Source organism: Elgaria multicarinata, chromosome 4 (genome assembly GCF_023053635.1).
Source record: "Elgaria multicarinata webbii isolate HBS135686 ecotype San Diego chromosome 4, rElgMul1.1.pri, whole genome shotgun sequence".
Classification (NCBI taxonomy): Eukaryota; Metazoa; Chordata; class Lepidosauria; order Squamata; family Anguidae; genus Elgaria; species Elgaria multicarinata.
In genome coordinates this window covers 64,435,204-64,698,650 of record NC_086174.1, presented here as the reverse complement: position 1 = coordinate 64,698,650, position 263,447 = coordinate 64,435,204, and the positions used below count along the sequence as shown (strand labels likewise).

General features: G+C 41.8%; 4 protein-coding genes across 4 annotated transcripts; all 4 read right to left on the bottom strand.

Annotated features, from left to right (window-relative positions):
- Positions 1-4,901: 4,901 nt before the first annotated feature.
- Positions 4,902-5,702, bottom strand: PRR18 (proline rich 18). The gene has a single exon (XM_063125423.1). It carries the CDS (start codon positions 5,700-5,702, stop codon positions 4,902-4,904), a length of 801 nt encoding a protein of 266 aa, XP_062981493.1.
- A 3,375-nt stretch (positions 5,703-9,077) lies between these two features.
- Positions 9,078-33,451, bottom strand: SFT2D1 (SFT2 domain containing 1). The gene is made up of 8 exons (XM_063125675.1): positions 33,250-33,451; positions 29,110-29,196; positions 27,834-27,919; positions 26,701-26,782; positions 24,724-24,759; positions 21,759-21,817; positions 11,684-11,713; positions 9,078-9,748 (listed from the first exon to the last, which is right to left on the bottom strand). Exons 1-8 carry the CDS (start codon positions 33,310-33,312, stop codon positions 9,709-9,711), a joined length of 483 nt encoding a protein of 160 aa, XP_062981745.1. The 5' UTR covers positions 33,313-33,451; the 3' UTR covers positions 9,078-9,708.
- A 7,573-nt stretch (positions 33,452-41,024) lies between these two features.
- Positions 41,025-51,821, bottom strand: MPC1 (mitochondrial pyruvate carrier 1). The gene is made up of 5 exons (XM_063124457.1): positions 51,595-51,821; positions 45,466-45,469; positions 44,445-44,541; positions 42,732-42,864; positions 41,025-42,598 (listed from the first exon to the last, which is right to left on the bottom strand). Exons 1-5 carry the CDS (start codon positions 51,663-51,665, stop codon positions 42,580-42,582), a joined length of 324 nt encoding a protein of 107 aa, XP_062980527.1. The 5' UTR covers positions 51,666-51,821; the 3' UTR covers positions 41,025-42,579.
- Positions 51,822-63,616: 11,795 nt separating this feature from the next.
- RPS6KA2 (ribosomal protein S6 kinase A2) lies at positions 63,617-212,151 on the bottom strand. The gene is made up of 21 exons (XM_063124454.1): positions 211,943-212,151; positions 153,373-153,489; positions 148,172-148,253; positions 121,232-121,312; positions 119,281-119,360; positions 111,425-111,531; positions 105,537-105,574; positions 102,663-102,805; positions 95,832-95,902; positions 94,692-94,780; positions 89,089-89,153; positions 82,934-83,036; positions 81,432-81,562; positions 81,026-81,151; positions 75,827-75,916; positions 74,248-74,406; positions 73,281-73,442; positions 69,615-69,691; positions 68,470-68,587; positions 65,589-65,726; positions 63,617-64,298 (listed from the first exon to the last, which is right to left on the bottom strand). The coding sequence occupies exons 1-21, from the start codon at positions 212,039-212,041 to the stop codon at positions 64,173-64,175; spliced, it is 2,202 nt and encodes a 733-aa protein (XP_062980524.1). The 5' UTR covers positions 212,042-212,151; the 3' UTR covers positions 63,617-64,172.
- Positions 212,152-263,447: the final 51,296 nt, after the last annotated feature.

Here is a 263,447-nt window from a genome sequence, read left to right as displayed (position 1 = left end):
ACCTAACACACCCAGGCAATTTGAGATGTCAAATAGGTGAGTTTCTAGCTTTGTAACTGTATGTCAGGGAGAGAGCACAGACATAGAACTGAAGATCAGGGTAAAAAGACAGCTGGTTCTGAGCTATATACAGACAAAGCTGCCGACAAGTGCAAGATGCTTCTTCCCCTTATAAACATGCTTCCATGGCAGTCAAAAGTGAAGTGAGCAAATTGCAGCATACCATGTATCTGATGGAATGCAACAAATGTTCCAACTGAAAATAAAAGGCTAAAGCTGGCCTTGAGATCACAAAAATGAACTCTCATATGGGGATTAATAAGGGCAATAATGTAAGAGCATTTCTCCAAAAATGACCATTTCCTCTCTGATATAAGGTGAGAGAACTTTGGCTATGGGACGGTATATAAATTTAATTAATAAATAAGGTGGCAGATGACCCACTTACCTACCAAGTTTTATTGTCTTAGAACCTCTTCATCTAAATTCTGAAAGCATAATCCTAATTTCACAGATTTAAAATATTAAAGTCAGAATTCTTTGAAGAGTTAAAATGCTCAACCTTGAATAAAAGTCTTGGTTTCTGCAACTTCTTCTGAACTAATATAAACCTGTTTCATCCTGGTGCCCTAAACAAAGGAGGTGGACGTCTGTATATTTCATCAATTTCAGTTGAATTCACTTCCAAATAAACAGTGTAGCATGGAGGATTTAAATGAGTCCATAATTTTAAATGCCTTTATTTGGGAATAAGTCTCAATGAAAACAATGGAGATTGCTTAAACTGCAAGTATGGTTTCTTAAAATAGCAGATTCTAGCTGTAATCACATGAAAACATGCAAGTAGCTTTAGGTACTTTGAGCAGGGCTATTGAGCAAGGTATGCTTTGTTTCTATACTGTTAACACAGTATAGTTTTACTGTTCAAAACTATGTGATACTTCCAAACCACTACCCCAGGACAAGAAGATCGTGCTCTGTGAAGTCATATGAGCATATTGTAGAGATCCGGACTTCATAACAGTGCAAATAGCTACACACTGTAGTGGATAGATGTACCCTGGAAAGGTGAAGAACAGGTCCTATTACAGTAAATATTAACAATCAGAATCATCAGTGGAAAAGTTAGAATTTTACATCTCTTTTTGAAGAGTATATGCTATTGTGTCTTCCTCATTTTAACACCCCTCTCTTCTTTTATGAGCAGTTCAGGAGCAGTTAACATCAACTACACTGGTTAAAACTAAAGTGACTGATTTGTAAGCCACCCGACAGTGTTTGTAATTGAGCATGAGTTAACTTTCCATTCTGCATGGCCAAGAGTTCAAACTAACTCCAAAGTTTTCATACCCTTTAACCGACATTACTTAGGCCGCAATCCAATACACCAGACTTCCCCAACCCGCACTCTCCAGATGAGTTAGACTACAACCCCCATCATCTCCTGCCACCATACACAATTACCTGGGAGAATGATCCATTTAATTCAATTGGAGTGACCTGAATACACATGCATAGGATAGTATTGTTAATCCAATAAAATATGTCACTTTCCCCAAATGGTTCCTTAGATCAAACACAGTGATAACCTCTGCATTAATTAATGGGCTTGTTCAGACAACATGCTAAGTCATGGTTAGGCTGCTAACTCCTTTGCAGCAAATGGTTAGTGAGCGTGTTTAAACTGTAGTTAAGTAGCCACCATGGTTAGGAATGGTTCACACGATATGCTAAATCATGGTTCATATGACACACTAAGACATAATGTTTAGCTCAAAATGTTTAACCACCGTGGCTTAGCGTGTCATCTGAACAGGGTCGATGTATACTTTTGGCAGGAATCACTACCTTCAGAGCCCAATCTATAACGTAAAAAATGGTAGCAGGAAATTATCTACTATTACAGCAAACAGATTGTTTTCTTTAGTCCATCCCTTGAGTAGATTTAAAGTCAATTCTATTAAAGGCCCCCAATATATTCTACATTTAAAAACAAAACACCCATGGTGCCCCCCCATTTTATACTTACAACTAAGCTGTATTTTACTACTGACCCTTAATTACTAAACCTTTATATGTGTGGACACGTCCTTTATGAAGTCTTGCCCATAACGATAAAAAAGTATGGCATTTCCCCATTATTGGCAAACATCTTCTCATGGAACTGTTTCAGCATAGACAAGAGGGATCCTTTACTTATAGTTGGGTTGCTGCAATTAACATTTAGAAGTAAAATGAGTTCATTTGTTGACAGTGCCCTTGTTGCTATCTTTCTCAATCACACTATTTTACTTTGTATAGCTCCACTTCAGGTTGCTCCCAGCACCTCCTTCCAGGATCACGTCAGTGTTTAACTTTAAGAGCACAATCCCATTGAATTCCATGAGCATAAGAGTGAAGCACTCCAGTGTTTGAAAAACTCAGTTTTCCAAATTGCTATGTCCTCAGTAGAGAAGTTCGCAAGTAACAGTGCCCCCTTCCCCCAGTCATTATCTTTTAGTCAGGGTTACCCAATCTGTTTACTCATGGACTGGTTGTTTCTAAAGTAGACCACTATAATGTGCTCTATGTGGAGCTGCATGAAAGACGGCTCAGAAACTTCAATTGGTACAGAATGCAATTATCCAGATGCTTGTTGGGGCCAGGCAATCAGAACATGTTACATCAATATTGTACCAATGGTGCTGGTTGCCTGTGTGTCTCTGGGTTCAATTTAAAGTCCTGATATGGTTTGTGGCATGTTTATTTGAAGCACTGCCTGTACCCATATGAAACTGAGTGGGCCTTCAGATTGGCTTCAGAGGCCCGGCTCATGGGCTGCCTCTAAGGGTGCAATTCTATGCATGTTTAGACAGAAAAAAAGTCCTACAAATTTGGCTAGTAGGGAATTGTAGGGCTTTTCTCTGTCTAAACATTGATAGGATTGCTGCACCCTAATACTGGCAGGCACTAGAGATGGGGTCTTTTGGGTAGTAGCCCCGTATCTGTGGAACTCCTTCTCAAGAAATATATACATTTGACTCCATACATACAGGCCTTAAAATGGGCCTTAAAATCCATCTTCTTGGGGATTACTGTTAGCTGACGCTGGGCACAGTATGGTCAAGTCTTCTTCTACCCTACAACACTGGCTACTGTTGTTATTTGTGGGATCATTATGCACCAACTCCATCTAACCAAGTCTGTTCATAAACCTCTGCTATTGCCTTAATTCTGTATGAAATTGTTCACCATAATTTGCAAGAAAAGAAATGTTTGTTACTCCTTCACAACCAATATACATTGGAAGTCTGCTGCTATCAATTCTCTTAGAAAAACAAGTACACAATGAAGTTTTACAAACAGAAATAAATACTTGCTATTATATAAAACATGCAGCTCTAAGGTAAATAGCTCCTCATAAACTTCAATTTCCCTGCAGTGTCTTGCCCTTGCTTTTTAAATTTTTTGCCTCTTCATATCCAATTATCTCAAATACTATATTATTCCAATCATAGAATTATAGAATCATAGAACAGTAGAAGGCACCTGTGGTTATTATAGTTCTCAAAAAGTTAGAGTAGGTCCTTGTCTGTTTCTCTGGCTAAGTGAAAACAATAGGCACAATCCAATGTTAAGCAATTTCAACACCTATTGATTTCAATGGGAAAGTTAAGAAGCAGGACTTAAAATGCTTAACTTTGGCTGAATCATGTCCATTTGACATCCTTTATTTCTTCCTCCCTTTTAATGACTCTGGAATTGCAGAACACACCAAATCATTCATGTTTCCTCACAAACAAATTTTAATCATTTTTCAAATAAATAGAAATATTACAAATTTACAAAATCACTGTGCTAATCTTTATATACAATGCATTCATTTTTTTTAAAAAAAAGGTTTGTCTTCGTACTGAACACTTTGTGCTAAGTTCTTGTAACTATACACACAGCATCTTTCTTTGTGCCATCACATTTGTTGTGTAATACAAAACCTGTTTTGCAAATGTTGCAGTCTCAGGTCCAGGAACAGGGGGGCAAAGTTGGAGAAACATTTTCCCCCAACCTTCCTTACCCTCCCCTAGACTTCAGACTGCAAATTAAGCTTCTGTTTATTTTTTTAGTGTGACAAAACAGATTCCGCTGTTTCTATGCACACAGTTCTTTTCAGACACTAAAAAAAATAAAATAAAAATTAAGCATGTGCTGCTATGCTACCATATTAAATTAAACACAATGTGATGACAGAGTTCAACACTTATATTTGGCCAGTCACAAGAAGATCTATATATCAAGGAGCTGGATTTTAATCACCATTCTCTTAAAGCTATTGTCTGTGTTGTTCAGTCATTTCTATTAGGTCTTGAGCAAAGATGTTTTTTAAAAAGCTGCTACAACAGTACTGGAGAAATAGTCCACTTAGAATGTGAAGTGGATTCCCAGCCAGTGCCCAGGAGTGCTCTTCAAGCAGGCATATCTCACGTTTATTGTCTCTCAGGCAAATGTAAGCACCTTTCCTTTGACATGCTATAGGCAAAGATGGATTGTTTAGCTGGACTGTAGAAACCCATCCAAAACGTGTCTAGATGAAGAGATCCTTGTCAAGAACGAGAGCCACTGCCTGCCTTTGTTGCTGGGTTATAACGGGATGTCAGGGTTTGGAGTTATTGTAGGGAAAAGGCACCAAAAAACACACCCACGTCGCCGGTGCAAAAGCTTTCGAGCCGACAGAGGAAGGAATGCACTTGTAGTCAACAACAACAGGTGGGCAGGCCTTCCCCGATGGTGAAGACGACTCTAGGACGCAAACCGGAGGGACAGAGCGGAGGGGGGCGGCGGCGGTTTGCTCTCTGCCCCTTGCCAAAGGGCCCCACTTCCGGGTGGGGCGAGCGCCCACCGAGCCAGGGCCGCCCGCCCGGAGCTCAGAGCGTGCTCAAGTGCGGCAGCGTGTCCAGCTTGTCGGCCCGGTCCCGGGCAACAGCGCTCTCCACGCCTCGAAGCCATTCCGTGCACTTCCGCACCAGCCCTTCGTCCGCCGCGGGGGCTCCAGGCCCGCCCGCCGCCTCTTCCTCCTCCTCGTACTCCACGTCGTCGTAGCGGTGGCGCTCATTGAGCAGCGACACCTGGAGCAGGGCGCGCAAGTCGCCGGCGGCGGCCGAGCCTCCCGCCAGGGGGCGCTTCGCGGCGTCGGGGGAGGCGGAGCGGGGCGTCCGCCCGCGTTGTCGCTGCTGGTGCTGCTGCTCCAGGCTCCGGCGCTGCAGCACCCGGATCGCCTCCGGGGGAAGGCTGAGCGAAAAGCGCAGCGCGGCGGCGGCCTCCCCGCGCCCGCCTGGCGCTGCGCAAAGGCTCTCGCAGGAGCGCGTGCCCGAGCCCGGCGGCCCCAAGACGGAGCGGCCCCGGGCGAGAGAGTGGGGAGCAGCCAAAGCGATTGTTGCGGCCGCTGTCGCTGCGGGGGGCGCCGGCGGGTTCCTGCTGCCTTGGGCGGCTGCTCGGCTGCGCGACACCTGCTTCTGGAGAGCAGCGCTGGGCCAAGAGCTAGAGAAGGCGCCGGAACGCTGCTCCGCAGGCGCCCCGCGACCTTTCCGAGGCGGCTTGGCTGGCGCAAGCGGTGCCGCCGCCGCCTTTCGGGGAGCCGCGGCCGGCGGCGGCGGCGGCTGTTGCTGCTTGCGAGGCTGTAGTCGCGGGGCGGCAGCAGGTGGTGGCGCGATAGGAGGCAGGGACATGGCGCGGCCGGCGGGAACCCCTTCCCTGCTCCTCCTCCGCGCTAGCTGTCGCTCAGATCGGCATCGCCTCAGAAAATGGGGCGGCAGCGGCAGCGGCGGCCATCCCTCTCCCCTGGACTTGGAGCTTCGAGCCCGCCGTGAATGAGCCCGGCTGCGCTGCGAACGTCGTCTCTGCTACTGCGGATGAATGAGACACGCGGCGGCGGCGGCGGCAGCTGGTTGGAGCCGAGAGGAGGAGCTGAGAGGGCGGCAGGGGGGAGACGAGAGGGCTTCGGGTAAGGCCGGCCAGCGAGCCAGCCACGCTTGCTGCTGCGGACTGAAACTCGCCCCCTATCAGGCAGAAAGAGAAGGTCCAGTTCCCCATCCGTAGGAGAGGAACGAGAAGCGGGCTTAGTTTAAAAAGAGGAGCAGCGCTGGCGCCTGTGAATGGTGGAGTAGCTGCACCCCGCTGCCTTTTTTTTTTTTTTTTTTAAGCTTTCTGCGCCAGAACGCCTTTTGAACTATTTTACACGCACACAGAGGCAAATACATTTTGTCAGCCTTTGGGCTTGTTGGAACATAGGTTGTGTTGGCATAATGGCAGCCGCAGCCAACGTATTTGTAAGTGTTCCAGATAGCCCTTAACATAAACAGTGGCTCCATGATTAGCCCTAGTTGCATATGGAATTTGTAGGCCATTGGCAGAGCTACATGGGCCACTGATCGCTGCTGTGCTAACAGCACACAACAGTTGACTGGTGGTAAGTGAATGTTGCGTGTCACAAGGCATCCGTGGAACATTTTGACATAATCCCTACGACTGCTGTTCCCCTTAAATCAGATGTGTTTTTAATTACTTGCCTGGTTCCTATTGACAACGAGGAATTCTTTGCCAGCAGGTGGGTGGCGTACAGGAGAGACAGAGCAATCCACCCTCACTTACCCTTCAGCATCCAGCTTGGTTTCTGCACTGGCCATGGCGAAAGATAAGCCTGAGGGACAGAGATTGGTCCCTCCTCTGCTAGCCCACTTGCTGGAAGGCAATTTTTAGTAGGCTAGTAAAAGCGCTAAGCAACTTTTCTTGCCTAGTATACAAGTCTATTTTAAACAAAGCCATTCTAGCCCAATCAGCTGCAGATTTCTCTTCCCTCTTAACTTTGCTAAAAGACCAGCAAAACGCAATCTTTGTAGTTTTACTAGCTCTTGTTTTTTAGTGGCTTTCGTTCAGGCAACCTGCTGATGGTGGAAATGGCTGCTTCATTATCTATTGTTTATTTTGCATTGCTGTTTCAAAACCAATCCATTTTGAAGGTATTTTAGAGGTAAATCATACATAGCACTTACCTCCTCTTTGTTGCTGACGCATCAGGACACAGTAAGACATTGTTCCAGTGTTGGTATACCCCATTTTGTATTCCTCTCTACAGCCTCCATCTAATACAGCTTTCTTTCTCAGCCCCTTCCTGTATTATACATCCTAGTACTAACATAATGAAAGCAAAATAGGAATAGCAAGGGGTTCAGTACATCCATAGTGTGTTGAACATCAATGCTCACACATGCGTATGAGAGGTCTGAGATATGAGGAATTCCATCTTCTAAAAACAATCCTGTATTGGGGTAGGGGAGTACAGCAGATCAGTATTACAGTACAAGGGCAATTTAAACCACTCCCACTATGCAACGGGGGAGAGAATTTGCAAATCACTAATGCAAATTCTCTCCCTTGTCCATACCCCACCAGCTATTAGCCACAGTATACATGCTTTTGTTTTGCCTTTGATCTGGTTGTCTTGATGACCGTGGCCTTTAAAGTAATGAGTTGCTGCACCCATGGGCACCAGGTTGACAATTCGAGCCCCATGCTGTGACTTCTGAAGTTGTCCAAACCCAGCGAGGATGGCTTGTTAGGGTGGTTAACAAACCACCCTATAGCAAGCTGTTGGCTCTAGATGGGTTGTTAACCACCTAAATGAGCCACCTTCACTGGGTTCAGATGATACAAAAAGCTGCACCCACCAAGGGTAATTTTGTAAAGCAGGCTGCTGGCACATGCAGTGGTTAACACACCACCGAGATTTATTAACCATCTCATATTGTGCAAACTATTCCTTTATATTTTCCTCTAGCAAACTGTTGGGGGGAGGGGATTGCAGAGAAAGGAAAACATTTGCATTGCTGAATTGGTGCAAAGGAAATGGTTCATTCCTCCTAACCTTGCAGCCCTGATCCAAACTGCCACCCCCACAAGCTATTTGACACCCTGTGCCCTCCAGGTATTGGACCACAACTCCCATAAACCTGGCTATTGGCCATCCTGGCTGGGGCTTATCCAAGATGGGAGTTGAAATCACTGAAGGGCACTCGGTTGCCTAGTCCCGCTGTAGTGTGTTTACTGTTTATATAGTGAAATTAAAGTGGGTGCTTTGAAGTAGAGCCTGAACAACTTATGCAGGCTGACAACGCGATTTGATGGCCATTAAAATAGCTTATTACTACATTCAAGAACAGATGTCATCACCAGAAGCTCTAGATAGGCATTTGGTCGGTACATACAAAACTAAACCATAGCCTGGTGCTCCAGGAATGAATCCTAGGCTAGTGCTCCCTCCTCCCCTTAGTTGAGTTACTTACTTGTTTATAGAAATGCAGTTTGCTGTTACATCCCAGCTTGCAAACCATAGTGTGCTGTAAACAGGAAATATTTAACTAAACTAAATGTGCGCAGGCAGCGCATGAGCCACAGTATCTATTAGGACTATGCATTGCTTTAGTTCTGGATCCGAATCCTGAACTGAAGCAAGTCAATTTGGTCCGACTCTGGAGCAGTTGGGATTGGGTTCAGAGTACTATCTGGGGCAATGGGTGAGTCACATCTGCCAAGCCTCTGAGACTTACTTGACCCCTCCCACTTGAGCCCAGCAGCCACCCATCCTCCATGAGAGCCACCATTTATAAGATGGGGTCTCTTGTCGTAGATCTACTATTGCAAACAACGGAGCTGTAAAGGGCCATTTCCCGGCGGTTCGGTGGGCAACGGATGAGCTAGCGGGATGGGGGGAGTGCAATGAACTCCCGGTCAGCCTCGCACCACGCTTTCCCAGGCACCTACTGAGCAACTGCCCAGCGGGCACCAGGGAAACTGCAACAACCGACCCCACTTCAGATGTCCCAATCTTGTTTCTGATCCAGATCTGAAGTGGGTCAGAGGCAAATGAGGGACTTCCAAGTAAGCCTTTGAAGCAAATCAGGGGATCCCCGCACAGCCCTAGTACCTGTCATAATAATATACCACGGTTTAGAATTACATGTGAACTAAGCCAATAGTTTCAAAGTGAAATTACTCTACATGTTTTCTATTACATTCCTAATTCAAAGGAATTAGCCTGCAAAATGTTAAAATAATTATATTTATTTTGCAATCATTGATTTAATATATTACTCATAAAGCACTTTTAGTCAAGTGTATTTTAAGTATCACAGTATAAAAAGTTGGCATTTAAAATAAAAGCCTACCATAAAAGAGTTGTGTTTACAAACAGCCTTCTTGTACATTCACATTCTTTCCATACTACTCATGTTTAAACATTTCAGAAGAGCTCCATTAGCTATACATTTAGTAAAATACTTAATTTTGCAATAATTTTAAATGTCTTTGGGAAGCATAGAACAAATAATGCACAAATGGGAAAGATAAATAGCAAAACTGAGATAAAAGTATTTACATGTATTTTACCTGAAACCAAAAGATCATCTAAGTTTGAGATTAAACAATGTTAGCAGAACCTGATCCATCAGTTTTAAGGACATTGTGTGAGGTAAGAACCCATATTAAGAACAAGCACGGATATAAGGTTTTCCTGATGTACAAGTGTTTGTATATATATTTAAAACGATTATTCTGCTAACAATTTAATCTCCATTGTTGAAGAAGGATGTCACTGTTTCAGCAGCTGAAACAATTTGAGTAAACTTGGAGAAATGAAGCTGGCTTCCAAACCCATTGAAAAGTGCCTCCTTGTTCATTTTAACCTAGGCAGGATGTGAAGCATTTCATCACAGCATCCCTTTAATAGAAAAAAAAAACAAATTCAATATGTGCAGTATGCATGTGCTGCATATAATTTCTTAATGAAAAAATTTATATCAAATACATGTATTATACTAAAACTCAATTTTAAATTAGTTCACAACAATTATGATAGCAAAATCTAGTTACCAGGTGTAAGAATTCTAAAAGCTCAAGTACTATGTTGGCAGATGGAAAAATGCCTCAGATAAACAATTGTACCTGCTTTTTTAAAGCAGTCTTAATGCCACAATCCTCAGTACTCTTTGAGAATAAACCCCACTGATTTTACTAGGACTTACTTCCAAACAAGTATGTACGGGAACAAGCTGCACAAATGTAATGGCTACACACAAATATTCAGGTGAAGCAAGTTGTTGTCACATGCTTCAAAAAGCAATAAGTTACTCATTTGAAATCTTATGAGATCTGATTTCAATAACCATTCCTGGACAAGTATTACGGAAAAATGAACCAGGATATCAGGAGTCCTGAATTTTAATTTAACTTTTGGTTGCAGTGAACTGTATTGTTCTACAATAAACTTGATGGCACCTTGTGAACTAGAATTCGTAAGTAGAACATTCTGCTTTCAGAAAGTAACATTTCAAGATGACATTCTGCCCTTTAAGGAAGGGACTATATTAGGAAACAGGGCAGCCAGGGAGGAGCAGAGGATCCATTGCTGCAAGCCAAGTTCTGCCAGCCAAGGAAAAGGGTGTGCACTATCCCATCTGCAGGATGATGTAGCTGAGGAGCACAAAGATTCTGGACCACGGGGGATCCAAAGTTGCTGTAGCTGGCAGAAAGCTCCACAGGTAGAATGAGGGTGCCAGGGCGGATGAAGCCCCCTCCCCATCAGCAGTGGCTGGGGGCCTCCACCCAAACCTAAACCCTCCAGTGAGCTAGCTATGGGGGCTAGGATTGTATTTTACTTGGTAAATGAATCAAGCAACTCCAGGCACTCTTGGATGAAATGGATTATCTAGATCCATTTCAATTGGGCTTTAGGCCTGGTTTTGGAACAGAAACTGCCTTGGTTGCCCAGTGCGATGACCTTTGCCAGGAGAAGAACAAGGGGAGTGCAACCCTATTGATTCTCTTGGACTTCTTAGCGGCTTTCGATACCATCCACCATATTATCCTTCTGGCCAACGAGACCACATTACGCCAGTCCTTTTCCAGCTTCATTGGCTGACAGTCCAAATCTGGGCCTGATTCAAAGTGCTGGTTTTAACATTCAAAGCCCTAAACGTCTTGGGGCCAGGTTATCTGAAGGAATGTCTCCTTCCATATGTACCTGCCCAGACCCGAAGATCATCTTCAGGGGTCCTTCTCTGTGAGCCCCAGTCAAAGAAAGTGAGGCAGGTAGCTACCAGGAAGAGGGCCTTCTCTGCTGTGACACCCCAGCTATGGAATGAGCTCCCTAGAGAGGTTTGCCTGGCACCTACATTATACTCCTTTTGATGTCAGGTGAAGTCCTTTTTTATTTTCTCAGTAGTTTAACAGTTTACCATCTTAAGTTTTTTTGCTGTTTTAAATCTGTAATTTGAATCTGTATAAATCTCTGCATTGCTGCTCAGTTTTATCCTTGTGCTTTATACTGTACTTTTATATTGTGTTTTTATATTGTGGATTGTTTGGTACTTGGTGGTTTTAATTCTTACAAACCACCCAGAGAGCTTTGGCTATTGGGTGGTATAAAAATGCAATAATTAAGTAAATAAATATGGTACAAGGTTAACCTAAGTGTAACAGGAAGTGTGCTCATTGACACCTATGGACAAGTATATTTGATGATTTAAGATGTGCTAAATGGTTTATTACACAGGGGAAAAAAATCTAATCTCTTTCTCACAATAACAATTTTTAAAGTGGTAAGATAACTGTGCAAGCTCTTATTTTCAAAGAGCAAGATAGCAAGGAGACTCACCTTGCATAAGGGATGTATGATAGACTGTACCTGAAAAGAGAAACAGGAAAAGTTAATATTCTAGCCCACTCATCCTGTTTTAGTCCACCCTCAAAGAAGCCAATCTAGTGTAATAAACCTTTAAGATTAATTATTTAGATTATGTACAACTTGAAAATAAAAGGGCTTTTGAAAGAACTGGATGTACTGCCAAGAGATTCCTGACTCTATTCTCCATTTCAGATTTTATTGCAAATAAATTACTTGGCCTTCTCTAAGAGGGTGCATTGATGACTTTATGCAACTGCTACAAAACCAAAGTAGTCAAAGAGTGCAACAAATCATTTTATTATTTGTAAATGTCTTAGAAATAAGACTGAGTGAATATAGTATTCTTAATCAAAGGTGGAAAATCAGTTAATTCAATATACTATGAACATAAAAAGTTATCCTCAGCCAAATCACTATAGACCTTGAGCCAACCATGTTATCGGTACCACTTGGGGGGATGGATTCGAATATGATTTTTTGGCAAGGTATGGATGCCTAGAGATGGAAAATATGTGATAGCAAGTCATAACTCTTTGCCTTTTGTGTGTTACCACTCCACTCCCAAGATACCTTGATGTAAATGGATTTTTTTTTATAATGTTTAATATTGTGACTTTTATTATTAAACATAATTACAGTAATTCTGATTATATAAATTAATAATTATTATAATAATTATGATTATAATAATTACACCAATTAAAATATATAAATGTTTTAAGTATTGGTGTTTGTTTGTTTTTGTTCAGAGCTGGTGGTGAATGACCGTGCAGCATCATGAAGAAGACTGAAACAAGGACATCCTGTCCCTCTGATCCCCAGTGTATTTATGGTTAAATGTCCAACTTGGAGATACGATGACAAGCCCACAGGACTACTCATCATGGAAAACTCTGTTAGGGGCAGCTCAAGTAAGGAATCACATTCCACTGTTAGACATTGCAAGAAATGTGGAAAGCAAAACGGTTCCCAAAGAATTTTACCACAGGAAGTGCAGGAGCCTGTTTACTATGAAGAGAAATGTACAGAGTATTAAGCGAAAAGCTGAAGCAAGTGTCAGTGCTGATGCTGGAATGAGTGAGTGCATGAGTAAACACTTAAACAGAAGAACGTCATTAAAGTCAAACGTGTATGCTGAAGAATATATATTTTGTGGAAAGATAAAATGCTAGAAGGGAACATCAACGCGTGAGAAATTAATCAAGGCTACGGAGCTAAGAGTTGACAAAAGGCTTTGAGAGTGTGCAACCATTAATTGTGATTCAAAGATCTTAGCAGTTTGTAGTAGGGACATAGTGGCTGCAGAAGCCCATTAACATGCATCTTGTTATAAGAACTATACAAGGGTTAAAGCAAAGGAGGAAGATCATGCATCTAGCATTTAAACCGATGATCACTACAAAAATATGAGAGATGAAGCATATGAAGAACTATTTCAATACATTAGAACTGTGATTATTCTTAAAAAAGAGGTAATACGTGTGACGACTCTCACTGAAAGGCTTGAAACCGTCATGACACACAGAGGAATACAGGAAATAGATGAATCATATTAGAAGAAAATTGGAATCCAAGTTCGGTGACAGCCTCCATATATTCTCAGACAAACAAGGAAAATTATTGGCCCAACCTGATAGTGTCATGCTACAGGATGTTGTAAGAGAAAACCAGAGTTTGAAAAGAGAATTATCAGTTTTAAAGGTTAAGGCAATATGCATTAACAAGATCATTGATAAAACATCATTGCACATAAGAACAATGATTAAAACAAACTTGACGTCAACACCATGGCCATATCATCCTTCAGATGTTGATAAAGGTTCATTTACAGTGCCTGATTATCTTAAACGGTTCCTATTAGGACTTCTGACTGGAGATCCAGAAAACACAAAGCCCTCCAAAAGGGTCGCCTTACTTATGCAATCATTCAGCCAGGACCTTATATATGCAGTGACAAATGGCCAACATGTATAAGGAAAACAACAACAGGCTCGGTGCTTGGCCCGTTGTTGTTTTCCTTATACATGTTGCCCTTGGGCAAGCTTATTCAATCTCATGGCCTCCAATATCATCTGTACGCCGATGATACACAACTATATCTGTCATCTCCGGAACTATCTCCTGTTGTTCACGATCGTATCTCGGCATGTCTTTCAGATATCTCAGCTTGGCTGCTTCATCGTCGTTTGAAACTCAATATGGCAAAGACTGAATTGCTCGTTTTTCCTCCTAAACCTTCTCCTCATCTCTCATTCTCTCTTACTGTCAATGATGTTACGCTCACTCCGGTCAAGGAAGCTCGTAGCCTTGGCTTTATATTTGACTCCTCGCTCTCCTTTATTCCTCATATCTTGTCGTTTCTTCCTGTATAATATTGCCAGGATTCAATCATTTTGTCTGTCTCTTCCGCCAAGACGCTTGTTCATGCACTGGTTATTTCACGGTTGGACTACTGCAACCTTCTTCTCTCTGGCCTTCCTTCTTCTCACATCAGTCCGTTGGTTTCTGTTCACCACTCTGCCGCAAAGATCATCTTCTTGGCTCGCCGCTCTGACCATGTTACTCCGCTTCTGAAATCTCTTCATTGGCTTCCAATTCACTTCAGAATCCAATATAAACTTCTCCTGTTAACCTTCAAAGCTTTTCACGGTCTAGCTCCTTCCTATCTCTCCTCTCTCATCTCACACTATTGCCCCGCTCGTGCTCTTCGCTCCTCTGATGCCATGTTTCTCGCCTGCCCAAGGGCCTCTACTTCCCTTGCTCGGCTCCATCCATTTTCTTCTGCTGCCCCTTACGCCTGGAACGCTCTTCCAGAACATTTGAGAACTACAAGTTCAATCGCAGCTTTTAAAGCTCAACTAAAACCTTTTCTTTTTCCTAAAGCTTTTAAAACTTGATTTTGTTCTGACTTTATGCTGCTAGTTTTACCCTACCCAGTGCCTGCTTACCCTACCCTATGCCTGTTTGCATTCTCTTCCCCTCCTTATTGTTTTACTATGATTTTATTAGATTGTAAGCCTATGCGGCAGAGTCTTGCTATCTACTGTTTTACTCTGTACAGCACCATGTACATTGATGGTGCTATATAAATAAATAAATAAATAAATAATAATAATAAGAAGAAGAAATCCCCAAAGCAATTGTTGCTCCCATACGCCGTAAAAATGCTGACAGGTAATGTTGAAATAATTCGCACTCTAAACAGACTTGGTCATGAGATTTCATACTCGTAACTGGAAGAAAATGATACCACCTTATGTCTTCAGAAACTTGCTACCTTAAATGAGCAAATTGTTCTTCCAGCCACCATTCAGCCTCATGTATTCACTAACTTAGCATGGGATAACATTGATAGGCTGGAAGAGACTCTTAGTGGTAAGGGGACAACTCATTGAGTCAACAGTATAGCTGTGCAGCCCAAGTTGTTTGGACCACAACCTTTTAAAGCTCCTCTCCCAAGCATTGAGAACAAAAGCAAAGAACATTGACCACCACAAATACTGAAGAATTGTTCATGTATGTTTCTGGTGAACGAGTTGGGCCTCAGCCATTGATGACAAGTACCGAAGTCATGCCGGAATGTGTTGCTTAATTGAAGCTTGCACAAAATAAGAACATAATCTGGGTTGTTACAAGACAAGAAGGGAGCCTCACACACAGGATTTAACATCAGTACTAGAAACCTAGTTAGTGTATCACAGGATTCCATTGGCTACCTGCCCACCATTAATGCCCCTGCAACTGAGTTGACAACTGTTTCTGAAATTATGAAACAGTCAGGGCTGATTAGAGAATCACTGCATTAGATGAAAATTGTGGTCATGGATCAAGCTCTCTATGCAAAAGCAACTGAGATCGTGTGGAAGCATAAAGCAATGTATGACAGAATCATTCTTTGAATGGGCACCTTTCACACCATTTGCAATGTCGGAGACGAATAGGATCTCTCTGAAGAACTAATGGACAAATTGGAACAATTCTCCTGCTTAGTGTATGAACCAAAATCTTCGGTACATCACGTGAATGACTTGAGATACCACCTATTTTGCGCAAAGAAGGGTGAGATAGACAGACATCAACTTCCACCTTGCAGGGACTGTTTGAAGAAACATGCCGAACGTGCAAATTATCAAGCCGCTATAAGCAAGAGATATCTTCTGAATGATCCACAGACACCTAGTCCAATTGGGAGAGGGTGGAAGTTGGAAAAACAAGATGGAGCAGAGCAACTGGTAGTGGAGTGGATGGAGGGGCAGCCAGCACTGCAGGCTGTGTTAGATCTACTAGCTTGCAACTGCATTAGCAACTGCCAACATGTGACTGCTGTCTAAATGACCTCAAGCACACTGATGTGCAGACTTCCCGGCTGTGAAAATCAAACAGACGCAGAGAGTGATGACGCCTATTCAGAAGAAGATGATTATGACGAATGTGAATGATAAAATTCTGTTTATGTTCAATCATAACATATATTGCCTATGTAAGATGTAACAACTACTACTACGTATTAGAAATTGTCAGTGAAAATTATGCATATAATCTATATCAATATATAAGGAATACAATAAAGTTCTATTGTTATTATAAGGACTATATTATTATAGTGAATAATCATAATTATTTTTAAATACTATTGAATTTAATCAATATGGTGGAATTAGATTTATTTTTCAAAATATTATGATGAATTTGTATGCTATTTATCAAAAATATGAAAACCATTTTCCCCTGCCTATAGTTGCTAATCCAATAATATCAGACAAAAGGCAAAGACTTATGACTTGCTATCACATATTTTCCATCTCTAGGCATCCATACCTTGCCAAAAAAAAAAAAAATCATCTTAGAACCCATCCCCCCCGAGTGGTACCAATGGCATAAATTTGAGGTCCTGGCTCATACATACATTTTTATTATGTGGTCACAGACCCAACAGAAACAATACCCACAATCATTAATTTAAAACCATAAAATCACAGTCATTTGTTCATTACACGAACAAGCTAAAAGAGTTATTTAAAACATACACATATTTAAAATATATAGGCATAGTTAGAACACCTGGTACAAAAGATAAGTAACAGCAGCATGGGATAGAAGTTACAATTAAGATGAAGTCAATTTGCGAGACCTTTGTATGGAGAAGAGGAACTTAGCCACTAACTCTGTTGTTAACTTGTTTGTACCTGCCAGAAAATATTCCAAGTACTGTTTGCGTGTCCTTCCAGGGCATTTTCTCATAAAAGGGCCAAGTAATCTATTTCTCTCCTCCCTGTGGAAGCGATATTCGAAAAAAACATGGTCTAGTGTTTCGACTGCTTTGTCACCACAGGGACACAAGCGGTCCTCATATGGGATGCCCTGATAATGCCCTTCCAAGATTGCAGAAGTAAGGCAGTTAAATCTAGTCCTTGTAAAAGCATGTCGGTACTTGGGGATAGTCAAATAATCCAGATATCTAGCATATCTGGGAAATTCAAAAATTAGGCCAGAGTGTATTGGAGAGCAGGATCTACGTGCCTTTGTCATAGCATATTGAAAATCTATATCCTTAATCCGTTGTTCTACTATGGATTTTGCCACAGAGTAATCTTGTGTATGTAGAAAATCCATTGATAGACCTAATATGTGCAATTTGACAGTAAAACCTTTGAACCATGAACTGGTAAAAACATCCCTTTGCAAAAGATAAAGATAGCTTTGGGATGAGTTGGCGTATACAACCTTTAGCCAATATCGAAAGGCAAGGGACCAAGCCCTGCCTTCTATAGATGCTAGGCCAGCCTCCAGGCGCAATCCAGATGGCACACACCTTGGCATTCCCAAAAGTGAGTGCAGGAAGTTTGACAGAACACACTTGGCAGTTGTATTAAATCCCTGGATCCATATTGGGATAGCGTACAACAACTGGGCCAAAATTTTAGCCTTCAATACTTGTAGGGCAGCAGAAATAAATTGTCCCCCCTTGATATAAAAAACCAAAAAACTGCCTTACTGATATTCTGGGCAGCTTGAACCGCAGACTGCCTATGGGTAGCCCAGGAAAATGTGGAGGAAAACACAATACCCAGATATCTATACTTCTTAACTTGCTCTATGTGCTGTCCCTCTATTAACCACTTGTTTGTTGTTCTATGCCTGGAAAATACCATAATTTTTATTTTACTGAAGTTAACTGTGAGTAGATTATCCTTACAGTAAGTCATAAAAACTCGAAGTAAGCGTTTAAGGCCTATTTTGGACAATGCCGTTAAAACAGCGTCATCTGCATACAACAATAAAGGGACTTTGGTCTCTGCCAGTTTTGGTGTATGAAAGTCAGATGCTAAACAGTTCCCTATCAAATCATTTAGATAAAGGTTGAACAATGTAGGGGCTAATATACAACCCTGGCGGACACCCTTGTTGGCTAAAATAGGTTTTGTCAGCTTACCCTCCAAACCACACCTTACTCGCAGCGTGGTGCGCTGATACAAACATTTAATAAGATGCAACAATCTTTTGTCTATGCTAGAATGTTGTAACTTAGTCCATAGTCTTTCTCTTGATATTGTATCAAAAGCAGATTTAAGACCTATAAAAGCAACAAACAGACCATTTCCATAAGAATTCATTTTTTTTTTTTGCCAGATGGTTTAGGTCAAGAGTTGATCTGCCCTTTCTAAAACCAGCTCATGGCCTACTGCTCCCTAAAGTAATCACCCAGATCTCTGGGAAGCAGGGCTCGAAGGCAGTAGCTCTCTCTCACACTGTTGCCCCCAGCAATTTATTCCATTGGCATATCCCTGAACATGGAATTTCCATGTAGCCATTGGTGGAAAAAGAAATTAGTTTAAGCTAGTGGCAATCCCCACAGCTTGTAGCAGCAAATCATGTAACAATTGTGATATTGTGTGCCTTTACTGTCAACCAATTTCATTGGGTGACCAAAAGTTCTAGTATGAGAGAAAATTGTTTAATATTAGGGATGTGCTCCGCTTCTCCTCAAACCGGAGAAGCAGGAGCGGAGCGTGGGGCTCCGCCTACCCTTAAGGCAGAGGCGAAGAGAGTCAGGGGGGCTGCGGATCGAGACGAAGAGGATCGCCTCAATCCGGAGCTTCGCCTGAAGGTAAGTGGGGGGGGAGGGGGACTAATCTGGCGCTGCCGGCGCCGCCATCCATGCGGCGGCAGTGGCAGCACCAGGTAAGGGAGTAGGGAGGAGGGACACTTACCTTCCTCCATCGCCGGCTTCAATTGAGGCCCCGGTTGAAGCTGGAAGTGAAGGCCGAGGCCTCTTCCGGCTTCAACCGGGGCCTCAATTGAATCCCGAGATGGAGGAAGGTAAGGGGGCTGGGGCTGGGCCGGGGCAGGGGTCTGGCCTACCTGGTGCTGCCATCCATGCAGCGGCGCCGGCACCAGCGCCAGGTAAGGGAGCAGGGAGGAGGGACGCTTACCTTCCTCCATCGCCGGCTTCAATTGAGGCCCCGGTTGAAGCTGGAAGTGAAGGCCGAGGCCTCTTCCAGCTTCAACTGGGGCCTCAATTGAATCCCGTGACGGAGAAAGGTAAGGGGGCGGGGGCTGGGCCGGGGGCCTGGCCTGCCTGGCCTACCTGGCGCCGCCGGCGCCACCATCCATGCAGCGGCGGCAGCGGCAGGTAAGGGAGTGAGGAGGTACGCTTACCTTCCTCCGTCGCCAGCTTCAATTGAGGCCCCGGTTGAAGCTGGAAGTGAAGGCCGAGGCCTCTTCCGGCTTCAACTGGGGCCTCAATTGAATCCCGCGACGGAGGAAGGTAAGGAGGCGGGGTGGGTGGGTGGTTTCTCTTGTGCCGCCGCCGCCGCCCATATAGTGACAGCGGCGAAGCCGGATCTCACTCTGCGGAATGGAGTGGGAGACAGGCGGAGCGGCGTGAAGAGGATTGGGCCCGATCTGGATTTTCCAGATCGGGCCACGAAGAGGATTGGGGGGTCCGTGCACACCCCTATTTAATATATAATTTTATAAAACTCTACAATGTTCTCCCTTAGTCAATTCTTTTCGAAGATAAGAAAGCCCTGAAAACTTCAACTTTTCCTTGTAAGGAAGATGTCCCAGCCTCTTGATAATGCAGGCTAATGTAGGAATATGCTCAAGCCTCTTTTCTGCATTTTCTCCAACTTTCAGGACAGGGCAAGCAGAATTGCATACAGTATTATAAATATGACTGCACTATATAGATTTGTATACAAGCATTGGAATACTGGCAACTTTATTTTCAATCCCTTTCCTAGCGTTTGTCTTTTTATAGCTGCTGCACCTCATGATCTTTCTTGGTTAGTCACTATTGTTAGTGTATAGGTTTCTTTACATTTACTTACAGCAAATCTTATAAACTGCAGCCATCACGTGTTTCTACTTTATTAAACATTGCTCCATATAGGATTATTTTCCATATCTCTCTACCTCCCCTTAATAGTTGATGACATAACAGATGTGGCAATTGTTTTGTATAGTCATACTAGCTGTAGCTTATATCAACTTAAGTGCAACCTGAATACATCTACACAGGAGAGAAGCCTCTGAATCTTATCGAGGGTTAGTCATAGAGACCATTCAGTAACAGAAAGAGGGCATTACAAAAGGTATCTCAATTTTCACCTCTTATGGAATAAATGTTATTTAGGGCAGCATTTTTCTCTTTCTTCTTTTTTTACCTGTGCCCCTGCTTTGGTACTTATCTCCTGTGTTCCCCACTTCACACCTCAACCCAACACCAATGAACAATATGTATTCCCCTTCAGATGTTCAAAGGAGGGCCTGTCTCAGTTTAAGGTACATATAATTATTCCTGAAATGTCAAGGTAGTTAATTTGCAATAGTTTTATATATGGTTTCTGCAATTCTCATTTGCTCTGTTGTCTGGATAACAGTGAAAAAATCCAATTTATTAAGAACATTAGATAGTATTTTTGCTCCTACTTACAGCATGTTGAATTTGTCACTTATTAAAACTTCAGAAAAAGCTTATACCAAACTAATTTTGAATCTATTCTTTCTATTTACCACTGAGATGCCTTCACAGTAAATAACCAATAACTAGGTATGACATCATTCGAACAATGAAAATGGATCATCCTATGCATTGAGTCAGCTTCACGTCATGAGGGATTGAAGCAACTACTCTCAAGCAACTATTTTTGCATGAAGAAGCAAGTTTCTAATGACAAAGGTATTTTTTAATAGCATGTTTTGTTTGCTTTATGAATTTCAGTTTTATGAGCTGCTTTGGGAACTATAAAGTAAAAAGCCGCATACAATTATTCAAGTGCATACCCACACTTGAAAAGTAGAAGAGCCATACTTGTGCTTCGCATATGCCTGGCACCCAAAATGCTAGATCTCTAAATATCATTAGTTTTTTCAAATAATTTCTCTAAACAGCTTTTTTTTCCCCTTTCAACTCCCCCTCCCCGGAAAACCCTCAGTAATGTTCTAATTTATGTTCAGGGAATGCTTTTCATGTGATTTTTAGCAGACAAGTCAATGCATACTGATTAGGGGATTCTAGGACATGACACGTTCTATGGTGCATGTTGGCTAGGCCTATTGAGCCTCCCCATTGCTTTGTATGAACCACACCTTTCAATATACCTGACACTCTTCCTGGGGGGGTGCACACTGAAAGGAAAGCTCACTGTTGATGAGCAAGATGTTCTTTGAGAAAGCTTGTTTACGATGACTGATCAGTACCCCTGATAACCATTACTGATCTTCTTATTGAGGAGGTCCTAGTAACTTTCCAAAAAAACCCAGGGCTCCTCAGAGCACTGTTTGAAAACCAGTTATGCATACATAGGTATTTGATGGCTATTCACTCAGAGCCCGAGACACTTCAGGTTCCAGGGAAGCAGGATCAAATAAAACCTAAATTTATATATTTGCAAATCTGACATAAATGAGATATATATTTTTAATGCCAGAAAACAAGGTAAACATAGTAGCTCACATTGACAATATTATCTACTATTTAGTTTCACATGCAGTGTTTTATACAATAGCAGTAAGTGATAAAAGTCTACAAAAGTCTTACCAGGTCATTGCCAAGAATTGCAGAATGCAGAAGAACAGAGCTAGTGCTTTCTTATGCCACTAAGGAAAATAAGATGAGGAATATATATATTGAACTTGGAGCAGTTTTTAAACCAAGAAGTATAAAGTGAACCATAGAAACTCCAACTGCAAATTAACCTTTGCTTGAAATAAGAAAACACACTGTAGGACACTTCCAATAGAGGATGTAAGCAGCACTTTAGGCTACTCATACATGCAGACTTAAGGGTGCAATCCTACCAATTGCACCCTCGATAACTGGAAACCCCTGAACCTGGAGATTGTCAATCATCCAACACAGGTAGGTAGGAGCAACAGAAAGGATCTTCACCTCCCTGTTCTCCCACACTGGATTTTTTTTTGCTAGATAGGCTTTTCTACCTGTCTAGCAATGGTGCTTCAGAGAAAAAGGAAAAGAGGCTGCAGAGACCTCAGGATAGCTCAGGATCATGGTTTCTCTGATCTCTCCTTCCTGCCCACTAAAATGCTTCTTTTCCCCCTCACCCACATTTTTCTGACTTTGGAGGGCAACCAGCACGGCTCTTTCGACACCAGCAAACGGGCGGGAGTGGGGGTTGGGTAGCTGACTCACCCTTCCAAGGTCAGAGTGTTGTTTCCTATGTCAGGGGAGGGGGCAGGGAATCCTCAGTATCCTATGACTCCTCAGACAATGTCTAGGGGCCATAAGATTGCTCTCATAGGATTGCTTTCATGAACCCCAACCTATGCATATTTACTTGGCAGTAACATCCACCAACTTCCATAGGATTTACTCTCAAGAGAGAATACACCATGAAATATGGCAATGTTTTCATTAGACTGGTTTATCTCTTGTGGACCATTCATTATGTTAACAACCCCCTCCCAAAAGGCGGTAGACATGGGATCCCCAATATGGTGCCTATAGGACCCATGCACCTGCAGAGACCTCCAACGATGCCCATGAAGATTTCTACTCTTTGCTTCCTTCAACAATTTACTTTTATTTAAAAAACTGGAAAAATATTAAGGCACCAGTTTTTCCTTCCTGTTCCTGAACCTGCCAGCTATCAGCTGTTCAGCAGCAGGAAGAGAAGGAAAGAGTGGCCTCCTGGCCTTGCTCAGTCTTCTTCTACCCCTTCCCCCTTTGCTCTCTCTCTCTCCACTCCTAACCTTTAACCTAGTTGTCTCTCCTACCATCCTTTGCCTCACTGTTTATTCCACCTCCTGGCCTTGCTTCCCCCCTTCTTCCCAGTCCCTAGCCTTGCTCCCTCCACCCCTTCTCACCCCTTTATCTCACTATTTTCCTCCTTCTAGCCCCTAGCTTCTCAGTTTTTCTCTCCCTTCTCACGGTCACACACACACAGATCACCTTTTCAGGCAGGAGTTCTGATGGTAGAGGAGAAGAAAGGAGCACTAAATGGGGGATGGAGTGGCTGAGCAAGATAGGGAAAACTTTTTCTTTCCTTTTGGGTAAAATGAGCAGAGCAATCCCATGTAGGTCTACTCAGAAATAATCTGCATTGAGTTCAATGCAAGCATGCATAGGATTGCAACCTTAAATGGGTATTTTGTTGTGCTTCTGTTGGATCAAATATGTCAATGGAATTTGGAGTTCAGGCTCTTCATCTGTTTGTATTCAGTTTCTTGGGCGAATTATTTATATTTTGACTCGCCAGGCCACCAGGGCAGCCATTATGTGACTAGAGATGTGAAGGCCCGGGAAAAACCCAGAAAAATTCAGAAAAAAACTGTTCCCCCCCCCATTTTTTCCAAAGCCTTTTTTGTGTTTTTTCCCAAGAAATTGGAAAAATTGAAAAAAATGTAGAAAAAACGGATTACGGGATGTTTTATTTTAGCATGATGAATAAAATGTTTAAGACAAGGTGTTCAGATATTTACTTCTCCAAATGATTTCTAAAACTGTACAGTATCAGATTATTACAATATCTGTGCACCAAGAACAAGCAAGTCCTAGGTTGCAAACTGAGACTACAAGTCTCAAATGCAAGAGGAAGATGCATTTCTGCCTCTAGGGGACACTTCCATGGAAGCAGAGACTGAAACGAATACTGATAGCTATAGGTCAGAAAACGAGCCTGATTAAATTTCATGCATATTCATTGAATCTTGGTCCCCCCTCCCCATTTTCCTCAGTTCTTTTTATGGGAATGGGGGCTTTATGTCTTGACGCTGGAAGACTAGCGGAGACAAATAATTTTCTTTGTTACTAATGTTGGTGTTTTCTTCAGTTGTTGTTTTTTAAAATTGTTTTTTGCGTGCTCCTCATAAACTGGCAGAACCAAAGAGGTTCCTTACAGTTCAGGTGTTCCTAACAGTTCAGGAGCTTGTAGCTCCATTTGTTACCCCAAAAAGTAAAATAAATAAATAAATGTAATAATTGTTTGAATACACAACTTTTAATATACCAAATGTAATAGTTTTATGCCAAACCAACTTGGACATAATTACATTTTATGTTCCTAAAGTAACAAAATGACTTTCAATCTGTAAAAAGTGCTAATATTGCATTATTTCAATTTTTCCAAAAAATTCCGTTTCCCCCCGAAAAAAAAGGTTTTTTTCCATGGCTTCAAAATTTCCGGAAATTTTACATCTCTATATGTGACTAGCCACATCCCCTGTGGAAGCCATTCACAAATGTGCCCATGGATCTAAAAAGGTTGGGGACCCTTGCGGTAGACAATCCATGGTTTGGATTGTATCACAATTTTTTTAAAAAAACCAAAAAAACCACACAATTTGAAAAGTTTAGGTTTTTGTACAGACTTCAGTTGGAGGGTGCTGTTGCACCGTGTCCTGCTTTCTTGGTCCTTGGCCGACAGTGTGAACAGAGTGCTGGTCTGATCCAGTATGGCACTTTTCATGTTCTTATGACAAAGCAAAGCTTATTGCCACAGCTAATTCAGATTTGCAAAGTTTCAAATATTGTCAATATTACTTACCCAGAACACAGCACATAGGGTGAGAATAAAGGACAACTGGATAAAAGAAAAAAAGGATCAAATCAATATATATTTAAGCAAGACTCGGTTTTGCTAGACCTACCTTAAAATCCGGGCGTGTGGAGGGGCGAGCCCATGCTACAACTAGCGTGGGCTGTCGCTCTAATCCACCCGTCAGACGCAATGGGCTAAAGGAAGCCCCGTCTTGTCCACCATTTTTTTATTTTTAAAAGGCTGGGTGCACAGGAGCGCCAAAGGTAAGATGTGTGTTTTTTAAAGGTTTCCCGCTCCCCCTGCCCCTGATCTCCCCCCCCCCCGGCCGCGATATCTCCCCTTGCCCCGTGTGCGGCTTCTCCTGGCTACGTGCGAGTAAGCCGCATAGCCGGGAAAAGCCGCAGAACGGGCTAGACCTTCCGCAGTCCCTTGCTCAGCCCGAGACTGCGGAAATACCAGGCTGAAAGTGGAGCCCGTTAACCCTGCCTGATCCTGGGATCCCCTGTGCGTTATCTGGACACACAGGGGTAAGCCCGGGCTAAACCCTGGTCTAGCAAAGCCCATAGTTTATGCAGTATTCTCCAGTGCAGCATTTCAATGTGAAAATCAACCAGACGTTAATCATTGGGTTGTATCCATAGTGTCATTCGGCTAGAGTAAAGCTTCTACTGCCTTCAGAAACCCGTTTTTATTCTTGCACAAGTGTCCAATCCAATACTTTGATTCTACTTGAACAGTGCTTTACCATAGCTCTTGCCTGCACTAGTTCTGCTAGCAGTTATTCAACTACTAGCAAAACACCAACTCCTCTAATTTATCCAACAGAGTAATGTTAGATATTTATTTACAATATTTATATACTGCGCCATATCTAAAATAGATTCCAGAGCAGTGAACATAGGAATAAAAAAGTAAAAAGATTAAAACAGCAAGTTAAAATTGTTCAATTTATAACAGAATGCAAATAAAAATTGTGGCTGGTCAGCTGAGGAATGCTTCCTGGAAATGTTTTCAGGAAGCTATGGAAGCAGCACAGTGTTGGTGCCTGCCTGACTTCCAGGTGCAGAGAATTCCAAAGAGAAGGGGCTACCACACTCAAGGCTCTTCTCTTGGTGGACTCCAGTTGGGCCATAGGTCCATGTGGAACTACCAGGAACATGCTCAGTAATGACCTCAGTGACCGGGCAAGTTGGTAAGGGAGAAGGCGCTCTCTCAGGCGTCCTGGTCCCAAGTTGTTTAGGGCTTAGTATGTTAGTACCTAAACCTTAAAGCTGGCCTGGCAGCCAGTGCAGTTCCCTCAGCAGAGGGGCAGCTCCTGAGAACAGCCAAGCTGCTGCATTCTGTACTAGCTCCAGCTTCTGGAGCAGCCTTAAGGGCAGTCCCACAGAGCGCAATGCAGTAACCCAGTCTTGAAGTTACTAACGCCTGTACCACTGTGGCCAAGCTATCCTTGTCCAGAAGAGGAGAACCAGGCAAAGCTGGTAAAAGGCACTCTTAGAAGCCGTGGTCACTTGGGCCTCCAGTGACAGTGATGGATCTAAGAGTAACTCCAAAACTACAAACCTGATCTTTCATAATCCATTATCTAAACTTTGAAGAATATATTTTTATTTAGCAGCTTTTTGGGAACAGAATGCACTACTACCCATCACACACACACGCACCCACCAACAGATCTCATGAACAGGAAAATTCATTTCCATGTCAAAAGTTATCACTTACAATCTCACTATACAAGCCATCAACTCTGGATGATTTACTCTGCTCACAAAGTAAGTTGGACAGAATTGATCATGAGCTCCAATGGTCTGTATACAACATACTGATTCCAGCTGCAAGCCAAAAAATGCCTTCTGGCTTGCAGAATCTCAGTCAATTGTTCAATATTAATTCCTGCTTATTCCTGTTACTAACCTTGCCAGAATACCCTCAGGAAAACATTATCCTTTGTTGCTTTTAAACAAAGAAACAAATGCATCTTACCAGCATAACAATTGTCACAATAATTCTTGTTGCTTCAAACATCTTTTTCAGCTGTTTTACAGGACCCATCAAGAAGCAAGTACTGTTGTACAAGAAAGTAAACAATGAATGTAACAATGAGCTGTTAATATGACCAAAGTAATTTGCCTTTCTCAAACTGCATATTGCTTAAAATTTAAGCCTTAAAGCGTGACTGGGAAGAAATCAAGTTCAAAGCTTTCAAGAGGCACACATGAAAATAGTTTAAACATCAAACCCCTCTACCACAAGTGTGGAAAGCACAATTAGGGTAGAAATGGTTCGTGCTGGTGGCTGAATGTCCCGAGAATTTTATGAAGCCCATTAGAATTACTACTAATTTTAATGAATAAAACATGTTAAAGTTACAAACCATCATAACGTAGTGCTAGTTGCCAGGAAACGGCCAAAAGCCTATCTAGATGTGAGACGTACTAGCAAACGAAAAAGATATTAATGTTGCCGATAAGTCATTCATTTTCAAACAACAAAATGGTTTTGTAATTTTAAGAAGCACGTTCGCAATACCACCATTGTCCAATGCTTTTAATTACTGCTAATATATCCGAAAGTATTTTTTGGTCTTTCTCCAGGATGCTTGAAACAGACATCCCATTATATATCTGCACCTAAGTTTTACTGGAGCAAATCAGAGAAAGAACAGCAGTAGTTTAGTACTCAGTGGAGAGGCACTACAAATACTATAGTACTGCTGGAATAAACTTCTGAATCTTGAAAAGTAAGGGCATTCACCCTACACACACTCACACAAATGTAAATGTGTCACAAGCCTCCCAATCTCCCCTCATAGGCAAGGGTCCCCCACTCCCTTATTGCCCCGTTTATGTGACATGTTATATTTTCTGAGACATTGTAGTTATGAAGGACTATAAGAACTTTTAGGGGGTTTTATATCTTTACCAAATACCTGCCAGAACAAATACAATAAGTCAGCATTTCATTTTAGAGAGATGCAATGTTTTTATTATGTGCATGCTTTTAAAATATCATACACAGTATTCTCAGTTTGGATGTTTGCAGTTCTCTCCAAATGGACTGGAAACACAACATAAAGCTCATTTAAAAATGGCAATAATAAAGAAATGTTTCCATACCTGGCTAATGCAGCAATATTTCCTAAGGTATAGAATACTGCAAAGAGTTTTGTGCCACCACCTGGGAGCCAGAGCAGTGCTGTCCCCTATACAAAAGAAAGCCAGTTGCAAACTTTACCTGTGTAGAAGTCTAAGTAACAAACATTTATATTTTAACCAAACCAACACAACAGCAAACAAACACAAGGGGCTGAAGTATTTCCCCTATGAAGAAAGGTAACAGCACCTATGACTATATAGCTTAGAAAAAAGGTCAATACAGGGAGGCATGATAGAAGTTAAAAATAATGTATGGTGTGGAGAAGGAGAAGTTTCTCCCTCTTAATAGTAGAACCCAGGGTCATCTCATGATGCTGAATGGAAGGAGATCTGGGACAGATAGAAGTACTTTTTCACACAGCACATAGTTAAACTATGGAATTTGCTCCCACAAGATGTAGTGATGGCCACTAACTTGGATGGCTTTAAGAGGGGATTAGACAAATTCATGGAGGATAAGGCTATCAATAGCTATTGGCTACTAGGCATGATATAGCGAAGTAATTCTACAACAAAGATGTTATCAGAGAAATAAAATCTCTCTCTTTGTATATCTATATATCTGGCAGGCAACTCCAGATATTTTAGCCTACAAATCCCATCAGTCCTAGCCAGCATAGCCAATGGTAAGTGATGTTGGGAGTTGCTGGCCAAAACATCTGGAGGCGCACTAGCTGCCCAGCCTAAATAAAATCAACCAGTGAAAGCAGTGCAAACAGCTCATATCAATTGACCCTAACATGAATGTATTTTGTTCTAGATTTAGATTTTTCAGTTGCTTTGAGTTTATTTTTATGGGAAAAAGCAATTGGTACATTCTACATGTTTTCAAGTGGACAGTAGTTTGTACATACACACACACTGACATGAACAAGCCCTACATTCATAACCTGAGAAAAGACTGCTTGTATGAACATCTTTCCTATGTAAGACTTCATGCATGTAGATAACTCTTATGCCAGAGAAGGCTAGTCTCAAATACTTTACATTGATAGAATAGCTTTACAGAGGCAAGGAAATTTTGATGGTAAGAATATTCTACCATGTACTCTCGCACCTTCATTCTGAGGGCTGTACCACATACCTAATCTGAACAACCAGTTTAATCATTGTTTACCTGAGGAGTCCATGTATCTGTGGAACTTTTGTCCAAGAATAGAAAGAAAAAACAAGTACAATCATACTGATGCAAGATTGTGGAATATAGGAAAAAACAACATGCAAAGTATTTACTTACGAGAATAGAACAACAGATGCCACTTGCAAAACATATAGCGAACCATTTCACGCGAGTACTAAAACTAAGGGATGAAGTATCAAGCACCTTTGAGTGAAGAAAGAACAAAGAAGAAATCAGATTTTAATAACAGAACAAACAGCTTTAGGCTGAAGTCTTTACCAATGCAAGAATCACAATATCTAACATAAGGCACAATACATATATATTGTACTTATCAGAGAGCGATTCACAGAAAAGAAGTTTTTCAAGCCAGGATATTATGTCTAATAGTTTGCTAGCCAGATGATCAATGGAAAGCAGACAGTATGCACAGACTGTGGCCTGGATTCAAAGGGGAGCTTCTGCTAGCAAAAAGCCTCTTCTACTCACAGAAGGGATCTTTTCGATCAAGTGGAATAGCACTGTGCAAGATACATAACCCCAAAGCCAGAAATGACTTCCATTTCAGAAGCTATATTCAAGACCTTTTTATTCTTCAACAGTTTATCTGCTACAGCACAGGTGGCCAACTTCAAGAGGTCCAGGGGCCATTCTTGACAGACACACACACACACACACACACCACCTGGGATCGGACGCATATACACACACACACTTCACAGCACCAAATATATGAAATAAAAAATTAAAGGAGTACGAAGCGCCCAAAAAGCTGTTCCCGACATGTATTTAATCCGCACGCTGCCCACCTCTGTGCTACAGCATGTATTAACTATATTTATCATGCCATAAAGTGGGATGCACAGAAAGTAAATCAGAATCTACCATACGTAACATATGGATTCCAACACAATATTAACCAAGCTTAACAGTTCAAATTTGTAATTAATGTTATTCAGGTTAATATCTCTAAGAAGTGTGTGATAGGTTTTGTAAACAAGGGGTAAAATAAACCTCAAATTATATATAATCCAAGTAATGAATTCACCCGACAGACTGTGCAGGCCAAATAAAACTTAAAGCTAACATTCTTACTTCACCTCAGACTGCAAGTGCAAGCCAACCCGAAACTAAAATTGTGATTTTTTTTGTTTCACTTTCAGCAAACACATAGAGCAATGACTTATTTGTCTTGAGCTGGCACATAATCTTGCATTTACACTTTTACAAGTATTTTTTAAAAATACACACTTTGAATTTGTTTAAACATTTAAACCAAATTGAGTGTGCTTCAATTTCCCCCATAATCAAACATTTCATTTAACTACTTTTGGGTAAAGGGCATAAAATTAGCATGGAGTAGTTTTCATTTTTTTTCATCTCCTAAATACAGGTCAAATTAAAATGCTCAATCAGATCACTTCCGCCCCAGAAAAAACTAGTTTAGCCCACATGGCCTGCCTGTTTAGAGGAAATTAAGAGCTCAGATCTTTCCAGAAGGAAGAGCAGGAAGTTACTGGGCAGAACAGTTTATTTTCATGTGAACAGGAAATGTTCTTTTTGGCTTTGAAAGCAGAATATGTTGCAGTGCTCGGGTAGTTAGAAATAATTTTTTAAAAATCAATGAGATTAATACTTCATGCATCTGATGAAGTGGACAGTGTCCATGAAAGCTTATGACAGAACAAACTTGTTTATCTTTAAGGTGCCATAAGACTATGTTGTTTTTGTGCAAGATACTAACATGGCTACCTTTGGAAATGATAAAAATAGGAGAAAAGAGTAACCAGGTGGGCAAAAAAGGATGACCTCACCCCCACAAGTGATATACAGGGTAGCATCTCCTGGAGCCAGAATCTAGATCCCAGTGCCATGAAGACCTATAGTCCCTGCCCACATTCTATCAAATGTAAATAGGACTTATGCTATAATTCTAATACTTGACTTTAAAAAAATTCCCAATGTTTGTACTTTGTATCAAAAAGTAGCCTTTAGCTCTTGACCACGGATCAGTTTTAAGATTTTATAAGCATAGACTTAATATGCCTGTATTCATATTGCCACATATGATTTAGTTAAGAAATTATCAGTTTTTAACCACCTAGAACAAGCAAGGCAGGGCACTGACAACTATAAATGAGAGCCAGCAAAAATATTTATTTATTTATTTGTTACATTTATATACCGCCCCATAGCTAGTTCATACATCCCATGCCTCAGTTATTTAACAAAGCAGAAGTGGCAAGCAGGAGAAGGCAGTATGCTCGCTTGTGCTCAGCCCCAACAACCTATGGGTTAAACAACCCAAGGGCTGTTGTTATGTGCAAACCAGGCTGTTGTCTCTCTTCAGCCTTCAAGTTGCCTCTTCTAGCCTCCTGCTTACAGGAAACCACAACACCAAAAGGAGATAGTGGCATCTGCACTTTCTATACCTAGTTCCCATCCTAATTCTTAGAACTCCTATCAAGCAGCAGATGTTACTTTGAAAGTTAGCACAATGATCAAAGTCTTCTTCCCTATTGACAGCAATGAATAACTAAAGCTTTCCAAAATATAATGGCACATAACTTACCTTTTCTGATTAACATCTTTATCCTTATATAGGCAGCAAGGGGAGGAAATTATTACAAATTCAGAACAAGCAAGACAGAGGCACTTATATTCCTGATCAGATAATCCATGGGTGTGAGGCAAGGATTTTGTCATATTTTGGGAAATGCTAAGAACTTTGCCTACTTTAAATACCATGGAGAATTACAAGAAAACACGCAATGGAAACCTAGTCCCATTTATACAAACAAAAACAAGCAGAAAAGTTACCCTGAAAATTAGATAATATCCCAAATGAACTCATTTTATCTAATTACATCTATATTGTGCCTTTCTTTCATCAAGGTGGCATATGCATTTCCAAACTGTCTCCCATCTATACCGACATATAAAGTTCCATAAGTTTATGCTAATTTTCACTCAGTTACCTTTCTTGAATTATAAATTCATGGTTGGAGTCTGACCAACTGCAGCTGGCATAGAGAGAACTGCGCTGGTCACCTCTGTGAGGTTGGAAACTCAACCTCAGAGAGGAAGAAAGGGTCCTTTGGGCAGGGAGAAGAAGAGACTGAAGAGGCCTGGACACAATTTATCCTGAGCTTCCTCTAGCCTCCTCCCTCCCACCCTCTGAAATATCCTATTTAGATGGCCTGTACAGCTCTTCCAGCAAAAAAGCAAGAAGTGGAGGATAGGGGAGGCAAAGATTCTGCCCTGCCGGCTTCAGCCTCAGAGTTTGGAGGCTTCTGAGCAGCGAGGTCACAATCGATAGGATTGCGCTCGTAGTCTTCTTTTTATTAAAATCCAGGATTTCCAGTGATATTCCTCAAAACTTTATGGAGGACTTATTCAATTTTAACTGCATATGACACTTTACAACCACCACCTACTTAACAATAAACATGTCCACGAATGGTTTAAACATCTTGAAAGTCCTATGTAAGCATATTTCCCTGCTCAGGAGTCTTGCATATGATACTGCTCTCCCACACTAGAGGCCTTCAAGGGGCAGCTGGACAACCATCTGCCAGGTATGTTTTAGGGTGGATTCCTGCATTCAGCAGGGGGTTGGACTCGATGGCCTTATAAGCTCCTTCCAACTCTACTATTCTATGACTCTATGTTTCTACTCTGTGTGGAACATGTTGCCCCACTCTGGATTTAGCAGAAATTGGGGCCAGGGGAGGGAACAGAAACACATTCTTCAACGCTGAAAAGGGGGACTTTAAGTGGATGCCACCTGTTAGAGAATATTCAAACCCCAACTTCAAATATGCAAAGTACAGACATGGTCACTGGGGGGAGGGGAACTGTACTCAAGAGGAAGCCTGATCGAGGTGCAGAATGCCACAGCATACAATTGTGTTGAGACTAAAAACAATCATAAATAAAACAAAGTTATTTCAGCAGCTACAATAACCTTGGATGTTGAGCAATTAATGCCAACAATTACTTTCTTTTCACTCAGCAACATATTCCCCCAAACAAGAGTCGGGCTGGTTAGGGAGAGAATGGAGGATCCGTTCAATAGGGTTTACTCGCGAGTAAGTGTGCAAGAACGGCTCCCCGGGGGACGGGGGCTCGTCCGGTCAGCCCTGAGCAAACGGGGCCATCGTCCGTGTGGGCCGCGAAGGAAGCAGGCAAGAATTCAGAAGCGAAAGCGAGAGCCCGGCGGCGGCGGCGGCGTCTCTCCCTCCCCGTGAGACATACCTGCGCCGTCAGCCCTTGCTCCTCGTCGTCCTGTCCGCTCAGCACCCGCCGGAGCTTCTCCATTGCCACGACAGCCGCTCCTCAGCGCCGCTGACCACGACCACCACCACCGACGCCGAGAAGCGAACACGCCCCCTTTCCCTCGCCCGGGGTCAGTTGGCTCCGCCGCTCCACTCAGCCTTTCTGAGGAGACACCAAACCGGACGTCCGGAGGCTAGGAAAACCCGGAAACACCCTTGTTCAACCAACCGCCGCGATTCCAACGCCCCCAACCCAACCCCAGCGGCCGCATTTTCACATTCCCATCCCGCGTAGCCCCGCCCCTTAGCCTCAACCAACCACCGTTGACCACGCCCCCTCTTCGGCTTTGTTAAACCCAGAGAGATAGAAAATGCGCACAAGTATACATTTCCGGTTTCCATTCGGATACCTCCATGCGCGTGGTACAATCTTAATGCACAATGGACGAGCCACTTTAGCTGACAGTGTTTCCAGCGTTCTATGGTGCCGTATATACTAGGGCTTTCTCCGCTGTGGCACCCCGGTTGTGGAATGAGCTCCCCAGAGAGGTCCGCCTGGCGCCTACACTGTACTGCTTTTGTCGCCAGCTAAAGACCTTTTTATTCTCTCAGTATTTTGACACTTAATTTTAATTTTACTGTTTTAACTCTGCATTTTAATCTTATATCAATTTTGCTACGTGGTTTTATCCTGGTTGTGCTTTTTATACTGTATTTTGTCATTGTGCTTTTAACCTGTTGGTTGTTTTATTATGGTTTTAATTTTTGTGAACCGCCCAGAGAGCTTCGGCTATTGGGCGGTATAAAAATGTAATAAATAAATAAATAAATCATATTTCGTTGCAGTGCTTGTCCCGCACGTTCAACGCGGAACCTATATCATCGAGCCTGTTGACTCTTTGGAAACCTGAAGTATACCACCGAGTTTATTGATTCTCTTTGGTCCTATCCACATATCACGTCACTTGTCTTTCTGCGATGTTCTGAATATCACCCTTTTCTATTGTCGAACCAACCAATCGTTTTATGAAACGTGCACATAGCCCCTCCTACTCCTGCCATTGTTCTTTGCGACGCAATCTTTTTGCCTTTCTCCGAGGCTTCCTTTCGTTGTCCACTGATTTGCTCCAGGCAAGGAACAGCCAGTCTTTTGTGATGTGATCAGTGCCCACAAGGCTGATCTCAATACCAGAGGTGCGGGTAAGCTACACCCAGTACAACACATATTAATAGTTCATTTACCCAAGAAGCAAAAAGAGTAGTTATGTGATGGGTTGTTTTACGGCTAACTAAAAGATTTATTATTTTTCCTTTGTATCTTATTTTATTCTTTTATGTGCAACGGACCAGACAGTAACAGGAGACAGATTATACCACATACTCGGTATTAGCTTTTAATAGAAAGGACCATGTGATACCCTGTGAATGGCTTTGTTGTTTTGTATGGTTAGCATTTATTTATTTCATTTTTATACGGTCCAATAGCCAAAGCTCTCTGGGAGGTTCACACAAATTAAAAAAACATTCAAAAAATAAAACAAACAGTATAAAAACATGATATAAAATACAATATAAAAACACAACCAGGATAAAATCAGCAGCAGTGCAGAAATACAATCTTAAAATACAAATTTAAAACAGCAAAGTTAAAATTAAATATATAAACTGTTAAAATACTGAGAGAATAAAAAGGTCTGCACCTGGCGTCTGAAAGAATATAGTGTAGGTGCCAGGCGAACCTCCTTAAGGAACTCATTCCACAGCCGGGGTGCCAATTTATGTTACAAAGAAGCTGCAGAGATGTTCTAACTGAGCATTTAAGCTGGTTTCTTGCTTATGTTATGGAGTAGTCTAAATGATAATAGCAGGAGAGACTGCTGAAATTCTTAGATTAAGTTGTCTCGAATAGCAAGCTATACTCACCAAGTTGCCAAGTCTAAATTCCAGTGGTGTAGTGGAATCCAACACACAGAGACAAGCTCGAAGACTTTTTTCATAAACAGGGACAATAATAAGGCATTCAAGGCAGCCTACATACTCCTCCTCCTCTCAATTTTATCCTCACAACTACCCTGTGAGGTAGGTGAGGCTGAGAGTCAGTGACTGGCCAAAAGTCACCAAGTGGGACTTAGAACCTGGCTCTCCCAAGCCCCAGTCCAACGTTCCAACCACTACATACTGGCAGTAGTTGCTGACAGCATCTTGGGCCATCCCTGATAAGGTCCACAACTTCTCGTTACTGAACAGTTTTGGAAAATAACTCTTTCTCCCCTAAGTACTGCCAGTGTATATTCGCAAGGCTTGGCTAACTGGGTTTCCGCCTGGAGGCTTAGGCACATTGCATACATAGCTTTTAATAAAACTGTTTCTGAAATCTCCAGCAGTGGTGTATCTCCCAGGACAGGATGGGTGCCTCTTACAGCTGACGTGACACATTTCCAAATGAAGCAATACTTTTTGCTCCAGAGTGCCTGCTTATAACCCACATGCAACATTTACCCAAACATTAACTCATTAATCAACTACAACTACTATCAGCTGCCAGTGGAGGATGCAGTGTTCCCGGAGTTGCAGAGCACTTCTTTCCAGTTTGCTGTTTTAAGACTTAAAAAAGAAAGCTTCTGAGTGACTACACTATTAAAAATCAGTTCTTTGTGTTTACTCAGAAATAAGACTCTCTGTTCAATGGGGTTTACTCAAAGGTAAGCCTGCATGTGGTAAGGGAAGGAAATTTTAAAAATCAGAAAAAAATCAAAGGATGACCCAATCTGTTTCAAATTGTGTATGCTGAAAGCCCTCCTTAAGAGCTATCACTGTGCCAATTTGGATCTTTTTCTCTTTAAAAATGAGGGTGCTGCTGGCAAGGAGGGTGAATTTTTCACATTTCTTTTAAAGTGAAAATGCCTACCAAGGAGTAAGAATGTACAGTTCAATGTGACCTCTTTTTGCTCCAGAGGAACTGCTTATAACCCACATGCAAATTTAATCCATAGATTAATTGATTAATCAACTAAAACTCCTATCAGCTGCCACTGGAGGTTGCATAATGTTCCCCTTGTCACATACTTCCAATCGCACAAAAGACCGCAGGTGCGTGGGCAGGCTTATTCACAGTTGCATCCTGTTCATTTCAATGGGCTCGAACCCCCTCCACCTTTGCATACTGAGCTGAGGGAAGGTGGAAGGGACAGCTTGCTTTGGGGGAGGGGGAGCCCGGCTATGGTCCTGCATGTGCTTACTTTGGAGTAAGCCACATTAGAGCCTTGGATTAAGAGCGACTTGCAGCCCCCCTTTTATTGAAAAGGAGAGATGGAAAGGGGAGGGGAGAGAAGCTATGCAGCCAGCCAAGTCCAGCTTAACACCTTGGTGGGGAAACCAGTCCAGACAGCAGGCCAGGTATCCTCTCCCAACCTCCTAGGGAATCAAGGGTATTAACACCCTCCATCACTCCCCCTTCTACAATGTCACCCTCTTGCTCCCCCACCCAAAGCAAATCATGAAGCAAAGGTGGACAAACGAAAGTACAATAGACCGTTCTTTCATTCAACTCAGCAGCCAAAAAGCAGAAAGAGGAAAGGATTTGAACTGGAATTTAAAAACACCTGCTGGAGAACAGGCATGCCCTCTCTTTTGTCATCAGTACCGCCCCGTGAACACATTTCCATCAGCAATACCGCCCCTTGGATTGAAAACAATGGATGAAAATACATGTTTGAGCAGTGTGCTTTCGCAATACTGGAAGAACTGGACTTTCCACGCACCAAAAACTGTCGCTAAGGGGTGGTGGAGAAACGCAATCACAGCAGGACATGCTGTTGTGATGGAGCTTTGAGTCAGTTCCCACAGTTCAGTAACTTCACCTGTCAAAAATTTAATTCCCCATTTTTAAAAATGAACTAACAGCAGGTAAGAGGATTATTAGGCATGTTGCCACAGAAACCTGGAAAATGCAACTAGCAGGAAGCTTGCAGCATGAGAAGCAGAATGAACAAAGAGGATAAGGAGTAGGTAAAGTCTGCCTGGGGACAAGCATATGTTCCATATGCATCTCTTTGCGATTTGGGAAATAATTGGCTTAAATTGATAAAGCTTGGGCTAGAGCAAAGTTTTCTCTTCCTAGTACCAAAGAAGCATTTTCATACACACAATCATGTCACATCATGGCTTCTCCAGTCTATTTGCTACTGCACTCATTTTATTACAATTGAGATGGCTTCCATAGTAACAGAATTCAGAATACTTACATCTATTAAACAGCCAAAAAGCAACAGGAGGGAGACTTGCATAATATGAAAAACACCACATTGGAATCAGCTGGTGAAATAAGAGCTGACGATGTCTTTTTTTAAAAGCCTATTTATATGGCTGAAAGTTCCATCCAGCAAGATGCAGACACCCCTTCTCTCTTCTTCCATTCTGTTAGCCTTGCTTCTCTACAGCTGTACTTGTGCAGGCTTTCCACACAAGCAGGAACACAGCTGTATGTGCATGGGCTCTCCTTTTTACAAGCTGTGCCAAACACATGGACATCAGGGCAGTGAGTGCACGATGCACTGCTGCTCTCATCGCTATGGTGACCATATGAAAAGGAGGACAGGGCTCCTGTATCTTTAACAGGAATGTAGAAAAGGGAATTTCAGCAGGTGTCAATTGAAGAGGGTGAACTTCCCTCTTCATCACAACAGTTAAAGCTACACTAGCTATAGTAGAGTGGCCAGATACAAGAGAGGGCAGGGCTTCTGCAGCTTTAACTGTTGTGATGACTAGAGAATTTCACCTTCTTCAATTGACACCTGCTGCGATTCCCTTTTCTACATTCCTGTTAAAGATACAGGAGCCCTGTCCTCCTTTTCATATGGTCACCCTATGACCCATCACCCCCACTGCACACTAAATGTATGGAGGGGACCAAGTACTCCTCCCACTCTCAGTGAACTGCACATAAAAAGACAGCCAGCAAATGACACCACAGTAGAACTATATCAGTCTTTAAGGCAATGAGTTGGGGACTGTAATGGCAGATGACAAACTATGCATATTGCCATTGGGTAATCTGGTTGCGTGCAAATCTTGTCAAGCAGGAGCTGAAATTTATCACTCCTGCTTTCTCAATTTCTGATTGGCAGTGGATGTATGGAAAGATGTTCAACCCTTGGTAGGACATAAAATTATCAGTTCCTAGCTACAGAATCTCCTCTGGGGTGAGTCTCCTATTAGTAATGTAATGACTTAAACTGCCTTGGCTGGAAGTTCTGCGATATTTATTCTCATCCGTTTTGGTCCACCACTGTTCTGTATCATGTTTGTCCTCTCATTTTTATTGGACCTCTCATCCTCAAGAGTGGCAGCACCCAAGCTTTCTATTGCAGTTCCTCCACATAATATTTAGAAAATCCTTTTGACATCAACCCTTGACCTAGGTTATTTCTATTAATGCTAAGCCAAAACTACCTCCTAATTTTCTTGAACCTTCTCAGCAGTATGGAGAATTGCTTTTCTCATTTTTGAAAAATTTTCAACACTCCTAGCAAAAAACATTTGCATAGTCATTTAAATTGCTCTCAGTGAGGCCATAACCAAATATGATGGGCTATGTGATCCGTGTTTGTGTGGGATTTGCCCCAAAGGATTTATATTGCATAAGGGCACCATAGTTATGCATCGTGACTCATTCTTTAAAAATGAATAAAGCTATAGGTAGAAGGGGCCATCAGTTCAGAGTAAAATAAAAGTTACCCTACATTATAGAAAGCTATGACATTAAGCAAGATGAAAGAAATTACGTAGCTGCTCTCAGACCACAGGGTGGCAGACTATACCTACAAAATAAGCAGGTGTGGAAGTGAAGATAACACCACAAAAATACAGTCACAGTATAATTGTTTCCACTATGGACAAGTTACTTAGCACTTTCTATATGATCAAAGGTATCCACATCCTGTAGGGTAGTTGCCTTTCCCTAGTCTAGGTGTTAGTCAGTCATTGAGAGAATAATTATGACCAGTTAAGTAACATTCTTTTTTAGAAGGGATCAACTGACATTTTCTGTATCTTAAAGAGTCATTTTCTTATGGGATACCATATATTTTCATGTATCATACCTAGGTACATGTGTGCCTTGCTGATGCTACTACCTTCATGGCATACTTATGCTATCATTTGATCACAAAGAAAGAACAAATCACTCAAAGCTATCCCATAATTAAGTTTTCACAGATTAAAGTGCTATCCTACTATGCATGTCTGCTCAGTAATAAATCCCATTGAGTTTAGTCCCAGCAATGTATAGGAATGTAGCCTTGAAAGCCTATTCATACAGGTAATTGTGGTGTTTCAAAAAGGTCAACAGAAGTGTCCACTAAGCAATAATAGGCAACCTTTGGGGGTTCATTTGGCAATTTGAGAAACTGCCCTTGGCACTGCCACAAAATGGCTGGCATGAGAGACATGGCTGGTCACAAAGGGCCACTAACTTGCCTAAAAGACTGAGTATAAGACAAAGGTGTGGTCTGAGACCTAATACGTTAAACAACTCCTTTGAATCCAGTTTTCCGCACCAACAAAAACCTATTTTACAGGAGGTAAACTTTTTCTTTCCTCAACTCCCCACCTCATCTCTTTCCCTTTCTCTGGATCACCACTGATAACCTCTCAGCGTAGCTCACCATCCAGTTTCTGTCTGTCTGTCTGACACACACACACTTTCCCTGGATCCCTCCAAAATCAGTCTTATATCAATTTTCTTTCCCTCTCATATATACATGCAGTCCTCACCCATTCAAACATACAAGCACACAACCCCTTCCAATCCTCCAGGTTCACAACTGCCCCCTCCCCACAGGCTTTCTGATGGCTTCCGCAGCCCTTCCTAGTCCCTTTGCTGCTCTCCCAAGCTCCCCCCACAACTTGCCAGACAGACGTGACCATAATTCCTTTTTCTTTCCTTTTTTCTTGGTGGCTGGGTGCACTGCAGAGGAAAGCATCTACTTGCAGCTGCTGGACATCTTCATTCTTTAAGAAACTCTCGAAGTGCCACATGCAGTCCAGAGGTATTGATGAAAAATGAAGTTGGCAGTGAATGGAGGCCCTCTATTTTCATTGAAGCAGACCTAGTTGTTGCTAACAAAATTTGTTAACTTTAAAAAATATAAAAGAGGGATGGATAGGGCACCTTCATGGGTGCCAAAAATGGTGTCTGGGGCACAATGATGCCCATAGGCCCAAGGTTGCCTACGCCCAGATTAGAATTAGTTTTTCATACCTTATTGTTCTTACTTGCCCAGACCTTAAGATCATCCACAGGGGTCCTTCTCCATGAGCCCCTGCCAAAGTGAGGCAGGTGGCTACTAGGAGGAAAGCTTTCTCTGCTGTGGCACCCCAACTGTGGAACGAGCTCCCCAGAGAAGTTCGGCTGGTGCCTACACTGTATTCCTTTTGTCGCCAGCTGAAGACCTTTTTATTTTCTCAGTATTTTAACACCTATTAACTTAAATTTAAACCTTGCTGTTTTAATTCAATATTTTAACCTATATAAATTTTTGCTGTGTGGTTTTATCCTGGTTGTGCTTTTTATATTGTATTTTGTATTTGTGTTTTTATGCTCTTCATGATTTTAATTTTTGTGAACCGCCCAGAGAGCTTCGGCTATCGGGCGGTTTAAAAATGTAATAAATAAATAAATACAATGGATTCCATCCTTCCTCCAGGACGCAATTCCACACTAGTAAATCAGTACAAAGGAAGACAAAACATATGTATGTTTTTACCAACGTATTCATTAGCTTGGATGTCATTACAACAGAAGTGAACTTCATACATGAGAAGTCCCATCCATCATAGATATTCCATAAATGGTATCTTCTTTTGTACAATCCAGTAACACAAGCTAAGTACCACTTTTAATTAATATTGTTGAAAACAGTCATTACAAAATTCCCTCACAATAGTTTATTGCCATTAGGTAGATTAAAACTTTCAAATTATAACTTCTCCCATTGGAAAACTTTACTGCCCCAAAGTTGTTGCACTAAAAATAAATTTGTTAAATACGATCTGTATATAGTGCTTTACATTTGCTGATAAATGTCACAAGTGGATGAGAAGGAAGTGATTAGAACATTGATCTGCTAGAACTATCAAGTTAGACATAAAGTATTCTTCAGCTCTTTCTGTCCAGAAGTCTTCATTTATATCTGTGGATGCTTTTTTATGTTAAATAGTTTTACAAGAAGACTCTAGCAACAACTTAGAGATAAATAATGTGAAATTAGCACATTCACACAAACTTAATATCTACAACATTCAGAGTGTTTGTAACTAATGGGACATTTCAAATAAACTACTACCGATGACACAGCCTACACGCAATGAGATGTAGGTCTGCACTCACTTTGCTTACTGGTCACACTTGGCCACAGGCCATAGGACGTCTAGGCACTGGATGTATCTTTTGCAGAGTGCGTACATGCAAGAATTCTCTTGCACAAAGCTCCAAACTGTGCTATTAACCCATATAAGATCAAATAAATTACCCCATACTTCAGCCAAAATGTTGGAATATACAAAAGTAGGCTCTGTGAAAACATTAAGTTCTTACGTCCAAAGTGTAGATGTCTAAATAGACCTGAAGCAGGATAGGTAGTTTGTTTGAACCAGTCCATAAATCATGAGGAACTTCCATTGCTGTTCTTAAGTTTATTTCTCTTTTTAGGGTGGGGGGAATTTCTTACTTTTAGTAATAGGTTAAGTGAGCAGAAATACAATGTTCAAATTAGCAACCTGAGAGCAATTAATAAGTACCTGCTTTCAGTCTGCATTGCATTGCCGATGTGGAGGCCCAACATACAATTTAACTGTAAAAAACAGTCAGTAATGAGTGTTCCTGAATGCAAGTACTATTTTATGGAGTACATTTGTGCGCTTGACTGCTAAACACCCATCGCTAAATTTGTAAAAATCAAATTGCACAAATTAGGTCAGTGCCTGTTTTTTTTTGCAGTTTTTAATTAACAGTTCTTATACCTCTGAAGAGAGTGTGTATGTGTGTATGAACTGAACAATTTCATACATATAAAAATGTAGTACATTATAAGGCAGCATAGTGTTTGATGTAATGTTTTCAGCTGCTATGTATTACTTTTTAAAAGGCAGGCAATAAGATATAATGAATGGATGGCACTGAATGTGGGCATGAATGTTTTTATGGTGATGCAAAAATATTAGACACAGCAACTGTAAATGGCAAAGACCTTCCTTGCTTGTAATCTGTGAAGAAGAGCACCTTTTCCATTTTTCCTTGTTAAAAAAATGCTCAATTCTTTTTTTCCAGGCTGCCAAGAAAAGAAAAGAAAGGGAAAAGTGAAGTTGATACAGTAAAAGTCTCCAACTAAGTAGCAGATAAAAGTTAGAGGTATGATGAAAGGCTGGTTTCATTGTAACGCCAGAATTTTAAAGTTTACTCACTTGAATTTGATCAATCTTCCACCTTGGATAAGTTGTGCGAACTCATTAGTAAAGTGACAAGCAAACAGCAACCAGTTCCTGGGCTGCACCTTGTATGCAAACCTCATGAAAGTCAATGAATAACAGCAAAGTGCTGAAAAAGCAAAGTGATCATGCATTTAGTGGATTCAGGAATCCTGACCAGAAGCAGTTTCCTATTATTTCTATTTTTAATATGTTCCAAACCAACCTCGCTTTACACTGTTTGACACCCTATTTACATTTTAACAATTATTATTGTTACTACAAGTGGAACCTCCAACAAAATCATGCACAATCTTCTAACAGGAACGTTCCTATTCAAGGTGCCTGCCAGCCAGTCATCTCCTCAAGACACTATAAGGAGCTTAAGCTGGGCATTCTATTCCCTCTGTTTTTAATTTCCAAATGACACTCAAAATTCTATTCATGCTACTAAGTATGCTCAATCCTCACTGGACTGTTAAAACCCATGACGAGCACTATACACAGGTTTATAACCTTAGGATTTGTTTTGTTTAAAATGTACTTCTGTAACCCTCAGGATTTCTCTAAGCATGCAGATAACCATCCACTTGCTTCTCAATGGCCCCATTTTGGTTCTTTATCTGTTGGCAGATAAGGGGGGAGTAATTCCAGAGGGAGAGATTTAAGTTAGCAACCAGAATCTTATATGATTTCCTTACTAGCAATGTTAGCTGCAGGGTCTTTTTAAAGGATCCAAGATATGGCTCACAGAAACTTTATTTATAAGTGTGAATTTATGTTTGACATTCAAATGTAAAATAACCTTTTGGCAGTATTGTAGGAAACCAAAGAGACCCACTTCCAAATTGGAAGAACGTTCTTACATTCTATATAAAAACCTACTCAAGCTTTCTTGGCAATAATACCAGGAATGGAAAACGTTATTCTAGCAAGTTAACCAATCACTGTGTAGTACTCAGTATTGGATGGAGAAAGTTCTTTCCTCATAACTTTATTCAGTGGGACTAGATCCACATTACGTGGTCACTTAACAGTCCTCCAAGTTCTTTAAATGATTACAAATACATCTCCCCTATCTGACAGAGAAGAGTTAAGGAAAAGAGCTAGTCTCTTTTACTGTCTCAATGTACAATTGTGACACACTCCCCACACACTATCCTCCTCACGTAAATTGTACTCACCCAGCCGGTTAAACAGCTGTTTGGCAGGAAGGGGGGAGCATGATTGTGATAGTAGGAACAGTTTATAGTGAGGGAGAGTGGACAGTGCGCAGTAAGGGAGAGTTAACTATCCCCTTGCTGCATGCATCCTCCCAGTGAGGGGGGCAATGAGGGGATGCTACCCCTGACCCCACCCAGCACAGGTCCTGAACACTGGCACGTAGCCCTGACCGACCATCCACCACCACATGTGTCTCTCGGGTGAAGAAAGGTTGTCCACCCCTGTTGCAGAACATGCCAGTTTCATTGTATCAGAGTCTAGATACCATTACATGTAGCATGCACAATTAAGTAGTTTGCTGACACTTTAGGAGCTACTCACACCAGATCTACACCAAGCAGGATATGACACTTTGAAAACAGTTTGAAAACTGTATCTGGAGTGTGTCCTTGGCCACAACAGTTGTCTCTACTGTTATAAACCATTTTAAAGCAGTAGTGTAGATCCTGCCTCAGTTTCATCTCTAGGTCACATTTTACTACTTGCCAAATGTCATTCGGCCACTGATGATCTCTGGCGATTTCTTCATGTCATTGATAGCAGCAATAGGCAGTCCCCAGTTGGCCACTGGACCCCAAAAGTGCTATAATGAAGAGACAAAAGGAAGGAGTTTATTTCTTCCTCCTGCTGATACATATCTATTTTAAACCCAGAATTTCTAAAAGTAACCAGAGCCAGCTTACATCTTAATAAACATGCTTCTCTTACAGACTATGGAGAAGGAACATGCAGGGGAAAGGGTATTATCTTCTCTCCCTACACTTCTGAAGTCAAATTAAAGTATTAGCAAAGCACAAGGTTTTCTTTTCTAAGATGTAGCTTCATATTCTTATCTGTTCACAAGTTATCATATAACCCAGCACTATTCCCAGGCAGAGCCAGGTCTGATACCAGAGACCATTTTAACAGGGCATGCCAAATATTATTTTTCTGCAACTCCTTTAGTGGTTGCGGTTATACATATTAAAGGCAAAAAGGATTTTTATGCAAATGCCTCCCAATGCAGTTTACTATATAAAACAGACAATGCAGTGACTAATTTGAAGGAGCATTCCTGAATACACTTTTGCAGGTACATAAGCAAAGTCCATGGCACAATATTTTTACATGAATTAGCCTGACGAGTTAGGGAACTGTATCATTCCTTTAAAACTAGGTATTTAGTACTTTTTGTGCCTTGTTTAGCAGTGGGAGGTGAGGATACTGAGCATCATACCCAATTAAAGGGGAAAACATCTAGAAGTTTCTTTCTCCACAAGAGAATGGCCAAGAAGCAAATCTGTCCATGCACTTCTCAAGTGATAATTTGTGGTGAATCAGAGGGTAAGCTATTAGATAGAGGGTTGTGGGTGTGATATAATGGAGCAAAAGAATGAACATTTTATCCAACTAATCATCCCTGTAGAAGTGTAGCACCCCACTTCTATGGGATTTTAGGACTAATTCATAACTATGCAAGAACTGCAGAATTAAAAGTTTCTGAAAGAAAGCAGCAGCAGTGTCTTACCGTACTGTTTTATGAGAAGTCATAGTCGTTCATCATTTAAGAGGACACATGAAAGAGAAAATAAGAGAATCATTTGTCTTCATGAAATAACTTTTCGTAAGTATATCCAGGATGCCAGATAAATTTCTTCACAAACTTGTCAAAGTACTTTAGTATGCTAATTCAGCAACTAATTGCTAATATGAATTTTCAAGTTTAAAAAGGAATAATTTCAATCAGCAAGGATTGTTCCAGATCCAGGCAATGTTAGTGGAGACACTGGGCAGGATCCAACGGGGTTCTCCAACACACAGATGGCCTTGAGGCATCCATGGATCCTACGACTGGAGCTCTTCCAGAACATGCCCTGAAACAAGGAGGAACAATTGTTTCTTGAAGGAACATGACCTGCTCCTTCTAGAAACAAGTGTTTCTGCTTGTTTTGGGGCTTGGCCCCAGAAGCGCAACATTACAACCACCAGCAGTAGGGGCTGCCCATAGAAGAGCCCCTGTTGGATCCAGCCCTCAGTCCTGCTGAAATCACGTTTTTAACACATTTTATTATATTTTTAAAAATATGTTCATTACAGAAAAAAGCTTCTTGTGACAAAATCAAAACAGTTTTATTTTACGGCATATTAAGTAAAACTGCTGCATCTATAAAATATGCATTATTTAGCTGATTGTCAATAAAGTTTCAAATTTTGAAAAAGAACCATAGGATTGGATCTAAACTTACACTTAAAAGAGTTCCATTGGTGCTGTAGAAAAGGAGCACAGCCACAATTTTAGTTGATTTCTTCTTCTTGCTGCATACACTCATGCAGACATAAATAAACATAAACACACACACACACACACCTGAAAAGCTTATCTCAAAAGAGTTGGAGAGCCCTCCAAAACAGCATGGGAGTTAACACAAGGGCAGGCAGGGGAGAATCAATAAAAATTGCCTATGAACCTACTTGCATTGGAAAATGTTCCAATTAAAAGTTTTCCAGAAAACCCGTATCACATGCAAACCAGGAATTGTGGTTTGATTTAAAATTAAACACACTAGCAAAACCACCCATGGTTTGTTGTTAGCTATTTAGTAACTAACTAGACTTTCTTTTAAACCATGATTCCTAGTTTGCAAATAATGGCAAGCCAGGAATCTACTAAAGCAAAACTGAATTGTGGTTTATTCCTCTTCCTGGACATAGGGGGAGGAGGGGTAAGTACACACGCCTGAGGCTTTGCATAGGCTACTTTCTCCTCATACATGTAGTACTTTCTGCTCATGTGTGTAAAGTTCACAGAGTGAGAAACTTCAATCTATATAGATTAAACAAAAACCACAACAAATATAATTTTAAGCAAGTTACCAAGAAGTTGGTATATACAGATCTACAATATATACTGCCAATTTCAGGTGTTTGTTTTGATTTAAATCCCTGAATGGCTTGGGAGGTAGATATCAAGGGCATCTTTCCTCTGTATACCCTCCCTCATGCCCTCTGTATAATGCATAGAAGCTGCATTATACAGAGTCAGACCATCGGTCTACTGAGTCCAGTACTGTCAACATTGACTGGCAGTGGCTCTCCATGGTTTCAGATAGGACCCTTTCCGAGCCCTACCTGGAGATGCTGGAGATTGAACCTGGGCCTTCTGCATGGAAAGCATTTTCTACCCACTCAGCTATGGCCCCTCCTCTAAATTCTACACCTGAGGTCGTACTGCAGGTGCCACTGGTGCCTTCCAGGAGCAGACCAGTCACAACATTGTGACATGCCCTTCCCTAAGAGGTCCACCAGGCTCAAATGTTGCACTCCATTAGGCCAAAATGTTGGTTTGCCAGAAAGCTCTGAATTGAGCTAATTTTGCTTTGTTTAACTTAGTTTCTATCTGTCAGCAATTGGCATTATTAGTTGCTGTTAGTCAGTCACTATTATTTAGTCTTTTTAAAAAATTATTCTTTACAGAGAAGGAATTTTCATTTCTTTTGTTTTGCTACCACTATATTATGCTGTAGATTATTTGTCTTGTGCATATAATGTTTGTTTCAGTGTTTTCTTGTAAGCTCCATTGAATTATCCCAGATAACTGAAGGAAGGATATAAATTATTTTAATCAGCACCAGACCGACTCCATTGTCCAAATTCCTCCTTTCCCTCTGGCAACTTTTGCAGGTTCAGACGTGTTGCTAGGCACTTAAAAAGATGCGGGTCCCAGGCCCATAAGCATGAATTGGCACGTACCGATTTATATCTACATATACAAATTTAGAATTAGTAAGACTCATTCAAATTTTACAATAGGCAAAGCCAGCCAATTATTTTTTCATCCAAATCACATCAAATAAAATAAATGCCTCAATTAATTTTACACCAGGCACAGATCCCAAAGTGGTAGTTCCTTTTCAATTATAGTAATTTGCAATGGTATGAAAAAATGCAACAACAACAAGAGTATGGCTGATAGTTTTTCCTGATCTCTTTCACATACCACACCCACAAAAATGGTGACCTTTGTACAAAAATGGGAAAGCCAGGGTGGCATAGTGGGTGTGATAGCATATGAAGAGGATTAATGCTTCACTCCCTAGCTGCAATCATCTGTGAAATTTGCCCCCTGTGTGGCATAAGAAAAAAGATTTCATTGGCACTAATTAACATTCAGGGCTCTAAGAAATAAATCTAGGTGTAGGCAGGCCTGGAGCTGCCAAAAGCTGACAGGACAAACATGTACCATGGGGCTGTAACTAAACTGCAGAATACCCAATTCATTCTAGCACAGGCGACTGAAGTTGCTTCTGGAAACAGTAACACGGCTTTCTTATTCCATATAACAATCCATTTCTCAGCATCCTGTGTATGTTAATTAAATTTAGGGTCTCTATTCAGCCTGTTTATTTTCTGATGTTCTTGCAAGTCAACAGAGTTTACCCTACTTAATGATAAACCATAGTACATTTACACTTATTTAAATCTATGATGCAACCACACTTAGAATACTGTGTACAGTTTTGGTCACCATACCTCAAAAAGGATATTGTAGAGCTAAAACGGCAGCTAAAATGGTCAAGAGGCTAGAGCAACTCCTCTATGAGGAAAGGTTACAGATTTTTTTTTTTGGGGGGGGGGTTAGCTTAGAAAAAAGGCAACTAAAGAGGACATGATGGAAGTATATAAAATTGTGCATTGTGTGGAAAAAGTGGATAGTGAGACTTTTCTCCCTCTCTCGTAATACCAGAATCCAATTAATCAGGATAGATAAAAGGAAGTACTACTTCACACAATGCATAGTTAAAACTATGGAATTTGCTATAACAAGATGTAGCAATAGCCACCAATTTCGGTGGCTTTAAAAAAAGAAATTAGACAAATTCATGGATAAAGCTATAAATGGCTACTAGCCATGATGACTATATTTTACCTATAGTATCAGAAACAGGATACATCTATATGCCAGTTGCTAGCTATTACATTCATGTCCTGCTATGGACTTGCCATAGATCTGGCTGGCCATTGTGAACAAATGCTGGGCTAGATATACCTTTGATCTTATCTAGCATGACTCTTCTTATGAGTAACCAAAAAAATTCAAGTTCATGTTTTTGCAGTAGATCTTGCACAGCTCAAGAAGGGGTAGAAATATTGATTGCTCTATAAACCCTATGCCCATTCTTTCAAGAGGCTTTGGCTTTCTACGTGTTTCATAATGGCATTATTGTACACGAAATCTAAACTGCCTTTTCAACACTAGAAATCAATTTTAGGGGCAAAATACAGTTTACCACCCATTAGTATAATGACAATATGCCAGGCAATCATAGCTTTAGGTAACTTACGCAACAATAACTTGTATTTCTCTTACCAAACTTTACTGCCTAAAAATACTTCAGATGCACTCCTGAAAGGCCTTTGTAACCAGCATATCTACTAAACCTGTATTCCAACCTTATTACACCAGAGCAGGCCAATTTGTTCTGATGTACAGATGGAGAAGATACACTGAGCAAAAATTACATCAGTAGGATCATGTCTACACCAGCATTTCCTCTCTACTTGTTACAAAACAGATGTATGCACAGGAAGAAAATTAATTCCATGCTAATTCTAGAACTCTGTATTAAAACCCGAAAACCCTTCTCTGACCTTCACTTCAATCTGCTCCATAGATTCTGAGGGTGTTAAATACCTCTCTTAAGAAAAAACTATATTCTATCAGTCATGCGGTTACTGCGTGATTTCTTCACTACTCAAACTTGCTCAATCCCTATGTGTATCTACAAAAGACTGCACGCATTCTTGGGAAACAATTATGAAAATCTGCACACACAAAAAGAGCCAATTCTTGCTAGAATTTTAGCTTTCCAACACTATTAGAAGCTCATAGCCTTTTATGGGGGGGGTTGATCTAAATTAAATCTCATTGACTCGTCTGCAATGACACCCAAGTCAAGTTATTTTTCTCCTGTTAGCAATTAACTCATAGGAGTGCACGTATTTATATGAACGTTTTCCTACTACTAAATTACTTTGTACAATCATAGTGCCCTGGAGCAGGCTATGGAAAAGGTTTAACTTGCATTAGGATCACAAGCCAAAGATTTGGCGGACTTTTTTATTATTATTTTGAAGACCACTGTTTGCTCATCTTAGGAGCAATGTAGATTTGGCTTTACCAACAACTTCAACAGCTAACATTACATGACCAAAATAACTTATTTTCATACAAACAACGAATCCCTCCAAAGATGGTGCCAGGATACCCCTACTAAGTTCCTACAACTTATCTGAAGACAGTCATTTGGAAACTAAAGTCTTAAAAGCTCAGCTATACCTCTTCAAACCAGGAAATAACTTCCAAGTGTGTGTGGATGGGGGGGGGGGGTCATTTAAGCTTTGGAAGACGAAAATAGCTCTAGTTACTTCAACATGAATGATCTGTGGAACGTTTTCAGAAAACAAGGCTGCAAGATAAGGGCCAACAGTTTAGTGACAAACAAACAAACCTATTTACTCAGGAATAAGTCCCACTGAATTCAACATGACTTAATTCAGGTAAGTTTACAGCCTTAATAAAACATTCAGCAAGTGCAGTTTCCATCTCTGCAACACTAAAGCTTCACCTGTAGAAGCTGTAGAAGCTGCTTTGGTTCAGAATTCTTAAAGGGACAGAAGCCCTGTCCCTCAAACAGCCTAGTCACATCCAAATGGATTTTGAAAAGTAGCACAGCTTTCACATATTTAAACTACTGATGATGGAAGGGGGTGCTGCAGAAAGCCTTCTTGTGAGTCTATCCCCACTCATCAACAAGGTCACATTGGTTCACAAGCAGTAGTGTACTCTTAGTCCTTCACATAAACTGGTTGAGCCCATGATTCCACTGTGGAACTGGGATGCTGGGTTCTTCCAAACGGACAACTCCTAGTTCTACCAATGACAAGATGTTTTGCAGCTATTCTGTCTATTCCTCAACAGATTCTTGGTGGAAAGAAAAAGAGACATAAGCATCAGCAGAAATACACAGGAGGGTTAGAAATGGAAGGGTGCTTTCAAGCAAAGCTTTCATTCTACAATCACACTGCCTCATTCATGGAATTTTACTGGGGGGGGGGCGGTCTGGACAACGTTAGCTTCAATCTGTAGTCTTCCCATCTTTTTTCCAATTTCTTTTGATTATTAGCGATTGGAGGTCTCTGTCTGAAATTACCCAATGATTATATTGTTTGAATCCTCCCCAGTGGTAAAATTCCTTCAACTGAAGCAGCGCAATTGCAAAACAAAGGCCTCTGGAACGTTTTGGTAATCCGAGTTCAGGTGCATCCCGGTTCCCGCTCACAGTCTCGCTACTAAGGACACTGATAGCACGTAGGAAGCTGCCTTGCAATGAGTCAGACCCTGGGTCCACCTAGCTCAGTACGTTTGCCACTGACTGGCAGCGGCTCTCCAGGGTAACGAGAGAGGGAGAAACTTGCCTGAATCCAGATCCCCTTCCACCCATGAATATGAAATAACGCGTTGCGCACGGAGCATCTTCCAGCATCCCCCAAAAGTGGGGGATTTGGACGTGGTGCGCAAATGCGTAAAGGCCTGAGAAGGAGCGGAGACTGGAAAAGGTGAGGCGCTATTCCTCGTCACCTTCTCTCGCTTTCCTACCTCATGAGGTAATCCCTGAAGTCCTTGCTTCGCACATAGTCAGCGGCCTTGCGGGCCAACGCCGCCGCCATGGCGGAGAACGGCTGGGAAGGAGCGGCGGAAGGGGAAAAACAGAGCGCGCCTCCACCAGCCGCGCCGCCGCCGCGTCTGCCGCTTCCAATGACAAACGCATCGACGCCGGGGTCGAGCCGCCCCTTCTGCTTTACGACAGCTCCTCAGTTGCCATGGCAACTCCGCCGCCCATTAGCTCACGCTACCGAGCCTCTTCTCCTAAATAATTTCCCAGTAGGCGGGAGATGAGGAAGGAAGCTTGCCGTAAAGTACGGACAGAGCCGCAATTTAAAGCGAACGGCTGTCAGCTCATGCCGCTTTACTAGGCGGCGGCTGTTACGTAAAGGTGGGCAGCGCTTCTCTGAGCCGCTATTGGTTGCGCGCGAGGAGCTGCTTGGTTCCTATTGGGTGAGCGGCGATGGCCCGGCATACTGTTGTGTTTCCTGACCTCCTGCCGTTGCTTTCAGTTTGCCTGTCAAGGGCAAGAAGAATGGCAGGGGTTAAAGCGGCCCCAGAGCGATTTTATTTAGCTATGCCTAGGCTTGAGGACACCAGCTGTGGAGAGAGTGCTCTTCTCCTCTAATTCAAGGACAAGGCTCCAGAATAGGATATAAAGTTAAGCGTGAAGAGTCTGATCTCTGGTGTCTGCCAAGGGACAAACCTGTTTTTAGAATGGAGTTCTTCTGTATCTTTAACGGTTGCGTAGAAAAGAGAATTTCAGCAGGTGTCATTTGCATGCATGCAGCACCTGGTGAATTCCCCTCTTCATCACAACAGTTAAAGCTGCCCTCTTTTATATCTGGTCAATTTAGACATTTTGGAAAATGAGGAATGACACAGGAAGCACAAATAACTCATGCTCACTGTTTCCCACACTTTCCCATGTAGTCCATAATACAAATTTTTGCATCTCCCCTCCCCTGATGACCATGGCAAGCACCTATGCTTATTGCTCTTCCCTGTCACATGCTGCATCCCATAACGTAAGAATCAAAGCCCATCCTTAGTAACTGGCAGTAAAAGCTTTAACCTAAACTATGTTGGTATATTTTTGCCTTTGCCTCCCCGCCACTTTTTTTTTTTTTTTTGTCTTCAGCCTGTCCAACACTAGAATATGGGCCTCAAGAGCTTCTTTGAAATGGCATTTGGCTCTTGGACTAAAACTGGTCCGGCACCCCTGCTATAGTCCCTCATCTAGTACACATTCCATATAAGACTGCTCTGAGTTTATAATTTAACTCAAAGGTCTCCCCCACCCCCACCCCCATTCCCACACTATGATATGCATTTAATTTCACATGTACATTAATGGTGCTATATAAATAAATAAATAAATAAATAAATAAATAAATAAATAATAATAATAAATTTCAGATAGATAAAAAATGCCTTTAGAACTCAGTCTGTTAAGGTGCTTTCCAACAGAGAGTTCCTAGTACTAACACACCAATCTTTTTTTTTTTAAACAGATTTTTTTTCTGATAAGAAAAAAGATGGAGGAAGTGGTGGGAAAATGCAAGAAGGCTACAAAATTGAAGTTGACATTGTCTGGACTCCTATGCTATAGGAGCAACATAGATGCAGGCTGGGAAATATTTCATGTTCCATTTTGCCTCTGAATGCCAGTTGCTGGAGAACCCGAGTGAGGGAATGCTCTGTGCTCACATCCTGATTGTGGGCTTCCAATCAGCATCTGGTTGGTCAGTGTGGGGACAGAATATTGATCTAGATAGGCCTTTGGTCTGATCCAGCATGGCCCTTCTTATATTATTATTTTTCTTTTCTTTTTTTAATTTCCTGGGATTCCCCACCCCACCCCCATTCTAGAGGATCTCCTGGTTTTCCACATTCCAATCAATCACCTTGAACTAAGACAAGACATTGGATAAATGCAATTATTCAATGATTCTCACAAGCTTTCCATTTCAGAAGTGTGCAGACAAGATTTATCTCGAAAAAGATTATTTCTAATCCAGGTATTGCTGCCTTTTTACATAACCTTTAGCCTCTCACAAAGCCGGCAAACAAGTGGGACCACTCGTGCTTAGAAGGAAGAGATAATGGCAATGTTTATTCACATGGCTTTGGAGATTACCTTTTGAAGGATATAAACAACACTCTTTTTGAGCTGGTTTAAGTTTGTCTCATATCTCTGTATCTTAGCTCTTCCTTGTCAAGAGTGGTTCTAAAAAAATTCATCCTGCTACTGAGAGAAATTTTAAGAGAGGAGAATAGGAATGTGTAGACAGAAGGTATTGCTTAGTGCTCAGTACACCCAAGCTTCACAATAACTTTAGGGACAGTTTCTGATATAGACAAATAACCCTTTAGCCTAATTTTGTTCTTTATCACCTTTGGTCCAATTCCTTGACAAACACGCAAAAGATCATTTAAGTCAATACGTGGTGGATAATTAAACACTACATACTCTGGATAACCGACCCCAAAATTGGGATCAAAGGGAAAGTGACAACTGCTCAAGTGCAGTCCAGACTGCCAAGTTTTTGAGAAGGCCCGTGAAGTGGTCAAGGGCAGGGGTGACTGAGTCCGCAGTAAAATCCTTCAGTTATGCACACCTTGAGAATAATGCCACCAGGAAACACAAGTGTATGAAGCAAAACAAACAAAACACCAGCCTGAATGTGAATGCGTTGAGACACTGTTTGTGCAGTGATTTACTAATGTGCACTGATAACCCTAAAAGAGAGCAGCTCAAGAACTCTGTTGTGTCAGACCAAACATTCATCTAGTCCAGCATGCTGTTTCTCACAATGGCCAAGGATATGTTTCTAGGGAGCTCACCGCTAGGGCATGAACAAGGCAACAGCCCCATCCCTCTGTTGCTCCCCAACAAATGGTATTCAAAGGCATATTGCCTCTGAGCCTTGAGGTTCCAAATAGCCCTCATGGTTAATCACCATTGATAGATCCATCCCACTTTTGCACAAATGGCGATTGTGCCACTGGCCAAGAGCTGCAGCGCTTTCCGCCGCTCTTACCATGTGACTCTGTAGGAAAGTGAAATAACCCTCGGTGACTGCCAGAACACACAATAACCCACCATAGCTTAAATAACCCACTCTGCAGAGTGGGGGTTCTCAGAGTGGGTTATTTTCACTAAATAAGCCAGATGTCACAATAACCCACAATGGGTTAAATAAGCCACCGTGGGTTACCGTGACATCCAAGTGCAGTCATTATATCTGCTCTCTGTCTGTTTGGGGCCTATATACAAACATATTGGCATCAATCTAACTCTAGTTGTATATGTTGCATGTGACTAATGGCCCCAAATGGAGATGTACATAGAGACATCCATCATGTACAGCGTTGCCTGGATAAGCATATGCATTCATATCAACGATGTGTGTGGATATGTACTACTGGCCCAGGACTATGCTGTTTGTGTCTGTATTGTTGAGTGAGTGAAAAGAGTACAAATGAACAAAAAACATTAATGAGTGTACTTTTCAGAACAAATCCCAAAATGTGGACAGTGCATAGTATATGACAGTGAATTAGATCAACAACTAAGGCATGGTAGGTTTTATTTTTATTTCTTTATAAATAAAGTTGTACAGATGAAGGCCAATATTGAGGCTCCTTTCCAGGAACCTGTCACAGTATAAACTCTTGCCCCATTGAACCCATAGTCCTTTTTTTCAGCCAGCCAGGACCTCTGCAGATTAATTCAGTTTCATAATACTGTGCATCCAGCATCTGAGGCCAGCAGCTGTAGAAGCAGCAACAGTAGATACAGTACACAGAAAATAAGCTTGGGAAGCTTCCCTAAAGACAATGGTGTCTAGCAAGGTACAAAGTCCCAAATGATCATTGCGCTATAAAAAACATTACACTTCATAAAACCAAGCCTTTTTTAAAAAAATTACTCTGACATATATAATATACACAGGCACTGGGAGCCCCTTTCAAACATGAAACCTTGAAGCATGGGCATTTCAAACCAAACCGTTCACAATCAGTCCACCAGCCTGCACACTGTCTTGTTTTAATTGAATTCTACTGTTTTAAAATTTCATATTGGTTTTAATATATTAATGATTTAAGTTGTTTTAGAATTGTATATTTATTGTTCTATTTTATACGTATGATTTTATCTGTATGCCGCCCTGAGATCCTTGTGATATAGGGTGGGATAGAAATGTTTTAATAAATAAATAATGTGGAGTTTGAACGTAAAATGCGCCACAATCTAGAAAGACTGATCTGTAACACAGAAGCCACAGAATGAATCCCTTCCAATAGCCTTCTGCAACCTGATGCCCTTCCGGTGTTTTAGACTACAACTCCCAGCATTCCTGGCCATTATGCTGGCTTGGGCTGATGGGAGTGAAGTCCAACACTTCTGGAGGGTACCAAGTTGTGGAAGATTTCCTTACACTAAAAAAAAGTGTTTGATTTCCTGCAGATCAGTGTTTTGCACCTGTTTGATAGTTTCTGTTTAACAAGGGAGGGCAAAGGGAGTGTGATTTGCACCCAAAACCCTTGAGTCAGCTTATTCTACAGTGGCTCAAGTAGTGATTTGTACAACTGAAGATGAACTGTTATCTGGGTCTGGGAACAGAACATGATGTCATGAAGGTTCCTTCTGCTTAGACCAAGGAGGACATCTAGAGATGAGCAACATCTTTTATAGAAGATTTTAGTTTCTGTTGTTGTTGTTGTTGTTGTTGTTATTATTATTATACATTTATATACTGCCCCATAGCCGAAGCTCTCTGGGCAGTTAAGAGGTTGCTTCCTCAGTTTTGGAAGTAGTTTACCGTTATGTGCTTTAAGTGGGGCTTCCCTTGGTCTGGAAGCTGCAGCTGATCCAGAAATGCAGGAGCCAGGATGCTAAGGGATATGTTTGGCTGAGCACATAATACACTGGTGTTGAAGCAACTGCATTGGCTACCTGTTAGCTACTGAGCCAAATTAAAGATCTTGCTGTTGGCATATAAAGCCCTGAACAGCTTGGGACCAGGTTACCAGGCAGATTGCCTTCCCTGGTATAGACCTGTGCAATCAGAAAAGATAATCAGAGGAAGCCTTGCTGGTTGTACTGCAACATGCAGATTGTCATTTGCGGCAAGCCAAAGGTAGACCTTCACTGTGATGGCCTCCACCTTTCGGAATGTCCTCCCCACAGGCATTCAGATAGGGTGACCAACTGTCAGGATTTCCCAGAATTTGTCCTGGCTTTTGTTCTATTCTGGGTGTCGGGGATTTTCTGTAATTTTCTATAATGTCAGGGTGTCATGGTCAGGCTTGTTCCCCTTAGTGTGGGGGAAGGAGTTTCAGGTTATCAATCAGAATCGGATTCTGAAGCTGAAGAAACAGGTCTGGAAACAGACCAGCTTACACAGGAAACAGGGGACGTGATTCTCCCAGGCTTTTCACCCTCCAGAGATGAATCTTCACTGGACCTTATTAGTGAAAATGTTAACAACTCAGAATCTGTGAGAACTCGGCAATCCTCAGAAGGGAAAGGGACTTCAGTGTTGGCCGATCCCAGAGCCCGCCGCAAGTTCAAACAGGCCGAGCTAAAAGTAGGTGAGAGGCGATCAGCTTGGCTGGCTTCTTGCCAAAGGCATCTTCAGAGGAATCCTGCCTGAACTTAAGGGACTCAGGGAAAAGAACTTCCCTTTTGCTGAAAGGACAATCGTCTTGCTTAGTTAGCCAAGTTTTAGCTTAGAGGAAAGTTCCTAGTCTTTAAGCTCTCTTCAGGTGTGAAGAGATGTTTATTTGCTGAACACAGTTTTGTGGATTACTTGGCAGACCTCTTTATTGTCTCACATGGCAACAGGAGGGCTTGAAAACACAACATAGGGAATGACACACTTTCCCCTTTAAGGCCGCCTTTAGCGTGGTGGTGGGGAATGATACACTTTCTGGAGGCACCTCATTCCCCCCATTGCTCCCTGTTTAGTTGAATTATTAAGTTAATCCACTATCAGATCTGAATTTAGGTGGTGTCAGCTAAGACAAGCATGGGATTGCAATTATTTATTGATTTAATGTCTCCTAGAATCTTTAGAAATTAGGGGAAATAAAAGAGCTGATAACTAAAAAGTAGAAGGAAGAAAAAGCAAGCAAGAAAGACAGGAGTGGGGCAGTTGCCATTATGCAGCATAGCTGCGCAACTGAAGTGGCTGGGGAATTGGAAGTGTGAAAGACCAGTGGATGGAGATGAGTCCTGATGCCAACATGTGGAGATGAGTTTTTACTTCATGCTAAGACATGTGTGCTAAATGTGCTTTTTTACAGAGCAAGGTTTTCCTACTGGGGCATGAATGTTTGTTGCAAGGCCAGAACAAATGTAGCTGAAACACAAAGATGTTAGGCACTACAATTTCAAAGTGAACCTACAAGTTCCAGTGGCGATCCTGCTATGATGAAATCAGTGAGATGGATCCTTTATACGGATTTCAGTGAAACTAGGACAACAAACTTTTTACCTAGCACTTGTACGCTCACCAAAACAGATTAATGCTGATTACGTCACCCTTCTTCATACTCTGCAGAGTTTCTGTATGAAGAACATAGAAAGACTTAAAGAGCTAGTCAGTTATGTACCTTTGTGAATTTGAGAACAGCACTATCCTCTATAAAAAGCAGTTTTCTCTCCTCTCCCCTCCTTTGCACCAACCCACTACAGGTCACAAAATGCAGTACACAAGAGCCACATAGCAATGAGATGGGATTTATAAAACACAAAGTATATTACAGAACTTCCCTTAGTGTTGCTACCTCGCCCATTTAAAATCAGCCTGACCCTTTCTGATTATGTTTTGAAGTCCCACAGTCATTCTATGGTTTCATGACACATTCAGTGCATGATGTGCTTACTTCAGTATAGAGAACTCATTCGTAGGATTAGCTCTGTGGCGTGTGGATCTGGATTTATGTACTTTTGTCATATAGTTTGTGTTATATATATATTTATTAAAGGCAATGTGGCCCTTTGATCTGGCTGGACTAAAAACTGGTGTTTAGTTTAGCTTATCAGAAAGGCTGTATAGGCTGCTAGAAGCTGGAGTTAGTGTCAATCTATTTGTCTGTTTTAATCAAAAGTGTGTACTATGGCTTCCAGGGACACTGTTGTCTTGGCTATAGGTGATACAACTACCGGTGGAGAATATTGGACATATTCTGGGGAAACAGTGAGCTGAAAAGTCGCTAATGACAGGATTAATAAGGAGTGTTTGGAAAGATCCTTCCCAACTTTTAGTCTGTGTTTTTTAATTTAAAAACTGTTTGGTCAGCCTGGGATGTCTGCATTCCTTGCTCAACAGCCTGCTGAACAAGATTATTGGCTGATCATTCTCTAGCTTTTTGTTCACTACTTAAATACATTTGAAAACTGGCGTTGATTTTGATATTGTTTGAGGCATATGTGTGTAAGAAATGGCTAATACTTAACTTAGCTTCGTTCTCAGCGATGACATCATCTGAATAAATTAGCCATGTTTTCCTCCCTTATACCACCTGAAATCTCTGTGTGCATTGGGCAGCGGTTGTACATTGGGCAGTCCAAGGTCCTCAGACTAAAGAATCAGTGGAGGCTGGTGGCTCTGATGTCATTGGGGTGGTGAATCCACTCCAGGTTTCTGTCAGAAATCTAAAGGAAGCACCTAGGATAGCTCCTTTAGAGCTGTGACTGGTTCTGACAGAAACTCAGAGCAGATTCACCGCCCCACTGACATCGGAGCCACCAGTCTCAACTGATAAAAACATCCCTGATTTATTGTCAATAAGATTAAGAATTAGTGACCCCCATCCAGAAAGTCAGTTGCCCATTCAAAATCAGCTGCTGTCTCATTTAAATAAATGAGTGTCAAGCTAATCATGGCTGCAACTGGTCTTATGCACAACTATTTGTTTCTGGATCAGGGTCAGTGACTTATCCAGAGCTGAGCAATATCTTGAACCTGAGCAGTAGACATACTAAGTGAGAAATGACCAATGGCTGTTTCTTACTCCTTAGGAAAAGGCAGCAGTCATACATTTCCTGTGCTGCTCTACGCAAAGGAAGGAGCAAACTACATTACTCAAAAGACAAAGCCCATGTGTGTTTACACTGCTATGTATACCTGAAACACCAGCACAGTCAAGAGCCATTTTAGCACCTGGGAACCTGGGGTATTCATTTGCCCTGAAGAGCAAGAAGCCCCCATTTGTTATGTAATTACGCTAGCAGGTCTATATAATATTCCTTTCATTCATGTATATTGTAGGGTGACCATATGGAAAGGAGGACAGGGATCCTGTATCTTTAACTGTTGTATAGAAAAGGGAATTTCAGCAGGTGTCATTTGAATGCATCCCTGTTAATCACAACAATTAAAGCTGCAGGAGCTCTGCCCTGTTTTGTATCTGGTCAAGACACAAAAGTGTTGTTATGAAGAGGGAATTTCATCAGGTGCTGCATGCATACAAATGATACCTGCTGAAATTCCCTTTTCTCTACAACTATTAAAGATACAGGAGCCCTGTCCTCCTTTGCATATGGTCACCCTAGTATATTGAGCATTTTCAAAAGTGTCAAGAACAACTTTTATTCATATCTATGGTACAGATGGCAGCTAAAACATAGGAAGCCGCCTTCTACTGGATCAGGCTATGAGTCTGTCTAGCTTAGTATTAGCTAGATCAGGGGAGCAGAACCTCTTTCAGCCTGAGAGCCAAATTCCGTTTTGGAAGAGCTCTTGGGGGTGGCATTCCAGTGGTGGGTGGGGCAAAAATTACCAAAAATGCCATCATATTTTAGCTAAAAGCTCTTACTGTCAGTAGCTAAGTCTTAGGAGAGGCATTTCAACCTTTTAGAATGGAGCAGGGGATGGGAGGAACAAACAAAAGTGGGGACCCACCAAACAATCAGTGGTTGGGGAAAGCGGGGGACGGCCATCTGAGGACTCCTGAGGGCCATATTTGACTGGTAGCAGTTATTCATGGGTCCTGCCTAGCCCTACTTGGAGATGTCGGGTATTGAACCTTCTACATGTCGATATGTAGAAGGTTATACTGTATTTTGTATTTGTGCTTTTAACCTGTTGGTTGTTTTGTTATAGTTTTAATTTTTGTGAACCGCCCAGAGAGCTTCGGCTATTGGGCGGTATAAAAATGTAATAAATAAATAAAATAAATAAATAAATAATCATACACTGTACCACTGAGATATGACCTTTCCCCAGCAATTGGAGTACCAGTAATGTGTGTTGCATGCTACCCAGATTTGGGGGGAAAAAACTAAAACAGCATATCAGGCTCAATGCTTGTCTCAATCTAAATGGACTAGGGACACACCCACCCACACACCATTTATATCCCACCTTTCTTCCCTCATGGAACTCAAGGTGGCTACATGGGATTCCCAGGTGGTCTCCCCTCCAAGCACTGACCAGATCCAGACCATGACCGTTTCCCACCATTATAACATAAATCTGTGGCATACATGTGCACCATAATTCTGGGAAGGAGAACATGCTATTTCAGTGATTTTTAAATATATGTGCTACATCTAATGCACAGTACTTGTACTCCAACTGCCAGAATTACAATAGATCCAGCATATAGACAATGAGAAATGACATCTCCTGAATTATCTGCTGGTAGGCATGGTGATATTTACAACCAGCCAATAGTAACATACAGATCTGACTGATATGCCTCTGGTAGAAGTAAGGCTGTCATGTCAGCAGGTGCAAGGTTGTCATTTTAAATGTTTTACTATTGGAATATGTTTAATATAGTTTTAACTTTTGTATATCTCTAAAGGTTTTAAATGTATATGTTTTAAATTTTGTAATGCTGCTTTGAGACCCAGCATTGGACAAAAGGCAGGATATAAATATAGTAATAATAACAATAACAATAATAATAATAATTGGAGAAAGCAATTTTCTGGTCACTTGTGAAAATCCCCTACGTTTGTAGGGTATAGTCAGGGCTCCTGAAGGTCTTGGGTACACTGGGCTATTCTGTTTAAACAAGCAAATAAATGTCAAGGTTAGGAAAACCTCTCACCATCTTGTTTCCTTTGAATACACAACAGAAAAGCGGGCCCACGTGTTCCAGATTTCTAATATCCACAATGCACCTATCTCCTGTCACACTTGAGCCAACAGATTCATTTCATGAAGTTTCACAGCGTTGTTTTATTCTAAAAGTCAAACTTGAAGAACAGCTGCTCTGCCGCAGTCCTCTGTGCACAGCACATAAAAATGGAACATTAAATATAATTTAAAAATTAAGAACATAAAATAAATTACGTAAAGTTTTGTTGAACACAGAAACAAAACCCAAGAAGCACATTACAGTAGCCAATGCAACCTTTTGCTCGCTTGTATAGGCAGGCTCAACTAACGTGGCTCTCCCAAACTGTGTTTAACATCAAAACGGCCCCACTTCTCAGAAAAATAAATATAATCTGTAGGACACAGTATTCTATCTTTACATTTCTCTCCATAAGAAGCAATGAAAGACAATGTTTCTCCAACTCAGCTTTGAAAAGCAACAAAATCCATTCTGAAAATGAAAGTCAAGTAAAATGCTTCGGCTGCAACCCTACATCCACTTACTTGGGAGTAAGCCCTGTTGAATTCAGTGGGGTTACTTCTGAGTAGACTCATATAGGATTGTGCTGTTAAGCATGCTTAAGTCTGCAATGAGTTGTGGCCAATGGGTGCGATCCAGGTTCATAGATGGACATACAGTGTGCCACTGACGTGCACATTTTGTCAACCAACTCAACAGAAGCCAAGATAGACAGTAAACGCCATGAAAGACACTTAGTGCAACATCACAATTTATGCCTGTTTTCTTTGACATCAGGAAATATTGTAGACTTTCCTTACTGAAGTTTCTCCACCACAAGAGACATGCTGGATCAGACCAGGGGTATATTTAGTCCAGCATACTGTTCACACAGTGGCCAACTCCTGTATCTTTCTCTGTTTTCAGTTAGATATTAGGTGTTTTTCTCTTGTGGAAATTAGCATTACAAGCTGCTCTTTTAAAATTGAAGAGGCAAACAAAAAAAATATCATTGTCTTATTTTGGTAACAGTAGGAGAGTTTGTAACGTAATATCCTTAGAAAGTATTTGCTTGGATCCAGACTTTGTCATACTTCAAGTAGACCCATTCAAATTAATGAGAATTAAATTAAGTCATGACTAAGGGCTTCTCTAAATTAAGGGGAAATCGCATTGCCTTACCGGGCCTTTGCTCCCTGCTTCTTTTGCACAATTGTAATAGGCTGCATTAGATAGGCGGAGAGGGCTGACCCTATGTAATTGAAAAACTGTAATTGAAAAACTTCCCCTCCTTTCAGTGCTCATAGCCTTGAATGGGACAGTGCCTGCTAGTGGATGCTTTGTAGTGCAAGTTTGGCTGCACACCCTAGGAAATCCCGCAATATTTCAGAAGAATCAGGATATCAGGATGGAGGGGGGTTAGAATGGGATTACTGGTGCAGGAGGTTGATGACATCATCAACAGGACCTGCAAACCTCTGTGAGTGACCAGTCACAGGTGTGCCTTAGTTTGCTCATGTGAAGGGCCCTAAGTTAAGTCCCGTTTATTTTAAGAGGTCTACTCCAAGTATTGCTAGGTCTGTTTCCATCTCATATGAAAATGAATGCAAATGGGTGGGAGGAAGAGAAATGGGGGTCCTGCCAGCTGGCCCCATCCCTAACCTCCACACACTCAAAAGCTCTATTTGCAGAGAGCCTAGGCATGTATACCTGAACTGTTGCACTTGCATATGTGTGATCCATATATATATATATATATATATATATATATATATATATATGTATATGGGGTCCCTGTACAAAAGGGGCCCTTGTCAAGGTGAGTGGGCGTAACACTAGATTCCCCTCCATGCATTCATTTCTATATGGGCCAAACTGATAAAGGGGTCTTTTTTGAGAAGTAGAACAGGCACTACTCCAACAGCTCCTTTATTCTCTCTCTCTCTCCACGTTAAACACCGCTCTTAGTAGCCCATTTCTTTCATGGCATCACACCTCTCTTCGTATTCAGTTGAATCTCACTGAAGCTGATGATGAGTAGCTGTATCAATTGTTAGCCATGACAATTCACCATGACACATATGCTGGTAGAATTGATCTCTAAAACTGAAACTATTTGTTTCCCTATTGAAAAGTGCTTACAAAAAGTAGTCTTACAGAGCGTCTAAAAGATTCCAAAAATAGCATTTGGAGAAAAGGAGAAGAGAACAGTCTCTGAGCAGTTTATACTTAAATAAGAAGCAATACAGCAATTGAAAAATTGGCACCTTTTTGAGTAATTGCTAACTCAGGAACTTGGCGGTAATGTAAAAAGAAAAAATAATAATTTGAAAGCAAAGGATAACTTTGCTTTATGCTGAATCTGCTAATTCTAGCAATTTATGTGCCAATAGTCCAGAGTCCTGCGAAATGAGCAGTATAGATCAGCCTCTCTGATCAATGTACGGTGCGTGTCTTCTCTTTTTTTAACCAGGCATTTTTTGGGACCACTACAACCTCGTTGAGGTCAGTCTTTTCATTCCCCTTCGCTGGGCCAGGTTGGAGGACAATACTGGTTCCAGCCTTGGTGCCTGAGGTGTTCGGTTCAAAGCAAAGTAGGTGGCTGCCATTGCACCCTGCAAAATAAAAGCGAGACCAGGCAGCCTTTAAGAACAATTCTTTGTTTCACTCCACATCATTTCTCAGTCCATACCAATTTAAACAAGAGGCAGTATCTGCATCAAGGCAACACTGGGGAAAGAGTTTCTCCCAATTACTCCTTCCTCAGTCAAAACACACTCTTTGAGGCAGTCATCTATATCCCCAGACTATAAGGCTAGTCTTGGTAATGGGACCCAGCTGATGGTGCTTCCAGATGGAGGGGTCCTAGGGATAACAATCAAAGGCATCATGCAGCTATTCTATGATTTCTTTCTTCACGGATTTTCCAAGGTAAGAATAAACACGGATAAAGATGTGGGAAAACACAGTAGGCTTACAAGTGAAAGATGACAACATCTGGATCCCACATGAACTTTTGTAAATGAGGCAGGGCAATGGCACCATAAAAGCTTTGTCTGGAAGCACCCTGAGTCAGGTGCTTGTTTTATTACATTGTGGATGGTAGGACTGCTTAAGGGAAGAGGGGTGTTCATGTGCGGGAAAAGTGCATAGCGTAGTTGCATGAAGGAATGCATAATTGTTGGTTCATGAATGTGTGCCTCTTCATCAGGATGCACAACCTCTGGCCCACAGGGCACCCCAATCCATTCCATGCAGCATCTTGGGGTGCCTCCAGGGGGATGGCCTAGGCTCCAAGCCTGGAGGAATCCCCTTGGAGAGCATCTCCATCACTGCTATCTCTGATCCGAGATCAAAAATAACAGCAGGGAAATTTATGCTGGCAAGTGCCATGCGGCAGAACCCCCACTGTTATCTCTGGTCGGAGTTAGCCACAGGCATGCAGGGCAACCTAGGTCCCTTGCTCTGTGCTGAGAGGAGGCACAGTTCCATGCCTGCTTTCAGCATGAAGGCAAAAAAAGAAAAAGTGGCATCAAGGATGGAGCCACAGTGCCTGACATCATCTGGCCCATGGTAGGCCTGATCGGAGGCAATCTGGCTCCCCACTCCAAAACAGTTCTCCACTCCCCTGCTTAGGGAATGCTTAGGATTCCACTGTGTTTCTCTGCACCAAATCTTACAGTTCCCAAGGCCACATCTTCCAGTCCCATCCTGAAAAATGTAGTTATATACACAAACACACACATTTCATTCCCATCCAGTATAGTTCTTTCTTCTCAGTATAATTCATTTTACTTATTGACGAATGATGTATGAAAAAGCTATTTGATTAAGTTGCAGTCATCTAAGGTAATCCCCTCGATTTTCTATATGTGGGAATGCAAAATAGTGGCAATTGGACTTACCTTGACCAGGTGAACATCCTGCCTGCTGAGCTGATTCTGGGATAGGTATTCCCTGTTTATTATCCATGGATGCCTTAGAACTAGAGTTGCTGTTAAGCGCTGGTGAGGGTCTACATGAAGCATCTTTGACACAATATCCTGATAAAAGGGAATTACAGAGAGGATGAAAAATTGTGACTTTGTTATTTTTGTGAGAATACATTTCTATTTTAAAACATGGGCAATGGCCGTTTGAGAACACGGAATACTTGAATGGAAAATGTTATTAAATAGTCATCATCTGAGAATTGGTCCTACATCCCCTTAATGCAGCAGCCATTGTAATGAGTTCTACTGAAAGTCAGGGGTGGAAGGAGAAGCAAATCTCAGTGTTTACACTTTAGGCAGGTGGATTAGTGCGATGATTTGGGTTGCGACAGAGAATGATTCATGCAGGGATCATTCCGAGCCAACAATTTTCACAATGAATAGGGCATCATGCAAGAGAAAGACCTGGGAACAGCTTCACAGCGCTTTAGGTATTATGTTCAAGTATGGCTGATCTTAAGCTAAATTTCAAAAAAGATGTGAAGGCACATCAACCAATTTGCAACTTGATTCTGTAGATTAGGTGGCAATCCATATGATGAGTACTATTTATATTTTATTTATTTATTACATTTATATACCACCCCATTGCCGAAGCTCTATGGGCAGTTTACAAAAACTGCCCAGAGAATTTTAATCATTATGGAAATTACTAGTTTTAGTCATTATGGACAAGATAGGGATCATTGACATCTGTGGAGTAAGTATAATAAAACCACACCCTCTCTTCAGTTGCTGGCAATAGGTATGGGAAAACCAGTATTTTTCTGCTCTGTGTCACCTTTCCACCCGTTCTGACTAATTTCTGCATTAATCTGAGATATTAAAAAGTTAGGCTATAATCCTATTGTAGTAAGCACCATGGAACTCAATGGGACTTTCTTCTGAATAGACAACTACATAAGATTGTGTTGTTAAGTTCTGATTTACATTATAAGCTAGGAGTGTCATTGAAATCTGCAGCAGAATCAAATGTTTGATTTCTATGAATCTAATCTGTGAATTCTTCAGCAGAACAGCTTTTCCCAAATTGCACAAATTCTGAGGTTTTGCAGACTTTTTGTGGGGGGGGTTGGGGGGAATTTTATGCAAATTTAGTCACAGAAGAAGAAAATGTGCATTTCCTCCATTGGATAAAGCATGAAAATGCAAATTTGGAGTGGATTTGCACATGTGGGGGGAATTTCCACATTTTCACAGGTGCGAATTTTCTCAAATTCGCATTGGCACAAATTCAGGAAATTAGAAAAAAATATCCAATTTCATCAAGAGCTGACAACAGGATGAAAAGCATGTGACAATCCATGAAACACAGATGGGACGGAATTTACAAAATCTGTATTTCCGTAATTATAGCCTGGGAGGTGCGAATTAAGGCAGTTCATATAAGAGTCTCAGCTAATCAAACTGTGCTAAGTGTGGTGTTCCTGCAAACCCTGGTTCCACCACACCACAGCTCAGGAAGGATGAAAGGACAGTGGATACAGCCATCTAATTCTGCTCCCCTGCCATGGAAAATTCTTATTTTGCCCTTGTTACTAGGCCAGAGGTAAATAGGGCTGCGTGAAATTTGCAGGTCCAAGATGCTCAAAAAGCTGAGGGACTATTGCTTGTCCCCTTTGCCATTCTGCTCCCCCCCTCATGCTTTTTAACATATACATGAAGCTACTGGGAGAGTTCATCCAGAATTTAGGAACAGGGTCTCACCATTCTGCTGATGATAGCTAGCTCTAGCTCTGCTTTTCAACTCATGCTAAGGAGACTGTGGAAGTCCTGAATTAGTGTCTGGGGGCAGTGAAGAACTGGATGTGGGCAAACAGAGGCTCAGTCTAGACAAAATGGAGGTACTGCTATGGTCAGTAGACAGACCAACTTGGGATTGGAAATACAACCTGCTGGATGGGGCACTGGGGCAGCACTCCCTCTGAAGGCTCCTGTAGGCAACTTTGGTCTGCTCTTGGATCCGGTGCTGCTCCTGGATGGTCAGGTGGCAGTGGTGGTCAGGAGTGCTTTGGTTAGTGCACCAATTGCTTCAAGTCCTGGGGAACGTGGGTCTGGCCACAGTGATCCATGCCTTAATCACCTCACATTGAGATTAATGTAATGCACTCTATGCAGGGCTGCCTTTGAAGAGTGTCTGGAAACTTCAGCTACTATTGTTTGGTGTGCATTTTACACATCGTGTAACAACCTCCTGAAACAGCTGCACCGGCTTCCAATTTGTTTCTGAAGTCAATTCAATGTGTTAGTTCTTACCTATAATGCCCTAAATGGCTTAGGAGCAGGGTATCTGAAAAAATGCCTCCACTCATATGAACCTGTCCGAAATTTGCACTTGTCACCCAACCCCTGTTGTGTGCCCCATCTCCTAGAGGAGTGAGGCTAGTGGGCATTCTTAACAGAGCATTTTGTGTAGCAGCACCTGAACTGTGGAACTCCCTCCACAGAGACTTTAAGCTAGTCTCCTTTTTCTCATCCTTTACTTGGCTGGTGAAGACAATATTGTTCTGCCAAACTTTTAAGTTAATGCCGCTCTCTGTTTTTATCATTAATCACCAGTTTTCAAATGTGTGTTAGGTTTTTGTATTTTTATGTATTTCAGTCTTTGTATTTTTATTGTACAATACCTCAAACACTCACTGAGTGGAAGGATGACCCAAAAATATTCTATACAAAGAGAAACCACAGGACAGATGTAATCATGTTTCCAGATAATATTTATCTTGGTTCTTACAGAGACATTCACTACTTAGATTCTGGAGGACTAATATGAGAATGAGATGTATCTGTTTACCTTAGCAGCCTCGGATATTGAATCCCAGTTTCCTCCTGTGAGTGCATATTTTCCACTGCCAATTCTAGCCAGAATCTCCTCTGGGGTATCATCTGGTCCATTTGCAAAAGGAGTGAATCTGTTAAGCAGCAAATAAATAGTATTTTAAATAGAACTTTGTACAAGGCAAATTTATCAGAGCATAATCATGATCTTTGTATTGCATAAAGCTTTTACTCAAGCTTAGCACCCACATAAGAAAATAATGATGTAACTGATAATGAAAGTAACAATAAGAACTCTGGGTTGATTCCCATCTCATGAATATAACTGCACAATAATTCTTTTAAACTGTGCCAACCATATCAAATATCCAGTCAAGAAAAGACAGGAGTTTCTGTCCCACTAATGCCTCCTTTTATGCATATTTCTTGGGATGGAAAAGGTCCCCCACCCTTGCTCTAGTGATTTATCTTCAAAAGCCATTATAATAAAAGTTTTTCTCTCTGGGCTTGAACTTTGTGGGTACAGCTAAAAAACAGCATGGGACTAACTTTTTACTTTTAAAAACAATTTTGAAATACATAATTACTTGCCTAAAGTCTTCAAAGGGCTTTTTCTACATGACACTTTTATCCAGCCTTCTGCTTCCAGATTCTTTGTGGGATTAAGATTGGGTGTATGTGTCTTTCTCTGTTTTACAACCACTAGGTGGCACCATGATATAGCAGAATTGCACAAATACACCAGGGATTTATACTCCCATTCATTGAAATACCAGACTTTCCTTTTAGAAAAAAATTGCTATAATGACTGCAAAGCATGGGAGAAGCTTTGGAAGATGACAGCATCATCTAAAGCACCCACAAACTACCATGAGTGTACAATAAATGCCTCATGTAGAAAGGATCGAAATATGGTGAAACTTTAACTGAAACAATGAATGAATGAATGAATGAATACATCCAAGTAAACTGCATAACATGTTTAACTTGGGTGAAGTAGCCAAAAAAAGACATTAGGCTATTTCACCGAAAGCTAAGAAAATCTAACAACATTATGAGTATGAATTGTGTTCTTCTGTGCTTTGTTTCCATCTTTATAATAATCTCTGATTTCCAAGCTCTAGCATAAGAGTACAAATGCCAGGAAACCCCCATACGTACCCTGCTAACATGGTGTACAACAGGATCCCCAAACTCCAGATATCACAGGCTGCATCATAGCCTTGCCGTTTCAGGACCTGCAGAAAGGAAGAAAAGGAGGAAGAAGAAAAAGAAGTAGTAGTTATTATATTCCACTATGATAGTGGTTTATTTCACATTTGCTTGAACTTATCAGAAAGGGTCGAAATGTATTCTCAAAAGTGATGGAAGTATTCCACTCTTTAATGTTACATGTTACTTTGTATTCCATAACTATGCAGTCTTAATGCTTGATGGAAAGAAATTTAACAGAGACAGTCATCCATTTAGGGGTCAATTGTGTGACAAACTACACTTCCAGACCACTGGCCTCTACAAATACTAAATTTGGCCATTCCTGACTTATACCAACTGAATATATAGTAGGTTATGAACAAAAGACTCATAGCATTTGGAGTATGGTACCTTCCTAGAAACATGATAAAATCTAAGCACTGCTTCACACCTGACTATTCTCCTGCAGATATATTGCTTCCACATAGAATAAACATGTATACTGTGTATACACCGTTGAATATGACAAACGTACTGTTACTTTGAGACTGCTGGAGAATTCATTACTATACTTGTTCAAAGCAAAGTCAGGCTTCATGATATATATATCCAAATATAATGTGTTGCTGACAATTATTTTGACTTTTGATTATCTAAGATTGATTTTCAAGAAATAGCTGCATTGAACAAAAGCCCTAAACATTTGGGTGTCTAACTGATATGACTACAATTCAGATTACAAATGGATTTTGGGAGGGGTGAATCTACCTTATTGTTAAATAAGGAGGCCCAAGTTTATTCCCAAGCTCTGGTGTCTGTGTCTTTATTCTATGCTTCTTTCTCCACTCGCAAATAGTTGCATTGAACATTAAAGCCTTAAACATTTGGGTAATTAACTGATATGACTACAATTCAGATTACAAATGGATTTTTAAACAATGAAAGCAGAAGTATGATTTTGGCCTTAATTATATATTGATAGCAAGGAACTGCATCGGGGAGTCTTAATTATACACCTTCAATTACACACCTCTTTGAGACTGTCAGTAAATCAAGGCATGTAGCTTCATATTTGATGAATACACAGCATGTAAAATCCACCCTGTCCTTGGCCAAAGACTCATTTTGGCTATCTGAGTGGCCAAAACATGGTGAGTGTTACTAGGCACCGGAGTTTTCCATAAGAACACAAATAAAGTTCACCTAGACCCCAATGAAAATTGGGGGCGGGGGCAGGGGAGGGAAGGATCATAGATGATTAAACAGAGCCTTTGTGAAATGCGGTTTGTTTTCCTGCCTGCAATTGCTCCCACTAGATGGCAGGCCAATTCCTCCTCTCAGACATCCTTAACACCCTTCTTCATGCTGTAGTCATTACACTGCCATCTAACATTAAAAACGATTAATTGATTCCAAATAAAAAGAGAGATTTAGGTAAGCAGACATGTAATTTCACCTTTGTCAACCCCATGCTTGGCTGCTTTTCTAACATCCCATTTAGCTGGATAAGCATTTCAAACAGCAGGGGGATGCAGTGGAGCTTGGGCTGAGAAAGAGGTTGGAGCTGGACTGCAGGGAAGCATGATAGAAGAAGGGGAGTTTTGAAAGCCACTTGCCACATCAGCAGTGATTGTTCTTGCAAAGGGGTGTGTGTGCTTGGAGTGGAAGAAGGAAAGAAGGACTTCACCCTTCCCCTGACAGCTGCTTTCCCCCTGAAACTTAGGCTAGATCTACACTGCTGCTTTACAGCAGTATTGAAACACACTGATAACTGTTGGGGCATAATCCACACTCCATATACCACTTTCATAGTGTTATTTCCTGCTTTTTATTCCACATTTGTAATGATTCTTTTATTGTGAATATTAACAAAATATTAATGCAAAATTGACACTATGGGAAAACCCAGATTTAAGAATGGAAAGGAAAGCATTTCTGTGGAGGACATGGACGGATAAGATTATTTTTACTCTGGATCAACTAATAGGCTCAGACAATTAGTTTTTTGTCTTTTTCAGACTTGTGTGTTAAATATAATTTACCTGCTACAGCCCAATGGCAATACTTGCAACTGAAACACATGCTGGAATCTAGGTTTGGTCCAGCTGCTTTTACAGCTTCGGATCCTCCAGCACTGTTAGAAACACTTATAACAGATGAACTGACACGTCAATCCATTATTTGCATCCTGTCTTTTGTCCAATACTGATACCCATAGTTTAAGGCTGGACTGGAATAGAGAATTGGAGTGCCCTATCTTGCCTAACCACTGGACAGTTGCCCTAACATCTATATCTGAAGCTTCTATGGATCTCAGGTTACGTCTTATTCAGCAAATAAAACTGCTTCGGGTTTATTGGACTCCACAACACCTTTTTAATAAGGGTTTGTTTAACTTGCACAATTGTTGGAGATGTAATGCATCTAATGCTTCTTTAACTCATATGTTTTGGCAATGGCTCGTAGTTGCCCCTTTTTGGGAGGAGGTAACAATAAGGATGAACTTTGTACTGAAACACATTTGTAATGATTTGACACAAGGTGTAGATCTGGCCTAAATCCCAGCTAATTCTTCCCTCCTGCAGAGATTGGGGTCTAGGCCCATGCTTGCAAGGTAAGAGCACCAAGTCCTGAGCAACCTTGAGACGTTCCAGAAGGCTGAGCTGTGAGGAACCCAGTCTTCTCCATCCACAAAGTCTTTGGACTCCCCTTCTGGTGGGGTGGAATGTTGGGTTCCTGGGTCATGACATCTCTACCTATACTAATTCTTCTGCCATCTTCCTTTATCAGATATGGCCCTGGTTCAGTCACCATCTCTTCATGCAATATCTTCCGCTATAAGCAGAAACTTTATAGCTGTGACCCCAAAGCTCTGGAATTAACTCCTTCTGGAATGGAGGAATTTTCCTGTTTGTTTGCAGAGTGGTAAAGCCATTTTTCATTAGACTCCTGGGATTTCGTCCTAGAGCGACTTCTGTGATTCTAATGGATTTTTAAAAATTGATTTTTATATTATTGTAGTTTGTTTTTATTTTTCTTTATTCCCATAAGCTACTCTGAATACGTGCTGGAAAACTGGGATATAAATGTTCTTATATGAATGGATGGATGGATGAATCAGCTCTGGTTATTGGATGGTCTATAAATGTTAGAAATAAAATGAATGAATGAATGAATAAATAAATAAATAAAAATCCCTAATACATAACTAAAAGTTTGGTGTTTTCAATTTCTTCTCAATTTGGAATCTGGTGATTATTGCATTTTCTGAGTACTGAGAAAATGTGATACTTTCTTCAAGTGTGTGTCAATTACTATTGTGACTGTAATGTAGAAAGTAGCTGTGTAAATGTCACGAGCAACCATTGGATATTTCCTGTGGTGCAATTAGTGATGATCAACATAACTCCCTGCTTCCACTATGGGAACGATTCTTAGTTTTATTTTATTTTTTAAGCATCAGTTGGCAGCAATTTGCTGTGCCTCTTCTGTGATGGAGTGCATAGATAGCCACATTTCCCCCCCTCCACATATACACACCCCTCCAGCAAGTGTACTTTGCCTCTCCAAGCAAAATGTAAAGATGGGATATCATGATACAGTTGCTGGAACAGGGCTTGTCCTTCTACATACCTCAGGTGCTACAAAATTGGCTGTATAACACGGAGTCATTAGCAGACCATTCTCAGCTCTCAGTTGTTTAGCAAATCCAAAATCACAGATCCTGATGGAGTCTGGGTTACCTGACTCATCCATATACAGAATATTACTCGGCTTCAGATCTCGGTGAACAACCTAAAAAGAAAGTTAAAACTGTTATAAAGTGACATTGCTATTGTAATGGTAAATGCCAAAATTGGTTTGTGTCGACAACTGGAAAGTCTCAGATTTACCAGCAATTGTGAAAAGTTTAATTTGGACATTTAATGTCATGTCTTGATAAATGCTGATATTTACCAAGTAATAATGGAAATAAGGATATATTTTAGTCATAAACGAAAGAAACTGCTTGATTCTTTACATTTACATCTGGCCTTCCTAAATGTTAAGAATTTCCAATAAATAATATTCACCAAATTTCTGATACTTAAACTTTAATACTGAAATGCTGATTAGGAACAACTGAAAAGTAGGATTTTGCAAGTTAGGATTTTGCTAACAATTAGCAGTATAATTTGCCAGTAAGTTGGTTGATATTGCAACTAGGAAGGTAATAATAATTTGCTATCGAAATTGCCATGCAAATTGCTGGGGAACATGGGTGGGAGTGTGCTGTTGCACCATGTCCTGCTTGTGCATCCCTGGCCAATGGCTGGTTGGTCACTGTGTGAACAGAGTGCTGGACTAGATGGACCCTTGGTCTGATCCAGCAGGGCTCTTCTTATGTTCTTATGTTCCTGAGTGTGAAATCTTTGCATTGTGAAGTTGCAGGAAACATTGCCATTCCGTTTCATATTCAAGACATCTGTTTTTCAATAGTAAATTAATCACCTCAACTGGTACATTTTAGTATCCATTTTGTATAATGCCCCTCAATATTTCTTAGGAATAAAGCAACATTTTTAGAAAACTGGTTAGATACAGAGGAAATGGTACTTACTCCCTGGGAATGCAAGTAGTCTACCGTCTTGGTAATGGTACAAAGAACAGCACTAGCTTCTCGTTCTGAGAAGCATTTCTGTCGAAGTATTCGGTCTAAAAGTTCTCCTCCTCTCATTAGCTCCATCACAAGGTAGACATATTTCCCATCATCATAGACCTGTACGTGCAGAGAAGCCGTCAGGTGCTTGATTCGTAAAGCTAGACTAGAATGTCAAAGTCACTCTGGTCTTATCTTAATGTGCCAGCACAACATATTAGTAGAACAAAATGGAGGATGGTTGTTGATAAATAATTAGCAGTGGTGCAGGACAGGCTTCTCCTAAACCCAAACATCTGACTGGCAGTACAGTGAGTGGAGAATTTAAAAAGAGAAGTGCCCAATTCTAGGCCCAGAATTGGTTGGGTAGTAAGATTGGACGGTTGTCTTTCTATCCATAGGCATCTAGACAATCTAAATGTGAGGTTGGGGTGCACTTCTCCAAAGCCATGTTCAGATAGACAGGCTTAACAGATGGGAATTAGGGGTTCATTCTTGCTGGAGAGGTGTTGCATACAATTCAAGAGTCCCTGGGGATTTTAAGCAATGGGACATGGACTGGCTAAATGACAAATGGAATAGGGACTGGAGATTCCCATGCTTCCTAATAAGAGGAACAAAGCTTTGACAGCAGTCACCATTTCCATATACACTCTCAGCTTGCAATGCATTCAGCAGAAAGATACACACCAGAGGTGGGCAACTTGTGGCCCGCCTGAGGTTTTGGCCTACAACTCCCATGATCTCTCACATTTGGCTATGCTGGCTAGAGCTGATGGGAATTGTAGGGCACAAGTTGCATGCCCCTGTTATGTACAGATTGTATTACACACCTGAGATTCTTAAAATCAAGGGTTATGTTTGACACTGTTGGTGACATGTGGACATGTGGATACCAAGTTGTAACATCTGCTGTAGAACAGCAGAAGATAGTAGGACCCTTTGGAATTAATGTCATAGATAGGGTGAACCTGGTACTGACCACCAAGTGTCTACTTACCTATATGCCTGGCCATGATGCTGTGAACCCAGTGAGGTGGAGGAGAGGAATTGAGGGGGGCTATTGTTAAATGATTGTTTACATTATTCATGTGGAAAAAATCCTATTTTAAATTAAAAACAATAACAACGGTATATGGTGCACTCCAAGAACAGGGGCCATCTTACTTCACTGCAAGGTTGGGGGCATCTCTGTTTGCATGCAATATAGATTTGCATCTGGAACTGTCCCCAGCATTCAGAAAAAGGGGAAGATCTTGTGCATGGGTGCTCCACATGCACATCAAAGTTCCTGCATATACAGAAGATCTGTATCACCAGGGCTGTTCTATATTTTATTTATTTAATCATATACTGAGTCAGACATTTTCCTGCAAACACATTAATACAGTGATCTAAATTCATTGGCATAGCAAACCATAAAGATGTACAAAAGATAGCTAGCATAGACCATTTCCCATAACCAAGTTCTCTTATTTTCCTGCAGATTAGTTTGCTAATTAGAAGAGGTGAACAGCTGGTGACTTGAGAGACCACTTACATCTTTGAGAGTGATAATGTTTGGGTGCTGTCCATATCTCAGAAGAATCTCAATTTCTTCAGAGGGGTCCCTTTTGCTCTTATCAATTATCTAGGGAGGGAAAGGAAGAACACAGCACTAAGCTATGGGTTCACAGAATTCAAGTTTGTGTACACAAGCCTCAATTACACAAATAAACAAGCCTCCTTTGTGTGTTTATTCAAAATAAAAGCTTCAAAAGTGCATATAAGGTGTACAGGGCAGATACAGACTAACGAGATGCATCAATTAAGTCAATGTGAGAAAGGAATAAGAAGCAGCAATTAAGAGGGAAAAGATCTTAGCTACAAACAAGAAAGAAATGACAGTTGTACAGAGGAAGAGAAAGAGGAGGCAGTTTTGTATTGCCCCTGCTTAAACTAACCTATTGTATGACATGCATTAGGATTAGGGATGGGGTGAAATTTGCTTGGTTCACATATTATATGAACTGGCTTCATTCATATTTCCCAACTGAATACACAAACTGGAGTGCGATTATCCTTTCTGTCTTTTTGCGATGCAGTTCTCCATTCAAAAAATGAATACAAAAACTCTTACATTGGGGAAAATTCTGTACAAAAAAATTACATTTATGTATTTATTTATTTATTTACCGCCCCATAGCTGAAGCTCTCTGGGCGGTTTATAAAAGTTAAGTACAAAAGTTAAGTACATTAGGGGAAAGAAAACGCATTAGGGGAAAGTGCTTGAAGATAAGCACACAAATTTTTGTGAGGGCTTTTAGAAGAAAAAGCATTCAGAAACTGATGTGGAAAAGGGATAGAACAGACTCATGTTTGAAAAAATGTGAACTTTATTGAAAGTGAAACAGACAGATCTGTCCATCCCTAACTGGGATACAGGACTCTCAAGTGAGTAGAAGTGCCTTTGGCTTATGATAGGGTCCATACATCCAAATGTATGTTTTGGATGCTAATAGGCCACTGAATGGCACTACGTCACAAAAACACAGTCTATAGTGAAATGCATTGTGGGGGACAGAAATAAATTCATTCATAATTTCTATGAATCATTGAATATTCAACTCACTCTCCCAAGATAGAACAGCTCCATTAACTATAGTAGGAATATAACTTTCCAGGATGGGGAGGGGTGTTAATAGCCATGCAATGGAGGGTGTTTAAAATGGCAGTTTCATCTGCAACATTAATTCATCCATAAAATTAAATCAGTACTAAAGAAGAATACTGTAGAGGTCTTTGCTGCTGGGAAACACATGTGTTTCTTTTGCAATACATCTCCTGAAAACAATTCTTCAGAATCTCACTTCTGTTTCAATTTGGTGGGTTTCCCCCCACCCCCTGATGTCAAATTACAAAGGCTATAACAGAATTACTATGGGATTGCTAACATTATTTTCAAAGAACATGGTATAGATGGTATCATTCTTCTTTTAAGATGTCTTAAAAGAGAGGTACTAGAGCTGTAATTATTTCTAGGGGATAATTTTTTGCACAGTTAGGTTTGATTAGCTTCAGTGATTCATTCACAGCCATGGTCATATCTTCCATAACATAAGAATAATGATTATTATTATTTTAAAAAGAGAGAAAGGAACAGACTTATTGACAGAACTGTTTATTTCCTCTAAATGGCCTGAAGTACTAAGTGTGCCATCATCTCTGCAGGATATACATGTTTAGTTACTTGCACTGTTTATTGACTCAGCACTCGCAGCATTAGCCTTCAATGGTACTGCTGCTTGTATACTGAACCCCATCATTAACCAACTCAGAAAACATCTATCAGTTGGGCTGAATTAACTATTCTGCTAAACTGAGATCCTTTATAACAAGGTTGGGGAACATGTGGTCCTCTTGATATTACTGTACTGCAACTCCCATCATTCATTCCTCAGCATTGGCTATGGTGGCAAAGGCTGATGCAAGTTGAAATCCAACAACATCTGGATGACCACTCATTCCCCATCCCTGCAGTTCAATATAAATCTGTGAGCTCCTTTATGAAGAGGTTCTGCCTGGCCTCTTTTCTATTCTTTTTTAAAATGTCCCACAGCGGATGCAGAACTTTTGTAGTGCGAGGCCCACAAGTTCAAACCAACTTTAAGGGATAGCCTCAGAGCTGGGAGCCCTTGCCTGCTTATCTTAGATGTTTCTGTGTGTCAGGGTGGGTGGGGAGTAGATTGTGACTACTCAGTGGTAGCAGAGACTTGGCATATGCTCAAAGGCATTCTCTTTAATATTACTTCAAGTTTTTCACGGGAGGAACCAAGAACTGAAAAGTTTCTGGCTCAAAATGAAACTTGATTGCCAGCTCAGGCCTGTTGTGTTTTCCTTACTACATGACAAAAGAGCAGCGGCCATTCCCCCAGTTGCTGGGAAATGTAAAATAGCAGTAACATGTACAGCATGAGGAGGAGAAGAAATACATTCTCTGTATGATGGCTGATGTTAGTTGTCACCCACACATTAAAATCAGCCATTTTTAAAAAATAAACAAAAAATGTTTGGCTCAAGTGAGTGATTTTCTGCATGAGTAGTGTAACACGTGAGCCAGGAGCTTACAAGATCACAGCATTTGTGCTATTCCATCTGTTATATTGTTCAAAGAGGTACACCATACGCATGAGCCAACAGAAGAGAAAATGTGCAGGTCCTGTCTGTCAATACAACCACCTCTATAACGTATAAACAACCAAAAATCCTATGGTATCTTAAAGACTAACTCATTTATTGCAGCATAAACTTTCATGGGCTAGAGTCCACTTCATCAGATGCATGGCATTTTAATCCTAAATTTGAAGGTACACACACACACGTACGTAGAGAGTATGTTGAATACTTCGCAGTTCAGAGATTTAGTCAGTCCCTGACATGTGTCACTAAGTGCATCCCTCCCTCCCACAAGTGCAGCTCTCAGCCTGGAGTAGTGCACACAGAAAAGGCTGGGGAAGATGCAGTGGAGGACTGGCTTATGCTGTTACAAAGAATTATTAAAAGGAGACAGAGTAAAACTGTCCCAATCAGCTCTGTGGATACCAGGACACAAGTGCAGATGGATGCACCTTGCTTACATATACTGAGCAGATCGGATCTACTGAAATATCTCTTCCCTTTCTCTGAATTAGAACCCCCGGGTGGTGGTGTAGAAAAGTGAGCAAGAGGAAGAAAAGGCAGAAGAGCTCTTCAGTTGGGAAAGGTTTGAAATTCTGCATTTTTTGTTTATTCCCCCCCCCCCCTCCATGACAGATTGAAGAATTGTCTTAATAGCAGGTTCATAACCGGGAAGGGAAAACTGAGGGAGGACATGACAGTGCTCATCATTTCATTTCATTTATTATATTTTTCATTTATTTTCCAAATATCGAAATGCATAGAAAAGGGGAATGGTGTTCTCTGCTGCCCCAGAGAGTAGGACTAGATCTAGTGGCATTAAGTTACAGGGGGTAGATTCCAGTTGAGCAGCAGTAGAAACTTCTTAATGGTAAGAGCAGTTCAACAATGGAACCACCTACCTGGGGGGGGGGGGCGAGTTCTCCCTTGCTGGAGGACTTCAAGCAGAGGCCACACAGCCATCTGCTGGGGATACTTTAGCACTGGATTTCCTTCATCAAGCATGGGTGTGGACAAAATGGCCAACAAGCTGCTCTTCAACTCTTCTGAGATAGCTTGTTTTTCTTCACCATCATCTAACAGAGCAATCTTAGGCAGGTCTATCCTGAGCTCAATGGGACTTATTCCCAGATAAGTGTATCCAAGACTGCAGTGCACATTTTTATGGAATGACCCCAGTTTATAAAACAAATCCTTTACCTTCACCAAATGTTACAGATCTCACTTAAGGCATTCTTTACCTACATAATAGAGATTCAGCAATGCCGCATTTTGTATGTGACATCGCTGAAATATGGGCTCAGAACCTCTGTTCTTCTTTTATAAATGTTGACTGGGTTGGTTTCCTTTAATGAAGCACAAGCAAATCAGTCATTAGGGAGAGGAAATATGAATTGCTGCACCTGTACAATCTCACAAAGTCATCTCAACAGCCCTCAGCATACCACTCCAGTGCTTTCAGCACAGTATCTTATGAATTTGAAAGCCACTCAGCCTTTTTGGTAGTCAGGGAAATGCTGTTTCATTAGCCTATTAATTAGATATTTTTGTTGTTCTTCATCATGCAACATTAATATGCAGCACTGTAGGAACTGATTCAAATTGAGGTGATGCTTTATTCCTGTAGGAAAGCCAAAAGCTGGGCAGCTCTTCTTCATAGGTGACTTATGTTCCATACTTTTCACAATAATACTGGAGAATATCACATAAAACGTCACGTAGGGAAAACAAGGTGCAAACAACCCTCATTGCTTGCAAATGCAAGTTAATTGTGGCTTCCAGTAGATATTTTAAGAGATGTTTTAAGTGCTACACATGTGGCCCACTTCTATACCAATGAAATATAGCCGAAACAAGGGCAGAGGTCCACACGAAAGAGGATAAAAATGCATGGGTTCAAGAAATTAAATTATTTATACCCGGGGTATAGAACCTTAGGCCTGGGAGCCAAATCTGATCCTCTGGGGCCCCAATATGGCTTTCTAGAGTTCCCAAGAAGACCATCCATGGTTCCACTTCCTTTCCTCCAACCACCAAGTGTTTGGTGGTTTCCTGTTTTTTCTGCAGTCCACACACTCACCCCTTTCAAGCTTATAAAAGGTCGAAATGCCTCTCCTAAGGCTTAGTTACTTAAAGTTGTATCTGATGTAAGTGGCTGTATCATTTGGCGTACATACTCTCTAATGTACTTATACTCTGAAAACTTTGTACAAGTGTGGCATATAATCTGGCTTGGAGGTTCTTTCAAAATATGTTACCTGTACATAGCCAACCCTGGGTTACCTATTTCACCACATGTATTTCCAGTATTTCCACATTTAAACATGTTCTTTTAGTCATGGAAACTTTATCTACTGGCTGTTAAATGGGGAACAACACAATGTGTTTCTCTGCTTTGCTAACAGTCAACAGTTACAGTTTCCCTGAGGCTGAGTAAGCTCAAAATATGCACATGTTCAACTGCTATAGCTTCATACTTCTTGCACACTCTTCACTATACACCTCTGCTGGAAGCCATTAAAACCCTGCACCAGCTGCATAGGGCAGATTGCCACCAGATGACATGATAGGGTGATTCCCTTACCTTCACTGCAAATTCTGCTTCTGTGGCTTTGTGTACACACCTCTTGCACACCGAATATGAGCCAACGCCGATGTCCTCCTTGATTTCGTATCCATCTGTAAAGTGAATATTGTTCCCATGTAACTGCTAGAGAGGAAAACAAAACAATAGCAGTAAGAACTCTGTCCTTATAGTAGCATCCATCAGAAGACTCCACTTCCAGGCATATGGCAGCAGAGGATAAGTTTTTAATGGGTCCTATGATTTACTGTTGATTGTTTAACATTGTTATATTTTTGTACATTGGTTTTATATGTTATTATATTACATGTTTAGATTTAAAGCTTTGGCTGTTGGGCTGTATAGACAGTAAGTGCTGGAGTGAGCATAACAATAATTTACCCAAGTTCATCAGATGCATCCTTACCTGGACAATTGGGTGAACTGTGATTTTGTGCAGCTCTTGCTGTACAGGCTCCTGCACCAAGTTGGATGCAACGAAGCTGAATCCTCTGAAGAGATGGTGAGCGTTGGCACTTGGAGGGACACCTGGAGAATCTGCAGAGGAGGTAAGATATGATTTAAGGAGATTCCAAAGCCAGCCCAAAGAACTCTTCTTTCAGTAAAGCCTAGTGCTACAATGCATCCCCCAGCTAAAGCTGTAAAGAAGAAATTCCCACACTAGTACCACACTAATTTTAACATATTGCAATGCAAGGTTCTTCCATTTCACCTTTGCTTTGAACATAAAGTTGCATCTGTACTTCCTGGAGTGGCAGCCTATAACACAGTGGATGATGGGGCCAACAGTCAAAGTAGAAAATGACCTTTAGAATCAGGAACAATGTATTATAAGGTGCCAATAACTTTCCTTATGCTACACATCTGCACTCAAGATGACTAACAATAAGATCCACTTTAAAATAGAAGCTTAATTAAAAAATAACATAAAAACAAATAGATTAAAATGACAGAATAATGGGAAGCTTATGGTATGGTAGTGTGCGTGCGTGCATGTGTGGATCCAGATGGATAGCTCCTAGTAGTACCAATCCTTCCTTAATGGATTTTTGAGTGATTCGAACAATATTGGAAGAAGAGATGGAAAAACCTCTTTGGGTTACAAATGGAAGCTGTTGTTATCTGGACAACACATAAAATTCCGTGAATGAAGCTGGGCAACTGCATGAGAAAAATTCATCTGGAAACTCCTTGGGGTCAAAGCACTTACAGAAGCACTGTGCAGTTGCAGAGTTGATTCCTGGGTGCTGTTTTCACAGCGTTGGGTTGGCACCACCTCCCTCCTCAACCCTGCACTTTCCCTCTCATGGGGCAGCGGCGGGTAATCCCGATGCAAAGGAGGGAGTGTGGGATTTCTGGTCCCCTTCCACCAGGCTCCGCCCACAGATTGGCCCCGGCTTGGCTGCGGAGCACTGTTACACGGCAGAAGTGCTGTGTTGACGTCGCTCTCTTTGAAAAAGTCAGGCAAAATCCCTAACTTTTTCAAGACGCAGCATCACAGGGAAGCCCCGCGGTGGCTGCGAACCTGTGACTGCATCGTCTAACTGATGGGGCACAGATTCACAACTACCCCGTGGTTTTCCCTGTGTGTAGACACCCCCCTGTGCTCTTGGAAGATCCAACAAATCCTGAGATAAAGAGAATGAAGTAAAAACTGTGTGAAAGCATCCCGATGGATTTTCCTTCCCCCCAAGGCCATCTAGGTATAATACACCACTAGAAAAGAGAAGTATCTTGCCTTGCATTGAAAAACAGGAAGGAATGCCATTGCAAAAACATATTTAGACATTTTGTATTAGGATTAGGTTTCATGGTTTGCATCAAGATCCACAGGACTATAGGCATTTGAATGAAAAGGTAACGGTGAATTTATTGATATGTGACTCTTTTCTTTTCCTTGATGTTTACCTGTTGGTGTCCTTGAGGTGAATTCTGGGTCAAAATGAAAGGTGTCCTCTGGCCGTCCCACTGCAGGTTTAAAAGGTGGCTTGATTTCTTTCCTGTACAGCTTCTGCAAAGCAACAACAGCAGCAACCACCAATTATGGCTTACAGGTTGGTCAACAATCTGCATAAAAGAGCAAAGAATTTATACCCCTTGTACCCTGTGTTTGGGAAATGGTGTTTATGGCTTACCATAAGGAAAAGTGGGAAGATTGTCACTGAAATATTCCAATAATTAAAACTCCAACTACTTGTTGGAGAAGGGATAAAGGAAGCTGAGGCCTGGATGGATTTATTATTATTTTTTAATTTATTTATTTATTTATTTATTTTATTACATTTCTATACCGCCCAATAGCCGGAGCTCTCTGGGTGGTTCACAAAAATTAAAAACATTCAAAGTATAAAACAACAGTATAAAACCATAATATAAAATACAATATAAAAGCTCAACCAGATAAAAATGAGATTCAGTTATCTCATTCCCAAACAGATTATCTGCACTGTGAAGGTTGAGAGTAGCAACTAGCTGTTTGGCTCTGCATGTGATCCCATCACACCAGGCCATGCACAGAACCCCAATTCTGGATATGGGGGTATTTATTTATTCAGTGCATTTGTGTGTGTGTGACTGGGTGACCTATGTACAGGAGATAGATTGTACAGTTAACTGGGTGACCTATGTACAGGAGATAGATTGGGGTTGATAGACTATAAATTCTAATGTTTGCGGAATGTGGTAATAACGAAAAAATATCTAAAATGTTTCAAAGATATACAATAACATTTAAGATGGACAGAAGAGGAAAAACGAAAGGATCTTGTTATTCCCCCAGAGTTATTTCCCCCTTAAATATCATCTCTGATTCATCCAATCATTCATTATGTGCCTTGATATTTTTTTATTTATTTTTTACACCAGGCTAGAAGCTCTGCCATGGTTTCGGTTGTTTTGACAGATACATTCTGATGTCATTTGAAATGTTGCCATCCCAATCTTTCCATTTCACGTTTCCTTGCACAGAGCTTTGCTTCTTGCTGTTATGTGTGACCAATACTTCCGGCTCAAGAGTTCGCTGCAACCTTGATGGGCTACCGGCACTTGGTCTCCTGGGATCTGTAAATAACATTCCATGGAGGAGAATAAGGAAGTGCCCAGGAATCACATGCTGAGCATCATCCTTATTTGTGAAGGTACAGACCACTTGATGTCACACAAGTTGGGTTTAAAAATAGGTAGTGAAATGGCAGAGACAGATGTAAACACTTTGTGTATGCATCTGGCAGTCATCATCAACAAGGAAACTCATATAATTGAATTAAGCAATGTGTAGTCATTTCCTGCACTGAATAGCCTTGAGCAGATGCTCAAACGGTGTAGAAATGAATGCATGCATGTCTGCCGGGGGTGTGTGGTGTGTGGGAGAAGGTTGCACCTGCTGACCTGGCCTTGGCCTCCCTATATGTACTATCAGAGACTTGGAGTGTGCATTGTGTACTTTCCTTTCTAGCAGGGTACCTACCATTCATGAACTCCGAGCCAATGCCTGTGCAAGTGTTCCAATCAGCACATGGAGGTTGGGGTTAGGTGCAGTCCTATGCTTCTTCTCCCTCCCCCTTGAATGTCTGCACAGGGTAATGACTTTTATGAAGGACCGAGTTGGTCCTTGGATACCTTCCAGAAATAGAGCTCCAGCCTGTGACGCACAGCCATGAGAAAATGCAGCTGAGTAACTGACAGGCATGATTTCCTTGAACTACACCCTTGCCCACTCCACCCCACACACACTCCAATAAGCACCAGACACAAGGATGAATTCTCTTCTAAAACACTGTCTCTGAACTATTGCACTGACAAAGTGATACTGTCAGAAGATGCCAAAAAAGGGCATCCCTTTAGATCCATGAATCACTTTTCCATTTCTATGTTAATAAGCACATATAACTCATTTCTATTTTTAATTTGGCTCAATCTCTTTGACATATATAGCGGCAAAGCTGGGCAAAAAAATCCTTCTTCTCTGCAGTTTTTTGCACCAGGCGGGGGTGGCTGCAGTTGGCTTTCTGAAGGACTGGATGAATTAATTCACTGCATCTCAATCCCAAGCATGAGTCTTCAGCCTGGGCTGGTGCCTTGGTACAGTGGAATGATGTAAAACAATCTTGAAGCTGTTGTGGGCTGAACACACAATCCAAGGGCCAATGCTTGTGCTTGCTTTCCAGAGCACACTACAGAGTTCCCTTGCTGATTGCTGTTGCCTTTTTGCATGGCTGTCTTCCATGGGTAGGTGGTGGCAGTGGTGTTTGGGAGGAGGTGTTTTGTGCATGGGAGGATTCAAGCCTGCAATTTCCACAACGTATTTGTTGCTGCTTTAAACAGACCACCTTCGCTGTGCCTGCTACCTAGTTCACTTTGTCTCTTGTGTATTGGGGGCATGGCGATGTGACAAACACACCCCTCACTCAGCTCCCTCCATGTCCCCATGGAGTATGTAGATGTTGCCTTCAGCACAATTCCTAATTAGTGAGCGATGGCAGTTTCCAGGGACGCTGTGGGCATGTCTGCCATTTTTAGATTGTTTTTGTATATTCTGGCTGTGTGTTCCCCGCCCCCTCCTTTCCTGGGCTGAGCACACAATGGATACATTGGCCATTCCACTAACACAGTGACAATGTATCTCTAAGAACATAAGAAGAGCCATGCTGTATCAGACCAAGGGTCCGTCTAGTTCAGCATTCTGTTCACATGGTAGCCAACCAGCTGCCCCTAGGAAATCCACAAGCAGGACACGAGCACAACAGCACCCTCATGCCCATGTTCCCCAGCCAGTGGTGCACATTGGCCTCTGATACTAGAGCTAGTGGCTACTGATAGCTTTCCCCTCCATGAATTTGTCTAATCCCCTTTTAAAGCCACCCAAATTGGTAGCCATCGCTATGTCTTGTGGTAGCAAATTCCATAGTTTAACTCTGCACTGTGTGAAGAAGTACTTCCTTTTGTCTGTCCTGAATCTCTCACCTCTCAGTTTCCTGGGATGACCGCAGGATCTAGAATTATGAAAGAGGGAGAAAAATGTCTCCCTATCCATTTTCTCCATACCATGCATAATTAGTCCTGGTATAAAATGTTGACACAGGATTGGTCTGTTAAACATCCTCATACTATTACCTGTACTAAAAATGCTTTAACAGTTTAATAACTATTTTATTATATTTTTTGCTATTTGAATACAAAACATCTAATGAGCTGGCAGTCTTAAATATTAATTTATTTATTTATTATTTATTACACTTTTATACCACCCAATAGCTGAAGCTCTCTGGGCAGTTCATACCGATTTATAATTAACAATGAGAGCTGTATTTGGATATATTATTCTGGTCATGTTGCTCAGAAGCAATGTTTCCATCAGCTGTGTGGGAAAAATAAATGTTATAAAAGTACCACTGCATAGGTGGTACTTGGTGTAAAGTAAAGACATTACTTTAAAGTAAAGACATTACTTTTCTTATGAGTATTTAATGAAAAGCAGCCTGAATACATTTGGACACATCCAATAGTGAATCAAAGGATTTTTTTTCTTTGTCTGTCTGTCTCTTAGAGCCATAGGGCTATGACTGTGAAATCCAGATAACTGAAACTTGGCATGCATACTAAGAGGGCTCTAGGGGTGTGTAGCCCAGGGTCAACTGGTTTTTAAAAATAAATGAATGAATTTTAATCAATTTACACGTGTTCATGTGTAGAAAGCCTGCAGTGCCATCTCCAGTCACTAGGTGGCAGAATTCCCTAACCAGCACATAGCTTTGTAATTATTAGAGTTTGAAGCCAAAGAGGACAGAGTTATATTGCTGCCCTGTCAGGAGAATGTTGTGGACAGCGGCCTCCCTCAGGGGGCTATAGGGGTGCAGGTTGGCAGGAGTAGTGCCCAGGGGTGCCAGTGGGCAGGGCTTTACACAGACAGGCCAAGCACGATGTGCCCAATTCTGACTGCTGCATAACTTTGCTTGAAGGCTGTTCTGTATCAAACTAAGGATTATTCCAACCACAGGAAGCTGGGTCCATTCACTAGTTCATAATAAAATATATCAGTATTCATACTCTGGCTCTTTAGTATTAATGCATGTTGAATACTACAAAAGGTACGAGAAAGAATATGATGCATGTAGTTGAGGAATAAAATTAAGCCCATCATGGACCTTTTCCATCATAATAGCAATCAGAACAAAGCACCTAGACTAGTTCCTTCCTCTTCTGTAATCCTTTTCCTACTGACAAAGAATAGCTGCCTCTTTAGCAGCTGGAGGCATCATTAAGAGACATAAAGGACCAGCTTCCATTCAGAACTCATGCTGTTGCATATTTCAAGAACTATAAAGTCAAACAGACCATCTGCTGCAATTGGGCTTTCCTTTTAAGTATTAAAGTTACACTCAAGTGCCCCATAAAGTGGCATTGCCAAGCTATGGCTAGCATAGACAACCAAGCTGAAATATTAACATTAGGACCTGGCTCATACTTGTATTGGATGGAATCCAGAGAAACTTCATCTGAACGATGTGCTCATTATGAAATAGGCCCCTCTAATTTCAATGAAATTTGATTCTCAAGAGCAGGGTATGAGTAGCACTCTCCTTTCTCACAGGACTGTACAAAAGTTCATTCTTTCCCATTAAAACTACAGAACAAATTCTATATACCCTTAACTTGATGGCTACCAACTCCATCCTTATTTCTAAGATGAACTGTCTGACAGATTACATTCACTTCTTTGTTCAGTATTATTTTAATAGGACAATCCAAGTTTCCAGCAGAACATCATAAATACCCACAAATGTCAAGGGTAATATTAAATGCAAGGAGCTCTGGTTTGGCTGATGTGGTGCTGGCTAATCTCTCAGTGTCACCGTTAAAGTTTGGTGGATGATGCTTGGCTCCTATTGCATTGGCTTTCTATGGCTTTGCCACAAGTATTTCAGAAGTCAGGTTGCTGCAACGTATTTTACCTTAAAGGAGGAAATGCAATGGGGCCTCCATCAGTCAGAGTGTGGACCAGGAGCTCATAGTTCAGAGAGCACTGCCCATAAGGGGTGGGGGGAAAAATCTCTACTATGAGTTAGTATTTGTTGCTCTTTTAGTTTAAAATGTTGTCTACATGCCATTTTCTCCAGATGAGTTCAACACTGGTCAGAAATACTTTCCATATTAAGGGTGGGCAATCTGCACCCCTTGGACTAATTTTAAAAGCCCACTGCAAGCGATCAGTACAGACCCCTGTCTCTGCCCCTGCAGCCCTTCGGTTGCAGGGAAGTGGCCGATGGAGGGAGAGAGAGAGAGAGAGAGAGAGAATCACACAGCTTTTCCTGCGCACAGCAGGAGATCATGGCACATTCCATTTTTTTTTTTTTAAAAAAAAGTCAGATTAAAAGGGATCTATTTTGCAATGGAAGAATGAGCAGGAGGCGGATGTTGTTGTCTAAAGGATGCACACACATCCTTAAGTGGGCAGCAATGAGCATGCAATAAAACGCTCGTCTGATGAACCTTAAAGTGAGAGCCAAGGGGTGGCCCCACCCACCTTTGGCTCTGGCCCCACACATCACCACCATGCAGCCCCCGACAGGTTACCCCACAAAGCATAGTGCTGCTGGCCATTCACCAGCCACCACACAGCCAACACCAACACCCAGGCTGCCCCCTGCCTCTACTGCTATTAAACGATGCCTGCTTACAAAGCCATGGGACCCCATCCTCCTCGGTCACTATTCAGCAGCAGTGGCCCTTATACTATTGTTTGTCACACGCTACTGAGGTACTCTGTTTCGCTCTTTGAGCATGGGGGAGACCTGATAACCCATCTCCAAAAAATCAAAACAAAACAACAGGAAAAAGTATGTATGGACTACGCATTCTACCTATAGGGGAAGGGTATTTTCAAGATACAACAAAAAACTGAAACACCTGGATATGTTCTGACATTGTTGCTAAACTGGCTAGGATGTTTGGATTGGGCCAAAGCTTTTTTGGATCCTGGAGAAGCAGCAACAAAGCTGGGTTGTCCTTTAGCAGGAAAAATGCTAATCACACAGTACAGTGAGCCACTCTTGTGAATTACTTACATTCCAGTCTATAGTAGCAAAAAAGGGATGCCGTTTAATTTCTTCAACTCCATCAAGGCCAGCACCTGCCAAAACAATGAAAGAGAGACACAGAGGGCGTCATGCTGGATCAGACCAAGCATCCATACAGTCCAGCACTCTGTTCACACAGTGGCCAACTGCTCTCGACCAGGACCCCCAAGCAGGACACGGGTGCAACAGCACACTCCTGCCCATGTTCCCCACAACTGGTGTACATAAGCATACCACCTCTGAAACTGGAGGTAGCTCATAGCCATCAGGACTAGTAGCCACTGATAGCCTTCTGCTTAGTCTGTTGTGCTTGTTGATTTCTTTTCAGGATATACTGTGTCATGATCTTGCTAACATTAGTTTTCACTGGTCCCATCACCTTTACGAGGGGGTATACAGGTTCAGCAGGCCTTTCTGGAGATCCTAGTTCCTCTTCTTCCAAATATCGCATATCAGCCCATATTGGAAATTTTAATCTGCTGGCACTTGCAGTGATCTCTTTGGCCACTGGGTCACGTTGCACAAGTTTATTATCCTGGCGAGTAAATTCTGCTATACCCAGACCTCTCTGTGAGCCTTTCTCCCCTCCATTGGAGCCATTTCCAACTCCCCTCCCACTGGTTTGATCGTTTTTCTGGTGGATTCGGGCACGGTCCTCTACAGACCCGGGTGCTTCTCTCTTAGCCAACGGGCTTGCACATTCTGCTTGCCTGATTATCAAATGTTCTCTCAAAGACGTCAGATGCCTCAGGATATCTTTCTGTGCTCCTAGGTCCAACGCACAGAAAGAGTCCAAAAGAGCTATCTCCTCATTAGCATAGGGTTCATCATCCTTATAGCATCTGTGCCACTGATCCCATGCTGTTTTTTGATCAGCTTGGCCTTTACGAGTAGGAGCCCTTTCGTGGGCCATGTGAAAAATGGGAATTCCACAGGCCGCCACTGGATCTGTGGAGTTATTCAAGTTTATTGAGTTGTTGGTCTGCTTCTTTCCATAGTGCTCCGGGTGTTTTATATTATATCCTCTTGAGTCCAGCAGTGATTCTTGGTTTTTTGGAGACACCCTTATACTGCTATAAATGGGACTTTCATTACTATCTGAGAACTTCTGGGTGTTTATACCTTTATGGCTAAAGAGAGTTCCGTCTGTGGTATCAAAGTCAATTAAATTTGTAGTGGCACATGTCTCCTTCTCATAGGTGTTTTTTGGGTATAAAGAACTGGAAAGACCTAAAGCCAGAGATGTAAGGTTTTCAAAAAATCTTGAGAAAAAAATGCCCCTCCCAGCAAAAGCTTCTCTGCTGTCATATACAGTTTTGGCCTTGCCCCACTCATTGAAGGTAACCACAGCACGAGCATGTGTATAATTATAGTATAAGTATTCCACATGGACAATATTATTTAAAGTAACCAGCCCTGGGAAAACTGCATCCAAGATTATTTTTAAGTGCCATTTGCGTTCGTGCTGGGTTAAAAAACCTGCAGGCTTAGGATAATTCACTAATACCAACTTCTGGCGATTCAATATTAAGTTCGAACTGGAGTATTTTACGTTTTTCGTCTGGTGGAGCTTCTTTTTCTGTGGGGCTAGTGTCCAAGGATCCTGCGTATCAGAAACTTGGATCTGATTCTGTACTGATGTTAGTGGGATGGGCTGTAGGGGGGTATCAAATATAATTTCAGATTGGAGCTTGCCAGTATCACCAATAGTTTCCTTGTTCTTGGTTTCCTTAACTTTTGAATCTGCTTTCTGCTTGGGACTTTTGTCAAGCAGTTTAAAAAGTTTCTTGAATTCCATTTTCTTGTATCTTACAGAGTTAGCATTTTTCACATTTTTGGTCTTTTTTAGATTACTGCCCCCTTTCTTCTTGGCCAATCTCCTGCCCACCTTCCTATTTGGCATAGTAGAATTGTTTGTTTGTGCTTCAGTTTTACGCATCTCCATTTCTGAAACCACTCCTCCAAGGATATACTATATTTCAAAGGCCAAGTACAGCAAAATCAAAAGATCATATATTCCTCAAAAGCCAGCTCCCACATAGGCATGAAATTGACACTCACATCCATAAGATGCAAGCAACATTTACGTTCAGTGCTCATTCACTGGCGAATGATGAATCGGCAGTGGGGAAGCCGTATCTGATCACTGTATCATCAAATGTGGCTAACATCAAATAGACTGCGGAAGCAGCTGTCACATTTTACAAAACCGTTTGTTCACAAGGCCTTTAACAAAACAGTCTCTTTGTTTTCCAGAAAGTATAAACCTTCCAAAGGAAAAAGACCACTATTCTGAGGAACTTAGGGTGCTTCCAGGAGATGCTTTTAGCATACAATAACCCTACCCCTTTCACAAAATTTTACGGGAGGTCCAGATGATGACATCTTCCATTTGTAACCCTCCCTCCTGAATGTCCCTGCTGCTTCTCCTGTCTGTTTTCTTATTACAGAACATCTATTAAGAAGAGTAAGCCAGAATAGTTGCACAATGTCCTTTGATTGGTAGTGCTAGGAACCATCTACCTGGAAGCAGCCCTGATGCCTACTGCAAGGGGCTAGGTGCATTTACATGCCACCGTTCCTAAGAAGAAAGCTGATGGTCCGCAGCTTTGTTCTTAGGAATCTTTGAACACCTTTGATGTTCAGTGTGCATTCGACCCTTTGGGATAGACATATAGCAGGGTTGGTTGACATGACCACTGTGATCACAACTGGGTGCATCTTTCTTGCATGGATTTTTCACCATGGGTGATTCTAGAGGAAGGGGGTCTGAGTGCTAACAGCCAGAAGGCATTGTGCAGTTATTTCACTTCCCCCCACCCCTGCAAATTTTCAAAAGAAAGAAATAAGACAGAATAATACAAGTGGATAACAATGTGATCTGGACCCACTGAACAATTTAATGATGGCATGCGAAAAGTCTTGTCTGGAAATAAACTGGTTGTCAAAATTGTATGCCTTAGGTACAACCTACCATTTTGCTTGCCATCACAAAAAAAGAAATAAACCCATTCTCCTAAGGCAGGGGTGGGGACATGTGGCCCTCCAGAAGTTGCAACTCCCATAATACTTCACCATTCATTATACTTGCTAAGGCTGATGGGAGTTGCAGTCCAACAACATCTGGAGGAACACAGGTTACCCACTTCTGTCCTAATGGGAGACTAATTCCTAGCCTCCAATGCCTATGTTCCAGGGCCAAGCCCAGATGAACACTGGCTCTTACTAAGCCTTGAGGTTACATCATACATTAAAATAACTCAAAATAGAAAGAAACTTTACTGGTTATATTCAGCGAGAGGGTCTGGGGGTTGTTGTGTGTTGTTGTTTTAAAGCAACCAGCACATCCTTAGAACAATGGGGAGCAAATATCAAGATAACTTTGACTCAGGAAATGGTGAAACAATGGTTGTCCCAAGGGGCTGTCACTGACATGAATAGCACAGGGCATTTATTTTAAGCTGTGGCAGTGTACATCAGGGTTTTGAGAAATGAAAAGAATAGGGTGAGTATCTTTCTTCTCTGCCCCTCACTTCTGTTTCCTGCTAACATAATTGACACCCTCACTGACTGTCATGAACTACTCTAGTTTTAAGTGAACTTCATGCTGAGTTCCAATCAGAATAATTCCTGGGAAGACTATTAGTTCACATTTTATGTATGAATTTGAAAAGGCCACATTGCTAATTAGAACAAATGGTTTTCTGTAGAATTTGTAGTTATGCTAGTAGGAAGGCAAAGAATGTTGGCACAAACAGTTTTGTTAAGTTGCAATTGTTAAGTTGCCTACGCAGTAAATCAAAGCAAGCATTTGACCAACATCATGGTTCCTTCTTTAATTTATCATAATTTAATTCTGAATGCCAGGCTCTGACCCCAATTCTACTTTATAACTAGTCTAAAGGCTAAATTAGATGCAATATCAGTCACATTCATAGTGATAGCATGAACGGCTTTAAAAGTAAGTAGATAGCATTTTCAGGGGCCTAGCCCAGAGTAGGACCCCAGCATGGGGTGTAGGGAGGCTTTAATCCTTTGTTCTCACTGCAGTTCCAATCTGGATTGGGGTTCTGGACCTGCTATTTGCATTGGAGATCCAAGAGTTCTCCTCCTCCTTCTCAGATACATGCCATTAGGAAATGCAAGATCTATAGTTCAGCCAGATGGCTATGAAATTAGGCTGCCAAGAATCCTGTTAACAGCTGTCTGTCAAAATACTAATACAATGACTGGTTGGTGTTCGATCAAAGTTTGCTATGTAGTAGGCCTTCATCATGGCACCTCCAGTGATTGAGCAGCAAAGGATACAAGCCAGTGGAAACCATCTTTCCTCTTGGATTTCCTTTTTGGCTCAGACTGAATCAAATTATTTACTATGTTTAGCTGTGCATGTTTCTTTTAATTCCAAGCCAGAAATCTGGCAATAGACCTTAGATGCAGTAGCACATTTTTACATCTATCTGCACTTACACTATCCTTTGTCAGATTCTCTAAAAGAAATTTAATTAGATGTCAACATCTCCCAGGATGTTACTATCAGTTAACTCTTACTCAGCCAGGGCTAATTAGCTAGCATGGAATAGACCTTTGGATGGGATCTAGTCCATTAATCTGTCAGATTTTGCTCCAGGTTTTCTGCCAATGTTATCCTAGTCCCCTCTCCACTCATTTCAGCACTTCCAGTTTCCTGGAAAACCAGGGAGTTCATTTGGCTCTACTCAGTGAGAGAGGACAATCAGGAACAATTTTGTCAACTGTCTGGGCCAGTTTCCCATTCCAGAGGTTCACAAAATTGCCTGCTGTTACAGGAAAATCCTTAAGAGTTGTCAAAAAACCAACCACCACCATTCAGATCCATCAGCCTCCTGGGGCAGACCATCTTAATCAATCTCCCACCACTGCAGAGGCTCTGAGTCCCAGTAAGTCTAAGCTCTGCTGGATAGTGATCTATCCACGACAACAGAACCAAAGGAAGCTTTCCTCAGAACAGGGGACAGCATTCCACCGTAAAGCAAGCTAAGCCTCATGTGGGACAGAATGGTGGGTTGTGGAAGTTCTATTGCCTCTTCACATGCTTCAGGCTATGGTCGGAGGGATGGGAACCCACCAGTAGCAGCTAGGAGCATATATCTATGTTTGCAAAACTCAAGCTTCATTTATCCTAATGCAGCAGAAGACAGGAAAAAATGGCCTTTGTGGATCTATTCCAACATTCTTTTTCTTACAGTGGCCAGCCAAATGACACTGGAAGATCACAAGCTGGTCCCAAAGTTGAGTGCCTTCTTCAATTTGTCTCTAGCAACTGGTACTCATAGGTATCCTGGCTCAGAAGCGGAAGGTTATACTTAGCTACCATTGCTATTAAACATATTCTCCACCAATCTGTGTAATCATTTTTAAAAGCCCTAAACACATCATTAATTAATGCTTGACTACCTTGCAGCTCTTCAAGCCTAATTACATTGTTTAGCTGCTTTATGTGCGTGAGAACAAATAAAAATTAACTGCCAAGGAAAACAAACTACAGTTTAACATTTGACTTAGAATGTATCACCACATTATGCAGAACAAAATACAATAAATGCCCGTACCTAATCGGTTGGATGGATTTCTCTTGAAAAGGGCTCGCAGCAAACTCTGAGCTTCTATGCTCAAAAACTGTGGCATTCCTAACTTGGCTCTGAAAGGACAGAACATTTGAATGCAAGAGTGAAAAAGCTCTTTCTGAAATTTCTAAAATAAATAAATAAATAAATAAATGACACACATATTTAGTGGTGGAAATTAATGCCGTAGTGCAAAGAAATATCTATGGCTCTCAAAGGAATGTTATATCATATTACATATAGACTGTTCTGCGACACTGTTTCTTTCACTTTTTGTGCAAAACCTTCACAGTGTTTATGTCATTCTTCCTCACAAAAGGCTATGTAAAGAAAGTCATAATTATTCCCATTTGACAGAAAGAATGGTAAGAACATGACTTCGCATGGCAAGGCAGAGAGTTCCTGAATGGAGTAACATTTGAACCATGATTTCCAACCCTCTGCAAATCTAACATGTAGAGTAGACTTATCCCAAGATGCTCCCGGAGAGAGTGGCATGGGGGTGTTGGATATGGGCCTCCCAGAGAAGGAGTACTGCGGCAAGAGGCCTCCTAGTTGTGCCAGCAGAAAGCTTCAATGTCATCACTCTCTGCTGTCACAACTCCAGTGATAATAGGTGGTGAAAAGAGCCAGTGTGGTATAGTGATGTACTTCAGCCATGAAGCTCACTGGGCGACTTTGGGCCAGTCTCGAATTCTCAGCCTATCTACGTCACAGGGTTGTTGTGAGGATAAAACAGAGAGAACGAGGAAGACCATGTCAGCCATCCTGGGTGGTAGAGTTCAATAAGAGTGGAAATGGGGAGGAAGGACCCAGCAAGAATTCAGTTACTATAGAGACATGCATGCAAACATACATGTGGTTTACTGCATGTACGCACACATAGTTATACACACATACATGTACCAGTTATTAGCATTGTCAAAGTTGACAGCTCTGACTGTTTGCTAGGTGGGGAGATATGTGTAACCCACTGTTGTATGTAGATCTCTGCACTGGAGCTTGTGTGAATCAAATTCCATACAGAATATGTGTCTGACTTTGGTTTTATAGAGAGAAATCTACTTAGTCCGAATCTTTTATTCTGAGTAAAAGATCACAAAAAAGCCAGAGCTTGCTACTCACTTGAGAATGAGAGCCATTGTCTCCTTTCTATCTTTCCCCTGGAATGGTAATGACCCCGTCAACATTTCAAACTGTAAATGAAGAACAAGAGAGTAAATCTAATAAGAAGAACCAAAGATCATAAATATGCCATGTATGTATTCTGATGTTTTGTTCTAATCATGTTTGCTGTTCTGTTCATTCCCAGTTCAAATGAGCACTTCACTAAACATACAAGCATCCATATGAGCAAAAGGAGAGGACTGTCACCTCCCCAATTTGCAGGCCTCCTAGAAGCATCTGGTGGTCCACTGGTAGAAACAGGATGCTGGATTACATGCACTTTTATTGTGAATTAGCAGGACACTTCTTATGTTCTTATAATGATTTAGAACAGTGTTCCACAATATGGGGCCCTCCAGATGTGTTGGACTACAATACCTGTCAGTTGCCATGATGGCTGGGGATGATGGAGTTGTAGTCTAACATATCTAGAGGGTGCCAAGGTAGGGAATGCTGATTTAGAATAAGAAGCATATGGTGGACCCAAAGATGTGACACATAATCCAATGGGAGCAACTTCTGAACAAGTCCCACTGAAATGAGCAGGAACTGTCCCCAAGCTACATAGATCCCATCACTTCCAAAGGGCCACCTACAAGAGATGTCCTTCGTAATGTCACTGGTGAAATTAACACATGACAAAAACAGAAAACTGTTAGAGCAAATAATGTTTACATTGGGAAGGGAAGAAATTACTAACGTTAAATGAGCTGTGTGGCTACCCTGGATAAAGGTGATTTGGTGAACTCTTTTCATTAGAAATAATAACTGTCAATATTTTAATTGAGTGTTAAGAGTTCAGGGAATATAAGACTACCACCAACTATTAGGTGGGAAGCTTAGTATTATTAAGTGGGAAGCCTAGGTGGGAATCTTCCAATACTTCATGTCTTGAGTGCCATTTTGGGGGTGGGGGGTGGGGAAGGCAGGGTATAAAACAAACAAACAAACACTCTAGGCTAATACTGTACATGTGTGCATGCTAGGAGCAGATAAACAAAAATGAAGCTTCTAGTTTAGTTAAAACTCTTGAAACACCCAAATATGGTCACTGACTGAAACAGAATCATGCCTTGAAGGAGCTGTCTGTCTGTCTGTCTGTCCCAGAACAGATTTTCTTGAGTTATTGTATGAGCTGCTTTTTAAAAAAATATAGCCACATGTAACTCTTTTGACATATTATTTCTCAAGACCTATGTAGCTGCAGGGGTACGCTCTTGTGGCTGTTCCAGTTCATTTCAAAGGGACTTCTGCAGGCATGCAGAACTGGCTCAAGACATTTTGCTGCCTGAGGCAAGGGACAAGATGGAACCCTGTCCCATTTCACATAGAAAAGTCAACTGAACTGCCAATCCCCAGTACTGAATCTTATTTCAGTACTGGGGATTGGACACCTGCTTGTTTCCACTGCACCTGAAAAGAAAAAGCTAGCTTAGGGGGCATAGGGCAGGCTGTTTTGCACACAGCTCTCTCCCCCAACACCTTTCTGCCGCCTCCCAGCAACTGCCACCTGAGCTGACTGCTCCATGCTGCCTAACGGCAGGGCCGGCCCTAGTGACATGTCTTCACATGTCCACTATGTTCTTCTAGTTCTAAATTAGCCTTCACAAAGGAAGATAGTTCCTCCCTCCTTTCTCAAGTTACCTAGTTTGCTGGATAGAGGTCTAAGCATTATCAGTGCCATGCTAACATCTGCTGTGCTTTGATTAAAACAAATTATAATTAGATACTAAATCTAATTTAAATAGCTCAGAGTATCTCTTTTGGTTCCATTTTGGTAAATGAAAGTAATAAAGGAGAAAATATATCCCCCAAGGAACAGTTGTTCTACATTTGCTTTGACAGATAAATGGCTTTTTAAAAAGCTGTACAAAATTCTAAATGCTTAGCAAGAAGCATCACATCAGCTCCAAAGGAATTGTTATTTTTCTTATTGAAATGAATGGAAATGAGCTCAAGATGTTATTTATTCAGTACAGCAAATGTTCCCAATCCAATGCTGAATCTGCTGCTACTGAAATAGAATGGCCTGATCCAGGCGTATTGGGAAGCCATGTGAACCGCCCAGAGAGCTTTGGCTATGGGCGGTATAAAAATGTAATAAATAAATAAATAAATAAATAAATGGTTTCCTGCTGGGTGAACAAGCCTACACAAGGCTCCCCTTGCCAGTTTTCCACACCAGAGAGGAAGTTATTGAAAGCTTATGCTCTCTCCCTTTTAAACTAACCCCCGTTCCCTCTGACATCTAAACTGTGGTAAAGAAAAGAGGTGAAAGTTGGAGTTAAAGAGCAACATGCTTCCAAATTTTTTTTCAGAGAAGTAACACTCATGTTTTGAAGCAAACAGTGACTGGACTACAGAAGAGAAAAGAAAATGTTTGAGTGCTAGCTAATACTTTGAACCGATGAAAATTCACAAAGAGGAAAGAAAGACAACATGGTGGAGTTTGACCTGCACAAGTCTTTTTGCAGAAGATGTTTTGGCTAAAGAAATCCATTTCTCAAAAGGATGTGCAATTCCATCGTTCACTGCCAGATAGAGGTGTTTACCAGCAAAGCATGACTCTCACCTGACAGTGCAGGACGCCTACAGGATGCTTGGAAAATATAATCATTTTCTAGGAATACTGAAGCTTATCACAAAAGGGCTACAGAACAATGAAATTAAATCTTGTGTGTTGAACAGAAACTATATAATAATTAGCTGGAGGTATCATTTGCTAAAGACAGATTATTCTAGCTGTTCTGAGCACCCTAAATTCCCATTAGAAGTTTTAAACTATATCACTAAATGGTAACAAATGCTGTATTTAAAAAACCCCTTGGACAGAGTGGGCAGAATAGTATCTTTAAACATTAAATATGACATATTCCCCCTTCTTTTTAGTACTTTCCTCTTGTGTCCAGATAATCTAAAAGTAATGGTTGTGGTATATTTAATTTGATGCCAGATAATGTCTGACACTTTCTAAAGTTGCTTGGATATAAAACTTCTGACTGATACTTTTTAAGGCCACTCTACTCTGTTGCTTGAGGCTGAGGATGATGGAGTGATTGGCAGATCCATCAGGATTCACATGGGAGGGAAAAAGGTTCTGCTCAGGAAAAAAAAATACAATAGTGCACACAAAATGCACAGCAACCTACAGGTGACTCGGCAGAGCACAATATCCTTAAAAAAGGGGAGACAAAAAAGAGTATTTCATGACTTGCCTAAGAAAGAAAGAAGCCCAGAGAGGAAAAGTCAATGTTTCAGGCCCTACAGAGAACATTTGTTACAGCCTCGTTGTTACTTGCAGCTCAGAACCCCCCAAACAGCACCAGCCAATTAACCTGCTTTCTCCTCCAATTTCAGCAACAGATCAGCTTATGTGGCAAAGGCCAGCCTGAATAAAAACACCTTTGCCTGCTGGTGGGAGGACAACAGAGTGGGGGCCAACCTAGCCTCCCTGGCAGGAAGTTCCAGAGCCTGGAATCAACTATCAAGAAGGCCCTGTCGTGCCTCCTCGCCAAAGATGCTTCTGATGATGGTGGGACCAAGAGACGGGCCTCCCCTGAAGATCTTAAAATGCGGGCAGGCTCATACGGGAGAAGGCGACCTTTCAAGTAGTCCATTCCCAAGCCATACAGGTTTAGATAAGTCATAACCAGTGCTTTGAATTGTGCCTGCAAAGAGACCAGTAGCCCATGAAGTTGTTGTAACAATGAAGCCACATACTGGACCAGCTGCAAAGATAGGATCCCGTAATCCCTGCAGGTGGACAAGAAGTCAAAGGTAGCCATGGTCACATTTTGGGAGCTAGGGGCAATATCAGCAGACATGAGACTATCAGCGATACCTCTTAACTTGTCCTTGGCGTCCTCCCTAAGGTGCTTCCAGAAGGAGGGCTGCTAAGACATTGTGCAGCTATGCCACCTTTTCCTACTTAATTGATTTTGTTTGTGGAAAGAAAGGAAAAAAGGTAAAGAAGCCTTGCAAAACCATGGGAGGTTTGCAAGGGGAAGATGATGTTGTCTGAACTCCCCATCCAATTCCATGAGTGGGGTCAGGTGACAAACATCTCGCCTGCAAGCAGCCTTTATAGTAGACTCAGGAGCCCTGTTTTCTTCTCCATACAGCCGTGTCTCCATTTCCTTAAACAGGACCTTCCAGTTTCATTATAACTGGACAGCCCCTTCAGGATCCTGAAGAGACCAAGGAAGGGTGACTTAATTTCCTTCTCTTTTGACCTCTCTTTTTGCACTAATTCAGCAGGCTGTAAACCAAGGCTCTCTAGTTCCCTAGCAACAGCATGTTATGAATTACGAGGCTGCGCTTCTCTAATGAATTGTAGCTGCAGCGAAAGCAGAAATCCTTGCCCTCTCCTACTCTGGACTGGATCAGATGTTAAGAAGTATGAGATCATAACAGTTTGGAAGCACGGACAGCCTCAACTGAGGAGGGCACAGCAGGAAACATTGCTGGAACTGCAGAGGAAGAGGGTGGAAAAATTTCAGATAAGAGGAAGGGAACTTCTAACACCAAAGCAGTAGTAGCATTTAATCCTAGCTAAAAGATGGCTACCAATGCCCCACAGATTCCAACAACTAGAACCTTCCAGGCTCCCCACACCCAAGTTATCCTGAGAAGCTCTGACTGTAAACTGCATAATCCATGGTCAATATTAATAATGATGAAAGTAAAGAAGTATATAACAACTACAAAAACCAAGAAAAGGCAGAAGCAACATTATCTTTTAAAATATCCTGGCAAATCTAAAAAAAAAAAAAAGCATATTGATGCTGGACATACTGATTTGGGGAGGGTATTCCAGAGTCATGGCATCACCACAGAAAAGGCCCTGTAGATACATAACATACTCTCCGTTATCTCACTAAGTGACTCTTCCTTATTCTACTCCAAGTCATTGAGCTTCATCAGATAGGGGGAAATCACACCTCCCTACCGTCACTTCTCCACTCTTGCTTTTGTTGCTCAATACTTCCTCTTTCTCAGAGAGGAAAGAGGAAGTAAACAACATGCACTTGGCCCAGTCAGTGGGCCATTTCTGTCGTGCCATTTCTCCTGCACGCAGCAGGAGACAGTGGCAAGTTCTGTCTCTAAAAATAATTTGGATTTACCAGGGTCTTTTTTTGTCATGGGAAGAAGACTAGAAGGAGCGGGAGATGCATAGGAGGTGAACAACACTGTGAATAGGACCTGCAAAAATTTGTGAGTGCCCAGTAATGAACATGCAATAAAACTCTCATCTGATGACACTCATTGTCTGTTACTGACTTATTGGATTCTTATTTTGTCCATTCACTATAATATCCTTTGGGCAGTGACCATGCCACATATGTGTTCTGCATAGCACCTGGCTTACTGCTATTGCTAAATAAACCTGTATTGGTGGTAATAGTAGCAGCAGCAATATGGAAAGGATCAAGATGCATTTACCTCTGAGGAAGATGTCGCTTTTGTTTGTTTAATAGAATCATATATTCCTTGGAATTCATTATATGCTTTAACTCTCTCTACATTACATTTTAAGAGAAAGGAGGGCTGACATATGGAAGCATTCCTGTGTTACATAAACATAACACAGGAAGTGGCCCTGAAATCATACTGCTGATTCTTACTTTACATTTTGTTCTCAGGTGCAGATATAAAAATAGAAAATAAACGTGCATCCCCTCAATGTTTAAGCATGTGAAATGTTGCAAATTTGACACATCTCTCTTAAAAATACCTGAAACCAGGGCCAAGGGAAGTATCAGGCCCCAGGGTAATTGCTACGGCTCTCTCATCACACCATCCTGAATCCACATTAGCAGCTAACCTCATAGTCTCCCTAAATGCAGGCAAGGGTAGCTATGCTTTTCTGACCTTGTTCTGCCCATTTCTTTGGCATGGCAAGAACATGTCTCATAGTAATCACTCACAGCACTTTTCTTAAAAGATGACCAGAATGAGAGAAAGAAAGAAATTAGGGAAAAGCAATGGTTCAGGAGTAGAGCACATGCTTTGTATGCAAAAGGTCCAAGGTTAAATCTCCAGTATCTCCAGTTAAAAGGATCTCTAGGATGGGGAAAGACCTCTGTGTGAGACTTTGCCAGCCACAGCAGCCAGAGAAGGACCATTCTTCTGACTCAGTATAAAATAGTTTCATATGGCTGGATCCAGATATAGCCACACTCCGAGTAGACCCAATGATTTCAATTGGACCTAACTCATAACTAACCTAAGTCACATCAATTTCAATCAGTCCACTGTAAGTATGACTAAGGCTGGATTCAACTCATAGTGATTACAAATGTCGGCAAGAAATGATTTTCACTGCTGATAACTAGGCTGACCATATGAAAAGGAGGACAGGGCTCCTGTATCTTTAACCGTTGTAGAGAAAAGGGATTTTCAGCAGGTGTCATTTGTATGCATACAGCATCTGCTGAAATTCCTTCTTCATCACAATAGTTAAAGCTGCAGGTGCCCTACTCTCTTTTGTATCTGGTCAAGAGGGCAGGGCTCCTGCAGCTTTAACTGTTATGATGAAGACAAAATTTCACCAGGTGCTACATGCATTCAAATGACACTTGCTGAAATTCCCTTTTCTATACAACTTTAAAGATACAGGAGCCCTGTCCTCCTTTTCATATGGTCACCCTATGATGACATGCAAATAGTAGAAAAAAACCTTAGGTCATAAATGTGCAGCTTAGAAGTAGCTTAATAACTGTCTGGTGTGAAACATCAGATTTCACCAGCTGAAGCCAGTCAATCCCAACACAAGAATTCACCCATTACCATTAAGACACCAAAGGACCACCAGTCTGCACTTTGTGTGTGCCCTCGCCGGTTGACCACCTCTGGAGCCATGTACTCTATTGTCCCACAGAATGAATAAGCTCTCTTGTCATGGTCAATGGCTTCCTTGCTCAGGCCAAAATCTAAATAAACACAGATTGAAAACTGAGTATGTGATAGAAGGTTAATTACAGTCACCTTGAATACTTTAATCAAGCACAACAGCATAGGAAACTGTGCAATCCTACATTCAGAAGTAAATATACCACTGAGTTCAATGGGACTTGTTCCCAGGTAAGTGTGTGTAAGGTCTAGGATTGTAGCCTAAGAGTCAGCCCACGTATTCTGTTAAATACACAATGTGTAGTTCTGCTTGTTCTTGAGTTTTTGTTTGTTTGTTTTTACATGTGGGTGGGTGGGGACTGATCCAGCCTGTGACCACAGCACATGGGGAGGGGAGGTTTAATCCTCCCAAACTGCAGTCGCAACAAAGATTTCCCTCCTGTATACCAATTTGGGTTAGACACAACATATCCCATTGGCACCAATTAGAGGGTTTTTCTAACCATAATTGGTGCACAGGCAGTGGGGTTGGGAGTCATTGACTGGATCATAGTTGGGGAGGGAAGAATTAAACCTGTGGGCCCTGGGTGCTACCGTCCCAATCCAGACTGGGGCTACCATACAAACTGTTACATAAGGAAACAGGCGGACAGAGAAAGATGCTATGCATTAAACATTCTATGCAGGGGCAGGCAAACTTAATCTGGTGGGAGCTGGGTGATCCTTCTCAGCTCTCCATGGGTGATATGAGGTCGGGGTGGGGGGCATGGTCACACTTCTGACAATGGGGTGTAGTCATGCCTCCTGACATCATTTGGTTCCTAGCAGCTGCCAGGATCATCCTCCTGACACAGCCATCAGGAACTGGCTTTCCCTGCCCTGTACCTTCTCCCTCTGGGAAGAGGATGGAGGGCAGGCAAAACCTTGGGCTCCTAGCAGCAGCATTGGGAGGATGATTCTCCTGATGTGCCTGCTGGGAACTGGCTTCACCTGCCCTCCTCCTTCTCTTTCTGGTAAGAGGATGAAGGGCAGGTGAAGATGCCCAATCTTCTATTCAAATTCCTTTGCATGCTGCTAACCCTCTATTGGGAGGGGGAACAGCACACAGGGGAATCTGCTTGTTATCTCCAGTCACAGATTGGAGATAAAAAGGGGATTTCTCTCCCCACCCTATCCCCTAGCCAAGCTCCATCCCAGTAGCCTCCAGGCCAGAGAGTGGAGCTTGATGAGGGGGCAGGGGTTGGTGAAAGGCCTGGGCTTGGTGAGGGGAAGTAGGGGACCTCCAGAAGAGCCCAAACCTCTGGGGGCCTGATGGGCCATCTCCACAGGCGGGGTTTGGCCCACAAGCTGGATGTTGCCTTCCCCTGACATAATATTTAGTTTGACCCTAAGGCTGCAATCCTGAACACATTTACTAGGGACTGAGCACTTCTGACTCTGAGTAAACATGCATAGGCTTGTGCTGTAACTGAAGGATAATATTTCTGGATAAGAGTCAAATACCTGATCTAGGTCTAGTTTGTTTATACCATTTATTAGACATTTTCCCCCAGAGAACCATATTCAAGGCATGACCAAAAAGAAGAAAATAAAAACCAGGAACCATATATAAATGCTAGGGGCTAACATTTAAACTTTAGACATTTCTAAAAAGTTAAGGACTCTCAAAATTAGTTATGAGAGCTGTGACCCTGGATGATCTCTATTAGCAGATACAACCATCATGTTAAACTGGGCCTGAGGAAGCACTGCAATGTGGATCCTTTCAGAAACTGGCCAGGCTTGACTTCTGGTGAATCTGCAATGAGACAGAGCTCCCCAATTCAGGAGCAGTCCCCGAGCATACCTATCTTCAGGCCCCTGCTGTCTGAACCTGATGCACAGATCATATTAGGAAGAGGGCACCCTTGGTGGTTCTCAAAGATCATAAGGCAGTGGTGGTGAACATCTTCCAGCCTGAGAAACTCTTGAGAGCCACATTCCAGTGCCAAGCAGGGCTGGAGCAAAAGGAGCAAGGCCAAAACCCCAGGATATTGTAGCTTAAAGTTCTTGCTGCTGGTAACTAACCCTTAGGAGAGCCATTCCAACCTTTTAGAAAGGGGGGGGGGAAACTACAGCAAAGCCAGGAAACCACCCAATGATTGGTCATCAAAGGAAAGGGAGTGGGGTCAGGGGAAGTGAGTATGGCCAACTAGGAAATGCCAGAGGGCCAGATTTGGTCCCCACGTCAGGTTCCCCACCAGTCACAACGGCACACAGAGGAGGTGAGTCTAAATTATGTTTGCCTTAAGCCACTGAAGACTTTATAGACTAAAGCCAAACCCTGAATTGTGTCAAAAGAGAGCAGGAAGTGAGTGCAGAGTCGGACAGTGCCCTGATGCAATGTGCTTCCAATCGTCTATCTCCATCAAGTAGGACCAGTTCCAGGTTTGAGATGGTCATGGGCAAAGCATGTCCTGGTGGGTCCCCTCCACTTTTGGTGGGCCTGCCAGGCTTACCTGGCTGTGGTAGCAGTGCTCCCAACAGTGCTTGGAGGCTCCACCCTTTAAATTTCCCATAATACTTCAGAATGTCACAAAGTCAGAGGCATCATGGGAAATTAAAAGAATGGCTAGATCGCAGTGCCTGGTGCTGCTTGGAGGGTCAGGCCAGGAAAAAAATAATGAATGAGGGCAAGGTAGGCATCAGCAGTGGGGCCCTGGCAGCTGCCCAAGGATGCCAGGAACTGCCGTTGATCACGTTGACCATGCTACCATCATATGGTGGTAGAATACAATGCAGATATAGCTGCAGCAGAAAAATTCTACACACCTGTAATCTTAATGTGCCCTTCTTCATCTAGAAGAATGCTGGAAGACAATACAATGAAAAGTTTAGGGCAAATGTTAAATTTATTAAATCAAAGCAGGCGATGTATCACTGCTGCATAATAGGTCTAATTCAGCATGAAGAAAACCATAGTCCCTTTGTATCTCTCCCACACTTTCTCCCCACCCACTCCTCCGGCATTTTTTCCTATGTATTCCTTCTTATTCATCCACCAGGGAGGGACAGAAGAATAGCTGTGTGGAACCCCCCCCCCCCACTCCAAGATTGTTATTATTTTTAAAAAGAAAATCTTTGAAAAGCTGCAATGGTAACTCTCTCACACACATTGTTGTCTTTCTCAATGAAATATAATTTGAAAGGAAATGATGTTAACGATAGGGGTAGGAGGGAAGGGAATTGTATCTTTAGTTTATGCAATCCTAATAGACACCCAGATGGGTTCGATGGTGGGTGGGCTTGAAGAAAGTGTGGGAAGGAGATTTTGGAGGGGAATTAGATGACACTAGCTGGAATAAATTATGGAACAATAGACCATTTAAATCAATGTCAGCTTCTTTTCGAGAAACTTCTCCGAAAATACTGCATAGATGGTATAGGACGCCAATACAGCTAGCACATATTACTTCAACATATAGCCCCTATATTGGAGAGGCTGCAGGGTAAAAGGCACGTATTTTCATTTATGGTGGACTTTTATTTATTTATTTATTTATTTATTTATTACATTTTTATACCGCCCAATAGCCGAAGCTCTCTGGGCGGTTCACAAAAATTAAAACCATCATAAAACAACCAACAAGTTAAAAATACAAATACAAAATACAATATAAAAAGCACAACCAGGATAAAACCACGCAGCACAATTGATATAAGGTTAAAATACAGAGTTAAAACAGTATAATTTAAATTTGAGTTAAAATTAAGTGTTAAAATACTGAGTAAATAAAAAGGTCTTCAGCTGGCGATGAAAGGAGTACAGTGTAGGAGCCAGGCGGACCTCTCTGGGGAGCTCATTCCACAACCGGGGTGCCACAGCGGCACAATGGACAATGTGTATTGTCCACACATACAGGGATTTTAGAAGTTAGTGCATAAAGAATTGATGGTTATTACTAGAGAAATGATTGTATATGATCTAGAATTATTTTTATTACCAATATACAAAGGATCTAATGTAAGTTTGAAATTAAAGGTTTATTATTATTTTTATTAACTGCCACTCAACAGACAATTACACAGTGGAAAAAACTGCACAATTTGAACTTATCAGCATAGTACTGAAATATAAGGTCAGTGGCAATATCAGAAAAATTAACTCATGATTTGCTTCTAATCCAAGGAAAAACAGAACCACTATCCTTCTATGCTATATGGTGGAGATTCATTCGACCTACATCACAACTGGACCTACAACATTATATGCCCACTTCAGCTTTGACTATTTGGACAGTATAACAACAATGAAGATAATACAGCACACTTATTAATTCATTATTATTATTATTATTATTATTATTATTATTATTATTATTATATCCTTCTTTGATGTTTTTCTTCTTTTCTTTCCTTCTTTGTATAATTTCCCCCCTAAAATCGAATTAATTATATGTAACAGTTGTAAAGTCATCAATTGTTAGGGGACTGATCACTTGTTGGTTATATTAAAATAAAAATTATTTTTAAAAAAAGAATGAAAGGAAATGATGTTCCATAGAACATTTGTAGGCTGGGAACAGACTGCTATGGAGTGCAAATGAATAATGATTTCTGACAGTTGTCACTATAATTATTCAATGACCAGGCACGGGGGCTTATTTTCCTTCCCTACACATGCCATTCCTGTGCTGCCTAATTAGCATAATTACCCTCACAGGGGGCATGTTGTTGTGACGTCCAAACCCCACAAGGGTGGATAGCTGGGGTAGTTTGAAACCCATGGCTTGTTCAAGGGTTGCCGGGTGGTTTGTAAACCACTCCTGCCACCACTCTCACTGGGTTTGGGTAAGTATGCTAATTAGGCAGCTCGTAACCAGCAGACGTAGGAAGGGAAAATAAGCCACCGATTAGATTGTGCAAGCCCATCCAATAATAGTTGTAATACCACTCATGTGTATATAATCCTTGCTTCTCAACAACACTTGACAGATCTTATGATCCTCTTATCTGTGTCTTAACTTGGAAGAGGACAAAGAGAGCACAGCCATAGTCCTCTGTGGAAAACGGAAACTGAATCTACATTGTCATCAATATGTGTATGATACCCAGCTCTACCTTTCCTTTTCATCAAATCCAGGTGAGGCAGTGACTGTTCTGAACCAGTGCCTGGGCATGGTAATGGACTGGATGAGGGCTAGCAAACTGAGACGCAATCCAGGCAAGACGGAGGTACTGTTAGCAGGTGGTTCATTTGTCCGGCGAGGTGATGTTTGCCCTATCCTGGACAGGGTTGCACTCTCCGTAAAGGATTGGGTCCGTAGTTTGGGGGTGCTCTTCGATCCAGAACTGTCACTTGAGGCACAGGTGAACTCAGTGGCAAAGAGCACCTTTTATCAGCTTAGGTTGATATACCAACTACGCCCTTAACTGGACAGAGATAGCCTAGCTACAGTTATCCATGCTCTGATAACCTCTCGCTTGGATTACTGCAATGCGTTATACGTGGGGCTGCCTTTGAAAACGGTCTGGAAGCTTCAGCTGGTACAGAACAGGGCAGCCCATTTACTAACAGGGACTGGCCAGCGAGATCATATTATGCCAGTCCTTTTACAACTTCATTGGCTGCCAGTCCAGGTCCGGGCCCGATTCAAAGTGCTGGTATTGACATTTAAAGCCCTAAACGGTTTGGGGCCAGGTTATGTGAAAGAACGCCTCCTCCCATATGTACCTGCCCGGACCTTAAGATCATCTACAGGGGCCCTTCTCCGTAAGCCCCTGCCAAAGGAAGTGAGGCAGGTGGCTACTAGGAGGAGGGCTTTCTCCGCTGTGGCACCCCAGTTGTGGAATGAGCTCCCCAGAGAGGTCCGCCTGGCGCCTACACTGTACTCCTTTCATCGCCAGCTGGTCAAACTGGTCAGCATGGTGCTGGAAATTTAGGCAAAAGCAGGGACATGAACAAGTGTGGGTTGACAAAGAGAACACCCAGCCTTCCTGTCATGGGCAGATATAAGGCCCAAAGGCTACATCCACTCCACCAAGACTTTTCACCCAGGAAAGCACTTCCCCAGGAGAATGTGGCTGTAGTAGTTGGCCAACCTAGATCCAAGTTTTCCTGAGTAGGCTTAATCTCCAGGAAAAGACAGAAAGACAAAGGTAACTTGCAGGTAAGTAGCTTTTAGCTAGCTTTCATTCACAGGTTGGGGTAATCTCTTTGAATACCTGTCATGGGAATATCCTGCTCCACTGTTGCTCTATATTAAAGGGACTGTGGTCAGGCCACTGAGCTAGGTGGCTTGCAAACTGGCAGGCTGCTCTGTTGCTGAGTCCTTCAGGGAAGCAAGGATGTGTAGGAGAAACCACCAACTTGCTCCATTTGCTTACATTTATGATCTCAACTGTCGGCCTCGATCCCCCTGACTTCCATCCTTTTGTGCCCCTTGTTGCTGCAGTTACCACACATTGTGGCCCGTCAGGCCAATTTCCAGTCACCTTTGGACATCTGGGCTTCACCTGGAGTATAGTGCCAAGACACATAAGCTGGACTACGTTTCCAGCTGCCAGGACTGCACAGCCCACAGCTGCTTCCTTTGCCATCCTCCTCCAGGTGAGCCAGGGAGTGCACCTTTTCAAAGACATCGACTTGCCACTCAGTGGCAGTTTAGGGAAACATAACCAAGGTAAAGTAGATTGGATATGGGCACATGAGCATTAATTTCTCTGCAAAGAATAGCCAAAAGGTGCTTGTAACCTTCACACAATCACATATTAATCTGGAATGGATGCAATATTTGGAGAAGAAAAAGACTTTGTTATATAAAAATGTTACTGTTTGGATTCTGGAGGGAAATACTTCTATCCTGGGGGTGGTCATGTATTATCAAATCAATGGCACTGCCTTGGGTACTTGCATAGCTGCACAGTAAGTCAGCATCTTCATGGCTGACACAGAACAATACTATCTCAGCTCCTGTCCTCTAAAGTCTTTCCTCTACCTGGGAGACACTGATGACATCTTTATCATTTGAGCAGGTGTTTGAGAAGTTCTACCAGGACTTCAATAATGTTCATGCCACTATTAACATCAAGCAAGTCCTGTCCACAGAATAGGGGCAACTACCTAATAGACACAGAGACACCATCTTATGTAAAAACACACCAAAAAACACACTAAAAACAAACAAACTACTGGCCATTACACATACCATTACACATACCATCTAGCTTCACCAGAACACATCACAAAATCCATTATCTACACAGCCAAGTTGTCAAAAATATACTTTACAACAGGCATTTCTCAGACTACAATACCCATTCAACAAAGTAAAAAAAAAAAATCAACATGGTACCCAGAAACAATCTACTACAGAATGGACCTCAAAGAGAAAATAACAGAACACCATGTGTTGTCCTCTATACTTCCCAGCTAAAACCACACAAACATATAACCAATGATTTATACCAGGACTTAGGTTGTAGGCCTATACTTGCTCAAAGAATCTCAAACAGCTATGCACTAGCAACAAGAGGCCACATAACAGAGACATGGATATAGGGACCAGACCCTGCAGCAGACCCAGATGCCAACTATATCCCTGTGTCTATTCTGGCAGAAGTATTGTAGGACCTAATACTGTCATCCACAACATCAGCAGTGTGTTCACCTGCTCATCTTCCAATGTGATATATTAGGGTTACCATATGTAAAGGGGGACAGGGCTCTTGTATCTTTAAGAGCTGTACAGAAAAGGGAATTTCAGCAGGTGTCATTTGTATGCATGCAGCACCTGGTGAAATTCCCTCTTCATCACAAGAGTTAAAGCTGCAGGAGCCCTGCCCTCTTTTTTATCTGGTCATTCTAATATAGCTAGAGTATAACGAGAGTGACCAGATACAAAAGAGGGCAGGGCTACTGCAGCTTTAGCTGTTGTGATGAAGAGGGAATTGCACCAGGTGCTGCATGCATACACATGACACCTCCTGAAATTCCCTTTTCTGTACAACTGTTAAAGATAAGGAGCCCTGTCCTCTTTTTCATATGTTCACCCTATGATATATGCCATCATCAACCAGCAATGCCCTTCTGCATAAGACAAACAGGCCAGCCTATCCACAAAATAATAGACAGACGCAAATCTGAGATCAGAAATGGCAATATTAAAAAACCTGTGGAGGAACACTTTAACCTCCCAGGACACTCTGTCACTAACCTTAAAGCGGCCATCTTGAAACAAAAGAACTTCAAAGAGAGACAGCAGCATAAAATTTCCATTTATTAAGAGGTTAAATCTTATCACCTTGTCTTAATTCAGGATAGAAGTTTCTTATCACACTACACATCGTAATTAGCTCACCAATGCCAGGATACCTGTGTTATCACCAACAGCTGCTTTTGTGAATGGCCACTTTCAGTAACATAATTATCCATGCAGTGTCGTTTCTGCATTTCATTTCTCTCTGATCTCACTATTTATAACCTCCCCCGTCCTCCACAAAACCATTTGCATATATACTTGTAACTCAGGAAAACATTTTGTGCATCTCATGAAGTAGATTGCAGTCTATGAAAAGGTAAGCCAAAATACATTTGTAAGGTACCACCACACTCTTTGTTGTTTACGAGGGAATTGGTGCAGGATCTCACGGGCATTTTGTGTTCAAAACAGAGTAAGTCCATTTAAAATCTTCACACATACATTTCTGCACTAACTTACTTTTCTGGCTTCAAATCCCTGTAAATAATACCAAGTCCATGGAGATGATCTAAAGCCAAGGCCAGCTCAGCTAAGTAGAACTTAACATCTTCCTCTGTAAACATTACCTAGGGAGGAACAGAAAATCAGAGTATTTAATGGGCAAGAGTCGATTTATTTATATGGAGTTCACTAGGAAATATTGACAATACATTGGTCCAACAAATACAGCTAAAAGCAGATTATATCTAGATAGAAAAAGGTTAACAATTCATCCTTTCAAAACCAAAAAGCTGAAAGCTAGAATCAATCAAATCCATTCAGAGACATTTTATCATATATAATAGGGCTGGACAGGGACCCTCTGACCCCCTTTGGAGCCCAATTCCAAACTGGCCCCAATCCACATTGGCCTGCTTTGGACTCAGTCCAACCCACTTCAGATGCAGATCTGAGGTGAGAGCTGGACATCTGAAGCGGGTTGGATTTTGTGGTTTCCTGGGCGCCTGGGAAAGTCAGGTGCAAGGCCAATCTGAAGTCCCTTGGACTCCCCTCCTGCTGACCCCATGAACTATTTTATTGTTTTACTCTGTACAGCACCATGTACATTGTACATTGATGGTGCTATATAAATAAATAAATAATAATAATAATAATAATAATAATAATAATAATAATAATAATAACTAGAAATACCCTTTAAGGCCACCATGGTTTGCAACAGTAAATCTGCAACCATAGAGAGCCCCCATCTTCCTTAAAAATGATGGCTTTCATACAGGACAAACAGCTGCTGGATCGGTCAGGTAAGTCTCGGTGGCTTGGTGAGTTGGGGGTAGTGGCTTACCATTGTCTCAGATCAAGCTGAAGCACTCCAATCTGCTCTGGACCACTTCAAGCTAATCTGGGCCCAATCTGGATTCAGACCGAAGTGGTTTGAATTGGCCCGCTTTGGTATGGGTTTCGGATACAGAACCAAAGTGGTCACAGCCCTAATATCAAATGTGAGGTTGTGCCCCTCTCTTACACAAAAGATTCCAGTTTATCTGTAAATCCAGTGGATAGTATTTCCTTTCCAAATCTTATGAAATATGTTTACTGCTAATGTGTTGCAACTCAAAAACCTTAGCGAGCAAAAAGCAAATAGGGGTGATGCTGTCCCCCGCAGAGTCACAATCTCTAAAATATCCCATAAAATGGACCAGGTTGTACAGTGATTCAAAACACAGTGTTTACTCCCTTCTCCAAAGGGTTGTTTGGTTATTTTAATTTAGGTCAAACCCACCAAATATGCAGAAAAATCTTCTTTGTGGAATAAGTAGCAGGAATAATTTCAAGGAGCTGTGACAAAGAGACCACATTTACTTTTTAAAGTATAAACTTACATTTTGCTCTTTTTCAAACTGTGTTCTTTACAAAGCCATTATTTCTAGGCTTCAAGAGTATTTGTAATGTTCTATTTCCCAATATAATGATGATCTGTGATTAATACTCCCCTCACCCATAAGTGCGGATCTCTGTTGTTTTTCTCATTTCTTAACCATTTCTAAATCCATGTAAGAAGCAGCCAGTAGGGGTCTACTTTAAAACTTAATTTTGAAAGCTTTCTTTCATGCTTAGTCTAGAGTTTCCCAATGGCTACCTTTGCTTCCTTATAAAATGACAAGGACTATATCTGTTTGTTCCGGTGATAATGGTAGGATAGCTGTGTGTTACACTTTCATGACCTCAGTGACAGAGGATATTGAAAGCCACAGGAAGAGAACTGACAGGCGGTTCACCTGCGGTCAAAGAAATTGCTCCCTGGGAGAGACTTTTAAAGCCCATCTGCTCTGAGGCAACGACTACAGCCACTCAGGGTTCACACAGCTGTTCAGGCAGAATTTAGAACTGAGCAGCCATTGTGGTTTACCAAGACAGCAGGCTCTGAAAAGCTGCATGGGCAGGTGATACGGGTGAAAGAAGAACACTGTATTTTTAGCCACAGATGGTGACAGCCTGATGTATTTTGTTCACCTTGTACTGGTGGCTTTAGGTCATCATGTTCTATTTATCTTGGCCACTCTAGAGCAAAGTAGCACTAACTAGATGCTGGACTGACATTTTACTCTCAACCTATGGTTGCTTCTGCCAAGCCATGCAGACAGCTTGTGATGATTTTTACCCTGAAAAGCAGACTATTGATCCATTAAATACATACATACATACATACATACATACATACATACATACATGGAATAGCATATTAGCATTTGGTATACAGGCATTGAAATGTTACTCGCCACAGTATGAATCACCCACATAGGGAAAGGGTTTTCGGCAGCTATCAAAAGCATTGAGTATCATATAAATCAGCCCTGGGGAAGACAGAGTGGGTTTGGATGATCATGCAGGGGGAAGAAGCCATCGAGGAGAAGCCGTTCCCTGCATGTGCTGTATATGCCACTGCCATTTTCATAACCCCCCATGCAATGCGGTTTGGAGCACTATCTAAACCCCACGCAGGACACAATGGGGTGGCTTTGTACCCACCTTACAACCCACGATGTGCAGTAGAGGTTGCAGGGTGGGTACAAAGCCACCCCCACTGCACCCCGCGCTGGGTTCAGACAACATGCCAATCTGTACTGCAGGGGATTATGCAAATGGTGGTGGCGGCACACGCAGCATAGGTGGGGACAGCAGCAATGCACGATTGTCCAAACACACCATAGAGGATACGTTTGCACATCATGATAAGGCACCCTGAAATAAGCCACTGTTGCTTGATTATTCAATTGCTAACCCACAATAGTGCCGACAGACTATGGCCCTGTTCAGCAGACACCTTAAACCATGGCTCTAACCACATTGAATAAGGCTTTTTGCCTTATTCACCATGGTTAAAGCCGTGGTTTAAGGTGTCTTCTGAACAAGGCCTATCAATCTTGGAGTGGTTTGTCGTGGCTTGTTTCCAACTTATCCCTTCTGCCTGCTCCCTGAATGTATCCCAGGACTCTTTGCAGCACAACTCACATCCTGCAATCCTTTGCTCCCTTGTTACATCAGCAGCCTTTTACTATTGGTCCATTGATTTTTCTGGGCGTGTTTAGTCTTTGCTGGTTCTGGAGTGAAAATCAACCAAGGCTTCCCTCACACCCCTGAATGATTCACTACCTGCAAATACTTGTTTTACCAGTAAAAATTGTAAACCCTGACATGTACATCTTCTTTTTGCCTTGCTGTGCAGAGTTAGCGCACTGCTTCCTTTGTCTGCTCGAGAAGATTTTGCTCATCCTCCCTCACATCCCCCTCTGTCCTCTGACAGATAGAGAAGCAGCTCTCTGCCCCCACCCAACTGCTCCACTCTACAACAGCCTGAGAAGAGGGTTTTTTTTTGGGGGGGGGGGGAATGCAGAAAAGGACAAATGAAATGATCAAGGGGTGGAGCATCTCCCCTATGAGGAAAGGTTACAACACAGCTGGGATAGTTTAGCTTAGGAAAAAGGTGAATGAGGGGAGACATAATAGAGGTGTACAAAAGGATTAGAAAGTGGATCGAGAGACATTTCCCTCTCTTTCATAATAACAGAACCCGCGGTCATCCCATAAAAGTGGGAGATTCAGGATAGGTAAAAGGAAGTGTTTCTTCACACAGCGCATAGTTAAACTATGGCATTTACTACCACAAGATGTAGTGATGGCCACCAATTTGGATGGCTTTAAAAGGGGGTTGGATAAATTCCTGAGAAGGCTACCAATAGCTACTAGTCCTGATGGCTGTGTGCCACCTCCAGTATCAGAGGCAGTAAGCCTATATATACCAGTTGCTGGGGAACATGGGTGGGAGGGTGCTGTTGCACCATGTCCTGCTTTGTTGGTCCCTGGCCGACAGCTGGTTGGCCACTGTATGAACAGAATGCTGGACTAGATGGACCCTTGGTCTGATACAGCAGGGCTCTTCTTCTGTTCTTATGAGTTCAGGCTCCCTCCTCACCTGCTCCAACCCCTACCACTGTCCCCGTCTACCAGAAAAGCAGTTCGCTTACCTTTCTCTCCTTACCTCCACCCAATCCACTGAATGACACACCCCATAGTCTTTCTTGAATCCTCCCCTTGTCCACCCCACCCCCATTGCTCTCTGACTACCAGAGATGAACATTTCGGTCACTCTCTATCCTTTGCTCACACCTCCACTCTCCGATGGTTGGAAAAATGTCTCTCGCTCACCCTTGCCCTTCCCCCTTCCATTCCAAGTTTTTGTCCCTCCTCACTTGCTCCACCCCACCATGCCTTACTTCATCCAGAGAAGCAGATTTGCTCACCCTGTCTCTTTGGCTCCCATCCTAATCTGGGCAGGGGGAATACTTATACAGCCCCAGCTACTGAAAAGTATACTTATGGGAAAGGATGCTTATATAGGTATGAGTAAAATGGATTCTAAGGAGTGTGTGGGGAAGCTTACCTACATTATTCTATAAAGTAGAACAGCTGCAGTGGGGAAAGGCACTTCTGCACTTGTAAGTTTTTTTTAAACTACTGTGCAGTATTTATGCACAGTATACATGTGGACAATGGTCACAGAATGATAGCTGTGTGGATATCTCAAGCTTCATGCCGTGATGCTGTTGGTGGAATCTGCAGATGCAGTGGTGGCCGATTTGAGCACTCCTTCATGGCAGTGGTGGCTCATTCTCAGCCCCTGGTCCTGGAAGCTGGGGGTTGTCTTGCAGGTTCATGCCCCCCTCCCCAGATTTGCAGCTGTTGTGTAGGGTGCAGGAAGCAACAATGGAATCTGGTGCAAGGTCTTTCTTCACATTCAGAAGTATGTAAAGGGATCACCATCACACTTTTAGGTGCACCAAAACAATGCAGACTGTGGAACCTTCTCTGACCATCCTGGAACAGGTTTCCTCCATAGCTTTGTTCCCCCACTTCCACTCCACCTGCAGCATTCAGGTGCTGCAGAGGCACTTGAGAAGCCCCTCTACATAATATGCACTCACACTGGAAGAGCTAGTGCTGGTCCTCACAGTGATCACTAAGGTCTTTTACAGCACTTTTCATGGTGGTAGCAGTAGCTGCTGCTTCTGTCATCACTCAATTGTCAGCTCTTTCATAAGCAGATGAGAGGTGTGGTAGCAGGCAGGTATCACAATGACTAAGCTGCAGAGACAGGAGGAGATGAAGGCAAAGAGGAGATGGAGAGAGAAATGTGGAGATGTTGTAGTTTGGATGGAGTAAAGAATGCTTTCTTCAGTTACGTGGGTGGATGAGAAGGGGTGAGCAGCTTTTACTGTTGGAGGTATGGCTGAATGGAGTCCAGCAAGACCATGAGCAGAGCAGAAGGGTTCACACAGCACAGTAGAGGGCCAGGTAGCTTTACTCATCAGACAGGGAAAGTATGTTGGGCTGCTTGTACTCAAAGTGTAGAAAATGGGGCTATTTGTCCCAAAAGAGAAGGGGACAAATTGCAGTGGCAGCAAGGACATATTGTAGTACTGATCTCATTTACAAAGTTCATGAGATTTTACAAAGTATATCTTTTCAATGGATTGTACAATATGGACAGTCTAACTCCTTCAGAAGTTACTTCAGTTGCAAACTGAGATGCTTCATGTCCATGACACTTTCAAAGATGTTTATGTAGGTGTTTGGCCACAGGGCACAACGAAGACACAACTAAACTCAGTAGAATTGCAAGCTCCTTTAAGGTCACTGTGTAGAGAACAGACAGCAGGTTCACAAGGGAAAGGAAAAAAGGGTGCTGTCAACTGAAGTGGTGAACTCAAGAGGAAGTGTGGGAAGTGGAATGCCAGGAAGGAAAGAGGATAGAGACGGCAGCAGGGCACTCTGTTGTTAGGCAGAGTTCAGCAAGCAAAATCACAAGGAGTGGCAGTGTTTTTCATTGCTCCTGCGGAGTGACTCTGTAGCACTTTCGAACAAGCCGTACTGAAGCCATCCTGCTGAGTTCAGATGTCACAACAAGCCATCCTGAAAACAAGCCACCATGGACAACCCAACAATAAGCCAATAAGAGTTGCTTGCTTGTGAAAAATAAGCCACTGTGAGGAAAATGTGCCGGGTTCACCCAACACAACCCACCATGGTGGGTTGTCATGTCATGCAAAGCAGGTAAGCAGGAAGTGGAACTAACAAAGAAGGGGGGGAATGACAGGAAAAGAGGCATTGCATTGACTTCCTTATGAGTAAATACACAGAAATAGAAATGAAATGCCACTATATATCTATCGCAAGTTCATAACTAAGGCTATCCTCTACCCACTTATCTGGGGGGTAAGCCACATTGAATTCAATAGGACTTACCTTTGAGTAAACATGCATAGATTGCACTGTGAAAATTATGTTTTGTAAAATCTGAAAACAGACTAATTTCCTATTTTGCCCAGTTGAGCAAATGTTTCTCTGCCAAATCAACAGCTTCTCTGCCAAAAATTCAATACTGAAGCTAAAATGTTAGATTTGGTATCATCAACCACTGATTTTGACATTCAGGTACTTATATTTCAGCAGGAGGCGAGGTGGAAACAAGCCCAACTTTTCCCCTGTGGCGGATACCAAGGTGTATTTTAAGTGTAAAATTGTGTTTGAGTGCTAGAACAAATAAATGGCTGTGATTGAAGGATGTCCAGCTCCCAAGAAATCAAGAGAACTCCATTCCTGCTGCCAGCAGATGGTTAGCAGCAGGCATGATTCCTCTCTCCAGCTGCTCCATTGTTCTGCAGGTGGTGCTTTGATAACCATTCACACCCTCAGTCAATTGGTGGGTGGTTCCAACTATCTATACATCTTACTCCCAAGGCTGATGTAAGTTGGAAGAGCAGGAGATGTGCTTCTGATGCTGCAGGCAAAGTTTCAAACCACTATTGCTCCTTCCCCCCCTAGGCTGACATGACTGGCTACTCTCTGTGTTTATGGCAATGTGCTTTTCATGAGCTCACTAGAAGAATCTTCAGAGGAAGAAGTAGTGCCTCCAAAAACCAGGGGCACACTACATCAGTCACCTGCACCAGACCAGGATGTGCCTGGGCCTTCAGGTGAGATGGCTCCAGGCCCTTCCCTGTCATGGGGAGGGGTCTCTGACTCTGGAGCAGATGCTGAGTAACCCCCTGACTCCCCAGGAGCATTGTAGCTTCAAGTGATAACTCATTAGGCCTCCTGTAAGAAGGAGTGCTTACTTGCAAAGATGGTCTCCTCAGGAGAAAGCAACTTGTCTTGGGTAGGGCTCTGACCAGAGAGCTCTAATGGACAGCAGCTGAGCCTGGGTGGAGCTCAGGAGCCTTTGTGAGTAAAAGCCAGCATTCAAAGCTTGCTAGTTGCTGGGAATAACCAGTTTTTCCTGATCCTGCCTTGTGCTTGAATCTGTCTGCTATGACCTTGAACATCTTCTGGATTCTGCTTCTGGATTATATATGTATTGGACTACCTAACTCTGCTTTGGGGGTTATGTGAGAATTGTTTAACCTTCACATAACTCCTGCTGCTTGGATTCACATGTTATGACAACTGCCAGCAAGGGGTTGCATATTCAAAATGGTGGCCCACAAGTCCCATAGAATCCCAGGTTAACTCATGGTAGCTTGTTGTGATATGCAAACTAGAAGACAAGAAAACATGGCCATCATTGTTCTGCCTTTCCCAATCCATGTTCTGTTTCCCAATCCATTGTTCTGATGTTTTGTTCTGCCTTTCCCAATCCATGAAATATGATTGATTACTTTCAAAATTGTTTACAGGAGTATGAAATGTCAGGCTTGAACATGATAAACATATTTGAAAGTATAAATATGAATTCTGTGGTGAAGAGATACATAAACTCCAGTATACAATTATTTTGAATTGTTTTGCTATACAAAAAATAAGTCTACAGGACTTACCTCTTTGGAAAGTCTGGTGAAAAGGTCTCCTCCTCGTAGGAAATCTAGTATAAGATACAGCTTTCCTTCTGTTTGAAATGCTAGAGTAGAAAAAGATGGTAATATTGGATTTTTAATAATAAAGCACTTGACAAAAAACTAATTACAATGGATCATTGTAACCTTCGTTAAGCATTATTACTACTATATGTGAGCCAGATCAAAAGAGAAGCAAACAGAGAGGTAAACCTCAAACTGGGGTCTCAAGGTGAGTTTATTGGTTCAAATACACAGCCCAATATGTTTCAACAAAATATCTTCCTCGAAAACATACAACTTTTCCTTTTTTCAAAAGATCCTTTCTCTGTGTTTCTTAAGGAATATAGCATGTGGACTAGAACACCAAAGAAGCACCTTTTGAAATAGATGGAACTTGTAATGACCACATCCAAATGGAAGACATTTGGTTGAAATGTTCTGGGCAGGGTATTTGAGCCACTACATTCCCCTTCAGGAAACAGTTCCAAATTTTACCTCTTTTTGCTTCTCTGGCTGTTTTTGGTGTTGTTGTTTTGCTTTGCTTTTTGCTCCTGTAAGAAAGCCAGAGTGCTACAAAGTAACATCCCCCAAAACTATGAAACTCTCTCACATAAATAAATCTAGGCAAATTTTATAAGCCTGCAGAAATTTCAAGAACTTGCTGAATTGCTAGCATAAATTCAAAACAGCACAGTGTTGGTTTACAGAAGTTAGCACCATCACGGATATTGTTTCATTTGTCATGGCATTCTTGTCTTCATTTGTGAATAGCCCCTGACACACATTCCTATGCTAACCCCAACATTCCTTTTGTAACACTACAGATGCAATATTACACTTTTAAGGAGCTTTCCCATAAGACACAGGGCCAAAGCCAAACAAATTCAAGTCATTGCTTGCTCAAAAGACACTGCTCATGGATCAGGAGGGAGAAAATAATCCAGTTTAAGTGTGGATTGGTGGGATGGTTTTTTGACATTTTAAATATAATCTCTATATAAATTGTAAGAGCTTCTTTCACACACACCCACACACCATGCATTTATTGAATATGTGAGGAGGAAATGAGTTCACACCAGCAAGCCACAACCCCAATGGTGGTGCACCCCTGTGGCCACACACCCTAACGTCCACATGTTCAGTTAAATGCATGACAGAGCCACTACATATAAACTATGCATGTGCACACGGAAGGGCCCTGTCACATATTCAACTGAACACATGGACATTAGGGGCATGACTAGCCGACAAGGTCCTGCTCCCGCTTCATATGTTCAGTGAAAGCATGAAGGGGGGGTGTCAAAGAGCCTAATGGGGTTTTGTTTTTGGGATCATAACCAAATTTCTGACTGGATGACTCTAGTAGCATTGGGTGGTGTGTGTTTTATTCTTCTTTTTTCATAACCACAGCTATCAAGATTGCTTGATCATCTAAAATTTCCATAAATATTAGTTGCCACAAGTAAGAGCACTTCAGCAGATGTAAGGGCATGGTTTGAAGGCACATGATCCAGTAATCTTGTTGCTGCTAAGCAGACCTGGATCTGGTCAGGGCCTGGATGGGAGACCACCTGGGAACTCTATTTATGCCACCTTGAGTACAATGATGGAAGGTAGGCAAGATATAAAAGAATAATCTGTCGATGGGTACAAAATATTACAGATGGCCACTTAGTGATAGAACTCATCAGGTAACTCAAGCTTTATACAAGTTTTTATCTTTCAGTCTAACCTACTTTGCAACCTTGTTGGGAGGTTAAATACCACCTTGTGCTCCATGTAACATAAATGGGATACATTGGTAGCAAATTCATAAATATACTCTACATTGGAACAGGGGATCTAAGACCATCCACAGGTAATGCATTTGAAGAGCAAAGTATGATATACATTCAGTTGAAAATGTCCATAGGTAAATATGAATTCACGTTACCGTAATGAAGTTTTACAATGAAAGGGTGATTCACTTCTGCCAAAATGTCTCTTTCCATTTTTGATCGTACACGATCTCGGACTATAAAGAGAGAACAATAAAATATCAGAAAACTCATGTTATATTGTTAGATCTGCCACTGTACTGATGCATCACTGTGAATAACTCATTTATTTTTGTATGCATGTTGCTATCCCCTTTTTGGAGCATGACAACCAGGAATCAAAGGCAGGCATGTGCTGTGCATAGATCTGGAGCATTGTTTGCTGCTTTCACTGCAGCAGTACCGATTGCTGAAGAGACAAGCCACTTTAAAAACATAACAGTGGGAACTGCTCCAGTGAAAATAGCAAGCAAAGTTTTCCTTCCTCACACAATGCTCTCTTGCAGGTGCACAACCATTGTTGGGGATCTTGAATTTTCTTGCTAGAACACCTAGAATAGCAGTGGTAGTAGATGAACAGAAATCTTTCTGACATATACATAGTGTTGTGCTGCTGGTGTCAGACCTATTGCTTTGTTAGTCTGATTGTTTGCTAATAGTCTGGGATGACATTTCAAAACTAAGAACTAGTGACAGGAGATGGTCTTCTGGTAGCTAGAAAACATTCTCTAGCTTTTGAAATAAGATACCCATCAGAGTTTGGAGAATGTGACACTGGTCCTGCTTAGAAGTGAGACTATAGATACAGCACTTTGCAGTCAGAATGGAGAAAAAGAAGGGGGGGATTCCTAGCAGGAACTGGGATGAAACCATTGAAAGGCTGTACAAGTTGATTAGAACATAAGAGCCATGCTGGATCAGACCCAGGGTCATAGAATCATAGAACAGCAGAGTTAGAAGGGGCCTATAAGGCCATCGAGGCTAACCCCCTGCTCAATGCAGGAATCCACCCTAAAGCATCCCTGACAGATGGTTGTCCAGCTGCCTCTTGAAGGCCTCTAGTGTGGGAGAGCCCACAACCTCCCTAGGTAACTGATTCCACCGTCGCACTGCTCTAACAGTCAGGAAGTTTTTCCTGATCTCCAGCCTGATGTCCATCTAGTCCAGCACTCTGTTCAAACAGTGACCAACCAGTTGTCGATCAGGGACCAACAAAGCAGGTGATGGTGCAACAGCACCCTCCCACCCATGTTCCCCAGCAACTGGTGCACACAGGCTTACTGCCTCGGATACTGGCGTTAGCACATAACATTTGCTTTTTATACTCTTTGTATTTGTGTTTTTAACCTGTTGGTTGTTTTATTATGGTTTTAATTTTTGTGAAACGCCCAGAGAGCTTCGGCTATTGGGCGGTATAAAAATGTAATAAATAAATAAATAATAAATACTGGCGTTAGCACATAACCATCAGGGCTAGTAGGCCTTCTCCTCCAGGAATTTATTCCCCCTTTAAAGCAACCCAAATTGGTTGGCATCACTACATCCCTGGGGATCTGGTGGCTACACATGTTTACTCAGAGGAAGTCCCAATCAGTTCAATGGGGCTTATTTCTAGGTAGTACAGGATTGCAGTTTAGTAATCTGCTTGCTTCCGTTATGTCCTACTTGTATTATTGTAAGTAAATTAGAATGTTTCAAAGACTTTCTAATATTCATGTCCCCTCAGCCAAAGGAAATGAGAGGTTATAGCATGGTCCCTGGAACTTCTTACCACTTGGGGAAGTTGGGGTATGCATAACAGACTCAAACCATAGCAGGTACCAACCACAGATCAGTCCTAAGTGAATTGGAATATTTTGCTGACTTAATGTTACTGGAAAGGATGACTCACTGAACACTGCTTCCTGAATACTGTTTTGATCAAACACTGCACTTTCCAAATGAAAACAATCAGTAAAGAAGAAAAGTCAGAGGCTAGGGCAGAGGAGACAAGTCTTATTATCTAGTGCAGAAAACATGGTAATGATTGATATAGATCAAACAAGCACAGACCAAGAGAGAAATATAATTAGGGAACATTCACTGGATCATTCAAGAAATGATCCAGAACATGTAAAACAGCAGGTTTGTATTTCAGACTAATTTGCAAGGTTCTGCTCATTAGATGATACAATACAATTCTGGAAATATATTTGTCTCTTGATCAGAATTTGGGTGGGCCTTCACAATCACTGTAGTAAGTGCCAAGCTTCCACTTTTTCCTAGGCACATGAGAGCAACTTTTGTCCTGTCACACATAGAAGCACATATCCAAGTGTGTCATAAGAAAAAGCTACCAAAAAGCATCACCATCCCTACTTTTGCTGTCCTGTTATTGAAATTTGTAAGGGAGTTGCTAATTCCTCCTTAATAGAGAGAATGTGGTACTAGCATCTATAAAACAGGCCATGATTACAGTGCTCATAAAGAAACCTCACCTGGACCTGGAAGATGGGAACAACTATAGTCTTTCTGAGCAAGGTGCCCAAGCAGGTGATCTCCAGACACTGTTGAATTAAACTCATTTTCTAGATCTATTTTAATTGGGCTTCAGGTGTGGTTTTGGAAAGGAAACTGTTTTGGTCTCCTTGTGAGAAGAGATGACTTTCCCTGGGAGGGGGAGGGAAAGTACGTCTCTGTGGATTTTCCTGGCTCTCTGGCTTTTGATACCAGTCACCATGGTATCCTTCTGGATAGGCTGGATGGTTTGGATGTTGAAAGTAGTGTATTATAGTGGTTTCACTACTTGAATGGCTGATTCCAGAAGGTGGTGCTCTGGGATTATTGCTCTGACCCCTTGGCAATTTTTCCATTGGGTTCTACAGGGGCTCTGTTTTATCCTGTTTGCTATTTAACATTTACATCAAACCACTGGGAGAAGATTTCCTGGTATGTAGACTGAGGTATCACCACTACGTAGATGACACCCAGATCTATTTCTCCTTTTCATTTAACATATTATATAATGTTCAATTAAAATAAAAACAAAATAAAGAGGGGGGAAACTAAAACACCAAGAGAAAGAACACGACAAAAATATACAAATTCACATTAACCATTCACAACACCATTTATAAAAAAAGAGAGGGGAAAGGTTTCAACAGTTCTATTTCAAATATATACATTAATATAAGCAGTCCATATTTCTAAATAAGCATCCAGATGAAGTTGACAATTGTAGGAAATATGATTAAATGTAGCAAGAACAGTAAATCTTCAGACACTGAATGATGTGGTGGGTGTGTATCCTTCCGGGCTTGCAGTATGAGTTTCTCTGCAACTGTAAGGGCTCTCAAAGTCCACTTTTGCTGTCCATTACTTAAACCCCACATCACAGGAATATAATTTAAAAGAACAATTATCACAGATTCATTGAGAACAAAATTTATATGAGGAATGACTTCCAGTGTGAAAGAAGGAGAAAGGGGACAGCATCCAGCTGAGGCAATGGATCTTCTTCATCAGTGCCCAGGCGTGATAACAGACTGGATGAGAGTCAATAAACCCGCAAAAATCTGTGAGTGCCCAGTAAAGAGCGTACAATAAAACACTCATCTGATGGAGCTCTGAGACTCAATCCAGACAAGATGGAGATACTGTGGGTGAGTAGTTCATTTGCTCAACTGAATGGTGTTCAACCTGGTTTGGGGGAGATTGCATTCCTCCTAAAGAGTCAGGTAAATAGTTTGGGGTGATCTAGGATCCAATCAGTCTCTTCAAAGGACATAGAGGGAGAGGGAAAGCAATGATGTAGTCAAGGCCATCAGTTAGAAATTCAGCTTCAAATAAAGGTAGTTTCTGCCTTTAATAGCTCAATAGATAGTATTCTTATGTAATAGCATCAAACTTCCACAGCATACCCTCAGCAATGTTGTTCTTCTGATGTTTTGTTCTCAACCTTAGGGACGCTGTTCTTATATAATGCCATCACATTGTTCTGCTACTATGAGCATTTCATTTTTAGTAACAAAATCAAAATGGAAAGGAAAAAGTGCGGAAAGGAAAAAGGACAAAAGGTGAATCAAGTCCAATGGGAAAGAGCACATGTTTTGCATGCAGAATGTCCCAGGTTGAGCCTCTGGCATCGTCAGTTTAAAAGGATCATGTAGCAGTTTATGGGAAAGACCTCTGCCCAAGACCTTGGAGAGCTACTGAAAGAGTACACAATATGGGTTGTATGGACAAATGGGGTTGTATGTTACTTCTCCTCCCTGCTCCCCAAAGGGTCCTGTTCCAGGCTGGCTGGAGCCCTGAATATGAACAGCACCAGATAGGATTTGGGGGGTACATTGTGTTGCAAGGTCCCCATTTGATTATACCAACACCACTTCCCAACTATCAAGGAAATCAAGCAAATAGGTATGTGGCCTTTCACCTGTGCCCACCCTGTGCTAATTTAATTGCTTTGGGACTCTTCTATTATAAATCAAAGTATCTATGCTTTCAGCTGTAACTGAAAATAAATTAAGAACACACCACTTTCTCAACCAACTGGAAGTGTTGAAATATTAGTCACCAGAGTGTGAGCCTCCCAGCGAGGACAGGAAGGGTGTGATGGCCAAAGCAAGCTAACCGCAAATGAACAGATGGTCATGATTTCTCAATAATCATGGACGAGTTGTTTTTCTGCCCTCGGAAACATTGCGCTCTGCACATGCATAAAATTCTTGCCTATCATTGGTTAACAGCTTACCTGTTACTGTATTGGTGTATTAGATGAGGAAGTTCTGGCTTTCTTTCTAAGGAGAACTGACCCTATAAGTATGTTAGCCTTTCCTGAAAATAGTGGTCAGTTCCTTGGATCCTCTGCCACCTGGCAGTGCTGTAGCGCTGCTCGTGATAAACTTTTCTAAAGCAAGAGAAATTGTGTCTTGGAGTCTTTGAACGCCACTCAGTGATCCCTATTTAGAGTTGGTCTGCATTTCCAGGGTTCCTCCACACCAACATTCAGTCCTATTTTCCCAATATTTCATCATACTTCAGTGTAACTAAGAAACTACAGTTATCGATGCTCTGATAACCTCTTGTTTGGATTACTGCAATGCGTTATACGTGGGGCTGCCTTTCAAAACAGTCCAGAAACTTCAGCTGGTACAAAACAGGGCAGCCCGTTTACTAACAGGGACTTGCCAGCAAGACCACATCACGCCAGTCCTTTTACAACTTCATTGGCTGCCAGTCCAGGTCCGGGCCTGATTCACAGTGCTGGTACTAACATTCAAAGCCCTAAACAACTTGGGGCCAGGTTATTTGAAGGAATGCCTCCTCCCATATTTAGCTGCATGGGCCCTAAGGTCATCCACAGGGGTCCTTCTCCGTGAGCCCCTGTCAAAGGAAGTGAGGCAGGTGGCAACTAGGAGGAGGGCTTTCTCTGCTGTGGCACCCCAGCTGTGGAATGAGCTCCCCAGAGAGGTTCGCTTGGTACCTACACTGTATTCCTTCCGTCGCCAGCTGAAGACCTTTTTATTTTCTCAGTATTTTAACACTTAATTTAACTTAAATTTAAACTTTGCTGTTTTAATTCCATATTTTAATCTATATCAATTTCTGCTGTGTGGTTTTATCCTGGTTGTGCTTTTTATATTGTATTTTGTATTTGTGTTTTTAGACTGTTGGTTGTTTTATTATGCTTTTCATGGTTTTAATTTTTGTGAACTGCCCAGAGAGCTTCGGCTATTGGGCAGTATAGAAATGTAATAAATAAATAAGCTGAACCCAGGATTATCCAGATTGGAGCAGAGTTGACTCTGAATTGTCACCAAGAGCAGGCAGGCGGTTTAGTCCCCACCCCAAAGAGATTCCTGAATGCACTCGTTTACATCCACGTCAGTGAACAGCTGCAATTCATTCCTATGGGGCAAGATAAAAGGCATCACTTGAGGATACTGTTACAATGAGAATCAAATCATCCTCTTAGCAAGTACCGTGGCCCACACTGACATGGATTCTACAATGAGTTGCACCCACACATCCCAGGGCTCCTTGAAGTATATAGATTCACATGTTAATATAGACCCTTCACTACAGGCTTCCCACTCAGGGCAGTGATGAGCATTTTGCTAGTATTCTACAACTGACTATCATCTGTGAAGCATGGCAACCCAGTGAATGCTATAGAGCTATTCCTGAAGTATGTGTGGTGTGCAGATGAGCTTTTGCCCATGTGGGATTTTTATTCTTTTCTAGCCCAACTTTAAGCTTCATTATATCATTATCATTTTATTAATCTTAAACTGCCCCACCATTCAATTGCAGATGACAGGCAAGTGTTACTTCACCATGAAACCTGCAATTTTAAAATAAACATATGTAAAAGGCAGTCTTTAAGGCCTTTGAGATGACATGAGTAGACCCACAAATTAGTATGCCTTAGGAAAGTGTTGCTTTCTTTTTTAACATATCATTACTAGCACATTTAATTTTAACATTTGGAAATCCTCATGCTGTTTCCTCTTTTTCACATTTAGCATCCTTATAAGTATAAGATATGGAAACTACTGTTTATCCAACTACTCTACTAAAACCAGCTCTACTGAGGATGGGGCAAAATTGCTCTCAGTCATGAGAACCTGGATCCTAGAGACACTGGGCAGAATCCAACGGGGCGCTTATACCCCCAACAATTCACTAACACCCCTACCGATTTCCTTCTGCAAGCACAGAGTCTTGCTGATTCTGTTACATAAGTGGCACCCACCGTGTATGTAAGGGAGATTTAATGCTTTCTAGAGAAAGCCATGAAACAAGTGGAAATGTTTATTTCTGAAAGGAGGCAAATCTGTGGAGCTCCTTTATGGGAGCTCCACTGACCTACCCCTTCCAGAAACAAGTGTTTCTGCTTGTTTCAGATTGCTCTCAAAGTACTAAATCTCCATTCTGAAATGGTGGAGAGACCACTTGAACAAACGAAATTGGAGGAATTATGTAAGAGAATTGGGGCGGAGGTAAGCACTCCATTGGATTCTGCCTATTGACCTACCTAGAGCTGCTAGGACACTTGTTACTCTTTTAAAACTTTAGTAATTTTATTTGTACCCGAACTTTCCACCAAGAAAATGGTACTCAAGGCAGCTAGGAAAATGGAAGAAGTATATCAAGGTCAAATGTTAAATCATATGTATAACAAGCTGAGACCAAAGTGGTGGGAGGGGGGATGAGAACAGAGGGGAAAAGGAGACAGTCCATTCCTGTTTTTGTCCCCCTCTCCCACTCCCCTTCCACAGAGAGATTTGTTTCTGAGCTGCATCTAGTGAAATCCCTTCACAACAAGGGTGGGGTGGGGCTGTCTTGATGTCGTCTTTGCCCTGGGTTAGATTGGTTAGATGATTGGTTAGATGACACATTGGTTAGATGATGCAGCCGCAGATTTGAAGCCATCCTGGGGCAAAGAGGTGAAGATGCGCAGCTTAACAGTTGGGGACTGACTCAGACTTTTCCAGCCAAAGAGTGGTCAACCCGGCTCTTCCGCTAGCCTGTCCTCGCTCAGAGCCACTCCAGGAGCATTCCCAGGTGGAAAGCGACCTTCTATTGGTCACCAGAAGCCATGGGAGGTGGAGGGGGCAGGCCCAGCAAACCTAATGGCTGCCAGAAAGCCTGCACTGCCTCCCCTCATTAGGACAACTTCCCACCACCGTGCACCAGGGATAGTGTGGGGTTGGGTGGCGGAGCGGCACCAACCCAGCACTATGAAGACAGCCCCCCTGTAATATAGAGCAATAGTGGAGCAGGATACTCCCAGGAGAGGTATTCAAAGGGATTACCCCAACCTGTAAATAAAAGCAAGTTAAAAGCTGCCTCCCCTCATAAAGACAACTTGCCGCCACACACCAGCGCTAGCGTAGGGTTTGGCGGTGGAGCAGCGCCAACCCAGTGCCATGAAGATTGCCCCAGTGTGTAGAATGTGAATTAGATTTGTATTGCAGTCCTAATGTATTTGTATCGCATAAGATGATGATATACCATTAACAAGAAGTAACCCCTCTTTGTGGAACAGGAACACCTGTGATTTCCCCCTACAGCCCCCAGCCCACCCTCAAAATCTGCTCCAGAGGGTTGGGGGATCATCCAGAGTACATTTTGGGAGGAGAGGGGAGGAAATTCCTGTTGTGTGAGCAGAAAGGCCATAATTTTGTACAGTATAGAAGTGGGAGGTGCTTTCAGTAAAGGTAGAAGATGGCACTGTGAGGCATGGAAGTGGAACACTGGGCAAGGAGGGAAGAAGGAATTTTATAGGAGTGAGGAAAAGACCATGGGCTCATCTACACCAAGCAGGATATAGCACTATGAACGCAGTATGAAAGCGGTATATAAAAGGCAGGAGCCACACCAAGCAGGAAGTGATATGAAAGCGGTATATGGGTACGTGTCAATGGGCCCCAACAGTTGTCAGTGCACTTCAATACTGCTATAAAGCAGTAGTGTGGCTCCTGCCTTTTATATACCACTTTAATAGTGAAATATCCTGTTTGGTGTAGATGAGCCCCTAGACTAAATGGCACACAATGTCCTGAGAGCAAAAAGAAGAGGAGGAAGTTGTCAATCAGGAAGAAGTCAGACAGGGAAAGATGTGGGCCAGGACTGTGGTGTGGGCAGTTCACTGGTGATCCAGGATGTAATAATTCCTAAAACTCAACCTCTTCTACCCTTCAACATGCTGTTTAATGCTCAGTTCTCATTTCATTATTCTGGTTGCAAGATATCATCTCTACGGTACATCTTGAAGGCTCTGTTCTATATAGTAGGAATTCTTTTTTCCTCTCATAAATAATAAACTCTCCCAGCAATGATTTCTTTAACGTTGTTGAGAGGTTTTATTGCCTTATCATAAGCTTCGGGATTGAGAATTCTTAGTTAGCTTGGACAGAAACAGATGACTGCAGCACCCACAAAAGCCACGTGTGTTGTTTAAAATGTATTTTTATAACCGAAGCATTTGGCCTGTTGGCTGTATTTTTAATTCATCCAGTGAATGGTATTACTGAGTTCAAGGCTGGAGATATAAATAAATCCTTGCAAACATAAGAGGTGTGTGGTAAAGTTGAACCAATGTCAAAGAAGCCAAGATTTGTTTTTGTTTTTCCAACTCTCCACTTTTGGCAGGTTCAAGGTGGTTTGTCTAAAGTGCAACAGTATGAAACTATAGTTAAATAAAAGAAACAGGAAAAACATGACAGCAAGACAACTCTTGGATGTAAAAATAAACAAATAGCAATCCAGTTACCATCCCAAATCCATCAAGTCAGTCTCCAAAAGCCACCGAGACTTGCCTTCATTACATGAGATAAAATCAGCAGCAGCTGATCAAAAGATCTTAAATGGCATGGGAGTTGATATAATGCAGCAGCCTTTATAATATGGTGGTCCAAAGCCATGTAGGGCTTTAAAGGTAAGCATCAGTACCTTGAATCCAGATAGGAAACTCACAGGCAGCCACTGGAGTTCCACAACCGTTAGAATACTTTTTTATTGTCTCTCCACATTTAGTAAGAGGTGAATTGCAGCATTTTGCATTAGCACTTCTGGATTGTGTTCAAGGACAGCCCACGCAAAGCACATGATAGTAGTCAATACTTTAAGTTACAAAAGCATGAATAAATGTGGTGAGTTCTCTTTCCTCCAAAAAGGATCAGAGTCTGGACAACCGGTGCAGCTAATGGAAGGCATTAACAACACTGCAGCGACCTGTTTTTCCAGGAACACAGCAGGTCCCAGGAGAATTCCAAAGGTCCAAACCTGTTCTGATGGAGTGAGTACCACTCCATCCAAATCAGGTATAGCAACTCCATCAAGAACATTAGGATTACCCACCAGCATCACCTCCATCTTGTCTGGATTCAACTTCAGTTTGTTTACCTTCATCCACTTGCCCATAGCTTCCAGGCAATTGATTTTGAGCCAAGACAGATGCATCTGGATGCTTAATGAAGGAAAAATACAGCATAGTGTCACCAGCATATTGATGACACACCCAAGTCCAAAGCTCCAGATGATCCTTCCCAGAAGATTCCTATAGATGAAGTCTATGGACCTGACTGTAAACTAAGTGAGTCCCAGAGGCAGATATGGAGTCCCTTAACTGCAGGAGCTAACCCATTCTTTATAACCCATACAGAACCTTTCCTAATCTACAAAAACAAACCAGCCCCTGTATGTGTGAAGACAGAATGTATGAGTGTAATGAATCCCAGGTTGAAGCTGCTGAATTGCAGCCCATACATCAAGTTCCAAGTTTTCATATGTGAGGCTACTAATTTCAAAAGTAGTAGATTTTAATGGTGTACTGCATAGGATCATCAGACCAGCTTACATTTTAAAAGTGCTTCTCTCTGAGTGCTAATCTCCTGCCCATCCACTGATCATTCCCTGCCAAACCGTAGATTGCTTGACAAATTGATTTTACATTTATGCCTGCAGTGTCCACCAACTCTATTTTGGCACTTCTAGTTACATGAAAATATTGTGGATATTTCACAAATTATACGTAGATAAAACATGCCCCCAAATGGAAGCTTTCTGGCTCATATGCATTTGGTATTGTCTGCAATGTTGAACAAGGTGCTCTGCTTCATCCTGGGGCAGGGGTGGGCAACTTGTGGCCCTCGAAATGTTCTTGGACTGCAAATCCCATCATCCCACAAAACAGGTGATGCTGACTAGGGCTGATGGGAGTTGCAGTCTAGCACCATCTAGAGGGCCACAAATCACCAACCCCTATCTTAACTGAGAGATTTTGTGGAAGGGCTGCCATAAAAGAAGGAATTAAAAAAAGTTCACTTGATAAGGCAAAACTCCTAAGCGACTTGAGTTCTGACCCTCTCATGTGATTCTGAATACAGGCTGCTTGGAAATATCTCTTATGAATATTCCATTTCAAAATACTAGGCTGAAGTTCGCAGTGGATTATATAGATATAAAAAAGTAATGCCAAAGTAATTATAAAAATAAAATACAATTTAATGAAATACCAAAGCCTGAATCAGAGATTGCTTTGGAAGATTTTGTAACATCATGTTAAACATGACCTTTAGATGGAACAACCGAATATACCCATCCATTAACATAGGGATGGGGATCCCTAGACCCACACCCCTCCTAAGGTCCCACTCTGGATCTTCAGGGTTACCCAGATAGCCATGCATACTTACTGTCATCCCCATCTCCTTTTCCTGAACCACCGATCATTTGATGGTTTCCTGGGCCACAGCTAGACCTAAGGTTTATCCTGGGATCATCCAGGGTTCACCCCTGCCTGAGCACTGGATTCCCTGTGTGTCACCTAGATGAACAGGTTTGACCTCTGGATGATCCAGGGATAAACCTTAGGTCTAGCTATGGCCCTGGAGGTTGTGTAATTTTATCCACATTCTGAAAGGTTGAAACACCCTTCTAAATGCTCATTTACTGGCTACAGAAGCTATGAACTAAAATATGCTGGTATTCGGGGTTCTTTGGCCCCACTCATTTTGCCTGTAGCCCCACCACCTTTGCATTTGTCCCTGCCCACCACTGGGAACTTCTCCAAAATGGAATTTGACCTTTGGGCTGAAAGAAGTTCCCCATTCCTGCACTAAAGTAGGTATTATTATTATTATTATTTATTTATATAGCACCATCAATGTACAATGTACATGTATGTAACTGCGTTAAGAGACAACCTCGGCTGATGGGTGCTAATCTTCCAATAAATAAACCTTAACATTTCATTGAACTGTAATTTTAGCTCCATAATATTTGCTCCAGGTAAACCAACATTTGTTAGTTTTCTATAGTCCCTTTCTTTGAAGGAGGATCAGGCTGCAGAATGCTCTCCCCAGGAAGGCTCACCTGGCTCTAGAGACTTTCCAGCTCTTAGGTGAAAAACGTTCAATCGTCAAAGGCTTTCTAACCCCTTAATTTTTAAACCTAAAATTTGATGTTGCTTGAGAGTTGTTGTTGTTGTTGTTATACTGATTTTTTTCTCTGTTGCTGGATGTTTCTTTTTTCTTTTTAAATGCTGCATTATATTTTATTGCTTATAGTTGAATTGTATCATTTAATTGTTAATGTAAGCTGCCAGAGAACTTTGCTATTGGGCGGCATATACATTTTGTTAGTAAACAGATATTTAATTACACCAATTCATATGTTTTTACAGAGGAAAACAGCCAGTGTGAAAATTTGCTCTACAGCCAGGTGACTCAGAAGAAGTGTTCCTAAAGATTGAAAACTACTGCCTTTCCCAATATAGGAGCGGAAGCAGGAGACATGGGAAGGGAAAAATAAGTATCTGTGATTACGCTAGGCCACAGTGCCCTTGCCAAGAGCTCTTGAATTTTTACTAACAAGAACTTGGGCATTTCCACTCAACATGGTAATAAATGCTGAAATCTGGACTGATTTACTGATCCGCTTAGTGCTGCTGGGAGTGGATAATTTGGAACACTTACTTAAACCTTTAATTTAGCTGTCATAACTACTGCCCTTTGGTGCCAAAAATGACATGGTGCTGCCTGACAGGAATTCTGATGGGTTCTGATTTAAAATTCCTCTTCCCTTTTAAACAATCCCAGGGCCAGTAAAGGGGACGTTCAGCAGGAAAGCAATTGGAACAGAGCAGCCAATGGATTCACAGCAGAGATCATTCCATTGAATTGATTGCTTCACAGCCTGCCATTCTTCACTGAAAAAGAATATTTAGTAGCACTTGTACTATTCCAAGAGTGTGATGAATAAAAAAAACCGTTTAAAAGAGAATCTCCACAAACGGACAACTGAAATTTTATGTCAGCTAAATTTCTAAGATGTTTTGGTTTAAAATATCTACATATCCGTATTGACCAATGGTTTGTCTTTTGGCAGCTATACAGTTGCACCTTTTGCTGATAATATTGTCAGGTATTGCTAAAACAATACCCCCGTGTTATGGAACAGAGAGTTACTAATCTATTGCCATCTTGACCATAAGGCAGGGGGGTTTGAAAGGACATTCAAAAGTAATAATCCAAATTAGCATTTGTACATTCTCAAATCACTTAATGCTGACTGGTTATTTTCCTTAATATATGCTAATTGTCCATTGTACTTGCAATCACTGCAATTGCAGAGTGGTGAAAGAATGGATTTTCCTCACTCTGTCAGTCTTTGTTTATTACTGGAGAGTGGAGTAAAGATTCTAACTTACTCAATCATCATGAATGCAGAACCATGCACTATCATATCTCATGCTTTCCTGAATCAGTGCATCCTAGCTTTCCCACAAAGTCACACACTGCCAGTCCTATTGTTTCTGCGAACACATGCAAAAGATAATTTAATATGGATTTGCTGGCCCTGAACATTCTATTATTTATTTCATTCATTTATTTAAATTTATATCCTACCTTTCCTTCAAAGAGCTCAACACAGCATACATGGTGTCTCCCCATTCCTCCATTTTAATCTCACAACAGACCAATGAGGGAGAGAGTGAGGTAATGACTGGTCCAGGCTCATCCTCTCAGCATGTCTGAGTAAGGATTGGAAGATGGGCTGCCCAGGAGGTGTCTTCATGGTGCCAAGTGTCTGACCCTCCCTTGCTTTTTCCTGGTGAATGAAGGCAGAAGGGAGAACCTTCCCCCCAGCAAAAGGGAGACTCTTCTCCCCATGGAGGCAGTGCAGAGCCATTCTGGTGGCCATTTGGCCCACTGGCTCACCCCCATCCCCATGGCCTGGTCAGACGCCAACCAATCAGGGATCGCCGTCTGCCCGGCCATGCCTCCAACATGACCCCAGAGCAGTGGCAACAAATTGCTGCGCTCCAGACAAAAAAGTTGGGATAAATTCCCAACTTTTTTTGCTTTGGAGCTCCTGGGGAAAGCCTCGGGATGCCTGCGTGGTGGGGTTCTGCATCATATAATTGACTCCGAGCCAGCACCCCCACAGGGCTTTCATCACATATAGATAGATCTCCAATATGACATTCTTGATGGGAATTATTTAGTATTGATGACTCTTGTTAGAAAGGCTGATAGCAGAGAAAAAGAAAAGGCAGAACAGAATGAGCGTTTACCAATCCCACATGCAGACAAGGCTAAAAAGCAGGCAACACCCTTCTTTGGTGAAGGAAAGAAAAACTGGCTTTACTCACAACACGCTTGCATATAATATGCAAGTACAGCGTAGAGTTTTAAACAACAGTTTGTTCAGTCCATTTGCATTCTATAAACGGACAGGTGTGAGAGAGCAAACACAACTGCTCCCAGAAATGGAGGAGGTGGGGGGGGAGGAAGGGGAGGAAGGGGGGCAGCCCTCCTTGCTTGCTTTGGCTGATGATATTATTAGCGCCCCCTACAGAGATAAAAGAAACAAAGGAAGCCCAAAATCACAGGATATCTGAAAATTTAACATCACTGCACTCAAAGAACAATGGGCAACAGAACTTTGCCAGTTCTTTCTCTTCAACAGTAATCTGGAGGAGAAAAAAGGCTGGCGTCATTCCCCAGTTTCCAGACTCACCCTCCTTAAGTGCTCTCTCTCACTAGAGGGAAGCGAAAGATTTTTATACTGCTAAGACTGCCACTCTATACACACATACCTGGGAGTAATTCCAATTGAAGTCAATGGGGCTTATTTGTGAGGAGATGTGTTGGATAGCACACTTAGGCATGCATCTCAGTGTGCAGCAATGATATCTCTTTGCTTTTTCCTATATGAATAATAAATGCAATCTGGTCATTCAGGTTTTAAGTACTGTACACCTTTCACTTTTCTCTCAAGTGCCATGTTGGTAGGAAGGGTAGAATTTTCAGCACTGAAAGCTCCTCTTTAAAGTGCCGCCACACCAACACTGCCATCAAATTTCCTTGACAGCTGTCTGTGCGAAGCTGGCAGTGATAAATCTGCGTTCCTCAACCTGGTGCCCTCCAGATTCTAGGAGTTGTAGTCCAACACATCCGGAGGTCACCAGGTGGAGGAATGCTGTTGTAAGCCATAAATAAATAAAAACCTATGCTGGCTTTTTTAATTAACTACCCATAGAGAAACTTATCAGCTTGATCAGTATTTGAAATGCATTTGTAATAATGACACTCCAGAAACAAACATACTGAACCCAGAAACAAAGGCCATATTGGCCCTGTTCAGACAACACGCTAAGCCACAGTGGTTAAGCAGTTTGAGCTAAACATTATGGCTTAGCATGCATGTGTGTGTCACATATGTGTGTTCATGCAACACACTTAGTGTGTTGCAGGAACCATTCATAACCATAGCGGCTACATAATCACTGTTTAAACACGCTCACTAACCACTCGCTGCAAAAGGGTTAGCAGCTTAACCATGTTGTCTGAACAGACCCATTAAAACCTGTCTTTTCTTCTACTTTTTAAAATTGAAACTGGTTAGTGGTTCAACTCAGAAAAGTTATGGCAGAATTTCCCCTTCGACATTTTCTAAGGGTGAATCCATGAGCAGAGATTTTCTGCACACCTGTTACATTTTCATAGACCTAGAGTAGTAACATAGTATCCAAATTGTTCCAAAGGCTGAAGACATATGTAATATAAAAAGGAAGCTCACAGCACCGTGATGTGTATGTTATCTTCTGTCTGTAACAACCCAAAGAATCAAATCCTAATACGTCATTCTTCCTCTTTCCCACGTGGACTCTGGTACTTTTGCATTCTCCCCCTCCAGGGAAACAATTTGCTCGAGGTTGAAGGCACCAACCTCCTCAATTCACAGAAACCTAACTATGGGGCATTTCGTTTTTTAAGATGAAAGAGGTGGTTGCAGTGGAAAATGGATAGGCAAGCAAGCAAGAAGAGGCAAAAATTATATATCATTGTCTGATATGCTGGTGTGATACAGGATTTTTTTTAGTGGGCAGTTGGACGCAAAATGTGCAGCTGGGGAAAAATGTGCAGTTGGAAATCTGATAATGTGCAGTTGAAAATAATGGTGAAAAAATAAGACATGTGTTAAGTGTTATGCGTATGTGTTTATTAAGATCGGGGATGGCATGTAACACAAATTATATAAGGATGCAGGTGAAAGAGCCCTTGATGGGGTGACTAATGTTATTGGATCCTGTGACAGTGTTGCCTGAATAGATGTGGAGGCAGAGTTGGCATTGGATCTGTTGCATGGTCTGGCCCCTCTGTCTGTGTCTCTGTCCTGTGTACTATTGCTGGTTAGCATCTGCTTCAGGTTGGGAGGTTGTCTGTAGCACAGGACTGCTCTGTCTCCCAAGGCTTGTGTGATAGAAGTGTCTGTGCTGATGATGGGCTGGAGTTCACTGATGATCTGTTGCAGTGGTTTCAATTGGGGGCTGTAGGTGACAACTAGTGGTGTACTTCTCTTGGTCTGTTGTCCTTCCTGGGTATTTGTATGGCCCAGTCTTTAAGTTTAAGGTGCTACTACTGTTGGTGATAATCTGTCCAGTCGTGAAAGGGAAATAATGTGTTTGGCTTGGGCAGGGGCAGGGGGGTGTCTGACAGGGCATTTGTGCAGTTGGAAAATTTGCTTAAAACCCCCTTGGTGTGCTAGAGAAGAATGTTAATATAAAAGAGTGATGACAGTGTTGAACTTCCTTTATATATTATGTCTGTCTTCAGCCAAAGATTCACTGAGTGCAATGAAACTTATTCTCCAGTAAAATACACCTAGAATTGGATTATACATGTCATGTTGAAGTACATGGTCCCTGTTATCACATGGTAAAGCATTAGCATGGACCACTCACTGACAGCTTCTATCAGAGGAGGAGATGCCAGGGTTGGTGAGACTGATACAGATCCTCTTTGAAGGCAATAGTCAACAAAGCATCTTTTGCAGAGATCTCCATGGATTACGAGGGAGAAGAACCTCCAGGGCAGGATCTACACTACTGCTTTAAAGTGCTTTAAAGCGCTTTATAACAGTTTTGACAACTGTTGGGGCCCAGGACACACTGCATATACAGTTTTCGAAACGTTTTAAAAGTGCTTTAAAGCGCTTTAAAGCCGCAGTGTAGATCCCCCCCCCCCAGCTTCCACTATCACCCATTCCTGGGAATGTCTTCCTCCTGACATTCCTAACTACAATTCCTCCCCAGAAACCATTTAGCAGAGTCCCAGAGATGGCAAGGGGTACATCTGAAGAAGTGCCAGTGTTGCTGGAGCATGTCATGGATATTAGAGAAAAAATAAATTGATTGTGATCCCAGATGTATTTGCAACTCTGGCTTAACTCATCATTTCACTGAATTTAAAATGAACTTTGTAAAAAAAAATCTTGCTGCCTAAACTGCAAGAATAATTGACTCATATAATTCATCAATTATTGCCTAATGACTGGATAGATTGTTACCATGTTCTCATAGAGTGTAAGTCAAGCAATGAAATACTTTATATTTACTCTTATATTAAGTTTTATTTAATTTAGCTGACCTCTCATCTCTGCCTTTCCACCCTGTCTTCTTCTGCTAGCTCTTCTTCTCTTTTACACTGGTTAGCGTTTGCTAATCAGTGTTTGCAACCATGATTAGATCTTTGTTCACCTGTCCATGCACCTGTTACATTCCTGTCTCTGGAAAAGTAAAGAAATGCTTTGAGAAAAACTTAGTGGAAGTTTCAAAACAATCATGTTGGGGGATCAAAAGAAGGGGACCCAATATGACCTAAAGTCAAGTATTTTGTTTTTAATTTTAGCAGAAAAGTCATTGTTTAGAGATGCTGACATGTAGAAGATAAACATTATTAAGTTGTGGGATGAACTTGAGAGAGTTCATTGTTTAAGAGGAAAGATCAGAGACATTTTTTCTTGTTAGTAAATATTGCAATTTTCTTAGGCTTCAGTGTTATGTAGTTTTAAGCTTAATACACAACTTTGTATTATTGCAATTATTTTGGGTGTTTTTTTATGTTCTTGCTTTTGCTTTTGGTCCCCAGCTTTCTCTTGTTTTGCTATTAGTGCAAATATTTTTTTTAAATAATAATAATAATAATAATAATAATAATAATAATAATAATAATAATAGAGGAAATACAAACAGCTTCCAAGTTTTCCCACCAGAATGTTTCTGGCTCTTCTCTTCTTCTTTGGAACAGCTCAGAAAGATAATGTAAGTAAAATATTTTAATTTTTAATGGAAAGGTCATAATTTTTTTTAGAAAGTTTCTGAATTATATATTTTTTTGCTTGTTACCTTTACCATTAATTGAGTTTTTTGTATATGTTCTATGTTCTCAAACCCTGTCTTGTTTTCCTGTAAATATCATTTGATTTTTGAAGTAGTAAACAATGTTTTTAAAGTTTCCTTTAAAAAAATCATTTTTATTGTCAGTACAAATTCCTGCCAGACCCACAGAGCAGAACCACACAAACTTTCTTTATGGGTAATTCTCTCACACCCTGGTTAACACGAGTAACTCCTGGTTTACTTAGTGGCTGGGATGGGGGAACACCTCTGTAACAAGCAAAATACAAGAAGTGTACACCCCAACAACATTGCTACCTCTTTCATTGGGGAGCTCATGTAATCTAGAAAGTTGGGGTGGGAGGACCACTCCCCTTCTTCCAGCAATATTTTGGGTGGACTTCCACTTTTCATTGCTGTGGCAGCAACACCTAGGCCAGGGGTAGGCAACTTGTGGCCCTCCAGATGTTTTGGCCTACAGCTCCTCCTATCATCCCTCAATATTGCCTATGGTGGCTAGGGATATTGGGAGTTGTAGGCCAAAACATCTGGAGGGCCAAAAGTTGCCCACTCCTGATCTAGGCTATGAACTTATTGACCTTAGACTTGCCTTCAGCAACACTGTCCAGAGTCCTGATGCCTTGTCTGCCATCCTAGGCTCCCAACCATGTACTCTCCTCTTTGCTAGTCTCTGAACCTACCAGGACTCAAAGGAAGGCTCTCGCATCACCAGTAGGCATTGGCTTTTCCTTAGGTGTCATCCTTGGGACCCAGCATATGGCTTGGGTGCTTCTCAGCTCAGGAAAGAACAAGTTTGTGGCCTTGTGGTGAACGGCACCTCATCTGCATGCTGAGCCACTTCATACAAATGGCTCCTCATGTGATAACTAAGGTCATGTGTAGCAATTTCAAGTAGGCTCAACATGATGGCCAAGTTCTTGTTGCTAATTCCAGAGATGGCTTCTGCTGTTGAAACAGTTCTTTATTTACATTTTTGCATGCAACAGAAATATACTACCATGCATTTGCACACTAAGCTAATCTCACTAATACTATAAATAAACCTTATTATAACTGTGGGGAAAATGATTCATGCATATTTAGCAACTAGGAAATTATTTCTTGGTTCACATGCTCTATGGTGAGAAAAGATTTAAAAAAAGTGAATTGACTCAGTGACCTCTCTCTGAACCCCAGCTATTAAGCAGAATAAAATAGGAAACACAAGAGCTTTTATTTTCTTTAAGGGCAACAATATTATCTACATTACTCAGGCGGGGTTACGGTATCTGTGGCGGACAGAGCAACGCTCTGTTTTTCTTTGCTGTTCATTTTTCCCCATCCCCATTAGAGTCAGTATGTCAGGGTTCTTTAGCAAGGCTGTTTGGGCAGTGTTAATACATAATGCAACTATATGTTCAGGCAGTGAAGACAACAATGGTGAGAGAATCATGGGATGATCCTTGTTGAAGAAAAGAAGAGGACTTGCTTCTTCTTCTTTTTTAGCAGGCTGGCAGTTTGATACCCCAAAGCAATTCAGCCTGATGGCTGTTTCTGAGGATTTTGAGATTTATCAGCCAATGTGTGTCCCCTTTTTACACAAAAAAAGGTGAATAAGTACTAGCTTTTGCATCTGCTTATGTAAGGATGCAGAGCACAATTATTTACAGATTGAGTACTTTGCGGAAAGTGCGGGACTTTTTAATAATCAACACAAATGAAGAAAATAAGTCACACAAAATGCATGAGTACCTTCTCTCACCTTTCTTTAGCTCTGCCCGTTTTAGTCTGCAGCATACTCTAGGATCAGCTCGCCTTTCAGTGCCCTCCCCCTCAGAAGAGTATTGATTTCCCACAGCCTGTGTGTTGTTTACACTTTCAGAGATAAGGTCTGGTGAAAGTTCATTCCTAGCTGGTGAAGAGCCCGTGACAGTCACCTCCCCAAATCCCCATATAGGCGGGTATGTTTCTGGCGCTGTCTCTTCTGCTTCAGAATCTGATTCTGATTGATTGCCTGAAATTCCTTCCCTAAGCCTAAGGGGAACAGGTCTAGTCATGACAGGTCTCTCTAAGTTGGGGGAAATTGTTTACATAGTTTTCCTTTACTTCAGGGGTGCTGAACCTCTGGCCCACCTGGGGGCTAAATCTGGCCCTTCCCCAGAAGGCCCCACCCCTTCCTCTGGCCCCACTCCCTTCCTCCCAACCATCAATCATTTGCTGGTTTCCTGACTTTTGCATGTTTCCCCCCTCATTCTGAAAGGTTGAAATGCTTCTCCTAAGGCAGAATGACTGGCAGTAAGAACTTTAAGTCAAACCATGCTGGTATTTTTGGTTGCATTCATTTTGCCTTTGGCCACACCCACCACTGGAATGCAGCCACCAAGAGTTTCTCTGACATTTAATTTGGCCCTTGGGCTGAAAGAGGTTTGACATCCTTGCTTTACCCTACTTTACAAAAAGCATAGGTGCTGCATTTGGGGGGGGGGGGAAACACTGTAGGGGAATAATATTATTGGGACCAACGGAAATGCCACTGACAAAGGCATTGCCCTGTAGTACATTTGGGAATTTACTTAATGCAAATATTTAGCTGCACTCTCTTCCCATCTAGAGCCAAATGTGTCATAATTTTTTGGCAAACACAGTAAAGCTATGACTAGATTATGATTAACGCAATGCAGACTGACAGTAATACAGATTGTAGTTCAAGGTGTGCTTGTCTGCTTTCTAAACCCTCAGGAGGATACCAAAACAGAATAACCTCTGAGTTATACTTCAATCAATTAAAACATGTCCTTGCAGCCTAACTTGCATTTCCCAGGTTTTCAGGAATTTAAGTTTCGAAGACAAAAGGGAACTGACATGGAATCAAGTTCATAATGTATAAATTGTCCTAATCTCACTCCACGTAATCCCAAAATCCCAGGCATGACTTGTAAACTTGCTCAGTTAATCAAACACAGAGAGGCTTAGTGAGCAATCCTATGGATATTTAGACAGAAAGAAGTTCTGTCTACAAAAAAGTCCAGGCTGGCTGGGAAATACTGGGAGTTGTAGGACTTTTTCCTGTCTAAATATGCATCAGATTGTGCCCTTTGTGAAGCAAGCATTTCATTCAGGTTCCCCTGTTCCTCTCCCCATCATCCCTTAAGGCTTTGTTCACACAACATTCAGCATACCCCATTCCCCTGATGGCTACAATCCCTCTTCCCCAAGATGGACAGTGAAGCTGAGCATTATTGCAAGCAAAGCTACCTTTCAGCTCAGTATACCTCCTTCCTCCACATTAGCTATGCTCTCCTTCTCTACACCTGTACATTGTTCAAAACAGCCATTGCATGCCTGTCCAAATACTGAGGCTGTGTGATTGCAAATACCTGAACTGCACATTCCCCGCCCCCAGTTTGATTTATTTTTTTGAGAGAGACACAGAAAAGACACAGAACTCTCTCCCACCTCAAAATAGCAACAATAAAACAACGACTGAATTATCTTGAAGATCTGATTTTAGAAACCACTTCCTGCCCTCTCATGCAATACACCTACTTTACTAATAAAGAAAGTGATTGTTGCTATTTAACAGTTCCAAGTATCTGTTTTCCAGTAGAAGAGTATGCCCCACGCAGGATGGAGAGCTAAGCTGTGCTCTGCAGAAGCCACCCATTTCAGTTAAACTCCAAACTGAATTCCATCTTATGATCAACTAAGCATACTAGAATATACTCTTAAAGTTTACGAGCACCGTCAACTCTGCTGAGCCTTCTGTGAATGTTAACACCATGACTTTAGCCCAGGGATGGGTGGGGGCAGATGAAAGGGCTGAATGATGTCAGTGGGAAGGGGCCATGCCCCAACTTCATTTTGTCCCCAGCCATACTTTACTAATGTCCAGATTTTCTCTCAATCATGTGATTCTTGGTTTCTGCCTGTAAGATGTATGATGTCTGAAACTGTGAGATATCATCACAGTGAGTCAACACATCTCCACATATAGCTGAGATCCCAGCTGCAATGTGTGCACACTTTCTCCAAGTGGGAAAGTCCATATGCAGCGAAGCCAACCCGACTGAGGTTTGGGATGGAGATGCACTCCTGTATCTGGTATCTTGGCCAGGGTGTCTTTGCCTGCCCCAAACCTTTGCCCAATGGGAAGGACATGGGTTGTGTAAAGCTCACCCTTCCAACTGTGAGAGTGGGAAATCATAGAATCATAGAATAGCAGAGTTGGAAGGGGCCTACAAGGCCATCGAGTCCAACCCCCTGCTCAATGCAGGAATCCACCCTAAAGCATCCCTGACAGATGCTTGTCCAGCTGCCTCTTGAATGCCTCTAGTGTGGGAGAGCCCACAACCTCCCTAGGTAACTGATTCCATTGTCGTACTGCTCTAACAGTCAGGAAATTTTACCTGATGTCCAGCTGGAATCTGGCTCCCTTTAACTTGAGCCCATTATTCCGTGTCCTGCACTCTGGGAGGATCGAGAAGAGATCCTGGCCCTCCTCTGGGGGACAACCTTTTAAGTATTTGAAGAGTGCTATCATGTCTCCCCTCCATCTTCTCTTCTCCAGGCTAAACATGCCCAGTTCTTTCAGTCTCTCTTCATAGGGCTTTGTTTCCAGACCCCAGATCATCCTGGTTGCCCCCCTCTGAACACGCTCCAGCTTGTCTGCATCCTTCTTGTATTGTGGAGCCCAGAACTCGACACAATACTCTACATGAGGCCTAACCAGGGCTGAATAGAGAGGAACCAGTACCTCACGTGATTTGGAAGCTATACTTCTATTAATGCAGCCCCAAATAGCATTTGCCTTTCTTGCAGCCATATCGCACTGTTGGCTCATATTCAGCTTGCAGTCTACAACAATTCCAAGATCCTTCTCGTTTGTAGTATTGCTGAGCCAAGTATCCCCCATCTTGTAACTGTGCATTTGGTTTCTATTTCCTAAATGTAGAACTCGGCATTTATCCCTATTAAATTTCCCTAAAGGATCGGGTCTGTAGTTTGGGGGTGCTCTTGGATCCAGAACTGTCACTTGAGGCACAGGTGAACTCAGTGGCAAAGAGCACCTTTTATCAGCTTAGGTTGATATACCAACTATGCCCTTATCTGGACAGAGATAGCCTAGCTACAGTTATCCATGCTCTGATAACCTCTCGCTTGGATTACTGCAATGCGTTATATGTGGGGCTGCCTTTGAAAACGGTCCGGAAGCTTCAGCTGGTACAAAACAGGGCAGCCCGTTTACTAACAGGGACTGGCCGGCGAGATCACATTATGCCAGTCCTTTTCCAGCTTCATTGGCTGCCAGTCCAGGTCCGGGCCCGATTCAAAGTGCTGGTATTGACATTTAAAGCCCTAAACAGTTTGGGGCCAGGTTATCTGAAGGAACGCCTCCTCCCATATGTACCTACCCGGACCTTAAGATCATCTTCAGGGGCCCTTCTCCATGAGCCCCTGCCAAAGGAAGTGAGGCAGGTGGCTACTAGGAGGAGGGCTTTCTCCGCTGTGGCACCCCGGTTGTGGAACGAGCTCCCCAGAGAGGTCCGCCTGGCACCTACACTGTACTGCTTTCGTTGCCAGCTGAAGACCTTTTTATTCACTCAGTATTTTAACACTTAATTTTAACTTAAATTTAAATTTTACTGTTTTAATTCTGTATTTTAATCTTATAATCAACTTTGCTGTGTGGTTTTATCCTGGTTGCGCTTTTTATACTGTATTTCGTAATTGTGTTTTTAACCTGTTGGATGTTTTTTGTGGTTTTAATTTTTGTGAACCGCCCAGAGAGCTTCGGCTATTGGGCGGTATAAAAATGTAATAAATAAATAAATAAATTTCATCCTGTTGTTTTCAGCCCAGCACTCCAGCCTATCAAGATCACTTTGAAGTTTGTTTCTGTCTTTCAGGGTATTAGCTATCCCACCCAATTTTGTGTCATCTGCAAATTTGATCAGCGTTCCCTGCACCTCCTCATCCAAATCATTAATAAAAATGTTGAAGAGCACTGGGCCCAGGACTGAGCCCTGCGGTACCCCACTCGTTGCCTCTTCCCAGTTTGAGAAGGTTCCATTGATAAGTACTCTTTGAGTCCGATTCTGTAGCCAACTGTGAATCCACCTAATAGTTGTTCCATCTAGCCCACTTTTAGCTAGTTTGTTAATCAGAATATCATGGGGCACTTTGTCAAAAGCTTTGATGAAGTCAAGATATATGACGTCCACAGCATTCCCATGGTCCACAAGGGAGGTTACCCAATCAAAAAATAAGATCAAATTTGTCTGACAGGACTTGTTCTTGACAAATCCATGTTGGCTTCTAGTGATCACCGCATTGATTTCAAGGTGTTTACAGATTGACTTCTTTATAATCTGCTCCAGAATTTCCCAGGGATGGAAGTCAGACTGACTGGTCTGTAGTTCCCAGGTTCCTCCTTTTTGCCCTTTTTGAAGATAGGGACAACGTTAGCCCTCCTCCAGTTGTCCGGCACCTCACCCATCTTCCATGATTTTGCAAAGATAATAGACAAAGGTTCTGAGAGTTCTTCTGCTAGCTCCTTCATTACTCTAAGATGCAGTTCATCGGGCCCTGGAGATTTGAACTCATTCAAGGAAATTAGGTGTTCTTTGACCATTTGTTTATCAATCTCAAACTGTAATCCTGCCCCCTCAACTTCTGCTTCACTTTTTCCAGGGGGGTCATAGACCCGCTTTTGGGAGAAGACTGAGGCAAAGTAGGAATTGAGCACTTCAGCCTTTTCTTTGTCATCTGTTATCAATTTGCCATCCTCATTAAGCAGTTGAACCACCATTTCTTTCCTCTTTCTTTTACTACCCACATATCTGAAGAAAGCCTTTTTATTGCTTTTAGCATCCCTCGCTACTCTCAGCTCATTCTGAGCTTTAGCCTTCCTGACGCCATTTCTGCACTTCTGTGCCACTTGTCTGTACTCTTCTTTTGTATCCTGGCCTTCCTTCCACTTCCTATATGTATCCCTTTTTGTTTTCAGGTCATCTCTAAGCTTTTTGTGGAGCCACATTGGTTTCCTCTGTTGTCTTCTATCTTTTCTCCTTGTTGGAATTGTTTGTAACTGTGCCTTTAAAATTTCCTTTTTTAAATACTCCCACCCATCCTGCACTCCTTTTCTCATTAGGCTCATTTGCCATGGGACCTTACTTATCATAGTTCTGAGTTTATTAAAAACAGCTTTCCTAAAATCCAGAGTATGTGTATGCCTACACTCAATTTTTGTCTCCTTCATAATCAAGAATTCAAGTATGACATGGTCACTTTCCCCCAGAGTTCCCATAACTGCCACTTTATCCACTAAGTCATCCCTATTGGTCAATATCAAGTCAAGGATTGCTGATCCTCTAGTTCCTTCCTCCACTTTCTGTAGGAGAAAGTTATCACCCACATATGTCAGGAATTTCTTGGAAGGGCCGCTTTTGGCAGTAATGGTCTCCCAACAGATATCAGGGTAATAGAAGTCCCCCATCACTACTACATCACACTTCACACTTCCTTAAAACACTGGCAATTTGTTTCTCAAAAGTTTCGTCCTCATCTTCTCCTTGATTGGGTGGTCAGTAGTAGACTCCGATTATCATGTTCTTCTTATTCCTTGCCCCATTTATTTTAATCCACTGTTATCTCTGATCAATGATTCCCCTTAGGATGCCAGTCACCCTCTGGAATGGGAGGGGGAGTGGTGCACAGAGGAATCCCGTCTATCATCTCCAATCCCTGATTAGAGAAAACAGTGTGGATTCCTCTCCCTGCTATCCAACAGGGGATGGGGATTCAGGGAGGGGATGGGGATTCAGGGAGGGGGTGAGGATTTGGGCCAGGGGGCTCAACTGATGCCCCCTTGGCCAGATGGGCCAGCCTGGTTGGGGCAGAGGATCCTCACCTCTGCTTAAGCTATTGTTCACATCTCTCACAGTTTCAGGCATCATGTGTCTTATGGGCAAATGCAAAGGAATATGTGATTGAGAGAGAGAGAGAGAATGAGAATGTGGGCACCTGTAAGTATTCATGCAATTAATATAATGTGTGGTTTGACATTTGGAGTGAACCTCATGCAATGTGAAACATAGCTTAAAATTAAACCCTCTTTTTGAGTTCCCATTCTGCTTGCTATCACATCTAATTATGGAATCAGGAGAAAGGATATCATCTCGCCATTGTATCTTCACCCCTCAGCAGCAGCCAATTATGTGGGGAGCAGCATGAGGGTATGATGTCACATCACAGACTTCCATAGTGTCATATTTACAAGGAGAGGAGAGAGAACTGCTTTCATCTGCAACTCCATAGGGTGAGCGTCATGTCTAGTTCTTTTGCCCCTTCAAGTCCAAATTAAAATATGTAGATTTGAAGTATAATCTGGGCTGTCACACTTCTAGGGATGACCTAGGATGACCTTAATTACTCTGTAGACAATAAGGGGACTGAGAGAATCAAATAGTCCATCAATCCTCAACTAGCAAGAAGAAATACCTGCCAAATAACATACAAGTAATCAGTGCTATTTGTTCACCTGGCAACCAACAATAAACGTAAAGGGGATAACATTTAGATGACAAATAGTCTATAAAGGGAGATGAAAGGGAAGATTTTCTTTCTTCTGTTAAGTGTTTGAACTTCCATCTCCATTTTTCATATCTAAGAGACCTAAGCTATATGGATAGCCTTCTACTTTTTATTCATGGCTGTTTTATTATTCAGAGAAACATAAAATCCAAACCTACAGTACAGTATATATAATAATTTCTTGCTTTATGCTAAAGAAATATGCACCACAGCTTCAAATACAACAAAGCATTTTGCCTATTAATAACAGACTGTATTGTACAGGTGCTTTGAGCTCAATTTTTCTTCTCACCTTTCAGAGTTGCTTTCTTAAGTACCTTCATTGCATAGAGCTGCCCAGCATCAGATCCTTTGATTTTTCTCACTAGAAATACCTGCAAAGGGGGGAGGGGAAAAATCAAAGGGCAATCAAGTAATGTACATTTAAATTAATGGTATTTGTAGAATTTGTATAATGGAAAGTAACACTGCTGGCCTTTATTATTATTATTATTTATTTATTTATATAGCGCCATCAATGTACATGGTGCTGTACAGAGTAAAACAATAAAATAGCAAAACCCTGCTGCATAGGCTTACATTCTAATAAAATCATAATAAAACAATAAGGAGGGGAAGAGAATGCACCAAACAGGCACAGGGTAGAGTAAAACTAACAGTATAAAAGTCAGAACAAAATCAAGTTTTAAAAGCTTTAGGGGGGAAAAAAGCTTTAAGAAAAAAAAGCTTTAGGCCTTCTGATTAAACTTCAAGGAAAAATGTATCTTTCCCCCTTCTCCATTATCACCTTAGTAACAGGGCCAGCCCTACCATTAGGCAGAGTGAGGCAGTCACCTCAGGGAGCAGATATTGGGAGGTGGCAGAAAAGTGTTGGAAGAGAGAGCAATGTGCCATGCAGCACCTGCTGTGCCCTCTAAGGTAGCCTGCTGCCTTCTGGTGTTTTGGAGGATGTTGTTCCATCCCCACTATTGAAGTAAAATTCACCTGTCAGCTCTGTTGGCTTTTGTATATGAAATGGGAGGGGGGATGCTCTTGTTCTTCAGCTCAAGCAGCAAAACATTGTGGGCCGGCACTGCTTAATAAACTCAGGACAGGGAAGGCTTCATTCAAAACCTAATGTTTCCCCAAAGGTTCATAAATTGCCAACTTATGAATCACCTCAAAAGAAGGAAACACCTCATCAAAAAAGAGGACAAAAGAGGGCTGTGATTTGCCATAAAATTTATCTGTATAGATGCACATTTATTAAGTTTCATTGTAAGTGAAAACAGAAATACAGTGTGGTGTAGTGGCTAAAGTGTTGGACTGGGAGTCTGGAGATCCGGGTTCTAGTCCCCACTCAGCCATAGAAACCCACTGAGTGATTTTGGGCCAGTCACACACTCTCAGCCCAACCCACCTCACAGGGTTGTTGTTGTGAGAATAAAATGGAGAGGAGGATTATGTATGCCGCCTTGGGTTCCTTGGAGGAAAAAAGGCAGGATATAAATGCAATAATAAATAAATAAAATACAGTACATCTCACTGTAGTGTGGAAGACTGTGATCAGGTGAACTCTGGGCCTGCCTGTTCAGTCTGCTGTTGAAGTGTTAACTGTTTATAGGCAACAGTTCTTAATGTTCTTTATGTTTACACTGGAATTGGACTGAACAGACTTTTAAATAGAGGATGTCTTTAAGTAAAGGATCATACCCTGGCAGCTGTTCAGACTGAGGACTGCCCTGTATAAAAGAGAACTTCTGGCCACCCTACATAGGAACAAGAATCCTGATACTGCAAGGGAACCCAGGATCATGAAGTCCAAACTCTCTTCCTAATAAAAGGCTTCCCCCGTGTATTAGCTCTTACAGATTAAACTACATAATCCAGATTATATTGTGTTGAGTAATAGGACAGCGAGCTCCAGATGACAAACTAGATGCAAAATCTGGCCTTAATATTCCTTCCAGAGGGCAAAGAATTTATATTTCTTCTTCTTGCCGAATATGGCATGAACAAATTGACTTTCCCTAAAAGAAACATACACCCAACATACCTTCCTAGTCTAGTGCAATTAGCAAACATTTAGGCTCATTTACAATAAAAAGCTGAAAATGACATTTTTGATAGCCATAATAAAAATACTGTAAGTCCGAAAAAGTTCAGCTTGGGGGAAAGCCACCATATTGGAGAACGGGCAGCTTTCTATCCCAAAACACACATATTTCCAAATCTAAACACGACTTACCTGAAACTAATGAATTGAATATTCTTGCATTCAAATTGATTAGAATATCTTGGAAAGAAATTTTGAATAAGATTTTAAAACCTAGGATTTTGGAGGACTTTCTATATATTTATCATGGGTGTTAAAGAACTATGCCTAGTTTTTCTCTTAGTTACTGCTTCCAGAGCGGATCTGCCTCTAGTAATGGTACATCCAAACAGTTTAATATATTCTGTCCACCACTCTGCCGCTAAGATCATCTTCTTGGCTCGCCGCTCTGACCATGTTACTCCACTTCTGAAATCTCTTCATTAGCTTCCAATTCACTTCAGAATCCAATATAAACTTCTCCTGTTGACCTTCAAAGCTTTTCATGGTCTAGCTCCTGCCTATCTCTCCTCTCTCATCTCACACTATTGCCCCGCTCGTGCTCTTCGCTCCTCTGATGCCATGCTTCTCGCCTGCCCAAGGGTCTCTACTTCCCTTGCTCGGCTTCGCCCATTTTCTTCTGCTGCCCCTTACGCCTGGAACGCTCTTCCAGAACATCTGAGATCCACAAGTTCAATCACAGCTTTTAAAGCTCAGCTAAAAACTTTTCTTTTTCCTAAAGCTTTTAAAACTTGATGCTGTTTGGACTTTATACTGTTATACTGTTAGTTTTACCCTACCCTGCGCCTGTTTACCCTACCCAGTGCCTGTTTGCATTCTCTTCCCCTCCTTATCGCTCTACTATGATTTTAATAGAATGTAAGCTATTTACTGTTTTACGCTGTACAGCACCATGTACATAAATGGTGCTATATAAATAAATAAATAAATAATAATAATAATAATAATAATAATAATAATAATAATAATAATTCCCTGCTGGAGTGGGGTATAAGTGTGTGTGTTTTGTTAAAATATGGATTGAATTTTATTACCCCCTTGTTTGTTTGACATATTTATGAATTCTGCATTTATTAACTGACTTGGTGTTTAACTCTTGAGCTGAAGGTTTGTTTATAGGTTTCTTGCAGTATTTTCATTGTTGGATCATTTTTCATATTGCTGTCTTTTGATATTTTATTTGATGCTATTGTATTTGTTCCTGGAAGATGATGTTACCTGCTTTAGGCTTCTTCTTTCTTTGGGAGTGGCAGGGTGGGGGGGAGGGAAGCAGGGTACAAATAAATGATAATGCTTGTGCAATTTTCAGGTTTTTTTATTCTAAACTTCCAGGTCAAATTCTCATTTCACTGGGCTATGCAACTAACTTTACTTTGAAAACAAAGTAGATATTACTGTTACTAAAATACTGTTTTTTAAGTGTTTACAATGAATAGTAAAAATATGAAGAATTATGGTCATAAATGTATTATAGCACCAGTCTCAGTATGGTGTAAGTTGACAATTTTACTATTGGACTATGATTTCACTACAACCCTACATTTACTATAATTATATGTTCTGTAACTCATCATCCAGAAAATTGTCCAGTTCTATTTCTATCCACAGAAGCCTGTGTGGTTTGCTCGCAGCATCACATGTCATCAGCATCACTTTCATTATTGGGAGAAACCCCCTTGATATACACTTTTGTTGGGGCTTACTTATAGGTAGGGGAGTATAGGATTACAGCTGAAGTCTAATTTACTGCAAGAGAATGAGACATATACTAAACTGTCTCTCAACAGGATTTAGAAGTGCTTAAATTTATTTGGATTGTGCTCACTTTATTTTTAGGCAATGTCTTCAAACATTGCCCAGGTTTTTCTAAAATGTATTAAAATGTTGACTATTATTCATATTAAAATTGCCAAGAGAAACTTAACATCAAATGCAGTGGGCTATAGACAACTTAATAAAAATGACTACTCTTTTAGGAGTGAGACATGTTATATTATGGGATATGACAGTCTATGGGGGAAGGGAAGTCACTATATGTTATGTTGGTCTTCCCCAAACTGCCATGATGGCTGGGGATGATGGGAATTGAAGTCCAACACATCTGGAGAACTTCAGGTTCGGGAAGGCTATGCTACCCAATCTCACTTAGCCTTGCCAGTCTATAGCTATAGAAAGCAAGGCTATGAACTTAAATTACTAGTCATTTCTCAGCTGTTCCCTGTAACATTGGGTAATACTGCATTTGGTTGTATTCCCCTCAAAACAAATGAGTCAAAAAGGAACACTCTGTGCCATTTAAGAGGACATGGAAATAATTCTCAAACCCACAGAAAAATACAACAAACGAATATGTACTCCACTATTGCCTTATTATTCATAGGGAGAATCATCATCTGCAAAAGAGTTCTTATAATTCCATCAACTGAAAGAGTGTGGATTTCTTGAATGCAGGAAGATTCAAATATATATTGCACTAGAGCTTGGCACACTAGCTATCATATCTGACATCGTATAGCAAACTGAAATGGCTGCAGACTAAAGAGGAGCAAATGTGTTGCTTATCATAGGGACAGGTTTTCAAAGAGAAACTATGGTAGAAATCAGATGTACCTACAGATTATACACCCATGATCCCCAGGATCCCAGCCAATGCCTTTCTTTCAATTTTATGGGTTGTATCCAATGATTGTATGAGCACAGGGGGATGGAAGAGAAAGACGGGTTGTGCAGGTGCCTTCTACTCACACAGCCACTGGATACATACCAATAATTCTATTAAGATCTGTTTGGGCATGCAACTAAAGCCGGAGCAACATACTACAGGTAATGCATATCCCCCTCCCCCTTCTTCTCTCCCCCTGCCCCATAACATTTAATTATGCAAAATCTCAATGTCGCCATGTTGTGAGTTTCCTCATTACATCTCCACTCAGTCGACTACTTCTCACACAGGCTGACAAAATTTGCAATGCAATGACATCACAGCATGTGTTTTGCTTTAGTAGACAATGTGAAGGGAGAGTGCAAGGGGAGATGACATGGAGCCATGGCTTTGGTGGCAGCTGTGCATCAGCCATAGTGCTCCTTTTGGCCAAAGTGGCTTAATGACAAAAAAAAGAGAGAAGGCCTTATTGTACTTACAGATAGAAGTTAAATGGTACCTGTATCTTTAAGAAATGGGGGGGGGAGAGATGCATCTTCTTCCAGTGCAGGGTCAGAATATGCATCTCCCTGCTTTGGAAGATACCTGGAAAGGAAGCACAAGTCACTGAAGCTTCCTCATTTGTTTGCTCTTAGCAACTCTGAAGAGGTTATGAGGCTAATGATCAAGTTACTTCTTGCATTCAGAGCTGGTTCCAGGTGCCACTGCAACAGATTACACATTGTAAAAATCTTACCTTTCCATAGGAGCCTTGCCCTAATACTTTCAGCAGCTCAAACTGTGAAGGGTCTGCTTTTTCAAAACCTTCCTTCACATGATGGCTGATGTCTATCTCCTTCACAATGCCTTCTTCCTGTGAATAAGAGGGGAACAAACCAATGTACAGATCTTAGCACGGCGAAAACAAATTGGATCGCTTATCCTAACAGCTATCACCTTTATTCAGTTTTCACTCGGAGACTAAAATTCCTGCTTGTAAAACTATTAATTTCATCTCTCTTCTTGCACAAATCTTTTTGTTTTGCCTGTTAAAAAAATTGAGTTGTATCCAATGTTAGCTCTACTTAGAGTAGACCCATTGAAATGAATGAGGCTTAAGTTAGACCAACATCAGATTCAACTCCAGGAGCAGGGGAACCCAGTTGAACTTGAGTGTGACTTGCTTCTACCCATGAAATGTGAGGATATATCACTAGATAAAAAGAGAACCTGTAAATTGAAACAGCAGTCAGTTCCTGAAAGCTTCTGGGTTCAACAAGGTGTCTGTCACAAGTCTCAATCTAAAGAGAGGTCAGCAGGAAAACAAGGAGAGCGCCACTGTCTGCTTTCTGTCAGCACTCACAGATGCAGCAACACACACACACACAAGCAGGCTTTCTCCCTTTTACCTCCACAAGTCAGAAAAATCCAGCTGTTCAGCTTCCCATGCTGGATCAGTTACTGTTACTTTAAAAATGCCTGCTGCTGGGGACATGCAACCTACTGCCCTGGTACAGGGCAGTAGCTGCCACATTCTGAGCAGAAGGGATATCTTACAGAGTGCATTGCACAGAGCAGAGACACAACAGCAACTTCCAAACCACAGGGGAAAGAAACTAAATGTCAACACTCCCAAACCCCAACTCTATTGAAACCTTTAGGAACAGGGCAGAGGAGAGATTGACTGCTGCAGGCTGCAAGAAAAAGGGATTGCACTCGGTACTTTTTGAGCAACTAGTGGCTGGCTATATTATTTATTCATAACTGATTGCTTTGGAAAGTTGTAGTGCATTTGGCTCTGGCTTATGCATTATTGATAATTAATATCAATTGATATTGTGCTTTAATGATTGATATTGCCTATTTTGTAATGAATGGAAAATGTTATAATGTTAGTACTGTTGAAATGAATTGCTTGGGTTGTTGTTATTATGCTTTGAAATGAATCCACACTAAATTGTTCATTGCAATGATGTATTGATAGGTATTCTTATTTTTGGATTACAGTTCTTGTGTTGTGAGCCATTAGAGCACATTATCTATAGAAGCAGCATGGAAATTAAAGCAATGATGGTAGTGGTAACTGTCATGTTTCCCAAAACCTCCTGCCTTATTGGGAGGCAATAAAGAGGTCTGCCATGTAATCCACAAAGCTTTATTCAGGCAATAAACATCTCTTCCCACCTGAACAGAGTCCAACCTCTAGGAACTTTCCTCTAGGCAAAACTATGCAAACTAAGTGAGACAATTATCCTTTCAAGAATAACGGAAAGCCTTTTCCCAGAACACTTTAACTGCAAGGAGACTGGTTCTGACTAGCTCTGCCCATTTTAGTCTGCGGCATACTCTAGGATCAGCTAGCCTTGAAATGCCCTCCCCTCGGAAGAATATTGATTTCCCACAGACTGTGTGTTGTTAACGTTTCCAGAGATAAGGTCTGGCGAAGGTTCATTCCCAGCTGGTGAAGAGCCCGTGAGAGTCACCTCCCCCACTCCCCATATAGGCTGGTATGTTTCTGGCACTGTCTGTTCTGCTTCAGAATCTGATTCTGATTGATTGCCTGAAACTCCTTCCCCCAGCCTAAGGGGAGCAGGTCTAGTCATGACACCAATGAGCAGAAGCTCATTTCCACCATCATCATATTGGAAAGATCCCAGATGAAGGCCATAGTTTGCCTTGGGCTCAATTGCCAAGGCTGGTCATTTCCACATGAAATGTTATGCAGAATTCAGTTATATCTAATACCTTATGCTGATTTGTGGGAAGCCAGTTTATTTATTTATTCATTCTAATGAACAATTTTCTTATCTTTAAAGTTGCAGAGATATGTTCATTGTTATTATTATTATTATTATTATTATTATTATTTATATAGCACCATCAATGTACATGGTGCTGTACAGAGTAAAACAGTAAATAGCAAGACCCTGCCGCATAGGCTTACAATCTAATAAAATCATAGTAAAACAATAAGGAGGGGAAGAGAATGCCAACAGGTACAGGGTAGGGTAAGCGGGCACAGGGTAGGGTAAAACTAACAGTAGAAAGTAACAGTAGAAGTCTGCACAACATCAAGTTTTAAAAGCTACTCTGGAATTCTAATCTCTCTTAATAGAGTTCTTATTTATGTACGTCCTACACATATTTTTATGTCCGGTCTTTTGGAGTTCATTATCACCACAAGGCCACATCCTTTCATAATAGCCTGATTTGCAAATTGTGAGATAGTTAACTTAAGATTTTCCAGGTCACAAAATTAATTATAGGTTAACTTGGGGTTGTTTAACCCATGATTAATATGGAGTTTTTGGGTTTGCACATCACAGAGCAACCTCTGATTGGGCTGATAGGAGGTTGTACATTCAAAATGGCAGTGGCACGTGGCCCTGGCAAACTATGGATTAATTAACACACAATTCGCCACTTTTACATGCAAAGTGGATCACTGTGTAACCAACTATTGAAATGTGGAACCTCATTGTAGTCTACTCAGTGGAGGCTCGTGGCTCCGATTTCAGTGGGTCTGTGAATCCATTTTGGGTTTTAGTCAGAACCAGCCAGAACAGAAAAGGAGCTATCCAAAGTGCTGAACTTAGTTTGTGGGTCAGTTCCAGCACCTTGGGTAGCTCCTTTTGTGTTCTGGCTGGTTCTGATTGAAACTCAGAATGGATTCACAGCTCCACTAAAATTGGAGCCACCAGTTTCCACTGAGTCTAGCTCAGCCTTCCACAATCTGTTTCCCTCCAGATGCTTCAGACTACAAATCACATCCTGCCCCAGCCAAAATGCTGGGAGTTGTGGTAAAAAAATCTGGACAGTGCCCAGTTGGGGCAGGCTGGCCGAGGCAGAGGGCCTGCTGTGACCTGAATCCCACTTGCTTGGGAGTAATCAACAGCCACCAGAAGCCTCAGAAGTCATGCACCTTCAGATGCTCTGAAGTTTATACAAAGAGAAGGTCATTTTGCAAAAGCCAAAAAGTAGCTTGCAACAATAACTAGTGCAGAGACCGCTTAGAGCTCAGGCAGCGTGTTTTTTTAGGACCAAAGTCTAAATATTCCAGTAGATTACAGAAACTTTCAACATGTTTATGTAAATAAGTTGATTTATGTAGCTGTTCCTTGTGGAGCCATTTAGCTAATTGCCTTAACCTAGTAGTTCTGTCAAGGCAGTGAAATTTGAATTTATACTATTTCATTAAAAAAAATGCTACAAAATACCTTCCATCATAAATGCTCAATTAGCAGATTTTAATTTTAATGTATTGCTCAAAGTAAACAAAATGCAGAAGAACTGTGAAACTGGATTTTAGGAAACAGGCCTCGTAGTATGCGGAACTTTGATGTGTGTCATAGTCTGAAAGATTCTCTGCTCCTTCTTGACAGTTCTGTCAACTTGGTATCACTAAAATTAGAAGCGTTTGTTACACTCTCAAACTAATTAGATCTTAAGGCGCTCAAGTTACCATTTGGCTATCATTATTCATTAAATAAACAATTATACTATATTAGGCTGCAGTCGTATACATACCAGAGAGTAATTTCCAATGAACTTAACAGGACTTATTTCTGAGTAAACATGCATAGGATTTCACTGTTTCAATATCAGTTTCCTAAATATTAGTCAATGGGTTGGACCCAGACATAGTCATGATTAGAAGAGAACCACTGAGTGAATAATAACGACTAACTTGTTCCATTGATTTCAATGGATGTCCACTAAGCATGGCTAAATCTGGATCCAACGTAAATAAAATGTTTGGTAAATAAAAGCTATCATTGCTTTTGTATAATGTAAATATAAAAAACTTCACCATTATAATATTATAATAAGGAATTAAAAAAGAAATTAAGAAGTGCATCCCATGTACTTCAAATAAATCATACTGGATTACCTATATGCATGACACAGTGACTTGATCTAATAAAAATATTTAGGGAGTCATCCAATGCCATGTGGCAGGGAATTCCAAGAAGCTAACTCGCCCGCTCCTTCTTCCAGCAATCCCTTGAAAATGCTACAAAGAGCATCAGAGGACCTTCCTGAGTAAGATGGGCTGTGGGGTGTGTGTGAGAGAGACAGAGACAGAGAGAGAGAACCCCACCAAAGTGGTTGAGGTACCTTTTTGAGTGGGAGATCCACCTGTAGAAGGTATGTCCACCTTATTTGGGGATCCCTCAGTGCCACAGCTGGCCTCACTTAAGAAGGTCTCCCAATACTCTGAGAAGCTCTGCAGGCTGTCAGAGGATGGAGGTGGCAGGGAATTTAGCTTTCTGGAACTCCCTTCCACCAGCACAACATTGGATGTTGATTTTAGTGTTTATAAAGAACTATTTTTGAAATGTTCAAGGTGTGTCACATACATTAACTCAGTAATTCTTATAACTACTTCCATACTGCCTGCCAGAGATGGTTGGCTAAAGGAAAGGGGGAAATCAGCATAACTCAGCCTAGCTGCCAAAAACTTCAGCAATTAGTCTGATTTCACCTGGTCTCCCAAAAGAACTGTGTCACAAGAAACTGATGCCTTCAGAGGTGTGTTTTATTGCACACTCGTTACCGGGTGTTCATGGATTTTCACAGGTCCTGTTCATGACATTGTCTGCATCCTGCATGCCTCCTGCCCCTTCTAGCTTTCTTTACGTGACCAAAAAAAAAAAAAATCCCAGCAAGTCCAACTTATTTTTTGAGATGGAACTTGCCGCTATCTCCTGTGTGCAGGAGAAGCAGCATGATCAAAATTGTCCACTGAATGGGCCACGTGCATGTTGTTTACTTCCTCTTTTGAAAGAAGAGGTAATGAGGAACAAAAGCATGGGTGGAGAAGTGACAGTAAGGAAACATGATTTTCCCTCATGTGATGACACTCATGGACTGCTGCCTTCAGACACTGGGCATTTGGGGACTGCTTGTAATGATAAAAATGTATTTTATCCATCTGGTACTATTTTGCTAGAGCACTAAGTAAGAGCAGCAGTTTCTTGTGGCCTTTGCAATTCTCAATAAATCATAAGACATTCAGATGAAATTGGCAAGACTGTAATTTGAATCTCGGGATCAGTCAAACAAAAATGAATGAAACTGCCAAAAGAGGCACAGAAAGACAAAATGCTAAAGGAGGATACACAAAGACCCAGACTCTATAGCAGGGGAGGGCAACTTTAATGAGTCCAGAGGCCAATTCCTGTAACCCCTCCTTGCTGCTGAAATAACAAACTTCCAGGCATGCAATTCTGCTTGAAAATATGCTACATGCTCCCTACATGCCATGTTTTAAAGGAAACTAGTCCATTTTTACTTATTTTTGGCCACTGCCACTATACTTCTGAATTTCATTGGCAAACCAATGAGATATTTTGCTGCCATTCTGCCAGATTTTGGCAGTGGCAATGGGGGTCAGAAAGGCTAGGGGGCTTATGCAGTCCAGTCCTATTCAGGCATTTGAAAACAGTGTTGATTAAATACACAAGGAAGGAGAGTATGCTAGCCCATCCCCTCCATCATCACATCCATTGCAGAGAGCAACTTTCTGAAGCAGAAATCCTCCTCTGTCCGTGGAGGTTTTCCACATGATTTGGAGCACAATTCCTGAATACCTCAAATGGCCTTATGTTTACACCCAAAATGCCTTATGTGCTTTTTGCTAATTCATATATTGTAAACTGCATTGAGTTACTGTGAAACAGGCATGGTACACATCTTGTAAATTCTTCCTGAAGAAGGAGGTGGGAAGTGGACTGACACTAAGGCCACACCATGAGTTAATGGCTGGCATATAATTTGAATCAGGGATTGCTGATTTAGGCCATGTCTAGACCTCCCGGCATTCCGGGAGGGAAGGGGGAGGATCTTGCGATTTTATGATCATGAGATCCTCCCCCTCAGGCCACACGTGGTGCTCAATATCCTGGGAGGAAGAGGACGTCGCACCCACCATTTTGTTTTTAATTGAAAATGAGAGCACGAGCGCTCCAGCAATCTAGGTAGATTTTGTTAAAAAAACCTCCCCCTCCCCCCCTGAAGAGCTCTGTGCCCCATGCCCGGTTCCCAGCTCCTCGTGTTTACTCTCAAGGAGCTGGGAAGAAACTGGGATGGCTGCCCACACATCCCGCGGTCTCAGGACAATCCCGAGACTGCGGGAAAAGTCGGGATTAAAGCTGTCCCGGCTATCCCGGGGAAAGGGAGAGATCATCCCTCCCTGCCCCCAGGATCCCCTGTGCGTCATGTGGACACACAGGGATGATCCCGGGGTGATCCCTCATGTAGACATGCCCTTAGAATTATCTTCCTCACTCTGTCAAATTATTTCTGATCCTTTATTTTCCATTTCATACTCATCACCAACATGAACATTTACAGATAAGCCAGTCAGCACAACTCCAAGATGATTTTCCATTGCTCTCATCATGTTTCTCCTTCAGGTGAGCAAACATTTCCACTTTCTTTCGTGGGACCCATGAGTATTCCTATCTCTTCAAAGATGTTCTGCTTTACCACTTGTACAAATTTACTGCTCTGTAACCTGCCTCTTTTCTTTCACAAAACTGCTACTGCATTGCAGCTGCATTGGACAGATCACGGAGCTTCTTCAACTGCTTGAAGGTACCGGGAGTAGTCTGGGCTTCTTGAGGGAGGTAATTCCTCTTGCAATGAGGAGTGAGAGGGTGGATAGATCAGCCAAGTGTTCTATTTCTATTTCTTCAGACATCAGAGAGGTGACTTCAGTGTAAATGGGTCACTAAATCAATATAACTCTAGTCTGTCATGAACAAAGCTGGATTAACCTTAAAACAAAGTAAGACCTCAGCTGCTGTCTTAAGCATACTTACTTGAAGTCAAAGGCATAGGTTAGTTCTGAGTAATCATCCATAGGATTGGGATGCGTCTATGAGCACGTAATTGAAAAACAACAAACTCTTAGTCTCAGATACAGTGAAATCATTCATGAGGAGAGCCTCAATCAAAACTGAGTCAAGTCAAAACTACCATACAGAAAAGGCCAGAGATGAAAACCAATTTAAATGAACATTTTCCCCCTAAACATAAGACCTCTTGTGACCAATGTTGTCTATGTCCATCTACACTCAAAGCGTGCTATTGTCCTAGCCAATTAAGTCAACCAATAAGCAGCTACTGTGCTATGGCATGTAGCTCTTTGTGCTCAGTCTCTTTGTGGGGATTTCATTTCAGCAAAGCAACACAGTAAATATCTTTACTCTCTTGTTGAAATAAGAAATATATTACACTAAAGCATCATCTAAATAAATCACTCTCTATGATGGGTAAATGAAGTTCAGTCAAGATCAACAAGAGAAGAATAAGCCAAGGCAGAATAAATAATTAGCTCTGAAGATGGAGGAGCTAGTGAAGGAGAACTTCTCAGAAAGGTGTGTGTGTGTGTGTGTGTGTGTGTGTGTGTGAGAGAGAGAGAGAGAGAGAGAGAGAGAGAGAGAGAGAGAGAATGGTTGAAAAGAAATGGTATGTCATGATATGCCTTTGCTCTTTTTCAGTACAATATCATCATCTTGGTAGTCAAATAATGACCAAATCATAACATTTCCCAAAAAAGCAACATTAGCTATTGATGTGCAGTTCATGACCTGTGACTAAATCTGGCCCTTCCATGATCACCAGCCATTATGCTGCAGAGCTTACATTTCTGACATCAGCAAGTAAGAAAGATGGCAGAGGGAAAGGCTGTGGCCACTTGCCTCTGCTTGTTGCACAAAACTGGCCATCTGGCCAATCTAGCTGCTGACCACTGCTGTACATTCTTACCACTTTACGAAAGAAAGTATTGCATGGACTGCCATTCTGAATGAAGAAAACAACTCATACTTTTAATTATAGCAAAGGCAGGTGTTTATTATGTAATGTTTGTTGATGACAGCACAAGTAGAGGGGGAAATGTCACATATACACCACACTGACAGATTTAAAGTGAAAACTGGGTGTCACTGCCTGCTGCAGCTAATCAACAAGATGAAATACAAGTGGGGCAATAATTATCCCTGCTTAATCATCCAGACTTGTCTATCACCTCTTCAGTATATATGAAGAGTTGCTAGACTTGTATTTCCTGAGTATTTAGCAATGAAAATAATGGCAACTCTCAGTTGGCAAGTTAAAGGTCTATCAGGAGTGTGTGTTGTGTGTGCGAAGGCGGCGGCGGCGGCAGCGGGGAGGATGGGACGACAAGCTAATTTCAGTGGGTTTTGGATTGGGCTGTGTTTAAGGGGAAAACCCCAGGGTTTCCCGGGGGGGGGGTTGTACATCTTCCCTTTCTGGCCCATCTGACTATAATCCAGATTGACAACCAGTTTTCCTGGATTGCCACTGTGAGAAGAGAAGGAGCTCCTGTTGTCCCTGTTTTCTGAGATCTATTGCCCAACTAGAATAACCTCCCAAATGGAAGGCTTCCACCAGAACACATTGAGTAATTGAATATTTTATCAAAGTTCCTTTTCCTCTCCTCTTTTTCTTTTCTACATTTGGTGGTGCTGCCTTCTTTTTTCTTTTATTATTACACTTACATCCCACCATTTTTCCTCTTGCAAGGAACTCAAGGCAGCTTACATAGTCCTCCTCCTTTCCATTTTATCCTCACAACAATCCTATGAAGTAACTTAAGCTGAGTGTCAGTGACTGACCCAAAATCACCCAGTGAGCTTCATGGCCAAGTGGGGAATACAAGCAGATCTCTTGAGCCCAGTCAAACACCCTAACCACTAAACACACTGGTTCTCTTTCTCCATCTTCTCTACTTCAACATTCCAAACGTACGCACCAGCCCAAAGGACCCTTGTTCTAGGCCAACAACTGGGAGAGGGGTGAGCAAGCGGCACACTTTAAAGGCCACATTTGGCCAAAAGACTGCCAGTTGCTGACCCACTAAACTAGAAAAAAAATTCACACCTTGCCTCTCTCTGCCCCTCTGGGGAGTAGTCTCTGTCCAAACTTCAGTCCCAGAAAGGACATGTTCACTCTTCCTTTTCAGAAGCAACGTCTATTGATCCTCAGGCTACTGATGAATGTGTAAGAATTTAACCCTAGTAAGATAGTTGTCTCAAAGAGTCACTGCCTGCAGTCAATCCCTTTAAAATATCCTCATACTTGGAACTACTAGAATAGAAACAAAATGACAAGGAATAAAATAACGTCTTTTAACAGGATATTGAGGGAGTGGTACAGCATTCCTTGTGTTAAGGTATTTTGATATGTCATCTTGACCTGAAAGACCCTCATGAGGACAGTCCGCAGCAGCTTGAGACTTCTCAGAACATGAAGCTTTCAACTAATCCCAATTAACCCAAGAATTCCCAAGGTCAAGGGTATATAGTTCATACAGAGCGATTAATAATATTCAACTAATCTATCCAAAATGGTTCATTATTCAGGAAGCCCAAATTATTCAAGACCTCAGACGGGTGACTAAGGGGTAAACTAGACATTGTGATAGCAGGCCCATGTGTCACACTTGGGCTACACCTGATGTCCTATAAAAAAGAGGGCAAGAGCAACTTAGGGCGCCGCATGAGTGAACAGAGTGAACTCTTCCACTGCTCTTGCATTTTTCCCAAATCTGCTTCTCTCAAGCTATTTTTCTCCCAGTGGGATTTTGAGAACAGAAGTTACCACCACTTTATAGAAAAATGACTGGGGAGAAGCAGTTTCCAGGAGAAAACCTATAGGTGGGACAAAAGGTTCAGCACCCACCTGCCATGCTGCACTTAAATTTCTCTCCTGCCTCCACCTAACTTTACAGGAAATAGGCAAAACCTGCACTGTGGCACACTAGCTGTGTCACCATACCTTCTCATTTTCTTGAGAAGTATAGCTCACAAAAGAAGATTGTTCTCTGTTCAGTTTTGTGGTAGACAGAAGACTATGGAGTAGCATCAATGATGTCTATAGTTTTAAAGATTTCAAGATAATTTAGAACTTAGACTGGAGCACATACATTCCATGATTTGATAGCCTATAGCTATGAAGTGATTTATTTTTATTTTATTTTTAAAAAGATGGCTTTCTTACAATCATTTCAAAATTACAGAATTCTCTCGTTTGAATAGTGTTTTCTCCTAGGGTCCCTGTGGCTACCATTATCATGTTACCTAAGTGTTTGTTATGATGACCTAGATCAGGAAAAGAGAAGACAGGGCTTAGTCACAATTCTAAAATAAGATGGCAAAGACGTCTATCACATACATTTATGTTGCCAAGTGCATGTATTACTAAATGCATTACTCCATCATTTTTTAAAAAGCACTTCTTTAAAAATACCTCTTACATTTTAAGACCAAAATTAACCTAAGAGACCAGTCCATTTGCAATTTTTCCCTTGGGAAAAAGAAATGACCCACCCCCAATATCAACAGAAATAACCTAAATAACTCACAATGCAGATTCTTAGCTAAGGAACTATTTATGTAATAACAGAAGAGGACATCTGAGAGGTACAGAAATGAAATATCTTTCTAAGCTTGTATAATATATCTTCAAATAAGCCAGGACATAAACATTCCTTGTTACCTGCTTCTAATCACAAGACCATACATTACAACATTTGCATTGAGGCATCTGCATATTTTCCAGACATTCATTGTTCCTTAATACACATTGTTTCTCTCTTAGTTGGAGAACAACAACACCATGCATGAGGTTTTGATGGGGTACACAGACTGTGGGGTGACACCTAAAAAGACCTCAAAATAACACCACCACCACCAAGTTTGCTCTGAAAAATTAGTGTAATAAAGTCATGCCACAGGTTTCTAGAAGGATCGGGTGATTATATTTTCACTAAAAGCATTTAATAATATCTGAGATGCCATTTCCCCACCCAAGGATATTGTGTGTATGTTGAACTTAAAGGCACATTATTTTCTCATCTAAAATGGTATGGAAATGTTTAATTCCGTCTCTGGGCAATTATATTTCTAGGAAAATAATTTTTCACTTCACAACTTGAACCTGCTCATATTACCATAAATCTCTGTGTTGGCAGAAATACTACTCGTCATATTTCTGGGAAATAAATAAAGCACCACCAAGCCAATATGCAGTGAGAAAGAAGGGAAGAAGCCACTAACTCAAAATGATGCCATGGACTGTGTCACCTCTTTTGACAGGTCGAATCAGTGATTCAAACACATCATATCCATTTGTAGAAAGTAAACATCATCTAAGATAGCATTTATAAAATCAACCGCATCTCAATTATAAAGCCAATTGAAATGAACCATGTGGGAGCCTTCTCTCATACATTGTTCTACATGTTCCAGGAAAATTATTTTCTACCCCTCTCCCAGTCCACCATGTGGACAGGGCTTGATATTTGCACAATGACAAAAATCCCTGCTGAAGGAACGCTTCACAGCTGCAAAGTGACTCAGAGAGCAAGCAGGACAAAGCTGCCCTCTCTTCTTTAGCCTTCGTGAAGCAGGGGAACATCCAGTTTTGAACTCTTATACATGCAGAAGGGCCACTGCAGGGTCATGGCAGCAGAAAACAAACCAAGTCTTAGAACCCTTTAACATAGTTTAAGAGTGCAATTCTACTGGATTGAAGCTTGATAGACAGAGGCCTCTGAGATTGGAGCCCTCCATCTACGCAAAGCCTAAGAGCAAGGCAGGGAGGGAGGAATGACGGGTGCATTTTTGCTTTCTTTTCCTCCTTAAAAAGCATTTTAGCTACACGGGCTTCTGAGCTTGTCTCACTAATTTACCTGGGTGTGGGAGGCAATGTAGAGGATTGGGGATCCAGCAGATCCATGTCTCTCTCCCCCCTGCCCACCATCACGCCACCTGGGCAGAGTGGATTGGGAATCCCTGCTCAGATTTCTCTCCTTGCCTCTGAGGTCATAGCTATGTACTCTATGTGGGGCTGCCCTTAAAGCTTCCCCAGAAGCTGGAGCTAGTGCAGAATGCAGCAGTTGTCAGGAGCTGCCTCTTTTCAGCTTATAACTCCTTTGCTGAGGGAATTGCACTGGCTGTCTATTGGCTACTGGGCCAGGTTTAAGGTTTTGATACTTCTGTACAAAGCCCTAAACAACTTGGGACCAGCATACCTGAGAGAGCACCTTCTCCCTTAGCCCAGCCACTGAGGTCATTAGAGAGCATGCTCCTGGAGAAGAGCCTTTAGTGTGGTGGGCCCTTTTCTTTGAAATTCCTTGTCCCTGGAGGTCAGGTGGGTGCCATCACTATGCTGCTTCCGGTTCCTCCTGAAAATGTTGTTATTTCAGAAGGCTTTCCTTGAGTGAATTGCTGTGATTGTACCAGAACTCAAGTTTTATCAGAACTCTGTTCTTTTAGAAATAGTAATTTTAATATCATGGTTTTTATTCTATCTGCTGCTGGTGGTGGGTTACACATGAAACACAAGCCTCATATGCCCCCCCACCCTTTTTGTGACTCTCTGTCCCCCACCACCTTGATCACCATTTTAGTAGAAAAGTGGGATATAACTTAAATGAATGAATGAATGAACCTTTTCTATGCTTTTTCTGGTTTAGCATTCTATCTTGCTTTTTGATATGTTTTTATAAAGTTATTGTGAGCTGCCTTGAGCACTGACAAGTTGGGATATAAATTATCTTAGAGACATACATTTTTTTTTAAAATGGTGCTAAAAAGTATCTAGACATCCTCTTTCTCCAAATGTAGCAATGTACTGGTAAAGCATTAACAATAATAATATTATGGTGATATGTTAGTTTACAGAGGTCTGAAGAATGCTATGAATTAAAATACAATCCAATATAAACTTCTCCTGTTAACCTTCAAAGCTTTTCACGGTCTAGCTCCTTCCTATCTCTCCTCTCTCATCTCACACTATTGCCCCGCTCGTGCTCTTCGCTCCTCTGATGCCATGCCATGCCATGTTTCTCGCCTGCCCAAGGGCCTCTACTTCCCTTGCTCGGCTTCGTCCATTTTCGTCTGCTGCCCCTTACGCCTGGAACGCTCTTCCAGAACATTTGAGAACTACAAGTTCAACCGCAGCTTTTAAAGCTCAACTAAAAACTTTTCTTTTTCCTAAAGCTTTTAAAACTTGATGTTGTGCAGACTTCTACGGTTACTTTCTACTGTTAGTTTTTCCCTACCCTGTGCCTGCTTACCCTACCCTGTACCTGTTTGCATTCTCTTCCCCTCCTTATTGTTTTACTATGATTTTATTAGATTGTAAGCCTATGCGGCAGGGTCTTGCTATTTACTGTTTTACTCTGTACAGCACCATGTACATTGATGGTGCTATATAAATAAATAATAATAATAATAATAATAATAAAATACTGCCATGAGTTAAAACAGCTACATGACTCCTTTTTGCCCAACACAATGGTTAAAACAGTTTCAATTTGCAAATGATAATTAGATTGTAAATACTAATTTAAATTGTTGTATATCACCTTGATGGTTGTTTTTAGCAAATAAGGTGGTATATTAACAACGAGGATGACATGGAGACATCTAAGGTGTACAGTGTTTGTTTGTTTTTCAATTTTACCCCTCCTTTCACCCATAATTAACTGGGAAGTTGAACATTAATACATTCTCATGGTAGCCATCTTCTCATGGCTTTATTGAACTCTACATTATCCTTATTTAAAGTGAAGCAAACTTTGATTCAGAAGCAATGAGACCAACTGTCCCTCCAGCATTCACACATGCTGTCAAACTGACACGGGTCACCCAATCAGTGAGACTTCTTTTATTTGGGGAACTCTGCCTACAACTCTGCAAGGCCTTTGGCCTTGCATGAGACTTAAACCTGACACCAACAGGCTATGGCCAAACCCAGCACTGGCCAAAGCCAGTGGTAGTGAGTGCCCCCCAAAGGGGTGTGTGTGTGTGTGGGTGGGTGTGGGTGTGCCCAAGACCAAGTCCTAGTTCATCCCAAACTCTGCCCACTTGTTCAAATCCCTCACACCCATTCCAACTGAAAGCCAAACTATCCTTACACTATTTGTGTAGCATGTAGCTGACATTTGTCTTTTGTTTTACTCTAGTGTAAGCGTGCATGGCCCCGATTCATATCAGGATCACCCTGTTCCAGGAGAAGATCAAAACTTCCTCCCCTCACCCTGCTCACCATTTCCAAATAGCCCTTGCATATACACTAAAGTAAAATAAAAAGAGAAGCCTCAGTTATACACTACGTGATTAACATAATTCATATTTTGGCTGTGAACTCCAATAAACTGACCCAATCCCCTCTTATGAAAATACTGTTTCTGTTCTTAGTACAGAAAAGAGAATCTTGCCCGTTTTAAATTAAAAAAGCAAATACATGTAGCAGGAGAGAAGAAGCCAGAAGCAGTTACTTGACACATCCCACAAGTCATATCCTGGGATAATCTACACGTGCACAAGAAACAAACTATACAGTTTACAAACTTCAAGTGAGAGATTTGGGTAGGAGAGAAGATAAAAGAACAAATTCATCAATGCATACATGCAATGTTTATCTGACACCAGCACAATGATGTTGGTATTTAAAAACATTTTAAAAAATACAATATATTTGGGTTGTTTTCCACCCACTGCCACCCCATACACTGCCTTTGATCAGGAATAAAAGAGTTACCTCTAGCTACGCTGTCTGCTTTTTAAAATACTAGAGATTGCATTTGGTTGCCTTATACAGATTTTAATCCTGTACGTATTTATTTACTTGAATTCTTAGCTCGCTTCCCAGACAATTATTGTTCCCCACAGTGGGTTACATCAATAAGACAGACAGACAGACAGACAGACAGACAGACAGACAGACAGACAGGCCCTGCTGTCAGGCGTACAAACTAAAAAAGCGAGATGCACAAGGGGAGTAATGGTAATGGAGGGAGGTCAGATCTTTAAGGCCAGAACAACGTGGTGGGGTCCCTTGCTAAGCTGGTTTTCTTGCTTGAATACCAATTAATGGCTCATGTTTCTTTGGCCAATGGATGGGGCCAGAGTTTTCTTTCCCTTTGCTTCTGCAGTTCCAGGGCAAAAGGAATTTGGAAGAGCTGAGTTTTCTTTCTGGCAGAGACAGGGAAATTAGTTCCTTGCAACTGTTCCTTCTCTGGCTGATGGATGGGCCAGGTTGGTCTCTCTCTTGGCTTGATGCTATTCCTGGAAAGTAGGGACCACTGTGGATGGAGGTCCCCCGGCTGATGGCAGAAGCCATGGTGTGCTTCCCTCTTGCTCCGCAGACCTAGGGCAACTTAAATAGGGCTTTACTGTGTAGCATGCACGTGGGGTCTTCAACAAGGTGCCTATGGGCTGCAATATACACCTATCCTCGTGCCTGCCAGGCTGCCTGTCCATCCTGTTTTTTCTCTTTTATCCTTTACAATTTTATTCAATCAGAAAAAAAGCTTTTAACTGGGAGACTGGCATACTGTAAAGTGAAGGGCTGATCACTGGGTCCTCATTGTATAATGAAGTCCCTGGAACTTTTTCTTTTAGTCTCATCAGATTGCCTTCTGGGAAATGAGTTCTGTAACCAGCCATGCCCACCACGGGACTCATTTTATGAATGGGCAAGCCCCATCAATGGCAGCCATTTTGACAGTGCACCCATGACAATCTCTCAAAATTCTAGTTGTGCTCACTGATCCAAAAAGTTTGGGACCCCTGATGTAATTCATGTCAGTGACTGTCAGTATAGAAGCAGTTGAAACTATCACCAACATAAAGAAGTACCACTTGCTTTAGAGATAGATAAATATTCCCTTCCACCAGTTCTAGGACACAAACCCTGCTACAGTACTGATCCCTCGCCTTCAGTATGGCTGAACTGGAATTTTCCCCACACCTGTCTTTGCTTGGCACATTATTGAAATGATGTGCAATAACCCCAACCTATTTCTGTGGTGAGTGAGCGTGGTCTCTTTCCATATATTAGTACTGCATTCTATGGAAGATTTTGGGCTCATAGGATCTGCAGAAGCTGGTGCCAAGCTCCACCAAGCTGAATGCATAATTACTGGGGCGTACCATACTATAGGGACTGCAACAATCCTGTTGAGATGGGAAGCTCATGTAGAACCACTATTTTTAGTGATGAAATGGAGTGTTTCTTTGCTCTGCTATATGTTTTTAAAAATGAAAATAAAAGCTAAACAGATAACTACAGGAAGGCTTTGTTCCCTGAAAGTGGACTATGTTTCAAACAAGACTTTTGAGCTTTTTCAGTCCGGGATCAACGTAGAGGGCAAACTAATCGTAGAAATATCACATTGTTCATAAATAATGGAATTTTTTTTTTCTGTACTTGCCATCATTCCTCCCTGGAGCGGCTCTACTCATGTTTCTATATGCAACATTTTGGGTGAAATCCAATGAAGCACTTCTGCTGACAGAACCAATTATATCATAAGGATTGGGAGGCATGATTTCACCTCTATGCATATCCTCAAAATCTGTTCCAGAGAGCTTGGGAACCCTAGAGCAGATTTGGGGGTGAGAATATAAGGAGAAAGGGTAGAAGCTTACACATGAGAAAATGGATTCCACCAATAATATTTCATAGTGAAGTGTGCGGTGTAGGGTACCACTACCATTGAGCATAATTGGGAGACTTGCTGTTAATTATGATGTCATGATGCCAGGCTGATGAGGTAGCACTGGGTCTGAGTCCCACCACTGAGCCTGAGGTCAGGAATTCCTGTGTCTGACCTCTGAGCCTGGATCTCCAGAGGAGCTGGTTCCATGGAGGAGCTAACATCCTCTCTCCACCATTCTGGCTCACAAAGGCATGCAGTGTTGCCAAGATGAGTCCCTAAAGAGGCACCTGAGTGCCAGGCTTCAGGCCTGGGCTCTGGCCTCCTCAGCAAGGGGGTGAAGCCTGTGGTGTGGGAGTGTCAGAGCATAAAAGAGCTCAGTTGAGACTGAGCACTTGTTGGAAAAAGTCATTTGCTCCCTGGGCTGTGTGAGACCTGCTTCTAACTGCCTTTGTCTTTGGGATTTCTGTTCCTTACTGAATCCTGATGGCTTGTTTTCCTCCTTGTCCTCCCTGCAACCACCCCATAATGCTCACTGGATCTGCACCCTCCTCATTTACCTGTGTGAAGGCTGAGCTTCAGCAGGACTGGACATCTGGAACTTTTTGGTCAACAAACCTTAAACCCTTCACTGCATAAAGTTCGCCTTATACCTACCAGATAGTACAACCCTCTCTGATTAAGCTCTCTCATTAAATGACCACATGGGTGCTTAATTTGCAGTTGTATCACATCTTTCCAGCAAACATTTGCTGAGTAATGCCTCTGTTCCCTGCAGGCTCTTACACAACCAGAATGTGATATAATGCATTTCAAAAGTGCTGACCTGGCTGAATAATCATGGTCTTGATTAAATGAAGGTGCCCTGGGCTCAAAAGCACTTGATATCACACAATGAAGTGACATGACAGACGAAGTCTTAACCCAGATGAGTATTAACTAGAATTTGAAAACAAAAAACATAGGCATAGAATTTTGTGAACAGGAATTAAATGCATCATTAGAATAAGAAATTACTAGGGGTGTGCACGGACCCCCCGCTCCACCCCGCGGGCTGATCCGAAAATTTTGGATCAGCCCGCTCCGCTCTGCGCCGCTCCGCCCATACTCCACTCCTCTTTGCCTCAGAGCTCCGGCTCCGAATCGGAGCTCCGCAGTGGAAGGGAGTGGCGCCAGGTAAGGCCGGGAGAGGAGGACGAGGGGTGGTGGTTACCGGGCCCTGCCGCCGTCGCTGCCCGTGTGGCGACGGCGGCAGAGCCCGGTAAGGGACCAAGGGGGAGGGGGGCTTTACCTGCCTCCATCCGCGGTCCGTCGGCTTCTTCAATTGAGCCCATGGTTCAGCCAGGAAGTCTGGGCCGCAAGTGCGGCCTAGACTTCCTGGTTGAACTGCGGGCTCAATTGAAGAAGCCAACGGACCACAGATGGACGCAGATAAGGGAGAGGAGGGGGGGTTTACCGGGCCCTTCCGCTGTCACCGCATGTGCGACAGCGACAGCGGCAGGGCCCGGTAAACCCCACTTACCTTTCCGGCGGAGCTCCAGATCGAGGCGAAGGATCCGCCTTCACCTCGATCCTCTTCATCATGCTCCGCCGGCCCCCCAATCCTCTTCGCCTCCGCCTTAAGGGCAGGCGAAGCCCCCCGCTCTGCTTCTAATTCGCCGGTCCGATGAGAAGCGGAGCACATCCCTAGAAATTACTGCATTGTTTCTTATACTTGAAGGGGCAACGAATGGAAAAAAAATTGCACAATCAAAGAAGACCACCATGGCTTATTTATTTAAGCCATGGTGGGCTGTGGTATGAATTTGCATAGTAAGTGACCAGCCACAGCTTGTTCTGGCATACAAACCCAGGCAGCAGGGTTTGTGTGAGGCTTAAATAAGCCTCACATAACCCAGGGTTTGTTGTTGGATTATGTGAGAGTTCTTTAACTATTGCACAACTACAGCTGCTCAGGTTCACATGAAACAACAAGCCATTGCTGGATGTTGAATATTCAAAATGGCTGTCCACATTTGCCAGCATGTTCTACACTCCACCATGCCTTCAATAAGCCATGATGGGTGGTTCGATAGTGTGAAATGGCCCACTGCCTTACTTTTGTGTGTGAATAATGCTTTAATACAACCCCCAGGCACATTTAAGTGGGTGAAAACAGACTTGGATAGTCTTCCATAAGCTTGTGTACCACTCAGGGCTCAAGCAACATTTAGGGGGGGGGGGGGCGTACAAAATTGTAACATGGGCCACTCTCACACACATATTGCAATCCCATCCCATGCATGAAGTCTCATGATTTGTAATTATAGATAACCCTCAAATGGCAGTATGGTATGTGGCTACATGTATAGACATTTTGATCAATCCAAATATTGCAACAGTTCTAGGAGTGGCTGACTTAGGCTATTTGCCAATATTCCAATAATGCTAACTGGTACAACAGGCAATTAAGTCATACACAAAGGACTTGAAATGCAATCACTCTACAGAGTTTAAAAGGCAGATGAAATTTGACCTTCTGGCCTTGGTACGTACATATTTATTTGTTTATTACATTTCTATACCACCTAATAGCCAGCACTCTCTGGGCAGTTCAACAAAACTTAAAACTATAGAACATGTTATTTCAACTCTGCAGAAGTGAGGTAATTCAACAGCCTCAAGCAGTAGGTGGATCTCTTCCACTTCATACATTTGGTTGGATCCAATGCTGTTCTTCCCCTGAAAGCATTTTTGTCAGTGAAACTGCGAAGGGGGTGATTTGCCCCACAGGAACCCCTTTATCCTCAAAATCTGGTCTGAAGAGCTAGGAAACCCTACTGAATCAGATGTCTGGGTAGTGTGGAGGGCTGCAAGGGGGCAGGAGAGAGGGAGAAAGTCTACTAGTGAAACATTGAATCTTGTCCACTGTAACTCTCCCAGGGTCTATCCACATACATGCAGAACTTGTGAATTGTTATTCAGCAATTCTTGTTAGATTTTAAAGCCTCAGGCTCAGTCAGGGATAACCAAGAAATTTCTGAGATGCCAAGAGATTTCTGAACCTTTTGGCATGTGGCAGCAGCCATAACAAATTATTACTGCTGAGCCTGAGCCACAAGATGTAGTGATGGCTACAAACTTGGATGGCTTCAAAATGGGATTAAACAAATTCATGTAGCATAAGGCTATCAATGTCTTCTAGTCATGATGTCTATATATTACCTCCAGTATTGAAGGCAGTAGGTTTCTGTCTACCTGTTGCTAGGGAACAGGCGTAAGTGGGTGCTATTGCACAAGCCCTACTTGTGGGCTTCTCACAGGCAACTGGACCACCTAGGCCTTTGGGCCGATCAGCACTGCTTTCCCTATATTTTTAGGCTTCAAGAGTTAATATTAGCTCTGAATACATCTTCCAGTAGCTTTGAATATATGAAGCCATTGTCACCAACTTCTGGTTAAACCTTCCATCAGCAAAATAGAAACTCCTATCTCATTCCATGTACCCTCAGCTCCCCCAAGCACCTTCAAAATCTGCTCCAAAGGGTTGGAGGACATTCCAGAGCAGACTGAAAAGGTGCATGGAAGAGGAGAGGAACATTCTTTTGTGTGAGTGAACATTTATTCATGTGAAGTTGAATCTTGCCCATTTTACCCACCAATTTAACCCCCATATCCTTTTCCTTCTCTATGTGGAATATGAACTGCAACACCAGAACAGTATAAGTGCACTTTTTTTGAAAAAACAACACATTACAAAGAACATAGTGCTGCAGAAACTAGCAGCCTCATGCAAAGCTGGCTCCAGGTTTTTGAAGGCCCTTGGTCAAGGCCCCCTGCAATGGCCCCCTCCCTCAGTTAGACTATCTTCTCACCATTATTTGTCACTAGCTGCTATTGCTCCTTATCCTCTCTCTCTCTCTCTCTCTCTCTCTCTCTCTCTCTCTCTCTCTCTCTTCTCTTTCTCTTTAATGCTACTTCTTGCTTCCTGGACAGGCAGAGAGCCAGTGAGCAAATAGCCCATGTACTGTTCTTTCTCATCACCACCATTGTCTGGGCCAGAGCAAGAGGCAGGTGAACAAGCAGGTGGCAATGATGGAGAGAAGAAACAACTCCAGGGAGCTCTTGACAATAGGCCCCTGCTGTGGGGTGGGCCCTTGGCAGGTGCCTGACCATAGCCCCATGTGAAGTTGCCCCATGCATAACGCAAACCTACTCAGGGTTGTATTCAATTAGTGTCCCTTCACTCTTGGAAGGCTCTTTGACCCAGCATAGGTTTCCATCAAGAGAACAGGCGAGAGGCAATTTTCGGCAATTCCCCCCCTCCCTGAGGGCCCCTGTGCCACCTCTCATGCTTTTCCAGGATCCCCCCTCCAATCCTCTGGAGCAGATTTGGAAGGGGGCAATGGGACTGCAGGGTGAAATCACAGACAAGAGCCTCCCTCCCTCTCCTTCCAACCAATGGAAGCCTCTGGCTGGATCAAAGAGCCTTCTGTCAGTGGCAAGATACAACTTTTCATGCCCTGATGTTGTGATGATGTGCATTTCTCTCACACACAGCTGGTGAGGGATGGGAAGTACTCATTGTACAATGCCAGGAGATTGCGTAAGCGAAATTCATCATTATGGAAGAGGACATTTGACCCAGAGCTGCCTTTTCAGTGGCTGCCCCTTGTCCTTCTTCTAGTATAGTTTTGCCTTACTTCTGGATGCTCACTTTTAATGCCACCAAAACCTGGATCTTGGGGCCATGCAAGCCTGAAGCCCCCAAAAGCAGAGTCAATAAAACCCATTGCCTTTTAACATTTTGTCATTAACACAAGTTGATTAAATGGCCCCGTGTCCTGTGGGTATCAATCAATAGGAGCAGCATGACATCAGAGCCACAGTGTAGTCTGTTAAGACTTCAAAAGGAGAAAGAAAGGGCAACCAGCTCCCCCAGAGCCAGTAAATAAATTAAAAACCTGCTGGCTTCCTTCTGTGAAATAATCTAGTCTGCAGCCTTTCTAGGGCCTACTAAATTGTGGCAGCCACAACTGACCTTCCTCCAGCCTCCCCGACACATCTGCATGAAATGTCATCATTACATAATGGCAATCAATCTCAAATTAGGGAACGATGGCTTTAGGAAGGCTCATAAAAACTGAATGCAAATCCTCTGCACCAGGCGATCAAGGCCACATTACTCATATAGTTAAATATATTTTGTTCTTACCAAAGTTAATCTGATTTTCAGTGAAGATGCTACTGCCTGTGTTATGTTCCCAAACACTTTTTGGCTGCAATTCTACACTTACTTATGTGGGCATAAGCCCTGCTGAATTTACTGACTTCTGAGTAGATGGGTATAGGACTGCATTATTCAATTATCGTAGTCATGCCTTCATCTCTTCCTGTTAAAGGAAACCATTTTATAAAAAGCACATTCACAAACATGGGAGAATAAACTGACAGTCCATTCTGTAAGTGGACCATATTCTTCCTTGTCATAAAGATATTAGCACTGAAAAGAGGGCTTGTTGTTGTTTATTCGTTCAGTCGCTTACGACTCCTCGTGACTTCATGGACCAGCCCACGCCAGAGCTTTCTGTCAGTCGTCACCACCCCCAGCTCCCCCAAGGTCAAGTCTGTCACCTCCAGAATATCATCCATCCATCTTGCCCTTGGTTGGCCCCTCTTCCTTTTGCCTTCCACTTTCCCTAGCATCAGCCTCTTCTCCAGGGTATCCTGTCTTCTCATTATGTGGCCAAAGTACTTCAGTTTTGTCTTTAATACTAGGGATGTGCTCCGCTCCGATTAGGAGCGTAGAAGCAGTAGCGGATTAGCCTGCTCCGCCTTACCCAGAGGCGGAGTAGGAGCGGACCGTGGACCCCCTAGAAGCAAGGCGAAGAGAAGCGACCATTTTTCGGAGCTCCGAGTTCAGGCGGAGCGCTCCGGTCGCCATCTTGAAAACATTTCGCCATAGGATTGCATTGCGGCAAATAATCGCGCATAACTATTTTGTTTTTGAAGCTATCGCTCTGGAAATTCTTGTGCTCAGAGAGTCGTGGATGGGGGTCATTTTGAGACCACTCTCACCTCTCTGCGTGCTGTGGTTCACGTGCAATATTTTTTTAAAAATCGGGTCAACCGCGCGGCTCAAACTGCGTTTCGGCTTTTCGCCCATAGGATTGCATTGAGGGAAAGAATCGGGGATAACTGGGGGGGGGGGTTTAAGCTATCGTTCTGAAAATTCTTGTGCACAGAGAGTCGTGGATGGGGGTCATTTTGAGACCACTCTCAACTTTCTGCGTGCTGTGGTTCACGTGCAATATTTTTTTAAAAATCGGGTCAACCGCGCGGCTCAAACTGCGTTTCGGCTTTTCGCCCATAGGATTGCATTGAGGGAAAGAATCGGGGATAACTGGGGGGGGGGTTAAGCTATCGTTCTGAAAATTCTTGTGCACAGAGAGTCGTGGATGGGGGTCATTTTGAGACCACTCTCAACTTTCTGCATCGTACGGGTCGCGGGCTAGAAGTTTTTAAAAAATCGGCGGGAAAAATACCTTTTTCAAAGGGCTGAGGGGCAGAGTCAGCTCCCGGTCATGATGATCCCAAAGTTGGAGGAGGGCATAGGCAAAACAGGTAACTTGGGATTCTGGGAAACTTCTCTTTCTTCATCTGAACGGGCTTTTCCCCATGTTTTTTAACACAGTAGCCCCACCAAATGCACAAACACAACCTGAAATCATATACTAAGCCAAGAATAAGAGATAGAAACACAGCACTGCTCCCCACCCTAACCTTGGTGAACAACTGAATCGATGTGGTGCAAGGGGATGAGCTCCCCTAGGGCATCTCATCGTGGACGTGCCCCCACTCTCTCCTGCACTGGAAGGCCATAGAGCCTTCCAAAGAGAGTAAAACGGTGGAGCAATGCCTATCATGAGTTGAAGTGAATGGTCACTTTTCAGTGGTAGAGCAATGCCTGTTATGAGTTGAAGTGAGCGTTTTACTTCTTCTCAGAGCTGTTGGTGGCTGTCATTGTCTTGAACTGGCAGCTACTTCCCCCTCCCCCGGGCACGTCCCCCTATTGCTGGTAAAAGACAGATATAGCCTTTTTTAAAAAATTCTTCTTGCTGTTTATTGAGCAACACTGCTTCTTTTAATTCCACCCCTCCTTTGTTTATTGATTGATTTATTCCATTTTATATGCATTACTGGCTTATCCTTGGCTCACTTCCTTATGCCCCCAGAAATGCCAGCTGCATGCCTGCCTGCCTTCCCTCCCTCCTCCCCTGCCCACCTCGCAGGGATGTTGTGTGTGGGGTGCCCGATTTTCAAAAATTCGCCAAAAATCAGGGGATGATGGGATTGCTTTGAAACTTGGCATGCGTGTGTATATCCCCATGAGGTGTCATGGTGCCAAACATGAGGTTTCTAACTTGAACAGAAAAAAAGTTGTATAATTTTTTAGCTTTCAATGCAAGCCTATGGGGGGGGGAAACGGAGCTCCGGATCCGGATCCGGAGCTCCGGGCGGAGCGGAGTGGAAGGGGGCGGAGCGGGGGCAGAGCGGAGCGGCCCGATCCGAAAAATGGCGGATCTGCAAGTGAAGCGGAGCGGGGGGTCCGTGCACACCCCTATTTAATACCATTCCCTCAAGGGAGCAGTCTGGCTTTATTTCCTGGAGTATGGACTGGTTTGATCTTCTTGCAGTCCAAGGCACTCTCAGAATTTTCCTCCAACACCACAGTTCAAAAGCATCTATCTTCCTTCGCTCAGCCTTCCTTATGGTCCAGCTCTCGCAGCCATAGGTTACTACGGGGAATACCATTGCTTTAACTATGCGGACCTTTGTTGTCAGTGTGGTGTCTCTGCTCTTAACTATTTTATCAAGATTTGTCATTGCTCTCCTCCCAAGAAGTAAACGTCTTCTGATTTCCTGGCTGAAGTCAGCGTCTGCAGTAATCTTTGCACCCAGAGGGCTATTTTTTATGAATTAAAGTTTATTATTTTTCTTATCTTTTTTATTAACTTGGATAAATATATGTATCATGGAAGCCCCATGAAATCCGTCAATTTCAAAGCCTGTGAGTGGTTTGGGGAGGTTCACCCCCACCCCTTATTTTTTCATTTTTGTAAAAAAGTAGGTTTCCCCAAGTCTACTGATACCATCTTCATGTGTGCAGGTAGTACTGCTTTGGCTACATAAGCAATGGCACTTACAAATGCTTTCATACAGACTGAAATACATATACACACCATCCTAAAACTGTTCCCCAGCAAGACAAGTTGAATCTGAGAATCAGAGTATGGTTACAGTCTTTCAATGCCTTTGCTAGGCGCAGCAGCAAGGGGATTAAGGGCACAATTTAAGCCTTGTGTTCGCATTTCATGGCTTTTTGTACTTTAACCTTATTTGACCAGAGCAAGTGCTGGTGGTGTGCGTCATGTGGGTTTAAATTAATCATTGTATTGCAAACTAGGGTGGAGAGGGGCACCTGCGGCTGAACAGCAAAGGAAACAATGATGCATTTTCCTGTAAGTGTATTTATGGAATCACACCTCCAGAGAATGAAATTATTATCATAAAATAAAGTAAATAATACTTAGGCCTCCTACAGAATTCTGTGTTGCTAAAGGCTTATACAGTCTTTAATCAGATAGGATTCATGTGGCTGAGAGAGGTACGGGGAAACCGTTAGCGCTTGCTGTAAATATAGCTGAACGTTTGAACTGAAAGTGGAGCCTGCATGATAAATTCTCTATCTCAGACAGGGTGGCCAGATGCCCTACTTTACCGAGGACAGGCTTCTCTTTGAAGGCATCCTCTGTTTGAAGGGCTGTCCAGTTCAAGTCTGATTTAACCATCAGGAGGGAGAGTTGGAGAGGGGTCTAGAAGTTGCCCATCAGCACTCAGCACCTGGACAGCAGCAGACTGAGCAGGCATACAGGCTACCTGGTCACAGTATTCCTCACTGTGATGAGATGTACTGTATATCTAAGTTATAGTAATTATTTCTAAATGTGTACCTATACATATAAATTAGTATATGCAATTTTTGTGTGAGCTTTTGTTCTCCTTTGTCCTCTTTTTTTTTTTTTAAGCAATGCATGTCTTCTTTTCTAACAATGTATAACTGGCCATCATAGACAGGGAAGAGAATTGCTATTCTAGGTTTTCTACTTTGAACTATATCAAAAACTATTCAGTCAGTGGCAAATGTAGTTTTACAAAGCAGCGTCTATCCTACTCAAAGCAAGAACAGGTGATTGAAATGGCAATGCTATATTTGCTTACCTGGGAATATGTCCCATTGAATCAACGGGGCTTACATTTGAGTAGTCATGTATAGGATTGTGAACACAAACATTTTTATAGCAAGAAACGCAGTAATGTAGATTTGTCACAAAACAGAAATACAAGTGTTATTTAGGCAATACGGATATGATATGGCATCCTATGCTGAGGCTAGTTCTAGCTCCACCACTACCCAACTGGTGACCAGTTCCACCCACAGAAAATGGGAAGGTGGAAGCACTTGCGGTTGAACTAGGGATGCAGAGTATGGGCTCCATCACAGAGCTCTGGACCCTCACATTTCATAAACTGAGATTAAAATTATTTTAGGTTAAACCACGCTTTATGAAACTGTTACCTAAAGGGAGGAACAATGGTTTCCAATATTGGCTGGAGTATGCTTACTGGGGAGGAACTAGCATTGTGTTAATTGGGAGATGTATGTTTCACTATTCCCCGAGACTTTCCACATAATCCAACTGCCCACATTAAATCACATTAAAATAAATTTTAAATCACTTGAAAACCAACTCCTAATAACACAAGAACAAACAAACAAACAAACAAAAACAATCCCCAAAGGCTTGCTTTTTAAATGCCAAAAGAGAGGCAGTAGTGTAGGGCTCACAGTTCCATAACAAAGCTGGGAGCCAACACTGGACAGTCCCTTCTACTTGTAAACATTATTGAACCATCTTCAAGGGTGTCCTCACATAAAATGCATTGCAATAGTCTAATCTGGTCAGTTTTCTAATGCTTGTATGATGGTGGCTTTATCCTTCCTGAGTATATTGCACAAAGCCCCTACAGCCTTGTTTGATTGTCATACAAATTTCAATATGATTTCAGTGCTTGTCAGTCCACTAAAAGAGGGCACAGGACAGGTAGTGGGGTAAAAAAAACCTCTGAATTATCGATGATGATGATGATGATGATGATTTTAAAAAAAAACCTGAAAATTCTACCCCAGGGTGGAATCAGGTTCTGAAGGAATAACAGAATCAAAGAGAGAAGAAAAACAGACTAGAAATACAGACTAGAAAGTGTAAAGCAATCCATTTAGTAATTTAATGCAAATGTTTCTCACTACCTGTCCTTGAAAAGTGTTCGGGGTATAAAACATGTACATAAACAAAGGTCACAATTCACCAATAATAGGTTCCTAGCGCTACCCGACTATTCTGCCTTTCCCTTCTTAACGGCTTTTCTTTTGGTAACAGAAGATAGAAGAAGCAATAGGAAACCACAGGAAGATTACAAGTTGAAGATAATAACATCTGGATCCCTGAAAAATTTCTATGAATGAGGCAAGGAGACTGCACAATGAAGCCTCATCTAGAAGCACCCGATGGGCTGGCTAGCATGATCACAACAAGCCACAGTTTTGCATGCCAAGTGCAATTTGCATAATCACACCCAGCCTTGGGTTATTTGAGAGTTATTTAACCCTCTAACAGGCCATGCCACCTGGGCTCAGATGATACAATATGGAAATTGTGCCCAGCACATGCTATGTGTCACAACAAGCCACAGTGGATTGTTTAAGCTACGTGGCTTGTTGTGGTCATGTGAACCACATAAATGGCCTGGTTCCCACATAATGAGAAGCCACTATGGGTGAATTTCCCACAGGGCTTTTCATTGAAGAGCTTGTGGCTATTTTGAATATTCCAGGGTATGCCATCACTTCCATTGTGTGAACCCAAAGTGGGTGGATTGTTGAGATGGCTTTCAAGGCACCCACAACCCTAAAACAGCCCATGAGTTCTAGGTGGCTTGACAACTACCCCAACAACCCAGCCCCACCAGGTTCTCACGTAACAAGAAACCACAGCGAGGAGCACTTGAACTGCCAACCTGGTACCTGCAGGCACCACAACCCACCGTGGCCTGCAGTGATAGTAAGAACCAGGTCAATGTGTGGATCTACACTTCTGCTTATATCGATTTTTTGAGCCTTTGTAACATTGTAACTTGTATCGCTACCTTGTATACCGTTGCTCGGTAGCGTTACTTACCTTTTCTTGTAACAATGTTGCAGAGCACACTGTTCGTTGCCCTGTTGTCTCTGTTGTTTCTTCTTCTCATTTCTGTGATCCTTGCAATTCCCAGACTGTCCTTTCTCTGCGCCTCCCACTTCCTTGTTTTTGTATTTTCTGAGCCTCTCTAGTTAACATTCCTTTATGCGCATGCTCTTAATTTCAAATCCTTGTGGTGGGAGTTCTTCAGAGAGAGTGGTTTCTGGATTGTCGGAGTTGTCTGTCTCTTGAGGAAAGTGTAGGGATGCCTGGTGAACGGAATGTGTTAAATCTTTCTCATTTTTTAAACATTATTTCCGTGGCATTACAAGCAACCTACCTTGGGTAAAAACTTTTTTTAAAAAATATATATTAAAGGATGTGCATATGCGCATAATAATGTGCATAATATGCATGTAATGCCATGAAAATAATGTTTAAAAAATGAGAAAGATTTAACACATTCCGTTCACCAGTTCTAACAACGGTTACTGAAGGTGCGTAGAGGAAGTTCCATCAGACAGGAAGCCCAGTGAGGGATCATGTGACATTAGTTTTGCAATGCGACACAGAAGACATCGTAACAACGGAGCACATTGAAAGAAGTCTAACGATGCAGAAGTGTTACAACGAAAGGTAAAACGGTACAAAACCTTTCTGTATAACGTTATAAGGAACACATCACGTGATCACTGACGTCATCCAGAGCTATCTATAAAGTTACAGCTACAGTAATGTAGATTTGGCCACTGTGTCCTGTGCAAAAGTCTGAATTAAGTAAATAGAAACTGCAGCGGCTTGGGATATCAATATGAAAAAAACACTGATTGCATTTTTCAATTACTTTGCCCCAAAGGAACATTTTTGAATCCTTTTTAAAAATGATGCATAAATGCTTTGCTTTCAGAATTGTTGCTTTCAAGGAAAGATAATATGGTATGCAGAGTGCGCATGGTAGTATGTCCTTTCAGTTCCTTAGAGAAATTTGCATGTCCATTTTCACCAACAATTTAACATCACAATGTCAATATTCACCCTGCAGTTCTGTGGAAAAAATAAAACATGTACACAGTGTACCATCTATATTGAATTAGCAAATGAACTCTTTCAGAAGGATGGGACATGTGAGGTGAACCGCTGGAAAAATCAGATAGCACTTATATAAGAATGATATCTAGAATTTGAAAGGGAACTAATGGAGCTTTATGTAATTCCAATTGAGCTTCTATCAGACCTCAAAAGCTTCTGAAAGATCCAGTGATATTAAGAAAAAATTAAGATTTTTTAATCTTGAAAATCTTTTGACATTGGTGGAAGCTACCAGAGCCTCCATTAATGAAACCTGTCCAACCATCCTCTCACAGGGGACTGTTTTTCAAAGGGCCAACTACAATTGACACACTAATTACAGGGAGAAAAAGAAAAGATGATATATTTCTATATTATTATTATTATTATTATTATTATTATTATTATTATTATTATTATTATTATTATTATCCCGCCTTTTGCCCAATGCTGGGCCTCAAGGCGGCCTTACAAAGTTTAAAACATACATGGGGGGCAGGGCGGAAAACAAAACCATAAACTTTTAAAATACACAACAAAATTATAAGACATTAACATAGATGGAGGGCCAGATTATTCTCCAAAGGCCTGCTGGAACAAAAAAGTTTTAGCCTGCTTCCGAAAGCCCATCAAGGAGGGAGCCAGCCTAGCTTCCCCGGGAAGAGAGTTCCAGAGCACTGGAGCAGCCACCGAGAAGGCCCTCTCCCATGTTCCCACCAAGCATGCCTGTGAAGAAGGTGGGACTGAAAGAAAGGCTTCTCCAGAAGATCTTAAAGCACGGGCAGGCTCATAAGGGAGAATACGTTCTTTCAAATAACCTGGACCCGAGCCATACAGGGCTTTATAGGTCATAACCAGCACTTTGAATTGTGCCCAGAAACAGACTGGAAGCCAGTGGAGCTGTTTTAACAGGGGAGTTGTGTGCTCCCTGTAACCAGCCCCAGTCAACAATCTGGCTGCAGCTCTTTGAACCAGCTGGTTCAAAGCATTATCTATACCTCTAGATTTTCAGCTACCTGACTGATAATGTGTGTGGGGGGGGAAGCAATCAGTTGGAAATCAACAGCAGAACATTTGGAAATAACTGACTGTATGTTACGGCCTGTAACAAATAGGCCACAACTATCAAAAAGATTGCACCATTAAATTCAAGGCAACAAGGCCTTCATCTTAAATTATCCCTTCCTCTATGAAAAAACAAGTGGAAGCCTGATTTGGAATCAGATCTGCTGCAGTTCAGTGACCTTTAAAAAAAAAGTAATTGTCCCTCTCTCATCTTAATTTTCTACTGTATTTTGGTTAATATATTTGCTATTTTTGTATTCTTATATGGATCTACCCTATGTAATGATAATCACTGGGAAGTCGTAATCTTCACTGCAAGTGTCCTTTCATAACTGTTTAATTTTGTGGCAGAAATGGGAAATATGAGTTATCTGGACCTCAGTACTGAGTTAATTGCAGTTTTTGAATCTGCTTCTCCTAAACAAAACACTTTATTTATTTAAAATATTTCTATACTGCCCTTCATCAGATCATATTTCAGTACAACAAAGCATATAGATAATACATTTTAATGATTTATTATCTATATGTGTTGCACTGAAATCTGATCTGATGAAGGGTGGTCTAATGCAATAAAACAGTAAAATTAACAATTATTTTAAAATACAGCAGAGAGAAAAAATCAAGGCCAGTTAAGAGATAATGGAATTGAAATGCCTGTGTTTTACTGTAAACTTCAGTAAAACAGATCTACCAACATTTAAAAATAAAAACCAAACAAATCCAAACTCTATCCTTGACTTTCTGAGACTACAATCTTCTTTAGTGGTACATTTATGGAATGGAATAGGATTTGGCCAAGTTTTATTTATTTATTTGGCATTTCATTTCAAAATTACAGAATGCTAATTCTAAAACCACAAAAGAACAGTAATGCCAAAAAGCAGTTTTTCCAATCCAATGTAATTTCACTAAAAGCTGGGTTCTCTGGCTAATTATCAATTGCCAGAGAATTATGCAATTTCTTCATATATATTTTCCATTTGGTTCCTGCTGCTCAAAAGAACAATTCCATTTATCTCCAGGGGACATCCATGATCACCATTTGGCTGAAGAGCCAAAAATAAGTAATCATAAATAATTCCAAGCAGTGTACTCCTTGACTGCTGTTATGAGGCCCGGTTGTGATAACTTGCTAGCACAGACCTTTTTGGCATCTTCTGCAGAGACAAAATCCAATATTCTAATGACCAGAATCCAACCTTGACCACAAATTACTGTTAATGGACATCTATTCCGGAGCAAACCTGCTTCAACTTACAGCTCCCTGAAATGTTGGCATAGATGTACATTTTCTACAAAACTTTACAGCTTCATAGTCAGCTATTTAGCAAAGTATTTTCACAGCTCAAAGGCACAGTCGCTTTTCACCAGATCTGAAGTGATTTTAGATCAAGAATAGCAGGCATTGTGGCCTAACATATCAATAAACCACCTTTGTAAACACAGCTAGTTTCTGTAAATCTCATCCTGTGAAATACTGTTATTTCTGTTTGGGATATAAATTTTACTCACCCTGAAAATTATATACAATTATGGAAAATATGCCATCTGAGCAATGTTTTTTCACTTACTCCCACATCTACCTACAGAACACCTGTTTACCCCACCTCTCTGCCCTCCTAAGAGCAGGAGCTGGCTACTGTCCTCACGTCTTGCTTTGTGGGTTCCCAGCGGTATCTGGCTGGTCACTGTGGGAAGCAAAGTTCTGGACCAGGTAGATCTTTGCCATGACCAAGCAGGGCTCTTTTTCAAAAACCCAAACTCTTAAACCAATTACTAATCAAAAAAGTGTCAGCTATTGGATGGTATATAAATGTAATAAATAAATACGTACAGTTCTTAACCAGACCCTCTCTATAGCCTTTCACAATTTGAGCTAAAGAAGTCACTTCCTACACCACACTATGCAGAAGAAGGGCTTGATACTTCTCCTGTTTCACCGGAAGGCTTCAATAGTAGCCTTTCACAACCTGATGCCCTCCAGATGTTTTGGCCTATAATCCTAGCATTCCTGACCATTAGTCATACTGGCTGGGGCTAATGGAAGTTGAAGTCCAAAATACCCAGAGGGCACCAAGTTGGGGAAGTCTTGTCTATAGCATGGGTTCTGAACTTCTTTCGGCCCAAGGGACAAGTGCCATTTTAAAGAAACCCTCAGGGGCCACATTCCAGTGGTGGCTGGCGTAAAAGACAAATGGGTCAGAGCCAAAAGCACCCACATACTTTAGCTTGGCACCCTTATTGCCAGCTACAAAGCCTTAGGGGAGGCACTTCAACCTTATAGAATGAGGAAAAGAATGCAGAAAAGATTGGAAACCATCAAACAATCAGTAGTCAGGGAAAAGGGGTGTGGCCATCTTGGGAACCCTGGAAGGCAGGATTGGGACACCAGAAGGGGTGGCTTTTGCCCCTAGGCTTGAGGTACTGCACTTATGGCATCTGCCTTGGAAGAGGCGCTGTGGGCTCTTCCTGGCAGCACACTTGGGCTCTGTGTGTAGCAGGGCACGTGAAGTGGGTTAAAAGTGACACAATCTTGGTGTTCTTGCACGTTGTTTAATGGCACTTCTCTGCATGGCTTACATGTGGTGTAACTGGTTGCAGAAGCAGCGATGGAGTTGCTGATTGATTCTATGGGAGCGACCACCACTGTTGCTGTGTTTCCTCTCTTTTCTAGTTCTTCTCTTGTTCTTCGAGTAGCAGGGTCCATCTTAGATAGACTAAAGAGGTGGCTTGCCAGTCACACAGTTGCCCGTTAAAGTGACAGGAACTGGAGGTAACCAAGACACCTGTGGATCCAGGCATGGGCAGCATAGGGAAGCATGTCCTGAAGCACAATACAGTTATTGTTCATCAGTTCAAGTTTGTGCTTAGCTGCCTTTTATAAGGCTGCACAGCCTAATATCAGAGGATTTGCCAGTGCATGAAAGTGATGAGGGAAGCAAGAAGACTGTGCCCACTGCAATATCTAGGTCTGTTGTTTCTGTCATCATAGTCCTTAGGGGCATGGATGGGAGAATTAACATGCACTTGTTACTTCTATAGCAACCATAGATAGCATGAGGGAGAGCTTACCCTATCCCCTGAACTAGTGCGTAGCCTTAACCTAAATCTAATAAATGGGAAAATGTCTCAAAGCCCTGGATAGGGGCTAGCTCAAGAGATGGAACTGAAACATTATGTGCCCACAGGTAGTGACATAAAGCAAATCCCACCACCAACACTAGGGTGACCATATGAAAAGGAGGACAGGGCTCCTGTATCTTTAATAGTTGTATTGAAAAGGAAATTTCAGCAGGTATCATTTGTATATATGGGGAACCTGGTGAAATTTCCTCTTCATCACAACAATTAAAGCTGCAGGTGCCCTGTCCTCTTTTAAATCTGGTCACTTTAGTATAGTTCCTGCACCTTAGATTGTAAGCCTGTGGGCAGGGACTTTTCAAGAAATACTTTTGTAAGCCGCCGTGAGAGCCTTTTTTGGCTGAATGGCGGCATAAAAATGCTTAAATAAATAAATAAATAAACTGTTAAAGATACAGGAGCCCTGTTCTCCTTTTCATATGGTCACCCTAAGCAACACACACACACACACACACCATAAAACAGAGATGCAGATTCAGGATAGCAAGCTCAAATCAACCTGTGAGACAAACTTACAATCACATAATGTGAACTGGGACTGAAGTTTTGTGATATATAATCACAATGAGAGATCTTTGCAAACAAAATTCTTTGTAAAAAGAGTAGGCCCTGATTTCCTATGATTCAAACCCATCCACAGAAGTCTTCAGCCACCCGAGTTTAATTTTTTTTAAAAAAAAATATATGTGATTCTCTTAGGGCACATTCCTATGCATGTTTAGACAGAGAGAGATCCTACAACTTCCAGCATGCCCCCAGCCAGCACGGCTGGCTGAGGATTGCTAGGAGTTGTAGGATGTCTCCCTATCTAAACATGCTAGGACTGCACCCTTAGAGTCATTGCCATGTTATCACAAGACTGTTGACAGAATTACACACACTTTAATTGTGGGTTCTTAGCTCAGTGGCAAAGCACATAGTACCTGCCGGTCTGGCATGTTAAGTAGGAAAGCGGAAGAAGACTTCTTCTTCAGACACTGGAGATAGATCATCATTGGATCTATCTCTTGAAATGATATAAGGGGGTTCTTTATATCATTTGAGCATCAATCCTTTCTTCCTAGTGTGATTATTAGATAAGAGTCCATTGAGATGCATGGGGACTGAGCACATCTCTGAGAACTATTGTTTGTCAGTGCTATTGTTCTGACACACTAAAAAATTCAATTAGACACCACTCCCTCAGTGAACAGTTTCACAAAGGAAAGAAGCAAATTGTTTTTGAATGGTATCTTAATAATAATTCTTACTTATATAACACTTCAAAGGCTTGAATCCTAACTACACAGCTACAGACAAAGATTCAACAGGCCATGACTACAAGTGCTTATTGCAAGTGGCATGACAACCACTTCCACAATATTCCAATTAAGTAGACACACTAGTATTATTAGTTCCCATTTGTTAGAGAGTAAACACATTCCACGGAATTCAATCCCACTCCACTCAGGGGGGATATACCCCATAATGTGTTTAGGGTCAGGATATAAAATCAACACATTAGTTCATGACCATGACAGGATTTCAACTGGAGCCTCCAAACCCTATGGATGGCTGAATCTTTTTTCAGAACACCACCCCCACTTTATCTTATGAGCAAGAGTTGTTGATTCAGGATAACAAGCCTGAAACAACCTTTGAAACAAATTCTGCTATCCTCGGGGAAACTTCCTTATGTGATAATGGCAAATACAGTGTCTTGTGCTCAAATCCTTTATCGTCACATATGCCTTAAAGCTGGGGTGGGGAATCTGCAGCCCATGGGCCTTACTTGTCCCTAGCCTAATTTCATGTGAGGTACCATGCACACACGCACGCACATACAGAGAGAGAGAGAGAGAGAGAGATGGGGTAGCAGAGAGAAAGCGATGAAGTGCATCCACTTTGGCTCGACTTGCCATCAGCTCTCGCTCCACCCACCATCGACTCTGGCTCCACCCACCATCAGATGCAGCCCCCAGTTAACTTTTCCTTTAAGTCAACAGCTCTTCATAGGAAAAAAGAGTCACCAAACTGGGATGACTATATTGCATCTACACACTGATCCTAAACATATTACATGGTGTGTGTGAAATGTAGTTTGCCCCTCAAATCTGCCTCCACCATTGGGCATTGGAAAGGATGTGTTGTGCCACGCCACTCTGTTTATGCATATATATGAACTGATATATGTCCAGTCAAGCACAAAAGAGGCGAAACACACAAATTCTGAAGAGTAAGAACCAGCGGTGTAGCCATAAATTTAGAAGGACAGATATTCATCATGACAGTCCGCCATAGCTACATCCCAAAAGAGAGTCCAAAATTGCAGGTAGCTGCGCTATTCATATGAACAAACCAGTTCTAGGAGTCTTCATCTGCTATGATCTTTTGCAAAACTAATGGGTCTTAATTGCTAATTTCAAGATCAAGCCACCCCAAATACTTTACATTACCACAAAGAGCAATATATTGTTGCTGGGCAAAATCCATCCCCACCCCACCGCTTGCCACCGGCAGCAACTGTGAAGATTACAGCTAAGCTCAGAGGGAACAGGGGATTCCGAAGGGGATGGCAGTTGACATCAACATTCCTGCTAATAAAGGAGTGCCCTGGCTCCATTGCACCACTGGTGGGAACCACAGACAAATGCTGGAGAGACCCTTGCAGTGGGGGAAGCCAACAAGAGAGCTGCAAATAATGGGATGAAATTTCAGGACAAATCCCTTGGTCAGTTTTATCTTGATTCAGGTAGAAAGTCCTACTAAAGCTAAATGCTTGTTGTTAGTAGTGTCAATACATGCCTGCACAAAGACATATTGCTCATGTTAAGGTAATTCTAGCAATGATCTAGGACATAGCTAGACCAGGCCTATATCCCGGGATTGTCCTGGGATCATCCCTGTGCATCCAAATGACACACAGGGGATCCCGGGAGGAGGCAGGGATGTCCCCTCCATTTGCCTGGGATAATCCTTAGGTCTAGCTAAGTTTCATGCAGATCTGATATCACAGATAGAACTACTACAAAGAGGAGTTTATCCATAGTTGCTTATGCACTCCTCCTACATGCCTATTAATTTTAAATATGTTTATCACATCAGATTCGGCAGAGGAGGTTTCCTTTTAAAGGCTCCTATTTATAACCAGTTGTATAGAATCTTAGTCTGACTTAGCAGGATGAATGCTTAGAGACACAAGTTATTTAAGAAACAGCATTTGAGATTTCACAGCACAGTATTATGGTTGTAAAAACTATGCGCGTACTGCATTAAGGCAGATAAAGCATGAATACCACAGATAATATGCAGAGAATTTATTTTTAACAGTATTAATAAAGAGTCTCTTGAACCACAATCCCTTTATAAAAGGGGGGAGATAGTTTATGGTCAGTTTTCTATGGAAAAGCCAATGTGCCACCTTCAGCTATTGGCATAGCACTAGAGGTTACTTATACTAGTGCTATATTAAGGGTGCAATTGTATATTTAGACAAAAAAAAGTTCTACAACTCCTAGTATGCCATAGCCTGTCATGTTGCCTGGGGCATGCTGGGAGTTGTTCTCTCTTTTTTTGGTCTAAATGAGCATATAGGAGTGTGCCCATAAATATGAACTGTGTTAAGGCCATGTACAATGGTGGGATTAGATCTGAAGGTTTAAAGTTACAGGAGATCAACTTTCAACTGAATGTTAGGAGAAACACCTTAATGGTAAGAGCAGTTAACAATGGAACAGATTCCCTAAAGGGGGTGTGTGCTCTCCCTCAATTTAGGTCTTCAAACAGAGGCAGGACAGCTATCTTTTGTGTTTGCTCTAACTCTGGGAGCAAGGATTGGACTAGATGGCCTGCAAGCCCCTTTGCAATTTTTTTCCGTTTTAGTATCACAAAATGTCGCTGTCCAAAAGATACAGGAGGAGTTTCCAAGGCCAAAGTTGTGAAGAACGGAGATGGGAAATGGGGAATTGCTGTGTCAAAAGAAAAAAGAAAAACCCTGAAATCCTGCACACATGAATTTAGGAGTAAGTCCCACTGAATTCATTGGAGTCTATTTGCAAATTAACATGCAGAGGATCAAGCTGAATGTTAAGACAAAAGAAATCGTAAACAAAAAAGAAGAAATGTAAAGGATTTTTCTGAGGGAAAATGAATATTCTCATCCGCAACATCTGGAGAAATAAAATGCCGGAGAAATAGATCACATCATTAATTTGGACTATCAATAACAAAGGAAACATAATGGAATGTACTAATTATTGTGGGATAATGTGGCTGAATTGCTGCATACAAAATTGTATCATTGTCTGATTAAATGAGTAGTTTAAGATTAAGAAATGCTTGGATAATGTTTGTGCAGGTTTCGCCAAATGAACTTAACTAGAAGGAAGACATTCTGCCTCATCTCTATTTTCTAATTCCAGTGTAAACTATGCAGCCAGCCCTTGAATTTTTGCATGAGCTGTGTGTAAATCTGAAAGGACTTCAATAAAAAGTTGGCTTTTAAAAAAAGTTCTCTGGCATTCCACTTGTTAATTGTAGCATAAGCTTTCATATGCAAATGTCTACTTACTTAGATAGGATGGTCATAATTCTGTGAGATAGGCCGGCCATATGGCCTCTTTCACAGGCTACCAGAGAACTGTTTGGAAGTGTCCTCTATTTGTAGAATTGTCCTATCCAATTCTGATTTAAAGATAAGGAACCCTAGAACTTCTGCCACCAACAGTTAGCACTGGGCAGCAAACTGAACCAGCAGGCTCACAGGTCACAGTATTCCACAATACGTAAAAGGGGGACTATATTTCTTCCATTTAAATTATAATAACTATTTCTAAATTTGCATCTACACATATTAATCAGCATTTATGTAAATCACCACCCTGTCTTTTGTCCTTTGGAGAAGACTGGGAAGTCTCTTGCAGGAGCCAAAACCACAGGAGACATCAATACTGGCAGCCCCAATGAAGACACCTCACCCTGTGAGGAACTAACCCCTGGCTGCTGCAGCCGCCATTTCTTCTGAGATCTGCAGAAGAATGGCACAAGACATCCAGAAGCAGAATAGCAGCTGGAACATCTGAGGCTGTGGAGAAAGTATATAGCTTTCCTCCTCCATAATAAGTCTTGTCTATTATGCTAAGTTCAAAATATATGGTAAGCTGTCTTGAGAACTTCAGTTAGTGGGCAGGGTAAAAATACCCCACATACATACATACATCTACAAACACAATCCATCAATCCCTCTAGCTTATACTCTGCTCTCCTACAAGGAAAGGGAGAACAACTGATACCCTAAATCATCCCCCTCACATTTCTGCCCCCTTTTTGACACCCAAGGGCAGCCTTTCCCACTTCACTGGAAACCCCTTAATTGTATTACCATCCACTCACCTACCTACCCTATCATACTGCCATATTGGTCTTGCACATAAACCTCCCACAAAACCTCAATTAATCTCCCCCACAATTACATCTACATAAAATTCTGAAAATCTGACCAAATTACAAGAAGCTAGAACTCCAGAAGTCCCTCTAAAAGGCAGATGTGCTCTAGCAGCTCCAATGCATTAATTATTATTTATTTATTTATTTATTTTATTTACCTACCATCCTTTCTCCCAAGGGAGCCCAGGATGGTACACAACTGCCTTTGGAATAGCTAAATGTGCTCAAGGTCTAGAAGGGTTGAACCACATCTATAATCCCAACGGTGATCACAGTCCTGGAAAGAAAAAGAACAACTGTAAACAGGCTGGACCACTGGAGGTGGAAGTGGATGGTGCTGGTTTCATCTTTACTTATGATGCACATAGGAGTTTTAGAAAGAACATTTTCAAAGTTTGAAAGCTTGTTGTTCAATAATAAATTGAATTTCTTTCCATTGAGAAGATACAGTCGTGTGAAAAAGAAAGTACACCCTCTTGGAATTGTATGATTTTACATATCAGGACATAATAACAACCATCTGTTCCTTAGCAGGTCTAAAAATTAGGTAAATACAACCTCAGATGAACAACAACACATGACATATTACACCGTGTCATGATTTATTTAACAGAAATAAAGCCAAAATGGAGAAGCCATGTGTGAAAAAGTAAGTACACCTTATGATTCAATAGTTTGTAGAGCCACCTTTAGCAGCAATAACTTGAAGTAATCGTTTTCTGTATGACTTTATCAGTCTCTCACATCGTTGTGGAGGAATTTTGGCCCACTCTTCTTTACAACGTTGCTTCAGTTCATTCAGGTTTGAGGGCATTTGTTTATGCACAGCTCTCTTAAGGTCCCGCCACAGCATTTCAATCGGGTTGAGGTCTGGACTTTGACTGGGCCATTGCAACACCTTGATTCTTTTCTTTTTCAGCCATTCTGTTGTAGATTTGCTGGTGTGCTTGGGATCATTATCCTGTTGCATGACCCAATTTCAGCCAAGCTTTAGCTGTCGGACAGATGGCCTCACATTTGACTGTAGAATACTTTGGTATGCAGAGGAGTTCATGGTCGAGTCAATGACTGCAAGGTTCCCAGGTCCTGTGGCTGCAAAACAAGCCCAAATCATCATCCCTCCACCACTGTGCTTGACAGTTGGTATGGGGTGTTTGTGCTGATGATATGCTGTGTTTGGATTTTGCCAAACGTGGCGCTGTGCATTATGGCCAAACTTCTCCACTTTGGTCTCGTCTGTCCAAAAGAAATTGTTCCAGAAGTCTTGTGGTTTGTTCAGATGCAATTTTGCAAACCTAAGCCGTGTTGCCACGTTCTTTTTAGAGAGAAGAGGCATTCTCCTGGCAACCCTTCCAAACAAACCATACTTGTTCAGTCTTTTTCTAATTGTACTGTCATGAACTTTAACATTTAACATGTTCTCTGAGGCCTGTAGAGTCTGAGATGTAACTCTTGGGTTTTTTGTAATTTCTCTGAGCATTGCATGGTCTGACCTTGGGGTGATTTTGTTGGGACGTCCTCTCCTGGGAAGATTGGCAACTGTCTTGAATGTTTTCCACTTTTGAATCATCTTTCTCACTGTAGAATGATGGACTTTAAATTGTTTGGAAATGGCCTTATAACCCTTCCCAGATCGATGGGCAGCAGCAATTGCTTCTCTAAGATCATTGCTGATGTCTTTCCTCCTTGGCATTGTGTTAACACACACCTGAATGCTCCAGACCAGCAAACTGAAAAAACTTTGGCTTTTATAGAGGTAGTCATACTTGCTGATGATCAATTAATTATGGGCATTTGGTTAGCAGCGCCTGTCTGCTACTTAGCATCTTAATTCCTATGGAAGCAGTAAGGGTGTACTTACTTTTTCACACATGGCTTCTCCATTTTGGCTTTATTTCTGTTAAATAAATCATGACACGGTGTAATATGTCATGTGTTGTTGTTCATCTGAGGTTGTATTTACCTAATTTTTAGACCTGCTAAGGAACAGATGATTGTTATTATGTCCTGATATGTAAAATCATACAATTCCAAGAGGGCATACTTTCTTTTTCACATGACTGTATATTTGAAGCTACTGGGGAAAATCTTGTTTTACAAGATATATGTAGTTTGCCCCTTTAAAGTTCCTTTAATGGGAACTTCCTCTAGGTTTTGTCTATTATTATTTTTTAAAAAAACGTCTTGCAAACTTGTACTGTATCAAAAATAAATAAATAAATATCAACAAAGCAGCCTGCTCACCCACTCATGTAAATTCACTAGCTGGACATCCATAGCGTTCTCCTCTCCTCCCAGTGCTTCTTCAGGAAAATCCTAAAGTGGCATCCACTGCTTTTGCTTTTTGAATAGGCCATTTTGACACAGTTCTGGAATTCCCTCCCAATAATTCAGAGATCCCTTTTTGGACAGCTGAATCACATTATTACAGTATCCTCACGGGCAGTGCTTTACTTTGCCCTTTAGAAACAAATGTCAGCATTTACTTATAAGGAAAGTAAAGGGTGCACTAGAGGACCCCACTAGGGTGAAGTTTAAATCTGCTTCCTGCCCCTGATGACTATTGATATGACCCTAGCCATTAAGAATCAAACTTGTTCCTGCCTAAAAAGCCTCCTCTTAGGTTATTTCTTGGTCACACCAAGGGTGAGACCAAATGTTAGGAACTCAGAACTATCTTTATGTACATTAGTCCAAAATATAATCTCCTATTAAGTTTGTATTGGTACGTGCCTGTCTGTCTTCATTATTACAGAGCCAGTTGGGACATAGTTACTTTCTGCTCTGAATTGCTGTTTCTTGACATCCTTTTACATCTGTGAGTCATTGCAAATGCATCTCTTTCTGCTAAAACAAGACTGGACATGCTTTCCTTTATGTGAAAACTGGTTCAATAAAATTGCTGGCCTATACTGGACCCAAAATCAAACTCATTAAGGATCTAACATGACACCAAATCCCAGTATGGCATTATATAATACAGCTCCACTCTTTGACAATATCCTTTCCACTGGCTTGCACCCCCTTGAGAGTGATTCTGTCTAGTCTATATTCATTGAAATACAAAAAGGGAATTGTGCAACAAAGCTATTCCAAAATCCTTCCTATACAAAAATCCTCCCAAAATCCACAGATGACCCCAGTTTTCCCCTTAACCATTTATCTTGTGAAAGAAGGAAATGACACTTCTTTAGCTATTGTTCTTCAATTTATATTGGCTACTACTACTTGCTTCATTTTTCTTTAAGTGTTCACAAGATTATAGTTCCAGAGTTTGCTGGATTTCAGAGCCAATATAAACCAGGCTGTAATCTATTCATTTTGTTAGTATCAAAGGAAAGAAATCTTTAATAATAATAATAATAATAAATTTATTACCTGCCTCTCCACTTGGATCGAGGTGGGGAACAACAATGAATATAAAACACATTAAAAACTGATTAAAAACATAGTATACATGATTAAAACTAGGGCTCCGCTCCGATTAGAAGCGGAGAATCAGAAGCGAATTGGCCTGCTCTGCCTTGCCCAGAGGCGGAGTAGAAGCGGACCGGGGACCCGTAGAAGCACGGCGAAGAGAAGCGCCCATACGCGGAGCGCTTCTCTTTTCGCGGACCGATCCGATCGCCATTTTGAAAAATTTCACCCATAGGATTGCATTGCGGAAGATAATAGGGGATAACTGTGTTGTTTTTGAAGCCATCTTTCTGAAACTTCTTGTGCTTAGAGAGTCGTGGCTGGGGGTCATTTTGAGCCTACTCTCAGCTCTCTGCGTGCTGCGGTTCGCTTGCTAGAATTTTTGGAAAAATCGGGTAAAACAGCGGGAAAATATCTTTTTCGAAGGGCTGAGGGGCAGAGTCAACTCCCGGTCATGATCACATGATCCCAAAGTTGGAGGAGGGGATAGGCAAAACGGGTAACTTGGGATTCTGGGAACTTCTCTTTCTTAGTCTGAACGGACTTTTCCCAGTGTTTTTTAAAACAGTAGCCCCAACAAATGCACAAACACAACCTGAAATCATATACTAAGCCAATAATAAGAGATAGAAAAAGCACAGCACTGCTACCCACCCTAACTTTGGGGAACAACTGAATAGATGTGGTGCAAGGGGATGAGCTCCCCTAGGGCATCTCATCGTGGACGTGCCCCCACTCTCTCCTGTACTGGAAGGCCATTAGAGCCCTCCAAAGGTAAATCACTGGAGAGAATGCCTATCACGAGTTGAAGTGATCGTTTGCTTCTTAAAGACTAGTATCTAGACAGGACCAGTCAAATTGGCAGATGATTCCCCCTCCTCTTGGGCACGTCCACTCCCCTCTTACTGGTAAAAGTCAGATATAGCCTTTTTAAAAAAAATATTCTTCTTGTTTATTCAGCAACACTGCTGCTTTTAATTCCAGCCCTCCTTTGTTTATGTATTTATTTATTTATTTATTTATTCCATTTTATATGCATTACTGGCTTTGAAACTATCCTTGGCTCACTTCCTTGTGCACCCAGAAATGTCTGCTGCCAGCCTGCCTTCCCTCCCTCCTCCCCTGCCCATCTCGCAGGGATGGTTTGGTTTTTGTGTGTCTTGCTTTGACTCAGGGGAGAAATCCTTCCTGTGCTCAAGTTCCAAATCAATTTTTCAAGTGTGGAAGAAGATTCATATTTAGGTTTATCTCTACTCTCCAATTCATGGCATGTTGGGATTTCCTTTGAAATGGGCCCATTGAGCTGTCTGCAGATACTGGGGTGTCCGACTTTCATAAATTCCCCAAAAATCCAGGGATGATGGGATTGGCTTGAAACTTGGCATCCATGTGGACACATGGGTAAGCTGTCATGGGACCAAAGGTGAGGTTTCTGACATGCAAATTGACGGAGCTATCGAAAGGGGTGTGAATGGGGTGCCCGATTTTCAAATATTCCCCAAAAATCAGGGGATGATGGGATTGGCTTGAAACTTGGCATGCGTGTGTATACTTCCATGAGGTGTCATGGTGCCCAACTTGAGGTTTCTAACTTTAATAGAAAAAAGTTGTATACTTTTTTAGCTTTCAATGCAAGCCTATGTGGGGGGGGGAAACAGAGCTCCGATCCGGATCCGGAGTTCCGCAGCGGAGCGGAGCAGACATAGGCGGAGCGGGGGCAGAGCAGAGCGGCCCGATCCACAAATCATGGATCTGGAAGAGAAGCAGAGCGGGGGGGGGGGGTCTGTGCACACCCCTAATTAAAACATCCTAAAAAACATTCTAAAATTTCACTGGATAGGTCTGCAGGAAGAGATCAGTCTTTATTGCTTTTTTAAATGCTAAAAAACTGTCAAGTTGACGAATCTCCTCTGGCAGGCCATTCCACAATCTGGGAGCAGCAGAAGAGAAGGTCCTCTGGGTAATACCCATCACCCTAGTTTTGGTTGACTGAAGTAGATTCTTCCCAGAGGACCTGAGCATGCAGGGCAGATTGTATGAGAGAAGGTGATCCTGCAGGTAGCCTGGACCCAAACCATGTAGGGCTTTAAAGGTAATAACCAACACTTTATACTTTGCTCCGAAACTAATTGGCAGCCAGTGAAGAGATTTTAAAACTGGTCACCCCTAGGTGTACCAGTGACCAGCCTGGCTGCCATATTTTGGACTAACTGACGTTTCCGGACTAGGCACAAAGGTAGCCCTATGTAGAGCACATTGCAGAAGTCGAACCACGAAGTTACCAGCGCGTGCACTACCATCTTTAGGTCTTCTAACTCTAGCAAGGGGCGCAGCTGATGTATCAGCAGAAGCTGATAGTAGGCCCTCCTGGCCGTCGCATCTATCTGGGCTGTCATTTGGAGCGACGGATCCAGAAGCACCCCCAAGCTGCGAATGCAGTCTTTCAGGGGGAGTGTAACACCATCCAGAACTGGTTGACACACCTCCAAACCCAGGTTGTGGCCTTTGACAGCAAGCACCTCCATCTTGTCTGGATTCAGCTTCAGTTTGTTTTTCCTCATCCAGCCCATTACCGCCTCCAAGCATTCATTCAGAGGAGACACACTATCCTTAGCTGATGCTGTTGTCGAAGGCATACAGAAATATATTTGGGTGTCATCAGCATATTGATAGCACCCCATCCCATGCCTCTGGATGATCTCTCCCAGTGGTTTCATGTAAATATTAAATAGCATTGGGGAAAGGACTGCTGCCATTTGAACATTTTCTAAGCACCAGCAATGTGTCAGAGGCACTTCTGGGAGGTAGGCTTCCAAGGGCCTCCTCTATGAGCCCTCCTATCATTTAAGACTGACAGGAGAGGATCTGTTAAAAGTCACCAAGAACTAAGAACAAGAGAAATGCCCCTCACATTTGAGAATAACCATTGTGCACTGGGGGATTTAATGTTCTGCCAATGGCTCCAAGCCAGAAACAGGGGACTCCAGTAGGCTTCTGGCATAACTCTAGATACTGTTGTTTTTATACTGTTGTTTTTATATTTCTGATGGTTTTTTAAATTTTGTATACTTTTTAATGTTTACCATTTTTAACTGTTGTACACCGCCCAGAGAGCTTTGGCTGTGGGGCGGTATATAAATGTAATAAATAAAATAAATATCAATAAAATAAATACATCAATGTTGTAGCTGTCCTGTACATATACAGAAGCATGCTGCACCAATGTGGCATGTTAATGTCACTTCAGCACAAGAGGCCTCTGCGCATGCATACATAGTCTAGCCTACAACATCAAAATGCCCCAGCAGCCACAGGAACCCACTGAATTCCACTAAGCTCAGTAGAATGTAGTTGGGACATTCCAATTCCAATGAACTATGCAGTCCGATATACACAGGGGGGAAACTTTTTAAAATCAAATTTACTTTCTATTTTACATGCTCACATGCCCCACATTTCTTGCATTTATTAGGGATGATTTTGTTGAGTAAATTCCCCGTTCATTTTTATTCAAGAGGCAATCTATTAGGTCTGTTGCACCCTATCTGTGTTGTAGCCATGCCAACAACTTTTTCCTTCCCTCTCTGAGTTGGCAGCAATCGCAAAGTTTATGCAAAGTGACTCAGTATTATAAAGCAACAGGAACATGGACTGTTCCAATGGAAAAGGAAAAAGTGATTCATAAAACTGACATTGCTCTTGAAGTATGAAACTCATCTGAGATTTTGCAGGTCTACACTCTGCCACCAAGCCATTTATGAATCCTGCCTCTTTTAGTGCCAATGAGAATTCTTCATGAAGAAAGAGAAAATAATAGGTACTATCTTACAATTAAGTGAGAGTGTTTTCCTTGAGGGGTAAAATATTTCCTATGAATGGAAAATATAATGGACAAAGAGTTGCCTGAATGCAGTGAGGAACTGGATGCAGGTAAACAGACAGACTGGGGGGGGGGGGGGGAATTAGACAAGATTGACGCTCCGTAGGTCAGTAAACCATCTAATCTGGGATTGGGGGTACAGCTTGTTCTGGATGGGGTAGCACCTACTCTGAAGGACCTGGTATGAAGTTTGGGGGTGCTCTTAGATCCAGCACTGCCCCTGGGGGATTGGATGACAGCAGTGGCCAAGGATGCCTTTGCCCAGCATCTGCTGATGCACCAACTGCACCACTTCCTGGGGAAGGAAGCTCTAGCCACAGTTTAGATTCCTGCTGACATTTCTGTAACTTATTCTACATGGGGCTGCCCTTAAAAAGTGTTCAGAATCTTTAGCTAGTACAAAATATAGCAGCTAGAGTTTTGGAAGCAGGATGCTTTGGAAACAACATTACCCTGGTCCTGGGTTAACTTCATTGGCTTCTATGGGTTTTTTCCAGACACAATTCAAAATGCTAGTTTTGACCTACAAAACTATTTGGGACCAGGTTATCTAAAGGACCATTGCCTCCCATATAAACCTGTCCAGCAATTTACCATCATCATTGGAGGCCCTGTTATACATCCTGCCCTTTAGAGATGCCAGATTGGTGGCCTTTTTGGAAGCCAGGGGCACGCTGGGCCTTTTCGGTAGCTGCACCTGAATTGTAGAATTCTCTCTCAAGGACGGTGTGATTAGCTCCCTTGTTTCTATTTGGTATTAAAGTCTGTTATATTCCATCAGACTATTAATGCTGCTTGATGTTGTTTTATCTCACTCTCTAACTTCAATTTTTATCATAGCTATCAGATTTTAATTTATGGTTGTGCACCTGTGCCTATTGTTTTTAATGTTATTTTATTATATATAGCCCTGGATGGATGTTAAGCAGAGAGTGGAATTCATAAATGAAATAAATAAATAAATGAATAAATAAGCAATGCAAACTTATTTATGCCACTTGGGTGGAACTTAGTTCCTCTGTGCTAGAAGAGGGAGATGCTAAGTATGAAATAGTGAATGCATTCTTAAAAACCAACCAACAAACAAACTCTTATTTATTTATTTATTTAAGCATTTTATACCACTTTTCAAGCTTAACATTTTGCTGGTGGCATATACTACAGACATAACCCCAATGGCCAGTGGCAAACTGGCACCATAAGGAGAGAATCTGGGTGGTGCTGTGGGTTGTGGCAAGGGCTAAGTTAGTTCCAGTGCCAGCCTCATGTTTTTGAGGGCCCTTGGGCAAAACACCCCCAAAGCCTCCCCCCCCCAGTGAGTCTACCTTCTCACCACCATTGTCACTAGCTGCTGCTTCTTTTCATCCACTTTCTCATCACTGCTACCACTTGCTTGCTTGACAGGCAGAGAGGGTTTTCCCTTTTAACTCACCCCAATTCAAGTCCCATGCTAGAACTCTGTCAATTTTCATGTTAGAACCCTCAAATTAGGCACCATGACACCTGATCCATGTATACACATGCATGCCAAGCCTCAAGCAAATCCAAGTCTCCCTTGATTATTGGGGGATTTTTGAAAATCTGACACCCCAGTATCTCAGGGATTTTTAAAGCTGCAGACAGCTCAATGGGCTTTATTCATGGCCATTTCAAAGGAAATCCCAACATGCCATGAATTGGGGAGTAGATAAACCTAAATGTGAATCTTCTTCCACACTTGAAAAATTTATTTGAAACTTCAAAAAGTCTAAGTGAGTGCAGGAAGGACTTATCCCCTGAGTCAAAGCAAGACACACAAAAACCATCCCTGCAAGGCGGCCACAGAGGAGGAGGACAGGCAGCACTGGGAGCAAGCATGCCGGAGGCTTGTGGGGTTGAACCACAAAGCCCATTATGTAGTACAGCTCCCAGGCACCAGGCGGGCAGAGAGGCAGGCAGAGATGCCATAGATCTATGGGGAAGTCAGTCCCAGCAGATACCCCAAAACAACAGCACCCAGGCAGAGGTGGGAAGGCAGGCATGGAGCAGACATTTCTAGGGGCACAACGAAGTGAGCCAAGGATTGTTTCAAAGCCATTAATGCAAACCATCCCTGTCAGGCGGGAGCAGCACAGAGAGATGCCTTTTCTTTTGCATCCCATAACTAGGAGGCTAGGAGGATAAGAGTAAAGCTTTGTGATCCTTGCTTCAGAGTTGATTGACTGCATTGTGATCACAGCCATTATTAAACAACAACAAAATAATAATAATGTTAACAATAGCAGTACTAATTAATATTAATAGCAATAATAATAATAACAACAACAACAATAAGGAGTTGAACCACAATGAAAACCTGCCTGACTTCACTGAAGAGGAAAAGCCAGGACAGCTTGGGTTATGGGGTGTATAAATATAAAATGAAATAAATAAATAAATAAATAAATAAATAAATAAATAAATAAATAAAGGAGGGGTGGAATTAAAAGCAGCAGTGTTGCTGAATAAACAACAACAAGAATTTTTTTTAAAGGCTATGTCTGTCTTTTACCAGTAAGAGGAAAATGGACGTGCCCAGGGGGAGGGGGAATTATGCCAATTTGACTGGCCCTAAGTAAGTACCAGTTTTTAAGAAGCTACCTGACACTTCAACTCATGACAGGCATAGCTTCTCCACTGGTTTATCTTTGGAGGGCTCTGATGACCCTCCAAGCACAGGACAGTGTGTGTGCACTGGGCACGTCCACATGCCCTAGGGGACCTCATCCCCTTGCACCACATCTATTCAGTTGTTCCCCAAGGTTAGGGTGGGTAGCAGTGCTGTGTTTCCTATCTGTTATTTATTTGCTTAGTATATGATTTCAGGTTGTGTTTGTGCATTTGGTGGGGCTACTGTTTAAAAAAACACTGGGAAAAGTCCGTTCAGAGACTAAGAAAGAAAAGTTTCCCAGTATCCCAAGTTACTAAGTATCCCATTTTGCTCATCCACCCCTCCAACTTTGGGATTGGAGGATGCTTCATCAGGTGATCATGATTGGGAGTTGAATCTGCCTCTCAGCACTTCGAAAAGGTAACTCTCCCGCTTTTTTTACCCTATCTTAAAAAAATATATAGCAAGCACACCACAGCACGCAAAATGCTGAAAATAGGCTCAAAATGACCCCCCACCCACAACACTCTAAGCACAGCGAGTTTCAAATAGATAGCTTGAAAAACAAAAAAGTTATCCACTAATCTTTTCCACAATGCAATCCTATGGGCAAAAAAATCCAAAATGGTGGGCGGAGCGCTCCGCGAAAAGAGAAGTGATTCGCTTATGGTTGCTTCTCTTCACCATGCTTCTCCAACCCCCTGATCTGCTTCTCCTTCGCCTGTAGTGGAGGCAGATCACCCCGATCTGCTTCTGCTTCTCCGATCCGAGGAGAAGCGGATCACACGCCTACTTTTTTATATGACTCATTTATCATCATTCCCTACTCATAGTTGTTTATGGGCTCTTTAGATTACATTGTGACCCTCCAGTTTTGCTTCTGTGTCTAACAAGCACTTTCGGCAAGTTTTTTTTAAAAAAAAAAAAAACGGGGGAAATGCTCCATTTAAAATGCTTTTAACCTGTTGGTTGTTTTATTATGGTTTTAATTTTTGTGAACCGCCCAGAGAGCTTCGGCTATTGGGCGGTATGTAATAAATAAATAAATAAAATAAATAAATAATTTAATTGTGAAAGCAAAAGAAGGTGCAATCTTCTCTTGCACATTTGTACTATTCTGCTACACTACAGTGCCAACTAGAGGGTACAAACATAGGAGCAGAGGAAGCTGCCTTCTACTGAGTCAAACCCCTAGCCCAGTATTGTTGACACTGACTGGCAAAGGCTCTCCAGGGATTTAGGCAAGATTTTTTTCCTATCCTACCTGGAGGTGTCAGGGATTGAACCTGGGACCTTCTGCATGCAAAACAGGGGATTTAGCACTGAGCCAGGGCCCTCCCATTTGTAGCAGAAAAGCAGGAAAGGAAACTCTCCTTGTGTAATGCCCGGATCTCAATTTTGCAACAAAACTGAAAGTAGATACAGCTGATTAATAGCCAATAAATAGCCTTGTGTAGTAAAGCTCAGCATGAGGGTAGAATAGAGCAGAATGTTTTGGCCAATTCAGCATTTCCCATCATAGGACAAAACTGTAGCTGCTAAAATTGTCCTTTGTATACAGGTATTGCAGTCTATCTCATATCATATCTGGCAATCCTAAGAGCCAAGAAATATAAGATGTGGAAGAACAAGGTGATAAATAGCATTGAATGCAGAATTAAGAAATCTTCTCTCAGAATCACTAACATGTGTGTTGGGCTGAGAAGGAGCCAAAATAAACACTTTAATCCCTCTCTGCCTTGCTATGTGTCAGCATTCAATATGTAGCTCACTTAAATCTGCCAAAAGTGCTCAATAGATAGGGTGGTCATGTTACCTACTTTATAGATGACAGTCCTCTATTTGAAGCTTTCCTCCCTTTGAAAGACCATCCAGCCCAAGCCTGGTTTAAAGATAAAGAATCATCAGCAGGAAGAGTTAGAAAGGGGCCTTGAAGTTGCCCATCCACTGTCAGCACCTAGACAGCAGACTGGGCAGGCACAGTGGTCACAGTCTTTGCAACTATAGCGTGAGATGCGGCTTGTTGTTTTGGTTAAACTGAGAACTGTGCTTGGCATGTATTATTTTTTATTTCAACAAGCCAGCATCATAACCTACGAAGCTGGATTGTCTTGTTCAGATAATCTTAACATCTGTCTGAAGGGAATTGTATTCTAAACAGGGGAATTCTTAAACATATTGAGGGAAAACGGATGAACAAATTATATGAGTATTGGTCTGTATAGAGCCCTTATTTGGGTTCCTAAGCCACCACACCTTAAAAGTGGATGGAAGGTACACCAACAGTTGGGCAGTGCTGCCATTAATTCACATAAAACACTCAGATATGCAAACAGAATGGGGTGTACACAATCTGGTTAAGTCAGTTTTACATTCCAGTTACTTAAGCAGATTATAAATCCAGCAGAAATGTAATTTACATGATGAACTCATTGGCCATGGAGGAAGTGGGAAAACGAGAGCAAAAGCATTAAATTTGCACTAGAAAGATGCCTGTTATATAAAAAAAAAAGATGTGTCCAATGGTATTTCAAACACCCTAATAAATGCTCTTGAGGGTCAGAATAAGTAGACAGCATCCTTTTTTTAAAATTAAAGAGAATATTAATTACCTGACATACACATTTGTTTAATGGACTTGGTGTTAGAAATATACTGTCTGGCAGAGGCTTAGTGTTTTTCACATTTGTTTAGTTAGACCACAATGCTGCATGTGGACATATCTTTAGCCAAAGACATCTGGTTTACTTTTCATTTTCTAATTGGAAACAGGAAAGCTCTTTTGTCCTGTTTTGGTTTTGCTCTAATAGCTGCCACCTTACAGCCAGGGACAAGACATCTCACAGTTAAAGACTGTAAATGGAATAAATTGTCAGTACCAGAATAGCAGGTGATTGAAATATCTTGTGGCTTCCATGTGGTCAATACAAGGGAACAAAGATGAGTTGCTTTTGTTCTAAAACCGAGTTTACAATATAATTTGCAGGGGATGGTCCTGTATGAGCCCTGTGTTCATTGCTTGGAATTTAACTGAGCTTTATTTTAGAGCCTTATTGAATTCTGCAGAAGCAGAACCATTAAGACCAGAATCAATTGGGCGGGATCCAATTGATAATCTGGAGCTCTTACTGTAACAGAGAATCGGAATGATCGCTTTTGTTAACTTTTCTCCCAAGGACTTGCAGAGACAATTTTGAGCCAATGTACGAGGGCCATACGCATCAACGTAGGGCTGGCAGTTCTTTCACTGGCTTCAGAGTGGCTTAAATTAGGGATTGAGAAAGATTTTGGAGTGTCACTGCCCCCACCCCCACCCCAAAACCAAACTCCCCAGTTCAGAAATCCCCAAATTATTACAAGCAAAGTCCAATCTCCATCAAATTTTGCCTTGGTATTTTTATTTTTATTTTGCCTTGGTGGGTGAAATGGCTGCCAATTTCCCTCCTCCCCACTTCTCCATACGTTCACTCACTAACTAGGCAGTAAAGTAGGGTTGAGGAAATCAGAAGCAGTGGCTACAGCCAAAGGCTGCTTCCAGGCAGTTCCTGCATTCTCTGCTGTTCAGGAAAACAAACTACAGTTCCCAGATTTGGGGGCTGTTTTTCAATTCCTCACACTGCTATGAGAATTTGAGCATTGTTGTGGTCTTCCATTTATGTGCCTTGTATTAGGATGTCATCCTTGAAGACAATGGCTCAGTTTAGGACTGAGGTATTCTGTCATCTTTTCAAAAATCTAGAGAGCATTTACTCCAAATGGCAAGCATTGACAACAAAAACTCCCAAAGGGTGTGATAAATGTAGTCAATGTAGTGCTCTGATTTGCCAAAGAAAAACTACTTGAGGCAGCCCATTTGGGAAATAGTTTGGCCTCCAGCATTTTCAGGAGTAGTTCCTCCAGTGTTGGAAGTACATATTTTTCTCTAACTACAGCTTCATTACACTGTTAAAGTTCTACACAGATGTCTATTATCTAATTTTCCACAATGACTGGGAACATTGGTGCACACACCATGAGGTTGGCTGCGTGATTTCCTTAACTTTGCCATGCTCTATCCTTTTCAGCTCCCTTTACAACTGTAAAGCAAGGGAATGAGGATTCTGTGTTTGTACACTGTATGGTTTGCCATCAGGTCATTAAAATGTTTATAGGTTCTCCTTTTTTTTGTCTCCAAATGCAGTTAATAGAGAAGATGACAAGGCTTCCTATTTCTCCTGCTGTTCTCAGTTGTCCCATTCTGGAGTACTCTGTGACCGAGGAATTATGGCCTCATTTCCTATACATGGTGAACACAAATGACTTCCTTTTTGTAGCTTGTTTGTGTGGTAAAGCACCCAAGACAGAGCAGGCATGCATATATATAATCTTGCCTTATACAGGTCTTTGGGGAGGGGGAAGTTTCTAGAATTATCTGTAGATCTCCTCCGAAATAACTAAGACATCAATTTTGAAATTAACAGTTGTCCCACAAAGAGTTAAGTTTATCTTATAATATGTCCTTTGTATGTCCTTACAAAATATGTAGTCTAAGAGAAATAGGATCTCAACTGTTGTGGTCACTTCTTGCACCATCTGGGTACCACCCATGTTAGCTAAGTTCCCCATTTTTGAACATTTCCTGCACCTTGCTGCTCTAGCTAGGCAAATCCCTCTAATGTTGTGAACATCTCCACATGCTCAACAATCCTTGTCCAAATACATTCTGATATTGACCCTCCAAATAAACCATTAGATGAAATCAGAGGACATTTCAGATGTGCCTTAGCAATTCAAATAAGGGAGTTCCATCATCCCATTGATAATCAAAACTTCCATTTACAGCACTTTTCAAATTGTTCGACCAAACAGGTTATTTATATTATTATTTGCCTGTGCAATTTAATTTATGTTGGAAAAACAGCTCGATGTATTCGGACATTGATTGTTGAGCATCGCTCAAAATTAAAACTGCTAGTACAGGACTTTATTGACTATTCTCATCAGTACAATGATTTCAGATTTTTGGTGATCGATAGGATCCATATGCACAACCACAACTGGTGTGATTATGACAATTTACTCCTAAGAAAAGAGGCGGAATGGATTTTTAGATTAAATTCAATACAGGCTAATGGCTTAAACATCAATATAGAATACTCACTGTATTTGGGTTAGTTACGGCTGTTTTCATTTGAGCAATCAGCCTTTACTGATATAAAATGTCCTTGAATTTACTAACAGCTACCAGCTGTAATGAAAAAAATCACCACGACTTGAGGCTTTACAGTTCTGGCCGAGACTTCAAATTACTATTGCCCTATTGATGTTATGATTATTATTATATCAGATAGTTCATATCAATATGTATACTTTTCTACAGTGAGTTTCAGTGTGGAATTGAGGAATGGGTCCCTCTATCTGTCCACGGCAATAGCCTTCTTGATGGTGGTGAGTTCACAATACTTTACATAAACAAAAAATAAAACTGGATGTGTAAATCTTCCTCTGGGATTTTCACTAAAATTCTATCTATTATTAATTATGTCTTTGCAGTTAATAATCAATAATCTCTGAAGAAGCAACTCGCGAAACAGGTTGAAAATATACCAGAAGCCTGTACTTCTCTTTATATATGACATTGTAAAAACTGCTTATTTCTTCTGTATAAAATATTTCTGTTCAGCGTTGTCCCATGTGGTTTTCACCTCCACTTCTCAGCCATGCTGTCTGAAACAGTGGGACCTTTACTGCAAGGTAGGTTTTTTGTAATTGATGGGCTACTTTTCCACTCCTTTTGCAGAGATACTAGGTACAGATTTGCCCTTTTTAAAACAGTTGCAGCTGCTGCTTCCTATGTTTTGTGAAGTAGAGGTTAACTCTTTCAAGTCATTCCTAAATTGTCTTTACTTCCTGAACTGGGTTTTGATCAACTCAGATTGTCTCGTTATCTTCTCTATTAACTGCATTGTTTCAGGAAGTCCTTGGCCTAGAATTCTAAGCACCAATTTATCAGCAAAAGCACAATAATCAGACTGTTCGTTCAGGATGCTAACAAATGACTCAAAAGATTCTCCAGGCATCTGAGTCTTTGACAGAAGCAGGCCCTCTCATAAACCACATTCCTCTTGGGGATGAGATGAGCATCAAATTTGGCAGGAACACACTCACAGTTGTGCTTGCAGCCCTCTTCAGCAAGAGTAAAGGATTTGTAAACATTGCTGGCTGAACTTGTTTGCACTATTCCTTCCTCCTTGTAGAGCTCTGGGGTTAGGTGAAAGCAAGCAATTTCCATTTAGGCTATGCTGCAAGATGATTAAGGCTGAAGGATTCTGGTGCAGGAAACAATGCCATTTTCTTTGTCTTGTTTAAAATCTGAGACTTTAAAATGTGATTTCTGATGCCATGTCATGAAAGGCTGCCTTAGAGGCACACTGGTCAGGAAATTAGACAAGAACTTTATTGTTTCTTTCCAACTAAAAACAGAACAAGAAATTCCTGACTCTACTCAGATATAAGTCCAAAGCCCCCTGGTGATTAAACTATATTTATTTATTTGTTGCATTAATATCCCGCCTTTTTTCCTCCAAGGAACCCAAGGTGGCATACATAATCCTCCCCCCCTCTCCATTTTTATCCTCACAACAACAACCCTGGAGGGAGCTTCGGCTATTGGGCAGTATAAAAATGCAATAATAATAATAATAATAATAATAATAATAATAGGTTGAGCTGAGAGTCTGTGACTGGCCCAAAGTCACCCAGTGGGTTTCCATGGCTGAGTGGGGACTAGTACCCAGATCTCCCGACTCCCAGTCCAACACTTTAGCCACTACACCACACCATCATGACACTATCCATACACATACCTTTCTAGCTGGGATTAAGTCCCAGTGAACACTGTGGAACTCAGGTCCAAGTAAACATGCACAGGATTGCATTGGTAAACACTTATATATTAATTTCCAGTATTTTTACCCTGCCTTTCTATATGAATAATTAAGAGCACTGGAGCCTCCACAAAGTGGAAGTGTGGAAAGCAGGGCTGGTTCTATCATTACACAGGCTCATTCACCTGTACCAGGTGGCAGAGCTGGAAGAGTGGCAAATTGTGCCACTTTCCTCCTGCCCCCACCAGGATGGCCCACTGCTGCCACTCTGCTGCACAGCCCTGCCAGCCGCTCTCTCACTGTGGCATTTCCTGCAGCAAGACAGTGACTGGTAGGGTTCACTGGGCAACCTACTGTACTCCTCCCTTGTGGTCCAGCCAAGGGGCACCCATGAGAGGTCAGCCAAACTATCATGAGAGTTCAGCCAGCCTTTCATGGGAGCCTCACAACTGGGGCACAAGGCGGGAGTGGCTAGGCGGGCAGCCTGATGGGCTAGCCGAGTGAGTGAGTGGCTGAGTGGGTGGCAGCTGCAGCACTGTCACTGCCTCACTTGAGATGGCAAGATACTCTGGACTGAGCTTGATGGAAAGGGAAGGCAGGGAATCAAACATTTCATGTGAGCTCTGCAACAACCAGATGACAAGAAATCCTTAATGGCGATTGTAACAACATATTCCTGAGGAGTAGAGTCTAGTAAAAGGAACTCTTTGATTATTATTTTTAATTGCCTTTCATACTATACTGACAGTTGGTATTCAGCTTGCTATGAAAAACTACAATAGGCCTTCTTGGTAGAAGATGTCCACTTCTGAAAACTGCATGGTATTCACGTTGCATGCATTACATTCAACAACTCTACAAATAAGTGCAAATGAGAGTGGGCAAAGTGGTTTTGTGTTCCTTGACAGATAAGGAAGGTTTTCATGGCAGTAGTTTTTCAATGTAGCCTTTCCATTTTTAATTGTGAAGTTTGTCAGCACTGCTATGAACAGCAAAAAGAAAAGATGCAGATACTGCTTGTTTAGAAAATAATTCCAAATTATTCAAGCTACAGCCAGTCAGTTCAGGATTCTGTGGTCCAGTACTAGCACTTGAAAAACTTCCTCTGTGTTAACCTTGACAATCCCGTTGTTGCTTTTTAATTCAATTACTTACAGTAGTTTAGAGGAAGCCTGCTTTTCCCCTCATTTTCATGAAGAGCTTACTTATTTATTTTCAATATCTATATACCACTCTCTATTCAAAATTTCAGAATTGTGTACAAGATAAAATAAAGTTTAAAAACCAGAATAAAACACCTTAAAATAGATTTTTTTTAAAAGAAAAACATGAAGTGCACCATGGCTGGTCATCAAGGAAAGTCTTCCTGGGACAATGACATTTTCAGGAGGCACCAAAAGAAATACAAAGTTGGCACCTGCCTGACCTCCAGAGGCAGGGAATTCCATAGGAGTGGGGCCACCATGCTGAAGGCTCTTCCCCTTAGCTAATGACACCAAGGGCACTGAAGTCACCTCAATGTGGAAAAGTGTATAAGGATGGGGGAAAGGAAAAGAAGCTCATAATATTTTAATAATAACAATCTGCAAATATTAAAATGCAAAAATATCATAACTCATAGTGGAGGGTCAGAAAGCAGCATCAAGGAAGCCAATATAGAGAAATCCTGATCCTTTCTTGTATGCAGAAATGCTGTGTCTGCACTTCCTTCAACTCATTTGTCCCAAAACATTTTTCTAGTTCTTTTGACACCCTTTTGGAGGAATAGCTTCTTATCAGGGGAAAATGCCAGTGGTGCATGGGCCGAATGCAGATGCTTGCCAAGGCTGCCAATATCAATAGACTAGGCAAAGAAAACCTCTTTTACACAGTACAAAATACCATCAAAATACTATAATATACCATCTATGGATTCTTCTGATTCCACAGAATCCTATGCAATGAATTAGACAAACTCTCAGCTGCAGTAGTTCGGAACAGGAGGGCAGAACTGGAAGAGCAGAACAGGCAACAATCCTATATTCACTTATCTAGGAGAAAGTCCCATTGAACTCAATGGAATTTATTTTTGAGTAGGCATACATAGACTGCACATAAGAAGTCCCATTAAACTCAATGGGACTTACTTCTGATGTGAAACTATGTTTCTATGAAACCTTTGCATTGTCTTTTATCAGAGTCCTTTTTGACGTAACAGTCGTAAGAGCAAAGCAAGAACAGTTGCATCATTTGCCACAAAGAGCAACATGATCTGAAATGGTCCAGATGATGCCTGTCATTGCACTGTGTTACTAACACAGCTATCAGCTCAGAAGACTTCTGAATTTCACAGAAGTCTTCTTTACTTTAGGCTGAAGAACAGTGATTTCTAACCTTACAAATAACAGCACTGAGGTGAGATCTCTAAACGTATTAAAACTGCTGCTCCAGGGGAATAAAGACATTGGCCCTGTTCAGACAACACGGTAAACCATACTGCTTGACCACAAAATGGTTAAGGGAATACATTGACCTTAATGCATTCCATTAACCATTTTGTGGTTAAGCAGCGTGGTTTAGCGTGTTGTCTGAACCAGGCCAGTGTGGTGTCAGCTTAACCCACCTCACAAGGTTGCTGTGATGATGATAAAGAGGCAAGAAGGCAGGGAGAACCATGAATGCTTCCTGTGTTCCTTGGAGGAAGGGCAGAATAAAAACAAACAAATGGTCCAGCCTACATTTGAAGAAATAGTTGTGAAATTGAGGAAATGATCCCCCCACCGATACGGCTTTGTTCAGTCTCATCTTTTTCCTTTCCTTTTTTCTTTTTATTTGAAGCATTAAAAAAAGGAAAAAGGAAAGAAACACCCAATTCGGATCATTTTTCTCATGCTCCAAGACTTTTGCATCTGCGATGTAATTAGCACATTTCCTATCAATAAGCATTACTAAAACCAAAGAAAGAAAGAAAAGGATGCCCCAGCCTCGCGAACTTTTCAGAGCCACACCGAGTATTTGTTAAATACCCGTGAAGTCTCCACGACCACGATCATTTTTTCTTTCCTTTCGTATTTTTGTTTTGCTTTGCCTTTACCTCGAATCGACTTAGACTTGAGCTCTTCGAGCGAGACTTCTTGCGGAGATACACCGAGAAGAACCTGCGCACCGTGAACTTCTTCATATTCATTTCCATCGCCCCGTTTGGGACCGGCGCTGCAAAGCGGCAGAAGGCGCCGCAGTGGCCGAGCGACGCGGGCTAGGGCATGCCGCTAGTCTCCGGCGTTAGATCCACCCGAGAAAGAAGGAAAGAAAGAAAGGGACGGCGGGCGGGCGGGCGAGTCTTCCTCCGTGCCCCCTGTCGGATGCATCCAGTCCCGGAGGAGAGCGCGGAGGCCCTCGGAGGCACACCTCAAGCACGCGACTTGCTGGCCGGAAAAGATGAGACGCCGTTTCCCTCTGCTTTGGGTCTCCGCCGCCGGTGTTTACATTTCATCGCTGCAAGCCCAACTCTCGCTCTGCCTCTCCTCCGCCCTCTTTGTGTGCCTCCACCCCCCCCCCTCCCTCGCTCGCCTTCGGTCCCTACTACGTCCAATCGCAGCCGGCTTTTCCTGCCCGCATAACGAGCGCTCTAGTCCACGACAGCTCCAAATCCCAGCCCCGCAGAACCCGGGAGAATTAGTTAGATGCGCCTGTTACGCGTACCTATCCACCCACCCACCGCCCCACCGCCAACCTCTGGGTAGCGGGTCTTTGTCAATTTCCTGGCTTCTGGATCGCACGAAGGACGGAAGGGAGCGCCCTGCTGCACTCCCGCTTTAAAGCAGCTTGAAACCGCAGCACACACACAGAGAAAAAGAGAGCTATAATTATCCTGGTCCGATTTGGGATGAGATGAGCTCTCACAAAGGAGATTCTCCTGGGAGATTCTCCTGTCAGTCAGGCAGGCAGGCCACTACAAAACTATGTAGCTTCTTTATATCTCCAGTTGCTACTATGAATGCCTTGCCTCCTTTATTAACTGTACCGGAGTTCAAAGAGATATTTTTTTTACTTAAGAAATTAGGGTTCAATTGCAGACTGAAAACTCAAGACCTTACAACATCGAATTAGTCCATTCATGTTGGAACAGAGTAACCCTTAAAATATGGAGCACTTAAACAGAATCCCAGTCTGCTCCATATATACAAGATCACTTTCCAACTACTTCCCATCACCTCAATTTTTTTTTAAGAATCCCACTTTCACTTATAATAAGCATGCAATTACATCTATCCTTCTTTCAGCTCCCCCAATAGAGGTTTGTCTGGATGGTTTTAGAAGTGAAAAGAAGTAACTGTTGTAAATTTGAGGCAGATGCACTGGGGTGCCTGGAGGGTGGAATCCACAAGTGTGTTTGTAAAGAAAGGATTCCTTTGAAAAGACAGCATTTGGGGTCAGGTCATATATTCAAAGAAAAGGATCTAGATGATAAAACTCTGGATTGAGAGGTGTGTATAAATAATATGACTAATATATTCTGGCAATACTATATATATACTCATCTAGAGTTTTAAGCAAAGAGCATTGTTACAAGTATTTTGCCCCATTTGTTGCATTAAACTAACTAATACCATTTCCCTTTGGCTAACATTCCTTTTCTACATTAAAAGACGCCTTCCTTCCCACACTGAAACAGAATTTCTCCGGTGACTTATCCATTAGTCAGCTGGGATGGTCAGAAACAAGGATGATAACACCATTCTGAAGGTTGTTCCCACTATCACCAGTTAGCCTTAGAAAGATGAACACAGTGTGTGTGATTCATGCTTCTCAAGTTCTTAAGCGCTTACAGGCCTCTCTCTCTGTTACCTCAGCCTTGGCAAGAGGATGCTGTTGCCCTCATGTCCTGCTTGTAGATTTCCCGTGGGCAACTGGATGTCTCTCCATGGGAGGGAAAGATGCCACTGCCTCTGATCTCAAAGGTGCCCGTTATATTTTGATGATGATGATAACAATGAATTAAATAAATATTAGTTGTATTATTAGCAACATCAAAAGTGTCCATTACTATTTTGATCTGGCAAAAGTGCTGTGATTTTTTTTTTTAATGAAATAAAGAATGATGCTAAAGGGGAAATGGTGACTTTGAACATTTGCCCATGTAGGAGAACAAGAACATCCCAGCAGAACGCTTACACAGACTTCATTTCTAGGCATGAAAATAAAACCAGGGTACATATGACAGGGCTCCTTCTAACATATGAGGACACAAGAGCCCTAAACGTATTACAAACCTGATGGTTAATACAACAAGGCAAACAATGTGGATGTTTCATCTATGGGCCAAACTGCATATTACACTGGGAAATCTGTGTGTGTGTGTGGGGGGGGGGGGGGTATTAACCCTTTCCCCTATACCGTCCTGCAGTTGAACTCTATGACAATTTGGCATGATTATGGGTGTGTGAAGTACAGAGACAAAAACCAAGGTGCACATCCTGATCTTGTTGGGCTATCTAGCCCAAGGATTTTACAACACCTTTTGCCATACAATAGATGAAGAGAGAGGCTGTGGAGTGGGAGTAAAAGAAATCAACCCATGCAGCCATTTTTCCTTCAGAAAACAGCATGAGTATTTTCTGCAGGAGACAGGAGTTACTGTGGAGCACTGGTGTTTCCCTGCAAGCACCTTGGGTTAGTTTTTGAGAAGACTCATGCCCTATTGTCTCCTTCACTCCTGTTTCTGATATTTTGCCTTGTACCTCCCATTCACTCACTGCCACCGATGCATAAATTTAGGCTGCTGCAAGAAGTGGGAATATCACTGTGCAACACCCCTGCAGTTCTGAGGATACCAGGAGCCGCCCTGCCTGCTTATTTTCACCTTTTTGTGAAAAGGACTAAAACAAAATGTGGCAGAAAAAGGTCTGCATAAGTCATTATTATTGTATATTGTGCTTTGGAGCTATAGTGTTTACATTCAGCGCTTGTGTAACGTAAGGCGTAAGGCTGCAATTCTATGAACGCTTTTGAATCCAATTGAATCCAGTGGGATTTACTTCCAAGTAAACAAGCTTAGGACTGTGTTGCATGAGACTGAGGTATGATCCAAGAGGTCCCTGATTCAAATTTCTTCTCTGTGATGAACTCACTAAATGGCTTTAGGCCAGCCAGACCCTCACAATCCTCCCCATATGCAATATGGGAATCATGATACCGACATAACTTACAGGGTTATTGTGAAGATTAATGAATAGTGAATGTGAAGTTCCTCCAAAGGGCAGCTGGACTAGAACCAATTGATGGAAATTGTAAAGAAGCAGATTTTGGCTAAATGCTAGGAGATGTCCTAATGGCAAGTGCTGGTCAGCAATGGAACAGTGGGCTGTTGGGCTCTCCTTTGCTGGAGGAATTTAAGCAGAGGCTGGATAGCCATTTGTCAAGATTGCTTTAGCTGCATCCAGAAGTGCAGAGACTGCATTGAGCAGTGTGTTGAACTAGATTAGCTTTCCCTAACCTGGTACCTTCCAGATGCTTTGGACATTAGCTCCCATCAACCCCAGCCAGCATAACCAATGGTCAGGGATGCTGAGGTTTGTAGTCCAAAACATCTAGAAGGCATCAGTTTGGGGTGGTCCAGATTAGAAGGTCTACAAAGTTCATTCCAACTCTACAGTTCTGTGATTCTAAGTACTCTAAACATTCAACAGTGCTCTGTATATGCTGAGCATTACTGTTAGAACAAACAGAGACGAGTTGTGATTTTGTACACAGTTGCACATGCCTACGTCTAATTGAACTGAACAGTTCTGGTCCTGAATACAGGATGACAGCCAAGATTATTTCTCACAAAGTCTGAACCAACAATGTAACAGCTAAGTTAGACAGCACCCAATTTCCTCAGTGATTCCAATAAAAAGGCACAAGCCAAGAAATAAATTAAATTGGAAATTGCCTCACTGTATTTATAAACGTAGAAGTGTCAGATCAACTTACAGTGTGAAAAACTGACATTAGGAATTCATGGTAGTAAATAATTAATTGACTCCCCTCAGAGGAACCTTTGCTGCTGCAGAAGACAATGGAAGAGAAGTCAACAAAATGGCTAGGCCCAAGGTAAGATATAATCAACAAAAATCAGGGTTAGGTAACATACCCAATGGAGTAGCAACATCCAAATATTTCAGGTTTTAACTACACATTAAGAGCAGATTTAAGTGAATCCCTGATCCTGTTTTCAATACTTAAGTGTAAAAAGCTGCAGAGGAGGGGGGCAATTTGGAGTGGATAAATGATTAAGCAATTTCTCTTCCTTGCTGCATCTCTAAATATCTCCTTACCAAAGTTGCTTTTCTTTCTTTCTTCTTCTTTTTTAAGGAAGTGTTAAGTTTTATGTGTGTTTGTGCATGTAGTCAAACTTCAGGCCATGATAATTGCCTACCAATACCCACCACCACCTCTCATTTTTACTGGTAATCAAGTCATGGCTAAAGTACCATCAACTTGGGTCCCCAATTTGCATAGCCTCAAATGCAAGCATGGCATGTTAATATAAATGAAAAGGATTTCTTATAAACAAATTTAGCATGGAGAAGTGTGACAGTTGGGGAAGGGCTGTATTTGAGTAGTAGAACATGTGTTTCTGATGTACAAGGTCCCAGGTTCAATCCTCAGTAGAGCAGAAAAAGACCCTTGTCTGAAGGTCCAGAAAACCACTGCCAGTCACTGGCAATACTGGGCTAAATGGACCAATGATCAGGCTCGGTATAAGCCAGCTTCTGATGTTCCTATGAAGATTCTTGATTACAGACTATTGAGATTATAAGCCAACCACTGTGAGCACCTGTGCAATTGATTCTAGGACATTTGTACTCAGCAGTAAAATACTAACAGTGTAGAATTATGAAAAATGCCTTTCCTAAGGTTTTGCAGGAGAAAGCAATTTGCTGAGTCGTCCAAGAACAATGCTGATCATTGCAAACCAATGGGCTGTATCCAACATAACTCCGGTGTGCAGTAGTTTAGCCCAACCTGGCATGATAAGTCCTGAAGAGTTTCCTCACAGCTACTTCATTGCATCAGTGTCCTGTTTTCAATAGTGAAGATGTTTTTGAATAGTCGCCATGAGGGGACCATAGCGGTTAAATCTGCTTTGAGCCAATTCCTTCTGCCAAAATGTCAGATTTCGACTCTGAGTTAATAACGTGCTGTAGTATTATTGCATGAGTTCAGAGATCTGATCCTTACACAGATAATGTAGTATCATGCTCATGCACATAATATCATGCCGGTGGGGAACACTGAATTCAACAGTTCTTCTGTATTTCATTCTCTGGTTATGTGACTGAGGTACATGGTGCAATGTCATTGGTGGGGGTGGGGGAGAGAGAACAGTGCAGGTCAATGTTCTTCATCTACTTGCTTTTGCTTCATACTCCTGCAATTTGTGAAGAGCCAGGGGGCAATGTTGGCCAGTTACTGTTTCTCAGCCTAACCTACCTCACAGGGTCATTTTAAGGATAAAGTGGAGGCAGGAGAAAAGACAACCATGTATGCCACTGACAACTTATTGGAGGAAGGGTGGGATAAAAATGGAATAAACAATAAATGTATAAAAGAGTTGAATTCCAACAAGATTAGAGATTCAGCTTACAGCTTCAGCACACACACACACACACACACACACACACACACACAGATCGTTCGGATCTCTGTTTATTTTCTTATTTTGGAAAAATTTCCAAAGTGTAACAAGTAGTATAGGCACAAGCATAGCCGTTCTGACTGAGGAAGACATGTAATAGAAATCAAGACAAGTATTTTAGGTGTTATTACTTTAAGGATAACTCCTCAAGGGCCTTTCACAAAGGGAGGTGCAAGCCACATGATTAGAAACTAGGCAAGAGCTCAGTACAAACTGAGCCTGATTGAGGTGTGTTGTTTATGCTATATCAGCTTATTGTATTTCCATAGAGCAAATATAGTTGTTTTGCAGTTGTCCTGACTTTGCTTCTGGTTCCTAAACTAAAAGGGAATATTACATCTGTCCTGCCTATCATGGAAGAAAATGAGAATTTGTATGTCTGTTATATCTGAGATGAGACAAAGTTACCTGTTACTATCACTTAGACTTAACTCACTACCCTCTGTCATGTCCACCAGATGATTGTTGCTGACTTCTGGTGAGCTTCTGGATTTGCTCAAAGTTTCAAAATGGCAGCAAATTGTGTGCCAAATCTGAAGTGGCTGAATCACTTTTGGAATCATGGATATTCTGATGGATATTAAGAAGGATAAATTAAAGCTGCAATCCCCTGCTGCACCCAAGACCACTGAATCACAGGTCTTACATGAATGTGCCATATAGACTTAGGAAAATTTTCATGAAGAAGCACCCTTCTATAGGGAATCGTATCAGTAGTATCTTCTTTTGAGAGATATGTTCTTCTTTTAGTAGTTAATAAAGAAAGAAAATAGAATGTAAGTAATATTTGGGTAATTAAGATCACATCAGAATAAGCATCTTGATCCATTTAACCTTAGATATAATCACTGTAGGAAAAATGTCCTAACAATCTGATTTGCAACTGGCATGATCATTTTAAAAAGTTTTGACCCACTTCTAACCCCAATCACCCAGGAACCTTCCACCCATTCCAAATAACCATGCATCATTCAGCGCATCACAGACCGATTTCTATCTACTTATAGAGGAATGTTGTTTTTTTGGCTTCAGTAAATACCCAGAGATTTCAACATATGGTACACGTCTACCTCATCATTCACATAGCTGTAGAAATAGCTTGTAAGGAGTATAGAGTAGAATATACAATAACCAGATGTCTGATTACTCTGCGTAAGGTCTATAAAGTGTGCAAAGAATTGACAAGGTATCACATTGACTTCCTGACAGTCTCTGGCACTTTTCAGATGAATTAAGTATGCCCTTGTAAATATCACCAGAGGAGCAGAAATATTATTTGTGCAACTATTAGGCAATAATAAATATATGGGCACTAGGCTGTATAATTGTTTTTTGTTTGTTTTTTGGAAGGTTTATTTTTAAAAGGCATGTGGGCCATGGTAAATTAGTGCTTTGTGTTGTTTCTTCTGGCAATAGAAATACTGTAAACTGGCTATCTCAACTTATAACACCAGGAAAACAATAATATAAATAATAAGGAAAAAGGGATGCCTCCAGAAATTCTTACTTTGGGGTCTAAATGCGATAGAGACAGTCAAGATGGCAAATGTGTGTGTGTAAGTGTGTGTGAGAGAGGCACAGAGAGAGAGAGAGAGGGGAGGGGAGGGAGAGAGAGAGAGTGTGTGTGTGTTTGGACGACACGCTAATCAACCGGGTGGGGGGGTGGAGCGTAATAGGAACAAAATGGAAAACAACCGTTGATTAGCGTGTCGTCCGAACTCAGCCAGAGAGTAGTATCTAGGAGGGTGTGGAGGACAAGACACTTGCCTTCATGTTCTGGTTGTTGATAGTTGCTCATTGTGCAGGCTCAAAAAAGTCAATAAAATTATTCCTTACTGTAAGTCTTTCTGAACAGTTCATTAGTTGAATCTTCTGTTGTGTAGACCTTTGCTATCCTCCACTTAAGGTGTTCATGTATGCTACACTGTGCCAATGTGCCATCAAGTATCAAGTCTAATATGCCTTTTTAGGTGCATTAGCAAGCTGCATAATGCAGAAACACTGCTTACAGGAAATTAATAAGCCTGAAGCATGACCTATCACAGTTTCCAAGAGTTGTTCTTTCCAATGTACCAGCACTACACTTACGTTACCCATTAAACTGTCCAGGTAGTGAGTTTTCAATACTTTTTCACACTGTATGTTCTGAAAATATACACTCATCCACATCAATACGAAACAAACTGTTTGTACTATAAACATCCAAGAAAAGACTTTCATGGGCCCAGGAAAACAGGTTTCCGAATGACCTGATCCAATTAACAGAATCCATGTCCTGCATTGTGAATGTCATTCTAGATTGTAAACCTAACAGGGCAATTTTTGTTTTTATTTTAACTATTATACACAGCTAGTTTTTATGTAGGTACTGAGGGCAGAACCTTGTGTACTCAAGGGTAGAATCTTGAGAGGGCTTTACCCTTAAAGATGGCCTAAAAATATTATTAAATAAAATAAATATTGAACAGATAATTAATTCTCTGGAACCAACATGGAGAATAATTAATGCCACCCATTAAACTTAAAAAATATGGATTTGTTTTTAAATTTCCAATGATGATGCATTATTATTTTTTCCAAATTGGCAAAAAAAACTAAAAAAATAAGACTGTGTAATATTTCTCAATAATGATGTCAAGGAGACTCTGTTGCTTAATTCATCATATACATCAGAAATTACCAGTAGGGATTTTTTCAAACTTAAGCATTAAAACACCTTTGTTTACTAAGATACTAAGGAATAGATTGCAAACTGACCAGGAAATCCCAGCCTGGCCTGCTGTTGTGCCTTCAATGGCGACTTGATACGCAGACATCCACAGGTAAAGCTCTTCAAAGCATGGAGATAATACCCATTAATGTTTGTAGATCAAGTTGTCAATGCACAGCTGTAAAGTCTGCTTGAAAGGTTGGCAGTCCTACTCAAGAATGGGCAGAGGTAATACCACCACAGCTGGGAAGAATCCAAAAGTGTGTTTCAGCATAAACAGGGTTCATTGGAAGGAGATTGTTTATTTCAGCCCAGGGATGGGAATTAAGTACTCTTCTAAGCACTGACTGTATGACCAAATGTAAATTGAGTTTTGTTTTCTATGGTTTCTTCTTCATGTACAAAATGGCAAATTAGTTCTTCTCTAGGTGCTTATAATTAAAAACTGTTTTACTTTCAAACGGACAATCTTAAAAATATATAATGGAACTACAGAATTGCAGTAGGCAGGACTCTATAACCTGTAGTCCATATAAGGATGAACTACATATCTGCAGTATTAATTACATGGCACTAGAGACCATAAAAAGTCAGCCTTTTTTTAAATTAAAGGGAGAGTTTCATTACACATAAGCTGATAAAGACTTGGTATGAAAATACCCGTGCCGCTCTATTTAGAGCACCAGAATCTCTTCCAAGCCATCTGTGCATAAACAGTAATTAATGAGGTTCTCTGTTGCAAGGTTGCATGAGAACAGTCAGAAGCTACCTCAGTGTTTTATTATTCTTATTGCTAAATATGACTTGGACCACAATCCAAATATAGTTAAAAATCCAAATAATTTTTGTGAACCGCCCAGGGAGCTTCGGCTATTGGGCGGTAGGCATGTGCTCCGCTCTGATTAGAAACGCAGAAGCAGGAGCGAATTGGCCTACTCCGCCTTGCCCAGAGGCGGAGTAGAAGCGGACCACGGACCCCTAGAAGCAAGGCGAAGAGAAGCGCCCATTTTTTGGAGCTCCTCTTTCAGGCGGACCGCTCCGATCGCCATCTTGAAACATTTCGCCCATAGGATTGCATTGCGAAAAAGAATCGGGGATAACTGGGTTGTTTCTGAAGCTATCGTTCTGAAAATTCTTGTGCTTAGACAGTCATGGATGGGGGTCATTTTGAGCCTACTCTCACCTCTCTGTGTCATGTGGTTCACGTGCTATATTTTTTTAAAAATCGGGTAAACAAACATTACAAACAGGGACAGCGCGGGTCAAACGGCTTTTTTTTTTTTTGAAGCGATGACAGGCACATTCAACTCCCAATCCTGATCACTCATCAAGCATCCTCCAATCCCAGTGTTCGAGGGGGGGACTAAGGCAGAGGCACCCTCTGAGGCAGAGCTTTGAGCTGCGTCTTGTGGGTTTGGCGTTCGAGGGGAGAGGAGCTAGTTTAGTTCGGTGCTGCTGCTGCTGTGTTTGGAGAGATAGATTTAGGATTTAGCTTGGCACGTGTGTGTGTGTGTTTTTGCTTCTTTTTGACTTTTTGCTTAGTTTGCTCTGTGTTTTTCCCTTACTTTGATTTAATATAAACTTTATTTTTAAATTTTGGAGTGTGTGTTTGTTTGGTTGGTTGGTTGTCCCCCCCCCCCTTCCCTCTCTTAAAGGATGACTGTGTTTCATCTTCCTTCTTCCTTCTATATACAAAAAAATACAAAAAAATACCAAAAAAAATTTATTCTCTATTTCTTCTCTCTATTACTTGGACTGTGTGTGTGACTGTGTTATTGTGTGAGTGTGCTGTGCACTGTTTATGAAGTGCAACAGACACAGATTGAGCATTTCAAATCCTGTTTGGGCAAAGCATACACACACTTCTTGTCCCATTTCCCTACATATAGTATATTCTTCTTATACATATTATTAATATTAATATTATATTCTTATACATATTATTATTATTATTATTATTATTATTATTATTATATTCTTATACATATTATTAGTAGTATTAGTAGATTCTTATACATATTATTATTAATATTAGTATAATATCATCATGAGAAGAGGGAGCAGGCGCATGTCTGTGGCAGGGCGTGCTGAAAGCAGTGGTCAAGGGAAGGCTCAGTCTGGCACCAGTAAGCAGGCTGCCTCTCCTGCTGTGAAAATCAAACGGGCAACTCCTTGGCTGGCTGCTCCGCAACAGAAGCAGGAGAAGGAGCAGGCAGAGGCAGTCTCTTCTGCAACTTGTGCCCGGTGTTCTCTTTTTGAGGGTGGGAATGGGAAAAGTGCCCCTTTACAAGAGGCAGGTGGCATTAGAGGAGGAGGAGGAGTATCCCCAAGTCCTTCATTATCGTTTGAGCCCACGAGCCTGCTGCTGGACCTGTCCTCCTCCTCGGTGACCGATTCGCTGGGATGGTTTGCGTTTGCAATGCGTGACTAACTGCAGTGCTGGCTTAGAAACCAGCCATCACTTCCTTGTGCCCCCAGAAATGCCCGCAGCCTGCCTGCCTGCCTGCCTGCCTGCCTGCCTCCCCCGGGGTGCTGCTGTGGTGGGGCATCTGCCAGGACTGACTCCTCGCCTGCTCTGTCTGCCTCTCTGCCCGCCTGGTGCCTGGGAGATGGGCTTTGCGGTTCGTGCCCAGCACCCTCCGGCACGCTTGCTCCCAGTCGTCCTCCTCTGTGCCCCTCAATGCGTAACTGCTGGCTTAGAAAGAAACAACCAGCCGTCTTTGCCTCACTTCCTCCTTGCGCCCGCTTACGGGTTGGTTTGCTATGCATTAGTGCTCAAGCCATCCTTGCGGCACTACAATGCATGCATGCTGCCTGCCTGCCTGCCTGCCTGCCTTCCCTCCCTTCTCCCCTTCCCGCCTCGCAGGGATGGTGTCTTGCTTTGACTCAGGGGAGAAGTCCTTCCTCCGTTCACTTAGACTTTATCATGTTCAAAAATCCATTTTTCAAGTGTGGAAGAAGATTTAGGGTTATCTCATGGCATGTTGGGATTTCCTTTGAACTGGCCCCATTGAGCTGTCTGCATTGCAACTTTAAATCCCTGACATACTGGAGTGTCCGATTTTCAAAACTTCCCCTAACATCAGGGGATGATGGGATTGCCTTGAAACTTGGCGTCCATGTGGACACATGGGTAAGCTGTCATGGGACCAAAAGATAGGTTTCTGACGTGCAAATTGACGTAGTTGTAGAATGGGACTTGATTTGGGGTGAGTTAAAAGGTTTAAGCCCCACCAAAAATCAGGGGATGATGGGATTGCCTTGAGTCTTGGCATCCTTGTGGACACATGGATAAGCTTTCATGGTGCCGAGTTTGAGGTTTCTAACATGCAAATTGACGGAGCTATCAAAAGGGGTGTGAATGGGGTGCCCGATTTTCAAAAATTCCCCAAAAATCAGTGGATGATGGGATTCCCTTGAAACTTGGCGTCCATGTGGACACATGGATAAGCTATCATGGTGCCAAGTTTGAGGTTTCTAACATGCAAATTGATGTCATTGTAGAATGGGACAATTTGGGGTGAGTTAAGCCCCGCCAAAAATCAGGGGATGATGGGATTGCCTTGAGTCTGGGCGTCCATGTGGACACATGGATAAGCTATCATGGTGCCAAGTTTGAGGTTTCTAACATGCAAATTGACGGAGCTATCGAAAGGGGTGTGAATGGAGTGCCCGATTTTCAAAAATTCCCCCAAAATCAGGGCATGATGGGATTGCCTTGAAACTTGGTGTCCATGTGGACACATGGATAAGCTATCATGGTGCTGAGTTTGAGGTTTCTAACGTGCAAATTGACAGAGCTATCAAAAGGGGTGTGAATTAGGGTTATGGGTGGTGCGTTAGAGGTTAGAGCCCTGCCAAAAATCAGGGGATGATGGGATTGCCTTGAGTCTGGGCATCCATGTGGACACATGGATAAGCTATCATGATGCCGAGTTTGAGGTTTTTAACGTGCAAATTGACGGAGCTATCAAAAGGGGTGTGAATGGGGTGCCTGATTTTCAAAAATTCCCCAAAAATCAGGGGATGATGGGATTGCCTTGAAACTTGGCGTCCATGTGGACACATGGATAAGCTATCATGGTGCTGAGTTTGAGGTTTCTAACGTGCAAATTGACAGAGCTATCGAAAGGGGTGTGAATTAGGGTTATGGGTAGTGCGTTAGAGTTAGAGCCCCGCCAAAAATCAGGGGATGATGTGATTGCCTTGAGTCTCGGCGTCCATGTGGACACATGGATAAGCTTTCATGGTGCCGAGTTTGAGGTTTCTAACATGCAAATTGACGTCATTGTAGAATGGGACAATTTGGGGTGAGTTAAGCCCCGCCAAAAATCAGGGGATGATGGGATTGCCTTGAGTCTGGGCGTCCATGTGGACACATGGATAAGCGATCATGGTGCCGAGTTTGAGGTTTCTAACATGCAAATTGACGGAGCTATCGAAAGGGGTGTGAATGGGGTGCCCGATTTTCAAAAATTCCCCAAAAATCAGTGGATGATGGGATTCCCTTGAAACTTGGCGTCCATGTGGACACATGGATAAGCTATCATGGTGCCAAGTTTGAGGTTTCTAACATGCAAATTGACGTCATTGTAGAATGGGACAATTTGGGGTGAGTTAAGCCCCGCCAAAAATCAGGGGATGATGGGATTGCCTTGAGTCTGGGCGTCCATGTGGACACATGGATAAGCTATCATGGTGCCGAGTTTGAGGTTTCTAACATGCAAATTGATGGAGCTATCGAAAGGGGTGTGAATGGGGTGCCCGATTTTCAAAAATTCCCCCAAAATCAGGGCATGATGGGATTGCCTTGAAACTTGGTGTCCATGTGGACACATGGATAAGCTATCATGGTGCTGAGTTTGAGGTTTCTAACGTGCAAATTGACGGAGCTATCGAAAGGGGTGTGAATTAGGGTTATGGGTGGTGCGTTAGAGGTTAGAGCCCCGCCAAAAATCAGGGATGATGTGATTGCCTTGAGTTTGGGCATCCATGTGGACACATGGATAAGTTTTCATGGTGCCGAGTTTGAGGTTTTTAACGTGCAAATTGACGGAGCTATCGAAAGGGGTGTGAATGGGGTGCCCGATTTTCAAAAATTCCCCAAAAATCAGGGGATGATGGGATTGCCTTGAAACTTGGCGTGCCTGTGTATACGTCCATGAGGTGTCATGGTGCCAATCTTGAGGTTTTTAACTTTCACAGAAAAAAACTTGTATACTTTTTTAGCTTTCAATGCAACCCTATGGGGGGGGAAACGGAGCTCCGATTCGGATCCGGAGCTCCGCAGCGGAGCGGAGCGGACACAGGCGGAGCAGGGGTGGAGTGAAGCGGGCCGATCCGCAAATCGTGGATCTGGAAGAGAAGCGGATCAGGGGGTCCGTGCACACCCCTATTGGGCGGTCTAGAAAGGTAATAAATAAATAAATAAATAAATAAATAAATAAATAAATAAAATAAATAGTTAAGCATGCTAAGGCTGCGTTTCTATGCAGAATTGCCTGGGAATTAAATATTTAAATCAATGCCAATTACTTAAAAGTAGACATGCTTAAGCTCATGCAACTTTCTTCTTGATTGTTGCTTTGGTGTTCTTTAAACTTTGAGGAGCATCTGTCTAATACTTTGCACGGGAGAAAACTTGCCCCAATAGAATGATCCTAATAAAATGTAGTGTGTGAACCACAATACACACTTATTGAAATGTCTTACTACTTTTGAATACACATAGATGTATTATCCTAAGCACATGGAAATAAATACCATTGCTATCGATGTAATGTTTTCTACAACTAGTTAGCTTTTAGTTAAAAGCTGTGTAAACATAATTTACACAGGCAATAATTTGTAATTGGGCTGCTTAAGAAAATAGTGCGTTAACTCATAGTTTTAATACTTGGGAACAACACCTCAAAGGGTGTATCTTTATATCCTGATCATAATGTTCCATGAGTTGCAAATATTTGATCAAGGAGAGTTATTGTTATGGCATTTGTCTTCCTGGAAAGAAAAGAAAGCATGCAGCCAAATGGATTTACATTAAATTAGTTTGCAGTCAATGCCAAGTGTAAAATAGCTTGTTCACATATTTCATCCTCCAAGAGTCCAACAGATTTAGCTGGGACACCCGCTACTGTCAGAGATCAGCCCTAGGGAAAACTCCTTTCTCCAACAGTAAGTTTTAAAGCAACAGCTCTCATGTCTATTTATTTTGCCACAGATCCCTCTAAAAGCAAAAGCTCTAGTATAGGTTTCTTTTTTTATAATTTTTTACAAAGTTTATGTAAGTGTCTACAACCTTGATAGCTCTCACTTTATAGCAAGACCGCCCTTAGACACACACTACCCCAACAAACAACAGGATGGTGGGATAGAATGCAACAACAGCAATACATGGGAGGCAGGAGAGCATTTATTTCACAGGGAGGAAAAATAACCTAGACTTTCCCCCATTCCAAAAAGAAACCAAACATGGAGGGGAAGAGGTAAAATGAGTGCAGGATGTGGAGGACGTCATGTGAGTACCGGGCTGAAAACAGTGTACCAGGCATGGCGAGTGTGCAACAAATCGCTGGTGTGATGGAGCCCTTATTGTGTTGTGGGAATCAGACACAAACTCTTCCTTGCAATTTTGATCCCCTTCAAATGGCTTGCGTGTCTGCCTTTGTGTGAAATAGCTTTCACCTTGAGCATGTGTGTGTGATTGGACAGGGGTGGAGGTTCCAATTTTTATTGTAACGCATTACTTATGTGATCATAGGGTTTTGTAAGGGAGGTGGATGTGGAGAACACTAGTTTTAGTTGGCCCTGCCTACTGTGACCCCTTGTCTCCACCTACCATTAGCTGCCCTATCCTCCATCCCACCAGCAGCAATGTGCCAGCTGCCACTGAATGAGGCTGTGATTGGCAAATTCCTATAAGAAGGGAAGCTACACAGATAGTGGCTTTTAACTAAAGTGTTCAGGGCTGGGGGATGGAAGGCAGGGAATATTGCTTTGAAATTTGAGTGACATTTTGTAATAGCAAATTCTTTGCTTAGATATGTAAACCACCTATCAAGTATTCCCTGCATCTCTCTATGGGCTTTGGAGGGCTTCATGTCTGCAGTGCGTGCAATTATCAAGTAAGTAAATTATTATACCCACAAACTGAGCAGGGAGAAACAGCAAGTCTCATAACCCCAGCAGCTAACCCTTTAGTCCCATGCTAACCATGTTTAATCAGAAGTAAGTCCCATTGATCCCAGTGGGATTTAGTTCCAAGTAATTATGCCTGGGTCTCACAGCTCATTTTTATGCAGAGTTAGGTGTACCTAAACTCATTAATTTTAATGGACTTCAGTGCACTTGTGAAGCAGTACAATGTTGAAATATAAGTTATATAATGTGGCATATATTTATAAATAAGAATGCTGTATTACTTTTTTTAAAAGAAGATTTATGAGTAGTTAACTGAATTGGAGTAAAAGTTTGGCAGTTTACCTCTGAGGCCTAAGACATACAATATAAAGGTGGCCTACATTGGCACATTGCCAAGAAACAGTGAGCTTATACAGTTACTAAAGAGGTGACTATGTACTTTGTAATGTTTCCTGCTACAGACTACTACCTTCATATGAGAAAGTGAAATCAAAAAGGAAGGCAAAGGTCAGGGAGTGATAGGTCCTTTAGTGAACATTGGATTTGAACTGATTACTCCTTAGTTAAAAAGCAATGAGGTGTTGTACTGCCAGAGTCTGATTGATTAGAGAATTCTGCTTGAAGTGAATAAGAAGGGCAGGCACAGCATCGCCCAGGTCTACCAGGGAAAGTATGAAGAGTTGGCAGTTAGTCTGGAGCCGGGAGCTAAAGAAGAGGGAAAGGCTGAAAGATCTCAATAGCAGCAAGCAGGGGTTGTCCAAGAAAGGAGGGGGTGGGAAATGTCACAACAGCTGAAGCAGTGATCTGTAGGGTGGAGCTGTAAGTAGAGTGGTACCTGTTGGTACTTCTTTTCCATGATAATCCACAGCTTCTTGAGCAACTGGAAGACTTCTATACTTGATCCTAACCATTGAATTCCTGACCAGAGGAAAGACTTCAAGTGAATTCCTCTGTAAAAACCTGTGTGTATTAACTGAGGAGAACAAAACAGTAGGCATGTGCTCCGCTCCGATTAGAACCGGAGAATCAGAAGTGAATTGGCCTGCTCCGCCTTGCCCAGAGGCGGAGTAGAAGCAGACCGCGGACCCCTAGAAGCAAGGCGAAGAGAAGCGCCCATTTTCAGAGCGATCCTCTTTCCGTGGACCGATCCGATCGCCATTTTGAAACATTTCGCCCATAGGATTGCATTGTGGAAAAGAAAAGGGGATAACTGTGTTGTTTTTGAAGCTATCTTTCTGAAACTTCTTGTGCTTAGAGAGTCATAGCTGGGGGTCATTTTGAGCCTACTCTCAGCTCTCTGCGTGGTGCGGTTCACTTGCTAGAATTTTTTAAAAAGTAGGGTAAAGGCGGGAAAAAGATTACCTTTTCGATTGCTGAGGGGCAGAGTCAACTCCCAGTCATGATCACATGATCCCAAAGTTGGAGGAGGGGATAGGCAAAATGGGTAACTTGGGATTCTGGGAACTTCTCTTTCTTAGTCTGAACGGACTTTTCCCAGTATTTTTTAAAACAGTAGCCCCACCAAATGCACAAACACAACCTGAAATCATATACTAAGCCAATAATAAGAGATAGAAAAAACACAGCACTGCTACCCACCCTAACTTTGGGGAACAACTGAATAGCTCCCCTAGGGCATGTGGACGTGCCCTCACTCTCCTGTACTTGGAGGGCCATCAGAGCCCTCCAAAGAGTAACCCAGTGGAGCAATGCCTATCATGAGTTGAAGTGAGCGTTTGCTTCTTAAAAGACTGGTACCTAGACAGGACCAGTCAAATTGGCAGATGATTCCCCCTTTGGACACATCCACCACCACCCCCCATTACTGGTAAAAGACAGATATAGCCTTTTTAAAAAAGTTCTTCTTGTTTATTCAGCAACACTGCTGCTTTTAATTCCACCCCTCCTTTGTTTGTTTATTTATTTATTTATTTATTTATTTATTTATTTATTCCATTTTATATGCATTACTGGGTTATCCTTGGCTCACTTCCTTATGCCCCCAGAAATGTCTGCTGCCTGCCTGCCTTCCCTCCCTCCTCCCCTGCCCGCCTCGCAGGGATGGTTTGTGTCTGGCTTTGACTCAGGGGAGAAGTCCTTCCTGCGCTCAATTAGACTTTTGGAAGTTCTAAATCCATTTTTCAAGTGTGGAAGAAGATTCATATTTAGGTTGATCTCTACTCCCCAATTCATGGCATCTTGGGATTTCCTTTGAAATGGCCCCGTTGAGCTGTCTGCAGGTGTAAGCTCCGCCAAAAATCAGGGGATGATGGGATTGCCTTGTACCTTGGCATGATTGTGGGTCTAGATGGCATCTGTGAGTGTGCCCACTTCCCTTTTTTTTATCTGTCCAAATGTCAGAGAACAGTCCACATCTGCAAATGGGGTGCCCGATTTTCATAAATTCCCCCAAAATCAGGGGATGATGGGACTGCCTTGAGTCTTGGCATGCATGTGTATCCCTGGATAAGCTATCATGGTGGTGAGTTTGAGGTTTTTAATGTGCAAATTGACAGAGCTATCGAAAGGGGTGTGAATGGGGTGCCCGATTTTCATAAATTCCCCAAAAATCAGGGGACGATGGGACTGTGTTGAGCCTTGGTGTGCATGTGTATCCCTGGATAAGCTATCATGGTGGTGAGTGTGAAGTTTCTAACATGCAAATTGACGGAGCTATCGAAAGGGGTATGAATGGGGTGCCCGATTTTCATAAATTCCCCAAACATCAGGGGATGATGGGATTGCCTTGAGTCTTGGTGTGTGTGTGTATACATCCATGAGGTGTCATGGTGCCAAACTTGAGGTTTCTAACTTTAACAGAAAAAAAGTTGTATACTTTTTTAGCTTAATGCAAGCCTATGGGGGGGGAACGGAGCTCCGATCCAGATCCGGAGCTCCGCAGCGGAGCGGAGCGGACACAGGCAGAGCAGGGGCGGAGCGAAGCGGCCCGATCCACAAATCGTGGATCTGGAAGAGAAGCGGAGCGGGGGATCCGTGCACACCCCTACAAAACAGGGCTATTGGCTTAGAACAGGGAAGAGAAGTAGTGCAAGAAATAGATACCCCTTTAAACTAAAGGCAACATGTTATGGAAATATTAAACGAAGTAATTTTAACATTTAACCTGCCAGTCACTCCTCTTTAAGAATGTAAATAAGCTTTTATTAAATAATACATTGAACTTTTAATTTAATTCTGCCGTTCAGTTCATCCCATAGCCAAGCCATGGGGACCATCCATACATAGGAGTAATCTGGTCTGTGAGGGACTCCCAGCCCAGGATGCTGCCTTTCTGTGACTCCACCTCCTTATCTTTGAATGTGGTGTATTGAAAATGAAGGTCGTCTGCCCTCGACAACAAAGTTGAGCTGCAGAGAAGTCTTCATCTTTATTCCCATTGTGGCATGTTGGGAACCAAGCATACCACGATGCAGATGAAAATGGAACAGCTGAGGCAGGTGGAATCTGAGAAGGGTATGCAAATAAATAAATTAATGGAGTATATGTGAAAATATGCGGGAGGGTGGACACATTCCAGCAGTGGCCCTGGCCACTTTGGCATATGGCCCTCAATGTCCCAGCACTGCAATAAGGTCAAAAATGGTTCCCCACCCCCATTGTAGCCTAATTGCAGCTAAAAAGTAAATAAAGGAATATTTAAAATTAATTTTTAGTAGTGGCAATTAAAAGCAATAAGCAAAGCAGATGTCTTCAATTAATAAGTTTTTTGTGCCAGCCATGGGCAGTGTTAGGAATGTGCACCTAGGAATGTGCCCCTGATCTGCTGAGCTGTGCTCTGAATCTTTAGTGCTACCTTAACTGCCATCTTCTCCCTTAATACAAGCCTGTTTCTACTCACTGAGCTCAGTAAACTTGCAGTTACGACCAGATTTCAGAACTCACTCCATTGGCAGACCAATATGGAGTGCAGCATAAAGGCACCAGTCTACTAAACTGGGGTGGGGTGGGGGGAGATTGCCACTTCTCCTTCCACACTCTTCTCAATGGTTGTTCACCCCCCCCCCCTCTTCCTACTCTAACATGCCCAATGCTGGGAGCTTGCTTGCATTGAAATTTTGAAATGGGAGGGGGAATGGCAGGAAGAGCTGTCTGTAAAAAAGTTCTGTTATTTTACATTGCATTTTGATTTACTGCCCAAAACTGGAACCTTTGGCTTCTTCTGAAGGCTGTAGCTTTTGCACAGTAAAGGATTTTATGAGCCTTCACAAACCTTTCACCACCTCCACTTCAGTTTCTCCCATATAGCTGCATGAAGATTATACCAAAAAACAGATCAGGGTGATGTGATGGAATGGCCCAGGAAGTGTTGGGGCTTTTAAATAGGTTTGTCATTTTTTTAAAAAAAGCAATAAAAAGCCCCCAGTCACCTCAACAAGTTAATTTAAGTATATGCAACCATCACACAGCCTCCTAAACTCCTCAGAAGTGCTAGCCCTCTAAAATGAGCCACTTGGATTGGGGAATTTTCTCCTTCCATTTCCAATCACTGTTTGTCACACCTCCTAAATCTAAGCTTAGGGTTTGTAGGTTCACGAGCTCTAAGTTGGGCTGCACAAATAGGAATCAGACAAAAGGCAAGATCTCAACAGTCTAGATCCTTCATCATTGGCTAAGCTGGCTAGATCTGATAACAGTTGCAGTCCAACAACATCTGGAGGGCCACAAATTGCCTGCCTCTGCCCAAGACTACCTGAGATATTAAAGACCTATGGAAGAAAAATTAAACATAGCTTTCAATCACAGAATTGTAAGTCATGAATCTGAGCTAATAATAGCAACTTGTCTGATATCTACTGCCATTCTTTAGGCAATCATTTCTGAGCCACTGTCAAACTGCAGCCGCACAGGAAGTGATTTAGTTACCTGCACTGTTTCATAGCAATTAAATAATAATTCATGAACCTGTTGACAGAGATTATAGTAACTACATAAACAGTAAAAGAACAGCACTGTGGAGACAAATAAATGCATGAATATAATAGCAGAACACAAACAGCCTGATCTTGCACATCCAATAGGCTTTAATTCTTCAAGTTACTCTCTATAACTTACTGTAAATTCTTCATTTAAAGAATCTGGAAACTTACAAATTGAAATATATATGTGTGTGTGTGTGCGTGTGTGTGTGTGTGTGTGTGTGTGTGTGTGTGTGCATAAACATGTATTGCTTTACTGTATTTTCTATATAACAAAGCTGGTTTCAAGACACTGAGATCATGTTCTGATGCTTGTGACTCATGAGGTTAATTGCAGGTCACTTCTGATCTTCGCTGTCATCCTTTGTTTTAAAGATTTATTTGCCTTCTGCCTTCATCTTCATTGGTGTAGGAAAAAATGTTAAAATAATAGCTGCTACATAGCATTATTAATACTTTCCATCTTCTACACTGTAAAGCGAAGGTGATAGGTTCCCCATTCCTGTTCTAGGTTATAGTAGTTGATCTCCTTTTGGGGAAAACCAATTCTTTCCCTTTTCTAACTTCGCCACAACACAATGCAGTGTTAAGTACAATTAGGGCTATTGATTACAATGGGCTTGAGAGCTGTATTATGGCCAGAAATTAGATTATTTATATTAGGTAACTGTATAATTATAATTTGATGTCAATATTAATTATAACTTCCATTTTCTATAGGAGGGCCATAACCGCCCAGAAAGCTTCAGCTATGGGGTGGTATATAAATGTAATAAATAAATAAGAGATACTGTCAGGAACCTGAGAGGAAGAGGAAAGTGCTAGATGTCTGGGGCAGGGTTTCATCTGAGAAAGGGCACCCCAAAGGTCCCTTCCCCCAAGAGGAAGAACAGATTAGTAATACTGCTTTCTCTTACAATAGGGAAGGGTCCGTGGCTTTGACACAAACAGGCATCAGTCACGTGTCTGACCTATTTGTGTGCCTGATAGCCAACAAGACTGCCCTGCTTCACAAGCCTGGATGGAAAGGGTCAATCAGAACTGTGCAACAACCAGCACTGCTTATGTATGAAACCTAGGGATGGTGGAGAAATCTGCAATGGATTCAAATGAGTTTGGATTTCTATGAATCCAACCTGTGTATTCTGCAGTGGACCAACTTATTCCAAGTTGTGTTGACTGGTGGAACAGTTTTGGGTGGGTGGGGATTTGTGTACATTCATATTTGTCTTAATGCACTAATATGCACTAGCACGAGCAGAATTAAATTCTTGTACATCCCTAAAAAATCCCATCAATGAGCAAATGACAGAATGAAAGATGCTTGACAATCCATAACACAGAGACAGAATATATTTAACAAATTCCATACATCCCTAATACAGTGATAACTGAGTTATAAGTGTAAGAGAAGGAGCAGGGACAAGGAAGGGATGAAAATGGTAGGCAGTAGGTAGGGCAAAAAGATAGGCAAAGCCACCTAGGAAGCAAAGTTGGGGCTATCATTCACTTTGTCATCCACCCACCCATAACTATTGCCCATTTTTTCAGCCAAATTTCCACACACATTCCCAACATTTTGTGGGAACCTCACTAGTAAGTAATAATGACATGAAGAGTTCAGTTTCTAGCCCTGTTGCTTTGATCCTGCCAGTTCCAGGCACAACATTCTTTTCAACACGGTGGTGTCCAGTGTCCTCTTTTTAGAAGAAATTCCTCATCTGTATGTGTCCTCATAGTGTTGGCCTTGAATTCATACAATACTTTCAGTTTGCTCTAAACATAATATGGAATAGCAGTGATCTTTCAATCGGGTTAGGGTAGTAGCTTGCTCTTTTTGTGTGTTTCAAGACTCATACAAAATGTTGAATGGGTGCCATCTGTTCTGATCTGGTTCTTCCAACAAGGTCTGTTATTCTTTTAATGGCTGTTTACAACCTCTCTTCTGTACTGTGAGAAATGGATAAATATGTTGCTTTTTCAATATTGAAATACTTAGCATAAGGGAGAATATAATAATTAATGGCTAAATGCATTATTAAAGATACTATGGGGGCTGGTCAGCTCAAAGCAATATTATAGCTACAGGAGCATTATAGTTAAGCAGGAAAGTACAGCAAATGTGGAGAGTTTTCAGTTGAGAGAGTAAGAACAACACGGAACTTGTAGTCAGGCTTGTGGTCAGAAGAGGTGATAAATAGAACAAAACTGAAACACATCTGTTGTTTTCGAAACTTATGACTTTGTGGTTGGAATGATGGGAGGGGGCATAATTAAGAGGGCTTGCTTATAGGAAATTAAGGCCTAATATGGAGACAAGTAAACAGGAGTGGGTGGACTATCAAATGAGAGAGGTAGAGAGGTAAACAGGGGAGGAGCTATCTGGCGTCCCAGGATAGGCTGTAAACCCTGGAGTACCACCACCCAGGCCGGGTCCGCTCTTTCCCCCCCCAGCCCCCATCTCCCCCCACGATTCCCCTGCCCGGCCCAATGGGCACAGTGCTCCTATGGAGCGCTGTGCCCAGTGTGCGGCTTCTCCTGGCTACTCGTGACTACACGTAGCCAAGAAAAGCCACGGAATCAGCCCGGGGCTGCGGAAATGCAGGGCAACAAACGGTGCCGGTTATTTATTTATTTATTAAACTTATATACTGCTCCCATAGCCAGGGCTCTCTGGGCGGTTTACAGAAATTCTAAAATTGAGGTAAAAACAAGTATACAAAATTTAAAACTCTAAAACACAGAACATACATACATAAAGCATTAAAAACCGATTAAAAACTAAACACAAAGGGAGTGTTTAGCCCGGGCTGACCCCGGGATCCCCTGTGTGTCATCTAAATGCATAGGGGTGAGCCCAGGTATCAGCCCAGGCTAAACCCTTGTCTAGTAACAGCCTGTGATTTACTTCCATACTGGCTCAGTTCAGACAACACATTAGTCAATACAGTGTGAAAACTCCACTCAATGGTTGAGTTTTTAGGAGGTACTCCCCACACAATATGTTCTAACTCCACCGTTGTGTGACTGTGGGCTACTGTGGAGTTGACTAAAATCCATCATGATGTTTGATAGACAGTTCCTCCACCCTCTCTCCTCCCCCAGTCCTCCTGCTGGTATCCCATCAGCCACTGCTGCAAAAGAAACAATCCCCGTGGCTCTCCTAGAGCGGCACTCACTCCTTTCACTGCTCTTGCCAGAGCACGCTGTAGCCAGTGGGAAAAGACAACTCAACACAATGGAAAACTCCATGGAGCCCTCCATGCAACATGCAACACAATGGTTGTGCAGGAACTCTCCTCTGCACAGCATGGATATTCTACGTAGAGTGGTTTTTTTAAAAAAACAACAACAACTCCACTATTGTGTGGTGTTTTCCCGCCAGGTAGCATATTTCACAACAGTGGTGTAAAAACTCCACCGTGGAGTTCTAAAACCATTGTTGATAAATGTGTTGTCTGAACTGAGCCCCTGTTTGCCAATCTGATCATCCCTTACTGTTTTTACAGCTCTGTCATCTTTTGACCATCACTTCAAATATATGCCACACTCTAGGCAAGGTACACAGTGACATGATCAGGACAGGAACAGCCTCCTCCTAACCAATGCACAAATGCCCATACAAAGGGAAGGGGACAGAGAAATCCCTGTGCATGGAAAGCTCACTGAACAAAGGTCCTGTACAGCAGACACCAACATGATGGTGATGTAATAGTCCTTGGCAGAATCCTGTGACCTACCAGAGGTTGCCAAACTCTGGCTCTCATCAGCCCACCCAGCATAGCCAATGATCAAGGATGATGGGAGTAACATCCAACAACGTCTTCAGGTCCACAGGTTCCCACCCTTTGAGATTTTTCAAACACAGGGTAGCCCTCTTTAATACCAAACTTTTGTTTTTATTAAGTCAAAAATGGGACTAAAGAAGCAGCTCCCATAATGAGCAGACAGTGTCCCTAATCATTTCCTCGGGATAAAGAAAATATTGTATTCCAGCATATCAGTGTGACTGAAAGTTTCCACCTGGGCTGTCCTTTATTAGCCTTCACCCTCTTATTTCTTGCCAGGTACCAGTTTCTATAAGAATCTGGTGACATTAAAGGAACTCTATTACTCAAGTATATTTGCCTGGTGGTTTGCACTGAGGCGGTGCAGCCGCATACACTCTCTGCCAACAGTTATTATATACATACAAGCAGAAGACAGATGTCCAAGCTAAGCAAATAATTAGAGAGCTTGCATCCAAATCTATCTCTTACTAAAAGATGGGTCACATTTTCTAATTTTAACCTCAATCACTGAAACTAGATTTGTAATTAATATCTGTGTAGGACCTACATTCATTAAAACGTGTGTGTTTTTCTCCCACAGGTCCAGGAATGCTAATTGCAATCGGATAGTCTCACAACTGTCATACTAAGACTATTTGAACTGAATTTTGTGACTTCAAATAAAATGGTATAAATATCAAAACATATGAAGAAAGGAACACCTTTATTTTCTGACAACATGCATAAATCCCTAGTATTTTCACCATGATCAGTGAAGAGAAGGAAGAGGCATATTCAGATTAACATTTAACGTTCATAGAATAGCTTCCTTATTGAATCTGCAACCTTTCCCTATGAGAAGGCCAGACAAAGTGAAAATTAGTTCCATAGTAAGACACTATATGAAGTCCAATCTAATAGGTGTTTGATAAAGAGATCTATGTCACCTTCTTCCACATATGCTGATTAAAGAAAATTAACTACTGGTTTCCTGCACTACATAATGTACACAAAGTCACAGCCTAGCCCATAAAGTCAGTAACATAAAAACCCATCACAGAGCTGATGACTGAGCACAAACAGTGGACACAATCTTGCTTCCCTCCGCCTTACCCCATGTATTCTGCCTACAAGGTTTCCTGCCATATGAAAAGGCCTATTTTCTTCTTTTATTATTTCTTCATATGTTGAAAGCTTGTGCTGAATACTTCCATCGAAAACAAGCTCCAAAACAACAAAGCATCTGAAAAATATTACAATGGTATACGTTTCAAAACTGCAGTATAGTCAGCACATCCATAGGTATTGCCCCTGTTGCTTGTTTAAGGATCACCTACTCCCTTCATAAAATCTGAATATATTAAGATTTCTGTTACTGGCATTTGTAGTTCTAATAAGTATGCAATGTAATTAAGCCTAGCAGACTCAAGTAGTGCATTTCCCTCTGTTGATTGGGCTACAGAACTCTGTACGGAAAGTCAATTAGTAAATAAACATCTATAGTTTCCTCTAAAACATGAATGCACAACATCATGAAGTCCATGTGCTGCTGCAGATTGCAGCCCCCCTCTTCTTCCCTATTTGTACCCTCCTGTGAGAATTCCAAATGCCAATTGTTTGCAGTCCTTCCCCACCTTCAGTGACAGATGTGAAGAGGGAAGACAGAAAACCGGGGAGGCAATTGAGATGAAGGTACACTGCAGATCTATGGTGATGCACAGAGAAGACAATGGTCTGGGCTGGAGAAAAGGGTGGATTAGCAACACAGAGACCTGTGGTGGTACACAGAGAGAAGAGAGACTGATCTATAGGATGTTGTAAGCCTCTTCAATATGTCTTTTAAAATAGTCAAGTGGTCTATAAATTGATTGAGCAAATAAAATTGTACAACCAGATGAACCTTTGGATCTTATCACTACCACCAACAGTCCTCATGAAATGAAACTTCACATTAGTCAATATGAGGCTTCCCTGTTGAGGCTTTAGGGGTTTTGGAAGAAAAGGATCAATGAACCATATAGCATTAATTATGATCCACTGAAGCTACAAGCCATTGATGTCAATTATAGAACCTATAAATCCTTTCTTTCAATATTGTTTTGGAAGACAGAGAATCCAAAATTAAACATATGCCTAGAGTTCACATCTTTCTCTAATAGGGTCCATGTGCCTGTAACAACTATGCTCCATGCAGAAGACTGGATGCAAGTATTTGCACAAGTGGAAGTCTGCTTGCACAATGAGACTTCCCCATACTTTCCTTCCTCGCACTTATTACAAATCTGCTCCAGAGGGTCCCCCAATGCTCTGGAGCATACTTGGGGTGAAGGCTGCATGGGGAGGGAAAATCTGTTCCATAGCAATTTCCAGCTAGTAGTGGATAAGACACAGTTGTGTTCAGCCTAGAAATTACACTGGGCTGCGTTTTTAAATAGATATTGTTTTTATGCTTTTGATGGTTTTAAATTTTTGTATATCTGTTTTTAACATTCATTGTTTTTAACTTTTGTAAACCACCCAGAAAGCTTCGGCCATGGGGTGGTATATAAATGTAATAAAATAAATAAATAAATAAATAATACACTGGTGAGGACTTTTCAAATAGAGATGGGGAAAATGTTGCCTGCTAAATTTCTGCAGAAGCCCTGTACACACATAGAAAGGAAAAGGTGGCTATCCTAACTATTCATGGGTTCTTCCCTTTTAGCATGCATATGTTCTTTTGACAACAAACAGAAATAAACCTCAGCTGAGACTAGCTTCTTCCAATATATTTTAGACTTGGGCTCTCATGCTTGGGAGCAAAAAAAGTGAACTGCATCCTATAATTCCTATATTCTCCTCCAAAAGTCATAAGCCATGATCAAGAAAGAACTGTGCTCAACTTGTATTTTGTAGGGGGAAAGAGTTAATTTTGTATGTATCTACCCTTCATAACTGACATGACATATGAGTCTTCTGCTCACGTATTAGATCCCAAGTACAAATTGTATTGTAAGAAGCTACCATAATTACCTTAATTTAAAAGTTAATTTGCATGGGTCTATTAAAGTCCTTTTAAGATTATGGTTTTTGTGCTGTTATATAATTATATAAGACTCTGCAGAGGAGGAATCCCTCCAACACATTAAGTTATTTTAATGGCATAGGAAGCTGAGTCAGCCTATTGGTCCATCTTGCTCAGTATTGTCTAAGTGTGGACACATCTCTTGGTACATGTGTAAAGGTGCATGCTCATAGATTAATTTACTAAAAGAAATGAAAGGTCTGTGTGGGTCTCCCACATTCCTATCTGTCTCCTTGACAGGGTGTCTCCTTGACAGGGTGGAGCTTCTGCTGCTATTTAATAATCAAACCCGTAGGAAACTGTGAACATCCCTGAGAGCTTCCACCCAGAACAATGGATGGATGGATGGATGGATGGATGGATGGATGGATGGAAGGAAGGAAGGAAGGAAGGAAGGAAGGAAGGAAGGAAGGAAAGAAAGAAAGAAAGAAAGAAAGAAAGAAAGAAAGAAAGAAAGAAAGAAAGAAAGATCACTATAGAAATGGTCTCCAATTTTCATAGCGCAGCAGGTGATGTTTTCTTGACTATGCCTATAGATCAGATTCTCTGAAAAACCCATTCATGAAGGTGGATTTCTTCCCTAAACTGGTCGGCATTCAACTTTCCGTGGCTCTGTTATCCCTATGCTTAATCTGGTTGGGAACAAAATGCCAATATAGTGAAACCAAAACATCTTCCAAGGTATTTTCTCTGTAGCTGTATTTGCTCTAGGATCTAAAACTGGAAAGCAGAAGGAGGTTCTGAGAAAACAGTTCAGTGTCCTGATCTTGCATATCGTCATTAGCGTCAATCATCATCATCATCTCATAATGAGTTTAGTATTTCTTGTTTCTGCATAGGAAGAAGAGATGTTAAGTGACCTCTTCAGTATTTTTTTTACTTCTGAGAATATACTCTAAATTGTTTGCTTGTACATGCAGGACATATCAGTATTTTGGCATCATGTTATACTCTACATTATGCTAAAGGGTGTGCATAATATATAACTAAAACAGATTTCAGCATCAAGAACTCACTGTAAAGATCCAGAAATTGCTATGCAATAAGTCAGGAGTTTGTTGTTTTTATCCCAAACCACCTCTTCTATTTTTATTAAGAAAAGTGTGACACGCAATAGTGGGTGCTGCTTGCATTATACATGTAGCACTTCCTCCTCCCCAACAAGCTTGTTCATAATGCTGCAAATGAAGAGAGACAGGCCCCTAAAGTTTATTATTTATGAGGTTATTGGTGGTTTGAATAGAAGTATAAATGCAGTGCTGTCTAATCCTTTGCATGTTTAATCAAAAGTGCTCCTCACTACATTCAACAGAACTTATTTCCAGGAAAATGTGCATAGGATTGCAGCCTTCAAAACACAATGAAATCCTCATTTTGGCTGCTGTTCTACAGCAGAATGAAACAGAGGGAAAGGTGGTGCTGGGAGCTGCAGAAGGTTCAGTTACCTAGGAAGTTGTAACAATCAGTTACCTAGGGAGGTTGTGGGCTCTCCCACACTAGAGGCCTTCAAGAGGCAGCTGGACAACCATCTGTCAGGGATGCTTTAGGGTGGATTCCTGCATTGAGCAGGGGGTTGGACTCGATGGCCTTTTAGGCCCCTTCTAACTCTGCTATTCTATGATTCTATGATTCTACAAGGAGAGAAAAAGCATTCTGGATGGAAATCCATATGGGGACAATTCCTAAAACAGTAAAAGCTTTATCTCTCTCTTTTACAGGCCACACAGCACTTGAAATCCACATACTTGCAGGTTGGGCAGGCAGAGTAGAACTGAATGTCATCAACCAGGGGGTTGTCTATATGTGGGGAAAGCCCCGGGGTGGCTCCACAGTGGCACTGTGTTGTTTATACAATGCAGAAGCCACTGTGGAGCCATTCCCAGGCTTTTCCTCAAAGCTCTGAAATAAAAAAAATCAGTAGAAATGTTAAAATAAGGATAAATGAAATAACTAACAAATTGCTTTCCTTTCATGACATCAAAAGCAGCTGTCTCACTCTGCCTAAAGGTATGGCTGGCCCACTCAGAAAAACATAATATAATGAAATTAGCCATTTTGGTAGAAAACTATAATAATGCATAGTATAGTGCATTTAAAATGTTCAAAGTACTTCATATGCTTCTTGTAATCTTTACTGTAAGGACATATAACATTTTTATCCCAATATTGCATGGAGCAGGGCTGAGTTTATAAAAAGGAAGGAGCAGCTAAAGGCAGAATTGAAAGCAAAATCCAAACCAGGATTTTGTAGTGTCCTAATTGTAGTTCCTAATTTTGTAGTTGCTAATTGTAGTGTACTCTCTTAACCACTACACTATGCATACCATCTTCACCTATCCATTTGTGAAGAAAGATTTATAGAGAGAACAGTAAATTTATTCAAGACATGATATGAAGACTAGTTTTCTGAAATATGCCTTCTATAATATAACAAAACCCAGACTGAATTCATACTTTTAATTATATATCACCAGCTGAAATAATGTGCATACATTGCACATGTAGGAAACATATACTTAGAAGTATATGCAAGACATTCTATCCAAGAGCCTCATGGCACTAACGATACTGTTATTCAATAGGATCACAAAGTATCTGTATCACTGGTATAAGTATCTTGAAGAGATGTAGTACAGAGTTCATGACAGCTGTGTGTGGAATTCGCCATTTCTTCTAGCCACCAGAGATGTAGTATCTCATAGCTAATCTGAGCCTCTTGCAAGAGATCAAAGTTAGGTCCACAAGGTAGCAAAGCGCTAAAATAAGAGAGATCATAGAGGTAGCATTTCTATTCATTACGTTGTCTTGTTCTCTTGCTTGTCCAACCTTAATGCAAAATATTGTATGTTATAAAATAGAAGACGATGCATTCCCCCTATCATATGTGGGCAAGGAATGGATTAGTGATAGTGCTATGCAATTTGTCTCAGGACAGTTTTCTGCCTTTGCTGACTAAAACAAGACTTCAGCCCTGTTAATGTGGCTAAATAGTTCTTTAATTTATTCAAAATATTTTTAGGCTGCCTTTAAAGGTAAAAACTTTCTCCAATTGTACTAGCAAAAATGTCTCATTTCGTGTAGTCATTGACTAACTGACATATAATCCTAACCTTATGATTTATGTATAATTTGGGGGTGGGCAACTTGAAGCCCTCCATATGTTTTTTGGCCTACAGCTCCCATCAGCCCTAGCCAGCACAGCCAATGGTGATGAATCATGGGAGTTGTAGACTAGTTGAAGACTAAAACATCTGGAGGGACACAAGTTGCCCACCCCTGAAATTAATTCAACGTGGTTTGACTCATGTACCCGTACTGAAAAGGATCACATTAAAGGCCTGTCCAAGTGACCACACAGGGGATAATGATCATGTAGGGAAAGGGGATAGAATCACAACAGCAGACCTCACTCCTGACTTCTAGGCATTCATTAGCTCATTTTCCAGATGTATTGAATTACAACACCCATTACCTCCCAGCCAGCATGGCCACTGGCCTTGCTGGCTGGAGTGATGGATATTGTAGTCCAACAGATATGGAGGACACCAGCTTAGGGAAGGCTTCTCTCTACAGAATAGCCAATTGTTGCTTGGATGTGCTCCCTCTCCACATTCACAAGATATTTGTGGGTATATTCATCAGACAAATAAAAATAATTAGGGGTGTGCACGGACCCCCCGCTCCGCTCTGCAGGCCGATCCGAAAATTTCGGATTGGCCCGCTCCGTGCCGCTCCACCCATACTCCGCTCCTCTTCGCCGCAGAGCTCCGGCTCCGAATTGGAGCTCCGCAGTAGAGGGGAGTGGCGCCAGGTAAGGCCGGGAGAGGAGGGCGGGGGGGTTACCGGACCCTGCCACCGTCGCCGCCCGTGCAGCGATGGTGGCAGAGCCCGGTAAGGGACCAAGGGGGAGGGGGGCCTTACCTGCCTCCGTCCGCGGTCCGTCAGCTTCTTCAATTGAGCCCGCGGTTCAACCAGGAAGTCTAGGCCACAAGTGCAGCCCAGACTTCCTGGTTGAACCGCGGGCTCAATTGAAGAAGCCGATGGACCGCGGACGGAGGCAGGTAAGGGAGAGGAGGGCGGGGGGTTACCGGGCCCTGCCGCCGTCGCCGCATGGGTGACAGCGACAGAGGCAGGGCCCGGTAAACCCCACTTACCTTTCCAGCGGAGCTCCAGATCAAGGCGAAGGATCCACCTTCACCTCGATCCTCTTCGCCACGCTCCGCCGGCCCCCCAATCCTCTTCGCCTCCGCCTTAAAGGGAGGCCAAGCAACCCGCTCTGCTTCTAATTCGCCGGTCCGATTAGAAGCGGAGCACATCCCTAAAAATAATCATGTTGCACTGATACAGTATTTACATAAATCATAACGTAGATTTATATATCAGTTTTGGACTATCAGTGGAGACTACATCAAATGACAGGTTTTAACTACACAGATCTTCTGATTTTGTGTACCAGGCAGCACCGCTTATTTTCACCACACTTCCACAGACTTACAGGCTTTCAAGAAACAGCATAAGACTCCTATTTAGGTTTATTGTTCTGTTTGTTACTAGTACGCATTTCCCTAGCCAGGAACGAAATTGCATGAATAAACTGGTTCCCAAAGAGAGACCTGCATGCTGGTTGCTATATAATCAGATGGAAATGTGCAGAGTGGGAAGGGTTGTAAATAATTCACCCAGATGGGTCATTATGCATTCGTTCTTTTTTAGTTGCCCATTGGGTGTCTTCCTCTGAAGGAGAGAGAATTTGGAATAACAGCCTATGGCTGCATGTTTGACTTATTAAGGCTGGTGAGACATGGCTGTTAGCCTACTTAAGTGTATTTCCCAATCCTCAGAATGGGTAAATACTGTATGGGGAAAGTTGGGAGAAATAAGAGGATGGGATAATTTTCTGTAACAAATTCATCCAAATGAGCATCTGTGGCTTATTAAGAACCAGTTGGTTGTGCCAACATATGTAGCTTCCAACAAGACTAATTTATCTGCAGCAAAGTTCAAGTTACTTGCCAAAGTAACTGAACCATCTTCTAGAATATTCTAATTTAGTTCCCTTCAACCCCTCTGGAATTAATGTTCACCGTTCCACTCTACTTGGTCACGAAGATAACCACAAAACACAGACAATAATCACTTGATACTTTTTATTAGACCATACAATGTATTACGTTAAATATTTTGTATTTCTGGCCTAATGGTCCGGTGACATTTGGCTCTTTATTCTCCATACTCCTCTGCCAGTCCTAGTTATTATTATTTTCCATCCCGCCTTGTCTTCTTAATACAAAAGATTGTTACCCACTTTTGGCAGGACTGTGTAGTTTCTGTTTTCTGTACAGTGCTTAGCACACTGTTCCTGCTAAATAAACTTAAAAGAGCAGTTTATCCTGCTCTACCCCCACGATAGCAGAAAGAACGGCGAGTGCAGCAGGAGTTAGCAGTTTCTGAAACAACCGGAAATGAGCAGCCGTGCTAGTTTCTGCAATAGGGTAGTTCAGCAGAGGTCTCAGAAGAGAGCTCCACTGACCTGTCTCATTCTGGAAATGACTAATTCCCAGCATTATTTTAGGAACAGCTCATTCCTGTTGTGCTAGCACTTCATTTTGCTGGCACAACAAAACTAGAGGCAGTACAGCAGCTGTTTAGGACACTGCCCCTAGTGATACCTGATTAGAGATGTATTTTTTAGATACTGTGGCCTCAGTAGTAGTAGTAGTAGTAGAAGAAGTAATTAAGGCTGTATATTTATGGAGTATCATGATCCAAACTGCAGCTAGAACCACACTTTCAAGACCTTCTCATATTGTTTGATAAATCAATATTCATAAGCATTCCATAGTGAATATTAAACCTTACATGAAAAGCAGGCTATCTTGGCATTAAAATGAAATAGCTTATTTCTTGAAATTGTGTGTGTCAATAATAATAGGATAAAGACTCTTTCTTTAGTATTTTAATTGTGGTATTGTACAAAAAATGTAACTATTGTAACTTCCAATATAGTCACACTGCATAAAAGCAAACAAAAGATACATTTGAAATATACTGTGTAGGTGTTCTGTGTGGGAGCATTTTTGTTACATGAGGAGAAATCTTTTCTGCCACTCTGGACGTGAATAGCTGTGCATTTGTACCTCATAAACACTGAAAAAGGAGAAGTAAAATATATATCCTTAAAGATATAGATAGAGCAAACTCTAGCAAGAGTCAAAAGGCGGTAACACTGATTCAGTTCAAGTGCACATTATACACCAATAATCCCCAGCACAGTTCTTTGGAAAATATTGCAATAATTTAATTATAAATTATTTCAACTGTACAAGTCTCATCCTTTGTTAATATCTAAGGTACTTATTTCTTTAATTTATCAGGAATATTTTCTGCAATTCAAGAATGAAATTTAAATGATTAGCATGTTGTAGCTTTGCAGAAGACTTTCAAAGGTTCTTGAGAGTGTAATTTTTATATATTATATTAATAGGAACATTTTGATAGTAGTGAGTTGCAAACAAATTACATATAGGCGACAAATTGCAGGAATTTACAGCCAATGCAATAATAATCCAAAATGGAGGAAGATTAAGTCACAGTACAAAAATCACTCACAAATATTCCCATTCTCTTTTAAACCATCTATGAGAGGTATGTTGTCCCTTGCTCCTACTATTCTAGATTGCAAGTCTGTGGTCCCAGGAGGTACTTTCAAGGAAGAAAGGGATGTTGCACTATCAATGTACTATCACTTCAACTTTCCCCTGTCTGCATTTGAGAAGAATCTGCTTCAGCTATCTTTCCCTCCCCATTCTTCCTTACTTGTCCTGCCTCCATCATGGACATACATAGATTCTGCATTTGCCCTTTTTCCTTGCTCTGAAGGCTTCCAAGACATTTAGTTTGGGCTAGCCATATGCACCTTCTGTTTTTGTCACAACCTCTGTACTTTCTCTGTGTCATATTAATCTACTTCCTGTGGTATAAAGCCTTCTAGAGGCACACTCCTATGCATGTTTAGACAGAAAAATGTCCTACAACTCCAGTAGCCATTGTGGCTGGGGAATGCTGAGAGTTTTAGGACTTTTTTATGTCTAAACCTGATAGGATTGCACTCTGTGTCATTTCAATCAGGGAAGTGGCAACCTGTGGCATTTTTATACAAGAAATCTCCATCTCATTAGCATATACTATACAGAAGCTAGTGTACTATAATTTGGCCCAAATAGGCTGCAACGCCATGTACACTTAACTGGGAGTACTTCCACTGAATGCAGTGAGACTTCTGAGTAAATAGCACACCCATGTGTACTTAAAAGCAATCCCCATTGAAGACAATGGTTGGATCCAGACCTAAGTCCTACTGATTTCAATGGATCTACTCTAAACAAGACTAAGTCTGAATCCAATACAATGGAATTCACTTCTGAGTCAACATGTATAAGTTCTTAAGAAAATTGTTAAAAACTGAATTTCAACTGGACAAACTAATTAGCATTCATTCTTTATTAATATATAAGGCACTCATTTCTTTAGTTTGTCAAGACTATTTCCTACAACTCAAAGATGAAATTAACATGATTAATTTAGCCTCTTAGTCAGAATCCAGTGAGAACTTTTGTGGAACATGTTTGTGAGATCGTGAATATTTTGCATGGCAGTCTTAAGGGACAAAAATCAAAGTCAGCTGTTAATGTGTATCTTTTCCATTCAAAACTCTACACTTAGTTTGCTGAGAAAATGCCTCTGTTGGAAAGTTGTTTGGGTAAGAAATAAGAATGTTGTGTCTTCTAATCTTAAACTACAATGCAAAGAAAAATATGTGTCCTGTGTGGAAAACTCGGTGTAGCTGGAACCTTGTTGGAAGTTGCTGCAGCACAGCCATGTTTTTAAACCAAACATTTGCTTATCTCTTCAGCAATGGGAATCATGGCAGCAACAACAATGTCCTAGCTATGAATGCCGCTATCCTAGGCATAAACATCACTGTAGGGGACAATGAGGCTTTAACTTGCTGTACAAAACAAAACACAACAGCCCTAAAACCACTCTTTTAAAACCCACAGTATGAACATGAGGTACCAGTGGTCCTCCAAATGTTAATGAGTTACAACTCCCATTATCCCTGATCATTGGCCATGTTGGCTGTAATTGATGGAAGTTTGGAGTTCATCAACTTATGGAGGGCCATGGGTGCCCCTGGTAGTGCTGCCAGGGCAGGACTTTGGGGCAGAAATCCAGTGCCCCACTCAGAAAAATTAATAAGTTCAGTGTAAGCAAGTTTAAAAACCCAACTTCAAGTATAACCTGATGGGATCTGAGCTGGTGATTACTGACCCTGAAAGAGATCTTGGGGTTGTGGTGGACAGCTCAATGAAAATGTCAACTCAGTGTGCAGCTGCTATAAAGAAGGCAAATTCCACATTATGCATTATTAGAAAAGGAATTAAGAATAAAACTGCCAGTATCATACTGTCTTTATGCAAATCTATGGTGCAACCACACTTAGAACACTGTGTACAGTTCTGGTCACACCTAAAAAAACCTGATATTGTAGAGCTAGAAAAAGTGTAGAAAAGGGCAACTAAAACGATCAAGAGACTGGAGCATCTCCCCTATGAGGGAAGGTTCTTCAGCTTGGAAAAACGGAGTCTAAAGGGAGACATGATAGAGGTGTACAAAATTATGCATGGTGTCTAGAATGTGGATAGGGAGTTATTTTTCTCCCTCTTCTATTGTACTAGAACCTGGGGTCATCCCATGAAGTAGATTAAGGACAGATAAAAAAAAACTTCACACAGTGCATAGTTAAACTATAAAATTCACTACCACAATATGTGGTGATGGCCAGCAATTTGGATGGCATTAAAAGGGGGTTGGATAAATTCCTGGAGGAGAAGGCTACCAAGGGCTACTAGTCTTGATGGCTAAGTGCAACCTCCAGTATCAGAGGCAGAAAGCCTGTATACACTAGTTGCTGGGGAACATGGGTGGGAGGGTACTGTTGCACTGTGTCCTGCTTATGGGTCCCTGATCAACAGCTGGTTGGTCACTGTTTGAACAGAGTGCTGGACTAGATGGACCCTTAGTCTGATCCAGCATGGCTCTTATGTTCTTAACAGGTGGGCCCCCAAATGAAGCAGGGCTGGCATAAGTGAAATAAGATACATTTCCATCTAAGGATCTCCCCACCCCCAAGTAGGACCATTAATTGCACTACTGGGTTCCCCACCCTGGCCCAAGACCTACTTCTTATTTAGGTGGTTTCCCTCCACATTAAACACTAGAGGTCAGAGACTCAACTAGTATCCTTCTTCCTGACCTGCTCGTGTGGGATGAGTTTTTGTAGGGAAGAGCATTCAGTCATGAATCTCCACTTGCAAGCTGAAGCAATATAGCCCTCATCTTACAACCGCCATGAGGTTTTAGTCAACTCTCTATATCCAGTATATGTTTGTTCAACTAAGGCCGGAAAAATAAATAATGACAATAAAACACAAGGCCTAATACCTTCTGCCCCCAACAACATACGTTGCATGCACTCGAGCTGCAGGGGGGAGATCACGGACAGGGGGGGGCGGAGGGGGCATCGGATATGGCGAGTGGGTAAGTGAGCAGGGGGTGGACATGGCGAGTGAGGGGGCAAGCTGACGGGTGAGCGAGCGAGGGGGCATCAGTCATTGTGGGGGGGGGAATCAGGGGCAGGGGGGAGTGGGGAACCCTTTGGGTTTTTTTAAAAAAAGCCTACGTTCTGTCGCTGGTGCACTCCTTTTACTTTTAGCGCAGGCTGGCCCCTCCTCCCACACGAATTCTAAGTTAGGTCCCAAGACTAGACAAGTGAGACTAGACTAGCAAGGCCCCAAGACTAGACAAGTGAGACTGCAATTCCAAAATGAGCTTCTCTTAGTCCCATTAAACTTGCCCCATTGATTTTAATGGAACTCTGCTAAGCATGACTATGGCCTTAGCTAGTTGGGGCGAAATCCCAGGGCGATCCCTGGGATCATCCCTATGCGACCACATGATGCACAGGGGATCAGGGAGGGATGATCCCTCCCTTCCCCCCGGGATTTTGCCCTACCCTTTGAGCCTGTTTTTTCCACGGTCCCAGGCTGAGCCCGAGACCACGGAATGTGTGGATGGGTGTCACAATTTGTCCCGGTTCCTTGTGAGTAGTCGGGACCTGCGCATGGGGTGCAAAGCTCCTCAGGAGCACTGCGCCCATCGGGAGTGGGGTAGGGAGAGCGGGGGAAATACTTTTTAAAAAAACTTACGTTTTGCGCATGAGTGCTCATGTGCATATTCCCCTTTAAGAAAAAAACCAAAATGGCAGGCACGACGCCTTTCCCTCTGAGGTCATGAGATTTTAGTCAACTCTCTATTTGACGCCTCTCCCTCTGAGAACATCGCGCGCTGCATGTAAATAGAGGGGGGATCTCACAATAAAAACATCATAAGATCTTCACTCCTCCATCGCACAATAACAGGTAGGTCTAGCTAAGGCCTATGTCTGAATCCAATTCAATATGAATGAGCACACCAACCATCTGCTCTTCTAGAACCATATCACCAACAAGCAGATGCTGTACTTAGATTTCTTTAAATCTCCATGGAGTCAAATGCCAACGTACAAATATTTTAAAGTAAATTCTTGTTAAACTAATAATGGCAATGTTTTCATGTCCCCGTATATAACTGCAAATAGTGATATATTTTATTAACACGTTTTTGCCTAGCAGTATAATCACATCCAGTGAGCATGATAGAACTGCTCTGACATTCCCTTGAACTGGCAGAATATGACGTTACACTGGTATATTGATACAACTGTGCAGGAGGAAGGTTGCATCAATGAAACTCTTACACCAAGGGGATACCACTAGCTTAAGAGGGGAAGTGGGAGGTGTTGTGATGTGGCAGGGTAAAGCATAGTCAGAATCCCATGTTTGGTCAGTGGTCACTCACACTGTCCATGCCAACATACTGTAAAAGCAATCAAATAAGTGGCATAAGTTTAAAAAAAAAAAAAGCATTCCCCTTGGGGCCAACAGGGAGTCCCAGGCAACTCCCTCTCTTGACTTCCTATACATCAGTGGTTATCAGCCACACCAGAGGAAGAGATTTTGACATTGTCTCCATAGCCAATCACAGCAAAGCACCAGGAATATATAAGCCCCAGCCAGGAAACAGACCATGTAACAGTTATAACTACATCAATATTCTACCATTATTATACGTTTGAAAGAACGTATTCTCCCTTATGAGCCTGCTCGTGCTTTAAGATCTTCTGGAGAAGCCCTTCTTTCAGTCCCACCATCTTCACAGGCGCGCTTGGTGGGAACATGGGAGAGGGCCTTCTCGGTGGCTGCTCCGGTGCTCTGGAACTCTCTTCCCGGGGAAGCTAGGCTGGCTCCCTCCTTGATGGGCTTTCGGAAGCAGGCTAAAACTTTTTTGTTCCAGCAGGCCTTTGGAGAATAATCTGGCCCTCCATCTATGTTAATGTCTTATAATTTTGTTTATTTTAAACATTTATGGTTTTGTCCCCCCCCCTCCCCCATGTATGTTTTAAACTTTGTAAGGCCGCCTTGAGGCCCAGCATTGGGCAAAAGGCGGGATACAAATAAATATAATAATTATTATTATAGTACAGAAGTGGAAACTTGGTTATGAACTAACAATTAAGTATGAAGGGGAGATGGATAACTCACCCTCTTTACAGGATCCTGCTGCAATAACAACATCCATTCTCCTAAGAGTCAATAACAAGGGATTGAACCAATGAACTCTGTTATGCTAAGCTTGTGCTGTTCCACTAAACTACAGCCCCACAGTGAGCAAGGACTCAAAGTGGGAAATATTTTTGAATGTCATGGTTCTTATACAGTTGAAATAATTTCATCTTTTCTAACACAAGCACGTTTAGGAATCCCGTGGCACTAAGGTATATGTAATAGTTAATTATGAGAAAGCCAGCAATAAAAGGAATGCTACTTTGCTTTTTGGGGATGATAGGAAAGAATAGATGTGCAAATACTTAATGAAGAACTACCAGGCTGAAAATATTCCATGTGCTTGTTCGGATACAGTTTTAAAGGATTACCAACAGTATACAGATTAGTCTGGATTTGAAGAGAATTAAGGGATTTTATATATGTTTTGGGGCTTCATTCTGCTGAGCAGTTAATGTAGTGCAATAAAACTGCCAGCATCTATTACCATAGTTATCGTCACTTCAAGGGTGCATTTCAACTACCAACCAATCACAAATATTTTATAAATACACATTAAATGAATTTTAACATCCTTCTAAACCTGTACAGCAAATGCACACTGAAGACTATACTGCAGTGGGGAGGCATAGGGAAGCCCAATCCAGCTGTCCAAATGGATATGAGCACACCACAAATAGCATTAATGGCTACACCCCTTAAGTTTGAAATGTACTGGAATTCTCAAAATATGTCAAATGGCCAGAATAATTTTATCAGTTTACATATAACAGCTGGTCTTATCTCTCTGCAGAAAATGTAAACATTTGGGTTTTGTGGAGTTCTGCTCCTAACTTATTTATTATAACATTTGTATCCCACCCTATATCACTGAGATCTCAGTGTGGCATACAGATAAAATCAATTCAACAGTATAAAACAATAAAATAATGTATAAACACAACATTTTATATGGATACAATTAATTAAAACACACAATCCACTTAGACAACCTAGCCTATTCATTATTTATTTATGTACAGGATTTGTATGCCATCCATCACCAATTTCTCTGGTTGAATTACATATTTACTCAGAAGCAAGTCCCACTGAATTCAGTGAGGCCTTACTCCCAGAGAAGTATGCATAAGATTGCTGGATTAATGAAGAAGACAAACATTCATCTTTACACTGTCCATTGCTCTTTACTCCAATAAAACACCCAACCTGATTCATGTATCCATCTACTTATTAAGATCAAGTACATTCTTGAGTTTCATTTATTTATTTATTTATCATTTATTTATTTATTTCATTTCTATACCACCCAATAGCTGAAGCTCTCTGGGCAGTTCACAAAAAATAAAACCATGAAATAAAACAACCAACAATTTAAAAACACAAATACGAAATACAATATAAAAAGCACGACCAGGGTAATATCTATATCTCTGTATATTTATTGTCCAGTGAAGTTGTGAATATTGTCATTCACATTCTCTTTGTATTTTGCAGGCATGACTGTGACTCATGATGATGCACCCATGCTGCATCTCCTAATCCTTCACTTCTCTTGTTTGACAAAACACTTTTCTCTTCCCTTAGTGCATTTTGAACCCTTGTTCCAAAGATGGTTGTGTGTCCTCTCTGCAGACCTCCTCCCAAGAAAGCTGCTTGGGTGCTGCCCGTTCTTCTTTCCTTCTGTTTCTTGTAATCAGTTATGTGGTATAAGGGACTTGAATCTCTGTGCAAGGATGTCTATGGCCCTTGATTGTTGGTGCCTTCTTGCCTGTGCAACAGTGGTTCTCACACTAGAGGGTGTCATGGCTTTATTGTATCTGGCAGTCTGTTGTGTGTAGGGTGGGGTGCAAGGATATACTAGGAGATTCTTCCTGTCAGCTTGGCTGGATTGACTTCTCCATTGTCTAGCTGACACAGGACCATCACTGCAGTTCTCTAAAACTTCACCATATCTCCACAACCTTTCTAACAACATCTTCATAGGCTCAGTTCAGACAACACATTAGTCAACACAGTGTGAAAACTACACTCAATGGTTGAGCTTTTAGGGGGTACTCACCACACAACATGTTCTGCTGTGTGACTGTGGGCTACCATGGAGTTGAGTACAATCCATTGTGACATTTGATTGACAGTTCCTCCACCCACTCTCTTCCCCCAGTCCTCCCATCAGGCAATTCCTGGGGGGAAAAACAATCCCAGCAGCTCTGCTAGAGCAACACTCACACTTTTTGCTACTCTTGCCAGTGAACTCTGTACCCAGTGGGAAAAGTCAACTCAACACAATGGAAAACTCCATGGAGCCCTCCACATAACATACAACACAACGGTTGTGCAGGAACTCTCCTCTGCATAACGTGGATATTCAAGCATGGAGTGTTTTCCAAAAAAAAAAAAAAAAAACTCCACCATGGGGAGGAGTTTTTCCACCAGACAACACATTTTTCAATGGTGGTGTAAACACTCCACCATGGAGTTCTAAAATCACCGTTGAGAAACATGTTGTCTGAATTGAGCCATATTATCTCTATGACATTAACACACTGGCAACGGTTGTTGACACTTGGCCTGTTATGGGTGCTGGGGATGTGATTGTTGTTGTCGTTGCTCTGTTCTGTGCTCTTTTTTTTTTTTTTTTTGGAAGCCGTGTATTCACACTCCCTTCTGTTCTGGGCTGGAAGGGCACAGGTATGTCAGACATTGCACAGGAGCTGTGGTGGTGTCTCTCTTCCCCATGTATATTGGAGTGTAGAACTGTTCTGTTATTAAGCGAGATTGCATGAAATGACAAATGTTCTTTGGTATAACAAAAAAATATTAAGCCATGAGAGAGAGAAACAGTAGCATTGGAAGATAATTCAGAACACCAAGATAAAATGAAGCAGAACACCGTAGTAACAAAAATTGGCTGCATTTTTTCAAACGAAGTCAGGAAAGAGTCCTGCTCTTGTGGATACAACTGCAATTTATTTTTCTTTTAGGGGAAAGGAACAAGATCTAAGATAGTGTTATGTTGCTAGGATTATATGTAATGAAAATCTTATCTCTTTTTTTTAGCAGAATGTTATTAATTCTACCCTGTGTTTATAATGGCTGGACAAGGATAGGATACCAAGTCCTACTAGTAAATCCTGGAAATATGCTGGTATCAGGGATCTACACCAGCATAGTGACATGGTTACACCAGTGCAATTCCATTGATGCAACTGACAATCCAAAATGGGTGGCTTTGGGAGTGTGGTTGCAGAGTATGAACTTACTCTTGCCCTTGGCAATGGCATAATATTATGTTGAAAAGGACGGAAATGTAAATTAGAACACATCTATTGAATTCAGTGGACAGCACAAAACCATTTCCCACCCATCTCCTCCCACTCTAAGGTGGAAGGTTGTATTACACCTAGCTCTGCAGCCAATCACAGTATGCCACCAATGGAATATAAACCCTGGGCACTAAAATACACATCTTAGACAACATGATAGACAAGAACTTAGAATAGAGAAGTGAGAACTTTGATTATGGAAACTTTGATTATGAGAAAGTGTGCTTTGCACAAACAATAAACAGCCAAGGCTAATACCAAATAAAGAAGGGGCATGTTGCTAATACTTGTCCTCACAGAATCCTCGGCCTCACTACTTCAGCTAGGGTTACAAAGACAAGACATCCCACAGGGGTAAGCAAGAAAAATGGAACCCAAGCTTTAAAATATGATTTTTGCAAATGTCTCTCCCCCACCCCACCCCTGCAATATGGGGAAATGGTACTGGCTAAACTCTCTTTCCTCCCACAACAAGCAGTAGTAGAATCTCCTATGCAATGGACGCTTGGCAAATATGCAGTTTGGCCATGAACCCTCAAATGCAGGTAAGTTCCAACTAGGGTGGCAATATTTTGGAAACCAAAAAGGAGGTCAATATGGCTGTCCTCAAGGACGCATGCCTATCCCAACATGCCCAGCCCCCAAGACAGGCCCATTTTGACATGACCGTCCCAAGGGGGCATGGCCTTGGTCACATGTCTAATTCTACACCTCAAAATTAAGACAAACCTGCTCTACATAGTATGTTAATGTTAAAATCATTGAAACATAGAAGAAGTGAGTCAATATATCAGAATTAACATTTATTTTTAGTTGTACTGTGTAAGTATAGGGATTTTAAGCATGATTGTTTCAGAAGCAGATTAGATTCAAGACTCAAGAACATTTTAGATGACAACTGTATCACATGCAAGTGAAATGACCCAAAGTTATTTTCTTGTCTGAAAAGCCGAGTAACCATATGGAAAGGAAGACAGGACTCCTGTATCTTTAACAGTTGTATAGAAAAGGGACTTGCAGCAGGTGCCATTTGTATGCATGCAGCACCTGGTGAAATTCCCTCTCACATACACCTGCCCTTCCTCTCTTTTTTAAAATTTATTTTTATTTTAAATTATTTTTAGGCTGCTTTTAAGGATAGAACCCTTTGGGATTGTTGAGCAATTAATTTCATGCACACGTAGGGTAGAGTGGAGAGAAATGGCCCAAATAGAATTAAGCATAAGAACATAAGAAGAGCCCTGATGCTGGATCAGACTGAGGGTCCATCTAGTCCAGCATTCTGTTCACACAGTGGCCCACCAGCCATCAGCCAGGGATCAACAAAGCAGGGCATAGTGCAACAGCACCCTCCCACCCATGTTCCCCAGCAACATGTCCACACAGGTTTACTGCTTTGGATACTGGAGGTAGCACATAACCATTAGGGATAGTAGTAGCCATAGATAGCCTTCTCCTCCAGCAATTTATCCATAAGAATATGAAGAGAAAGTGCAAAACTGGAACAAAAACTTAAGTCACAAGGGTTTGCTGTTAAGAGAGTGAAGTTTCAACTCCCTCTTGAGAATAAGAGCAGAGTATAATGTTCTTTTGACATTGCAGAATGTCCCCTAAATATTTTTAAAAAGATATGATTGTTCTAGCATTACAACTCCCTTAAGGGGAGAACTCCCTCTTAATCATGATTGTGCATCCTGTTCCTGATTTTGGTGGACCATGTTCTTGTAAAGGTAGCTGGATGCTTTACGTATACTGAAACCAGCTATCCTTGGAACTACATAAAGTGGAAATCAGAATTTGCTTGCCTGACCAGATGCTTGACTAAATCTCATTTCAAAAATGTGCTTCTGGATCTCTAAAACTGCAGTAACTAAGATTTTATTTAAAATACACAAAACATGCAGTTTCAGTCATTTAGATAGAAACAACAATAACAATGCATTTCATACTAAAAAGGTTAATGCAGTTTTAGTTACTGTTGTTTCCATCTAAAAGTCTGAAACCATATGTTCTGTGTATTTTAAATAAAAGCTTTTTAAAGTGTAGCTTTTCCCACTTCTGCTCTTACAGTAGATAAGCTTGAATTGTCTCTCCAAATCATTAATCTTCATAAGATCATATCTAGCTGAACTGGAATCTAGATCTGCATTGTATATTCTATATAAATCCTCAATTAATTTTCAAAAAACATGTCAAAGGTGCCAAAAGTTGTAAAAGACCAGTATCCTGTTGAAGTAGCAGTTCAAGAAGTCAAAGTAAGGAAATGATTTTGGTATCTAGCTCATTAACAGTCTGACACGGTTTTTGAGAATTAGTTGGACAGAAAGTTGTTTTTGCTCATTGCTGATTGCTCCTCCTATCCAAGAAGCACATAAGCATCCCTTTGAATCATAGGGCTAGACGATCATTGAGTGTAACTCAAGGTGGTGTTATGCACAGAGTCTGAAACAGGTACCTTATGATCTTTGGTTTTAGAGTATAAGCTGAGTTCCTTGCAGGAAAGATTATCTGAGAACTCATGAGAGCTGCTTTGAACTCCTTAACTGAATGATCCTAGGCAGGTGAACACTGAGGGTGGAACTTCATAGGTTAGCCTTTTAATAAAACCGGCCTCTTTCTGAAGATGGATTGTTGATGGGTGCATGCCATGTGTTCCATAAAATAATTAAAGGAACATTCTGTCCCAAAGAACTTTAGATTGACAGGAATGGGGATGCCTCATTTATTTATTTACTTTTATTTTTACGCATAGACACATACACACACACAATGAAGGCCCTGGGCTAATAAAAATGGATTTGAGATCCATATTAAATACCAAGTAAAAACTCAGTTAAAAGCACTTAAAACAAAACGGTCTTAAAATAACAACCCACTAACTGCACTTAACTGTGATCCTCAAAGAGCCACCCCAAACTGAAAGATCTTGTAATACTTTCTCAAAAGGGAAGAACCGTTCCATGACTCCTCTGGGGATCTTTTCCCTCCAGCCAGTAAGGGCACAAGCTGGATGGGGAATGTTAGGTGTTGTAGGGCTTTTTTCTGTCTAAACATCCATAACATTGATTGTTCCCTAAACCTTAAATTGGAGATGGAGGTACCTTAATCCTCCCCCCTACACACACACATCAAGCTGTTCCATTACCAAAAATTACTCACCTCCAGCTGTTCCCCACACACCCAATGGCAGAGAGAGTGCTGCTACAGATATCAGGGAATGTGAGCAACAGGAGACGTGGTGGCCTTGGACACAGAAGTACATCCAGGAACTGCTACAGTGTTCCCACAACCACTGTGGTGGCCACAGGAGCAGCTTCAATAGCACAACTTTTCCAGACAACTAATACATTTATGGGATTTCCCCCTGGACCCCAGTTTGGCCCTCCCATTTCCAGACTTGTCCAGGCAAAACCAGACAGTTGGTCATGGTAGTTCCAACTAGGGGATAGATAACTCATGGCGCGCTCATTCTGCAACTTCACCAAACGCTGCTTGACCGGCTCTGTTCTGGGAGCCAGCCTGGCTGAGTGCTTACCAAAGCACACTTTCCAGGGATTCTGGGAAGTGTGCAATTCCCCCAGCACACCATTAGCATGCCTGGGGGAATTCTGCACTTTCCAGAGGCACCCACAAGTACTTTTCCTCCCTCCTCGCCATGACAAACATGGTCTTAAAGGCCCTTTTAAAACCTTGGATTAAGAGGGCTTTTAAGACCATGATCAGCAGGAGGGACACACACACACAATTTCCCCAATGTTGGGGAAATCACTTTTCCCCCCTCCACTCTAATGGCAGCCACCGCCATTAGAGTGGAGGGGGGAAATATGTGATTTCCTGAGCCTTGGGGAATTCACATTTCTTTCCCCCATACCACTGATAGGGGACTTAAAAGCCCTGTTAATAGGGGAAATTGCGTATTTCCCCCTGCTGCGTTAATGGTGGCTGCCATTAATGCAGCAGTCAGAAAGGACAAAGGATGTGTGCAGGTCAGGATGGAACTGAGTTCCACCCGGACCAGTGCCTCCTTTGGCAGCAATGGGAAGTTGGGGCTGGACACGGGGGTTGTCTGCTGCCCTCGCAAGCCCAGGCAGATTTTTGCCCCATCATTGGTTCCAACCATGCACTATGAAGCCAATGGGGACCAGACCCACCTTTTGTGAGTGAACACCAGGCACTTCAGAGCCTTTCTACATGAAGCATTTATTGTGCACTCATGATTCCTTACTCACTGTAGTAAAACACTGTATTATTGTTTTTATTTCTAAGGAGGGAAGTATGGTATATTGTGAAATGCTGCACGGACCCTTTGCGTATTTGTGTAATTTTGCTATGCCACAGCACCACCTAGTGGTTGTGTAATGGAACGTTGAGAAAGGCAAAGAAAGAAAATACATATAAAGGAGGCAATCCTAATCCCACAAAGAATTCATAAACAGAAGCCTTAGTAAAGTGGTGGGTTAAAAGTCTCATGTAGAAAAGCTGCTACTCCAGCTATTATTACAGCTGGCCAATGACTCATGATGTGTTCTTCCTTGCAAGGCCAGACCAGGGCAGGAAGATTGTCATATATTAACTTAAGACAGAATTCCATTGCAACACCCTATATGGGATGTATTAATGGCCACACCACAATCAGCAAATGTGGACACCACCAGGGAGGTCTAGGAGAGCAAACACCTGATGCCACACTCACTCCCCCTCCCTCTACATATAGGAACAATCTGTTGCACCTACTGACTGTTCTTTATTACTGCCCCATGTCTCTCTTGGCTCTTTTTAGTCAGTGAGGAAACCTTCCATCACATGCACAAGCAAGGATGTTCCCTATTCCCAATGCAATTCACATTACAAGGGCAACAGCATAACCTGCAACATCAGTAACCAAAGTGAATTCTACTGTATGTTTTTAGGCTGTAGAGATAAAGTTGCATTATCAGGCTTTGGTTATTGTTTATTTTCACCAATTTATTTGTTTATTTATTTGTGGCATTTATATACCATTGAATATAATAAAATCTCTCAGTGGTTCACAATATTAAAATAACACCTATCTCAATTGATTACATGTTTCATAATAAAAAGCAGATAATTCAGCAAATAACCATGGTGGAAGTGTGGGTGAAATGGCCTGAGCAAGATTACAGGTATCCTGAAGTAGGTAATACCAAAATTAGCTAAATGGTGAGTTTGGATCCATGCACCACTCTCTCTATGGCCCTGCACTGCCTCAGGTGAGCCAGTATCCTTCTGGTCTATTCTAGTGATTGCTGTTTCCTGTATTCAAGCCTGAAACCTCATGTTGTCATGCCCCCACTAGATGAGTCCTTCCTGGAGGAAGACCCAGATTCAAGTCCAAGCTTGCTGGGAGTCCTGTGCTGGCTGCACCATGGTATCTGGGAGTGTGGGGTTCTTGGTTTAGTCTGTGTGCTCAATAGGATATCATTATAAGATTGTTTTGCCATCACTAACAATGGACTGATAAATTCCTTGCATACATGCATGGGTATCAGCAGAGTTGCCATTGCCACTGCAAGAGTGTCTGTTGGTGGTCCTCTGTTGTTTAAAGCGGTATTGTTGTTTATTGTTTCCTTTTCTGGTGGTGGAAATGCATTGGAGCTTGTGATTATACCATGCTGAGATTTTATCAACATTAGCAACCAGCAGCAAGGCAGGCCCAACGGATTTCCCAACACAACATGTGTTAGTAAGTAGTTATGAATGAAACTGAGCAATTGCTTTCATTTTTAAAAAATGAGGATCTAGGTTTATATTAACTGTTATTTCTTTGTATAAACTTAAAGTCATAAAGCAATATCTCCTATGTTTTAAAACAAATAGGTACCAATAATCTCTGGCCCTCAAATGGTAAAAAGAACATTTAGATACAGTAGTAGTAGCCTGTATTGTATTGTATTTTACTGCCACAAAATAATAAATGTTATGTATTTTGTTTCAGATCTTCCTATTACAAATTTATAAATGAAGAATTATCAGTATAAAGAGTCTTTGTACTAGTCTGAAATTAATGTTCTGTCTTATCAAACTGATAAAACTGTAACAGGGCCTCCTGGACATAACATTAAAATCCATTTTTCAGAATTAGGATGTCAATGCATAACCTGTCTTGGACACCCAAAACAAAGACTGTAAAAGAGTAAATTGTGGCTTGGATTCACTCCTATCAGAAAACCACATACCTCTTATAGGAAAAACATTTTCTAGTCTGATTGCGTGAATATAATTATTATTCGATGACAACACACCTTTTCTGCAACACTGCTCCCTCTCTTCCAGAAGCTGGAGGCTTAGAATACCTGTGTAGAAGGGTGGAGCAGAGAAACCCTCTCGAGCCTCAGCCAATGAAACCACACCTTTTCTGCAACAGCCACCCCACCTCCCAGGGCTTTATAAATAGGCACCATTTTAAACAAAACAAAACCCAGTAGCATTGACTATCCACAACCATTCTATCTCAGAAGCATCAAAATGAGCAACACTTCTGAAAAGAAAACTATGTATTCCAATTCTCTGTCCCTCATATGAATTGGTATCTGTAAAAGGTTTCAAAGATAAATTTCACTTCTGAAATTGGTTGCTTTTATCAGTTGCTTTTCAGCCAAACACCTTTAAATAAAATGAGCACAAAAATTCAGTGTTTTGTCACTTAGACTATCATTTCCTATTGATCCTATACATTATACCTAAGCCATTTTCTTGACAGAATAGCAGCTGCTACACAAGAGAGTTTGCTAAAAAGTGTAGCTCACAATCTTCTCACAGTCTGAGGGAAAACAAAATGGCTCCATAATATAAATTATCTATAACGTGCTGAAGAATATTAGGAGAATTGCTGTGAAAGGAAACTGGACAAAATGTCAAATGATGACATATGAGTACTGAAGCTTTTTTTACTGAAAGAATAGCCCTGTCTTAAACATATATGGGCATCAAAACACAATGCTACCCATATAATGGAGATGGGTTGAAAATTGCCAAAGCAAACTAGTCCTAATATCTTAGGAACAAAATGGCACCTTCAGAGAAATTGTAGGAGTAAAGAAAAAAGAGAAATCATATACATAAAAATACAGTTTGACATGAAAAAGAACATACTCATTTTTAAAAAGGGTTTTGTCAGTGTCTCTCTTATCCCCACATCTAGAGGTAACATTACAATTCCTAAAGAAGATGAATGAAACCATATCCTTTCAGAGACAGGTAATGGAAATTTAAGTGGAAACATATGACTACAGTTCAAAAACAACGTGTGCATATTCACATAAGCATCAGATATTTGTTAGCTGCAGGCAGATATTCATGTAAATAGGCCTTGAAAATGAATTAATAATCAAAAATTTCACTATGGAGATTCACACTAAGAATCCAAGAAACGATGAGCCACCATTTTCTGGTAAGAATGGCTGGGAATAAAGGAGTGAATGGATATTACATGGGTTGGATCCAGACTTGCACTCAATAGAATTCCACTTGTGCTGAAGGAAGGGGGTCATTATCTTTACTGGTTCTTCCTTCCTACTATAGTCCCATGAAAAGCTGGAAAGTTCCCCACCACCACTGGAACAGTGTGGGACATAGCACTGGGGCTGCAAGGTGGAATTGGCAAAAATCCTCAGCTTTATTTCCCACAATGGGAGGCTTTTGATTGATCCCAATTCCCTCCATGAATAGAAGGAGCCCTTCTATTTGTGGAGGGACAAGTCTGGATCTACCTTTATATTAATAAAGAGCTAATTCACCCTGGAGTCACACACACAAGCCATCCAATATGGGTGGAAGGTATATTGCAACCCTAACAAAGAACAGATTAACCAAATAAATTGTAAACAAAGAAGAGGAATTCTATCTATCTCATACAGAAACCATGAGGTTGTAATGAACTTCTGTGAACTGCCCAGAGAGCTTTGGCTATTGATTTGGATAGAAATGAAATATATAAATAAACTTGAAAATAATGTGCTTTGACCCAATCTCTGAGATAGCTATGCACTTGACAATCTATATTAGGACAATAGTTAAGGCTGTTGCTTGAAAACACATAAATTACTTCTTGTTAAGCAGTTATACTAAGAATGTTCATATAAGATGCTAAAAATTTAAATTACAACTTGGAAAAGATAGTGGTGTTTAAAATAAGACCCAAGATAAGCTGGAATACAGACTTTTCAGGCTAAATGAAAATTATGAGAGACTAATTTCTCACATGAATGTAATGAAGCATGTGTGCATTTTTCCTCTTCTCAGAACTGACTGTATTACCCTAGTTGTCAGGAAGAAAAGTCTGAGATACTTCAAAGGGATGACAAAAAAGAAAATTTTCTGATAAGGCATACTCTTTGAGGGGGTAAATGCCTGTCTTGTCCTGACTGTGAGCATAGCCTAAGGGGCAAAAGGAGGCTTGGGTTAGGGAATGTAGATATAGTAGATAGTCAGTGTAGCAGGTTGAGATGGAATTGCAGGACCTTGGATAGCTCTAGGCAGAAGACCTGCTCCAACAGAGTCTGGAGCTCAAGCTTACATCAGACTTTCCCAACTCAGGGGTTTGGGGTGATGGGAGTCGTAGTCCAATACATCTGGAGGGCACTAGGCTGGGGAAAGCTGCCAGACTCCTCCTGGAGGGTTCCACCACCCTCTTGAAGAGTGGAGGGCCTGGGGTCTAGTACTCCCATCACATTTCAGTCAGTTCCTACCTTTTACATTGCCCCTGCTGGCAAGTAGCCATTAATGAGTATGAGGCCGCTAGTGTAAAGGTGAACATTTCCTCAGGCAAATCTGGTTCAGGTGGTGTGGTTCAATGCCTTTGGCTCACTGTTAAGGCCCAGTCCAGGGTTTAGCACGTCTGAGGCTTTCACCATTGGTTCTCTAATCCAGCTCTATGCTCCTTCCCTATGTCAGAGTCCTGGCTGTTGTTCAGGTCATGAGAATGTCAAAATGAGAGAAATGGTTTTAAAGTTGTTCTGGTCACGTGCACGTTTCTTCCATGTATTTCTTGCATGGATTTAAACATGCTGTTGTCCATCCTTAGCATATGTGGCAGAACCATAAATAACAAATAGAACAGTATTTTAGTCTGATGACTTTTCCAGCTGGGTTGCTAAATGAGAACAGGTTAGAAAAGATGTTGTGTTAATTTTCTAATTTGTCAAATGTCATTCCCACTGAAATAGGATATTGGTAGCAGACTACTTACCAGTTGTTGGTAGCAGACTATTATATGCTCTACATAAA

Coding starts and splice junctions, on each gene's coding strand:
- PRR18 (XM_063125423.1), bottom strand. CDS start 5,702: ATGTCCCTGCCTCCTATCGCGCCACCACCTGCTGCCGCCCCGCGACTA.
- SFT2D1 (XM_063125675.1), bottom strand. CDS start 33,312: ATGGAGAAGCTCCGGCGGGTGCTGAGCGGACAGGACGACGAGGAGCAA. Junction 11,714..21,758: donor CAATTCTTGGCAATGACCTG/GTAAGACTTTTG, acceptor TTCTCTTTTCAG/GTACAGTCTATCATACATCC. Junction 9,749..11,683: donor TCATACATCCCTTATGCAAG/GTGAGTCTCCTT, acceptor TTTCTATTAAAG/GGATGCTGTGATGAAATGCT.
- MPC1 (XM_063124457.1), bottom strand. CDS start 51,665: ATGGCGGCGGCGTTGGCCCGCAAGGCCGCTGACTATGTGCGAAGCAAG. Junction 42,865..44,444: donor CAGTGGCCGAATGACATTTG/GCAAGTAGTAAA, acceptor TTGCTTTTTCAG/CACTTTGCTGTTATTCATTG.
- RPS6KA2 (XM_063124454.1), bottom strand. CDS start 212,041: ATGGAAATGAATATGAAGAAGTTCACGGTGCGCAGGTTCTTCTCGGTG. Junction 102,806..105,536: donor AGGGCACATTAAGATTACAG/GTGTGTAGAATT, acceptor GTGTTTATTTAG/ATTTTGGCCTGAGCAAGGAA. Junction 81,152..81,431: donor CAGTTCACCCAATTGTCCAG/GTAAGGATGCAT, acceptor TTTCCTCTCTAG/CAGTTACATGGGAACAATAT.